This window comes from Rhinatrema bivittatum, chromosome 5 (genome assembly GCF_901001135.1).
Source record: "Rhinatrema bivittatum chromosome 5, aRhiBiv1.1, whole genome shotgun sequence".
NCBI lineage: Eukaryota > Metazoa > Chordata > Amphibia > Gymnophiona > Rhinatrematidae > Rhinatrema > Rhinatrema bivittatum.
In genome coordinates, this window is record NC_042619.1 from 77,456,402 (window position 1) to 77,744,759 (window position 288,358).

A 288,358-nucleotide genomic window follows, 5' to 3' on the forward strand; every position below is an offset into this window, starting at 1 on the left:
TTATTTATTTAAAATCTTTTTTATACCGTCGCTAAGTAGTCTACCATCGCAACGGTTTACATGATGGCACAAATCGTACATTCTAACAGGTGCCGTCAAAGGTTCGGTTACAATAAATCATTAAAGATAAGAAAAAAAAGAAAAAAAAATTGTTTAGTGAATTAGGTCATGACTGGGTGTACCAGGAAGGTACAGTTTACGGGTAAAATTCACTAATTATAGTGTTACAACTAATTTTTAAAGTGATGTAGAGTTCATGGATCCCTCTACTGCATGTTACTAATTGTTGTGTTCCGGTGCTCTTCTGCCTCTTCCTGAAGTGCCAGTGCCAAGAAAAATCATGAAAACCATTCTAAAGAACAAAATCACAGAACATATAGAGAGATAATTGTAATGGGATACAGCTAGCATGGATTTACACAAAGGAAATCTTTTCTCACCAATCTGCTACCTTTTTTTTTTGAAGGGGCTAATAAACATGTGGATAATGGTGAGCCGGTGGATGTAGTGTATTTGGATTTCAGAAGGTGTTTGACAAAGTACTCCATGAGAGAATCCTGAGAAAATTAAAAAGTCATGGGATAGAAGGCAATCTATTGTAGATTGCAAACTGGTTAAAAGATAGGAAGCAGAAAGTAGGACTAAATGGACAGTTTTCTCAGTGGAGAAAAGTAACCAATGGAGTACTTCAAGGATATGTATTATTCAGAGTAGTTAAATCACAAGCAGACTGTGATACATTACAGGAGGACTTTGCAAGACTGGAAGATTGGGCACCCAAATGGCAGATGAAATTTAATGTGGACAAGTGCAAGGTGTTGATATAGGGAAAAATAACCCTTGCTGTAGTTACACGATGTTAGGTTCCATATTAGGAGCTACCACCCAGGAAAAAGATCTAGGCATCATAGTGGATAATACTTTAAAATCGTCAGCTCAGTGTGCTGCAGCAGTCAAAAAAAGCAAACAGAATGTTAGAATTATTAGGAAGGGAATGGTTAATAAAACGGAAAATGTCATAATGCCTCTATATCGCTCCATGGTGAGACCACACCTTGAATACTGTGTACAATTCTGGTCGCCACATCTCAAAAAAGATATAGTTGCGATGGAGAAGGTACAGAGAAGGGCAACCAAAATGATAAAGGGGATGGAACAGCTCCCCTATGAGGAAAGGCTGAAGAGGTTAGGGCTGTTCAGCTTGGAGAAGAGACGGCTGAGGGGGGATATGATAGAGGTCTTTAAGATCATGAGAGGTCTTGAACGAGTAGATGTGACTCGGTTATTTACACTTTCGAATAATAGAAGCACTAGGGGGCATTCCATGAAGTTAGCAAGTAGCACATTTAAGACTAATCGGAGAAAATTCTTTTTCACTCAACGCACAATAAAGCTCTGGAATTTGTTGCCAGAGGATGTGGTTAGTGCAGTTAATGTAGCTGGGTTCAAAAAAGGTTTGGATAAGTTCTTGGAGGAGAAGTCCATTAACGGCTATTAATCAAGTTTATTTAGGGAATAGCCACTGCTATTAATTGCATCAGTAGCATGGGATCTTCTTAGTGTTTGGATAATTGCCAGGTTCTTGTGGCCTGGTTTGGCCTCTCTTGGAAACAGGATGCTGGGCTTGATGGACCCTTGGTCTGACCCAGCATGGCAATTTCTTATGTTCATATGTACTGGGACTGGTGCGCCTAACTTAAATATGCGCCCAACTCCCCTATGAGGAAAGACTAAAGAGGTTAGGACTTTTCAGCTTGGAGAAGAGACGACTGAGGGGGGATATGATAGAGGTGTTTAAAATCATGAGAGGTCTAGAACGGGTAGATGTGAATCGGTTATTTACTCTTTCGGATAGTAGAAAGACTAGGGGGCACTCCATAAAGTTAGCATGGGGCACATTTAAAACTAATCGGAGAAAGTTCTTTTTTACTCAACGCACAATTAAACTCTGGAATTTGTTGCCAGAGGATGTGGTTAGTGCAGTTAGTATAGCGGTGTTTAAAAAAGGATTGGATAAGTTCTTGGAGGAGAAGTCCATTACCTGCTATTAAGTTCACTTAGAGAATAGCCACTGCCGTTAGCAATGGTAACATGGAATAGACTTAGTTTTTGGGTACTTGCCAGGTTCTTATGGCCTGGATTGGCCACTGTTGGAAACAGGATGCTGGGCTTGATGGACCCTTGGTCTGACCCAGTATGGCATTTTCTTATGTTCTTAACTATTTTCGGGCGCCTATGATACGCGCCCGCTAACTTGTGCGCTTAGCTTTATTTGAGCGCTCGAGCGGGCGGAGGGCGACGGACAAAGCCAACATGGCGACGGCGAGCAGGCAGGCAAAATGGCGACCTCCTTGGAGGGTCTCCACGTGGGCAGACCCTGCTAATCCTCGATCCTCGGAGACCAGTAAATAAAGGATGTACGCCTTACCTTGTTTTCGGCGCTTCCCGGTTGCGACCCGGGCGGTCTCCGGCTGCGGGGGGAGAGGGTGATTACCTTCACCGCCGCACTCGAGGAAGTGCGCCTGCCGCCTCTAAGCTGCGCCCGAACTCATCTTGCTCGGGGGCTAAGTCCTCGCCGCGAACGGCTCCGGACCGAGGCTGCCTCTATGTCGCGCCCGAGCCCTTCTCACTCGGGGGCTAGGTCCCTGCCGCGAATCGGCCACCGGACCGAGGCTTTTACCTCCGAGGGACCACGGAAATCACCTCGGGAAACTCAACTGGGGGAGGGACCCGAGGGTATCACCGCAGGAGTACGGGGCTCGTCTTCAGGTAGGATTTTTCTTTAAAATTTGGTAGAACGCTCAGCGAGCGTGAGATAGCTCCTAACTGCTTTGGAGATGGAAAATACTGAGCTTCTGCACTTCCTGCAGGGGTATATGTACTGGATGCTGACGTCAGATTGAAATCTGATCCGTCTCCAACTGCTAGCATGAGTACACTATACCCATTGGTCCTGAGTCCATCTGCTACACGCTAGGAAAATATTTATTAATGATCCAAAAAAAGGAACAAGATTGAAGTTATCAGATTTGCAGACAATACAAAATTATTCTGAGTTGTTAAATCACAAGCTGATTGTGAAAAATTGCAAGAGGATCTTGCGAGACTGGAAGACTGGGCATTTAAATGGCAGATTAAATTAAATGTAGAAAAGTACAAAGTGATGCACATGGGGAAAAGTAATCCACACTGTAGTTACACAATGTTAAGTTCCATATTAGGAGTTACCGCCCAGGAAAAGGACCTGGGCATCATCGTGGAAAATATTTCGAAATCCTCAGTTCAGTGTGTGGAGGCAGTGAAAAAAAAAGCAAACAGAATATTAGGAATTATTAGAAAAAAATGGAGATTAAAATTGTGAATGAAATAATGCCCCTGTATTGCTCCATGGTGAGGCCGCACTTAGAGTACTGTGTGCAGTTATGGTCGCTGCATCTCAAGAAAGATATAGTTGCATTGGAATAATTACAGAAAAGGGTGACCAAATGGTAAAAGGGATGAAAGGGTTCCCATACAAGGAAAGGCTAAAGAGGTCAGGTATTCAGCTTGGAGAAGAGACGTCTAATGAGGGATATGATAAAGGTCTATAAAGTCATGAGTGGAATAGAATGAGTACATGCAAATCAATTATTTATTCTTTCAAAAAATGCAAAGACTAGGGGGCACTCCATGAAGTTAATATAGCACATTCAAAACAGAGAAAATTCTTTTTCATTCAATGCACAATTAAGCTCTGGAATTCATTACCAGAGGATGTGGTTAGAACAGTTAGCAGAAAGCCTGTGAGGGAGTAATTTGGACCATTAAATGATCGAGGGGTTAAAGGGGCACTTGGAGAAGATAAGGCCATCGTGGAAAGATTAAATGATTTTTTGCTTCGGTGTTTACTGAAGAGGATGTTGGGGAGGTACCCGTACCAGAGAAGGTTTTCATGGGTAATGATTCAGATGGACTGAACCAAATCATGGTGAACCTAGAAGATGTGGTAAGCCTGATTGAAGAATGGTAAATCACCTGGACCGGATGGTATACATTCCAGAGTTCTGAAGGAACTAAAAAATGAAATTTCAGACCTATTAGTAAAAATTTGTAACCTATCATTAAAATCATCCATTGTACCTGAAGACTGGAGGATAGCTAATGTAACCCCAATATTTAAAAAGGGTTCCAGGGGCATTCCGGGAAACTACAGATCGGTTAGCCTGACTGCAGTGCCAGGAAAAATAGTGGAAGGTGTTCTAAATATCAAAATCACAGAACATATAGAAAGACATGGTTTAATGGAACAAAGTCAGCATGGCTTTACCCAAGGCAAGTCTTGCCTCACAAATCTGCTTCACTTTTTGAAGGAGTTAATAAACATGTGGATATAGGTGAACCGGTAGATGTAGTGTACTTGGATTTTCAGAAGGCGTTTGACAAAGTTCCTCATGAGAGGCTTCTAGGAAAAGTAAAAAGTCATGGGATAGGTGGTGATGTCCTTTCGTGGATTACAAACTGGCTAAAAGACAGGAAACAGAGAGTAGGATTAAATGAACAATTTTCTCAGTGGAAGGGAGTGGACAGTGGAGTGCCTCAGGGATCTGTATTGGGACCCTTACTTTTCAATATATTTATAAATGATCTGGAAAGAAATACGACGAGTGAGGTAATCAAATTTGCAGATACAAAGTTGTTCAGAGTAGTTAAATCACAAGCAGATTGTGATAAATTGCAGGAAGACCTGGTGAGACTGGAAAATTGGGCATCCAAATGGCAGATGAAATTTAATGTGGATAAGTACAAGGTGATGCATATAGGGAAAAATAACCCATGCTATAGTTACACAATGTTAGGTTCCATATTAGGTGCTACCACCTAAGAAAGAGATCTAGACGTCATAGTGGATAACACATTGAAATCGTCGGTTCAGTGTGCTGCGGCAGTCCAAAAAGCAAACAGAATGTTGGGAATTATTAGAAAGGGAATGGTGAATAAAACGGAAAATGTCATAATGCCTCTGTATCGCTCCATGGTGAGACCACCCTTGAATACTGTGTACAATTCTGGTCGCCGCATCTCAAAAAAGATATAGTTGTGATAGAGAAGGTACAGAGAAGGGTGACCAAAATGATAAGGGGAATGGAACAGCTCCCCTATGAGGAAAGACTAAAGAGGTTAAGACTTTTCAGCTTAGAGAAGAGACGGCTGAGGGGGGGATATGATAGAGGTGTTTAAAATCATGAGAGGTCTAGAACGGGTAGATGTGAATAGGTTATTTACTCTTTCAGATAATAGAAAGACTAGGGGACTCTCCATGAAGTTAGCATGTGGCACATTTAAAACTAATCAGAGAAAGTTCTTTTTCACTCAAAGCACAATTAAACTCTAGAATTTGTTGCCAGAGGATGTGGTTACTGCAGTTAGTGTAGCTGTGTTTAAAAAAGGATTGGATAAGTTCTTGGAGGAGAAGTCCATTACCTGCTATTAATTAAGTTGACTTACAAAATAACCACTGCTAATACTAGCAACAGTAACATGGAGTAGACTTAGTTTTTAGGTACTTGCCAGGTTCTTATGGCCTGGATTGGCCACTGTTGGAAACAGGATTCTGGGTTTCATGGACCCTTGGTCTGACCCAGTATGGCATGTTCTTATGTAGCATAGCTGGGTTTAAAAAAGTTTTGGACAAATTCCTGGCAAAGTAAATACACTGTTATTAACCAAGTAGACTTAAGAAATAGCCACTACTTATCCCTGCGTGATATCAGCATAGGATGTATTTATTGTTTAGGATCTTGCCAGGAACTTGTGACCTGAATTGGCCACTGTTGGAAACAGAATACTGGGCTTGGTGGACCCTCAGTCTGACCCGGTATGGCAAGGTCTTATGTTCTTAAACTGGCTGAGTAGGACGCAACAAACAATAGTGGTAAATGGAGTTTACTTGGGGGAGGGGACATTGCTAGTGGTGTGCCTCAGGGATCAGTCCTGTGACTAGTTCTTTTCAAAAATTTCCAAAGTGACGTAGCGGAAGGATTGTCAGGAAAGGTTTGTATTTTTGACAATGATACCAAAATCCGCAACAGGCTAGACAGCCAAGAAGGTGTGGAAAACACGGGGGAGGATCTAATGAAGCACAAGGAACGGTCTAGAGACTGCCAGTAAGATTAATGCTAAAAAAAATACAGAGTAATGCATTTAGGATGCAAAAACCGAAGGAGAAGTACAGTATTGGAGGTGAAATTCTTCTAAACACAAAAAGAAGAATGGGATCTGGGGGTAATTGTATCTGATGATTTTAAGGTGGCCAGACAGTTGGATAAAGTGACAGCAAAAGTCAGAAAAATGCTTGGCTGCATAGGAAAAGGAATCAGCAGCAGAAAAAGGAAGGTAACATAGCCCATGTACAGGTGCCTGATGAGAGCTCATCTGGAATACTGCGTACAGTTCTGGAGATCACGACTTCAAAAGGATATAAACTGATTGAAGTTGGTCTAGAGGGTGGCTATGATCAGCCTTCATTCTAAAACATATGGGGATAGACTTATAAAGGCAAGATAGGGGAGATTTAAATATCTCAAAGGTTTCCATGCACAGGAGGCTACCCTCTTTAATGGAAAGGAGGCTCTGGAACGAGGGGTCATGGGATGATGTTGAAAGGGAGCAGACTCTGGAATAATCTTAGGAAATATTTCTTTACAGAGAGAGTAAGGGAGGCATGGAATGGCCTCCCAGTGGAGGTGGTGGAGAGAAAATTAGTATCTGGATTCAAGAAAGCATGGGATAAATGCAGGGGATCTCTGAGGGAGTGATGGGAATTGCAAGGGCTACATAAACTGGACAGTTGGGCAGATTAGACAGGCCTCACGGTCTTTTTCGGCTGTCATGTTTCTATGTTTCTACCAGTGCCTTACAAAATAAAAACAAACAAGACAAAGTTAGCAGCAGCTTCTGCAAGTACAAAAATACACATTTATTTAACAGCATATGTAATAGCAAAATTTATCATGACATTATACAATTTCATAAAGCATTTTAGATAAAGTGTACTTTTAAATATATTAGATGACTGAAACTGATTATAATAAAATAACATATTCCACTTGCCATAATATATAACGCAATTTACAGCAACATTTATAAACTATTCACAGACTATACACCCGAAAGCACAAGAGAGAGAAAAACATAACTATCAGAAATGTAATTTCAAGCCTCAGCATCTACCGTAACTTCACTTATTTCATCAAAAATAGCTACAACATGGGGGGGTAACAGGAATTCTGGAGTCAATTTTCTGTAAACCAAGAAATGTGCTCAAACTTGGGTGAAGGCCAACAATTGTCTACACAAAGGGTTAAATCTTGCATTAGGTCTTGAAAGGATAGCACGGTAACAAGAGTCTGTGTGGCTTCAGGGCCGTGCAGACAAGACAAAGGAGACGGTGCCATATAAGTGTCAGCAATGAGCATATATAACACTACTGCTGTACAAGCCGTCCCCCAGGAAAGGCGCGATGCTTGTCCTCTGTTCACGTATCCTGACAACATCTTTACGTAGCACGTCAGTCTGGGAACGTGGTAAAAAAAAGTCATGCACGAGGACGTTCAGGGTAACCTGTGACTATAAAACTTTGCCCTGAGAGTTCAAGCGTAGTGACAGAGGGGCGCTTTGCCTTTCAGCAGAAGTCCGCCGCTGGGCTTTATTCAGTTTGCAAGCCTCTTTCTCTCAAACATATTAACAGATCTCTCCTTGCCTCGTTATCCGTTATTGGATATACGCGCCCCCACGCGAGGATTTCTGAAATGGCAGGAGGGAGGGGGAAGGAGCCCAACTCTGGTAGAGTTGGGCTCCTTTCTCTCCAGCCGCTGATGCCACTGCAGAGAAAGGGTGGTGAGGCTAAAAATGGAATAAACACCGAGGACATCCTGGTGCCTCTGCATCAATCCGTGGTGCAATCGTGCCTCGGGTACAAGGGTGCCGTGTTGGCCACCCCCACTTTAAAGAGCTACCTACCGTAATAGGGGGACAACAAAAATGGGAAAGGAGAAGGAACGGCCAACCCTTATGAAGAAAGGCAAAACGGGTCATGGTTCTTCGGCTTGGAAAAGAGATGTCCGAGAGGTTTGTTAAATAAAGAGTGGGGTAGAGCGGGTGAACAGGGTATAGTTACTTACTCTTTCAGACAGTATTTTATTTATTTATTAAAAACACACTAATAAGTCTGCAAATTCCAGCAGAGTTCACTGTGGACTATAAGTACAAGGACTAGGGGGTCACTCCATGAAACTAATAGCTAGCAGACAGAAAACCAAAATTAAGTATTTTTTTTTCAGTCAATGCACAATTAAGCAGTGGAATTTGTTGCCACAGGATGTGATGAAGTTTAGTACTATAGCTAGGTTTAAAAAATGTTTAGATAAGTTTCTGGAGGAAAAATCCATTAACAGTTATTCGCCTGGAAGACTCCGGGTTTGCTACCGCTTACTTCTGGCCTCTGTGGGAGACAGGATGCTGGGCTCAATGGACCATTAGTCTGACCCAGAATGGCATGACATTGAGGCATTTTTCTAATTTTATGCCTGCAGGTGTGTAAGTCATAGTAAAAGGATATAATGCATATATACAGCATCTCAATTATTTAAAAACACATCCTAGAAGCTCACACACATTTTCACATCTCTCCCTCAAGGATTTCTGAAACACACACACACACACACATTTATTTCATTATTATTTTTTAAAATTTTAGGGCTCCTGTCTCAATATGTACCATGCATGTAGATTTTATGGGCACACAACATCCTCACAGGCATCCCCTTACATCCTCATTCATCACATTTTCTGACCCCTTATATCTCCTTTCCCATCTCCCCAGAAGAACTAACATGCACAAACTCATCACTCTGGTCAGAAACTGTTCTTTCCAGGCTTCACTTGCTAACCAAGCCAGCACATACACTCTGCAGCATCTCCACAGAGCATCGGCCTTCAGCAAGGCAAGCAACATTTAGCAAAGCATTCAGGATACAATTCACACAGCACCCTGCTTCCCAGGAAACAAGATGGTTTCTCTTTCTTGATCCTGCTAGAAAGATGTAAGCCAGTGGTTCCCAATCCTCTCTTGGAGGAATCCCAGCTAGTCAAGTTTTCAGGGTATTCACAATGAATATGCACGAGATACTTGCATACAGTGGAGGCAATGCATGTTTAAATCTATCTCGTGCATATTCATTGTGGATATCCTGAAAACCAGACTGGCTATTGCTCCTCCTAGATAAGGACTGGGAACTACTGGCTTAGACCTTTCAGGATATCCACAATGAATATGCATGAGATAGATTTGCATGCATTGCCTCCACTGTATGCAATTATCTTGTGGAATTGAAAAACTCTAGAGGAGGTCAGCCTGGTGGCTCTGTGGCACGCAGGGGGACCTGGCTTTGAGTTCTGGCTCAGGTCTTCCACTCCCTAGGTTGGCTGGGGCTGCTGCAGCCTCTGAAGGGGAGGGCACTATTGTCGATGCACAATGGCGACCCCTAGCTTCTAGTTTTAGGGCTCAGGGTAACAGGGTTCTGGAAGGAGCCCTGGTGCATGGTCTCCCAACCGAGGACTGTCACTGCGATGACTGTTCTTAAGCTGGGAGAGGACATAAAACAGGGGAAACAAAAAACTCTGTGTGGATTGAATGAAGGCTCCTGGTGCCTGATCCCAGCCCTTGCTCTGACTGAGCTGGAAGCCCCAAGGAGCAGAAGGAAACAGCAAAAAGAGAGGGGAAGGGTGAAACTTAAGAAAAGAGGAAAAAAAAAGTTGGTGAGAGAGAATGGAATGGTGGGAGAAGAAATGGAATACGCAAATGCAGCTCCAAGAGAGGTGAATGGAGGGGCTCGGCCGACACCAGCAGCCTATAGGATTTATTCCTGTTTACACAGGGGCAAAGACTTCCACTGGAGACATGGCTGTATGCATGCAAGTGCTAGCCAGAAATTTCACAGAACCATTCAGAAACATCCAGGTAGGTGGTAGAACTGGGGCATGGGCAGACTCCCACTGGGGTGGTCAGAATTTATGCACAGCATCTGCCAAATACACGGGAAAGATTGCCAAATTCCAGACCTATGTACCTCCCAGTATATTCCTGAATTTGGAAGAAGGGGAGTGTTTAGATGTCTGAACATGCTATGCTGGACCATCGGTTTTGCAGTATCGCATCTAAAGAAAAAAGCTCAAAGAGATAGTACAGTGGCCCGACCACTGCATGGCAGCAGTAACAGTATTCAGTACGACAGGACAGCAAATACCTTCCAAAGAACAGAATATAATTGATTAAATACACATTATTAAAACCTGGTCAATTAAGTTAAACCCTGTAGCATTTTTATCCTCATAAATGCAACTTAAGCTCATTCTCATTGTCTTTGCCGTCAAAGGAATCCCTTGCGGAATTACTGCTCCATTCATGATAGTTTGCAATTTATGTTGTGCTTGCTGTATTGCAATAAGTTAATCTCCCAACCTCTTCAGAAGGGCTGAAGGTCTATCACGATGCGGAAAGAATGCCACAATTGCATGCTTTCTGAAAATAAGAATGATATATGCAAATTGCTGTGCACCACAATGCAAATAAAGATCCCAGGCAATGCTCAGTCCAAGCATCTCTCCCTTAAGTGCTGCCTTAGCACAGATGTTTTAGGATGGATGCTTCTAAACGTAAGATTCCTCTGCAAACAGACTTTGCTCTATCTCCTCAAACTTTGGATTGCAGCAGCACTCGGTGTGGCATTCCTTTGTACTGGTCACTTCAGTACTCTTTTTAAGACATTTATGAATGTTTGGTTGGAAGAAATAATCTTCACCTGCGCTTGAGAGTTTCGGAGACACACAGATGCGATTTTCTGTCTCATGGCTGGCGCGGTTACCTTCAGGGTTCATGTCTGAAGGCAAGACTTTATTCTTCTTGAAGACTGTGGCCTGGATGCTTGTGCCCTTGCAGAGAGCAGTCTTACTTATATTATCCTTTATCAAATGTTCATGGCCATCACTAGAAACGACTGTTTGGCCATGAGAACTCTGAGGCCTGGAATTCAGGAGCTGAGGTGCATCTAAACAGAAAGAGTTGAATGAGGGTCTTTTGTTTGTTTGAACAACGAGAGAAATGTTCTGCCCATAAAATACTGTCTGCGGGATGTGACTATGCTCTTTTTCTACTAAAGATAGCTTATTACTTTTGGAAACTGTAGACTGGACAGAAATGGAGTTGCGTTCCTCTTCCTCCCCACTTTTATCAACAATGTTTTGGTTGGTCAACGGTTGTGAGGTATTTAGTCTCTTATCCTTGCCCTCCACTTGACAGAAAAGTGAGCTGTTTAGCTGCATTTCCTCCTGACATGGAGAGAAATTACAAGTCCCGCCTTTCACTGCTACATTAGGTACTTCTGTTGCCACAAGACCCTTTGGTGCATCTCCTTGCTGTTGATACAGGTGATCTTCTAAGGCATTAAAATATTCGGTCTGTGCTTTACAAACTGTTATTTTTACAGAATTGCTGTATTTTTCTTCCTGCTTAGATGCTTTTTCCTTTTTTCTCAGAGACCAGTTTTTCATTGTACATGCACCATTCTTTAGCCAAGTGCTGGGGTGGAGAGTAATGAGGTTCTTTTGAGCCATACCCTCAAGACTGTTTTTCCCCATGCAAACTGTATTGTTGCTGCTGGCTTGATTAGGCGAGGAACTGACCTCAGAACCCAAATGCACACCAGAAAGTGGACTGGAGCTCATAAAATCAGGAGAAAGCTCCCCTTTTTTCCTTTGTGAATGAAAAATACAATCCAAAGGAGAAGCAGTCTCATTAGGGGTGAACAGGGAATAGTCGGAGAACTGGGAGAAAGCACTGTCCAGGGAGCTCATCGATGACCCCGACGGAGAGGTTCCGGGAGAAGATAAGCTAGAGCAGCTGTTTCTGGTGCAAATGTTCAATCTCAGTGGGGAAGATGGCAGAAGCCGATTATTTGTATCTTTCTTGACTCCATTTTGGTTTGTTACAGTGCTCTTACTCACATCGATACCCAAGGTCACACTGCGATCAATAAGCTTTTGCCCCTCAACCTGCAACGAGCGCAATTGTTTGAGATAGTTCTCCTCTGTACGTGACATGACAGCATCGCAGCTGGTCTTGCGTGCTGCATTCTCATGGGGACCATTCAGCTGACTCAGTTTGGAAGCCAGCAGGGCTATGGTGGGTTCAGAGCAACGCCGATGCCTTCTCGATCCTCGGAAAGCATCTGACACAGTTGTCGATGAATAGCCTGAAGTACTTGAGCAAAGGGATTCATTTTCTGAGTGTTCCTGTGACAGAGACTTATGATGTAGCCTAGAAGAGATTTCCACTGGTTTTGACCTGGGTGGCAGCTTAATTGGAATTTCTTCCACTTCATTCGAGTCCAAGTCACAGTCACTAAGGGTCAACACCGAGTCTCTGCTCCTGTTGTCCTGACCTCGTTTTTTGTTCAGATCGCTAAACATGGAGTCGGTGTCATCATTCAGCTCATTCTCCAGGCTGTCATAGGAGGAATCGATCAGTTGGAAAGAGCAGATATCTACGAGTGAATGATAAAGGACAGTTTCAACCTTTAGCCAAATTGCAATTAATTGTTTACAAATTGGACTAGTATTGCTATTTTTTTTCCATTTAAACACCGTTTCCTTCACTGTCTGTACCCAACCATTTACACATATGATGTCAATCGGTTCATAGCACTTTCAAAACTTGATTAGTTCAATTTTTATTCTCCCTCTAAGACCTCAAAGTAATAAAACATTTGCAATACACACTCAGTTTTCCACCTATATTTGCATGGAAGATGCACTTTTCATCCAGGATGTCAAAACTAGCCACATTTTAAAGCTAAAGGGCCCAATAGTTAAAGCGCATTTAGCGCTGGATAGCCGGATAAGTCACTTATCGGGCTATATTTTAGCATGCCAATTTGTGGGCAGGCAGTGGGTGGATCTGGGTGCGCTACATATTCAATTAACTTAACTGGATAATTAGCAATATTTGTTCTTATCTGGTTAAGTTAATCAGATAAGTAAGATCAGCCATAGAGCTGATCTAACTTAACTGGATTTAACTAATCTGACTAAGTAGCTCCTTAACCATGCTGCTGAATATCCTTTGTAACTTTCAGGCCGATACAGTGGAGCGCACTGTTAACTCGCGATTGGACGCGCGTTTTACCCCTTATTCAGTAAGGGGTAACAGCGTGTCGAAAACGCGCTGTTTTTACTGCTTTTCTGTGCATTCCCCGGCGCCGGCAGTAATTAATGCGTACCTTTGGATAGGCACTAATTTCTTAAAGTAAAATGTGTGGCTTGGCCCCTTACTGAATAAGGGGAAAAGCTAGCGCGTCGAAAACGCGCGTCCAACCCCCCGAACCTAATAGCGCCCGCAACATGCAAATGCATGTTGATGGCCCTATTAGGTATTCCCGTGCGATTCAGTATGTAAAATGTGCAGCCAAGCCGCACATTTTACTTTAAGAAATTAGTGCCTATCCAAAGGTAGGCATTAATTACTGCCGGCGCCGGGGAATGCACAGAAAAGCAATAAAAACTGCTTTTCTGTGCACCCTCCGACTTAATATCATGGCGATATTAAGTTGGAGGTCCCGAAAGTTAAAAAAAAAAAAGTAAAAGAAAAAAAGAAAAAAAAATTGAAATAGCTCCGCGGCTTGCGGATTGAAAACTGGACGCTCAATTTTGCCGGCGTCCGGTTTCCGAACCCGTGGCTGTCAGCGGGCTCAAGAACCGATGCCGGCAAAATTGAGCGTCGGCTGTCAACCTGCTGACAGCCACCGCTCCTGTCCGAAAAGAGGCGCTAGGGACGTGCTAGTGTCCCTAGCGCCTCTTTTTACCGCTGGCCCTAATTTAAATAAATAAAATGACTGTATCGTGTGCACAGGAGAGTGTCCTGGGCGCTTGCCCGCTCTCCCGCGATTTTTACTGTATTGGTCCGTTTGCAGGACATCTGGCTAAGGCCAGGGTTCATCATTCCTCGCAGAATTATGAATCTTGTGAAAACGGAGGGGGGGGGGGACAGGCCTGCGAAAGCCCGCAGTCTTCACACCACATCGGTGCGCCGGCTTTCGCACTGAATAGCGCCACCGTGAAAGGTGGTGCTATTTGGAGTGCTACTGCCGACGATAATGTTAGTAACATTATCGCCGGCAGCAAAGACACCACCAACTCTGCCCCTCCCCACCCAGACTTCACCCCTCCCCCTAATTTGCATTCTATTGTATGCGTGCGATACAGTTGTATCACGTGCAATAAGCCTTTGATAAATGACCCCCTATGGTGCTTATCCGGCTAATGCTGAATACCGGGCCCAAGGCGTGTAACTATATTACTTCATAAACAAATAGTAAAATGATCTCTGTTGCTCAGACAGGTGGGCTTTGAAATATCTAGGCAGAGAGAAAAACACTATTTTGGCAGATCCTCAGGGGACAAATTATTGGTCTGGGCTAAATTTTCAAAGGCTAAGTCAGGAAATATGTATGGAATGGGTGAATCTGCCCAAGTGGACTTCCAGCCAGCCTAGAATATGCAAGGAGTTTCATAATCATCTACTTTAAACCACAGTAGGAAAAACCATTCCTGAAGGTAAGAATGGGTGCAGGGGTAAAAGAAGACCTAACTTGGTTGAGGTTGAAAACTAGGCAGAAATATTAAAGTTTAAAAAATATATGCATGTAGCTAATGCCGACTGGGCCCAATAACTGGATAAGTTATAACCTGCTATAGGGCAGGTCTAACTTATCTGATATGCAGGTCAATACAGTAAAGTGCGGCCGCAGTTACCCTGCTCCTAACCCGCTTTCTACCCACTTTTCGGCCGCGTTAGTCCAACCCGCGATACACTATCCCCTTTAACCTACTCTTACCGTGTCCTTAAATCACCGGGTAACCCCTTCCGCCCGTGGCATGTATATTAGATGTAAACGATGAATTAGCTATTCCCTCCCATACAGTAACGCGCGCCCCGACTATTGCTTTTTTACCCTGCCGTTTTGCCGCTCGTTTAACCTGCTAACTTACTGCCTACCCTTACCCCTGCGTGAGAGGCAGGGGTAAGGGTAGGCGGCAAACTTTCCCCCAGCCCCCGCTCACCTACCCTGGCCGCGTCCATGGGTGCTGGTCGCCGGGGCAGACCCAGTTCTCTCCCCTCCTCCCGAAGCAACGAATGCGGAAAAAAATCGAAAAAAAAAGTTGCAAGAGAGAGAGGGAAGAGAGGACGGGCAATCCTACGCTCAGGATTGCCAGTCCTGTCTCCCCTCCTCCTGAAACAAGGTGCGAAAAGCAGCCTTGCTTCGGGAGGAGGGGAGACAGGACTGGCAGTGTAAAGCAACGAAGCGACTTACTTTTTTTGCAGCCCCCCCCTCCGGAGATGGACATCGGCGGAGACGGATCGCGGCTCCCCTGCCTCCCAGCGAAGATGGATGCCTGCACGGGCGAAAGCTGCCCCTGTATGTGCAATTGGGCCGCTCAAGACGTGACGTCACATGCCGTGACGCCAAACATCGTGACGTCACGTCTTGAGCGGCCCAATCGCACGCACAGGGGCTGCTTTCGCCCGTGCAGGCATCCATCTTCGCCTCCGGGAGGCAGGGGAGCCGCGATCCGTCTTCGCCGATGTCAGTCTCCAGAGAGGGGCTGCAAAAAAAGTAAGTCGCTTCGTTGCTTTACACTGCCAGTCCTGTCTCCCCTCCTCCCAAAGCAAGGCTGCTTTTCGCGCCTTGCTTCGGGAGGAGGGGAGACAGGACTGGCAATCCTGAGCATAGGATTGCCCGTCCTCTCTCCCCTCTCTCTCGCTACTTTTTTTTTTTTGCTTTTTTGCTTTTTTTTTTTTTCGTTTTTTCGCTTTTTTTCTGCTTTCGTTGCTTGCTTCCGGAGCAGGGGGGAGAGGACTGGCAATCCCGAGCGTAGGAGAACCGTCCACTTCCTGGTACCTGTCATTTCAAATGTCATTTGAAATGACAGATACCAGCGTGTCCGTGAAGCGTTAGGCCAGCGCACCCAGGATACTGTATAGCGCTCTATACAGTAAAATGGGTTGCGCGGGCCTAACGCTTCACGGACGCTTCTTAGACGCAACTTGCATTTGCAAGCTATTTACATACAGTATCGAGCGGTAGGTGAGCCGGACTGTGCGTGCGGCAACCGCGGGTGCGCCCGGCACTAACGCAGCTCTTCCTACCGCTCCTTACTGTATCGGCCTGTAACTTAACTGGATAAGTCTGAATACTGATTAAGTTAACCAGTCTCAATCTGCCCATTGGCTATCCACTTAGCCAGATAAGTGACTTTTCTAAGTGGTGGCTGCTGAACAAAGACAGATAATCAGCAGCTGTCAGATAAGTCCTACTTATCTGGCTAAGTAGTGTTTCCCAACCCTTTCTGGGAGGCACACCTAACCAATCGGGTTTTCAGGATTGTCACAATGAATATGCATGAGATAATTTGCATGCATTGGAAACTGAATGTATGAAAATCTCTCTCATGCACATTCACTGTGGCAATTCTGAAAATATCGACTGGTTAGGTGTGTCTCCAGGAGAGGTTTGGAAAACACTGATGTAGCTAAGGCACCATTTTTAGATGGTATAAGTGTACATGTGTTCTTTTTGCCCCATAATACGAGATTCAATCACAAAGTATGCATATATTTTGAAAGTTCCCCGGTCTTGTTAGTCCATGATTTTCCTACTGCTCGATAGCGGGTACATAAAGAATACATTTTCAACTTTGGATTCCATTTTCAAAGGGTAGCAATTGAGGTTATGTAAAAGAGGACCTAATCATCAGAGCTGAGAAGACAGCAGTCACACATGAAGAACTCTGTTTATGCACACTGTCTAGTCTCATTAGAAGGCCATGTTAAAATCTCTCACATTTATTAGAAAGAGGTTTGAATGTACAGCACCTGAGCCGTCTTCTCTGTTGTCAGACCTCAATGATAAGTCGCTATTAAGTGAAGTGACCTCCTCTCCAAAGATTTTGCAGCAATTCTCAATTAGAAACTGCACGAAGAATGAAACCTGCAACAAAATTCACATTGAACATCTTTCAACTCCATCAGAAACCAGAGAGATGTATTTATTTATTTTTATTTTATTTAAGGGTATTTATAACTTGGCATTCCAAAATCTATGCTCACAGCGGTTTGCAGAGTTTAACATAAATATAATTGCTAAAATTTATAAACAGAAAGTAATGCGCATAAACCATAACAAACTAAATGCAAATGCATAAAACAGTAAACATAAATAAGCAAATATATTATCAGACGACAACAGCGTGTCAGTCAATATTTACAAAAAAACAAATCAAAAAAATAAAACTTAAAATAGTAATTGACATCTGCAAGGGTAATCCAAAGGCAGGAAATACTTGCTTGATGAATAGGGTTTAATCGCTTTCCTAAACTGTAAGTAATGAGATTGTGTATGTATTTCAAAAGGCAATAAATTCCAGAATAGGACCCATAAACTGACAGAATCTATTTCTTGATTCCACCAGACATAAATCTCTGATTGAAGGAGAACATAAAAATGACTTATTCATAGAATATAATGTATGTTGAATAGACTAAGGGGTCCATTTTCAAAAGGATTTACACACTAGGTTTTACACATGTAAATTTTTTTAAAGTGTGAAATACACACACGTATGTTTCTAAACTAGTTAGGAAAAGTATGCATGTTCAATGCATTGAAATACGCTCTTTCAATGCATGGTAGGTATTCACACCTAAGCATACATACGTGTATTTTAAAATCTGCGTGTGCCTCATATGCGTAAGTTAGAAAATATTGTAATATATGGGACTGAGCAGAGTTTGAAAGTTATCCTCCCTGAGAATAGCTTTAAAACATGCGCCCATATATGCAGCTATATGGACGTGTGCATGCACATGTATTTTATATCGTGAGTGCAAATGCATGCATACTATATGAAATACACATAAATCTACCTAGCATGTTTGCGTATCAAAAAATATGCAGCATATATTTTAATCATAATTGGATAAGTTTTGACTTATTTGCACTTAAGTTTATCTCACATCGAAGGGCAAATATATAAAACCCTAATTCTGTGCTTAATGCTGTAACGCATGCGATAAATACTGCATGGCGAAATGCGTATGCAAATTTGAAAATTTTATTCAAGTGGGAGGAGTAAATGGAAATGAGGGCTGGTTATTATTGCATGAAATAATGTAATGCACACTATTGTGGGATTTAATACTGGAAATAACTACACCTTTTTTCTGAGTGTTATCCCTGCAATAATTGTGCGTTACGACTGAAACGGGATTTATCGCAAGTCCCGTTTTGGGAAGGGGGAGGCTCACTGATTTTTGAACTTTTTATACCACTGTAAAAGGGGCCATTAGTAACTCAGGGTGACCTTTGTGGGGTGAGGTGGGTTCCGGGGGGGGGGGGGCAGGTTTACATGCACAGTCATACGTACGAACAGCTCAGTTACCATCAGTGAAGATTTAATGTGATTTGGAGGGATGAAAAGTGAAAGAAGGGTAGATTTGTACCATGTTCTCTCTACCTTGCTTGATGCACTTTCTACCTAGTTGTAATCAAGCTAGATAGAGAGAACATGGAACAAATCTATTCTTCCTTCACCTTTCTTCACTCCAAATCATATTAAATCTTCACTAATGGTAACTGTGCTGTTCGTACGTATGACTGTGCATGTTAAACTGCCCCCCAAAACCCAACTCCCCAAATTCACCCCGAGTTACTAGTGCCCCCCCCTCTTACAGTGGTATAAAAAGTTAACTTTTTGACGAGTCTCTCTCACTCTCTCTCACTCTATATATATATATCTGTCCAGCAGCCAAAAACGCGATAAAGCTTTCAAACTGTGATAAATTTAGCATGCATTGCGTTAAAATTTCTATGTGAAGCGGTATCAGGAAACTGACCCTAACCATGCCCCCTTTTTTTTTTTTTTATCGTGGGTGCTATTTTTTGCTATATTTATAGCAAAATGATGAATCGAGGGCCTAAGTTAGCAGGATAAACTCATCTGGCTAACTTAGCCAAGATATTCAGTAGCATGGCCGCGCCACAAAATATACCCGGATAACTTTAAAATTAGCTGGATAAGTATAGCCAGCTAACCTTAGACATGCTCAATAGCAGGTCTAACTTCTCCAGCTAACTTAGCTGCATAAGAGTGAATATCGCCGCTTTATCTAGCTATGTTAGCCAGAGAAGAAGCTCCTCCCTGTTACACCCCTGTTCTACCAACCACTTAACTGGCTAACTACTTAGTCCCTACTTATCTGGCTAAATGATGCTGAATATTGTCCTCTGGAATATTACCCCCAAAATGACAACACAGTCAAATAAATAAAACACAATACAAAACAACTTTATGAATTTGCAGAAGTCAAGAAAAATCTCTCTTAATTATGAAAGACAATTTAGTTTCATACATCATAGTCTAGCACATTGGTCTTTTTTTTCTTAGAGAATATAGTTAGGAAAATGTAAAGAATACATTAGGTTTGCAGTAAAAAAATCAAATTGATTACAGCTGCATCTCTGAATACTCTGGCATTCCTATATCTGTCATTTTGTTATTATGAATCCTAGTTCATAGAAGGCCTCCAATGAATCTTTTCTTTATACATGGTCTTTCACTATCAATTAAATGGGATAGCTCTAGGGACCTTCATTTTCAGTTTTTATTTTATGTTTCCTGGAAATTTCAATGTTATAACAAAAAAACAAAACAGCGGAAAAATGATTTTTCCATTAATTTTTCTCGTGTGCTATAACAAAGTCATTTTTCAATTTTTTTTTTTTATTATAACATTGAAATTCCCAAGAAACATAAAATAAAACTTGCAAACAAAGTCCCTAGATACCTTTCATCCCAACAATTGTAAGTAAGCCACTCTCAGGAGACAGCTGAAGAATACACAATGGACCTGATGTACTTAAGCTTTTCCCCATAGGCATAGAAAGGTAGAAAACCTCAAATGGATCAAGCTCCATGGGTTCTCTGTAATTAGCACTAATTCCATAAAACACAGATACATTTTGTTTTCTCCTTTTATATTGTAGGGATGTACATTTGTTGGGCCACTCATTTTGTGGGTATGCGTGTACCTCGCATGTGTGAAAAGAATGGATGGCACATGCGTATTTTATTAACAAGTTATGAGTGTACTATCTTTGAGGTATGCATGTACCCACGAAATGAATAAAACGAATGGTCCAATGAATGCACGTCCCTATTATATTGCATCTTCATTGTCCTGATTTAGCTCTTTCTTTCTGGAAATTACAAGAGAAGGGGCAACTCACATGCATACCTGTGAACTCTCTGAATCTGACCCGGAGATTTTGGAATTCTAAAGAAATTTCTGAATCTCCAGACAAATACCGAACATCTCCGGATACTTCTAGCTGAAGCAGCCGAAGTTCTACGAGTCCAAGAAGAGGAAGTCACTTGGGCTTGCTCAGGTGGGAGGAATTTGGGGGCACATCGGCCACAGGAGCATTGGTTATGCAGCTACAAGAAGGAGCAGGGTTAGTGTTGCCCTGCATGACCGGAAGAATAGGTCATCCTGTTGGCTGTGCGGACCTGAAGGAGGAGGCAATGGCCATTGGTGGGTTCAGGGTGGGCAGAGAGAGAATGAGTAGCATGTGTGTGAGTGAGAGAGAGAGAGAGGGAGAGAAGTGAGGGTATAATTAAGTATGGGTGTGGAGGGAGAGAAGTAAGTGTGAGTGGGCATGTGTGTGAGAAATTGTGTAGGTGAGCATGTGTGAGTGTGAATGAGCATGTGAGAGACTATGGAAGAGTAAGAGGAGTGTGAGTAAGCATGTGTGTGCAAATGAGCATGTATGTGTGTGAGCGAGAGAGAGACAATGTGAGAGTGAACATGTGGATGTGTGTGTATGAGAGAGGACAAAGTTTGTGGCACATACTGCCTGACCCCACTCCCCCTGCTCATCCATATCAGTCTCAGGGTGACTGGAAATCAAAAATTCCCAGGTATGCTCAAAATTCAAATTGGCTAATTATATACAGGCCCATGCAGTAATCTGTGTATTAAGGAATTGTGTGCTGGATTTCAGTGCACAGTTACTTCCAATGCAGTAAGCTAATGCTGTGCTAATGCATTGGGAGTTTAAAAAAAAAAAAAGGCACAGGCCGAATGCACATTTTAACTCAGGCAGGATGGAGAGTACGAACCATGGCCAGATAGCTGGATAAGTCTGTATTTATCCTGCTAAGTGGTAGCAGCAATCTGCAGCCAGACAGCCGGATAAGGCAGCAGACGCTGCTACTTAGCAGGATAAGTAAGGACGAATCCGGCTGTCTTTTTTTTTTTTTCATATTATTTTCAGCAGTGGACTTGAGGTGATAGCAGCACTGGAAACTTAACTCCATCTCTGACCCAGGAGTTCAGTTTCCTACTCAGGATGGTAACTTTCAAACCGGTGTGCAGGCGCACATTTATGCATGTGTATCGGTCCGTGCGCAAGGATGCGGCTATTTTATAACTTGCATGCGTATACGCGTGCATGTTCTAAAATAGCCTCACCACGTGCACATGTGCACCAAATTTAGTAGGCATGCAAATCCCGCTTCTACCAGGTAAGCTGGGGGATTTTAAAAGGGACGCATGCCCACACTATTCCAAGTTTACCAGTTCATCCACCAGTTTGTCCAGTTAACAGCTAGGTCCTCCAAACCCCCCCCCCCCCCCGGATTTGATAGCCTACACTCTCCCCAGTTACCCCCAGACCCTTTAAACCCCTCAGAAATGGTTCGATACTTTTGCTTGCTAACTTACATGTCTCCATAGCAGAGGTAAAGTTATGCGGCAGGGGACCACAGCACGCGCCGGGGCGCATAAGTGTTTACGCACACATTTCTTAGCCAGACCCCAAAATGCCCATGTCTGCGAAGGCCACACCCATGCCCTGCCCCTTTTTGGAAACAAGTGAGATGTGCATGCTGCAGCATTTACATGCATGTATGGGCGCTTTTTAAAATACGGTCAGCACGCGCAAGCCTGACTTCTTCACGCATCCCTTAATTTCGGCGCACGCTGGGCTTTTAAAATTCACTTTTAAGAAAATAGGCCGGTGCACCTCTCTGCAACTGGGAATACTACTTAATGCCCTCATCTGCATATAATGTCCATCAAGGGCGCTAAATAGCACTCGCATTTTTGAGTGCGCATTTTGTAAGCGTAAAACTCCTTGATGCATTGACAGTAGGGTTTACGTTCACAAAATGTGCCTTATAATGCAGGTTAAACTGTGCGCTCAGCTGAATGCATTGGCCTGACAGTGAATGGAAAGTAGTCCCTGGCCGAACAATAGGTTTAAGACTCAAGTGGAATGCGAGCTAGATCTTCTTCCTACTACAGCTATTCTGTAGTACAGCAGAGCAGTGATATCATGTACCATCTCCCTGGGCAAAACGGGTATCATGCTGATAGCATTGATTGTTGGCTGCTACTGGCACCAAATGGCCACTCCCCGATTAAACTTTAATCTGTAGCCTAAGACTGAGATGAGGTGCTTTTTACTTGCCTCTGTCCTGAATCAGTATCCAGGAAAGTGCCACAACTGTTAGACCACTGTTCCCTCTAAGCCTTGCGTATGGGCGCACGCACACGGCAAAACGTAGTGCCCACAAGACATCCCGATATTTGCATTATACTGGCTCACTGCACACAAAATGTGAACTCGGCTCATGGACATTTTTGTGCCTGTAGCCTTTCAAAGGTTAGAAGGCACATTGCTGCCGACCCATGCTAACAGGATTCAAAATATTATTTTCTCTTACATATCACTTTGATGGATTTTACTTAAACATATATTTTATTTATTTATTTATTTACGGGTTTTTTTTTTAATATACCGAAGCACGTTTGTAACATCACCTGAATTTACAAAGAAAGATTTAATTCTTTTTGTGCAAGTACTGTCATCTAGAGCAGTGGATTGATGTAAAGGCACAAGGCAGACGAAATGCAGGTCTCCCCCACCTCTCTCCCCATTTTCTTCACTTCTTCTGCATTCTGCCACAGAACACCTTTAATTATTCCTAGTGTAATGATCAGACGCCATCGGTCCAATCCCCAAACGTACACCTAACAGTTTGGAGAACGCTGCCGGCTATCTTTCTCCTGCGTCGTGAAAGGAAGCCCAGAATTGGCGCAAGACGCCGGCTGCCTCTGTTTTCCGAGCACCCATCAGCGGGGGGGGTCCTTTCCTACAAGTGCTGTAGGTCACTGGCATCCAGTCAGATACCCGCTAAATGTACTTCCCGTACTTTAGAGCTACACTCCTCAGCGTGCAAGGCTTACAGTGAAAAGGTTTCAGCTTATGAAATGCCTGCTCCACTATTAATAAAATAAAACATTTCAGAAAGAAATCTCCCCCCCCCCGAGATCCTGTTTTAGCATTTGCTGTTTGGATGGTTAGCTGATGATACAAGCAGAATACTTACGGTGCAAAAGGACAGTCTTTACCCCCGTACAATGCAACGTGCAGCTCTATAAGAACAGATTCATACAAGGGTTAGAAAGATAAGCCTTTGTTTATACCTTTTTTGCAAGCTCGCCTTCTACCTCGGCACTGGAGGGGGTCGGTGGCCAGAGCAGGCTGGGAGCAATGCAGACAGCTAGGTTCAGCGCTGTCATCTGGTTGGTGTCCGACTGCCGATCTATGCTGTGCAAAACTCCAAAGAGGTAGCGCAAGAGCGTGACGTTCGCCCTGGGAAGCAGATCTAGCAATCTGGGAACACAAAGCAAGGAAGGGGCAGGGTTTGTAACCTTCCAAAGCAAGGGGGAAAATATCTTTCTGAGAGGGTGCACAGGGCAAAGAAAAAAAACCAAAACAGAGATCTTGTGAACACACTTGCGTGACTGTCTTTAAAGACGTATTACCCTTTGTGCTAAAGGCAAGAGTTCACACTTTAAAAAAAAAAAAAAAAAAGTAGCTGTGAACACCAGAAAGAAGTGAAATGGAAATCAGAGCAATGCCACAGCTGTTCCTGATCTTAGAAATATACAGTGGATCTGTCTCTTGCATTTTCCCAACATGGTTATTTTGTCAGATTCCGTTCTTGCTCGTAAGCTAAAGATCTAGCTAAGGGGGTCATTTTCTATTGCTTATCGTGCGCGATAAGCGGCTATCGCATGCAAAAAGTCCCTTTTCGCGTGCGATAGCTTGCCGGGAGCAGAGTCGGGGCGGCGAGGAGGCGGACGCTGCGATGTCTTCGCTGGCGGCGATAAGGTAAGCACCATTATCGTCGCCAACAGCGCGCCCAACAGCACTACCTTTCACGGTGGCGCTATTGGATGCGAAAGCCGGCAGCGAAAACACCGCGGCGGTGCGAAGGCTACCGGCTTTCGCGGGCCTGCCCGCCCCCCCCCCCCGTTTTCGCTGGATTCACCATTCTGCGTTAGAATGGTGAATCCAGGCCTAAGTGCACTGGAACTTGGATAATCTGTGCAAAGCTAAAGTGAGTGACAATTTTAAACACTGAATGGAAAAGAGAGACAGGATGAGCGAGAAAAAATGGTGGATAGCCTGCCCGGAGGAGGACAAGAAGGGAGACTGCTCGAAAGGACTGGGAGAGATTACAACTGACCCCATTGATTTCAGGCTAAAACTCCCAAGAAACCAACCAGTGCCAGCAGGTTGGCGATAGCGGGGTGCAACAAGGCCACAGGACTAAGGGGCTGGATATTTGGGCACTGGCTTGGCTAAGTTTTGGGAACTGTTTAGATGATTACAAATGTTAGAGGTAAGACTTGGGGGTAGAGGGAACAGTCTGGGTGTTAGATTAAGTATGAGATCTTAATGCTCATCTCGCCAGGATGTTACACAACCAATGAGGAAGACCACAAAAACCGGCTTGAATAAGAAGAAATACTCTACAGCTGGTCAAGCCTCTATGGACGGCAGCCGGGACAGATCCTGGTAATGTGGGAGAACTGGCAGACCCGATGGGTCAATTGGGTTTTTTTCCCCCCTGCCGTCATCCGCTATGTTACACGAGTTACCGGTATACAGAAACAAACCAAAAAAAAAAAGAGTTAAGAAGAAAACTAAATGCAATTAATGACAACCTTCCCCCCCCCCCCCCCCCACCAGGAGAATAGAAATTGCAAGATAATGAAGGAAGAGATAAAAACAAGGGACAGGAAGAAAAGAAAGAAGGTGGTAAAGTGTCAAAAATAAACTGCAGCCTGAGTCTGAAAATATTATTTTAATTTTCTTATGGACCTCTGTGTCATTTTTGGCATCCCAGTGCATTATGGGCAGGGACCTGTGTTTTCAGTTTTTATTTTCTTTAGCCTGGGAATTTATCAGTGTTTATTATAACCAACAAAAACGGGAGAAATTCAGTAGAAAAAGAAACGAGTCCTTGCCGCCCCTCCCCCCCAATTATTTTCTTGTGGTTTTGTTGGTTATCATAAAACACTGATAAATCCTTGGGGAAGAAAGGTTCCAATTTTTGGGATTATCCGTGTGCTTGCTAGGCTCCCTCCACGTGTCACAGCCCCTTCCTTCCAGTGCTAAGGAAACCGTGGGAGGCAGCACTCGAACTGGGAAAGATCAGAACATTTGTGAGTTTAAATAAATTCTCAGTCCCTCTCTGCCCTTTCAAACGAGAAGGGGGTTTTGAGAAGACAGAGACGTTTCAATTAACTTTTTTTCCCGAGCTACTAACACAGCCGGTGCACACATGGCTTGGCGGATCCCTTTCACAGCGAAGGAATTAGTACGTAAAACGGTTTCATTTTTGGTGCACTTAAGTCGTAAAACGGGAGAATTTTTCAAAGCCACTTGCCCATAAAACCCAACTTTTCTGCACCTAAGTGGCACTTTCAATGTTGCCTCAGTGGGTCCGCACATAAAAGTGTGCAGGGACATTTATGCGCATTCGCGGTAGGCGTTCCGGGGGGGTGTGTGTGTGTGTGTGTGTGATGAATTATGCAAAGACTTTTGTATTTTCAAAACTCTGAGCGTTAAGTTTGCCCAGCGAAGTTATGCACTGCTAGGAGGAGGTGCAACTTCATGCACGTGACCCGTGCGCGTCGTAAGAGACTTTCCCCACTATTTTCACAGTGACTTTATGTGCATAAAACGGCATTGAGAATTAGTGATAAACTCTGAGTAATGGGTACATGCCGGCTTTACTGCTATGCGTAGTGTTCTAAACTTTCTGTCCCCATGGTGTAAAAATGTGTTCGGCACTGATTTTAAGGTAATTGGAATCCTCATAGTCTGCGAGAACTTGTATTGAATCCAGATTTGATTTTAAATGCAGTGCACGAGCCTTCAAGACTGCACACAATTACACCTGAAGAGGGGTGTCCTATCCAAAGGATGCTGTGTTCTGTGTGTGGTTTTTTTTTTTTCACATGCTCCTGCCTCCTGGTAATGCTCGAGAATAGTCCATGGGCTGGATTTTCAAAGGATTTACGCGTGTAGGGAGGGCATACGCGCACCGGGGCCTATTTTAGAAAGGCCCGGCGACGCGTGTAAAGCCCTGGGATGCCCCTTACTAAAGGGCCGGGGCGTGGGCAAGGCAGTCTGGGGGCAGGGTCAGAGGCCTCCGACACAGCGGCCATTTTCCGCCGTGACGGAGGATCGCGCGCCGGCAGCCTTCCCAGAGGCAGGCACAAAAGATAAGACAAAGATCAGGGGGGGTTAGAGAAGGGCTAGGAGGGGGAAGGGGTGGGAAGGGCAGGCTAGGGGGGAGGGAATGGCAGCGTGGCTCGGCACCCACAAGGTGCATAACTGTGCTCGCCAACCCCCGATTTTATAACATGCGCCTGTGCGCGCATGTTATAAAATTGGACGTACATGTGTGCGCACCGGGTAGTGCGTGCACATGTTCGCCCATGCGCACCTTTTAAAATCTACCCCTGTGTGTATGGTGGGGCTAGGAAAAGGTTTGCACACTAGGGTTGCCAACTGGTTTCAGATTTTCAGGACAGGTTGATCCAGTCCTGGTTTTACACCCTTGCACACAGGTACTCGCATTCTTGCTTTTCTTAGGGAATGCAATAAGGAAATCAGAATAAGTCCCAGCATGCAATAGAGTCAAACCAGGACTGGATCTATCTGTCCTGAAAATCTGGAGTCAGTTGTTACCCTACTGCACACATGCAATTGCTCTGCAATTTCAAAAGGATGCGCATAGTCTCCATCGAAACACTATAGAGGTAATTTTCAAAGGAGTTACATGTGTTAATGTAACTACTATTGTAGCAATTTTAAAAAGCCATTTTTACATGTGAAAAGTGCACTTACACATGAATATCCTATGGACAATTCAATGGCATATGTTGTAGCAATTTTCAAAAGCACACTTACAAAGGTTAAGTGCATTTACATGTGTAAAACCCAGTTTTAGACGTGAAAATGCCTTTTTAATTTAATTAAATTAATTCTTTACTAGTAAAGATAAATGTTGAGACCCCCGGCATACACATGACCAGTGTGTGGGCAATTTTAGTGCGGTAATTTTCGAAGGGAAACTATCTTCCCTTTGAAACTGGTATAGGATCTGTGAGTAAATGACTTGAAGTGTATGCGGGCTATTACAGCATTATCCCCTCAGAGGGTAATTTTCAAAGCTGTCTCCACAGGTAACGCTGGGCTTCTTAAGAGTTGCCCTCTCTGCGTGCCCTGAGTGCCCTCCCTGCGTGCCCAGACTGCCACAGCATTGGGAAGAGGCCTCCCTGGGGGCGGGGCTTGCACTAACAGTAATGATGGTCCATCCAGTCTGCCCAGCAAGTTTCTTATGGTAGTAACTGCCGCTCCGTGCAGGTTACCCCAAGCCTTATGTTAAGGGTAGTAATATTTACAATCAAAACCAAGCAACCGTCAAATCCATAACAAAATTACTGCTAGCAACATTTTTACGGGGTGAACGGCCTTCTTGTTAATTCAGACAATGTTGCTTGAACGTGCTTTGAGTTTTGACTTGCCCGTAGAAGCAGTCCTGTGCTTTTTCCCTAATGTCTGCGTTTCAGTACCCCGCAATAGAAAAGTCGGGGCCTGCTGTCTGAATCCGATTCTCCTTTTCCCCGGCAGCCAAAGTGCACAGTCTTTGGATTTTCAAAAGCACGCGTGCATATTTTTCCTTGGGAAAATGACCCACACAAGTTAGCAGGCATAACTGGGTGCAGGTTATTTTCAGAGAGAAAGCGTGCGCTGTAATTTCTCTTTTGAAAATTAGTATAAATTCCATTGGGTAAAAGATAGTGGCAGAGCTTTCGTCAGTGCGGTCAGTTACAAAATGTCCCCTTTAATCTGGTTTTCTTAACCTAAAACAATTTTGTGTTTTGTTTTCTGCTAAACCTAAACCCTCAATTTTTATTTTTTTTTTTGTGGCTAAACAAAACCCACCAAATTCTGGCCCTTCTCTAGCACATACGAGTTCCCTTTCTGGAGGATGATGTTTACCTATGATTAGTACAACTACTACCAGTTATTTCTGTAGCACAATGAGACATATGCAGTGCTGTACAGAGATAGATAAGAGGCAATTCCCACTCCACGGCATTACAATCGAGACCCACGGACAAGGCAAATAAGAGATTGCAGGGCAGTTATAACTGAACTCATATCCAAGTGCATTCTAATACTTGTGGTGATGCTTTTCTCAGTTTAGATCAGCACTCTGGGAACTCAAGAGCAACATGACAGAGGTGCTACTGGCCCGGAGCTTCCCTCCGGAAACTGGGTCACTTGGCAGCTCTGTCAGCTCCAAAGCCTGTAAGTATCAGAGTGAGCTTCCAGTGCTAGAATTTATTTTGGAAAAATGTGCGACGTTCTGGTTACCCGCATGAATATTGCTGTCTTATGACAGACAAGTCATGCTGGCTCAGTTTACTGACAAATCAAGCAAAACGTATTTTAAGCATGCATTTATTACACAGTAAAAATACAATTGGGGCTTCAGCTGGTTTTCTCATTAATCGTGCCGCCCTCTTGTAAAGGGATCAACCTAGATGCGGCATTCCAGGGCAGTTGCTTTTCTTGCCTTTGAAAATTCACTCCTTAGGGCTGAACTGCCAAAAAGGTTTTACTTGCGTAAATGCCCTTTGCGCATGGGCTTTTGAAAATTGCTACAATATATGCTACTTTTATGCACGCAACGCCGCTGAAAATTACCTTGTTGTTTAAAATCCATTCCACTGGGGGAAAGAAAAACCACACTTGCCTAAGTGTGAAAGATCTAAGCTGCACCCTAATGCACATTTCACTAAAAGCTTGCTCTGGAGCTCTTTTTTTTTTTTTATTCAATTACTAATGTAGACTATACAAAGGTAGTACCATGTCTGCCCAACTGAAATAAAGATAGTTATGAGATATTCAAGCACGCAGTTAGGAAGGGATAAGGCTAATGCATTTTCAGAGGTTACCATTTTCTGGAATACCAAAGGCACCTTCATTAGGCAATGCCAACTCTTTAACCAATTTAAAGCCTGATTTAAGTTTCAGACAAAAGTAGAATAAAAGTACAAAAACCCTACAAGTTAGTTTGGTTGCACAATTTTGATCCAGCACATTTAGGGGCAGATTTTATAAAACTACGTGCGCGCACCAGGCGCAAACAAAAGTATGCCGGATTTCAATAGATATGTGCGTAGCCGCGAGTATCTGTTAAAATCCGGGGTCGGCGCGCACAGGCTGCCCAAAATCGGCAGCCTGTGCGCGCCGAGCCGTGCAGCCTGCCTCCATTCCGTCCACCCCCCGCACCTTCCCCTCCCTAAACCCCCCCCCCCGGCCCTATCTAAATCCCTCCCCCTACCTTTAATCCAAAAGTTACGCCTGCCCGAGGCAGGCGCAAGCCGGGTCAGCTGCCGGCATGCCATGTTCCGGTCCGGGGTCTGGTCTGGAGGCCGCAGCCACGCCCCCGGTGACGTGCTGGCCGCGACATGCGTCCTGGGGCTTTGCGCGCGCCGGCAGCCTATGCAAGATAGGCTCGGCGCATGCAGGGAGGGTTTGGGGTAGGTTTTCGGGGGTTACGCGTGTAACCCTTTGAAAATCTACCCCTTATTGAAAAAGGATTTCTAGGAACTTCTGAATGCAAAAAAAAAATCCACAAAAAATAGTGCAAACACAAACAGACTTTACGGACTCTCCCGCAGACTTTACTGAATCGGCCTTTGATCACTGAGGAAATAGGCTCTCCATGATCATGAGATCAGATCTGAAACCAAAATCATAGTTTATATAGTAACTGTGATTCCCAGCCTATTGTACAGAGTTGAGACATGAACAATGGAAAGGAGACTCCTCAAAATGCTATAAAAGTACTATCAGCAATGACTGAGGAAGATCCTCTGAATCTAGCCAGAAGTTAGATGCAACAATATCTGTATTCTCTTGCCTAAAACACCACAAGCATCAAGATGATTATCTAATATCACTGAACCAGCCATGTCATCCTGATGTCCAACTCCAGATGCATATTTTATTCTCCCAGTTCAAATCAAGGTATTTGTTCATGAGAAGAGCACAGCCAGTGCTCCAAGGACACTTTCAAGGAAAACAAAGAAGTTCAACAACAATGACAACCTGCGATAGACTATTTATTATTTATTTATTAAAGGCTTTTATATACCGACTTTCTTGATACAAATCAAATCAACTCGGTTTACATCGAACTAAGCAGTAACTAAGCAGAGACTATTGCCTAGGATTGCCTTGAATAGCGGAAGAGTCTGCTACACGGATGTCAGCCCTTCAAAAAACCTACAACAGCAACAGTGGGAAATAAAGCAGGATGGCCAAAACAGAATTCTGCACACCAAATCAACAAACCGGAGTTACCCTCAATCAAAAAATCAGTCAACCACCCCACCTAGAAACGTAGGCCCAAGTTCAGAGACTGCTGACTCCAGACTGGTCTCATCAACCATGTTAGACGCACAGATGCGATAATCATGGAACACAGCCATCCTCGACTATGAGAGACTGCTGCTGATTAAAGCACATACAGTCCCCAAAATTTCCACCTACCCCCCCCTTTTTTTAATCTCCGTGGCTTTCTCTTGTGCCTTTGTGTCTATGTCTCCCTTCTTATTGTCCCAATATATTTATTTTGCACATAATTACACCTTTTGGAATATAAGATTTAAATCTTTCATTATGAGCACATCGCTTCTTCTTAAAAGAAAAAGTCCGTGCTACAGCTGTTCATGCTACATCCATAGCACTCTTGTATGGGGTTCCGATAAGGAGGAGCACCGTAGCAGCCCCATTTATTTACATTTATAACAGGAAGAGTGGTTAAGCAGAATTAGCTTTCAAAAAGAAACACTAAAATCTCCTCAAGAATGAAATACAAATTGAATGGGCACTATTAATCTGATTGATTTTTGTTTGCTTTAACTGGGTACTTTGCAGATTGCAATATCTTTTATTAGACCAATATAATTATTCAAAGATGTTGGACAAGAATTTTAAAGATCGCATGTTAACATGGTGCTCTGTTTTCTTTTGCACTACTCCGTGATTCATTTCAGTACCAATACCAATGTTTGGAATGCCTGCATGACAGCGCCAATACTAAGGCTACTTTTCTATCTACTTAGAAATCATATAGTAGTAACGTCAGGTTAAAATATATCTAATTGGGATTTGTGTTATATTTAACCTGGATCCAACTGCGAGCCTAGTTAAAAGCAAACCACTAACTGTAAACTTTAAATTCTGGATAACAGCACCTCACCCTGGATTTGTGCCATTCTGCGCAACCTAAATCCTCCTTGCGCTATAAGATCAGCACATCGCAGGCTTCCTGACACCCCTTTTCTATGCCTGGCCCATCTGACAGCAACCCGTGAGAGGTCATTGTCAGGAGTGGGCCCCATCCTCTGGAAAACCCCCACCAGAGAACCTGCACCCAGTCCTTTTGCAAATAACCGAACACCTTCCTATTTAGGCGCATTTCAGAGAGATGAACACTACCTTGTCTCGCTCCTCCGCCTGCCTGCTTTCCACTCATTTTAAGAAAATATGCTATGGCTGGCATACTGTCTGTCTGCATTCAATTTCTATTTTTAGTTGTGTTGTCCTTATGTTCATTAGTTGATGCATTATTATTCATGTTCTGGTTGAACCCGGCCTTGAATGATGGATAAGGCGAGATATAAATCTTTTAAATAAGCAAAATAAATAACAACAACAATGAGATTAAAAAACAGGGATCAAGTATTAAAAGCCCTCAGCACCATCCTTCAGATTTAATATAATCCAACACTTCACCAAACCACTATTCACTTATTATGATTTTTTTCCATCAATTCCTTTTCTATAATTGTTGACCCATGGAGATGGGTACAGAACACTCATCTGTCCTATGTAAACTGCCTTCTCTGTTTTCCTAAATCATTCAGCAACATTACAGTCGGTGAGCTTTCAAAATTCCACGTTCAGCCGCAGAACTTGACTGTGGTGTTGCAAACACCTGGACCGTATCGTGATTGATTCAGGCCGCGAAGAATTGTGGTTGCTGTAGTCCTGCACTTGGATATGCAGAACTCAAAGGTCAACAAACCAGCTGTAGGTAATAATACAGTTAATCCAAGAAAACAGTGAGCCTTCAGCTTGTTTGCTGACCCTTACTTAAGGCTGCAAACAAAATTTCCAAAAATTATTCCACACAAAATTCTTAGTAAGATAATCAATAACGAGACGGCAATGCTGACAAACACTGGCCGTGTACCTCTGCGTGCCTTTTATCTTCTCTTCAAGATTTTCGTGATCCATTACAGACAGCCACTTGTCAAACAGGTCCCATGAAAAGATACTGCCTGGGATGTTGCGGAGAAAATCCTTTTGCAAAGAGAAAAAAAAAATGTAATTAGGAAGAGAAAAGTAGGCTATAGCCAAAACTGCAGCTGTCTATGGATGCAACCCACCCACTGGGCCTTATTGAAAAGGACCTGTCCCCATTCTGTGCCTATGGAGCACCTCTCTCTTGAAGAAGGCCCGATGTTGCAAAATTGCCAAAATTCTGTCGGATCTACAGAAGGGAAGTGGTTTCACCGCTATGAGATGGACTGACTTAATTATTTTTACAGTCTTATCAAGGGAAACAGGGACTACGACAATTCCATACAACCTCACTTCATTTTCCCACTATCCCCAATGTTCCCTCTCATCCCCCTACATGAATAACTAAACTTGGGGGTCATTCTTTAAAATGCGATATGGCCCTATCACATGCATTAGGGCGTTATCGCACGTGATAATTCCCTACCGCATGCGATAACTACCATATTACAGCGGTAAGATTTAAATTAGGGAAAGGGGCGGAGTCGGGCTGGGGAAAAAATAATTATCGCTGCGGGCGATAAATGGTTTAGACATTATCGCCGGCAGTAGCGCCGAAAATAACACCACCTTTTGTGGCGGCGAAAACTCACTGCCGCGATATGGCCGGATGCACACTTTCGCCTTCCCGCCTTTTTTTTTTTTTTTAAAACGAGTCATCATTCCGCTCTAATCTTCGCGGAACGAGGAATCTCCTAGCATATCTGCACATGTTTTGATTAGTTATTTATTTACAGTATGCGCGCACATAAAACGATGGCTACGTTCTCATGCTGGGTTTCTGTATGCTCCTCGAGCCCCACGTGAAAACAAGCCTTTTTCCTAACTCTGGTCTTCCCATTTTAAACTAAAATTAAATAGCGCCCTTCCTCCCCATAAAAATGGAAGTGGAATAAATCTTACCAACTGTAAGTTATAATAAACTAAAAATCATCAGATTTCAGATTAAAAGGTCTCAAAGGGTACAGGGCAGTTTCATGGAAAGCAAAGCTTCTGTTGCCGCGAGCAGTCTAATTCATGCATCAGTACCAGTACAGTGCTGGACAGCAAAAAGTTCAAAAAAGATGAAAATTAGCAGTCACACAGGGTTTATAGCTAATTCAAAAAACGGTGCATGAGCAGCGAGGCAGGGAATATCAGGCTCTAACAATACAGTAGGTTGTGTTCAGCCAGCGCACACCAGGGTAGAAAAAAGCATTCAAGTTCTTTATTCCGACGCTGTATTCACTAGGGATTTCCAATCTCATTGTGAGACTGAAATGTCACAATATGCTACTTGAATGCCTTTCACCACCCTGACGTGTGCTGGTGTTTATTTTGGACTACCCAGCAGGTATTTCCTGATGAATAACACTGTGTGTAGCGGAGGAAACAGCACATCAGGTTTTTCCTTAGTAAAAGGGTGTATGCATAAAACTCGAAAACCAGAATTTATTTGTGGCTGGTGGAATCTGAAAATGTGAAACCATTTCCTACGAGGACTTTATCATTTCAGTGCCTAAGATAGGCCCAGTCACCTCAGATGAGGCCGTGACCTCTGCTTAAGGGTTATGCATATGCAAAACTTGACTTGGCCAAAGGCACTGACTGATCTGAGGCTCATGTACAGAGAAAGCTCATGTTTATCAAGCCTTCAACATTCAGAGCCTACTAATGAATTCATAAAACAACCCTTCAGAATAAAGTAAGGCAACATAACAAAAAACGCCTTTAAAAAGCTTAACAGTACACAAGCTGGGGTTACATTTAGAGTGGCAGAAAGGGAAGCAAAGCTAATAGTTACACTAACGCTGTACATAACAGAAGCTGGTGAATGAGGCCAATGTACAAAAGAGCACTATGCTTCACAAAAGTGTTAACACACATTACCAGTTTCACATGCGCTGCTGCGTTAAATGCACATTAGTTTGTTTTTGTGAAGCGTGGTCCAAAATAGTTAATGAGCTGTACAAATAAGCAAAACAGCTCATTATCTATGAACACATAGTTAAATAACATACATTAAAGGGTGCATACTTTAAGTGACCCATTAACACAAGAAACGTGACTCCACCTCCGGAAGGCGTAGCTATTCTTGAATTAATGCCAGTGCTAGCACTCTAACTTTCACACCAGAAATGTAACTTGCAGTTGATTTGCATCCCATTAACATGGGCCATTGACGCAAGGTGATTAATGTTAATGCACCTCAGCAAATGTAAATGAAAATCATATTGATACATTGATAGTGAATAGGTGCATTTATAAAATCTCCATAAAAACATGATGGCAGCAAAAGACCATATGGCCTATCCAGTCTGCCCATCTGTCCAATTAATTTAGGAACACTTCCTTAGAGATCCCCTGTATTTATCCCATGCTTTCTTGAATTCAGATACTGTTTTCGCCTCTACCACTTCCATTGAGAAATTACTACTTACATGATAATTTCCTTTTCTTTAGGACAGTCAGATAAATCCAGAACAAGTGGGTTATACACCTCTACCAGCAGATGGAGACGGAGCAAACTGATGTCACAGTATATATACCCCTGCAATGACGTTAGCCTGCTAATATTTTCTTCAAAAGCAACTGTGGACAGACTAGCAAAAAACCTGATTAAAAAAGGATAACCATTGCAATACTCAGCCAACAGGCAACACTGAGCTCAGACAAGAATGTAATAACACTAGTCTAGGAACTGGAGTAACACCAGTAATCCCTGTAACACGTAGGCACATAGGAGGATCATTATACAATCATTCAGCAACCAAGGGAGGGAAGCTGGATTCATCTGACTGTCCTAAAGAAAAGGAAATTATCAGGTAAGTAGTAATTTCTCATTTTTCAGCATCCAGTCAGATGAATCCAGAACAAGAGTAATGTGCCCAAGCTAATCCCAAACAGGGAGGGAGGCTGCCCGCTATCCATTGAAACCACACGTGTAAAGGCTGTGTCCTCTTGGGCCTGAACATCTAGATGATAATACCTGGAAATGGTGCGTAAGGAGGACCACGTCGCAGCTCGGCAAAAGTCAATGGGAGACAACAATCTAACTTCTGCTTATGACACGGCCTGAGCTCTAGTGGAATGAGCCCTAACCTGACTAGGTAACAGCTTCCCAGCATCCATAAGAACATAAGAACATAAGAAATCGCCATGCTGGGTCAGACAAAGAGTCCATCAAGCCCAGCATCCTGTTTCCAACAGAGGCCAAACCAGGCCACAAGAACTTGGCAATTACCCAAACACTAAGAAGATCCCATGCTACTGATGCAATTAATAGCAGTGGCTATTCCCTAAGTAAATTTGATTAATAGCAGTTAATGGACTTCTCCAAGAACTTATCCAAACATTTTTTGAACCCAGCTGCACTAACTGCACTAACCACATCCTCTGGAAACAAATTCCAGAGCTTTATTGTGCGTTGAGTGAAAAAGAATTTTCTCCGATTAGTCTTAAATGTGCTACTTGCTAACTTCATGGAATGCCCCGTAGTCCTTCTATTATTCGAAAGTGTAAATAACCGATTCACATCTATCCGTTCAAGACCTCTCGTGATCTTAAAGACCTCTATCATATCCCCCCCTCAGCCGTCTCTTCTCCAAGCTGAACAGCCCTAACCTCTTCAGCCTTTCCTCACAGGGGAGCTGTTCCATCCCCTTTATCATTTTGGTTGCCCTTCTCTGTACCTTCTTCCAGGTGCGGTCTCACCATGGAGCGATATAGAGGCATTATGACATTTTCCTTTTTATTAACCATTCACTTCCTAATAATTCCTAACATTCTGTTCGCTTTTTTGACTGCTGCAGCACACTGAGCCGACGATTTTAAAGTATTATCCACTATGATGCCTAGATCTTTTTCCTGGGTGGTAGCTCCTAATATGGAACCTAACATCGTGTAACTATAGCAAGGGTTATTTTTCCCTATATGCAACACCTTGCACATGTCCACATTAAATTACATCTGCCATTTATATGCCCAATCTTCCAGTCTTGCAAGGTCCTCCTGTAATGTATCACAATCCGCTTGTGATTTAACTACTCTGAATAATTTTGTATCATCCGCAAATTTGATAACCTCACTCATCGTATTCCTTTCCAGATCATTTATTTATATATATATATATATATATATATATATTGAAAAGCACCGGTCCAAGTACAGATCCCTGAGGCACTCCACTGTTTACCCTTTTCCACTGAGAAAATTGACCATTTAATCCTACTCTCTGTTTCCTGTCTTTTAACCAGTTTGTAATCCACGAAAGGACATCGCCTCCTATCCCATGATTTTTTAGTTTTCTTAGAAGCCTCTCATGAGGGACTTTGTCAAATGCCTTCTGAAAATCTAAATACACTACATCTACCGGTTCACCTTTATCCACATATTTATTAACCCCTTCAAAAAAATGCAGCCGTGACTATCTCCTAAATCCAGTGAGCTATTGTAGCCTGCGAGGCTTGCTCTCCCTGTGTAGTACCACCGTGAAGGACAAACAGGCGAGTTGACTTCTGCAAAGGATCAGTAACCTCCAGATACCTGACAATATGTCTCTTGACATTCAAGGATCGCAACAGACAATACTCCTCTACATCTCTCTGCCCAGAAACGGCAGGGAGATGGACTGATTCAAGTGAAACTCAGTGACCACCTTCAGTAAAAAAGGAACAGTACGCCGTTGTACCACCACTGGAATCACCTGGAGAAATGGCTCCTGGCAAGACAAGGCCTGCAGTTCAGAAACCCTTAGCGCAGAACAAATTGCCACAAGGAACACCGTTTTCAAGGTCAGCAACTACAAGGACAGAATACTTAGTAGTCTAAGCGTAAGACCTGCCAAAATATCCAAAACCAAATTAAGGCTCCATAGGGGCACTGGAAACCACAAAGGAGGACAAAGATGATTCACTCCCTTCATAAAATAGGCCACATCAGGATGAGCCGACAAGGATCCACCATTTACCTGACTCTTGAAACAGGTGAGAGTTGCTACTTGTACCTTTAAGGAATTGAGAACCAAGCATTTATTCAAGCCATCCTGCAAAAATTCCAAAACGAGCGGAATCTTGACAGAGGAAGGAAGAGTACCTCAATCCTCTTACCTCAATCCTCATGTAGGCTAAAGAAGTGGAGAACTTTCTAGATCTTAGCAAGGTGGAAATCACTGCCGCAGAGTATCCACATTTCAGCAAGCGAACCCTTTCAAGGGTCGGATCTTCCTGAAGAACAGGTCCCTGCTGCAACAGGTTCCTGTGTGTTGGAAGTCGAAGAGTCAAATCCACCAGAAGCCTCTGCAGATCTGCATACCACAGTCTCCTGGGCCAATCTGGAGTGAGCAAGAGCACCATCCCTCTGTGGTGTTCAATCCTTCAAATCAGTCTGCCCAACATGGGCCATGGAGGAAGGGCATATAGCAACTTGTCTTCCAGCCATTCCTGCACCAGGGCATCGATCCCCAATGACGTCCTCCTTATGGCTGAAGAAATGCAAAACGTATGCATTGTGCAAAGTTGCCAACAGGTCTAGGAATGGGAGACCCCAGGAATCCTGAATCAGCTGAAATGCCTCATCTGACAATGCCCACTCTCCTGGGTCCAAATTCTCCCTGCTGAGAAAGACTGCTCTTCCTTTGTCTTTGCCTGCAATGTGCGAGGCTGAGATTATCTGGAGATGTACCTCTGCCCATTCTATAAGTTGATCTATTTCCTGTGACACTTGTTGGCTCTTGGTACCTCCCTGCTGATTGATGAAAGCCACAGTCATTGCATTGTCCAACATTATTCAGACTGATCGACCCTGCAGTCTTTCGCCGAACTGTAAACATGCCAACTGGACCACACCGGCTTTCAGCCGATTGATGTTCCAGAGAGACACTCTTCTGCACTCCAGCGCTCTTGCATGGTCAGCTCCTGACAGTGAGTTCCCCAACCAAGGATACTCGCATCCTTTGTCAGTACTAGCCAGTCCGATGGGGTTAGGGAAACTCCCTTCCATAGATGATGCGCCTGCAGCCACCACAGCAACTGGGAGGAGACCTCCATCAGCAGGTGGAGCCAAATCAAATAGTCCTGAGACTGCAGGTTCCTCCGAGACAGCAGGGAACGCTGAAGAGGACGCATATGCGCCCTTGCCCACAGTACCACTTCCAGGGTCACTGCCATGAGCCAAGTAGCTGCAGGTTAAGACCATACGGTTGGGCACAGAGTGTTTAACAACAGATGGAGTGGAGCTAGCAACTTCTGAATTTGAGCTTCTGACAGGAACACCTTGCCCTGCTTTGTGTTGAACCGAACCTTGAGGTATTCCTCAAGGTTCACCACTCAACCAAGCTCTTGCAAAAGGCAAATCACCTTGTCAGTCACCAGGCAGCTCTCTTCCAGTGACTTGGCTCGAATCAGTCAGTTGGCCAATTGCGGGTATACTAGGATTCCATCCTTTCTCAACTCTGCTGCAACTACTACCATTACCTTGGAAAGAATTCTGGGAGCAGTGGCCAGACCAAAGGGCAGTGCTCGAAACTGAAAGTGGTGCCCTGGAACTGCAAACCCCAAAAAGCATTAATGTTCTAGTTGGATGGGAATGTGACGATATGCTTCAGACAGATCCAGGAGGTCAGAAATTCCCCCAACTGAACAGCTATTATAGCCTAGCGTAAGGTTTCCATGCAAAAATGTTTCACCCGCAGATGATGGTTGATACCTTTGAGGTCCAGGTTGGGACAAAAGGAGCCCTCCTTCTTTGGCACGATGAAATAAATAGAATATCGCCCTGTATTTTCTTGAGACGTGGGAACTGGGACCACACCCCTCAGACTGAGGAGCCTTGCTAATGTATTCTCCACTGCCTACTACTTCTGTGGGGAGTAGCATGGAGACTCCATAAACACATCCCGAAGAACACTGCGAAGCTCCATCGCATATCCTTCTTGTATCAATTCCAGGATTCACTGGTCCGAAATGATTTCGACCTACCTCTGATAAAAGATAGAGAGACATCCCCCTATTTTCTGCTCCTGGGGGTGGGTTGGCAAACCTTCATTGGGAGGCTTGGGAGGTGCCACTACCCAAGCCTGCGCCCCTTCTGGGTTGTCTGGGATGAAAGGACTGAGACCTACCGAAAGACTGAGTCTTCTAAAAGGTCGCTCCTCTATAGGGTTGAAAACACCTGGATCCTCAAGCACGACCTCTCATGTTAAAGTAGCACTGCATCTGCTTCTTATCCTCCGGCAAATGAGGAACCAGAGATTTGCCCCACTTACTGGCCAGTTCCTCCAAAGCAAGCCGTTAAAGTGCAATTTGCTGAGGTTAGCCTTGGAGGTTGCATCAGCCAACTAACTTCTCAACCATAACTGATGCCTGGCTGCTACTATAGAAGCCATCCCTCTTGCTGAAGTGCGGACCAAATCACAGGCCACATCTGCCAAGAAGCAGCAGCTGGTTCCATAACTGCCCTGGAGCTTATCCCGGAGTCGTCAATCTCCTGAGAGAGAAGCAAACAAGACGGGCCACAAAGGAACAACAAGAAGCAATCTGCTAGGTCATTCCCACTGTTTCAAATGTTTGCTTAAGGACAGACTCAATCTTTTTATTATGAGCATCCTTCAAAGCAGCTCCTTCTTCTACGGGAATAGTGGTCCACTTGGAGACTGCACACACAAGTGCAATTACCTTCAGAAAACGTAAGCACTCTCTTACTGCTGAATCCCGAGGGTACAGGCCTTCCAAAACCCAACCCCCTTTGAAAATAGCTTCTAGGTCGCCCCACTCAAGATCAATCAATTCTTGAATTACCTCCATCACGGGGGGGGAAAAAAAGAGGCTTTACGCAAGGAAACCAAAATGTGATTTCTCTTTGGCTCAGAGCCAGAATCTGCCCCAGAAATCCTGAGCATTTCCAAGGTCTGGGAGATCAGAGCTGGCAGTTCATCTCTATGAAAGAACAATAGCATAGTTCTATATGGTTCTAATTTTGGAGGAATTTCACCATCCTCAAGAGAGTCAGGACAGCACCATCATCCATGCCATCCGGATCTCTATCAGGACGTCCTGCTGCCACTCTAGGAGTACTCCGGCGCTTAACAGAAGGTGCAGGCAAGGTTCCTATCTGCGCCTCTGCTCTGGGAGCATTGGGCAGGGTTGAAGACTGCGCCTGAAGAAAAGATTGCAACCCCCTGGAAAAATTCTACCCTTGAAAAAGTAGAAGTATCCAAACCAGAAGACAACTGAGGGGGACTCACTGAGCTACATCCCCTGCTGAGGAACCAGTTAGGGGAGGTCCAAATTCAGGCACCCCACCTGAGTCGTCTTTACCCAGACCTACATCTGGCTGGGAAGAGCCAGGTTTAGTGAAATCAGAGGAAGATAATTCTCCCTGAGCCTCCAAACAGCGCTGGCACAAGTTAGCAGGCACTCCTGGCTGAGATGCCCTAATATGACAGGCGCTTAGGCTTCTTAGGTAAGGTGCCATTATGGCCGACAGTGTACTGAGCGGCAATAGGAGGGGTGTGTCTAGCTGGTTTTTTTTGTTTTTTTTTTAATATATACTTCCAACTTAGATGTCCAACACTTAGGCGACCCACACTTAGGTGCCTAACTAGGTATCCAAGACGTAGGCGTTCCAAAGATAAGCGCCCCAGAAAACTTAAGCGCACAATACAACTTGTGCACATAGGTAAGCGTGCAGCCACTATGGCGCTGCATAACTTAGACACACAGACTATAAGGCCCGACTATGCATTCAAAAACTGGGCGCACAACCTGGATGCACACGCCTACCATGCGTCGTGCAGCGAAAAAGCCTCGGAGCGGGGCCTAACCTAAGAAGGCTGCTCGTGTTCCTTGATCTTCCACGTAGCAGGATGAATGTTGGAATGGCGTGGCACGCACAGAGACCAGGGGAAGGAGGAAGCCCTATGCAACAAAATCTTCCTTCTAATCTACTGGAGCTCAGCCTTAGCTGGCTGAGTACAAAGACGGCCTCTGGCTACGGGGAGAGAGGACATGAGCCGCCACCGCTGCACTCGGATTCCTGCACCTGCTGTCTTCCAGCTAAGTCCATGCCAGCTAAAAACCAGTTACCGGACCAAGGCACTCATCTGAGGGACCACAGAAATCACTTCAGGAATTCTTATCTGGGGAAGGGACCATTTGGTATCACCACAGGAGAGCATAGCAAATTTATTTCCTTAATTCTCCTTTCTCAAAATGAAGCAATCCCCATTAGGGAGATGCACATCCACCATCTGCTGGAGACAGAGAATAATGGCAGGCTGATATCACTGCAGGTGTATATATACTGTGATGTCAGTTTGTTCCGCCTCCATCTGCTGGTAGACGTACATAACCCACTTGTTCTGGATTCATCTGACTGGATGCTAAGAAAAGGGAGGTTGTTCTACACATCCACCTCCCTCTTTGTAAAGAAATATTTCCTAAGATTACTCCTGATTCTAGCTCCTTTCAACCTCATCCCTCACGAAAATGTTAACAAGGACCTATCCCTGAGGCATACTGCTAGTAACAACCCCCTTCCACAGAGAAAAATCCATTTACCACTACCCTTTGTCACCTCCCACTCAGCCAGTTTCTAACCCAGTCAATCACACTAGGATCCATACAACAAGGGTGCAGAAACCTGCAGTCCTTAAATCTATGTGGGTCACTCAAGAACAGCCTTTCAGAGAAAACCACTGATGACCAACATACAAAATGATTCAGAAAGAAGGGAGGTTGAAGAATGTAGAGTATGCTTTGTTTACCTTGAATACTGATGCCGTCACATATATTGATTCGCATGCCAGGTGCACCTCCATTCCGGAATTCAGCCTCTCCTTCAGCTCTCGACAGGATTTTGCATTAGCAGAACGTCTGAAGATTCCCTTGGTGAAAGGTCCCTCACGATAAAGGAAGGAAAGCATGTCCTGTACGGAAAATAAAATTTCGACAAAGAAATGAGACTCTTCGTTAAATGTTCAATTCAGATTTTACACAAACAAGTATGCTGTGTTATTTTATAAAAAGACAAGTTTGTTTTATTATCCCCCACCTAGCTCAGCCATTACAGTGATAAATCTTGGCCAGGGGCCAGAGACCGTAGTACTCTCTGGAACCGCATACACGTGCAGCCTGAGTCCAGTCACTAGATGTCACCATTGAGCAACAGCTGAGACTTCCTTTATCACCTCCAGAGGCTGTGAATATATCTCCAGCCCAGGGAACAGAAGACATGACCTGGGAATTGACTTCAGTTCCTCTGCCTGACAACAAGCTCACTACCATTAGCCACCAGGCCTCTTGTTGACATCTGGCATGACAGAAGCAGTGTAGCTGATCATAGCGCATCAAGAGAAAAGGAGACTCTTAGAAAAAATGGTGGGTTTCACATCAGACATGCTACTTGGCCATTTTGGACCTTAAACCTGTTTAAGTAACAAGACGTTTTAGACAAGTAGTACCTCTGGTTATCTTGACAGTGCAAAGTTCTAGTAGCCATATTGGTCTGAGAGAGGACTAGTTCCTTGTAGGTTGTCATACCCTTTATTGAACTCACATGATCAAGTGAGTTCAATCACTACACCATCTCTGGATTATTCTCATATTGGTCCATTAAAGGTATCAAAGTCTACAAAGAATCCAGTTATGTCAGTTGTAAATCATTTATAGTACTTCATGTTTGTAAGCTAAAATTTCCTGTCTTGTTAAGAGCGATTTTCAGAAAGCCCATGTAACTGCAAAGTCTGTGCTTATTATGTACCTCAGGAGCTCATTGCTCGTTTTCTAGTGTAATTTGAACACTGCCTACATGTACAAAGGACCCGTGAACAAAATTCTGCTAGTTCATCTGAAAAGCAAACCCAGGTACGTTGCTTCCCTCAAGCAGCTCCCCTCGGGAACGCCTCCCCTCGATCTGATTAAAAGTATGGCCTCCATGGAAATCTGCATCTCAGACAGGCCAATTCCAGGTAACCAGTGTTCAGAATAGTAACAAAGCTGTTCTGAGCACTGCATATACCAGTTTACTATAAAACAGGCCTGCTGGGTCCCCTAACACATAGTCTGTATAATGTATCATCTCTATAGGAAAACCCCTTTGTTAGCCCTACTATAGTTAAAACATGCAGGCATAAAATATTTTATTTTCCTGTATAGAGTACACTCAAAATGCTAAAAGATGTTGATTTTCTAAATTCTGTTGCAAGAATATTGCTCCACTTCAAGTTATTTATTATTATGGTATTATTTAGAGCAATCATAACCATACATTTTCTGACAACTGGTAACGGAACCCACACAGGAGAAGGTGATTCTGGACCTGGTGCTTACGAATGAGGACAGAATCTCTAATGTTGAGGTGGTCAATCAACTGGGATCCAATGATCACTAGGTGGTGTGGCTCAATATGAGAGTGCAGGAGATGAAGGTTCATTCAAAGGTGAGGGTCCTATACTTCAGGAAAACTAACTTTGATAAAATGGGGGAGCACCTCATGGTGTCATTAGCTGGAAGGGAAAATCTAGGAGAAGTGGAAGAGAAGTGGGCAAAACTAAAGGGAGATATTACAAGGGCAACTAACCTTTTTGCTAGGAAAGTAAATAAAGGTAAGATGAAAAAGAAGCAGCTATGGGTTTTCTACAGAAGTAGGTGAAAAAGTAAGGGAGAAAAGGGTAGCATTCATAAACTACAAGAGATCGCAGAACGAGAAAGACAGGTGACAATATCTGGAAAAGCTAAGAGAAGTTGGGAAAGTAGTCAGGAATGCAAAAATTCAAATGGAAGCAAAAAATAGCAAATATGGTAAAATGGGGCGGGGGGACAAGACTCTTTTTGATTTAGAAATGTTAGTGATAGAAGCAAGTGCAAAAGTGGCATTGTGAAACTCAGAGGTTAAAGGGAGGAATATGCAAATGCTGATGAGGAAAAAGTACAATTGCTTAAATATTTCTGCTTGATGTTCATTGTGGAAGGTCCAGGAGTATAACCACATAAAATGAACCAAAATAAGATTGGAAGTAAGGTAAACCTCAATTTTCAGAAAAATGTGTTTGTGGGGAGCTAACTAAACTTAAAGGAGGTAATTTTAAAAGGAGTTACATGTGCAATGTAACACTATCGTAGCAATTTTAAAAAGTCATTTACACGTGAAAAGTGCACTTACATATGAATATCCTATGGACAATTCAATGGCATATATTGTAGCAATTTTCAAAAAACTCACTTATAAAGGTAAAGTGCATTTACACATACAAAACCCAATTTTAAGTGTGTAAATTCTTTTTATAATCAGGCCTACAGTAGATAACATGATGGGGTTGAATGGGATTAATACATGGGGGAACTTAGAGAAGTTCTGTCAACTACACTGGCTGACTTTTTCAATGCTTTTTCAGAGTCAGGACCGGAGAAAGGCTGGGGGATAAGAGGAATTGAATTCAGATGACAACCAAGTGCCCCGACTTCCACAGTCTGGGGTACTATTAAGCGGACATAGGGGAAAAAGCACAGGATTGGTTCTATGGCCAAGTCCTAAAGGAAACGAAGAAAGTGTGCAAGGGGGTAACTTGCTGGTGTGGCGGTTACTACCCTTAACCAATATGCCTTGATACTTCTGATGCAACTCCAACAGTAATCTCTGCTTCAACGGCAGGGGAAAAGGGGAATTGGATTTAGACAGTGACCAACAAGGACCCCAACTTTTATGGTCTACGGAACTGATGAGCATTGTGGTAACCAGCACAGAGCAGCAGTTACTACCCTTAACAGAAGGCATGAGATTATTACCCTTAACTAGTAAGTCTTGAAGCTTTTGATTCAACTGCAAAATCGCTTTCTGCTTCAAAGAAAGGGGGCGGGGGCTGAAAGGTAAGAGAAATTGGATTCAAAGACAACTAACACGAGCCAAACTTTTTTTTATAGTCTGGGATATTGATGCTCAGACATTAATGAAAAAACACAGGACTACTTCTACGGCCAAGTCCATAAGCAAATACGTCAAGCAAACCTGACTGATACATGAGGGTAACCTATACAGTATGGCGCAGACTGGATGGACCACTGGTCCTTTTCTGCTGTCATTTCTATGTTTCTATTCATCAAAGTTGATGTAAGGAGGAGGCTGAGAACTACAGACTAGTTAGTCTGATTTTTGTCATGAGCAGCTTAATAGAATCACTGCTAAAACAGTGGGTAGTTCAGTGTCTGGAATCCAATGGATTGCAAGATCCGAGGTAGCATGGATTTCTCAGAGGTAGATCTTGTCAGATGAATCCATGGGCATAGCATTTATAGTGCACTGTAGTGCACAGGCACCCCAACTGCGTGCACATCCAGGAGAGCAGCGACAGAGAAGAGGAAGAGACCCTTGAGGCCAATAGCAGACCTCATTTCGCTGGCAGCCAAGACGAAGAGCAGGACCCGGAAGCTGCCAACGGACCGCATCCCTCTGGCTGCTGAAAAGAGGATTAGGACTGGGAGGCCACTGGCAGATCCCATCCCACCAGTGGCTGAAGAAAGGTAAGAGAAAGGTCCAGAAGACCATCAGCGACTGAGAAGAGGAAAAATTCATTTTCCCACTTCTCCAAGTCTGCTGGCCTTCAAACCACGTGCGGCCAGTATGTGCTCAATGCTGATCTCGTGCAATGCGAGATCAGCATAGAGGAAGTGCTAGCCCCACGGGTTTTGAATAATTCTGGGCAGGCACACGAGGAGCAGTGAGAGAACGGGTTTGTTCCTCTTATCGGCCGCTGGCAGCTTCCCAGGCCTGCTTCTCTTCTCAGCTACTGGCAAGATCAGTTCCACCACCAGCATTCTGGACCCAAAGGTGAGCCTGCTTGTGTTTTGTCTTTGTGTATGTGAGTGAATGGGATCCTGCCTGTGTGTCTGTGTACATAAATGGTAGCTTGCCTGGGTAGGTGTGTGTGTGTATGAATGGTAGCCTGCCTGGGTGAGTGCGTGAGAGAGAATGGTAAGCTGCCTGGGTGTGTGTGAACAGTAACCTGATTGGGTGTAGGTGTGTGTGTAGTGTGAATGGTAACCTACCTGTGTGTGTTTGCGTGTGTGTGTGTGTGTGTGTGTGTGTGTGTGTGAATGGGGCCTGCTTGGGGGAAAGATATGAATGGGAGCCTGCCTGAGTGCATGTGTGTGTGTGCGAAAACATGTGGGTGTGAGAACCTTTATGTGTATGTGAGAGAGATAGAGAGCACATGTGGTAGTAAGAGCCTGTGTGGATGTGAGGGAGTATATGGGTATATGGGAGTGGGAGCCAGTGTGTGAGAGAGAGCATGTGAGATGTGTGTGTAAGATAGTCGCAGACTGCATGTTAGAATGAGAGCCTGTGTGTGTGACCATATATATGGGAGTGGAAGCCTGCATATGAGAGAGCGCATATGAGAGCTTGTGTGTTTTTGTGCAATATGAAGCTGTGGGAGAGAGAATGTTTGTGAGTGTGTGTGTGTGTGTGGGGGGGGGGGGGATGGGAGCCTGTGTGAGAGTGAAAATAAGAATAGGTGTGTGTATGTATGTATGGGAATGGGAACCTGCATGTGAGAGCCTGTGTATGTGTGTGTGAGACAGCATATAAGAATGAGAGCCTGTGAGGGTCTGAGGGGGAATTGGATCCTGTTTGTGAGATAGCATGTGAGAGTAAGAGCCTGTGTGTGTGTCTGTGGTAATGGGAACAAATGTGTAAGAGCATGTGTGTGTGAGTAGGAGCCTGTGTATGAATGAGAGCATGTAAGAGTGACAGCTTGTATGTGTGTGTGGGATTGGGAGCTTGCGTGTGAGAGATAGCATGTGAGAGCGAAAGTCTGCATGTGAGAGAGAGCATATGAAAGTGGGAGCCTATGTATATGTTAGAGAGAACATACAAGAGTGGGATTCTGTGTGAAAGCGTGCATGAGAGACAGAGTCTATGTGTGTGGAGAGAGGAAGGAAAGAAGACAGGAGGAGAGAGAAGAAACAAAGAATAAGAGAGACCCTTAAAAAGGAATAAGGAAAAGACAGATAAGGGGAAAAAAAGAGACTGGACCAACCAATTAGAAAAATAAGATCAGACAACAAAGGTAAAAAAATTATTTTGCCTTTCAGCAACTGGAATATGCCATCTTTGGGAATGTGCATTTATTATATATTTGTATTTTGATATTTTGCAGTTTTCCAGAGTTCACAATGTATGGTTGCTCTGGCTTTCCATTTCAATTTTACCTGCCTGTTTCTAATTTGTAGTCCCTTTATGTGATGGTGGGTGAAAGACTGATATACATGGACTAAGAGAGGGATGTTAGGGTAATAGTATCTGGAGATCTGAAGATGGCGAAGCAATCTGACAAGGTGAAAGCTAAAGCCAGAAGAATGTTGGGCTGCATAGAGAGAGGAATAACAGTAAAATAAAAAGGAAGTGATAATGCCCTTGAACAGGACCTTAGTGTTATAATTAGTGAGGTTTGGGTGGACCCTTGGACACTGTGGCAGCTGACCATGCCCAGGGGGGAAGTCCCGTGAGGGGCCACAGGCCAGGCTCAGCTCAGGACACACAAACACAGAGATTGATCTTTTATTAGACAATGTGATGAAGCCACCAGAGGTGGCAGTAGTGAGCAGCAGAAGTAGCCCGGCTGGGCTAGTATCCCTCAGGCGCTGAAACAGTTCTTTCCACTACAGCAGTGCTGTAGTGGAAAGAACTGAGAATAATGAGTACAGTGGAATATGCACAAAGCCCCAGTATGGAGAACCCCAGGATAGGGAGAGCAGGCCCTCGAGGAGCGAGTACCTGATCCATGAGAGGCTTGAAGGTAATGTACTCACACAGCGGTTCCACGTAGGAGATGGCACTAGGGCTGGAATGGAGGCAGGCCCTCGAGGAACGAGTACCTGGTTCCAGGGAACAGCTCTGAGGTGAAGATGGTAGTACTCACTGGTGAAGAAGATAGAGAATCCCTCCAGGCAGAAGAGAAGGTAGGAGCAGGCAGCGAGTCAGGGAACATGGGCCCTCGAGGAGCGAGTACCGGTTTCCTGATAGCGACCTGAAAAGCAAGTGAGGCCCCCGAGGAGCGGGTTCCCCGTTAGTGTTAAGAGTCCAATGGAAGATTGGAGAGGCAGAGTAGCTGGGTACGGAGAGCGAATCCCATCCGTAAGATACCCCCTGCTAACTCAAAGGCTGGCAAACATCGTAGGCTTTAAATATCCAGGCAGCGTGACGTCATCACAGGGGGATGCCCCTGAGCTTCGCACCAAGTAGGAAATAAGAGTGAGGGCTGTGCGGCGCGCACACCCTAAGGTACCAGCGGAGCATGGCGGGAGGCAGCGCCCAAGCCGGTCCGGGGACGCTGGAGAGGACGGCAGGCGTCCATCCATAACGAGAGGAGGTGCAAAGAAAGAAAGGTAGGCGGAGTGAAGCCGTCGGGAAGGGACGGTTGCAACACTTAGTGAGGCTTCACTTGGAATACTATGTTCAGTTCTGGAGTCTGTATCTCAAAAGAGATAGAGACAGGATGGAGACGGTCCAGAGAAGGGTGTCCAAAATGGTGTAGGGTCTGTATCAGAAGACCTATGAGGAGAGGCTAAAGGATCTAAATATGTATACCCTGGAAGAGAGGAGGTACGGGGTGATATGATACAGACCGTCAGATACCTGAAAGGGCTGAATGTTACATGGATTTCAAACCTTTTCCATTTGAAAAAAAAAACAATGGAACTAGGAGCCATGAAAAGAAACTCCAGGGGAGAAGACTCAGAACCAACATCAGGAACTATTTCTTCATGGAGAGAGTGGTGGATGCCTGGAATACCCTTCCAGAGAAGATGTTGAAGACGAATTCAAAGGAACATGGGATAAACACTGTAGATCTCTAAAGGCTAGAGGACGGAAATGAGAAAAGTGTGCAGAGGAGTAACTTGCTGGTACGGTGGTTACTACCCTTAACTGAAGACATGGAGATCACCTCCCTTAACCAATATGCCTTGGTCTATTCTAATGTAACTGCAACATTGCTCCCCACTTCAACGGCAAGGGAAAAGGGGAATAGGATACAGACAACAACCAGACTTCTACGGTCTGGGTACTGATACGCAGATATAAGGGAAAAAGCACCGGACTGCTTCTACGGCCAAGTCCATAAGCAATGCACGTCAAGTAACTGTCTGAAGTTTCAAGAAAACTCATCAGCCAGTAAAAAAATGTTGCTAGTTGCAATTTTTATGGGTACCATAAGGCCTGGGGATAACTGCACAGAGCAACAGTTACTACCCTTAAGAGAAACATGGGAGTAACCTGCACAAGTGGCAGTTACTATCTGAAGAAGCTTGTTGGGCAGACTGGATGGACCATTTGCTCCTTTTCTGCCATCATTTCTATGTTTCTATATGTTATTCTGTATTAGGTAAAGGTCTGTCTGTGATGCCAAATGTGACAGAAGTCCAGTATTTTGACTAGCGTGTAGTTTCTCTGTAGGGATTTGTAGCAATCTGGATTGTTCTGTTTGCCCAGTAGGTGCTGTATTAGTGTTCCAGAGCCTGATATGTGTATGAGAGAGAGGGAGCATGTGTGACAGCATTGGCATGTATATGAGAGAGAGCATGTGAAAGAAGAACATGTTAGTATTTCTTATGTTCTTATGTATGTGTGTGTGTGAATGAGAGAAAGGAGAGTCTGTGTGGCCCTACCTCCCCCAATCTATGATAACCTCAGGGTGAGTGGAAATTAAAAGGTCCCAGGTATGGAGAGGAGATTTTTTTTAATCCTTATTGGTTTTAATAATTGGGTGTTATTTGATGTTTCTAGGGTTTTCAAATATTTTGGTTTTTTTCAAGTAATATTAGAACATTTTTAAATTATTGGATGTTTTATTCATCAGATTTTTAAAAATATTTTATTGATGTTTGAGAAATAGAACAAATTTATGCAAGTTTTTTAAATTATTGGATGTTTGTCAGCTGTGTTGATTTTTATTCTTTTTATTAGCTTAGTTTTAATATTATAAATTATATTTTATATCTCTTGATTTTATTGCTTGATGTTTTGCAAGCAATGATGTTATTTCTGTTTTTCCACTGTTGTACTGCATAATACAGTTGGGCTTCTGGTTTCCAGTACAGTTTTTGTTGGCACATTTCTATTTTGTATTTGGTGAGGGTCTGTCTGTATTTTAAAGGCCCAGTTCTTGTATAACTTGAATTCTTGCTGTGAAAATTATGGTACTTATCAGTGGCATTATGGTCCTCTCTTCCTCATTTCTATTTTAAACAGAAGTTTGTTTTTTATTAATTTCATATGCATGCAGAAAATGGTTTTGAATGTTCTTTGCAAAAAAAAATTTTTTTCATTCACATATTTTATTGAAACTGTGGTTAGTAGATTAGGCAATTATTTTAAGGGATAGATTTAACCAATTTTACCTCTAAGAATTGGGTTACTGTGAGCAAAAAACTGATAGGCTTTTTGCAACAAAGAAAGTAGTGCTCACAAGATAATGTAGGAGGGTGGATTTTGTTCTAGGGCACCTGGCAGCAGCAAATTTTCTGGTGCACCACCAACTTCAGCATTCACTCTATGCCCCTGGATAAATCTGATCAACCTTATAGCTAGCCCTCTATTATCTTCGTTCATTGTAATTTCCTCCTCTTGGTTAATTGTAAACCGACATGATGTGTTCTACGAATACCGGTATATAAAAACTCATAAATAAAATAAATAATTTCTTTGATTGGGTGACCAGAGAATTGGATCAAGGGAGAGTGTTAAATGTAGTGAATATGGATTTTAGTAAGGCCTCTGACATGGTTCTGATAGGCGACTTATAAACTGAGCTCCCTTGGTATGGGCCCTAGAGTGACTGACTGGGTTAGAAACTGGGTTGAGTGGAAGGCGAAGGGTAGTGGTAAATGGAGTTCACTCTAAGGATGAGCGGCATTACTAGTAGTGTGCCTCAGGGATCAGTACTTGGACCAGTTCTTTTCAACATTTTTATGAACGACATTGGAAGGATTGTCGCAAAAGGTTTGTCTTATTGCCAAGGATACCAAAATCTGCAACAGCGTAGACAGCTAGAAGGTGTGTTAAATATGAGGAGTAATCTATTGAAGCTCGAGGAATGGTCTAGGGTCTGGCAACTAAGAATTAATGTCAGTTAGCAGACCCAGGGTCCACTCATCCAAGCCCGTGACAGTTTGCTCAGGCCATGGACCTAGCAGACATTCTCCCTGCCAAAGTTTCTGTGGGACCTCTCACAGAAGGTCCAGCAACAGCAAAAAAAAAAATCAAGATCACAGTATTGGGATTCTGAAAATCCTTTCTTTGAAGCTAAATAAATTGCAGTCATTCCTAGCAATGGTTATGCCATCCCCAACGTCACCAAAACCTGTCGCTTCCACTACCTCGTCTGACTACTCCTTCACTTTGCCTATCTCTGCCATCTCGGTATGATGGCAATCCCAAGACCTACAGAGGCTTACTCAATCAGTGCCTGATTCACTTCGAGCTCCAGCTGGCCAACTTTGCATTTGAATGTGTTAAAGTGCCCTTTATGAAGTCTCTGCTGTCTGGTCAGGCTCTGGCATGGGCTTCTCCCTCATGGGGGAGAGAGATCTTCATCATTATCTTTACTGCATATTTATAAATCACCTATACATATTCTAGGTGATGTACAGATAAATAGTCATAAAATTATATAACCATCAAAACAAAGACATCAATTAAAATAATTTATATAGACTATTCAGGTCTTAAGAAAATCCAGGGTCAGTAAGAAAAAGCTAATAATATGGCTGTTTAAATAGCCAGGTTTTAAGCAGTATCTTAAAGGTCTTCATACCGTCGGCCAAGCAGAGTGCTTCAGGAAGGGAATTCCAGAAGGTGGGTGCCGCGACCGAGAAGGCACACTCTCTGGTACTCTAAGCCTGGCATGTTTCAAAGATGGAATATCCAATAGCCCTTTCTGAGATGATCTTAAATGACATATTGGGCAATGGACATGTAACAGAGGTGATACTGAAGATGAAATAAGTTTGAAAATGGTATTCCCAATTTTGTATTGAATATGTTCATTAATTGGTAGCCAATGAAGATCTACCAAGACCCGTGTGATGTGATCCTTGCGTTTATGACCTGAAATCAAACTAGCAGTGGAATTTAACAACAACTGAAGTGGCTTCAAAGTCACAACGGAAAGACCGATATAGATTGAATTGCAATAACCAACCAGTCTCTGGAATCTTCAAGTATTCGTGACCGGCTTCAGGAAGTTCTTTGACGAGCTGTTCGAGCATCTTCTGCAACCTCAGAATTACTCTGCCTGAGACAGGGTTCCATGACCATTGGGCAATACACTATACAATTCTTTACCCTGGCTTCCAAACTCTCTTGGAACGAAGCGGCACAGATATCTGATTTCTGGCAGGGTCTATCACATAGGGTCAAAGATGAACTGGCTAGCTGTGATACTCTTGCCAAACTGTGTGTGAAAACTGACATTTGATTTCAAGAGAGGACCCAAGAACAGGAGTCCCCCAGACATGGTGCCCTCTTGGTACTCAACTTTCAAAGACTTATGCAGCTAGGGTGATCCAAGTTATTGGAAGAGTAGAAGCAGCACTGAAGGTTGCACAACTTCTGTTTATACTGTGCTGGCAAGGTTCATTATGCCTCCTCCTGTCCAGAGAAGTCGGGAAAACTCCCATGCCTAGGGTTGATGGGAGAGGCACTCTAAGCACCACTCACTCTCCTCCCTCATGTCAAATTGTACTGACTGTTCAATTAGACTTCGGAAGTAAGGAATTTTTCTCAGAAGCCTTTTTGGACTCTGACACCACTGACAACTTCATCAATGAAGACCTGGTAGAAAAATATCATATACCATTGAAAAACCCTGTCTGCATTTCTTCAGTCTACAGAAAACTATTGGTAGGAACTATTTGCTATACACATGACCTATGAAGTTAAGAGTGGGACTCCTGCATAAAGACATCTCATTTTTTGTGCTTTGGATGGTGGTTAACCACATTGTGCTTGGTCTACCCTGGTTACAGCAACCAGCAACATTGTCCAGTTGTGAACTGGTGAAATGGAGATACCCTCTCATGAAGTACCCATTTTTTTCAGAATTGTCTGGTTCCTAAATAACCTCCTATGCAACTCTGCTCATTGGATCCTCAGTTCTTCCAAGTTTGCCTATGCCTTTGCAGACAATGTCAAAAAAACAAAATGGACCAAGACTCTCTCACCCGTTCGCCCATATGATTGTGCCATAAATGCCTACCATCCATCCCTGAGTACATCCAGGTGAATCTCGAGAGAGGTTTCAACATGCCATTCATTTCTTCTACTGGAGCAGGATTCTTCTTCGTTGCAAGAAAGATTGTTCTTTGCGCCCATGTATCGATTACTGGTGTCTGAACGCATAAAAAAACAAATTCCCCTTGACATTGATATCTGAATTGTTTGGTTAGCTTCAAGGAGCTTCAATCTTCACCAAGTGAAATTTTTGGTGGGAAGCATACAATCTCATACGCTTATGAGAAGGTGATGAAGGAAAACTGCCTTTAATATTCAAGAGAGCCACTACAAGTATTTAGTGATGCCTTTCAGCCTCTGCAATGCCCAAGTGGTATTCTAGAATTTTGTCAATGATATATTTAAAGACTTCTTGTATACCTGTGTCATAATATATCTAGATGACATCCTGATCTTCTCCTCTGATCTTCAGTCATACCATTCTTTTGAGGCCATGTTCCAGTGGTTAAGAAGTCATGCTCTATACACTAAGTTGGAAAAGTGCATTTTTGAACAGTCAGAATTCCCATTCCTGGGTTATGTTTTCTCTACTCAGGGCCTTCGAATGGATCCTTTCCAAGTTATCAGCGATTATGGACTGGTCCCAGCCAGTGGGTCTCAAGGCAATCCAGCGCTTTCTAGGATTTGTTAACTTTTATTGATAGTTCATTCACCACTATTCTAATCTTATTGCTTCTATCACTGCCCTTACTAAAACAGGGGCTAATACCAAGGACTGGCCACCCAAAGCAGCCCAAGCCTTTGCCCTCCTGAAATTTGCCTTCCTTTCCACACCTGTGCTACAAAGACTTGGTACGACATGACCTTTTGTTTTGCTGGTTGATGACTCTTTGTGGGTGTAGGTGCCTTTCTTTCACAGTCCATCTGTAGTGACAAATTGTTACCCTATGCTTTCTATTCAAAAAAGTTCTCAGCAGAAAGAAACTATGGCATTGGTGATCATGAACTGCTCGTCGTTAAACTAGTATTTGAAGAGTGGTGTCACCTATTGTACGGTGCTTTGGGTACCTTCACCATCTTCACTGACCATAAGAATCTGGTATACCTCCAAACTGCCAGAAGACTTAACCCATGACAAGTCAGATTGTCCTTGTTCTTTGCCAGGTTTAACTTTTGCCTAACCCTTTGGCTGGCTGGAAAAAATGTTAAAGCAGACATGCTTTCTAGATCTTTTGACCCTGTTGATATCTCCAATGATCCTCAGTATTTCCTCGACCCAGTCAAGATTATAGCGATTACCTTTGTGGTACCTGCTGGAACCCCACCAGGAAAGACTTTGTATCCAAACCTAGTCAATGGAAATTCTTGAAATGGGCCCACATTTCTAAACTGGCTGATCACCAGGGCATCCGCGAAACCTTAAACTTCATCTCTGGCAACTACTGGTGGCCCAATTTAGCCAAGGATGTACATGACTATGCATCCTTTTACACTAACTAGGCTCAACATAAGACCTCTCTCCAATGACCGCTGGACTTACTCTATCCTTTACCAGTACCCCTCAAATTCTGGACTCATCTGTCTATGGATTTCATTATTGATCTTCCCCCCTCCTCTGGGCACAATATTTTCTGGGTAGCCATCAATTGATTCTCCAAGAGGGCCCATTTTGTTCCTCTTGCAACTCTACCCACAGTTCTAAGCCTCTCCAACCATTTCTTCCAACATATATTCCAGGGACATGGGTTCCATGAACCTATCGTCAGCGACTGTGGAGTACAATTCACATCAAGGTTTTGGCATGCCCTCTGTAAAAAATTGGATGTGGCAAACTTCTCATTGGCCTATCATCCCCAATCTAATAGCCAAATGGAGAGGGTTAACCAGATTCCTGAGACCTTCATTAGAGTCTATGTATCAGCCAGGAGGACATCTAGATACAACTGTTCCAATGGTTCAGGTTTGTTACAATAACCAAGCAGTGAAGCTGCTGGGTCTTCTCCATTTTACATTGTGTATGGCAGACACACTAAAATACCTATATCTGTCCAATTGTCTACAAAGACTCCAGTAGCAGGTCTTCTATCTTTCAAGTTGCACGAGATTTGGGAGAATACTCAGACTCTCCTCATGACAGCAGCTGTTACAAAAGGAATACTGACAGGAAGCGTAGACCAGCACATCAATTTGCTCCTGGATTTATCGGATCTTTTCAGATCATAAGTCAACATAAACTATTGACCTACAAAGTCAAGATTTTCTCTTCTCTTCGTATTCCTAACCCCTTCCACATTTCCTTTCTTAAACTACTGGTTTTCAACAGATATTCCAAGAAATACCCTTCTTCCATGCCTGTCTCCTATGCCCTTGAAGCAGAGTTTGAAATCAATGAAATCATAGACTACAAGATGGTGAGCAACAAGCTTTATTACTTGGTTGATTGGAAGGGTTCTGACCCAAGCAAAGGTCATGGGAACCAGTGGAATCCTCAATGCCCCATTGCTGATCAAGAGATTTCATTGCCTTTTTCCCCATAAGCCTAAGAAAAGGAGACTTGGAGGGGGCACTGTAACATGCTCCCGAACATGGGTCAGCATCCTGTACCTCATGGTCCTGGGCTCAGCGCTGTGTCCTGCAACATGCTGGCGCCTCCCAGCATGGATATCAGCATTGCGCTCCTCTCCTGCATTCTGCTGCTCTGATTAAGGGCCCATATCAACTCACCAGCTTTATAGGTCTAGCGCCTCAGGTCTCCTGTGGTGCGGACTGATAACATCAGCACTGCTCTAACATAAAATGAAGCTCACTCGTCTGGGCAGAGGCTTGAGCAACAGGTTCTGTTTCTTCGTTCCCTAGCATCTGGCTATTCCTGATTTTGATTACAGTTTGAGATTTGGCCTGATTCCTGACCTTGCTTCCGTTTGCTACCTGCCTTGATACTTGCTTGTCTCCTGCTTCTGTCTGCCTGCCTCGACCCTGTCTGCTTGATCATATCTCTGTACTGTGCCTTAGATCTTTCAGCCAGTGGTTCCAGGGTCAGTTTGTACAAGCCCTTGACACTGAGGCTGGCGGTACTGCTCATACATTACATGGACCCATAGTGGCTGTTCAAAATGCATCACTGAAAGTAACTTGCTGGGAAAGCTACATCCTGTTCTCATTGCCACAAGAAGGCACTGCAGCACTTGACCTGCATGTGAGAAAACAATAGGAGGCCATGATGGACCTCTGATGAGAGCCAAATGGGATGAAGGAAGGAGAGGAGACAGTCATTTTAGGGAGAAGATGAACAGAAAAAAGTAGTCAAACTACTATAAAATAGCTAGATTGTTATTTTCCTGCTATGGATACCAGATTATGATCAGGGTTAATAATTTAAGGCGAAGGATGATACCTCTGTTACTGGCATGCACATCTATCCCTGCCTGAAAATGTACAAATCTGGACCCCTGGGGAATTTCATTCACAATAATAGGAACAAGGAAAGAGCTTATTAAAGCTATATAAAGCAGCAAATACAGCATTGTCAAAGAAGCAACTTCCACTGTTAGGAGTGGTTCAGGAAGTCACATTAACAATTGTGCTGCAAAGACTTTCTTCATTAACTTTATAGCTTTGGTTTTGTTTACCGAACTTTTTCCACAACTTCTCATTTCTCAGAAGCGCATACACAAGAGAGAATCATGTGCTTGAACATAAACACACCTATGAGAAACACTGTAAACCCTATTAAGAATAAGGTTGAAGAGGATGGTTAAAAGATAGCTTCATTTTATTTATTTAATAAAAAAATGTATAGCCCGCTCAATCCACAAGATAATGGTTGAAAAAATGGGGCCTCTGGCCAGATACTTATAGACCATGTACAGTAATGCACATCTTGTTATCTACTATGAGGAGTCGATATTCATAGGGTTTGTCCAGGTAACATTGGAGAAATTACTTACCTGATAATTTTGTTTTACTTAGTGTAGACAGATGGACTCAGGACCAGTGGGTTATGTGCTCTTTTGCTAGCAGATAGGAGATGGAGTCAGATTTCAAAGCTGACATTACTCTAGATATACCCCTGCAGTAACCCCAGCTGTTCAGTATTCTCTTCGAAAAGCCATTGCAGATATATCTTGCTTAAATAACTTGATTGAACTTGTTCAGCTGATTTCAAACTGGAGACTGGCAGTGCACTCAATCAGTAACGCCGACACCAGACAAACTGTGGGTGTCTTGAACTAGGGGTAAGCAACAGCTTATTTGCTTAGTCTCGAGGTTCGCTTCCGAGGTCCTCCTTCTCTGGGGCAGCCATGGGCGGGATGCTGAGTCCATCTGTCTACACTAAGGAAAACGAAATTATCAGGTAAATAATTTCTCCATTTCCTAGTATGTAGCCAGATGGACTCAGGACCAGTGGGATGTACAAAAGCTACTCCTGGACAGGGCGGGAGGCTGCCCGTGGCCCACTTAGTACTGCCCTTGCGAAGGCTGCATCTTCTTGGGCCTGAGCATCCAGGCGGTAGAACCTGGAGGAAGGTGTGTAGGGAGGACCACGTAACCGCCCGACAGATATCGGCGGGCGAAGGCAGCTTGGTTTCTGCCCAAGAAACTGCCTGGGCCCTAGTAGAATGAGCCTTAACCTGTAGTGGTAAGGGCTTTCCTGCCTCTGTGTAGGCTGCCTTGATTACTTCTTTGATCCAGCGGGCTATGGTCGTCTGCGAGGCTGCTTCTCCTTGCTTCTTCCCGCTGTGAAGAACGAACAAACAATCCGTTTTGCGCACCGGTTCCGATCTTTCCAGGTATTGTACCAGGAGTTTGCTGACATTTAGATGGCGAAAAAGGTGTGAGTCTTCTGAGTCCTTATGTTCATCCAGAGATGTTAGGGAGATGGTCTGGTTCAAATGAAACTCGGAAATCACTTTCGGTATGAAGGAGGGGACGATGTGCAGCTGTATGGTTCCAGGAGTGAATCTAAGGAATGGTTCCCGACAGGATAGTACCTTTAGTTTGGAGATGCGATGAGCTGAAAATATTGCCACCAGGAATAACATCTTCAATGTTAAGAGGCGAAGTGACAGACCGCATGTTGTTCTGAAGGAAGTCCCTGCTAAGAAATCTAATACCAGATTGAGATTCCATAGGGGCACCGGCCACTTTAGGGGTGGCTGGAGTTGTTTACCCCCTTTTAGGAAGAGAGTCAAATCCAGATGAGCTGATAGCCGGATTCCGTCCACTTCGGCTCTGAAGCAGGAGAGTGCGGCTACTTGGACCTTGAGGGAGTTGAATGACAACCCTTCTTCATACCGTCCTGTAGGAACTCCAGAATCATGGGGATCTTGGCCGTCCGTGGGAGTATCCCGCGGTCCTCGCACCAGGCTTCGAATACTCTCCAGATCCGTATGTATGACAGAGATGTTGAGAACTTGTGTGTACGGAGCAGGGTGTCAATCATGGACTTCGAGTAACCGTGCTTCTTTAGGCGAGTCCTCTCAAGGGCCAGACCGTAAGAGAGAATAGAGATGGATCTTCATGAAGAATCGGGCCCTGCCAGAGAAGGTCCCTGTGTGGAGGTAGGCACAGAGGGCTCCCCGCAAGGAGTCTTTACATGTCTGCATACCATGGGCATCTTGGCCAATCCGGGGCCACAAGTAGAACTAGTCCCTTGTGATGTTCTATCCTGCGGATGAACTTTCCCAGTAGTGGCCATGGGGGGAAAGGTGTACAGTAAGTCTTCCTCTGGCCAAGTCTGGACGAGATCGTCGATCCCTTGGGAGTGTGGCTCTCATCTGCGGCTGACGAACCTGGGGACTTGAGTACTGAGATGGGTGGCTAGTAGATCCATGGCTGGGAGGCCCCAGCGATTTACTATCAGTTGGAAGGCTGTGGTTGACAGCGTCCATTCCCCCGGGTCCAGGCTCTCTCTGCTGAGAAGTCTGCTGAGACACTGTCCTTTCCTGCGATGTGGGAGGCCGAGATCCCTTGTAGGTTTATCTCCGCCCATGCCATGAGAGGGTCTATCTCCAGAGACACCTGTTGGCTCCTGTTTCCTCCCTGGCGGTTGATGTAAGCAACCGTTGTAGCATTGTCCGACATTACTTGAATTGCTTTGCCTCGGAGTATGTGCCTGAATCACAGGCACGCTAGTCTGACTGCTCGAGCTTTCAGGCGGTTTATGTTCCATCCAGCCTCTTCCTTGTTCCATTGTTCCTGGGCTGTCAGTTACTGACAGTGGACTCCCCACCCTCGCAGGCTGGCATCTGTGGTGAGCAAGATCCAGTTCTGTGGGGATAGGCTTACTCCTCTGTTTAGGTGGTCTTCTTGTAGCCACCACTGAAGCTGAGAACGTACCACTGCTAGTAGTTGGAGGCGGATCAAATAGTCCTGGGACAGTGGGTTCCATCGTGACAGTAAGGAACGCTGGAGCGGTCGCATGTGGGCCCTTGCCCATGGGACGACCTCCAGGGTTGATGCCATGAGGCCGAAGACTTTAAGATAGTCCCATACCTTGGGGAGTGCATTGGTCATCAGTCGTCGTAATTGTTCCATCAGTTTCCTTCTCCTCGGGGGAGGGAGGAAGACTTTGTTCTGTTTGGTGTCGAAATGGGCCCCCAGGTATTCTAGAGATTGAGAGGGCTCTAGGCTGCTCTTGCCCATTTTCACGACCCATCCGACTTCCTGCAGTAGGTTCTTGACTCTGCTGGTCACCTGCCAGCTCTCTTCCGAAGACTTTGCCCTGATCAGCCAGTCGTCCAGGTAAGGGTGTACCAAAATACCTTCTTTCCTCAGTGTTGCCGCCACGACCACCATTCTGAGGCGATTGCTAGGCCGAAAGGTAGTGCTCGGAACTGGTAATTGTGACCCAGTACCACAATGCGTAGAAAACACTGGGGATCTTGATGGACAGGAATATGAAGGAAGGCTTCGAAGAGGTCCAGGGAGGTTAGAAACTCTACTGGTTGTACTGCCATTATTACGGAGTGAAGAGTCTCCATGCAGAAGTGTAGTATCCGCAGATGACGGTTGAAGTTCTTGAGATCCAAGATGGGTCGGAATGATCTTTCCTTCTTTGGAACTATAAAATAGATGGAATAGCGCCCCGTATTTTGTTGGGGCGTAGGAACCGGAGTTATTGCCTTCAGATTGAGTAGTCTTGTCAGAGTGGCTTCCACTACCAGTCTCTTGGTGTGGGAGTGGCAGGGTGACCTCATAAATTTGTCTCGAGCGATGCTGTGGAACTCTAGACAGTAACCTTCTCGAATGATGTTTAGTACTCATTGGTCTGACGTGATCTTGACCCATCTTTGGTAGAAGAGGGCAAGTTGACCCCCTATTTCCTCTTCCTGTGAATGGGCCGGCACATTCTCATTGGGGAGCACGGCTGGAGCCTGCTCCAGGGCCTGTTCCTCTCTTGGTCTGTTGGTTCCAAAAGGGCTAGTACCTTCCGGAGGGACGAGGTGCCTGGAACTGCGAGTTCCTGTAGGGTTTAAAGCATTGCGAGCCTCTGCCCTTGGTTCTTGTGGGGGAAGGGCGCTGTTTCTTTTATTCCTGTATTCCGGTAGCCGAGGCACTGGGGATTCACCCCATTTGTTGGCTAACTTCTCCAATTTGTTTCCAAATAAGAGAGATCCTTTAAAAGGCATTCTTGTGAGATTTGCTTTAGAGGTCGCGTCAGCAGACCAATTCCGCAGCCATAGTTGTCTTCTGGCTGCCACTACCAAGGCTACTCCTCTGGCTGAGGTACGAACCAGATCTGAGCTTGCATCCATCAAGAAGGCTGCTGCAGGTTCCATCATCTCACCGGTATACGTTCTGGAGTTATTTGCCTCTCTCTCGAGAGGAGCAAGCAGGAACATGCCACCAGTGCAGTGTCATTGCTGTAGCATCAAAGGCCTGCTTAAGAATGTATTCCAAATGTCTGTCCTCAGTATCCTTTAATGCAGTCTCTCCTTCAACGGGAATGGTTATTTGCTTTGAGACGGCACAGACCATGGCGTCCACTTTCAGGAAACGCAGGCGTTCTTTGGTCGCTGGTTCCAGAGGGTATAGGGCTTCCAAGACCCGGCCCCCTTTGAAGCTGGCCTCCAGGGCATCCCACTCCAGGTCAATCAGTTTCTGGATGGCTTCCATCATTGGGAAGTAGCACGAGGCTTTATGAAGGGACACCAGGATGGGGTTCTTCTTTGGTTCTGCCATAGTGTCCGTGCCTGAAATACCCAGAGTCTTCAGAGTCTGGGAAACAAGGGTTGGTAATTCATCCTTGTGGAAGAAGCGAAGCATGGTTCGGTAATGTTCCAGGCCTGGAGGGATTTCTTCTTCCAGGGAGCTGCCATCATCATCTGAGGTGTCTGGGTCCCTGTCAGGGAAATTCTTGGTTAGGCGAGGCATGTCTTGAGGCATCCGAGCAGGGCCGGGAGGTTCTTGTGCTTCCGGCAGGGGTTGAGTCCAGGGCGTAGCCAGGGCTGATTGCGCCTGAACGAAGGTTTGCAGCCCTTCGAAAAATTCTAAACAGAAGAAGGTACCTGGGTCCATATTAATCCCAGGGGGAGTCGGAGTAGGGGCCCCTGAGGTGCCCCTTTGTGGAGAAGCCATCTCGGAGACACATATATCCAGGGAGCTATCATCTGTAGTAGTTCGACAAAACCACCCCAATCCTCAAAGATTTTCATTGGCTCCCCATCCACCACTGTATAACATACAAAACACTCACCACCATACATAAAACCCTCCACAACCAGAACATGCACTGGTTGAAAGACTCGATCCACTTCCACACATCCAATAGACCTACCAGATCATCATATAAAGGTACCCTCCATACTCCCTCTCTCTGAAACATTTGCACCTCAACTCCACCAAAGAGCGTGCCATATCCATTGCTGGTCCTTATGCCTGGAACTCCATGCCACCTGAACTCAGACTGGAGCAATGCGCACAGAAATTTTAAAAAACCCCTCAAAACATGGCTATTCAAAGAAGCCTACCCCTAATCCCCCCTGGATTATCACCAGCAAATACAACCTGCCCACCCTATATACTTCCCACCTACTTCGGTTTCTTTGCACGAAATCACTGTACGCCCTCTTTACCCTGTCACATGCCTCTGCTTTACGCTACCTAAGACATTGATACATAACTTATATATAGTTTTCTACTGTTATATTCTTCCATTTTATGCCTCTATTAGTTTTATGATATCTTACTTATGTCTCTTTTCCTTTCTTTTATGCATATTACGTTCCCATCTCCCAGTTTTCTGCTCCCTGTTTTTTGTAACTGATTTTTCCATGTTGTTCTCCCTTGTTTTGATGCAAACTGGCATGATGTCCCTGACGAATGTCGGTAAAGAAAAGCCTTAAATCTATATAAATAAAAATGTAAATGTTCGTTTGTTCAAAATCTTAAATCTCCGAAAGTTCTTAACCGATTGCTTTGAAATTTTGACACAACGTTGCATTCGAATACACGCGTGTTTTTATATACCTATATTATATAGATGTCACACCTGTGACAGGTAAAAACATGCTTTTTTGGAAAAACAGCGCCATCTGTTGGACATAAAAGCAACACACGCTATCTACAATATAAATGGGCTCTGACCAACAGACTGCAAATGCGCAGTAGAGAGCAGCTCTACCGCGCATGTGCGGACCATAGAGCTCTGCGCTACATGCTGGGTGTCACAGAGGGGAGGAGGAAAGGGCAGATGAGTCGCCGCTCCGAGAAACGGCTCAGCCCATTCCTCCGCCACTGGGGAAGGGGGGAGGGAGTAGGGACTGCCAGACAGTTACACACAGGAGGAGGAAAGGGTAGAAGAGTCGCTGAGCCAGTCCGTCCACTGCCGGGGAAGGGGGGGAGGGAGTTGGGACGGCCGGAGCACAGCAAATGCAGTAGAAAGCGGTTGTAACGAGATCACAAGCAGCTGTAGCCTGCAGTAGCCAAAGCGCAAAGAGCTGAACAGAGAACAGCTCGCTTAAACATATTAGAAACGTGCGCTTTCTCTTTTCTTTCTTTTCCATTTAACCAGACTGAGCCACAGCAATGCGTGGCCGGGTACAGCTAGTAAATAAATAAATAAATAAATACATACATACATACATACATCCTCAGGCAGTGAGGAACCAGGCTTTGGTTCCCCCTGGGCTTCTTTCCAATGGTGACACAGGCAGGACTCCAGTTCAGGCTGCGCTGCTCTTATGTGGCAGGCTGTGCAAAGAGTGCCTTCTGGCCTTCTTGGACACCAGTGCCATCGCCTCTATGTCTAGGCGCACAGGTAATGAGGTAGTTGTGCTCACGGTGTGCGCTCAGTTGTGCGAGCAAAGTGCACTCAGTTGTGCATGTGGTTATTCGCGTGTCTGTACTGGATGCGCACCAGTTAGGTGCATCGGCCGTCTGGCCTGCCCCGCGCATACCGCTGGTCGAGAAGGGAAGATGGCAGCGATGCCCCCCACGGGTAAGATGGCACCCCCGAGGGTCTCCACGTGGACCCCTGCACCGGATCGGGGCCTAGCCGAACCAGGGCTGCTCAACCCGATCGGTGCTCCCTTTTTTTACCTCACCGGAAGAAAAGGACAGAATCGGTACAGCGATCCGAGCCTCAGAGACCTGAATTTAAGGATTTCTTCTTACCTGGTCTTGGTGCTTACCGATCGTGTCCGGGACGGTCTCCAGCTGCGGGGGGAGTGGGCTCTGCCTTCACCGCTGCGCTCGGTTGTGCACCCGCTGCCTTTCAGCCACTCTGGGGGCTAAGTCCACGCCGGGAACCGGCTATCGGACCAAGGCTCACCTCTGAGGGATATCGGAATCTCCTCAGGAATTCTCAACTGGGGGAGGGACCCTTAGGTTTCACCGCAGGAAAGCGGGGCTCGATCTTCTTCAAGGTAAAATTTGTTTCTTTTTCTTTTTCTTCTTTGCTGTAATTCTTAACACTATTCTAGTGTGTGGGATAGTGTCCGCATCTGCTAGGAGACGGAGAGATACTGAAGAGCTGAGCTCACTGCAGGGGTATATCTAGAGTGACGTCAGCTTTGAAATCTGACTCTGTCTCCCATCTGCGAGCAGAAGAGCACATAACCCACTGGTCCTGAGTCCATCTGACTATACGCTAGGAAATTTCAGTTATTCAGACAAACCAGGAGGTTTAAATTTCCTGCCCCACTGAACGAACACGTTACCCAGTTAACATCTAAGCGGATAAAAAGAGGATGGGTGGGGGGCATTCTGGAAGCGTGGCTAAAATATATCTGGCTAGTGCTGATATTCAGCACAGACCCTATAAACTCTAGTCGGATAAATCTGTCCTATAGTTGCTGGGTATATTCAACAAAACAGTTACCCAGGTATGTTCTTTTGAATATGTAGCTAAAGTTACATCAATAAACATACTCAGGTAACTTTCTCACTTCCCAGCTTACTCAAATTGGGCCTCTGTTGTTAACAGCAATAGGCTCCCCAGATATCCTTTTCTGCACACCATATTTAGTGTTTTTCAGGAATTTAAAGACCACTAGGTTTTTGCCCAGTGACTGTCTGAAGTTCTAATGGAAACTTCATGTTTGTAGAGTTTGACTGGCCCTTCAGAATGTACAATCTCTTCCCTGTTTTATTATAATCAATAACTTTCATGTCTGACATTCTCCTTCTTCCATCTGCTCATGCAATAAATCCTCAGATCTTTGGTCAAGTTTGACCAGTGTGACGTGACTAGTAAAGGATTAGGACTGACTTGAGTGATCAAGCATGAACATGACACTGGCTAGAACTGGTTAAAGGTGGCAAGGCTAATCAGAATTTCACATTTTGTCATAGGTGGTAGTAAATGGCAAAGGTACAGATGATATCACAGGATTAAATTTAGCACCCATATTTCTTTAAATTCAGCCTTTTATATACTACTTGCTCAATATTACTTTACAAACATCGAATCATGACTCCAACTGGGCTTTAAATACTATCACGTTTCCTCCCTACAGTGTGATAAGGCAGTGGCCAGTGCCAGAGGGATGCTGGGGTGCAAAGAGAGAGGCATAAGTAGCAGAAAAAAACCCAGAAGCTATGTACAGGTTATTGGTGATACCTCACTTAGAATATTGTGTTAATTCTGGAGGCCATCCCTTCAAAAACCTATCTGAGAGGAGTCGATAAATAAGGTGAATTTAAACTGTTCTAATGCTTGGCTGAAATTCACTGTATTGACTCCCCCTTGTAAATAGACTAGAGGTGGTCCAGAGAAAGGCAGCCAAATGGTATAGGGTTTGTACCAAAAGCCACAAGAGATTTATGCAAGGGCATAAATATATATAGAGGAGAGACAGGAGGGATATGATAGAGATATTTAAATACGTGAAAGATATAAATATTGCACAAGAAGTAAACTTTTTCAACAGAAAGACAGTTGTAGAACTTGCATGGAGTTAATCATGGGTAATTATGACCCTAACAGTAGTGGTATGGCTACATCACATTTACTAATAGGAAGTGGAGATGATGAGCGGTATACAATTAGGTGTGAACCATAAAAGATAGTATAGCGTTATAAAAGTTCGTGGAACCTTATCTTAAATTACTCAATAATTGAGACTTAAAAGTTAATTAGATCAACATATCCTTTATTTATTTAACGGTTGCTTGTAGACAAATCTCTCGGTCCCCCGACACGGACCGTGTTTCGCCTCAAGGGCTGCGTTGGGAGGGACAAAAAGCTCAAGAGTAAAACGGTAGAGTCTGTAACCTGGAAGTGTGGAATATGTTGCATGTGTTTTGGAGCCCTGCGGAGGGAATTCAGATCAACTTCAAACATATTAACCACAATATACCATCTGTACCTTTCCAAACTTTTATCGATTGGAAGGAAAAGTATGGTGGAGCCAAGTTTTCACACGCTTCCCCTTCAGGTTCACTTCAGAAATCCTCCCCGAAGTAGATGCCGGTGTTAATATCATGGTTAATATGTTTGTAAGTTGATCTGAATTCCCTCCGCAGGGCTCCACAACACATGCAACATATTCCACACTTCCAGGTTACAGACTCCACCGTTTTACTCTTGAGCTGTTTGTCCCTCCCGACGCAGCCCTTGTGGCGAAACACAGTCCGTGTCGGGGGACCGAGAGATTTGTCTACAAGCAACCACTAAATAAACAAAGGATATGTTGATCTAATTAACTTTTAAGTCTCAATTATTGAGTAATTTAAGATAAGGTTCCACGAACTCTTATAGCGCTATACATCACATTCACAACAAGGCATAACCTGCAAGGGGTGAACATGGTTAGAACCTAACATTCAATGAGCAGGGGGATGCTGGATGCTTTGGATAACAGCTTCGCTAATTTTTGTGGCTGTGTGGATTTTAGAAATTTGTTAATAAAATAAGGTAGGGGACCTGTTTTTTGGAATTAGTATTAAGCTTGCAAGAATCACAGAGGAAGATAACCAGCCCTGAGGAGAGTCATAGTGAGAAGGAGGTTGAGAGGCTGGGTGAAAGACAAGTTTGGGGTTAGGGGGAAGTTAATGTTGGCTTACATATGGGAATTTGTATGCTCATCCACCCCAAGTAGAAGAATCTCAACAGGGTAGACTGGGTGGGCCAATTTGGTCTTTTTTTTCTGCCATCATTTTCTATGTTACTTTGGCTGAGGCAAGGAAGAGTAGCAGACCGAAGAGAACTTGTTTCTCCGACCCCGTCCCCATCCATGGCAGTGAGAAAAAAGGCAGCAGATAGGACTGTGAGAAAGATGTGGAAAAAAAAAAAGCAGGAAGAGAGAAAAGTAGAGGGGGGATGCAGACGAGAAGTAAACAGGTGATAGAGGGAAGAGAGGAAAGAGTGAAGGATGGATCGTGGAATGCCCAAGATACCAGAGGTGAGATAGAGAGGCAGGAAGGAACCAGAGAGACTTGAAGGGCCAGAAAGAGGAAGAATACACCGTTTTTTCCCTCAAACATAGAAAGATACTATATGATGGTATCTAAGCACCCTAAGGCCCATCTAGTCCACCCAATTTAAAATTCCTCCTACACAGAGTACAATTAAAATGCTTTAGACAAACTTGCGACATCCCACATTTTCATAACAAAAGGTGGTGAACCTTGTGCCTCCCTGATAGTTCATGGCAAACAATACATAGGGAATATATCAAAGAACACTTTCTCTAATATTCAAATGTATACACATACACAAAGAGAAATGTGAGATAAATTTGTGCAATCACAGTTATTTTTACTCTATTTTATTACCTATTATTAGCTAAATAAGTTGTTCTTGATACTGTATTTTACTGTTTTAATGTATTGTTGAAATCAGCTATTATTATACTGTTATATGTACACGCAACTGCGTATTTTTGTTCTATGTACACCGACGTGATATCTTTGATGAGCGGCGGTATATAAAAACCAATAAATAAATAAATAAATAAATAAATATAACAAAAACTATACCATATTGTACAATAATATTTATTATTGAACCAAGACTGTAAACATCTACACCATTAAAATGTTCACTAATAACCATTCAATGGTTGTTAGTGAACCATTGAATGGTTGAATGGTAGTGAACCATTGAATGGTTGTTAGTGAACATTTTAATGGTGTAGATGTTTACAGTCTTGGTTCAATAATAAATATTATTGTACAATATTGTATAGTTTTTGTTATATGTTGTTTCACATTTCTCTTTGTGAATGTGTATATCCCTGATAGTTCAGCCAAGGCAGTGGTGTGCTTTACTGAATAGTGCCTCTGCAATTTGGGCTGGCAGCACTGTGGAAGCAGCACTTCCAGCTCCAGCGTGGAGACGGAGCACCAAGCTCTCCCAGCCAGCTTAAGTGCGCCCTCGGACATGTTCCATGGAGCGCAATGCATGGTGCTCTTGGGGATAGGAGGCTGCAGGGTTATCTGACAGCCGGGGAGAAGTGGCGGAGGCAATATAAAGGGAGAGTCACAAAGCCATTTCTACAGAGTACTGCATCATCCTAGGGGAAACAATTACAGTGTAATGATATTCAATGCAGCTATTTCAGGACTCGTGTTGGTACAGTGCTTCTATGCGGCTGCTTTACAATGCTGTAAAGTACACGCGAGCAGGAAAGAGGGACTGAATTCCTGCACTTTTTTGTCTTAACCTGCATAAAAACCTGTAACATTAGCGTGCTCTCTCTGTCTCTTGATCAGCTCTCAACCTCCTCTGGGATGAATGCGTAAAGGCACATTAGACATTTAAGTTGCGACCCATTAGTCTGCAGCTCCTGAGTAACTTTCCTGCCATATACAGTGTAGTACGAGCAGAAAATCCTGGCTCTCTGGCTGTAACTTCTCCTTCTTTTTATGCGTGTGGCAGTGGAAAGCAGTCACAGCCTGGCCAGTTTCTGTTTTGCAACCAAAGTCAGAAGTGACAAAGCCAGTCCCGGGTTTGCAACTTACCAGGATAGGCTTGGGAAAATTCTCCTCCTCACAAATGGCTGCCAGTGAAAGACCAAAGAGCTTCCTGGGAGCAGAAGATGTCGGAGACAGAGGTACATTGTCCAGATGAGTCCCTGATCCTCGCCAAAAGGCCCAGTTTATGATCGATCTTTTCCTTTTAAATGGCTTTTGGCTCAGCTCTGAGGAAAAAGTGAGATGTTTAATAAGGGAAATATATTTTTGCTGTGTTTCCATTATTTGTTTCCTGGTGGTTGCTATGGATATAGGGGGGCAGCATTGTATAAATACTAATAGCTCTTCTGCATCTGGCCTACTTTCCTGCATTACATATGTGCACCTATGTGTGAGGAATGTGCCTCAGCTGCCAAACACACAAAAAATAATCAAAAAAGCTGGCTTTGGTTTTTAGGTTTCAGATGAATGTTCATTTGTGCAAACTGGCACTTTGGTTTAATAAGTATGTAGATAATTGCTGTACATCCACACAAACTCATTGGCACTCGATGGGGGGGGAGGGGACAGTAAGGTTTCCTAGACATACAATAGAGCTAACAGCAGGAGCTGAGAATATGTAGGCTGGCATCTTCTCTCCTGCAGAAAGTATGTTTGAGAGGCTCCTGTGGACCTCACACCATTGAGTCAGCTGATGGCACAAGCCATAAAGATACAGTCAAGCAAGTACTAAAAGCCTTCTGCTGCTGCTGCTAACAGTTTTTTGTCAGAGAAAAGTGTTTACCTAAAGCCCCTAACTTTCAGTGAGGCTGAGGAGTGGCTTTTATCAATCTCAAGCAACAGTTTTACAGCTGATATGCAATAAGCTGTCGGAAAGTTTCTGGGGTTGCTCATTCCTCTTTCCTCTGAACACCATTCAGATATCCAATGGAGAAAGTTACAAATGCTGTTAATTTTCAAAGAGGTCGATATGCAAAAGATTTATGTAGGTAAAACCGATTTTTACCTGCATAAGTCTTCCCCTTTAAAAATATCCTCTCTTTGTATGAGTAACTTTGGCAGCACAAAATTTGTGCCTGGAAAAAGTTACCTGGACAAAAATGGGACAGGGCTGGAGACGTGGAAAGGGCAGGCAAACAGATTTAGCTGGATAGCACCAGATTGAGCTCTATCCAACTAAATTGGTCGGGACCCGTTGGGCTGCATAAATAGCAGGTCTAAAGGTTCTCCGGGTATAATTACCCAGATAACTTCACCTGAATATTCAGTGGAACTTATTTGAGCAACTTTACCCAGATAACTTGCCTGCTTGCCAGCCTTCTAAATATGGACCTCTAAGATTCTTAAAACCAGAAAAAAAACCCCTAAATGGGGGTGCGGGGAGGGAGGAAGGATTGGTTCATGTAGTTTTATTTTACTTTTCTCAACTCAAGCCTGACCAGATCAAGCTCTTTAATTAGAGCTGCCCCAAGGAGAGAACATACAATTCCAAATAAACCCATATCAATCCAGCATCATCCTAAATTTATAAGTTGTTTCCATTTCATTTGGGATCTGATGCCAAAATGGTCATGCTGCTATGAATGAGTTCCTTCAGTGCACAATCTATGTTTACCTACTCTATCCCAACAGCCCTGTATACCCTCGATCCCAACAGCCCTGTATACCCAGCTGAGCTAAAAATACTTTCTGAATTCTCCACAAAAATATTACATTCTGAAAGCATTATCTATTCCTCAATCATCATCATCATCATGAGATTTTCATCATCTCCACTGCCAGCAAAGACACAAGGGTAGGGATTTTGAACGCTGGTCCTTTGAATGTCATACAGATCTGGCTTTCAAAGTAGCCAAAGTATGCAAATTATCATGATTCTTGAATCACAATTATACAGATATAGCTGATGAAGTGTGAGAATTCTGAAAACCAGTCTTTTTTGTGACACTTTAGCACAGGAGTTTACCATCACTGGTCAACTTGGGTGTCATGTGACTTACTACTCTAGAATCAGTAAATATACGTAAACATTTCTAAATTCACACGCAGGGCTTGATTCACCCAGACTTTTCTCCCATTCTGGGTCAATGGGAAAACACCTTGATGAATCAGGCCTTATTCCAGTTCAGTGCATAATGGGGCCTATGCAATAAAACTTAATATGCATAGAAATAGTGTGCTATGCACTAACAATAGGAATGGTAACTTTAAAATGAGTGCGTGGGGAACTAATCTTGGATATTTTACTGTATTTGATATTATGTACAAAATCTTTGTATCATGATTTACTACAGTTATGTTTAAGGTGAGAGGCTCTCTGCCTATTCTTTTTGTACTGTTGTTATTAAAAAAGGATTGGATAAGTTCTTGGAGGAGAAGTCCATTACCTGCTATTAAGTTCACTTAGAGAATAGCCACTGCCATTAGCAATGGTTACATGGAATAGACTTAGTTTTTGGGTACTTGCCAGGTTCTTATGGCCTGGATTGGCCATTGTTGGAAACAGGATGCTGGGCTTGATGGACCCTTGGTCTGACCCAGTATGGCATTTTCTTATGTTCTTATGTTCTTATGTACAATAAAAATTGTTGATTAAAAAAAAAATATGAGTACGCGGGTGCCCATACACACGCATATGGATTCATGAGCAAACCTACGCTGGCATTTTAAATCATGTGCCAACCGCGCATATGTGTGCCCCTAATTTTAAGTAGCTACTGGAAAAAACATATTTCACATATCTTCCTTGGGAGTTTGTCGGCTTTAACACACACAGGTAAGTGAATTTTGAAACATGCTTGCGAGAAGGCCATTTCCAGTTTTAACAATTAGTCCACCAGTTTGCCCAGTCCATCTCAATGTCATCCAGACCCTTCTGGTTCTTCAGCAGGCATTCCCCCCAGTTGACCCAGATCCCTCACTGAGTAGTTTTAGATCTAAAACGGAGATTTATTGAGACTTACATCTCATCAGGAGCAGAAGTAAACATGTGCAGCTAACAGCCCATCACACGCTGTAGCCACCAGATTTAAAATATAGATTTATATGCATAACTGTTGGCCTCACCCCAGAACGCCCATGACCTGCTCCAATTCCGCTCCAATTTTTTTTTTTGCTTGAGCAAGCGCATATATGCACATAATTTGCGGCTTTTAAAATACCCTTTGCTCATGTACAGCCCATATTCTTGCAAAAGAGGGCCTTTTAGCGAGAGCAACACTTTTAAAATGGAGAAATTACTTACCTCATAATTTTGTTTTCCTTAGTGTAGAAAGATGGACTCAGGACCAGTGGGTTATGTGCTCTTCTGCTAGCAGATGGGAAGAGGAGTCAGATTTCAAAGCTGACGTCACCTTAGATATACCTCTGCAGTGACATCAGCTCCTCAGTATTCTCTTTGAAAAGAGATTGTGGATATATATCTTGCTTAAACAACTTGATTACAACTGATTAAACTTGATTAAACTGATTTCAAAAACTGGAGACTGCCAGTGCACTCAACCAAGTTACCCCCGACACCAAACTAACTGTGGGTCTCCTGAACTAGGGGTAGGCAACGGCTTACCGTATTTGTTTAATCTCGAGGTTCGTTTTCCAAGGTCCTCTTTCTCTGGGGGCAGCAGTGGGCGGATGCTGAGTCCATCTGTCTACACTAAGGAAAACAAAATTATCAGGTAAGTAATTTCTCCATTTCCTAGCCAGATGAACTCAGGAACAGTGGGATGTACAAAAGCTACTCCCAGACAGGGCAGGAGGCTGCTCGTGGCCCACTTAGTACTGCCCTTGCAAAGGATGTGTCTTCTCGGGCCTGAACATCCAGGCGGCAGAACCTGGAGAAGGTGTGTAGGGAGTACCACGTCGCCGCTCGATAGATCTCGGCGGGCGACAGAAGTTTGGCTTCTGCCCAAGATACTGCCTGGGCCCTAGTAGAATGAGCCTTAACCTGTAGGGGTAAGGGCTTTCCTGCCTCTATATAGGCTGCCTTGATTACTTCCTTGATCCAGCAAGCTATGGTCGCTCACAAGGCCACTTCTCCTTGATTCTTCCTGCTGTGGAGAACAAACAAGCGATCCGTTTTGCGTACTGGTTCCGATCATTCCAGGTATCGCACCATGAGTCTGCCGACATTTAGATGGCGAAGAAGGTGGGAGTCTTCAGAGTCCTTATGTTCATCCGGAGATGGTAGGGAGATGGCTTGGTTCAAATGAAACTCGGAGACCACTTTTGGTAGGAAGGAGGGGACGGTGCGAAGCTGTATCGTTCCAGGAATGAACCTAAGGAACAAGGAACAAGGGAGGGAATTCAGATCAACCTACAAACATATTAACCTCGGAGATGCGACGGGCAGAACATATTGCCACCAGGAATAATGTCTTCAATGTTAAGAGGTGTAGTGACAGACTGCGCATTGGTTTGAAGGAAGCTCCCGCTAGAAAGTCTAATACCAGATTGAGGTTCCATAGGGGCACCGGCCACTTTAGGGGTGGTCGAAGTTACTTAACCCCTTTTAGGAAACGGGCCAAGTCCAGATAAGCTGATAGACGGATTCCATTCACTTCGGCTCTGAAGCAGGAGAGGACTGCTACTTGGACGTTGAGGGAATTGAGTGACAACCCTTTCTTCATACCGTCCTGTAGAAATTCCAGAATCATGGGGATCTTGGCCGTTTGTGGGGATACCCCGTGGTCCTCGCACCAGGCTTCGAATATCCTTCATATCCATTAAGAATGCCAGAGATGTTGTGAACTTGCGTGTGCGGAGCAGGGTGTCAATCACGGCCTTTGAGTAACTGCCCTTCTTCAGGTGAGTCCTCTCAAGGGCCAGACTGTAAGAGAGAATCGAAATGATTCTTCGTGAAAAATCGGGCCCTGCTGGAAAAGGTCTCTGTGTGGAGGTAGACACAGAGGGCTCCCCGCAAGGAGTCTTTTCATGTCTGCGTACCATGGGCGTCTTGGCCAATCTGGGGCAACTAGTAGAACTAGTCCCCTGTGGTGTTCTATCTTGCGGATGATCTTGCCCAGTAGTGGCCATGGGGGGAAGGCATACAGTAAGTCCTCCTCTGGCCAGGTCTGAACGAGGGCGTGATCCCTTAGGAGTGCGGCTCTCGTCTTCGACTGAAGAACCTGGGTACTTGGGCATTGAGAGAGGTGGCCAGTAGGTCCATGGCTGGGAGGCCCCAGTGATTTCCTATCAGTTGGAAGGCTCTGGTCAACAGCACCCATTCCCCCAGATCCAGGCTTTCTCTACTGAGGAAGTCTGCTGAGACGTTGTATTTCCCTGCGATGTGGGAGGCTGAAATCCCTTGTAGGTTTACTTCCGCCCATGCCATGAGGGGGTTTATCTCCAGAGACACCTGCTGGCTCCTGGTTCCTCCTTGGCGGGTGATGTAGGCAACCATTGTAGGGTTGTTCGACATCAATCGAATCGCTTGCCCTTGGAGCCTGTGGCTGAATCGCAGGCACGCTAGTCTGACTGCTCGAGCTTCCAGGCGGTTTATGTTCCATCCCACCTCTTCCTTGTTCCATTGTCCCTGGGCCATCAGTTCCTGACAGTGGGCTCCCCACCCTTGAAGGCTCGTGTCTGTGGTGAGCACGATCCAGTTCGGTGGGGATAGGCTTACTCCTTTGCTTAGGTGGCCTTCCTGTAGCCACCACTGAAGCTGAGAACGTATTTCTGCTGGTAGTTGGAGGCGAATTGAGTAGTCTTGGGACAGTGGGTTCCAGTGAGACAGTAAGGAACATTGGAGTGATCACATGTGAGCCCTTGCCCACGGTACGACCTCCAGGGTTAATGCCATGAGCCTGAGGACTTGAAGATAGTCCCATACCTTGGGGCGCGTACTGGTCATCAATCGTCTTAATTGCTCCATCAGTTTTATCCTCCTCGGGGGAGGGAGGAAGACCTTGTTCTATTTGGTGTCGAAACAGGCCCCCAGGTACTCTAGAGACTGAGAGGGCTGCAGACTGCTGTTGACCATGTTCACGACCCAACTGAGTTCCTGCAGTAGGTTCTTGACTCTGCTGGTCACCTGCAGGCTCTCTTCTGAAGACTTCACCCTGATCAGCCAGTCTTCTAAGTAAGGGTGTACCAAGATCCCTTCCTTCGTCAGTGTTGCCGCCACAACCACCATAATTTTGGAGAATGTTCTGGGGGTGGTTGCCAGGCCGAAGGGTAGCGCTTGGAAATGGTAATGGTGTCCCAGTACCACAAAGCGTAGAAAACGCTGGTGGTCTTGATGGACCAGGATGTGAAGGTAGGCTTCGGAAAGATCCAGGGAGGTTAGGAACTCTCCCAGTTGTACTGCCATTATTACGGAGCGGAGAGTCTCCATGTGGAAGTGTAATATCCGCAGATAATGGTTGATGTTCTGGAGGTCCAAGATGGGTTGCAATGATCCCTCTTTCTTGGGAATAATAAAATAGATGGAATAACATCCTGTATTTTGCTGGGGTGTAAAGTACCGGAGTTATAGTCTTCAGGCTGAGTAGTCTTGTCAGAGTCTTGATGTGGGAGTGGCAGTGTGATGTGGGAGTGGCAGTGTGATGCCATAAATTTGCCCCGAGGGATAACTGTGAAACTCCAGAGAGTAACCTTCTCGAATGATGTTTAGTACCCATTTGTCCGACGTGATTTCGACCCATCGTTGGTAGAAGAGGGAAAGTCGACCCCCTATTTCCTCTTTCTGTGGATGGGTCGGCCCATTCTCACTGGGGGGGCTCAGTTAGAGCTTGCCCCCGGACCTGCTCCTCTCTTGGTTTGTCGGTTTCGAAAGGACTGGGACCTTCCAGAGGGGCGAGGTACCTGGAATGACGAATTCCTGTAGGGTCGAAAGCGTTGAGAGCCTCTGCCCCTAGTTCTTTTGGGAGAAGGACGCTGGAATCTTTTTTCCTCGGTCGTCCGGTAGCCGAGGCACTGGAGATTCGCCCCACTTGCTGGCTAATTTCTCTAATTCACTTCCGAAAAGGAGAGATCCCTTAAAGGGCATTCTTGTGAGGTTCACCTTAGAAGTTGCGTCTGCAGACCAGTTCCGCAACCATAACTGCCTCCTGGCCGCCACTACTGAGGCCACTCCTCTTGCTGAAGTGCATACCAGGTCTAAGCTTGCGTCCGTCAGAAAGGCTGTGGCAGGTTCAATCGCTTCTCCGGCATATGTTCCGGAATTATCTGCCTCTCTCGAGAGGAGCAAGAGGGAACATGCCACCAGTGCACAGCAGGAAGCAATCTGCAGTGTCTTAGCCGTTGCGTCAAAGGCTTGTTTAAGGATGGATTCTAATCGTCTATCCTGAGTATCCTTCAATGCCGCCCCTCCCTCAACGGGAATGGTTGTTCGCTTCGAGATGGCGCAGACCATGGCGTCCACTTTCGGGAAACGTAGGCATTCCATGGTCACTGGTTCCAGAGGGTACAAGGCGTCCAAGGCCCGACCTCCTTTAAAGTTTGCCTCCGGGGCATCCCACTCCAGGTCAATCAATTCCTGGATAGCTTCCATCATTGGGAAATAGCATGAGGCCTTATGAAGGGACACCAAGATGGGGTTTTTCTTTGGTTCCGCCGTAGATTCTGTGCCTGGGATCCCCAGAATTTTCAGAGTGTGAAACAAGGGCTGGTAATTCATCCCTGTGGAAGAAGCGAAGCATGGTTCTGTATGGTTCCAGGCCTGGAGGGATTTCTCCTTCTTCCAGTAAGCCACCATCAACATCTGAGGTGTCCGGGTCCCTGTCAGGGAAATTCTTGGTTAGGTGAGGCATGTCTCGAGGCACCCAAGCAGGGCCGGGAGGGTCAGGTGCTCCCAGCTGGGGTTGGACCCGGGTTGCTGCCGGGGCTAATTGCACCTGAACGAAGGCTTGCAGTCCCTGGAAAAATTCTAACCAAGAGAAGGCCCCTGGGTCCATGTTAGCCCCAGGGGGAGTCGGAGCAGGAGCCCCTGAAATGTCCTTTTGTGGAGATGCCATTTCGGAGTTGCATAGAACTAGGGTGCTATCGTGTGTAGTAATTCCGGACCCATCCTCAGACTGTGAGGGACCAGGCTTTGGTACCCCTTGGGTTTCTTCGCAATGATGACACAGGCAGAACTCCAGTTCAGGCTGTGCGGCTCTGATGTGGTAGGCTGTGCAAAGAGAGTGCCTCTGAGCTTCTTGGACGCCAGTTCCATTGCCTCTGTGTAAAGATGCACAGGTAATATGCTTCGATATGCGTGTGAGCACTATGCGCGCGTGTAGTTATGAGTGCGGCTGTGCGTGTAGCTGTGCACGTGGTTGTGCGCGCGTCTATATTGGAGGCACACAAGTTGGGCACATTGGCCATCCAGCCTGCCCTGTGCGTACTGCCGGTTCAGAAGGGAAGATGGCGCCGATGCCCCCGCGCGTAAGATGGCACCCCCAAGGGTCTCCGCATGCCTAGACCCCTGCACCAGATCAGGGCCTAGCTCAACCAAGGCTGCTCAACCCGATCGGTGCTCCCTTTTACCTCACTGGATGAAAACGGAATCAGTACAGCACTCCGAGCCCCAGAGACCGGAGACCTTAATTTAAAGTTTTCTGCTTACCTGGTCTTGGCGCTTACCGATCGTGTGCCGGGACGGTCTCAGCTGCGGGGGGAGAGGGCTTTATCTTCACCGCCGTGCTCGGTTGTGCACCCGCTGCCTTTCAGCTGCTCTAGGGGCTTAAGTCGTCGCCGGGAGGCGGCTACCGGACCAAGGCATACCTCTGAGGGATACCGAAAATCACCTCAGGAAGTCTCAACTGGGGGAGGAACCCTTAGGTTTCACCGCAGGAGAGAGGGGCTCGATCTTCTTTAAGGTAAAATTTATCTCCTTTGCTGTAAATTCTTAACACTGTGCTAGTGTGTGGGATAGTGCCGCATTTGCTAGGAGACGGAGAGATACTGAGGAGCTGAGGTTACTGCAGAGGTATATCTAAGGTGATGTCAGCTTTGAAATCTGACTCCATCTCCCATCTGCTAGCAGAAGAGCTACACACTAGGAAATCCACTCCTAACTATTCATGCGAAACTAGTCAACTCAGCAGGTAAACACTAATTAGTGCATACCCACATGTAAATTAAGCAATATTACTTACAAATTAGGTTTTAGTAGGCATGCATGAAATAGCATGGTATGCTGTCCTCCATGTACTATTTCACGTGTGCCCACTGAGGCCGAAAATTTTACACCTGGCTAGGATTAGCCCAAAGTGAAAAGGCTATTCATCATGGGGATGTCATTCCTCCACTTACAGACAAAAGCTGAAGGCTTCCAGCGGCCTCAACAACCCCTTACCCTCCCAAAACAAATTGGTGACCCTAATCACTACCTCATGCAAGTTGAAATCTCTTGATCACCACCCGACACAAGCTGAAAACTCCAGTGGCCCTGACATCATCTGCTGTCCCCATCCTCCTCATCCACAAACAAGAACAATGGAAATTCAGTGGCCTCAAATTTAACACCTCCAATCCTTCCCCCCACGCACAGAAGAACAATGAAGAGGGCTTAGCAAACCTAACATATCTCCCCCTAACCCCAGGCCTGTGTACCATGACATTACCCCTCCTAAGTCATCCTCCCTCCCCTGACAGAAGCCTCTGTGCTCCATCATTCCCCAAGGCCCCCTCTTGTCAGATTCTCCCTCCTCCATGTTCCACCCTTTCGGCTAAGGCCTAAATGATGATTAGGTTAGGACAGTGCAGCACTCCCTTCAACCCCAATCCCAGCAACTTTAAAAAAAGTGATGGACACTTGTAGCACTACTTTGCCCCTTACACAGAGGCACCTTAATCTTCAGTTGAGAGGGATGAGAGTGATGTCAAGGCATGGAGGTCCCTGATCTTTAGGTAGAGGGAGAAGGGGGTCATGTTGGGCCTCTTCAATCAGGGGTTGGGGGGGAGAGACTTATGCTGGGGGTGCTAAACTCTCATTGGTGCTCTTGTGCAAGGGTTGGGATTGGAGGTGTTGTGTTGGAGTCGCTGACTCCCGGGATTCTTCTTTTGTATTTGTGTACTGGGGGAGAAGCTGGGGATCAGAGGATTATGTTGGGGCTGTTGAGAGCCTGTGACTTGCATCAAACAGGGTTGTGTATGTGTGTGTGTGAGGGGGGGGCCTTTAATTTGTGTTGGGTAAAGGGGAGATGAAATCTCCCCCGTTACTACTTGACCCTTTCTTCACTTTAGACTAGTTAGCAAGGAAGATTTTGTTATGCATCATGGGCATGCTACACTGTTTATGTTACCATGGCATGTTTTCTTCACAAACCTCCTAGAGAGATTTCATTTTAGCAGGTGTGTACAAAAATAAATAAAGGTGAATTTTAAAAGCTGGGCACGCATCTGGCACCTGCGCATGTCCACCCGATTTTATAAAGTGGGCGGATACGCACATAAGTGCCGATGCACACACATCTCCTATTGGTGGAAAAAGAGGTGTGGTGTGGGCGGGGTGTGGTTGTTCCAGGGCGGGGCCAAGAGATGTGTGCTCAAGTATCTCTGCGCCTGGACGCACCCAGGTCCAGTGCCCCATAGGTTTACTTCTACTATGGAGGAGGAGTAGGTTAAAAAAAAAATACGGGCGTCTCTGAGGGAATGGGGTAACTGGGGGGAAAGTGCAGGCTAAACACCCAGAGGGGTTGGGAGGATCTAGGAGAACACTGGGCGAACTGGAGGACGAACTGGTGAAACTGGTCCTCGGCTGGACGCGCATCTGTTTTAAAATACAGGAAGTTGAGCATCCGTAAGCTGATTTACACCGCTGGGCGCCCACAAGTTAAAATCAGGCGCACAGATATGTGTACCTAGGCTATTTTATAACATGCAGGTGTATGTGCACGCAAGTTATAAAACTACCATGTCTCTAGGTGCACACTGACGCACATATATATATATATGGGCACCTGTGCACCCATTTGAAAGTTTCTGTCCCTGTGCATAGCCTATTAAGTGGCATGTCAGCATGCATGTTAAATTTTTTTACGGACACACATGCTAGAACTGTTTAAGCATGAGTGCCAATGAAAGAATGGGAAGTTCAAAGGATGTTCCCTCTGAAAGTCAAATTAGATTGTACACTAAAAAGCAAACCTCACGGCATCTAGTTTATAAAAGTTTCTTACAATTGAACAAAGCCTTCCGTAATCAAACCAAAATGCTGAAAAATTAGAAATTAATACTCATGTAAATGAAATGGGAGAGATGATTAGATAAAGAAAAAGTAAAATCTTTCTCCCCCCCAAAATGTGCCCAGCTGTTTGGTCTTCCTATCCTCTTTTCTACCCATTTCTGGGTGTTCAGGATTAAGTGATCACGGCCCGGCACACTGCCTAATATCTTCTCTTAGCAGAGCACTACAGAGACTTGCTGTTGCTTTCTGTGGCACAGCCTTCTCTGGTGGTCCCCCATCCAGACACTAACCATGTCTGACCCTGCTTAACTCCTGAGATCAAATGAACTCAGGCTCTCCCAGCTACCCATAAATTATTGAAGTATGAGTGAAAAAGGGTTTTAAAAAATAGTCTTGAAGCTTATACACTAATTTACCTAACTTTAAAAAAATGTACATAAACTGAACTTGCAAACACAAACTTGTTCTGAATTTATAAAATTCAGTATTATATGCCAACAGTTTAGTTCTGCAATAAGATTAAAGCATTTTTCTACTGCAGTTGCAAAACCTACTTTTCACATTCCCAGTTTATAAAACTCAGCTGAAAACTCATTCTCTCCAGGGCCTTCAAGCTATTCGGTGCTGTTATTGTGGAAAACCTTTCCCGCCCGGTAATCCCAGCCTCCCCGTGCTTTCTTTCTAATTTAAGATATGGTATTTTATCCAGAAATAACTGAACACCCTCCTTGTTGACAGTATGTATAAAGGAATAACAATCACAGCCATATTTCTGATACCGAGTTAATTTCCCTAGGGTATGTGCACACATTAACCATGTTTTCTTTAATTGATATGTTACATAGCTGACCCCTCTTGCCTCATAAGCCAAGACATGAATCCTCTACATTTCTTTAGTTGCTGAAATTGCTCCTTAGCTAAAAACATTCAGCTTTTTTTTAATGTCAGAGTAGTTCATCCTTAGGAGGAAATTTTCAAAAGGTTTACATGCATAAATGGGCTTTTTAAAATTGCTACGATATATGCTTTTACGTGCGTAACTACTTTGAAAATTCACTCCTTAGTTTGCTTAATTTGATCCCTAGTGCATGTTGCAATTGTGATACCAATTTTTTTCCGAATTCTGATATCTCTGTCATACTGTTTTAAGCTTTGGACTCTGTATACTGCCATTGCCCATCTTGGTAACGTTTAAAGTTTCACCAGTGATAGCAACTATCCCCTCGCAGTTTTTAAAAGAGGAAAAGCTCCGTAATCTTTTCCTTTAAAAGGAGTCCATGATTCTCTAATATATAAATGTGCTTGGTAAATCCCCAGACTTTGGACCCACAATCCTTTATTTGCTTTTAGAGCGATATTGGTTCATATTCTGAAGTTTCTACCACATAAGGAAAGTCTTTTGGGATAAATATGTCATCGGTTCTGCTAAAGGATCTGTGTGCTCGAATGAAGCTCTGTTTATTCTTTTTCACTAGCAAATTTAAGGCAGTCAACAATTGCTTTTTATATCAAACTGATGGAAAGGACTTGTCTATCTCTGGGCATAACAGTAAAAAAAAATCTGCTATTTTAAAATCCAAAACCACTGGTTTCCATTTCTAAAGAAGCCAAGGGGGCCATTTAAAGTTACTATATTTATAAATGTAAAGTTCAATTTATCAGAAACAATAAAAGTTCAACCCTTCTTATCTCTGCATTAGCTAAAAATCCATGTTTATTTATAAGTACCTTTGTGGATGCTGAATCAAAGGATGTCACAGATATCTGACCCAACCATCATCTCTTTGTTCTATCTAACCCAGCATTCTCTACATGGGACTACTGGCATGTAACTTCAGTACATGGTCTATTATTCAGCATCCATGGGGAAGAGAGGGTGCTCATTAACCAAAAATGCAGGGTTTTGTTTATCTAATACGTGAAAGCATTCTTTTACGTGTTATACCTATTGTATTTTATGTTGCTCTTGTACTCTGTTATGGGCTTCTTATTTGGCTTGGCGGATAAGTAATGCTTGTAATTCATACATAAATAAATAATCCAGCCATTCCCTTCCCCTCCTGTCCTTTGCAGGAACAGAAGGGGAGGGAGGGATGCTGGAGTAGACAAAGCACAACAGAAGAAACCCCCCCCCCAAACTATTCTATTCCCTAATCCAGCCCCTTCCCCTCCTGTCATTCTCTCCCATCCCCCACTCCCACCAAAGGTGCTGCCTGGGCAAGATGCTGATTAACAGAGCATTCCTGGTGGCAAAGTGCTAGATAATGCAGATTTTATTGGGTTACTCAAAGTTTTTAATATTCTTGTTCTCTGAGAGGTAATTTTACAACAGCCTGCATCAGGTTAAAGGCTGCATGTAGAAAATCCATGCAGACTTTAGCCCTAATTCTCAAAGCAAACTTATGCACATAAGTCTGTTTTGAAAATGTGTTAGTGTGTGCACAGCTTAGTAGGTATAAGCGTGTGCATGCAGATTTATACACAACTTCTCCCCATTCTCTTTGCCCTTCCAAGTAACTGTGTATAATGAGCACTAAACCAATGCGGCCATTTAATGTGACACTTCGGAGAAACCTAAATAAGTCACAGAGCTAACGTCAACACACCAACCCTCCTCCAGTAAACTGTTCAGCAGAGAGATTTGTAGCAACGAAGCGAAAATCATCTGGTCATACAAGTCCCCACCCCCCCTCCTAACCGAGGTGCACATAAGATATGAAACATATGTGAAATCCTGCACGAATAATGACAGACTGAAGAAACAAATAATATGTTGACACTGGAACATTTTTATGCAACCATGGTCATTCACCACCATTTACCACATGCATTTTTCCCACGTAGAAAAATGAGCTACACATCTGTCTGAGCTCACACTAATGTCATTGGGAAGATTTCCCCCCGAAACTCACGCTCAGGCCTTTCCAAATCAGCATTGCTTTCCCAGTGCACGTGAAGCTCCTTTGGGTAAACTGGATAGTCTCCTCCAGCTTTCCGTTCTGCCCCACCCTCAGTCTCCTGGGGAAGCATGGCGTGGGTCTGGGCACAGCTCACAAGCAGCTTCAGTAAATGACAGTCTTTATTTCTTTACTTCCAGGTTAAAGGCCAGATAGAAGCGGGCTTTCCAATTGTGTCTCACTGTTTATTTTGACCCTTCTTCATCTTTACCTCCGTAATTTAGACACTGAAAACAGAGTATGGGGAGCAGCCTCATGGGTGTAGATTATGCCCTAGCTGGAATGTTAAACTTTTGTTTGCACATATTGGCAGATATGACACGTGAATGCATAAATTAGTCAAACTGGTTGCCATTTGCATCCTACACCGTCATACACTTTGGGAATCAGGATGAGGAGATTGGAATGGTTTATAAACGTTACGCAGAGTTCACTTCATATTAATACTTGCAAATCCGATGTTCTAGTGCTGAAAGTTCTTTTATTATAGGTTGCCTCTTTTTTTTTTTTGGCACAAGCTAAGGACCTCATTTACTAAGCATTTTTCCCATATCCCCAGAATGGGAGAAAAATCTTAGTAAATCAGACCCTAAGTGCCTAAATTGCTAATGTGCAAAGAATGGAAGCTCACGTAATTCTAATTTGTCATTGCATTCTGAACAGAATTAAAATGTTGTTACGCCAACAAAAAGCGAATCTTTAATAACTGGATTTTTTAATGTAAAAAAGTTAAAAAGGAGAGATTCTAAGGCAATGACTAGATTCCACAGCAGTACACCCAATTCTTCAGAAATGTGTGCAGTCACAGAATCACAGAAAACTAGTGTACAGATATAAATGGAATTAGATTTGCAGGTATTCTTGGGATTTCAAATTTCCATCCTTAATAGCAAGGTGAAGTATTTCAGTCCTATAATTTCAAGGATACCCTTAATTTTTTTGGGGGGCTGGCAGTTGCTTCCAGCTTATCTAGAACTGGCATCTACTGGGCTATGGTACCATTCACAACAACCCAGGGATTTTAGTTATTTTATAACCTACCTGATGCTCCCATCTAGCCCAATTACTGTAGGAACAATCCTTGCCAGGGGCACCCTCAGACTGGCCATTAGGTGTCACCACTGCACAATGTTCAAGATGCCCTCTCCAAAGAGCTGGGAATACAGTTCCTGCAGTCATCTCTGGCCCCGGCCAGTCCGAGGAGCAAAGGCAGGCTTGGGAATTGTATCCAGGTTTCTCGCATGGCAATTGAACGAACAGGCCAGCCCTCCCTTAATTTTTATACACTATACATCAATTATCAAACAGAATTGAAAAGTAAGCCTTTATAGACCCTGCTCCTCAGATTCTGCACTGGCTGTAAAATGGGGGTGTATTCTTCCATCTTTGGGGAAGAAATTCAAACTTAAACGATTCCTCAGTTTTAAAGGATATGCACACTTCCAAATATTTAAGTTGCTTTGACTGTCTGCAGGAGTCAGGTTTGAGGACTTCACATCCGCATATTTAAGATCATCATTTCATACTGGCTGGAATTCATTTTATAACTAGAACACATACAGTTTTCTTCAGAGACTCTAAGAATGCTGGGAAGAGAAACTGGGAGGGTGATGAGAAACAAATAGCAGGATGTCCTTGGCCTAGAATGTAGCTTTCATCCCCAGATCCATATCTGCATTCTCCTAATCTCTGAGGAGTCCTGAATTGTAATCCCATCAGCAAAGGCAAGTGCAGAGCTGCTTTTATGCAATTGTAAACTGCAAGGAATTCACAGTTTTAATCAACCCAGAAGAGAGAAAAAAAAATCACTTGTATGTCTCTGTTCAAATCCAAACATATGCTATACTTCAGACATAAAACTCCATTTAACCGGATCAAGGAAAACCAATCCACGGAAACTGGGAGACAGAGTCCTAGAATGTCATCACATTAAGAACATAAGAACATACCATACTGGGTCCGACCAAGGGTCCATCAAGCCCTGCATCCTGTTTCCAACAGTGGCCAATCCAGGCCATAAGAACCTGGCAAGTACCCAAAAACTAAGTCTATTCCATGTTACCGTTACTAGTAATAGCAGTGGCTATTTTCTAAGTCAACTTAATTAATAGCAGGTAATGGACTTCTCCTCCAAGAACTTATCCAATCCTTTTTTAAACACAGCTACACTAACTGCACTAACCACATCCTCTGGCAACGAATTCCAGAGTTTAATTGTGCGTTGAGTAAAAAAGAACTTTCTCTGATTAGTTTTAAATGTGCCACATGCTAACTTCATGGAGTGCCCCCTAGTCTTTCTATTATCTGAAAGAGTAAATAACCTATTCACATCTACCCGTTCTAGACCTCTATCATATCCCCCCTCAGCCATCTCTTCTCCAAGCTGAAAAGACCTAACCTCTTTAGTCTTTCCTCATAGGGGAGCTGTTCCATTCCCCTTATCATTTTGGTAGCCCTTCTCTGTACCTTCTCCATCGCAATTATATCTTTCTTGAGATGCGGCGACCAGAATTGTACACAGTATTCAAGGTGCGGTCTCACCATGGAGCGATACAGAGGCATTATGACATTTTCCGTTTTATTCGCCATTCCCTTTCTAATAATTCCCAACATTCTGTTTGCTTTTTTGACTGCCGCAGCACACTGAACCGACAATTTCAATGTGTTATCCACTATGACGTGTAGATCTCTTTCTTGGGTTGTAGCATCTAATATGGAACCTAACATTACAAGAAGATTGACCGAGTCTTGATAACGGCCCTTTCCAAATAATTTGGGGAATACTGGATCCAAACTGCATGCCAGTTTTATAGCAAATATTTAAGAATCTGTGTTAAGGGAGAGATAATGGACAATGTGAGGTGCACCTTGGCCACAGAGAAGGAAATATTTGTTAGTAGTTGTTACAAAAGAAAACCAGAGGAAAACTGCAGAAGTGACCTTTTTTGTAAACTTTCACCTGATGTCGCTTTCTGCTCTTCGTGTCCATGGAAAGGATCCTCTGGCCACCTGCCCCCTTTCTCTCTCTCTCTCTCTGCCTCCAGGAACCAGGCATAAGATCTCCAACCTTGTACTCCCTCTCTTATCCTAGGTCCCAGGGAGTGGATCCTCCATTCTCACTCACTCTGTGCTTCTGAGGCCTAAGGAGAGGATCCCTCAAGTCCCATGTTCGCTCTCTTTTTTTGCTCCTGAGGATCAAGAAAGGGAGCGCCTCGCCCCCAGGCTCACTCTGTTTCTCTTCCTGTTGCCTGGGGAGTAAATGTACAGCCCTGCACTCACTCTCTGGCATCCTGGGATCTTGGGCGTGGATCCACCCCACCTTCACACTCATTGTCTGTATGATCCCAAAGTGGGGATTTCCCAGTCTTGCGCTCACTGCCTCTCTACTCCTACCATCCAGGAAGGAGATCCCTGGCACCTTGCTCACCATCTCTCTACTCCTGGGTCCCAGGACGAGGATACCCAGCACCACAATCTCTCTCTCTCTCTTTGCTTCTTGATCTCAGGGATGACCACATGACAAAGCAACCTCCATGCCCTGCTCGTCGGCCCTTTTTACAATGACCGTTCTAACAGCCTCCGCAGTCATCTTTTTCTGTTCTCTTTTTGACTGTGTGTCACTTTTTATCTTAAAAGCATAATTTCTCAGCAAAAAAAGTCACCTTGAACTCATTCCAAAGGTATCTTAACCACGTATGTAAGGGAATGGAAACTGCTCTAACCAAGCATCCACATAAGCAGGGCAAGTTCACTGTCATTATAGACTGCAGACAGTCCATGGACTTCAGTTGCTTTAATGGAATAGTAGTAAATATTTTGTTTTGTGATGTGCTACCAGTTCCTTCTGCTGCACTCTGGGCTGTGGGGAAGCCTTCCAATTTCTTTTGAGAGCCACAGTCTTGTCTGTATCTGTTTATATAACATCTTTCTAAAGGACTTAAGGTTGCCTCTTAAAGACAGTGCTGACTTTAAGCCCAAACTGAGGTCAAGCAAAGGTTATTGGCTTTCATGTAACTGCCCCTCCCCCATCTCCCAAGTACCTAAAGGAAGCCGTTCAATCAGTTTTAGAAAGAGCCTGGTTTATGTTTATCTTGGTATGGCTCAGTCAGATTAACTGTGCTGCAGGACTTTGTATAGGGTCGCTCTAGTCAGCTGTATATCACAGTCGTACACACCGAGATTTCACTATTAGTTTCACTTACGCCTTTCTAAAGACTTTCTACTACTATTTAATTGCTAACTGGTTTACAGTGCTAGTGAAATACAACCAATAGCTAGAGACCATATTTTTCCTAAGCATAAAATCACATATAGACCACAATCTTACAACAGTGAAACAAGACATATGAACATGTAGAGGTCCATATTAAAAAGCATTTAGCCAAATAACTCAGAAGTTATGCAGATAAATGAAGATCTGAGCACTTATCAGGCTGAGTAGTAAGTTAGCCAGCTAGAATTTAGCTGGATGAGTTAGGGGCATTCTGGGGGGTATAACTGCAAGGAGTTGAGTTAGTTGGATATCTTATTTGCCAGAAACAGCTTGCATTGAGCACAGATCTGCCAAATAATGGCACAGCGCTCAGCCTTAATGAGTGAAAGAAACGCAGTGTGCGTAAGGCCAACCACACAAGGGCAAGGACCGAGTGGAGATCTAGCAGGGCAGATAAGACGACCATCCGTTATGTGCCACAGTGGCAGAGCAGGCTCAGCAGGTGCACACCTCTGGGAGGCGGGAGGCGTGCTGACATGATCAACTGCTCCGCTCCGGCTGGCACAAAACGGGAGGCTTCCCACAGCGGCAGCAGGGAATCTTCCGCTAGGTAACCTAGAGCCTGGCACCTACGGTCCAGTCGCGGGCGGGGGCTTGGCTGGAGATGATGCCACTTTCAGTTTACAGCTTGAAAATGTCCCTCTCAAATCAGTCGGTACCTCATTCATATGTATCAGGCATTTGTATAAAAGCTGAACCACCAAACTTAACTGAACATTTTCCATGTGCTTCTATTTCCATTTTAAATGTATACCCCACTCTTCTCACTAAGACTCAGAGTGGCTTTACGTGCCTAATAAGAGCAATCAAGATTTCTATCACAATTCAGTACCAAAATGCCTATTGGGCAAAGCTCTTGTATTAGCTTTTATGAAGCAATCGCACATTAAATTCTTTCTGCATTTGTGGAACGTGTAAAAGATATTGAGTGGTGTGGAAGGAGAACCCTATAAATCTGTGGTTCTCGCTAATAAGAACAGGGAACATGAAGTGTATCCCAGCCATTTTCTCGATCAGTCTTTTCTGCTCTTGCTCTCTCTAGCCTCTCCCCATTTCGTAACTTGTCTCCCCCTTTTCACTCATCAGTCCTTCTCCCAACCCCCTCAGCCTCTCTCCTAATATGATCTTCTTCCTTCGTGAGCCAATTTCTTTTCTCTCCCTGTAACTCCCAGCTCTCTCTTTCTGTCTCTCTCACCTTCCTGCTCTCCCTTTCATCACACCTCCATCCCCGTATAGGGCTTTAGGCGGGAAAACAAACCTGTGGCAGCTTCAGCGCTCCTTATTATATCAGCCCCTGAATGACTTATTAAAAATATACACAGTGTTTTCAATCTCCTCAACAGCAAAAAGGTTATAGGGTAACTGAATGTCAACGGAGAAACGTAACAAAGATTTACTTGTTTTCAGAAGAGTTTTTTTTCATGGTAAGCGGATACGGTCAACTAGTAGGGGTGTGCATTCATTTAAAAAGAAACTGTAAAATGTGACACATAAGGTTAATTTACTTCATTCAAAGGGGCCTTGAAATGAATTGGGGGCCCCCCCCAAATAAAATGAACCTTATTCGTTAATTTTGTTTTAAACTAATGATTCGGGCATAGAAGCCGGGGCCTTGCCTAGGGCATAGGCCGAGGCCCAAAGCAGAGGCCGCGGCCTAGGCCTGAGCATGATGCTGAGGTCTCGGCGGAGGCATAGGCTGACACCGGGGCCTCGGCTGAGATCCCTGAAAATTAAAGTAAAAAAAACAAAAACATACCTGATCCATCCGACAAAGGGCGGTTTTCGACGCTGGGACCTATGCCTGGACCCAAGCCCAATGCCGCGCCCTGACCCAAACGCCAGGTCCTGACGCCAGGGCTTCAGCCTAGGCTTCAGCCCAGACTCAGGCCTGATGCCGCAACCTGGCCCAGAGGCCAGGTCCCGACGCGAGGGCCTTGGCCCAGATCCAGGTCTGACGCCATGACCCGGGCCCGATGCCACGACCAACCCGGAGAGGCTGGGTCCCGACACCAGGGCCTCCGCCTGATCCCAGGCCCAATGCCAGGGTCTCAGTCAGGAGGACTGGTCCCGTCATTGGGTTCTCGGCCCAGACCCAGGCCCAATGCCATGACCCAACACAGAAGCCGGGTCACGATGCTGAAGCCTCAGCCCGGACCCAGGCCCAATGCCAGGGTCTCGGCCAGGAAGATGGGTCACTATGCCAGGGCCTCAGCCCAGGGTTAGGCCCAGGCTTTGGAGCCCAGGCCTGGGAACTCCTCTTCAGGTGTCCTCTTCTTTCTTCGGCACAATTACCATACATCAATATGGCGCCATCTGTTGGGGTGAATGTGCCGGAGTTAATTAACTCCGATGCAACCCCAGCATTGTGCTGTGGGCCAAAGAAAGAAGAGGACACCTGAAGAGGAGTTCCCAGACCGGAGCCTGACCCTGGGCCTTGGTCTCTGTGGCAGGATCCAGCCTCCTGACCATGCCCTGGGTCTGGACACTGGCCAAGGCTGAGGTCTAGGCATCGAGCCTAGAGTTAGGCCAACGCCTCGGCCTGGTAAGTGGGGGCTGGGGGGGGGGATCCTGGCCCCTGCTTTTTTCGGGAGGGTTTGTTTTTGTTTTTTGGCCATTTGGTTTTTATTTTAAATTGTTTGATTCGTTCTTTTCACATGAATGAAACGAATCAAACAACCCACAAACAGAAATTCGAGGGAAAAACCTCCCGAAAACAAACCAAAAAATGAAAATGAATTTTTTTTTTCCCTGCACATCCCTATACTAGTAGGATGCATTTTTTAAAATACAAACCTCAGTTTCCTCAGCACATATAAGCATACTACAAATCTTAGGAATGCCCATCAGCAAGCTGGAATATGTGCTTATACCCTCTCATTATGCCAGCTTTCCATAACACTTTTCAGGTGGAATATTTTTGGCTGAATGAATGCTCTGTGAAGGAAAAACAACTCACCAGTCAGCTGTTGATCCACAGCCAAGCGACTCAGTTTGAGTATAAACTGGCATTGCTTCTCCTGGGGCAGCTGCTCCATGAGGAGGGGAGCCTGAAGGTCCGGAGGACAGAGGGAGTCCTTTGATGCCTGGATCTGGGGCACTGCATCACGGACTTGACTCATTTTAATTCCGAAGGGATGTTCATGCCCTGTCCAAAGAGACATGAAGATTAGTGTTCATGTGCTGTTGAACTGTTGGCTTGCCCTCCATGAGCAATGCTACCTTACAGATAGCACACTTTTCTGCCAAAAACTAGATACTGTATTTTCCGGCGTATAAGACGACTGGGCGTATAAGACGACCCCCCCCCCCCCCTTTTTTATACATATTTTTAAGAAAAAAAATAATTTTACACTCAAACAGGAGCAACCCTATCTATGAAAAGGCAACACTACAAATACCGTATATCAAGCCCTAAAAACCAATATACCTCTTATTAGGAAAACAGAACTAGCAAGCAGCTATAGATCCCCACACATAAATAATTGTAAAACTATACTAATAAGCAGAATAAATGTTTCAAAACAGCTATGAACAGAATAACATCCAACAATTAAAAACTCATAAAAACTATTAAACATTCTCCAAACACCAATAAAATATTTCAAAAAAGCAGACACATCACATAATATTAAATAATTAAAATGGCAGTCAATCAAGAAAAATAAACTTAAAAAGCCACCTTTCCTTACCCCCTCCAGCAGCTCTCCTATTCCTCTTCCTCTTCCTTAGGGCCCATGTCTCTCACACACACACACCATACCAGTCATGCCCCCATGACCAGTTTCTGTCTCTCACACACCAATCATTTCCCAAACAGTCTTTGACACACACACCAGACACCTTCCTGAACAGTTTCTCTCATGCCATACACACACACAGGCTTCCCACTCCCGTGTTCTGCTTACCGTACATATACGGGCTTCTCACTCTCATAATCACTTTCTCTGTCTCACACACACACACCAGTCTCTCTCTCATTTCCATGCTCACTCTCCACGTGCACAGGCTTCTCATTCCCTGAATCACATTCTTTCTCTCACATTCACACACACCAGTCTCTTTCTCTCACACACACCGTCACCTTATCAACCAGTCTCTCTCTCATGCACGCGCACACACACACACACACACAGCCAGCCCTCCCGCTCCCATGCTCTCTCTCACATAATCAGGCTTCTTACTCCCATGCTTTCTCACATACCGAGATTTCTCACTTCCATGCTTTTTCTCTCTCTCACACTCACATACACATCAGTCATCTCTCTGAGCAGTCACTTTCATTGTCTCTCGCTGACCAGTTTCTCTCAATCACACACATGCTCTCAATCAAATGCATTCTCTCACTTACACACAGGCTGGCTGGCTGTCTCTCTCTCTCTTTCACCCCCCCCCCCGAGCACAAATAGTAGCTGCAGCAGCTTCCTCCTCCAGCCCCCGCAGGCCAAGAAAGAAGAAACCCATCGGCCGCGGGAGGCTCATGCTGCTGTCTCCTTTCCCGATTACCAGCTCCTTCGACTGCTCGGGGCCGTTCCTGCTGTCGCCGCTGCAATTTTTTCACGCGGCACGGCTCTTTCTTCCCGCGCATCACTTCCTGTTCCGGTTCAAAAGGGGGGGGGGGCGGGAAGAAGAAAAGGGCAGCCGCGGATGCCACAGCTTTTTTTTTTTTTGCACCGCTGCCGTTCCCGCTGGGCTTGAACGTGCTGATAGCCCAGCGGCAACGGCAGTGCGGTGCGCGGGAAGGAGAAAGCCGTGCCGAATGAAAAAATTGCAGCGGCGACAGCAGGAACGGCCCCGAGCAGTCGAAGGAGCTGGTAATCGGGAAAGGAGACAGCAGCATGAGCCTCCCGCGGCCGATGGGTTTCTTCTTTCTTGGCCTGCGGGGGCTGGAGGAGGAAGCTGCTGCAGCTACTATTTGTGCTCGGGGGGGGGGGGGGAAAGAGAGAGAGAGACAGCCAGCCAGCCTGTGTGTAAGTGAGAGAATGCATTTGATTGAGAGCATGTGTGTGATTGAGAGAAACTGGTCAGAGAGCAGGTGTGCCCTATAAGACGATACCCGGCGTATAAGACGACCCCCGACTTTTGAGAAGATTTTCTTGGGTTAAAAAGTCGTCTTATACGCCGGAAAATACGGTACTTAAAAAAAAAAAAAAAACTTCGTTAAAGTAAAAGTCCGTCTTGGTGGGAGGCTCTTCTTAATCAGACTCTTTTTTTTTTTTTTTTTGCAGAGTTTGTCCAGTTACTATAATGCCCTGCAGATATTATTTTCAAAAAATAATAATTATGTATATGCCAAGAATAACTTGTCAGTATAATGTTGCTGTTGAGCAGTTTTCTCTCTTGCATCCCTCGTTTGAATATCAACTAACCACTCAGAAGGCAGACAAAATTCTGCTTCCACCAATTAGAGGTGTAATTCATGTTTCATCCACCCAGTGATCCCTCCCCTGCTGGATCACCTTTGGATTATATTAATACAATTCCTTTCTTTGGTTGGAAGGGGATCACACTAATACTGCAAATTTTTGTAAAAAAAGAAAAAATATATATTTTACTATATCTATATATAAAAAAAATATGTACAGTACTATATTTATTTTCATGGCATCACACAGTGGACCGTTTCTCCCCTCCCTAGATATTCTCTGAGTCGTGTGATTACTTAAACTGATTTCAGAAAACGATGAGTCTGAAAACTAGATAGAAAAACCCTTTTTATTAAACATTAAGAAGTCCATATTCAGACACTGGCTGGCTAGCAAAGTGACCCAAACGTATCCAAAGGGCAGCCCTGCTGGGATACCAGTGGTGCACCAATGCCAAATACTCGGCTATGTCAAAGCAGCCTTAAAGTTATCTAGCTATGTTAGCCACTAGATAACGCTGAAAACTGAGGTTTATATGTCTAACTTAGCTGGACAGCCAGCTCCGCCCAGGGATGCCACTGCTCCACACCCAAGCTAGCCAGATAGCTTTTTATCTGGGTATCTCAGGGCTGGCCAGCGCAGTGGATTTTCAAATCCCACCATTTTTTCAGCTAAGACTTAACTTAGCTGGACAAATAGTGCTGAATATGGATTTTAAAGTGTGCTTGTTTACTATGTGTTTCCATTTAGTGAACATAAAATGCTGATACAGCTTCTTTCATTGTCAACTGTTCAGAATATAGACAGAAACAAAACCTGCAAAGTAAAACTAGAGAACAAGTCTTATTTGTGCTTTCTGTTGTCAAATCTACTCAAAGGAAGTTAGAAATATAAATTTAATAAAATTAAACTGTCCCTGGAATTTCTCAGACTTACCAATAAGGGGATAAGGAGAATCATCTTTGCCAGAGGTGACCCATAGCTGGTAGTCCCTTTCAGAGCCCTTAAAAATAAAGGGAAAACCAGTAGCTGATAAGCAAACTAAGACTGATGCATCTTTCCTAAAATTCTAAAAGGTAGATTTTAAAAGCCTTGCACGCGCAAAAACGGCCACGTACAGCGTGGAAGAGGGCTGGGCGGAAGCTACCCGAATTTTAAATAGCCAGGAAGGGTGCGTGTATCCAGAAAAAGTAGGCAGGGTATTTTGGAACTGGAACCCACACCCCACTTTGCTTCAGCTCCCTGTTAGGCACAGGAGTGTGGTGAACATTTAGGGGGAGGGGGGGTGGAGAGGGAGAGAGATGAAAAGGGGTTGATTTATACAATACAGTTAGCAGAGACTGCAGTGCACAAATCAACTCCTTTAGAATTGTCATCACTTACAAGGTCTAAAATTCTTCAATGATGTCAATTTTATAATGGATACCTCTGAATGTGTCTATAACATCACCTCCCTAACCCTAACCCACCTCCCAAAAACTCACCTTGAATCAAAGTGCCCCCTTACAATGGTCCATACATAGAGTATCAGACTGAGCCTTATGAAGAGTCTCTGGCTCTGTCACCAGACTAACAAGGAGCTGTAGCAAAGTGATGCATGTGAAGAGTACTTTGTAGGTTACAAAATAGCACTTATTTTTGTGGGTGGTGAGATATGGGCATTTATGGGCGCATGCGCAGCCCTTTTAAAATCTACCTTTAAGTGTTGAAATATTTACAAAAGGGGACAATGAAGCACGAGCAAAGTCAGCAACAGCAGACATTTTAAAACTGGACCAGAAGCCAAAATTATAATGCCATGCTGTTGGCATCAAATAATAAAATGCCCCCAGCCTTCAACGTCACATCAATGGAGCAGGACAGCTCTCTTCTCAAGATCCTGACAGTCCTTTAGCAAAAACACAGAGGGGAACAGTTGTTTCCAAAAGTATTCTCTCTCTAGCATGCCTTCCTCTTTCATCCTCTGGAGTTTGGGAGAATCTGAACCAAAAGTGCACACAAATAACTTCATACCCCCCCTTCACATGTCAAAAGGTACTACAGGAAATGCTGTTATCCGATCTGCACTACAATTGTGAAGGCTAGCTAACCATTTGTGTCTTAAACCGTGCAAGGGAGGACTTTTATATCATGGTCACAATGTTCCTGCAGTTAAGGCAACATGGAAGGGGATATGCAAAAGGCACATGAGGCTTCAACTCGTTTAGTAATTTTGGACTAGATTAACACACTTGACTGGAGATGTTTGGTGATATTCTGCTCTTTTCAAATCTTTTGAAGAGCACAAGGCTGCTCTCTTTCAGAGAGTTTGGAGAAAACAGGATATACATGCCAGGTTCAAGGAAGCAAATATCTACCCTGCTGAAGATATGCAATGGTTCTAATTAGTGCCAAGCATGTGTGCAACAGAAAATAATTCTAAGATTTATTAGAAATAGATTACAAATCGTTCAATATCTGCAACAAATTAAAATACAATTAATGACATTATGTTACTATACCTGCAACCCTCTAAGTGGCAAACATAAGAGAGACTTTAGGCTATTGGGATACAGCCCCCATGGTACGTAAAAGGAAGTGGAAAAACTTCATAGAATAATATGCTGTTGCAGAGGTATTCGTTTATGGCTAGGCTGGCATGAGGAATACTACAGCCTGGCAAGGCAACCATGAAAGATAAGCCACAGGGCCTTGCCTGTGAAGGCCAGAATGTTTCTAAAATTTGGTTTAACAAAACTATTTTAACAAATCTTCCACTGCTTTTAAGAAAATTAGGATGGGACCATGCCAATGACTCAGTGGCATTGTGAAGCATATACAAGTGATCTGGGTTGAATCCCAAGCTGAGCTTCTGTTTGTGCCAGCCAGACCGGCCCTGAGGGGAAGTCATAGCCTTTGATCGAGAGCGACACCTACTGGCCACAAGCAGAGTGCGCATCTCCCAGGGTCCAGAGGGATTTGCAGTCTGCAGCCCTGGATGAAAGTTGTTGCTGCAATGGCTGGGCTAGATGGAAGGGAATGGAGGGTGAAAATGGAGGAAGAGACACTTGTAAGTGAAGGCTCATGACACTGTATTCACAGAGGATGCTGGGTCAATTACCACAGAAGCGCCGAGGAGCAAGAGGAAACTGCCAGGTACAAAGAAACAAAAAAAAAAAGCCTTTATCAAAAAAGTGTGCAATTTACTATCCAGCATGGGGCTTGGTTATCACAGGTCTGGCACTGCAGCCTAATGGTGAGACCATGACTTGTATTTAAAGTTGGATACTATGAACCACTCTGGATCCTACTGGAGGAGAGTGTTATATACGTGGAGAGAGAGAGAGATATGGCTGTGAATCCCAGAGAGACAGGCTCCAGTCTTACCTCCAGCTGTCACTGGGTGACCATGAACATGTCATTTAAATGCCCTGTACTTAACCTGCTATTAACCCTCCTTTCCACAAGGCTGAGTTATTGTAGCCCCCAAGTTCTGTTTCTGATCAGGCTGGAATACTTGTATTACTCCGCCACCACTGAATGTGCAGCGCGGAGCTGCACAACGTAGTCCACTCTTTCTAGGGTGGCAGGTGGAGCGACTAAAGGATTCCAGTTGCGGTGCATGCCTCAGCACTAGTCAGTTCCCTCTTAGTGGGAGATGAGGTGAGATCAGAGATTTCAGGAAGAAGGAGGCGGCTCTCTCCCTCCCTCCAGTAAAGATCTATGAAAGAAGTAGGCCAGGATAGCACGGGTACAGAGGAAGTAGGAAAAAGAGAAGGGGAGGGGAGAGGGGGTTTCCAACCTGGAAAACCCATGTGTACCGGTATGTGTAGGAGGGAAGACAATACCGTTTCAATCTTGCGCAATATTTAAGAGGCAAGCAATTTAAGGACCTTCGGTACTAGAAGTACTTTCCAGGCACCAGACTGCACAGGAAGAGTGGGGGCAGGAGCAGGCATGTTGCAGCTGCCTGTTCCCAGCCCGAGGGACAGCAAAAGGCAGGGAAACCCTTTCACAAAGATGACTTTCTTCTAAACTTGGGATTCTTCCCACAGTTTACCAAAACCACAATGCGTGTGCCACCGTGGCTGGGAAAAAGAAAATCAACCAGGGATGGATGGACGGAGAGAAGAGTAAAATAGGAACGCAGATAAAATATGAAATTCACCAAACAAGAGCTTTGAAGAACGCATGGAAACGCACTTGACTAGTGTTGCAATGATGGATGCGTCTGAGGACGTCAGACTGGGAGAAGGACATGCCAGTCAAATCCGTTTTGTGACCAGTTCTCTTTACCTATAGCACTACTTCACACATCAGTGCTGGTGAGATGATATTTTGTTTAAGAAGAAAACCCAGGGGTCAATTGGTTAATCATCAGAGAGAAGGAGAGAAGAGAGGAATAAAGAAGAGAGAGGGATGGGGAGGGAGTGAAAGATAAGGGAGAAAGAGTGGGGGAGACAGGAGGACGACAGAACCGAAACCTTCCAGAGATTCACTGCAAATCATGGGCCCTAACAGGTGAATCTGGACAAAAAGACAAAAATGACGATTTTCCAGAAAAAGCCAAAATACCTTCAATAAAAAATTAAAATTGTAGCTAAATAACTAAGAAGTGGAGCCTAGGATGACCTGACACGGGGGAGAGAAATTTTGGAAAGGGACTCAGGTAAAACAGTATTTTACGTGCAGGGACAGCCTCTTATTTAATTGTCCACTTGATAGGTGGGTAAACTGATGTGCATAGGTCATGTTCAGGCGTACGTTTGCCCGGACTGAGAGGAAGAAGTGTTTCTGGGGACAGAGTTGGGGACCTATATGCAATTTTAAAAAAAACCCCAAAACCTTTGGCTAGCTTCAATCCTACAGAAAAACTGCTATTAAAATTATTTCAAAGCATCTTTCAACCTATCCTCTTATATGGGAGTGATGTCTGGGATCTATCATTAACCTAAAACTCTACAGAACCCCAACAGAAACCCTGCACTTCCAAACAGACACAGAAACACCCTCAACCATGGGTGCAGAGCAGCGCTAGGACAGTTCCCCTTACTGCCTGCCATGCAATCGTCATGATAAACATCTTTGGTAACTACTGCGGGTGTTGGACACGTGTGTACTCTGCAGATTTGCTGCAACTTGTACTCCTAGTCTTCTTCAGCTGTGATTAAGCTAATGAATGTGAACGCATTCTTCAAAAGCATACAGTGCGTCTGTCTGACAGAATGGTATCTTCTGCCGTTTGTGTTCTGGTATTCCTAGAGCGTGCCCTTATAAGCAGACTTGCAAAGAGTTTTCCCCTAATTTATACTTTTGCTTTGATCCATTTTGGGGAGGGCATCAGAGCCATCGGAGACCCGGGATCCATCGGTGGAAAGGAGGCCATCAGCGCCTCCATCCTGGATAGCAGCGGTGCCAGCGCTGCCGGAATTGGCATCCAAAAAAGCCCAACATAAGCAAATCTGATTGGCTGCTTCAGGCCTTTCTGCTGGACAGCACTCATAGTCCTAGAGGTCTCTATTCTGAAAAAAATTCCTGAGCCATGGAAATGGCTGAGTCTAAGATGTTTGTCTCATTCTGCAATAGAGGTACTTGAGCCAGCCCTGGGGTGGGGAAGGATATTTGGCTCTGTCCTGTGAAAAGTTACTTCTGTTCATGTCTTTGTCATCTCCAAATCTGGCAGAATAGAGGCCAAAACGTTGGAATTGAACCCTGGAGGAATATGAACCCTCATAAGGACCATCTGAGTGTAGCTGATATTTACGATATATTACTGATATCTTTATGTAACCGAATTAAATACAACCCTTTATTAAATAAAAGAAATCCAAACACTTGACAACCATAGCGGCTTACATTAATTCCAAACTGCTGTAGGGCCATCTTGATAACATCATATGTCGTCTCAGCATTGGTTATGGTCAATGTTTTTGACTGTGGAATGGGAATAAAATATGAGCAACAGTTAACATTAGATTGCACCACACTGTAAATGTGCACCACGAAATGCTAAAACACCACAGATTTCTGTATACATTAGTGGTCACCCCACAAGCAGCTGTGAGCAATCTGCTGGTGGCTCCGCTACAGCCACAGAATTTCTTGTGGGCACCCACGGAAGAGAGGTGAAGAGATGAATTGTAAAACAAAATGGCTTTGCACCTCCGGGTCCTAGTCACTGAGGAGTCGTCCCCATTTTGTGTCTATGTTAAAAGCCTTTAATGTGCATGCTGCTTCAGAGTCCAAATATAGCAGAGTGAAACTTATTTTCTTTACACAATCAGCAATATAATTTATCAAGTTCTTAGGTGAAAATTTGAAGTGCAGGCTGTGGTTTTTTATAAATCAAGCAGACTCAAATTAGAGATACTAACACAAAAAAATGAGATAAATCAACTGCTCAAGTGATTTAAAAAAAAACCCTTTTCTTACCTTTATGATATTATTAAGAAGTTACTAGTGTTTAAGTGTAAAAACAGGTTATGACGGCAGTTAAATACTATAAAGCCCATCTAGTCTGCCCTTGGTGCTGTAATACTGTTGGGCCCCTCAAACCTCAGGCTTTATCTTCCCTTTCCTGGCATCTAACATCATTTTTCTAAAAGTTCCTCCCACCATTATCAATCTAAGGAAACCAGGGGGCCTCTGTAATTATTCCTCCAGAAACAGAGAAAATGACAACAGGAAAACAAAACAAAAAACAAACTAGGCCCATCTCACCTGCCCTATATCCTTTCTTGTTGCAATACCACATCTACTTGGTTTCTGGCTTTCCCTTTGGTCTTCTGTGCTTATGCCCGGCCTTCTTGAATTCTAATACTGGTTTTGCCTGCACCACCTCTACTGGGTGGCTGTTTCATGCATTCACTACACTTTCTCTGAAGAAATCAACTCTCCAAGCAGGTATCTTGTAAAGCCACAAATGTAGCCAGGGCTTAATTTGTAGACAGCTGTGGAGAAGGGTCTAGATGGGCAGGACCAGGTGTGACCTGTGCAAAGGAGTAGGACCAGGGCCAGGTGTGAACTCTCTCCCTCACACACACATACACACACACACATACACACACACTCTTCACACTCTTAACTTGCTTGATGAGCACATGTAGGTGAAGGACAGCTGGAGGTTAGGAATGCAAGACCACTGGGATAATGAGGAGAAGGTGGATAGAAAAAAATGGGGCTTTTCCCCTCTAACCCCCTCCTCCTCTTTGCCCTGGTGATATCCTGATCCTGCATCCTCAGGCCCCCCCATATACTCCTCAGAGGTCTTTGTCCCCGCCCTTCCCAGTGATCCTAAAACCTCTAAATCTACACCCCTATCCCTGGTGATCCTCGAGCCCCTCCTCTCCTTGGAAAATCACTCTCTAAGTCTCCTCCTTGGCCAGTAAAGTACAGGCCTCCTCTTCAAGCCTCCTCACTCATTAGAACATAAGAACATAAGAAAATGCCATACTGGGTCAGACCAAGGGTCCATCAAGCCCAGCATCCTGTTTCCAACAGTGGCCAATCCAGGTCATAAGAACCTGGCATTCTTCTTCCCTTCCTCCCCACCATACCCAATTCTTTCTCCATCCCCTCCGATCACCTCACTCACGGACTGCTCCCCACTCTGATCATCCCACTCACACCCTATAGCACCTTTGATCCCCTAACTCGCTCTTTCCTCCTCTCCCCCGCATAGCCCATAGCCTCTCCAATCCTTTTGGTCGATCTTTTGCTCTCCTATATCCCATCACTCACCCTCCTTCCTCTCTCCGATCCCTGCCTCTCCGCCCACATCCCTCACTCCCTCGCTTGCTCCTTTCACCCTCACCAGTGCGGTCACCAGCAGCAAAGGCGGCAGAGCTTGGGATGATGTCATGATAAGCAGGACTGGCAGAAGCAGTGGGGGGCTGATAGGCATTCACCTTGGGTCTTATTTTTTTCTCTTTTTAATTTGGCTGTTGTCCCTCACAGCTTCCTAAATTGTGCTGGGAAATTGCACAAAAAAATCAAAGCCATGTGGCTGCCCTTGCCTCAAGTAAGCAGCTTCTGCACTCTCTGTCTTTCTCTGCTTCCTCCCAGGGTCGGGGTGGTCCGTAAATAATCCATGGAACTACTGGATTTTCCTCACCCGGAATTGAATCTATATCGCTGGCTGTGCTCTGCATTCTTGGGTCCCTGAAAAAAGGTAGCAGAACACCATTCTGGGTTGTTCTCCCAGAAATTTAAGCCCTTGGTAATGGACACAAAAAAACGAGTGGAATTAGCCCAAATTTGAAAGTTGTGAGCATTAGTGCCATTCACCAAGGGGGGTGGGGGGAGCACCGGGTGGGATGGGTGAGGGGAAGGGGAGATCAGAGCCATAAATGTAAATAACTTCGGGGGGGGGGGGGGGGGGGACAGGTGGTATATCAGGCCTGCAATTTTTTTTTTTTTTAATTCTTGTCAGGAGGCACGAAATGCGGGATTAGGGACTATGCCCCACATGTCTGTAATTGTTTTGGAGGGTGGAGGATTGGATTCTTTGTTGGCTTAACCAGATATATGCTCACTTTTAGCCGGTTAAATTCTCAGTTACCTGGGAAAACTTACTCAGATGACTATATATATATATATATATTCAATGCCATGGTCAACATTATCCGGAAACAATTATCCAGATAACTTTAGCTTAGGATATTTAGTGGGACAAATCTGCCACTGAATATACATGACAAGTTATCCAGCAAACTGTAGCCGGATAACTTGTCTGCTCCTTAGCTTACGGAACGTGTGCTCCCAAAAATTCACTGCAGCATGTGTGTGTGATGCAGAAGGCGGCCTGGACTTTTCGTCGATGTAGAGCCCTAAAAGCCAAACTCTGCTCCAGAAAAGCAGCAGTAGCTCAGTAGGCATACAGCATATGCTTCCATGAGAGCTAAACAAAACAGCTGCTATAAAATATTTAACAAGTTTCCCCAAAGCACAGACATCTGGTGCTGAGGCATAGGGCAGAGCTTTTGACAGTGTTTTGCTTTGGGCTACAAAACAATAGAAGATCTTGCATGGCATTTCCTCATGCAAATCATTCACTGCCTGGTATCTCCTCTCCAGGAACTGCAGCGTAATACAGGCTGTGGCATTATTAAAAAGAGTCATGAAGTGAGCCAGCCCTGTGGCTTCTTTATTTGCCAGGGCAATCCGGCCTGGGTGCACTATACAGATGTTGCACTCAAACCCAGGGAGAGAAGATGGCTGCTGGCAATGCTCCCTCCAAGGAGAGACTAAGTGTGGGCAAATGTTTTTCCTGTGAGCAACAATTATTTTAAACCAACAGTTTTCGAGTGTCAGTATTAAGTGTTGCATTTCTGTAGATAGCACAAAAAAAAAAGTTTTCTGTCAGCGACCATGGAAAACCTGTGAGTGATGCTCTGAAATGTGTGAGCAATCGCTCATGCGCTCAGCTTAGAGGGAACTATGGCTGCTGGGATTGTGGCGCTGCTGAGGAGGTGCATCAGAGAAGGCACTTCACCAGTGCCGGGGCTGGCAAGGGCTGCCTGACCCATAGGGGCACGACCCTCCTGGGAGAGGTGGGAGCAGCAGGGACCGCTGAGGGCGATTGGGTAAAATGACCAAATGTCTTTTTTTTTAAAAATAAATATTCAAATATTCATGAAGTTTCCATCTGCCACGCTCCTCCGCCTCTCTCTTCTTTATAACTGTACTGGGCCAAAAGGCAGCCGTGCCAACTTTAAGCAACAGACTGAACCGTTTGCCTAAGGCACGAGCCTGACAGATCTGAGCTATTACATCATCTTCACAAGGACCCTATTCCAAAATGAAAAGAATTTCAGATTGATTTTATGTTCACAGAAAAGAAGAACATATGTTTTGGATTGTGCACTCAGCTTTAGTAATTGGGGGTTGTTTTTCACTCACAGCAAGAATTTTTATTTGGGAAGAAATAGTTGACCTTCAAGGAATGAATTTTCATGTAGACTGGTGTAACTGTCCTTCACAGAAATTTCTAGTTGTATATGCATGTGCATGTTTTGGAGAGGTGGTAAAGTGTCAACCAACCAAACAACAGTTAAATCAAAATACTCAGCCAGAAATGTACAGCATTAGAGTCTATAGGGTCCCATATTCACTGCCACCTGTCTGGTTAATTTCGGACTTAGCTGAACAAATGGTGGTATTTGAAAATCCTGCCGTGCTGACTGTCCCTGAGATCGCTAGATAGCAGCTTATTCAGATAAACAAGGTATCCAGTTAGCTCAGGGGTGGGGTGGGAGTGTTCCAGGCTATCTGGCTAGGTTAACTGGATATAAATGTACAGTTTTAAGCAATGTTAAAGAAACAAGAGAGGATTAACTCTGTTTCATGGTATATCCGCAAAGGAGGCAAGCTCAATCGTGAAAAATCGAGGTTTCCCCACACATCATCTTCAGGACACTTGACCAAATATGGCTTTCAGGATATCTACAACTAGAGCCACGAGCTATATCTGCATATCTTTGGCCTAAAAAAAAAAAATCCAGGTCAACGTACTCGTGTTTGGTTATCCTGACAACCAGATCAGCTCGAAGGTCCGGAGGATTGAGCTTAGGAAACCCATCTGAAGATTCATTCAGCTCTTTAAGAAGTAGTTTTGTACTTCTTGAGGGTAAATTCAAAAGTCACATCCATAGGTAAAACAGCGCCTTACCTTCAGAAATGGGCTTTTGGAAAACTACCCACACCCTATGCATATAAAAGCACCTGAGAAGGCCTCTATGCACATACTTCCATGTACTCATTGGCGAGGTCTGGATACACACACACACACACACACCCTTTTGCATTTTCATAAGTAGGAGTCAGTTTTCCTTAGAAAAACAACCCACACAACTTAGTGGGTGAAAATCTGTGTGGGTGTTTTTTCTGGGACCATTTTCAAAGTGAACATATGTCCCTTCTCTTTGAAAATTAATGTAAAGTTTGCAGTTAAAAAAAAAAAGTCCCTGCAGACGATGCACCAATGCAGGCTGTTAACTGAATCACCCTCCATCATCTACCGAACCATTTTTAATTACTGGCTCCCTTTAAAAAGTGACCCCCATGGTAACATCGTCAATTATTTTCAATGTACGCTCTTGCTGTAGCCAATAAATCAAGGCCACATTTTGGGGGATCCTTGGATGTAACTTTCCTTTCCTTTCCAGAAACACTTACATATGCACAGCTTCCAATATCCTTTGCAAAAATCTTCAAAGGAATGCTCTTTGGATAATCGTTTTCCTTTTCTTCGTTAATTCGACTAGGAAAAAAGACACATAGGTCTAGTTAATCTCTGCATAGCAAATTATTTCTGCCGACATCTGGCTGAGAAAAGGTGCCCAAACCATAATTAAACCTATTCTTCTGTAATGTTTGGACTGAGCTCTACACCGCACGCCCACAGCTGGAACAATTAGGCAGATGTGGTGGAGAAAGTCTCCAAAAGTTAGAAAAGAAGAAACGGGCATGGGATTTTCCATATTTAATTCATTTACACAGGGCTGTCTTAAGCCAGAAATATTCAGGTCATGGCATCATTTCTTGCTCTCTGCTGGGATTTTCAGACTAGACACGTCATTTATTTAAGAAGGGAAATGGGAACAAATGGCAAACTAGTTCCATCCTCCATGCACCCTTGGCTAATAGGACAACGTAGCTATTTTCGAAAAGGTAAAAGCACAGACCCAGAATAAGATTCAGAGACTTTGAATGCTTGGGAGGGGGGGGGGGGGGATGCTGATATTTATACCATGGTATACGCAGGCAGAGGGATAAAGCAGAGAGCCATGCACATGTTGTGCCCATTGAACCCTTCCACAGCAGCTAAATATTTCCTGGCAGTGTATGAATTAAATCACAGAACCGTTTTGGTTAGGAAAGTGAGAGAAAGCTTCATAAGCTTCATTTCTCTTCCTTTTAACGTGACGACCACCTCTCTCCTTTTCACGAGCACTCAGACCACTATTTTATTAAACAAACAGAGTTATGCATTTGCTGTGTTAATCCACTCAAAGGCGTAAACAGAAAAAAGTTAGCAAACAAGAGGTAGGCGATACCTTTTTTTATTCCCAGCTTACCCTGTGACTAGCTTTCCTGAGTTAGCCTGCCTCCTGACACAGTTAGTCACAAATATATTGGGTTGCTCTGACAGAAAGGTATAACACTGTAGCTCGCCTGCTAACTTTTATGTTTCTGTATATCTTGTAATACAATTGCAATGTACCTTTGTAGGAAATAAAGCCACTTCTCTTTCTGCTCAGAAGAGCTGCAAAGATAAATACAAAATTTAATGGATCACTCAGCAGGCAAGCAAAAGCAGCCACACCATGGCAATTATACATTATGAGGTCCATATTCAGTAAACTGGATAACTTGTCCCAGATATTCAGCGGGATAAGCATCCTACTAAATATACTCGCCTGAGGTTAAAAAACCTAACTGGCTATGTTTCAGCATAACCGATCGGGTTTCTTCGTTACCTGGCCTTGTGTGGCTGGATAACTTGCTACTTATCCGGATATCTTCAAAAGATGTCTGGAAAAGCAGAGCTGTGAAAAAGGAGCCCGTTGCCCGATTCTCTCCATCCCCCTTCCACAAATTTCACCCCCCACCTCCTGATCCCCTCCTAAGTGTAACAAAGTCTGCAAGGCCCCCTTGTAGCTTCTTCACGGTTTTATTAATAAAATTAAATGGTACTCCCACTCACCCGCAGTCCAAATATCCCCACCGTACCTCTTACCCCATCCCCTCCCCAAATCATACAAATCCCTGATGGAAGCAAGGTACGAACTTACCTGGTCCTTGTGCTCCGGCGCTTTTGGAGGCGTGAGCTAAGCAGTTTCCTCTTCTAGCGCTGCTTGTGACAGAAGCACTGCCGGAGCTTCCGGAACAGGTTAAGTTCATACTCCCCTCCCTGGCAAGGATTTTCAGGATTTGGGGGGTGGAAAGGGGGATGCGGCGTGGGACATTTGGATTGCAGACAGCAGCATGATTTAATTTTATTAATAAACCAAGGAAAGGGGGAGGTGGAGTCCCAGCCTGCGGACCCGGAATGGGTTGGAGGTGCATGGCCTGACAGGGTCATACAGTATATGAAATTGGGGGGGAGGGGGAATTTTTTTTTTTTTTAAGAAGAAAGTTATCCAGCCGCACGAGGCTGGAAACTTTAGATCTTCTCTAAAACAAGTCTAAAGTTATCCGGCTAACTTAGGTGGATGGAACTGAAGTTCAGCTAAGTTAGCCAGCCCAAAGTGGACAGTCTGAAAATTGCTCCCGACATTATGAATCTGTTGCAAAATACTGCAATATGGCGAACAGTAGTACGTAAACTCCGCCTACTGTGCCTTTACATAAAATGCGATTCCTTTCATGTCACAAATCAGAACATTTTACAGAGGGCTAGATTCAAACCTTTGACTTTTGTGAGAATGTGCAACGGGCTGATCCTGTCCTTTTTCCACATGTGAGAGATACGCATTGAAGCCCAAGGCTAGCATGACTTTCCAACATATTTCAAAAATACATATCTATAAATATGCACAACTTAATCTGTTCTCAGAATTTCAGCTGTAGAAAAAGCAATCACTGTAAAAAAAATACTTTCAAGTGCTGTTGAACTAATAAGAGAAAGAAACATTTCTGGAATGTGGATCTGGTGCCTGGACTGTCCCTTGGCCTCCGTGCTGCTGGCAACATCTCTGAACCTTGGGATTAAAGTGTGAGTGCGGTAAGACTTTCAAGCCACAGATGCACAGTCAATTCTAAGCAAGGAATCTTACATCAATTCTACAAAAACACCAGACCCGCCAGCACAGAATCGTCAAACTAGCCCTGTTAAATTAGGAAAAGGGGGTCATTATATTCTAGTTAAGTCCAAAAGAATCTGATTAAAGCAACAAGCTGATAAAATTTCTTTTGAGTGCAATCCTTTTTTGACATGCACATACTAATGTGTACGCTAGAGAGGAGAAAATAAAAGGAAAGCCCTGGACAAAGCAAGCCTTAGAGTTTGTAGCATGCACCACTTGGGGACGTTACTGTGTCCGGCAGTTCATGCTGTGACCCCCATGAGGGATTTCAAGCACCCAAGAATATCCCCATGAAACAGACTTCGTTGTGATCATTTAGTCACATCAGTGTTTGTATATTTGTTCACCTTTTGTCCCTTTTCTAAAGCATCCCTTTATGCCTGTCTTGTGCATCTTTTCACACTTATTTGTTGGGGGTCAATGGAGAAATTACCTGGTAATTTTGTTTTCCTTAGTGTAGACAGATGGACTCAGGATCTGACTCCGTCTCCATCTGCTAGCAGGTGGAGATGGAGTCAGATTTCAAAGCTAACGTCACCCTAGATACACCCCTGCAGTGACCTCTGCCCATCAGTATTCTCTTCAAAAGCCATGTGGACATAGTAGTGAAAAACTTGATAAAAACTTGATTAGAAATTTGATTAAAAACGGATATCCGTAACTGTACTCAACCAAACATAAACGCTGAATCCCAGCAAGATTATAGATGCCCTGATCTAGGGAATGGGCGACGGCTTACCCGTAACTTTTTGGAATCTATATTCAACTCATGAGCAATTCCTTGGCATCATTCTTGGGCAGCTGTGGGTGGGATGCTGAGTCCATCTGTCTACACTAAGGAAAACAAAATCATCAGGTAAGTAATTTCTCCATTTCCTAGCGTGTAGCCAGATGGACTCAGGACTAATGGGATGTACAAAAGCTACTCCCGATTGGGGCGGGAGGCTGCCCGCGGTCTGGTTAGCACCGCTCTTGCAAAGGCTGCGTGCCCTCGGGCTTGAATGTCCAGGTGATAGGACCTGGAGAAGGTGTGCAAGGAGGACCATGTTGCTGCTCGGCAGATGTTGACGGGAGACAGTAGTTTAGCTTCCGCCCAGGATACTGCCTGAGCCCTAGTGGAATGAGCTTTAACTTGAAAGGGTAATTGTTTTCCTGCCTCTGCATAAGCTTTTGTGACCACCTCCTTGATCCAGCGAGCTATGGTAGCCCGTGAAGCTGGCTTGCCCTGTCTCCTTCCAAATGAAGGACAAATAAGAGGTCCATCTTGTGCACCGGTTCTGAAAGTTCCAGATACCACACCAAAAGCCTAAATGATGGAGGAAGCGGTAGTCTTCCGTGTCCTTGTGCCTATCTAGAGATGGCAACAAGATGGACTGATTCACATGAAACTCCAAGACTACCTTGGGCAAGAAGGATGGAACGGTACAAAGTTGTAATGCTCCTGGGGTCATCTGGAGGAATGATTCCCAACACAACAATGCCTGTAGTTCAGAGATGCGACAAGCCGAGCATATCGCCACCAGGAGCACCGTTTTCAGGGTTATAATCTCTAAGGAAAAACCGTAACATGGTCCGATATGGCTCCAAGCCTGGAGGGATTTCCCCATCCTCCAAGAAATCTGGATCCCTTTCTTCATCTGTGGTGTCTAGGCCCTGCCAAGATACCCTTGGTGAGACGAGGCATGTCTCAAGGCCTGCCGAAAGGGCTGGGAGAGGGAGGCCTTCCCGGCTGGGGTTCTGTCCAGACAGGGGTAGGAGAAACAGACTGTGCCTGTACGAAGGCTTGAAGGCCTTGAAAAAGTTCCACCCAAGAAAAGGCCACCAGGTCCATGCCTAGCCCAGGAGGTACTGGGGTAGGTGCTGCTGAATTTCCTTCTCCCATGGCAGACCCAGCCCCGGGATTACTGAGATCCGGGGTGCTACCGGTTAAGTTCATGGCTGACCCATCCTCTGAATGGGAGGAGCCAGGCTTAGCAAAATTCTGTGAGGCCAACTCTTCCTGGGCCTCCTCACAGTGCTGACATAGATAAGAATCAAAGTCAGGCTGTGTAGCCCTAATACGGCAGGCAGCACAAAGGGAATGGCGCTTATGTTTCTTTGCTGTCGGAGCCAGGAAGGCATTGGCTAAAGCTATTCATAAAGCCAATTCATGTACACTACACTAATCGAATATGCTGGATTATTTTTGACCATTTAATTTGTTTTTATTTCTTGAATTATTTATTATTACGAAGTAGTTTTCTAATATTGTTAATTTATCATTTTTATAGACATCGTATTGTGTTTTTAGGAACTTGAAGGCTAGTACTCAGTTTTTTAACTTGTTTAATTTCCTAATTTACTTAGCGCCTCTCTATTATATACTTTTATGTAACTTAATTGTTTTTATTGATGCTAGTATTAATTTACTATTTTACAGACTGTTATTCCTATTTCTATTGCTCTTAATTGTAAACCGTTGTGATGGTACGTTCCAAATGATGGTATAAAAAGTGTATAAATAAATAAATCATGAAAGGCTTCTAGGAAAAGTAAAAAGTCATGGGATAGGTGGCGATGTCCTTTCGTGGAATACAAACTGGCTAAAAGACAGGAAACAGAGAGTAGGATTAAATGGACAATTTTCTCAGTGGAAGAGAGTGGACAGTGGAGTGCCTCAGGGATCTGTACTGGGACCCGTACTTTTCAATATATTTATAAATGATCTGGAAAGAAATACGACAAGTGAGATAATCAAATTTGCAGATGATACAAAATTGTTCAGAGTAGTTAAATCACAAGCAGATTGTGATAAATTGCAGGAAGACCTTGTGAGACTGGAAAATTGGGCATCAAAATGGCAGATGAAATTTAATGTGGATAAGTGCAAGGTGATGCATTTAGGGAAAAATAACCCATGCTATAGTTACACAGTGTTAGGTTCCATATTAGGTGCTACCACCCAAAAAAAGAGATCTAGGCATCATAGTGGATAACACATTGAAATCGTCGGTTCAGTGTGCTGTGGCAGTCAAAAAAGCAAACAGAATGTTGGGAATTATTAGAAAGGGAATGGTGAATAAAACGGAAAATGTCATAATGCCTCTGTATCTCTCCATGGTGTCTAAATAAGAGACCGCACCTTGAATACTGTGTACAATTCTGGTCGCCACATCTCAAAAAAGATATAGTTGCGATGGAGAAGGTACAGAGAAGGGCGACCAAAATGATAAGGGGAATGGAACAGCTCCCCTATGAGGAAAGACTAAAGAAGTTAGGACTTCAGTTTGGATAAGAGACAGCTGAGGGGGGATTTGATATAGGTGTTTAAAATCATGAGAGGTCTAGAACAGGTAGATGTGAATCAGTTATTTACTCTTTCAGATAATAGAAAGACTAGGGGGCACTCCATGAAGTTAGCATGTGGCACATTTAAAACTAATCGGAGAAAGTTCTTTTTCACTCAACGCACAAGTAAACTCTGGAATTTTTTGCCAGAGGATGTGGTTAGTGCAGTTTTTGTAGCTATGTTTAAAAAAGGATGGGATAAGTTCTCGGAGGAGAAGTCCATTACCTGCTATTAATTAAGTTGACTTAGAAAATAGCCACTGCTATTACTAGCAACAGTAACATGGAATAGGCTTAGTTTTTGGGTACTTGCCAGGTTCTTATGGCCTGGATTGGCCACTGTTGGAAACAATATGCTGGGCTTGATGGACCCTTGGTCTGACCCAGAATGGCATGTTCTTATGTTCTTAATGGTAACTGTGTGTTCAGCTGGCTAGTGCTTGAAATCTTGTGCGCACAGATTTTGAGCGCCTCCGCGGAATGCTTAAGGAGTGCGTATACCGATGCGTGTAATGCTGGAGTGCACGTATGTGCTACATTCCGCTCACAGCGCGTGCGCAGAACCAGCATGCACCATGCATATCAGTGATCTATGGAAGGCAATGAAGATGCACAAAACCGTGCACAAGATGGTGCCGCCACAGCCTACCACGTGGTGTGCCCACTGAGCCTGAAGCAGGGCCTAGTCCATGAGGGGGCTGCTCAACCCACTCAGAAGCCCACTTCCGCTTACCTCAACGGGATCGGGATCGTCATTGGTATGGCATGCCAAGCAAGGAGACAGGAGGAAGACTTACTGAAGCCCCTCCAATGTGTCAATCGAAAAGAATCCACTTCTCTCTTTACTTACCTGGGCTCAGCGCTTACCGGCAGAGTACAGAAATGATCTCTGGCCGTCACCACCGCATTCGGCTTCCTGCACCCGCTGCCCTTCAGCTGCTTCAGCAGCAAAGTTCTCGCTGGGAACTGGCTACTGGACCAATGTACACCTCTGAGGGATCTTGGAAATCGCCTCAGGAATTCTCGACTGGGGGAGGAACCTTTAGGCATTACTGCAGGAGATCGGGGCTCAATCTTTCTCCAATTTTAAAGGTTAAATTTATTCTTCTAAAGAGTACGGCGATCCCGAAATGTATCCACATCTGCTAGGAGATGGAGAGATACTGAGAGGCTGAGGTCACTGCAGGGGTGTATCTAAGGTGACGTCAGCTTTGAAACCTGACTCCATCTCCATCTGCTAGCAGGGGAGCATATAACCCATTGGTCCTGAGTCCATCTGACTACACGCTAGGAAATGATTACTTTTATTAAATCAGTTTGATTTTATCTCATCATATTATGATGGACCCACCCCTGCTCTTTTTATGATTTAGTAGGTTTAATTGAACCATATCGTTATTTTGATGGTTTCCATTCTATAGTCTCCTGGTTTTTCTTCTATTTTCTCATTGTACATATTCCATTCAATGGAAGTTCACAGAGGACTTTTTAGGCAGAATTTTCAAAAAGATTTACACACAGGCCTGGGAGCTTGAAAATTACCCGGGTGGGGGGAGGGTGTTGTACGTGTAAACATTTGCACCAAAGTGATTTTCCACATAACCTTTATGCGCACTACAAAGAGGTGCTCCTTAGGTGCAGCTGGGAAATGGAAACCAGTTATGTGCATCCTTTCAATTTTTGAAATGCATGGGTGCATGTCGTCAGGATGCCACACACTCCCACTAACTTTCATTGCATGCAAACACGCTTTGAAAACATGGGCCAAGGTCTGCCTGCACTTTCTCCACGCAGGCTTTAGCCCCAAGCAGGCTGTTACAAACATTGCCCTCCCCGTTTTCCGCGTCCAACAAAGCGTACACGTTGCGGTGCACCGGCATTAGACGATGCCGTAAAGCGGACGGAACAAAACGGGTGCAGATACTTTTCCCAACGTGGGATGCGGTACGGGATAAGCTGACATTTCAGCAGGAGCAGGACAGCTGCAGAGCAGGTGCTGGGCTTTGCAGGGTTGCGTTATTAGGAGGAACTTTAAAGCCATGCCAGTGTTCCTGCTTCAGGGACACTTTTGGATTTTGTTTTCAGTTATGTCACGCAGAGCACGCCTCCAGCAATTAATCTGCGGGTGCTGGCATTTCTGAAATGCTAGACATTCCCCCAGTTAAAGACTCTCTACTGCTCCACATCCCAGCTGTGCCAGTTCTGTATATTTGTTACATCAAACAGCTTTGCAAAGATTAGCAACAGCTCATAACTTACATCTAAATGATTAATATTTTTCTGGCAGGACTTCAAATTTAAGCAGCTCACAGGCACAACTCGTTTTTTTGTTTTTACAAGTATTTGAAAATAAAGTGACACCTTCCCCTCCCTCCCTGTAGTCAGTTTCTGCAATGAATCCCCTGATTTCTTTTAACTGTGTTTTTATAAACTACCCTGCCCATTCCCTTACCCCCATGCTTTTCTGTGTATACCATCGGAGGAACACCTTTCTATAGCACAGGACTCCCCTATGATAGTGGATTTTTTTCTAGGTTGGGATATCTAATTGCGCCAGCTTAAACACATTCAACTATATTCATCTGAAAAAGGAATCTATGTGGTCTCGAATGCTCATGCACAACATTTGTTAGTAATTCTCAGTGACGTGCTACCAATTTTTCGTCCTGGGGCTCTCACTAGATCTGCTCCATTTGGTAAGACACCATTTCTATTTAAAAAGCAATCTAACAAAGGGTTGCGAACAGTCCCCTCCCCATGATGCTGTTCCAGCACATCAGTAATTATTAGGCTGCTCCAATAAAAGGAATCATAACCTGTAAAGAATCCAATAGTCTGCAAAAGCAAGAGGACTACTAGAAAGTTGCATTGTTTGGGGAACCAGATACTAAACAGAACTCGTGTTAATGGACAATATCACTTTAAGGTAAAGTTTCAATGCATATGACAGGCACATTAACAAAATGAAAAATCATAACGATAAACAAGTGGTATTCAAGTTAGAACATATATCATACATTTCTCATCTAAGATTTCTTTTCTCGGTAATTTATTGCCTTGTGTGCCAGGAAGGACTCATGCTCTCTTGACCCTATGGACAAGTTGTCTCTCTCAGACCAGCAGTATTTGAATTGATAGTTTTCAATTTGTACAGACTTTTCCCCATCAAAATCAAAGGAGAGAAATGTCTGAACAAAAGGGGGTCGTGCTGCCTATGGCTGTGTGTGCTGAACTTGAACAGAATTATCAGGCTACCCAAGTTAAATATTAGCGCTTTCTAGACTATGCCTTTTGGGCTGGCATGCTGAACATCGGAAAGGAAAGAGGAGGACATCTTTAAAATTACTGAACTTCTTAAAATGAACGTCAGCATAAACATAATATTTCCACACCTACCTGAAAGTGGCAACACAATTGGTGGTAGGCCAGCCTACAACAAAGGACCTCTCTGGGTTTGTGCTCCCCTCGCATACCTCTTCCATGCAGAATGCTAGCCACATCTCACAGATTCGTACACGGTGTTTAAGTTTAAAATGAGACGGTGACCTGTATGCAGAAACCCAATCTATGAGACAATTTGTTCTGGATAGGTGAAGAAACTTTCCATTCCAAAACTTTCATTAAAATGTTTTGATTTCTTAATGATGTTCCAAAAGTTAGCATTTGTGAATGGAAAACACTGACTACAAAGAGGCATTACATGAAAACAACTGAGATTTGTCAATTGTACTCTATAGCTAATACCACTCCTTTGGGGATGTTAAAGCGATATTTGGGTGATATGTTGAAATTTCCTGAGAAAGCTATACCTCATTTCTCTAAAGTCTACTATTTGCCACCAGCTAGACATGCTAAATATGAGAGCGCAATGGCGTAAGGTCAACTTTTGACGGTTTGGATCTCATCCAATCCTTCAGAATAATACAGGAAGAGAGATGATTCAGCCTACTCTTCAGGATACTTTTGTTTTACAGCTGGATAAAGATTGGATTCGAAGACTTTTTTTTCCTTACATAAGGATGACATATGCATAAGTTCTAGAGTCCAAGGGGCACCCAGATGTCTCTAGGTTGAATCAGATGAGGAAAAAATTTCTAGACTTAAGGTGGAGGTTTTCTCCCTAGATGCTGGTTGTTTTAAATTTTCCCTGTAAGTATATCATCATATCAGAGAAATAATTTCAAATTGCTGGACCCATATCACTTAATGGCTTTCATAAGGAATAATTCTCATAGTCCTGTTGCAGAGAGTAGTTTGATGGGTAAGTGAGAAAGAGCTCTATTATCTATTAATACTCGCTTTGAATGTATCTATGCTTGGGTTTGCTTTAGTTTCTTTTAAATGTTTTTATGGCATTCCCTGTTGAGGATTTGTGACAACTGTGCATTTTTTTTCTTCTTTTTGTTCTACTTTTCTTTATGGCCAATATAAGGCTAATATGATGTATATTGTCCCAAACTGGCTTTTCATGACAGAGTAATTTTGTCTTATAAAATTTTGAAAATTATAAAAGGCAAAAAAGAAAAAAAAGAAAAGCAAAAAAACAGACATTTTATCAGTAAACACTGTATACTATTCATTGTTTAGCTCCTACTCTCCATGTTCTCCTTTAGTTGCCTATATAATGGCAGATCAAATTCAGAATTGCAATGCTCATTCATAAATTAATGAGTCTTAACTCTTTGTTATGGATCCGCACAATGCTGCACATCTATGTGCCTTAGAGCACTTTGTTCGCTCAATTTGGCCTCTCAGATGTGCCTTCTCTGAAGCTGGCACACCTCGCTGAAACCTGTGAAAAAGTCTTTTTCTTAATTGTCCCAAGTTTTTGGAATAATCTCCCAGACTACCTGTGGACTTTAACCTGCACATAGACTTTCAAGAAGCTCCTTAAGATGATTCTATTCCAGCAAGATTTTGATTATGGTCAAGAGCCTTTATTTTGCTATTTCAACTCAAGGCAACTGCTTGGTGTTCACCTCCTTTCATAATTCAGCTGTCATTTCCATCTTGACTAATGTGACAGCATTTCAGTCTTGTTAGTTTTGTTTTTAAGTTTTTGTATAGATTTTATATATGTCGAGTTTGTTCCCCATCTTGAACAATGCAAAGCATGAGTTATATCTTGTTGTCACGTGTCTTTACTTATTCAGACCTGGGTTTCCCTTGAAATGAAGCTGAAGTCAGCTGTACTATGCTGTGTTCTGTCACAGAAATATTATCTTCATTCAATTCATGGTCAATGTAGTTTCCTGAAATATAAGTTATTAACGCCTCTTCCTGATTATTCATACTAGCACATCACATTATGAGGCAACTTTTAATGAACTGTACAGTTCATAGATCAAACAGGATGTTTTCATGTACCTACACGGATATTTATGAAACTATTTTGAATCAGATAACGAAAGAATGAATAGAATGTTCAAGTGTATTTTTTAAACAATAAGTATTGTTCTCGAGGTAGATGATTATCAAAAGCTATGTAAATACAGATATATGCAAAGGTTTAGGCACCCCTGGTAAAGTTATATGTTTCAATGAATCTCTAAGTGACCAGAAGATGACACAAGCTCTACATGGTACAAAGTAAACACGACAATTTATGTAATTTTTAATGCAAAATTATTTTTTATTTGCTCATTTTAACAGACTGAAAATAATAAAATAGTGAATATGGTATATTCAAACATTTGGACACATTTCCAGTTAATTCATGTCAACTTTTTTAAAAAGATGTTAATAAAGTCCACATCTCCTGCGGTTCCAGAATCACAGCAATTTGTTTAAGCAATATCTTGTTATTTATTAGGATTTGTTAGTTTTTGTGGTGCCATGACTATTATGTATGGGGTTTTTTTTAAATGTACCTATCCTGAAATTTGGAGGCTGCAGGAAATAAATGCTTTTAAATAAATACATAAAATGTGATTGACTCATTGGGCCTTCAATTAGTCAGGTGAAGACAATTTCACAGTTGAACAAATACTTTGATTCTTCTAACCTCTCAGGTTATGACTGGTGTTTTATCTACTTTCAACAACAATGGTCTCCTCCAAGCAGCTATCTAAGCATTTGAAAATTAAGATACTTCAATTTACAAAGTAGGGGAAAGCAATAAAAAAATCTCTAAATGCTTAGAAACACTGTTAGAAAATTCAATTCAATTTTTGTTTCATCAGTCCAAAGCAAAAAGTTTCAGGCTCATCAAGATTTTGTTTTTCATACTTTAGATGATGATTATTGTGATAAAGTCATAGAAAAGGTTTCCTTCTGACAACTCTCCCATGTATATTATTGTTATGTAAGCAATGCTGTAATATGGACCTGTGGACAACTACTCCATAGTAGCTAAACGTTTTAGCAGATGTTTGCAGTGATTTGTGGATTCTGTTTTGCATATCTGACCAGTTTTCGGGCAATTCTATCAGAGAATTTTCTTGGGCTTCCAGATCTTGTCTTGACTTCAACAGTTCCATGTAACTTTCATTTCTTAACAATGTTTCTGACAGTTTAAATTGCTAGCTGGATGAGTTTAGAGATTTTTCATAGTCTTCCCCTGCTTTGTAAGCGTGAATTATCTTCATTTTCAAATTCTCAGACAGCTGCATTGAGAAGCCTATGTTTGTTAAAAGTAGATAGAACAACAATCACAACCTTAGAGGTCAGAAGGGTCAGAATATTTGTTCAACTATGGAATTGTATTCATTTGGCTAATTGAAGGCCTAAAGAGTCAATCAATTTTGTGGGAGCTAACATCCTTTTTTTTTAAGTAGAAATGAATAAATTGGATGGGTGTCCAAAGGTTTGCACATGCCTTATTCACTATGGGGTGAATTTTCAAAGACTTTCACACATACAAATTTGCAAAAAAACACATGCTATTTTATAAACCTCAAACATATGCACATATTTTTACTTTTGCACGCACACTGCATAAAAGGGGGCAGTCTGGGGGCATTCCAGGGTGGAGCCAATATTACACATGTAAGTTGCTATTTTAAAAGACATGCATGTAGATTTGCCAACTTACATAATTTTACACCTAATTATCTTGTATAAGTGATGATAAATGTGTTTATTGAATACTACTAGCTGGGTGGGAAGTCTGGGTGAACTTGGGAGGGTTCAGGGTAAAGAGCCAAGAGGGTCTTGATGGCCTAGAGAAGGACTACATGAGCTGATTGCATAATTAAAAAAACTGGCAATTTTACTTATACGTGCATGTTTTAAAATATACCAATTTATGCAAGTCCTACTGTATTTTCATACGTAAAATATACACAAGTATATTTTTAAAATAGGATATGCATGCTCAATGCATTAAAATATTCACTTTCAATTCATTGAAATATTCATTTTCAATGCATTGCATGCATTTGTGCATACGCATACTATTCATATACACATATGTTGCGGGGTTTAGATATGTGCATTTGGTAACATGCGCAGGTTATAAAATACTATGGTAAAAGTTCGCATGTATATGCCGCCACACACAGTTGTTTGAAAGTTATCCTCTGTTTTCATGTGTTAAAATTAGCAAATAAAAAGTAAGTTTGCATTAACAATTGCAGAAAGATGTCACGTTTATCTTTGTAATCATGTAGAGATTGTCAGCTTCTGTTTAGAGTCATTGAAGCATACAGTTTGAGCATGATGCCTGAACGTTTGCCTACAACTGTATGTAGTAAACCTTCGAGAGAAGGAAGAGGGAAGACATGATAGAGATATCTGAATATCTCTAAATATAAATAATGCACAAGAAGCAAGCATTTTTCAATGGGAAAGAAGAGGTCATGGGACGAGGATGTATGGTGTTCTACCAATGGGCGTGGTAGTGACAAAAACCATAAAGGAATCCCAGAAAGTATGGGATAAGCTCAGAATTATTGGGGAAACAATAGGAAAGTTGAAGGCTGGAAGGGGTCTGCAATATTGCAGCTGGAAGGGATCACTCTATTCTGTTTCTGTCTGACTCTTGGAATTGACTACAGGACTAGATAGATCACAAACATGGTTACTCTTACTGCATTGCAATGATTTTTTTTTGTAAAGGACAACAATCACTTTTTTTCTGTAAACAAAAGGCTGAACAGCTAACACCACCACAATTTGGTTTAAATGTAAAAAAAACAAAAACAAAAACCCCCTGTCAGATTGGAATATAAATACTACTGCCCAACATGATAAGTCCCTGTCAACGGGTTACAAACATACAAGTCAGAAGAAAGCACAAAAAACTTTAACAAATTAAGAAAACTAGAACAGAATCTTTATTAAGAGCTGCATTGTTCCCTTTTATTATATTAATGGTTCTAAATAGAGGTAGATGTTAAAAGCTGTGAAGCCTGTTTCAAATAACCAAGAGTTAGCTATACGCTTTTTCATAGCTCGCCCCATAGATGCAGAGGTAGTGTATTTACAAAGAGATCTGGCAAACTGTTCGACTGGAAAGCTCGATGTCCCTTCTGCTTCCTGAACTCAAACTGGAGTGATAGTTTTGAATGTTATTTAAGATGTTCTACTTACAGTGGGGACTGAATGTTACAGCACAGATTAGCTGGCAGGAAAGCGTACATTCACAACTGCATGTGAAATGTTACCGAGCCTTCACTCAATGGGAAATAACACCAATGATGTCCACCGTACGAAAGAAGAAAGTGCCAGAGTGCTGAAAAGGGACCCGGAGGTGCTAATGAATTTAATGAATAAACTGTTTTATACTGGGAAGGGTAAATTTCCAACAGCCTGCATAGGACTGCAGTGTTGCAGACAGACAGATCTACTTTAAAAATTCCCGGGTTGCGATGGCGCCATTGTGCACGTGTGTGCGGGAAGTTATTTCTGCTCCAGAGCAGGGGTAACCTTCTGCATGCACATTTATGTGCATGCTTTTGAAAATCGAAAATGTGTGCAAAGGCTTTCTCCAGTCAAACTCTGCCCACTGGAATGCCTACCCTGAGAGTGGGGAAAAGTTCACACATAAGGGTAGATTTTAAAAGGGTGCGCACATGTACACCCGATTTTATTACTTGCACGTGCCGGCGCGCACAAGTTATAAAATCAGGAGTTGGCTCGCGCAAGGGGATGCACAATTGTGCACCTTGCGCACGCCAAGCTGCTCTGCCTTCCCCTGTTCCCTTCCCCCTAGCCTGACCTTCCCACCCTTTCCCTTAACCTTTCCCCCCTCCAGCCCTACTCTAACCCCCCCCCCAAAAAAGTTTTATTATACCTTTTGCGCATGCCGGCAGCTTGCTGGCACGCGATCCTTCAACACAGCGGCAATGGCCGCTGTGTTGGAGGCCTCTGGCCCCACCCTGCCTACACCCCGCCCTCAGACCGCCCCTTTTTGAAAGCCCCGGGTTTTACACGCATCCCGGGGCATTACGCGCATCGCTGGGCCTTTTTAAAATAGGCCCAGTGCATTAAAATCCAGCCCCATAGTACTTTTCCTTACACAACTTCCCTCGCCCCAATAATTTTCAATTTATGTGCATAAACCGGCTTTATGCATATAAATCCCTTGGTAAATTACCCTCTAGTGTGCTGCAGTCTGGCATGGATAAAATGATATGGTGTGCTGTTAGCAGAACACAAACATTTGTTCATAAATGTGTTGTATTTGGCTTTTTTTAAACTTTTAAGGTAAAATGTTTTATAGCATCTTGGACTGTATCTTTGTAATACTAACCCTGCATTCATGTATCCATGATGGTATATTATATTGCATACATCTTGCTATAAATCCCTTAATTTTTTGTTTAATTTTGTTCAATTTTCCAAATTAATATCTGTAAAAGAAATGTCTTTGAACTTTTACTTGAAATCAGCATTCCGTTATTTTTTTCTAAGAGAGAAAAAAATCATTAAGACTTAGACCGAATGTCTGTTCTGCTCTCCTTTCCAATTTTTGTCTAGCATTAATGCGAAATGCGAAAAAGGAACTTTAATCACTGATAACACGTCAGGGGTTCTGGATGATTCCTGAAGGTCTTCACCCGGTATAAATTCTTGATATGGCTTGGGGAAAGAGGACGGCTTGGTAGTTCTGTGGCTATCAGATGAGATCAATCTAAGCACTGTATGAATAATTTTTAACCAACAGAGAATCTCCCCTTTTGACCTAGAGGCTGAGAGAAAACTAGGAAGAAGCACTGCACTACAAAAGGAGGGCTGAGCCGGGAAACTTCTCCAGGTATTTCCCTCACAGAGTCTGCAGAGCAGAAAATCAGTAAGATGAAGTTATGATCTGAACTGGCACTCTGAAAAGATTGTTTTAAAAAAGTCTCTCCCCATGGTGATTCATTGCCTAATGTTTTGAGACATCCATTTGTTTTATTTCTCAGCATTTTAACCATGTTTCTCGGCAAGAACACGTTTCTTCAAGCAAGTGCCCACTGATGAATTGGCATTCAAGTCATGAGAATGCAAATAGTGAAAATATAATAATAATCGAAAAAAGTGCATTTGCCCAACAAGTTAATTTCCTGCAATTTCTGCAAGGGGAAATAAATCCACAGGAAAAAAGTTGCAAGAAGAGCTTCCGCACTACTAAATTTTGCCTGAAAGTGACAAGTTTAAAAATCCGGTAAGACTTGAGCCACTGGCAATGCAGTGCGTCAACGTGCAAGAGATTCCCATTTTATTCCTGAACTCTGGTTTCTGATCCTCAGCTTAACCAGGGCTGTGATGATACAGAACAGCCTTTACAGGCCTTTTGCAAGTGTTTTCTTGCCTTATAGTTTGCTGTTAATTTTTTTTTTTTTTTTAATATTTCCAGAAAATATTAGCTTCCAACACAAAGGCTGAGGAAATTACTTGTAAAGAAAACCACCAATGCTGTTATACTACTAAAAGGGATAAGAATCCAGTTGTAGTATTCATATTTACTATATCAGTCCCAAAACAAATCAGACTAAGTATAAGATGACCCCCCCCCCTTAAATCAGGCTAAGATGGCAGAATAAAAAAAAAAATGTGGCCAGCAGCTGCTGCCACCTCCCTTCACCAGGCTCAAGCAGGACACTGCTTCCTCTTCTTCCACTGGACCTGGGTAGAGATTCAGATTTGTCTTTTCATTTGGGATGTAAACAGATTTGCCATATTTCCTGTGCTATCACATAACAAGTTCCCTCTGCTTCAGTGCATGTCAGAGCAGCACTGGAACCTTCACTCTTGCTTCCTTCCTTTTATCCAAAGAGTTGTCATTTGGAGTGGTGGCAGCGGGCACGTGGGCGAGTTGGCTAATTATAGCCTCCATGATAGGGTTTGCAGGTTGTAGCTGGCAGGTACCTCCATTCCTTGCCTCCAGCTCAGTGGTTGCTGCCTTGGGTTGGGTGGGAGGGCCTGGGCAGGATAGCAGATCCTCTTCCCCTGCCAGGCCAAGCAGATGCCACTGCATCCCACCCTGGCAATGTTTTCCAAATCTCCTCCCTCCCATTTTATATTTGGGCCAACATAATATACTGTTTAAATATCAGACATTTTAACGTAACAGCATAAAAGAAACAGGGTCACAGTGATTTCTGTAGAACTCCAACCCCACTCGGAGGGGTCAGAGTTCCACCCGGCTGTCCCATTCACAAAAAAATGTTGGTGGTAGAAAGCGGTCTGTGGGACAATTATTTTCTAGAAGCGGTCACTTGTAATAAAGAGGGACCTGTCTCTGGGTCACTTTCAGTATTTGCCAAAAACTAGTACAAAGATGAGATTGAACATGTCGGTAGAAAATCTAAGATTGAATTTCTCCTAAATAGATGCACGAGTGACCTGGGCTGGGCACATTACCATACGTAGTTTATAGTCTGCTCTGATGATGATGATGATGAAGATGATGAATGTATACAATAACTGTCTGATGCACTTATAATGAAATTCTGCAGGCACGATATGTAAAGGATTTTCTCCTGTACCGTATTGTTTGCAACTTGAGGCCTATGTCCCATCAAAATAACAAAAATACCTCCCAAAAATAAAAATACAAAGCAAGCAGAAATACATGCAATGCAATCCTAGTGTAAATATATGGTAATCCCCATGTTAATTTAAATAAATAACAAAGAGAAATATTCCAGGGCTTATAAGGTAAAACTACCTTATACTTAAAATAAATACAATTTTGACTCAACAAGGAGGACACTCCTAAGTGGTGAAAAAGAGAAGAATCATAAGAACTGCTCTTTCCAAACAGGATCCCATTAAAAAAAAAAAAAAAAAAAAAAAAGAGCCTAGAATATGCAGGCTTTGGTTTCTCTCCTCCTCCTCCTCTTCTAGATGTCATATGATCAGACGCATAATGTAAAGGAGAAGGCTGACCATGTCTCAGTCTCCCAGCTCGCAATTTGGAAATTCAATTTAGGGAAAGGGGAGGAGTTTGGGCGGGGTTTAGGTGGGGTTAAGGAAATTTAGGGGTCTGTAGCTACAACTATTTCATTGGCACTACGGGGCGATAGTTACAGCGCGGCCGCAACCATGGCGGGCGAAAACACACCACCACGATGCGGCCGGCTGCTTACTATGCCCCCTCCCCGCCCTTTTTTTCCCCATGGGCGATCATTTCGCTATAATTATAGCGAAATGATGACTCCAGACCTTAGTTAATTAAATTTGAACTGCATATTTTGAAAAAGCTGGTTGCTTTAGAAAAAAGTAGAGATGGGCCAGTTTTTGGATTGCCACAATCTTCATCCCAAGGGATGTAATCCAAGCTGAATATTTTTAGAGAGAGAAAACCATTTTATCTATAGAACAAATGATAATCAACTTTAGTAACCAATTAGTTATGGTATCAAATCAACTGAATAATGTCCACCATACAATGTATTATTCACACATCACCTATCAATACCCATTTTGCTTTAATTGAAGATATTAGATTGTTGTCTTTTGGGGGGGGTTTTCGGAAGTTACCCACAGGGTCATGCTTATTAAAAGGTTTCCTCCACTTTGTGCATTTTGGGAAAAGGATGCATGTTCCAGTTACCCACTTAGAAATATTAAATATTACACAGCAATGAAGTAAGATCTCTTCTGGCAAAGTTCTTAGTCGGAATTGATATAACCAGTTGATATTTCTGGGCAGACAAAGACAATCTGCACTGACAGAATTATCTGGGCCTCTAGTCATAGTTCCCTATTTCTGGGACCATTTCCCAGCTCTGATAATCAATGCAAGTCAAGACACTGCCAGCCGGCAGTAATACCACGGAAGGGACGTCCCATTTCCTGATGGCACTCAGTGTAACATTGGCCATGTCCAACTTTAGCTTAGTTTGGTCCTGTTCAATTAAGATCTGATGATTCTCAGGCATTCAGACTAGCATGAGAACTTTAGATCCCAAATGGTAAGGAATGAGATAAGCGATAGTGAAGGGGTAGCCAACTCTGATCCTCAAGAGCCACAAACAGGTCTGGCTTTCAGGATATTCACAATTAACATTCATAAGATAAAATTTGCATACAATGGAGGCAGTGCGTGCAGATCTATCTTATGCATATTCATTGTCGATATCCTGAAAACCACACCCAACAGTGGCACTTGAGGACTGGAGTTGGCCACCCCTGTAGTAGTGCATTGCTTGCCTAGTAAGAGGAATTTAAGCAGTCCAAAGAGGAAACAAAATGACAGTACTGTGACAAATTCCACCCTTTTCAGAAGCTAGGAAAGAGAAACACAATGTTTTTAAGGGCCTATAGCTTCCTAGTAAGGACATTTCTTCTATGCTCCGAAGGGGAAAGGATGAAGCTTTTAATCACATTACGTAGATGTAGCACTTACTTAGACTTAGCAATGACCAGGATGTCGGTGAAAAGGAAAAGATGCCGCTCCTGGGTTTGCAGGCCTGTCTTCAGCTGCACATGACCATCCATCAGGAAGCTTCGGTTGCCACCGATAAATGTCTGCACAAGGGGACAGGCTTCTGGGCTGATGGGGGAGGAACAGCTTTCCCTGCAGCAAAGACAGGGGCAAAAGCACATTAGGTCCAATCGAGGCTGATAGCAAACTTGATATCATCACTTCAGAACAATTCATTTGCACGTCATGCTGGATAAATATATTAACTCAATTAAGCAAAACTTATTAGCTGTAGTAGCAATCCTGTGGAACTCATCTAATCCAGACAAGATTTCGAGTTCTAGCAATAACTCAGGGTTAAGTGCAACCCTTCTGCGCTTTGCCGGAATCTCCAGAAATTTTGTTCCAGGCCTTCTGCATTTCGATGGCGTCAGCAGCATTCCCAGCAGAAGGGAATCCATCTAGCGTATCTGAGTTTCTACTTTATCAGTAGATCTCCAGCAAAATGTTTGAAAAGTAGCCACAACAGATTTGAGAAACTCCACCCGTGGTAGCTGTGCAATATTTTAATCCTCCTTTGAAAGACATTCTTTATATCAAAATATTTGGCCACATCGCTGTCCTCTAACTTTCTGGGCTGTGCTCTTTCATATTCACTCCATTCTAGCGTCTGAGCACCACTTACCCTCCAAACTCTACAGAGGCACCCCTGCTACTGCACTGAATTTGCACTTGTGCAAACCCCACACATTTGTTATATTTTATTCACTACTGTAAAACAAATATGCATTTTCCACACATTGTCAGCAGGCAATATAGAGCTCTATCACAAGTTGATGGGGGTTTTTTTTGTTACTATTCTACTACAGTCAGACTTGACAAGTAGATTCACCAATAAAATATGGATCTGGGACTTATTTTAAACCCTGCTTTCTGGGGTCTTGTTAGTATAATCTGTGATTGCAATCCAAGCTTTCCCACATGCTAAACATTCAGATTAAGAATGGATTTGTATGACCCATTTACTGGCAGTTAATAAACTAGTTACTCTCTACATATCTGGAAATTTGATATTATAATACAGTTATGTTTTCTATTTTATATTTTGTAAAAAAGTAATAGCTGTCAAGAAGGGAATGGAATAGGGCATCTTCAGCAGATTAACACTCTGAGATCAATATACAAAAGGTTTGTCTGGCTAACTTTTGGAATTAACACGTCACGTAAATGAGAGTCAATACTTATTATCAAAATATTTACATGCAAAATTTTACATACAAAAATATACAATATCAACAAATCGCAACACACACAATACACTCACACTCATTCACACAATAAAACCTTATCTTCACCATTGACACTTCATTTGTATATAGTAAAACAAATACTGAACAGTATATCATGAGCATACAATACTGTTATCCTATAAAAGGTATTACCACATCATATGTCTTTTCTCACTACTTTTCTTGACACTGCATTATGGATAAACAGAAGGGGGCATCAACCAGGGAGCTATAGACGTTTTGGAAAAAGCAGTATTAAGGAAGCAGAAAGCAAACATTAGAGAGAAGTTTAGCTAGCTGGAAGGAAATACACAAAGGATGAAGTCAATATTGACTCCCAGGTCACTTTTGAAGACAGAAGGAGAGTTACTATGGGAAGAGAAATGAAAGGAGGCCACATAACAGCTAAAAATAGTTCAAATAATTTCTAATGTAAATCTCATGGTGCCAAAGGCTTGGGCCACTCACAGCTTCAGACAAGTAGCTGCTACAATATACCACAGAGTCTTGATAGAGCAACAACTGAAAGGTAATCATACAGGAGGGAGATCAATTTAAGCTTGACCTCTCTGGTTGAAAAGGCGTGAAACAAATAAATGATGATGATGACAATGAAGAGCTGGAGCAAGCCATTCTGATTGTGTCTCAAACAGGTACAGATGTCATGGAAGTTCTTGAGAGATGAAAAATCTCCATGCAGAGGTTTACTGAGACATAGTATGACAGCAACTAGTCTCTAGGGTCCACATAACAGCATTTATTTTCTAGTTGCCACCAGTTTAGAGCTTTAACATTTCAGAATAATTCTGAGTGCCAAAAGTATTCCCCTGATGCCAAAATACATGTCATTAACATGAATTGCTGAAGTTGCCCGTGTGTAGCTACTCTGTGACTTCCAGCTGACACCCCCTCATCACAAGGCTTAACACCCCCCTGGAGTCAATTTTCAGAGCATTTATCCAGCTAGGATTTAACTAGAGAAATGTCAGGGTTTAAAAATCAAACCGGTCTGACCGAGCCCAACATAAAAGAATCTGGCTATGTCAGGGGAACCTCTGGGATAGAGCACCATTATTTAGCTAAGTCATCTGGATAAATGCTGATTTGCAGTATTAATCTGCTAACACTGCTGGATAATGTTAGGGCTGCCCAAGAGCCATCTTAAAGTTAGTGGAATAAGCTTATCTGGTTAACTTCAACATAGCTAGCTAGGTATATTCAGTGCTGCGGCTGCCCTGCTGAATAACCAAGTAAAGTTAATCAGCTGGAAATGTTCCTCCCCCTAATCCCTCCTCCTTTTCACACCCACGGTAACTATGGTGCATGTACTATTATGCAGGTTGGATTATTTTTAGAACAGCTCATTAGATGATATTCTTCGATGGCGGTCCTCCTTAATGTTTATCAATATCAGCTTGCATATTTTGTAGCCTGTGATATCTTTTTCTGGATTAACAAACGGAGGGGGTGTGGGGAGACGTTTACACACTTAGGTCCCGAAAGCACAGGTACAGCAGCACAGATGAAATCTTTTTTTTTCCAGTTGGTTCAATAAAAAAATTAGAGAGGACAGCTTACAAATGCCTCCCGTTTTTAATGCTATGGCAGATATAGCAAAACAAACCAATTCTAATCCACTCCATGGTCTCAGCTCTGTAAGCAACGCATTCAGGGCTGTGTCTTTCATTGTCACTGTACAGTAATGGAGTGCTTAATTAAGGAACTTAACGAATGCCCTGAGCAGATATGTGCTGAAAGCCACAAACCAAGGATGTGCGCACACGCACACAAGCAGAAGGTATCGCTTCCCCATTGTGGCTTTTCCCACTACAGCCAGACTTGGAGGCGGGTCACTAAATACCCACACACAGGCAGCAAAGTGTTATCTTGTTTTTATCTGCTCACAGCCTGCCCCCATTCCCTCGCAGGGACCTCTCAGGGTGGTAACAGCCTAAAACCAAAAATCCTCATTTCCCCACACTGTCATTAGTTTTCACTGCATAGCTGCGGTCTGAATGCATTTTTGTCAGGTATTCATTTTTAGTTTTGCTTTTTTTTTTTTTTTTCTACAGCCCACCAGAAATTTCAGACAAGGGTTTTTTTTTTGTTTTTTTTTAATTTTTGGCTCAGACAAACTATAATTACAATGGTCAATCTTAACAAAGGCGTATTTGTTTCCACACTACTGTCTACATGGTATCTGAATTTATCAGGTTGAGGCCAGCCCGGCATTCTATGTAAATTCTTTACTGGAAATCATCAGAGAACTTCAAAAGCAGTCTTACCCTGTGCCCTCCTTGCGTCGGCAAGGCTAGGATGGTAAATAAAAGGACAAGCAGCCGCGCTTTCATAATGCTTCAGGCATAGATGGCATGCAGAGGTTGGCGGCAGGTAGCGGAACGGCTTGGTGTGCCAGTAGTCTACCTCTGCATACCTGGATTCAAAATGCAGCGGGTTTGCTGGCCTTCATCTTGTCCCCAGTGAATGCTGGCACCTCCCTGCCCCCCTGCCCCCACACCAAGAGATTCACGTTCAGAAGAGGTGGGCAGAGACGGGCTTGGTCAAGACTGGGGCACAGTGACACACAAGAGTGTTAAAATGCTACGCACTCTGAAACCTTTTTCTGATGGGAAGGGGGGGAAAAAAAACCTTATCAAAATAAATTTAAATTAACCTCTGTTTACTTAGATTTTTTTTTTGCTTCCCCAGAAACTGTCTGAAAATCTTGTTTTTCCATTCAAGAATTGGAATGTTATTACTGGCACTTCCCCAAAACACAAAGTTTCATATTTTTCAATGCAGATGATTACTTTATTATAAAAATGGGAGGCACACATTTTCAAAAAGGGATCTAGGTGCCAAAATCCCTAGGCTTGAAATTTGCCCCAGGCAAAATGGCTGAATACCGGCGGGGCAGTTTCACCAGGTGGCTAGAGTTAGCTGCTGTTAGTGCAGGCGTTCCCGGAGGCATGTCTGGGGCACGCATATATAACTGGATTTTCATCTATAATGCATGTAACTTCTCTCCTGGAACCCTAGATGCAGACACAGCAGGGGCAAAGTTTGTGGGTACCGGGATAGTACAGGTACGCAGGTACAAAAGTACCCACAGACTGTTGGTAGGCTGCTTATTAAAATTTGCACCCTCTCTTTCATCTGAGATCTTGCGCGTTTATTACACTGGTTATACAAATTTTTAGACGTTGTCTGCTTCAGCGATAAAATGTGCCATTTATTACTGATGTTGATGTGCTGAATTTAAATATAATAAGTAAACTAACTGATTGGCTTCTGTTTTCATGATATTTAAGTTTTTACATTTACATCCATGTCTATTATGTACTGTAGATATGATTAGATAGAAGAGGTTTAATCTTAAAATTGTAAACTTAGGTCTTTTCGTGTATTTATGGCTGCGTAATATTTCATCTGTCTTGTTTATGTAACTCTTTAAAAATTAAATCATCAAAAGGATTATAGAAATAAAATTTACTATGAAACACCAGGCCACAAGCTATTGTGTATATATATATATATATATATATACATAATTTAGTTCTTATTCAGTGGCAACTCTGTTCTTCTTGGCTTGTCTCTTGTGCTCATTAAATGGAACATCTCTTGTCAGTAACTGGCAACAGTCTGCAAACATTGATGGGCTCCATTTGTCAGGATGCCATTTTTCCATTGCTGCAATGTCCTGGGGAAATCACTCGCCATGCTCACCACTCACTGCTCCAGTTTGGTGGAAAAAAATCTAGATGAGCGTGCAAAAATATATCTTTAGTGACATGTTGCAGCCAAGGCTTTTGTATGTCTTGAAGAAGGAGATTTTCCACCAACTCCTTGTAGTTGTCTGCCTTGTTGTTTACGAGAAAATGTGTTACCACTAACTGGAAGGCTTTTCATGTCGTCTTTTCCTTGCCACGCAATACACGGTTAACTGCATCATCTCGAAGAAGTTCACAAATCTGAGGGCCAATAAAGACACCTCCCCTTATCTTAGCTTCACTTAACCTTGGAAATTTACCACCGAGGTACTTGAAAGCTGCTTTCATTTTGTCCATTGTTGTGCCCAAAAAGCAAGTTCTGTCTGGTTGAATTTGAGATCCTTTTCCTTCTTAACTCTTTTACCCTCTGCAATTCCCAAGTCAAAGGTCGTATATACTTACTCATGTAGTAGCATATCTTGAAAACTAAAGTCAATCAACAATTTTAAGCATCACTTTTGTTCTCAGTGGCTCAAATTTAGTAAAGTTTGACTACATTCATTTCGGAAGCATTTTGGCTGTAGACCAGTGTTATTTAACAGATATACAGTAACAGTACATAATGAACATTTCGCTGTACTATGTATAGAGAGACACTATAAACTGAACTCAAGAACGTTGCTCTTCCGATGCGATTCAAGTTAAGCCCCCGCGTCTGAAATAAAACTGCTTGCAACTCACCCACTCTAGAGGGACCTCAGGCATGCCCCAGATTGCAACTGAAACAGGAGAATCTGACTCTAGGTCACAGACTAGAGATCAGGCACACCTCTAATTCATGACTAGCTCTGATGTACAGGGACGGTACGTTTAAAACGAGTGCGTGTGCACCCACATAAGTGCGTATGTGTGTGCAAGCCCACATACACTGGAATTTTAAATCATCCGCGCTCGTGCATACGTACTATTTAAAATAAGCCTGGCACACGTATGTGTGCTCCTAATTTTATGTGGTTACGCGAGGAAATGTTATTAGCTTATCTTTCCTGAGGTCTTGTTGGCTTTTTCACATGCAACTGAGCACATTTTAAAACACGTGCGGATGAAGGAAATAAACAGTTTTACCTATCAGTCCGCCAGTTTGCCCAGTCTATCTCTAGGTCATCAAGACCCCTCTGGTTCTTCAGCCTACACCCCACCCCACATTTTACCTAGACCCCTCGCCCAGCCAGGTTTGGATTAGAACGATTTTTCTGCAGACTTGCCCCTGATCAAGAGCGGAAGTAAATATGCACAGGTTTCAGCCCGATGTGTGCTGTGTTTGCCGGTTTTACAATCAGTAGTTACATGCATAAATGTTGGCCCCACCCCTTTTTTTTCATACATTCTGTTGCTTGCACACTTACGTGCATAATTTGCTGGTTTTAAAATAAGAGTTGCTTGGGTTGAAAGGCCCATATGTGCGGGAATGCCTGTTGGTGCAGGCAATCCCAGTGGCGCATCTCGGCCATGCCCGTATAACTGGGTTTTCATTTATAATGCACGGAGCTCCTCTCCTGGAACCCCAGCTGCAAACACAGCAGGGGCAAAGTTTGTGGAGTTTCTCTTTGGAAACTGGCCCCTAAATGTTTTTCCCCATAAAACCAAACTGGTGACTTCTTTGTTTTCTGGCCTTTATTCTATCTGTCAAGAGACAAGAACAGCGTTGCCATTTTTCTTATCACAAATTCCAAAACAGGAATTTAATTTTGGTGCTTTCCAGACCTTAGAAAAAAGAACATAAAAATTCAGTCAACTGCTTTTGATAGTTAGTTACTCTGCCAGTTGAAAGAGTGGATGGTTTTGGGCATTTCCCGATGCTTCCTGATTTCCAGTAACTCAGGGTGTGATGCCAGGTATCTCAGCTCGTAAAACTGACACCAGCTGCCACCACCAGCCTCAGAATGAAGCTCTCAAGAGGCTTGCAAATGGTTGCTTTATTGGGCCACTGTCCAGGGACATACCAACCACAAACAAACTGAAAGGGATGACAAAAGTAACAAGACAAGGAGCATACATTTGATATTATAGTAAAAAGTAAAATCATGTGTCTGGAAAACCTGGCATGATCCTATTCATTGCTAGTAACTCAAAGTTTACACATAGACTGTACACTGAAATTGTGATATAGACTCCTAAGAGGGCTCATGCCTTATTGCTTAATCAAAGTTTCTCCTTAATTAATTCCGCCTGATTTAGTTTTATTCCGCCAGTCATGGCCTCAGTGATTTAATAAAGCCTCTTATTTTTGTCTCTTTTGTCTTGACTGTCTGCATTGACCAGATTGCAAGCTCCCAGGGGCAGGGACTGTCTTTTATGTGTGTCTATACAGGACTACGTACATCTGGCATAACACTCGGCTATACAAATCATGGTAATTCCACCACCTATCGGCCTGTCGGAGCCCAACTGCACTGCCAAATCAATATTTTGTTATTAGTGTAGGCCCCCTTCTCATGTCCTCACAGGAAAGAGGAAGCTAACTGGGGGTGGGAGAAAGAGCGGCTGAGTCCTGACATGACTGTCTCAGACTCAGGTCTGGGTGCATTCTGAATGGGAAGGGGGAGCAGATGGGGGGGAGTTTGAGATATCTCTTGGGAATAAGAATTTCCCTCCCTCCACAGAGGCATGCTTCACACTGGAGACAGTGTTCCAACAGATTTGACTTCTTCGTGTGTGACAATCTGATACAAACTATATTTCTTGGGAGATTAAGTCAGATCCTCACATCTGTACAATCACTAGGGCACTCTCTCGGGAATCCTCTTTAGCCTCTGCAGGTGAATGGCTGTAAGGATTCCTCTACTCTGGACAACCATTGCACCTGATCTCCAGTGCTCTGCTCTATACACCACCCTCCTGCACTCTCATTGAGACACCGTACCAGGCAAGATCTCCTCTCCTTCCTCCTTGTCTGTACTACAAGCTGGGCACGTTCTCCTTTATTTATTTAGCAAATATTTATATTGCATTGATCCAAGAGTACCTTCTCCTCAACAGATAAAACAAAAGTTAAAAAAGTACAATTAGATAGAAAGCAAAAACAGTAACTAATTAAAAAAAAATACTGTTCCACAGACCTAAGATGTTAGATTAAAACCAGTTTTACATATGGTTTTCCATATAATAGGTTCATTAAAACTCCCATGGGGATTAACCAAGGTGACATTTGGAAACTCTGAACAAACCAGGGTGAAAACTCTTTTTCCAAAGAAGTCAGCAGTCTGAGGATACCGGCAAACCAAAAATTCACCAAAGAAAACACAAAATGCAGAAATCTCCTGAGAACTGTAACAGGATTCCATCCTGGTAGGAAAAGAAATCCTAAGGGAGGAGCTACCATCTACTTATGGGGAAACGTTTACATCTTCACTAGTACCAGATTTTAGGACTGAGACACATAATATAGGCAGTTTCAGTTACTTCTTTCCTCTATAGCTACTGTCTCAAAAGACAAGGAGAACCAGCCAACGAGTCTCTTCTTTGGACAAGTGGCTATTCCAAGGACACACCACAGATCCAATACTGTCTGTGTCCCTCTTACAGCTCTTCTGCAGGGGAGAGAGGAAACTGGTTCCTGTCTTTCTGATGATTCCAACCAACTAACTTAACTTCCAGAACACTCTAGAGTAGGGGTGGCCAACTTTGGTCCTCAAGGGCCACAAACCATTCAGGTTTTCAGGATATCCATCGTGAATATGCATGAAGTAGATATGCCTGCACTACTTCCATTGTATGCAAATCTACCTCATGCATATTAATGGTGGATATCCTGAAAACCAGGCCTGTTTATGGCTCTTGAGACTTGAGCTGGCCAGCCCTGCTCTAGCGGTATTTATACTTTCAACAGGAACAATCCACTCTAACAACCTATCATGGGACTACCTTAGCAAATGGGTCCAACCATCTTCCTATGGTCCACAACATGTCCTTTGTAAAAAAGAGACACATTGCTCAGTAAGAAATCCAATGGGTCCTTACAGTTGGTCAGGTACAGAAATCCTTATCATACTGACCAGAGATTAATGATCTGCAAATACTGTCATACAGGCAATAAATAAAAACAAGGACTGACATGACCGTGCACTTTCAGTGTGCTAGGTCTGGATAAAGTCTGCCTCTATCCGGTGTCAGAAAGACTATGGATTCGCAGACACTTGGTCTCAAGGCCTTCTTTTCTCCCTTTCTTTTTTTTAAATTTGTCCTTTTATTGATTTAACAGCCAAACATACAACAAGATAGAACGTAACAGCAAAATAACCACAAAATTAAACATTTCAGCTGTGGATAGGTGTTAGGCAATATATCCCGTTCCCATTATAACCCTAACGCCCCTTCCCCCCCCCCCCCCCCCCATCCCCTCCCAGGAGTACACTGAGATTAGTAAAGTAAAATTGCTCGAAAGGTTCTACATCAGCTACGGGGCTTTAGATCGAGAGAGGGTAAGACACAAGGTACATATCTGGTCCCACGAAGGCGAGACATCAAAGTCCCCCATCGGTCAGAACTAAGGAGCCATTGTCTTTTCCCAGTCTATAAATGGGGTCCACGTATTGCGGAAAAGAGTTACTGTCTTGTGTAACGCCGCAGTAATCGCCGCCATCTTGCAGAAGTAATGAACCTTTTGTTGAATACGTTTAAGAGGCGGTGTAATCGGCTGCTTCCAGTATTGTGCAATGACCAATTGTACAGCAATAAAAACTTGTTGACACAGCAGAGCTTGAGGTTTGGTCAAGTCTTTATGAAGCAAATGTAAGAGCATAAATCCAGCATCCAGGAGGTCGGGCACCTGTAAGATGTGTTCCAACCATTGTGCAACCTCTCTCCATAAGGAAGACACTGATGGGCAATCCCACCACATATGCATATATGAACCTGGAGATCCACAGTTACGCCAACAAGTGTCAGCGGTGGTGGGATACCGTCTATGCAGAGCTTGAGGAGTCAAATACCACCGGGTAATCATCTTGTAACAATTCTCCTGTTGGGTGGAAGATACAGAACATTTTTTCGCTGCCAAATACAGCTGAGACCATTCTTCAACAGTAATAACCCGGGCCAGATCCCGCTCCCAAGCTTGCGTATGAGGGAAGGGTATATTGTCAACCCCCATCAACAATACATACATTTTAGAAACCATCCCACGTTTCCTGTCAATATCATCACAATAATGTTCAAATAGAGTTTTACCCAAATTAAGAGAGGGCAACACACTGGAATTGCGTAAGAAGTTGGAAATCTGAAAACCCGCTAGAAAATCCGTGGCAGGCAAACGTTGTACCCCTTGAAGTTGCGGCCATGTCAGAACCGAACCTCCACCTAAGAAGTGTTCAAATTTGTTGAGACCCTGTTTAACCCAACGCTGTAGTGTGGGGTTATTATGCCCGGCGGGGAAATTGAGAAGGTGGGATATGTGAGTTGAGTGAAAATACAGGCGCTCACCTACTATAGTTTTCTTCCACTTGGCCCAGAGTCTCATAGTGGTAGCTATAGCAGGGGATAAAGGCCCCACAGGAACCCAGGTATGACGGGGCTGCCACATAAGAGCAGACAGCGGCATACTGCCAAGGATACGCTCCACCAGGGTCACCCAATGTTTGGGAGAAGAAACCCTATGGCTGTCAAGGATGACAAGAAATTGCGCCGCCACATAATAACGTTCCAAATTGGGCACCCCAAGGCCTCCCCTATCCCTTGGCAAATACAGCAAGCGACGGGAAATTCGGGGTGGACGCCGCCGCCAAATAAAATCGAACAGTATCTTTTGCCAGGAACGCAGAATGGCTGGACTAATATATGTAGACAGGGTGATAAACAAATATAAAAATCTGGGTAATACATTCATTTTTATTATAGCAATGCATCCCATCCACGAATACTGTCCCCGATGCCATTTCTGCAGATCTTGTTGCACCTTTCTAAGGAGAGGGATATAATTAAGGCGATACAGGTCTGTAATATTCGCCCCCACATGTACCCCTAAATATTTAATAGAGTCCCTTGCAACCTTGAAGGGGTAGGACTGACATAGTTCTTGGACAATGCTCTCATCCACGGACACATTAAGAATTTCAGATTTGTCAAGATTAATTTTAAAGCCGGAGACCGCACTAAAGCGTTGTATTTCAGTGGTAATCTCCGGCAGAGAGGTAGACGGATTGGTGACGGTCATAAGGATGTCATCCGCAAACAAAGACATTTTCAAATGTAGATTCCCCAACTGCACTCCAGTAATGCCCTCATCTGCCCGCACCCTAGTAGTAAACGGTTCTAAGAAAAGGGCAAAAAGCAGGGGTGATAAGGGGCAACCCTGCCTCGTCCCCCGTTGCACTGAAAAGGTGTCCCCATAGCCCCCATTAATTTTTATGCGAGCCTGTGGGTTATAGTAAAGGGCTTTAAGCCAGCGGAGAAATAGCGACCCAAATTGCATTTTCTCAAGTGTAGCAAACAAGAAATCCCAATGCACCAGGTCAAACGCTTTTTCTGCGTCGATGGCTAGCAGCATGAGCGGGATATTCTGCTGAGAGGCCCACCACATGGCATCCGTGACCTTTCGCACATTATCGGCAGCCATCCTCTGGGGGATAAAGCCCACTTGGTCCCTGTGGACCAACCCTGGGAGCACCAAATTAAGACGAGCCGCCAATACCTTTGCTAAAAGTTTTAAATCAATATTAAGAAGAGATATTGGACGATAAGAACTGCACAAGGCCGGGTCCCTACCGGGCTTCTCTAGAACTGTGATACCTGCAACATTAGTGTGGTGTGGTAAGGAGTCCCCGTCCCGCAGACTATTAAAAAAGTTTACTAGAGGAGATATGACGCAAGCGCTACACTTCTTATAATAAGCGCCAGTGAAACCATCAAGGCCTGGCGACTTGCCCGCCTTCAGATCCCGTATGGCCTCCCGCACCTCTGTCTCAGTAATCGGGGCATCCAATGCCTCTTGCTGTGTAGCAGTTAAGCCCGGGAGGGATAGGTGTTGCAAATAAAGCTCTATAGACTGGGTGGTAATACTATCATCTCTTGTATAGAGGTGTTCATAGAACTTGGTGAAGCACTGCCTGATCTCGGGAGTCGTAGTGACGTAATGCCCCCCTTCGTGTTTTATCTTGGCAATATTATTTTGTAAGGCACGTTGCTTCAGTTGACGAGCTAAAACCCGTCCGGCCCTATTAGACCCCTCATAATACTTCTGCCTCGTGCGATCCAGGGCGTGCGCCACCCAAGCAGCATCTAATAAATTTAATTCGGTACGTATAGCTCCCAACTGCTGCAGTAGAGCTGGATCTAAAGAGGCCTCATGTCTCCTAGCTAAACTGCTCAAAGCCTGCAATAACTCGACCCTACGCAGCTCCTGTTGCTTTTTCCTAGCGGAGGCTATTGCGATAAGACGCCCTCGTATGACCACTTTAGAACACTCCCACAAGGAGCCGGCTGCGGATACGGAGCCAGCATTTAACCGAAAATAATCTTGAAGCCAGTCATTAACGGCATGGCATTGCTCCTCCTCTCCCAATAGGTCTTCCCGGAGTCTCCAGAACCGCAGTCCGGAATCCGGTGCAATCGGCATCAGAGTCACCCACACAGGGGCATGATCTGACCAGACAATATCACCAATACCCACATCGATAACCTGATTCTGAAGGCCCTTGTCCAAGAATATGTAGTCAATGCGAGAGTATGACGCATGAGGGGAAGAATAGAAAGTATACATCCGCGAGAAGGGGTGGCGGGCTCGCCAGATATCAACCAATCCCCAATGTTGTAAATGAGAGGACAATGCGGAAGATGCCGTCCAACTATCAGAGCGCTTGTGGTGTGAGGTGTCTAAACGTGGGTTACGCACTAAGTTAAAATCTCCGCCCCATATAACCTGCCCTTCTACAAAAGAGGATAATTTATCATCTAAGGAGCGCAAGAAAGCGCATTGGTCACTGTTGGGAGCATAAATATTAACGATAGTGTAAATTTGTTGATCCATCTTTAGTTTAAGTATAAGTATCTCCCCGTGGAATCGGCGACATGGGTCATATACTCAAAGGTGACCGCTTGGGAAATGAAAATGCCCACCCCAGCATACTTATTACCACGCGTACTGGCAGCTAGATACCGATGAGGGTAGCCCGCTATCTGTAGCACTCGTTCGTGCTGCTTGCGTAAATGTGTTTCTTGAATCAGGGCTATGGAGACCTGTTGCTGTTGTAAATCCCTTTGGAGCAACCGCCTCTTCTTATGTGTATTGAGACCCTTTACATTAAGGGACCATACCTTTAACGCCATGTGGTCCTCCCAAACCTTCTCCCATCGAAGGTAAAGCTATTGTCCCTCCGCGGACACCCCCAAAACATCATGTAAAAATGCAAACAAAAATACAAACCCAGTGTACTCAAGGATAAATCCCCCTCCCATCCCATCCCCCCTACATACAGTGTATCCACACCCAGGATACCACAATAAGTGAGACGTGTGTACACCATGAAGCATGTGGCTCGTCCAGCTAGCTGTCCCGTACTGCTGTGCACATGCTCAGGAAGGCCTAGAAAAGAAAGAAACATGGAACTTCATAGTCCAGGAACATATGGACACCTTCCTGTGTCATCTGATAAGGCATTTAGGCCGTTGTGGATTGCTGCTTGCGGATTATACCACCAAAAGAAGTAAGAGCTCAACCAGTGGAAAATCTGTCCGCCAGGTGTCAGTCGCCCGTGGCCGGCTGTCGGTCAGTCCGCGTTGAGGTAGATTTTTGTCTGGCTAGGCGCCGATTGTTGCCCACTCGCTGCCAGCCAGGTGTGGCCGCCATGCGAAATGGGACCTCCCCCGGTTTGCTAGACGGCAGCGCATTAGGGATGTTTGCTTTAGCGAAAGCCTCTCGGGCCTCCGCCAGATTCCGGATCCGATATGAGATACCCTCCAGGGTAAACATTAAGCCGAAGGGGAAAGTCCAACGGTAACGCACCGCCCTCTCTTGTAAGATGGTAGTGACAGCTTTGAGCTCAAATCGTTTGCGGAGCGTGGAGGCCGCCAGATCTGTAAATACACTCACGGTGTGACCTTCCCAGGTCCATGTGCGCTGTTTTCTGGTGACTGCATAAATGCAGTCCTTCTCCCGGAATATTTGCATACATATTAAGATGTCTCTGGGCCTGTCCCCATTCCGAGGTCCCTGCACTCGGTGCGCCCGTTCGATACCGTAGGTGAGGGAGCACGACTCGCCCGCCGCTGCTGTCGCCGAATCGGATTGCATTATGAAGCGTAGTAGGCGTTCAGCCACGGCCCGGCAATCTGCGTACTCCGGCGTATCCGGCACCCCCCGGAGTCGAAGGTTGTTTCGACGCGACCGATTTTCAAGGTCCTCGATCTTTTCTTCGATAGCTAGGCGCTCCGCCTGACTTACAGTTTGCGCCTCCGTCATTTTCTGCATGATATCTTCCTGACGGTCCATCCGGGTATCCATATCATCCACTCGTGTGCCCAAGGCATTCAGGTCTTCTTTCATATCCGAGATGAGGTCCATAAGCTCTTTTTTATGTTGCTTCATGTCTGCGCGAAGAGCCACGAACCAGTCCCGAAGCTCATCGCGGGAGGGCAGGTCGCTAAAAGTCTGCGGCGCCACGTGATCTACCTCCGGCTCCAGGTCGCCATCGGAGGCCTGCTCTTCCTGCAGCCCGCCAGAGTCGCCGTCATGTTTCGCATAGGAGAACTGTTTTAGGTTCACTGCTTTGCGTTTCCCCGCCATCTAGGCTCGTCGATAAAGCCGGGCACGCGTTCAAAAGCTGAGTAGGACAACGGATGCCTGCGATTTCCGTGCGATTTCGCTGAAGAAAGCCAGGAGCTTTCGCTCAAGCCGCCATGCTCGCTGGTGACGTCATCACGTCTCTCCTTTTCTCCCTTTCTAGTTGACTTTCTCTACAGGGTTACCCAATGGCTATGTTTTATCAGGGCTGTTTGATCCATTTTTGGTTTTACCCCACTGTATGCGAGCAACTGTGGTCTCGCTTTTCTCATGGCAATCAGAGCCACACATTCTTGCATGCAAGAAATGGCTCACTGATTCCTGATAAACTGAGGCTGACTGGCAAACCTAGTGAAAAAATGCTTTTCCAGGAACCTTTAAAGCTTTAATTGTGTTTACCTGCAAGAAATGTCCCGGAACATCTATCATTTCTCAAGCACAAACTCTTTAAAAAGCAGCTTATAAAAATAGCAAACCATCATTTATCAACACGTGGCTCTGAGGAAAACTGAAAGAGAAAAAAGTGAATGGGTGACATTTTAGCAAAAAAAAAAACCCACTTCTGTGAATTTCTGCATGTTTCTACGTGTGAATTTCTCCAAGGATATGAATTTCTATACTTGCAAATGGAATTAGATGAGAGGGAGAATGTTTGCAAGGTAACATTGACTGGTCATTCCACAGAGAAGGTGCTATATTAGAAGTTATGCATTAACACAGAATAAAAACAGAATAAATAGAATAGGAGGGATACAAATCAGAAATAAGATTAAATACAGCAGGCAGGAGCAAGTCCTTGAAGAATTTGGAACTTAAAAGGAGAAAAGTACAGGGGCAGATATTGGACCCATGGGAACACACAAACAAAAGGGGTGAAGTTGCATCAGTTTGAACCTTGTGAGTAGTAGCAGCAACATTCATCAAGGCTGAAATTTATGCTGGGGGATTCGCTTTACTCCCTTTCTCAGGGAAGGAGGATGGGATAGCCTGGTGCCTCTTAATGGAAAGCTTGGGGGTCGTGGATCCTGAGCAGCGTGCCAGGCTGACAGAATCATAAGCTGCTCAAGACATCTCACAGACAACACAGAAAGCAGCGGGTGTACAGCAGGAAAGAAGGCAACACAGACAGCTCCGCCTCCAACGAGGAGGTTTCTCTTCACCTCTATGCTCATAACCACTGTAGAGAGAAGAGCTGGATTGGGGATTGGTGGGGGCGGTGAGGGAGTCAGAATGGAGGCAGCAGTTGGGGGAGGATAATGGAGACAGATAATGGAGACTGGGGAGAGGGAGATAAGAGTGTGTGGACCTGATCCATCTGTCAGGGCAAAATAGTCATTTGGTGGACCCTGAACAACTGGGGTCTGCCCGGTCGAAGGCCGCTCCCCTGCTAGTGATGCAACACAATGACTTAAATTGAAGCAGCCTCCTATCAATATTAGCCTGGGAGGATCCAGATTGGTCATCGGTGGGCTGAAGGGGCTGCTGGAAAAAGTCCAGTGTTTGAGCAGCTTAATGGCTGAGGGCTACATGGTAGAGCTGGGCTCTGAACTGGAATGTTGATGAAGCAACCCAGCATGATCTGACCTGGCCTAAATAGTCAAAGCGAGTAATGGACTGCTGGACTAAGTTCAGTGCTACTTGTAAATAAACCTTTGTCCTGTAGATAAAAACCCTTGCAGTCAAGGATAGAGGAGAACTGTGTTGTGTCCAGAGGGCCCTAACCTGACACCAACTCGCACAGAAAGACAGGAGGCAAGAAATGCCAGAAGGAGCAGCAGCAGCCTGTTTTCTGGCCTTAGACTGAGTGAACCAAGATTCAAATAAATAAACATTTTATTTATTTATTACTTTGATTTATTAACTGCCCTTTTGAATACAAAATTCACCCAAGGTAGGTTACAGCATATTAGAAAAGCAGCAGAGGTATTCACAGCTTCGCAATAAAAAGGTGTATCAAAAATTAGTTTTTTTGGAAGGGGTTATTAGTTTTTTCCCATTTTTGTTATTTTTTTCATTTAGATTTTAATTAATGCATATTAATCGAAACAATAAAAAAAATGAATTCACATCCTAGTGCATAACAAATTAGAATAGCAGCAAAAAAAAAAAAAATCACATTACAACTTTATGGTATGAAGGTGATCGTCGAAGACGAACTTTAAAGAGGCCAACAAACACTGTCTCAGTAATGCAAAGCTGAATACCCTCAGTGCAGGGAGGGTAATTTTCAAAAGTAGCTTCTATGCGTTACCTGCAGACACGGCCCCTTAGAAAATTCGGAGCACACGCACTTTCACAGGCAGAAGGGAAAGGGGGTCCAGGGGTAGAGATTGAGACTTGTGCAAACAGTATTTTACATTATTTATGCATTTTTGAAAGTACAATTTCCAAGAATCCACTTGGAAAGGAAATCAGAATGGACATGAATAACACACATAGGAAACATTTAAATAAAGAAAATGTAACACGCCATAATCCAAATCCAAGTCCTCAATTCAGAGAATCCAGACACTATTCTAGGCAATTTTAAGTCGAAAACTCTCAAAATAAGAAAAAAAAAAAGCATTCGGGGGACCTTATCTATTATAATACAGAACGTAAATCTTGCCAAGCTATAATGTTAAACAGCGATTGGTGTCAAAGACATTTCTTGAATAGGGGTCTTATCACTAAGAAAATGAGCAAGCTGAGATGGATGAAAGAAAATAAATGAAATATCTGTATACTTTATATAGCTTTTACAAGGGTATTTCAAGAGGAATAAGGCTCCCAACTATACCACTCTAGGCCTCAATATAAGAAACTGCTTCCGCTTCTTCTGGGTTTGACTTGCCACATCTGGAAACACTCTAAATTTTAAAAGTGCACATGTAAATTCTCTCTCGGCAAACCTACATGCACCAAATAGCAGATTGCAACTGTGTGTGCAGAGTTCTGCTGGAATAATTGTCAAAGCGGACTTATGCATGCAAGCCTGCCTTGATGACCGGTGTAACTTTTGCACATTGGTACAAAAATCACCCCCCCAAAAAAAAAAAAAAGCGGTAGCATGGATTAAAGAACAAAGTGAGTTGTACAAATGACGTAAGCTAAGCAATGTAGGCAGCAAATCGAAAATGATTTCCTGAGTAACACCATAGGGGAAGGAAACTCAGTACAGGAAAAGAGGAAGGAGCAGTGCGACAGAGGGAGTTCATCAACTGCATCAAAAGCAACACTGCGGTCCAGGAGGACGAGGAGGAATTTAGAACCACAATAACCAACGGAAGAAAAGATCATTTAACGCCTCACACAAGAGCTGACTCATTGCTGTGTTTTTTGCAGAAGCCAGATTGAAAGCATTCAAGGGTCCTCTAATGTTTCTCGCTGCTAATGGTATTTTCACTCTTAATTGCTTAGGGCCTATCCAGCTACCACATTATACACAATCCTTATTCTTAACTATAATTTTTCTTGGCACTGCCTACAATCACTAGCATAATCTGAAATGTAAACCTAGCTTAACTGTAGCAATTTCAAGCTCTCCAGAGTTAAGGTTAAGACAACAAATTAAGATACTTGTCATCACCATTACCACTGTACAGATGCGTAGTGTTTTCCCAGGAATTCACAACACCTGTCAGAGTGCCATGATGCACAAGTCTTGGAAGCCACGCCATTATCCACTTTTGAACGGCAATGTGCTGCGATAACAGTTTGAAATCAACCAACAATTTCCCACATGCACAACAAATATGTAGTTACCATGCCAGCATATTTCTCAAGCACATAACTCATTTCCTCTGTTCGACGGTCTCATAAGCAGCACTTTAACATTTACTCTCTGCTCAGGAAAGTTATCCAAGGCTTAGATCAGGTGGCTTTCTTGGTGGCCTTGACCCACCCATGCCTGGTACCTTCCGAGCATTCCGTTCCCAGAAAATTGGTTTTTCCTCTAAGGCTGTAGTTTTCTGTAGCTTCACTAGCTATGGTCTGTTCATGTCTTAGAACCCACTGGTGTACTTACCTCTCCCTGGCACACTTTGCTGTTCTCTTGACATTTGGTCACTGTCAACAGCAGGTAATCTCTGGTGCCAGAAGGCAACCACTTCATTTCATTCCCTCTCTGCTCATTTGCTGATGATCGTGCCATATGCTGCATACCATATGTTCTCTCTTACATAGTAACATAATAATACAGTAATGACGGTAGAAAAGGACCAGATGGCCCATCCAGTCTGCCCAGCAAGCATCTTATGGTAGCATCTGCTGCTCCATGCAGCATACTACCCTTGAGAAAAACATGGGTGTAACTGCCACTCTGTGCAGTTACAACCAAGCCTTATCATAAGAGTAGTAATATTTATAATCAATCAACCAAGCAACTATCAAACCTATAAATTACTGCTAGCAACATTTTTACTGGGTGGGAAGCTTTCTTGATAATTCAGACCATGCTGCTTGATGTTCTTTTCTTTGAGACTTGGCCGTAGAAATTGTCCCGTGCTTTTCCCATTACATCTGTGTGTCAGTACCTCAGACTGTAAAAGTCAGGGTTCATGTTGGTTGTTGTCGGTATCCAGTTACCCTTTTTTCTCCACCCCCCCCCCCCCACACTCCAAGTGGGGAGTGATATTGCAGTTGTGTCAAAGGCATCAAGGGTATTGATTGAAAGTAGTAATCCCCATGCCTTCTGTTAAGGGTAGCAATTGCTGCTCCGCGCAGGTAATCCCCAGACATCCTCTTCTTCATTTCCGTCCTCTAGCTTTTAAGGATCCACAGTGTTTAATTCGTTGACTGTTTTCTTCTTCACCACCTCCTCTGAAAGGGCATTCCAAGCATCTACTACCCTCTCTATGAAGAAATATTTTCTGACATTGGTTCTGAGACGTCCTCCCTGGAGTTTCATTTCGTGACTCCTAGTTCTACTGATTTCTTTCCAACGGAAAAGGTTTGATGTTTGTATATCATTAAAACCTTTCATGTTTCTGAAGGTCTGTATCGTATCTCCCCTGCATCTCCTCTCTTCCAGGGTATAAATATTCAGATCCTTCAGCCTCTCTCATAGGTCTTCCGATACTCATCCCATACCATTTTGGTGACCCTTCTCCGGACTCCATCCGGTCTCTCTTCCTTTTGAGATAAGAGCTCCAGAACTCAACACAGTACTCAAGGTGAGGCCTCACCAAGGACCTATACAAGAGGATTATCGCCTACTTTTTCTTACTGGTTATTGCTTTCTCTATGCAGCCCAGCATTCTTCTGGCTTTAGCTATCACCTTTTCACATTGCTTTACTTCCTTCAGATCACCAGACACTATCACTCCAAGATCCCTCGCTTGGTCCATGCACATCAGTCTTTCACCCACCATCACTTACAGCTCTTCTGGATTACCGCATTCCAGATACATGACTCTGCACTTCATGGCATTGAATCCCAGCTGCCAAGTCTTTGACCACTCTTCGAGCTTTCTTATATCACTTTTCATTCTCTCTACTCCATCAGGCATGTCCATTCTATTGCAGATATTATCATCCACAAACAAACAAACGTTACCTTCTATCTCTTCTTCAGTGTCACTCATTTTCCTCTCAAATGTCCCTTCTCACTTTCTGCTCTGTTGAACCACTAAGATTACAAATAAAAGAAGCTTCTAGGCCCAAAGTTCCAGTCAAGTCAACAAAATATGCAGTGTTTATTCCATAGCCACTGTGGCAGCCATTACAGTGTTAATATTGTAAAGATGATTAAAAAACAAACCCATGAGAGAAGGGCACTTTCTCTGATACATTTGAGACAGGGGAGTTTGGACATGGGATTGTAATTTGAGTTTGGGTAAACAGGATATTTTTCTGAGCAGTGCCAACCATAGATTTCATTGAATAGGGGGGTGGTGGGAGAGCCATGTGGAGGAAGGGAAGATTGTGGAATGGAATTAGCAAAAGCAGTGATGTATTTTGAAAAGGTAGGCAGGCACAGGAAAAAAGGAATGATAGGAAGAGAGTCCAGAAAGGAAGATTTTTCCTAGAGAGATCATACAGACAAGAGATTCTATTCACTGGTAGTTTGCTATTTGCAATAAAAATTCAACAATGCACAACCGCAGTTACCACAAGAAATTACACCAAGGCTCAAGAAATTTAATATACTTTAAGCATTCTTTTTCAGCTTTCCACAAACTAATCTTGTTTAGTCCCTTATACTGAGTGTTACAGGTTCCTAAGTATAGTAATACTGATTTTGCAACAGAGTCATCAAGATTTCAACTCAAACAGGTTTCATTTCTTCTGCCCTGGAAGTAAGAATATCTTTCTATTACTAACACAGCCTGCCCTGCACAAATTGCATTTATGTTCAGTTCTGTCCACAGATGAAACTTCAGAACCTTTAATGCAACAATTTTATGAGAGCCTTCTCTGACCCAGCCTCTGTTTGACAGATAGTTGATGGCCATACAAGACGAAGTCTCTATCTTCTAGGTTTTTTTCTGGTCACTAGAAACTATGATGGGGGAAACTATGTTTACAAGGGGGATATCATGATATAATAATGTCAACATGGAGGACTACTGGCGCAGGCTTTCTGCTAACATGGGTTGAAGTCAGGTTGTCAGTTTAAGGGGCTAGCAGTGTGATCACTGTTTGGTGGTATCTAACAGTTCTGGGAAGAATCAGATTTAACCATTTTTTAACAAGATTTTGTGGATTTAAAAAAAAAAAAAAAAAAAAAGACTGTAAACTTGGGTACATGAGTGTATGTTACGATACCGGACGAGGGCGTGGACCCCTTGTCCGAGGTGAGGTTGGCACAACATGAGAGGGCGAACCCCTGCAGGACCCCGCTGTCAGAAGGCGAGGCCAGGCTGGTGCAGAGGGCTGGCTGCAGCTTCGCCAATACCAACCCCATTCCCCGCAGGTTGAGCCCTTGGATTCGGGGGCTGGCTGGTCTTAGGTGGGCCCCTGTGAAGAGAGTGGTAAGCGTCAACGGAATCGTCCAAGATCAGAAGCCCAAGGGTCGCCGATAGCCAGTCAGAAGCCAGAGAGTCGCCGAAAGCCAGTCTGAGGTCGAAGCCAGGAAATCCGTCTGAAGGAGACCAGGGATGGGAGCTGGAGCAGGAACAGGGCGCAGAAGGCAGGAACTGGACTCTGGAGGTAGGAACGGATTCAGGAATCAGGATCAGGAACAGGACTCAGGATACCACCGAAGCAGAAAGACTTCACCGAAGCAAAGCAGACTCGTTGCCAAGTCAAGGAACTGAAAGAGCGAGCTCCTTTAAGGAGTCCCAGGCCTCAGACGTCATCCAGGAAGCTGGACTACACTTGGTGTGGCTGGCCCTTTAAAAGACAGGAGGAGGCGTGGCCGCGCGCCTAGGGAGGGCCCTGCCCGGAGGGGGTTGCAGGAAGCGTCGACCTGCGGCCCTGTGCCATGAAGAGGCTGTCAGAAGTTGGCCCCCCTGCCACGGAGAACGGTGCAGGCCCATCGGTGGCAGCTGCGGAAGCAGACCGGGTTTGGTGCGGCCTTCGAGGGAGCCTCCCTGCGGCCGTGCGGGAGCCGTCGGAACTCCCGGCACCAAGGAGGAAGGTAGGGGGAGCAGGCCACAGTCTCCCACGGCCGGGACGCCTAACAGTGTACACTGGTGCACAGTTCTGAGAAAATATTCGCAGCACAATGATCATATGGATATAGTTTTTATAGAGTACATGATCTAGGTAACATGGAAGACTTCAACAGCAGTTTACGGGCCAAATATAAGTATTGGGAAAAAATTTGTAAAATGCTGAAAGTTGGTTTGTTTGCACAATTTTGAAACAAGGATTTAATTTTCTGCAACCCGAAGTGGAAAATTCCACAATAAAAATAAAATCTCCATCAAAAAGTGCTGTTAGATCTCATGATTAACAGTGCAAATGGATCAGGAGGTTTAAAAAAACGTATGTACACCAAAAAACACGCAAAAAAATGAATAGCACACATAAATCACATTTAATGTGCACAAACAATGGTTTATGCTTATAAAGAATGATTTATATGCACAAACTGTTTTGCACACATAGGGGTGAATTTTAAAAAAGAGTTGGCCAAGACAGAACTTACCTTTCCTCTTAAACCCACCTCCCCCTCCCTTTCTATTTCTGTCAATAACACTATCATCCTCCCAGCCCCTTCAGCCCAAAATCCTGGGGTCATCTTCAACTCCTTTCTCTCCACACATCCTCAACGTTGCTAAAACGTCATAGAGAAATAAATGACACATCACAAAAATCCATCCCTTCTGTTCTGAACACACTACCAAAACCCTTATCCATACTCCTTCATCTCCTGCTTAGACTGCTGCAACCTGCTCCTCAGAAGTCTCCTACGGAACTATTGCTCTCCACCACAATCTATTCAAAATTCAGCTGCACAACCTATCTTCTGCAAATGCTGCTACATCCTCAAGTCAAGCTTTTCTTACTCAAGTGCATGCATTCTGCAGCCACCCATTACCTCTCTTCTTCTTTCTCTCCCTTCAACCATCCTCAGCTCATTAGGCAAGTCACTCTTATTTATGCCTTTCTCATCCATCCCCAATGCCATTCTTCGCACTTGCTTTGCTGTATGCCTGGAACAGACTTCCGAAGTTGGTGCATAAGAACATAAGATATGCCATACTGGGTCAGAGCAAGGGTTCATCAAGCCCAATATCCTGTTTCCAACAGTGGCCAATCGAAGTCACTGGGAAGGCACCTGAAGAAGGTTCAATATCTTCCACTTTTTGCAGAGTTGCCAACCTGCTTCCATATCATGAGATATTAGCCCAGTCCTTACTTTATATACTCCTGGGAGAATTCTGTACAAAAATTACAAGTTCTGGGCAAATAACAGAAAATTCTGCATACTTTGTCAAAATGCCATAATATAATTACAAAATTATAATACAGAAAAAATGTACTATTCCAAAATGATTTAAAAAACCTTTTTATGAAGATTTTTCAGAAAAGTACTGTATAACATCACATGGCCTGGCTCCAGGTTTAAAACCCTTCCCCCCTTTTCTCTCCTTCCAGCTCAGCCACCCCAGGTCTCTCTCCCCCACAGCTCCCTCTGTTCCTCCCCATTCCCCCAGACTTGATCCTACCCAATTCTCGCTCTCTCCAGCTATTTCACCCCTCCCCGAAATCTCTCTCTCCTCATTCTCCATCCCCACCACCATTGCCCAGGTTCTCTCCCCTCCATCATCTCCCAAATTCTCCCCCAACAAGGCTCAAACCCCTCCAGTTCTCTCTCTCTCACCCCCCCCCCTCCACCTATCATGCTAGTTATATCCCTCCCCCTCAAGCTCGACCCCACTGCACTCACTCTCTTCCCCTCCCCCCAGGCTTGATCCCATCAGTTCTTGCCCTCCCTAGATCAAACCACAGTGTCATCCTCTTCGTCTTTGATCCCATTCCTGCTCACTCTCCCTCCCCTCCCCCACTCAGTTTTCACCCACTGCACTGAGTTTCTCCCTCCTGGCACACTCAACCTGACCCCCACCGCACAGAATTTCTCCTCTCCCAGCAGACTAGACTCAACCCCCACCTCACTGACTCTTTCCCTCAATCTGACTCCCACCGCACTGACTGTCTTCCTCCCAGCATGCGCGACTCAACCCCCACCGCATCTCACTAGCCCTCCACCTCTCAGCCAGCTCATCCCAACTCCTCCACACTAACATCTCCCAGCAGACTAAACCCCGCCATGCTACCTCCCTTCTGGGGATGCTGTTCCTTCCAGGTCCACTGAGGCCCAAATACTACACCTTCTTCCTTCTGCGCCACACACAGACTGCAGCTGCTGTTTCTCCCTTCACAGCCAAATTGAAAGCAAATTTTAGAAATTCTGCACCACAGGGGAATTCTGCACTGTGCAGTTGCACAAAATTCCCTAGGAATATTTGTAACTCCCATCTCAATGCAGTCTACAGAGAAATAAGATCTGGACAGCATCAGGATGTAAAATAGAAAACCAGGAGTGGGTTTACACGGATCGGGTATGACCCCCCCCAATCTTGGTTTTCTATTTCACATAAAAACAGAAAAAACTAACTGGGTCTACAAAAATGTACATTGCTAATAAACTAGAATTAAATGGAAATCAATAACACTTTATAAAATACAACAATCAACAACTATTATAACACGGATCAGAAGAATTGCCTGTTAGGATCCTGCCTCGGTGAGTTGACTTCCTTCTCCAAACAAGTAAAGCAATTAAAGGTTTTGTCGTAGCCCTTTAAGGCAAAGATTCTCCTTTTTGGTTTATGATGCTTGCTTGATGCAATTCTAGGACCCCATTGGTTTCCTACCAAAGCATAGTTTGGTAGGCAGATTAGGAAGGTAGAGTAGTTTTAGAGGAGCATGTCATCTACGTTACAGCACCCACTTCTGAGGCTAATGTCGTGGTTTCTGCCTGTTGTTATAGGACAGCCCCCCTCGTACATGTCTGGATTTTTAATTGGACATCAGAGAGGAAGGAGGGGTTTCTGTTCAATTCCTGATTTTGAGTTTGAGAAGAAATCCTAGGCCCCACACCCTGGGCCTGAATTAGAAGAAGCATTGATAAGGCTTTGTCTTTTGCGTGTTGTCCCTTTTGAAGAGGAGAGTTTTTGTTCTGGGCTTTAGCTGAAGGACGTTTTTCCCACCCTTTCTTCCCTTTTTACATGTTGGGAGAGATTTCATGTTTTCTGTTACTCTTCAACTGAGAGATGCAACTTCCACTTAACTTAAATCAGGGAGTAAATCTCAGGCATTAATCCAGGCTCTGAGGGGAGAAGTTGTACCAAGAAGAAAGGAGGAGAGTGGACCCCATCTGCTTTATGAGCACTCAAATACCCATCCGGTATTCTTAATTTCAATTTAATTCTCATATACAACTCTTTGGACATCACTCACATGCATGCAGGATTTTAAAATCCGCGTGCACATGTGCGGGTGATGGGCGACTCACTCGCACGGGGGGAGGGGGAGATTTTAGCAAAATACGCACGGCAACGCAATCGGGCCTCCCTCAGTTCCCTCCCTGTCCGCTCCAATTAAGGAGCGGACTGGGAGGGAACTTTCCTATCCCTACCCTTTCTACCTCTTCCCCTCTCCTCCCCAACCCCTAATTTTTTTTATTTTAATACTTACTTCTCTCCGGGAGCAAAGTAATCTCCAAGCCGGCGTGCACTTCCCTGGGATAGCAGCAAATAGCAGTGTCCCGGCCCACGCCTGCCCCTCCCTGCCCAGATGACGCCCCCAGTCCGCCCCTTTTGCAGGGCCCAGCATTTCAGCGCGTAACAGGGGTTACACACGTGGCCGGGCCTGTTCCAAAATGCGCGCGGTGCACGCAAGGCCCTGCCATACACGTAGCCCCTGTTTTTTACGCGCGTGGCCCTTTTAAAATCGGACTGTTTATTAGCAGTTTCTATTTGACATGCCAGTACTGCCCAGTCCCTTACTTTCATGAACTGGGATGAAGTTATAAAATAAGTTATAATATCTCATGAGATGGAGGTAGGTCAGGAACTCTTGTTTCTAATCTCTCCTGAACCTATGTTATTATGCAGATTTAAGAATCCTATTTCATCTCAAATTACTATGAAGCCAGTTAGAAGACAAAGGCTCGTGCTGTACTGTTCTGGAATTCCTGATATTACCTAAACTATTTCATCACTGTTCTATTTACTTCTGTGTCTGATTCAGTTTCAGATCCTCAATGTCTGGGTTTCATTTTGCGAATTAAGAGCCTTTAGCATTAACTCAGTTCAATGCATGTTAAAATAAATTCAGTTTAAAAAGGTGCCCTCCACAAATTGTAGCTGGGAATCATAACTGCCTAAAGCTATGTTTCTATGAAGATGCCAGGATTTTCCTGCAGACTCAAATTAACAGTAAAATCTGACTTTACTACATTAATCATTAACATTTACAAATTCTGATCACATTTCTGACTAGACATTTTCCAGTTGGAATAGCTTAGCAAACACCACGACAAGGCACGGCACTACAGGAGACTGGTTATTGAATTCTAGATACCAGACAAAGAACATTTTCAGAACCTTCCCCTGTACAGATACAGTGCGTCTATTTATAGTATATTCAAAGCCAATGTTGACATTGCAAAATCCCTTCACTTACGGAAAAAAATAATTACTGCACTCATAAAACAGGATGTCTAACAAGCTCATTGTAAAAATATATTTTTAAAAAGCTTGGAACTTGCCTTTAAAGGGCATCTTCTATACTTAAAAAGAGATTTACAACATAACAGTGGATTATAAGTAGGGCTGTCTGCAAGTAAACCCATTTTTTCCTGGCTGAGATTTTTCTAACACAAAATTGTTTGCTACATATTGTGCCAGGTTTTCAAAACTATGCTAAATTCCTTCATATTTCTTGCAAGTTCACTGCTGGTTACTTAGCAGTTAAAATACTCTCTCTTATTTCTGTACGTGTGGGAGAGATATAGTGGGGCAGTGGGATTAATATTATGGGTAACTGTGCCAGAAGCAAGACCTACTGGGCAAATTATATTTGCTCAGGCACAAAATGCATATGCCCCTGTACTAAGGTTGACAGTAGTTTGTATCATGTAAACGGAAACATTTTTATCAAGGGCGAGACAGAACGTCGACCATGTAAGCACATGTTGCAAATTATTCCTGTTACTGCATACATAACATAAAAACACATTAGCAAAAATAAAGTTATCTAAATTGAAAACTTGTTTGCATGCCTGTTTTCAAATATAGAACCAGCTGTACTAAAGGGTTTTCCACACTTTATCTATGGGAAAAATGGTTCGTGGTTAAGGGTTAGTTCTCTGTGGAACATAGGCTAGGGTACAAGGGATAAAGGTGTGGAGCTGCGTGGCAATATTAAACATAATGAAATCAAACTTGACATAATCACTGGAAGGAGGATAGTGTATCAAGTAAAACTCTGCAGTAGCATTTAACTTTAAAAAGGTAGACTAGGATAAAATGAGGAAATTAGTTAGAAAAAATCCAAAAGGAATGTTTATGAGGGTTTTAAGTTTGCATGAGATGTGGAGATTGTTAAAAATACCATCTTGGAAGCCCAGATAAAATGTGTTACACACAGTAAAAAAAAAGGTTGAAGGAAGACAAAGTGACTGAAAACATGGTTAAATGGTGAGGTGAAAGAGGCTATTAAAGAAAAAAAAAGGCATCTTTCAAAAAATGTAAAGCAGATCCAAATGAAGAGAATAGGAAAGAACATACTGTAAGCACTAAAAAGTTAAGTGTAAAACATTAATAAGGCAGACCAAGAAAGGATTTGAGAAGACACTTATCACAGATGTAAAAAATATTAATAAAATATTTTTCAAATATATCAGAAGTAGCCTATTACAGAATCAATTGGACCACTAGATAACCAAGGGGAAAACGAGGTGCTCTGGAAAACAAGTACTTTCCTTTTGTTTTTACTGAGGATGTTGGAGAAATATCCACACTAGTAATGATCTTTGAAGGATATGATTCAAAGGAATTGAAGCAAATCACTGAAACTGGAAAATGCAACAGAGCAAGTTGACAAACTAAAGATTAACAAATCACCAGGCCCAAATGGTATTTACCCTTGAATTCTAAAATAACTCAAATACAGAATTACAGATCTGTTACTAACAATCTATTACCTATCATTAAAATCAACCACTGTGCCTGAAGACTGGAGGGGGGGGGGGGGGCACCAATGCAACACACATTTTCAAAAAGGGCTTAGGGGCAATCCAGGAAACTATAAACAAGTGAAGCTGATGTTGGTGCTGGGCAAAACAGTAGAAGCTATTTTTAAGAACAAAATTACTGGTCATATGGATAAGCATGGCTTAATGGGGAAGATCCAACATAGATAAAGCAAAAAGAAGCTTTGCTTTACCAATCTATTAGAAATTTTTGAAGGGGTAAATGAACATGGAGATAAGTGCAAGCCAATCAATATAGTGTATCTGGATTTTCAGAAGGCATTTGGCAAAGTCCCGCATGATAGATTCCATAGGAAATGAAAATGTTTTGGGATAGAAGGCAATGTTCTACTGTGGGTTGGTAACTGGTAAGATGGGAAACAGAATTTGACTAAATGGCCAGTTTTCCCAGTAAGAACATAAGAAATTGCCAAATTGGGTCAGACTGAGGGTCCATCAAACCCAGAATCCTGTTTCCAACAGTGGCCAATCCAGATTACAAGTACCTGAAAGTACCCAAACATTAAACAGATCCCATGCTACTAATGACAGTACAGCAGTGGCTATTCCCTAAAGGGTGAATTTTAAATCTCTGGTGCGTGCAGATCCCGGCAGATATGTGCATGGCCGGGCCGTGCACACGCCGAGTGCATTTTAGAAACGGCCCGGCCACACGCATATCTGCTAGCATGTGCAGAAATGCTAGCAAGGCCAAAAGGGGCGGGGCAGGCCAGGACAGCGCCATTAGATGCTGTCCCAGGGAAGCATATGCCAGCAGCCAGCCGACACGCACAACTTACACCTGCTCCATCAAGTGGGTAAGTAGTTAAACGAAAAAATCTAGGGTAGATAGGTAGAGTTTAGGGGTCGGGGAGGAGAGGGGAAAAGGAAGGATGGCTAGGTAGGGGGACAGGAAAGTTCCCTCCCAGTCTGCTCCTTAATTGGAGCAGTTTGGGAGGGAACTGGGGTAGGCCTACTCACGTTGTCGCGTGGCGTTTACAAAAATTCCCCCTCCCCCCCCACAAGAGCGAGTTGTGACCTGTGCGTACATGCACACGCCGATACAAAATTGGGCGTGCGTGTGCACACAGGCATCCTATTTTATAAACATGAACGCGCATGAGCCTTTTAAAATCTAGCTTTAAGTCAATTTGATTACTAGGAGTTTATGGGCTTCTCCTCCAGGAACTTATCAAAACTATTTTTAAACCTGGTTACACTACCTACCCTAACCATATGCCCCGTAACAAATTCCAGAGCTTAATTGTGCATTGAGTGAAAAAGAATTTTCTCCAATTGGTTTTAAATGTGCTACTTGCTAACTTCCTGGAGTGTCCCTTAGTCCTTCTATTATCCAAAACAGTAAAAAAAATCAATTCACATTTACTCATTCTAGTCCTCTCATGATTTTAAAGACTTCTATTAAATTCTTTCAGCCATCTCTTCTCCAAACTGAACATCCCTAGCCTCTTTAGGAAACCCATTCCATCCCCTTTATCATTTTGCTCACCCTTCTCTGTACCTTCTCCAGTGCAACTATATCTTTTTTGAGAAAGGTGTGCCCCAGGTATTGGAATTGGGATTATTGCTTTTTAACATTTACATAAATGATATGAAAAAGACAGCTACAAGTAAGGTGGTCTGATTTGCAGATGATATAAAATTATTCAAAGTTGTTAAAACTCAAGCGGACTTTGAGGAACTGCAAAAGGACCTTGCCAGTATGGGGAACTGGGCATATAAATGGACAATGAAATGCAAGGAGGACAAGTGCATAGTGATGCACATAGGATTATTTTTCCTAAATATAGGTACACATATTAGGAGCAGGGCCACTGCAAGAGGATTAGGCACCCTAGGCACCTCCTGCCTTGGGGCCTGCCGCCCCAGTTGTGCCCCTCCCCGGTTGTGCCGCCACTCCCTGGCCTCAGCCCCGACTCCTACCTTGTTCTCAGTTTTCTGGGTCGCGAGCAGGTTGAGTGCTGCTCACAGCCCACCGATCGCAGTCCCACATGGCTCACGCCCCCAGTGGTCGGCGCCCTAGAGCCAGGCTTAGTTCTCCCAGTGCTTCCACCGGCCCTAATTAGGAGTCACCATGCAGGAGAAGGATCTTGGTGTCATTGTGGAGAGCATGTTGAAATCCTCAGCTAAGTGTGCGGTGGTGGTCAAAAAAAAAAAAAAGCAAACAGAATGTTAAGAATTACTTGGAAAGGAATGGAGAATGAAAATGAGAATATCCTCTGTACCAAATCAAAGGTGTGACTCCATCTTGAGTTGTATGCAGTTCTGGGCATCCCATCTCAAAAAGATATAACATAGCTAGAAAAGATACAGAAAAAGGCAACAAAAATGATACAGGGAATGGAACAGCTCCCTTAAGGAGAAATTTTAAATACGATTATATTTTTTTGGTTGGACAAGAAATGACAAAAGTGATATGATAGAGGTTTATAAAATCATGGATAGAGTAACAGGTAAACAGGGAATGGCTATTTATCCTTTCAAATAGTTCTAAGACTAGGAGACACTCCATGAACTAATAAATCAGCTCTGAAGTGCCTGAAAGGCAGAATATAAATCAGATAAATAATAATAATAAATGGAAGATTTAAAAGATTGGAGAAAATATTTTTTTTCACTCAACATACAATCAAGCTGTGGAATTCATTGCTAGAGGATGTGATAAAGGCATCTAACACAGCTGGGGTTAAAAAGGCTTTGGAAGAAAATTCCAAAAACCATTATTAACCAGGTAGACTTGGAAGAGACACTGCTGATCCCTGGCAGTGAGCAACAAGGAATGGATCCACTCTTTAGGATCTGCTGGACATATCTTAGTGACATGGGTTGGCCACTGCCAGAGACAGGATGCTGGACTTGATGGATCTCTGGTCTGACCCAACAATGGCACATCTTATGTTCTTATATAAGTCAATGTTATATAAGCACCCATGGTCTCTGATCTTATAGGGAGGGCGCATTCAGTATCTCAGCTGGGCTACCATGGTAGTGATGGTGCTTGGGTACTTCCTCTGTATAGCTTCCTCATGCTTCGATAGTGAGATAGATAGCAGATTCTTAGCATGAATGAGCTGAATGCGAAGTCTCAGCATTGTTCTAGACATTACCCATATGTTTTATTGATCTTATCATACCTGACTAGTTGCATCATATCCTTCATACAATGATTTAGTTCCTGGAACATGACCATGTATTTTTTTTTTTCTTAGCTCCTGTAGCTTCCAGCTGAAGGCCACTGTATCTGGCCATTCTTTCATGTCTATTTTTCTTATGTGACTGACTTCATGTTTCAGGGATGTCTGGATATTCATTCTCCATGTCTTTTGGTGCAATATTCCTTGCCAGTGACTTGAACAGGACTAGCTGGGTCTTTCTTGGAGTTTCTCATGCAGATAGTTAGACCCCCGCGAAAGAAGATGAGGGCATTTACTGTCACGTGCACTGCATTACCTCCAGATGGATAGGTGCTTGATGTTATCCTATTCTGTAAGCAGTACAAGATGTTGATATCAGGCCTTATTAATTCCGCAGCTAACTTTAGTGCTTTGATTGTGTGAAATTGCACCGTCTACCACAGTTTATTGTATCTGGGTAGAGGGGAATGTGGAAGCTTACATTAGTTTTATGGGAAACAGAAATAAGAGGCAGATGGCAAAGACCAGCATTAGCAGTACGGCCAGTACACAAGGACGAAAACATTTAGAAAACTCAGGGAACCGGTCACATTTTCAGCAGCCAGGAAAACCTCTCTCTTTCATTTTACACTTGCTTTTGGGGCTAGTTTGCTCTTTGCTTTTTATCTTTTTTGTTTGTCTTTTTTTCTCCTTTTCTCCCCTTTTCCCCCTCCCTTTCTTCCCTCTCTCCATGCAGTTTTCCTCCACATCCCCCTCTGTCTCAGCTTCTTCTTTTCCTCCAGGTGCTTTCCCCCTTCTCACCCCTCCCCACCACGTTCTTTCCCTCTCTCCAGATTCTCTGCTTCTCCGGTCTCTGGCAGCCACTGTGACGTTCCCAGGCCTGCTGGTGGCAACTGCCACAATTCCCTCTCCCCAACCCAGGCCGTGCTGCTGTCCCCAGCCCCTAAACTTTTAGCATCTGGCTGATTTGGTGCCCAGAATTTTTCAAGGCCTTCCAGTGCACATTAGTAACTACTGTTCTGAGCAATTCTGAAAGGTGAGCCACAAGAAACTAGGAAAAAAAAGGCAGCAAAAGCAGGAGAGGAGCAATAGTAGCAGCCGTCAAAATAACATCTTGCAACAAAATTCATAGCTCCTAAGAACAAAGCTGCCATACTGGGTCAGACTGAGGGTCCATCAAGCCCAGCATCCTATTTCCAATAGTGGCCAATCTAGGTTACAAGCACCTGGCAAGTACCCAAACATTAAATAGATCCCATGCTACTGATGCCAGTAATAAGCAGTGTCTTTTCCCTAAGTCAGCTTGATTAATAGCAGCTTATGGACTTCTCCTCCTGAAACTGGCTGAAACCTTTTTAAAACCCAGGTACCTTAACCACATCCTCTAGCAACGAATTCCAGAACTTAATTGTGCATTGAGTGAAAAATAATTTTGTCCAATTTATTTTAAATGTGCTATTCGCCGACTTCATGGAGTGCCCCCCAGTCCTTCTATTATCTGAAAGGGTAAACAATCGATTTACATTTACCCATTCTAGTCCTCATGATTTTGTAGTTTTCCATCATATCCTCCCTCAGTCATCTCTTCTCCAAGCTGAACAGCCCTATCCTCTTTAGCCTTTCCTCGTAAGGGAGCCATTCCATCCCCTTTCTGTACCTCCTCCTCTCTGTACCTCCTCCAGTGCATCTATATCTTTTTTTGAGGTTACTAGAACTCAACACAATATTCAAGGTGCGGTCTCACCATGGAGGCATCATGATATTTTCCGTTTTATTCACCATTCCCTTCCTAATGATTCTTAACAATTCTTTTTGCTTTTTTGACAACTGCAGCACATGCCCAGATATTTTTCCTGGGTGGTTACTCCTAATATGGAACCTAACATTGTGTAATTATAACGTGGGTTACTTTTCCCTATATGCACATTAAATGTCATCTGCCCCAGTCTTCTAATCTCGCAAGGTCCTCTTGCAATTTATCACAATCCAGTTGTTAATTAACAAATCTGAATAATTTTGTGTCATCTTTCAGATCTGATCACCTCACTCACTGTTCCTCTTTCCAGATCACGTATAAATACATTAAAAAGCACCTAAACTGATAATATATTTATTTCTTTTGTTTAGGCATCAGCCTGGCACTTTCAACCCATGAACCATATATACCTAACAATAGTACAATGATAATGGGAAATGAGCTTGGATAAAGCCTCTTGCATTTATCATACAGATAAATGAGGGCAATTTCTTTTTTATGTAGTGATGTGGATTAAAACCATCAACTCGTTTCCAATAGGCCTCTGAGCACTTTCAAATTGTAATGACTTTAGCAAGTATCAATGCAAATCAGATTGCAACTGGAAACCTGAGGGCAGAAGGGTCCGTATCTCTGTACCATCCAGAGCAATCCACTTCTTGTACAATTTCAAAACATTTGAACACATTTTTCTACCAGCAATAAATAATATCCACAGATCAGAAGCAGTACTAGCTAAATATTTTCCAAAGGGAAAATAGAAAAGTAATACTATATAGTAAGAACCAGCCTACCTTCCAATTTTGATTTAATGGGATTTTGGTTTGGGGTTTTGTTTGGGGTTTTTTTAAGGATTGCTTTATAGCTGTTTTCTGAGTTTTAGTTTCCCACCTCGTTCTTATTTAACAGCCCTGACAGTAGGACTAGCTTCCCCCGGTGTGCTTCCCTCCACATCTCAGCTTACAACTCAGCCGAATCCTGACCCAGTCCCATGCAGAGATGGCACAGGCCTTCCTTCATGGCTGGTCAGAGGTTTCTCCCCTCCACCCCCCCCCCGATATGCCACATCCTCCTCTCTCTATAACCCAGTCGTTGCAGTGACAGTCTTTGGTAAGGAGCAGAGATGGCAGTGCCCTTGGGAATCTGGCATGCAGGCACTCTGGATCAGCACCTGTACGTGCTGCTGAGGGTTCCTTCCTTCCCCTGCTGATCCAACGAACAGAAGTCAGGACCCAGTATGATCTCTCACGCCGTCATGTCCTATGCCGTCACCAGCCTGCTGCTTTATCTCCGTCGGGTCCAATTTACTGTCTTGAGGTCAGGGGGCTGGGAAATCAGCTTCTGCTATTCCCCCAGGAAACATGGACCCGGAGCTGTGGGAAGCACCGCGGAATGCAGAAACGCCTTGCACCGCGACGTTTTTTAGTTTTATTTTTTGAATCATCTCTCTTTAGATTGTCTTGTGCGATGCTTTTGCTAATGCTGCTGTTTTGATAACAATAGCTCTCAGTGTCTCTTCCCTTTGAAAGAATGCTCATTATTACCACAGGGTCCAATTCTACAGTGCGATTAAATTTAATGAAATTCTGTGCATGCTGCCCCCTCCTTCACCACATACCTTTGCTTTGTATGGCCTGCTCTACTGTTTCTAATTATAGCAGGTTATTATTTTGTAGCGATTTCTTTCTCTTTATAATGATCAGGCTCTGAGACTGTGCCCTCTCTCCCCCCCCCCCTCCCCCCCACCACCGCCAATAAGGATAGCAGAATCCTCGGCAAGAGTTTTTCTGGAGACAATTTCCTTTCGTCATAATCAGGGTTTGTTCCATTGGTTCGTAAAATGAGAATTCAAAAAAATCTTGAAAGATGAACCTTGGTTTTCCCATTGACATTTGCTGCCATTTGTTCTGCCGGGTTCTGCATTTCTTTTCGCCTTTTATCTCGCGTAGCCAGATAACGCAGAGCGGGGAGCAATTTCACATCAGCGCAGGCGTGGTGAGGTTGGCCAACAGGAGACACCAGGCATGCACACAGCTTCGCACAAAACTCAAGAACTGAAAGCTGTAGTCAGCCTGAATCTGCTTCAGCACCAGTTCTCTCTCACCTCCTCTAAACCTGCCCTGGTTGAAAACAGGGCAGGTTTGGCACACCCTGCAATATGCATAAGAGTAGACAGAGGTATAACTCAAACGCATAATGATCTTAGCCGAGGGGAAAAGAAAGCACCAATGACGGCTACTACCTGGAGATAATACCCTTATTCAATAAACATACACACGGTTAATGCGACTCCAACATTGCTCTAAGCTTCAACGGCAAGAGGAAATATGGAAAAAAGGATTTGCATTCACAAAAAAGCGGGGAGTAGCTTGCTTGTTACGGCGGTTACTACCCCAAACCAAATAAGCCTGATACTTCACTTTCAATGCATATCCAGCATAGCTCTCTGCTTCAACGGCAGGGGAGAAACATAAGAAACATAAGAAACATAAGAAAATGCCATACTGGGTCAGACCAAGGGTCCATCAAGCCCAGCATCCTGTTTCCAACAGTGGCCAATCCAGGCCATAAGAACCTGGCAAGCACCCAAAAACTAAGTCTATTCCATGTAACCATTGCTAATGGCAGTGGCTATTCTCTAAGTGAACTTAATAGCGGGTAATGGACTTCTCCTCCAAGAACTTATCCAATCCTTTTTTAAACACAGCTATACTAACTGCACGAACCACATTCTCTGGCAACAGAAAGACCAATACTTCACGCATATCCAGCATAGCTCTCTGCTTCAACGGCAGGGGAGAAAGACCGATACTTCACGCATATCCAGCATAGCTCTCTGCTTCAACGGCAGGGGGAATGAAGAAAAGTGGATCTATATACAGACAACAACCAACAAGGACTGAATTACATAGTCTGGGTAAACAAATAAGCATGGGTGTAGCTTGCTTATTGCGGAGGTTACTACCCCTAACTAATTAAGCTAGATATTTCACTTAGATGCAGTTCCAACACTGCTCTCTACATTAATGGTGGGGGTGGAAAGGAAATAGAACCAAAAGGTTACTAAGAGCCAAGAGAAACAGATAAGTATGAGAGAGAAAAAAAGTGCGAAGCTTGCTGGGCAGACTGGATGGGCCGTTTGGTCTTCTTCTGCCGTCATTTCTATGTTTCTATGTTTCTTTTACCCCCCTTAATCAGGCTTCTGTCAATCGTAAGCAGAGCACGGGATGCCCCCTCAGCTATGGCACGGTTCTCCTCTTCATCTTCCTAGACCAATACTGGCAAAGGTACTCTAACAATTTCAGTACTGTCACTTTAAGAAGTAGTGCGACAGGGCCCCGAACCTGGATTTTTCTCCAACTCTTTCCTGACACTTTTTCCAGTTCCGTTTCAGAAATCAGTTAACAGTAAAGAAAGCGAGGCTGGCATGGGCTGGAGAAGAAAGGTTTAAACAATTACCTTTTTTTTTTTTTTCCTTCTGCAGGAAATAATGGGAGCTACATGGGCTAAAAGGGGAGACTTCCTTCCGCTCCCGGGCACAAGTAAATGTATTTCGGTGGAGGTCTCCAGCAGCGGAATAAGTCAAGTATCGAAAGAAACGAATAAGCCACTGTGGGGAGGGTTTGGAGGCAGCGTGGAGCCTGACAATGGAAAACTCCACCTCCCTCCACATTCTGAAAATCTTTTTCTTTTAGGCTCTTCCTAATAACATTTTGAGTGTTTCAAAAATGTGCTGAATAGCAACCAAATATTTACAACAATAGATATTTGGGGGGGAAACCCAATGCTTATTCGCCTAGCAGTGACCCAATCCTCCAGGGCTGAACCAAGCCCTATATCAGGCTATGTTAAAATAAATAATTGGCAGACGATGGCTTCCCGAATTTAAGCAGACATGCTAATTGAAAAATTGATTGGCCCTTGAGAGACTCAACCTTTTTCCACCAATGTAAAATATTCCTTTAAAAGAAAAAAAAAAAAAGCTTATTGCAGAAAGAGTCATTAAAACCCATCATCAGAAAGGACGCTAAAACCTAAACATGCATGGTGGTTCAATGTCACTCCTGTGCACTGCCATGTGCAGGGACCTGGGTTCAACTCCCATTTCCACTCCTCGGGTCAACAGGTGACGGGAGAACTGCAGAGAGAGTCCCTGGAGTGGAGGGAATCCCACTCATTGCGCAACGGCGACACCTAGTGTCTTGATTCAGGGTCCATGACTGCAGAGTTACAGAAGGAGCCCTGGTGCATGACCCCCTCCCCAGGCCAGGTAATGATTACACTAGGTAAGGGGGGGAGAGGATCTGAAATAGGGAACAAATCCTAGGAAGGCTCCTGGCAGAAGATCCAAACCCTACCCCTGATTGAGCTGAGAGCTTAAAGAGGAGGAAGCTTGTGGGTCAACACCCATCCCCCCCCCCTCAAAAAAAAAAACCCAACCTCATACATGCAAAGCGCCTACTTTAATATTTGCCCGCAAGGGGATCAAACAATTACCTTCAAGGCAACACCGTGACATTATTTTGAATGAACCGAGTGTTAATCAAAAGAGCAAAACACAAATCATCCCCATGAAATACATTTAGAGACCGAAGTTTTGCTAAATAAAATTATGTTCTTCTGGAGTCACCTGGTACATTCTCAAGCATTTTTTCTTTTAATTCAAAATGACATTTTGTATGCAGAAAGCACGCACCGCATCTGTATTATTGTAGCCTGGGTGAAGGCAGATGGGTGCCTGTGGTGGCTTATTTCAAAGTTTTAATGTGTGCTGATTCTACAAGGGATTTACTTTAAAGATTGAACATCAGGTTCTTTGATCCTCAAGGATAAAATGATGCTTCTCTAGATGTTTTGCTTCTCTGCTGTGGGTTTTTAACCCCAGTCATGTTGTGCAGATCCAAAATGGAAAAACCAGCAGATTATGTGCTGATGAACTTTCATTGAATTACCTGAATTTATTTCATTCAATTCATAGTGACTGCCTTTCCAAAAAGAACAGGAGTCACAAACATGAAACACGAAATACAATTTCTTCACGCGTCTAGCATCTGAGCGCGTCAACGTGATAATCTCACACAGGCCGAGCAAACCCTTCTGGTGTTCTCTACGGAAAAACTGATTTACCAGGCCACAGCTGGCATTTCCCTTGGTCCTTCAGAGAAGCAACTGGAGTCAGGGCCAGATTTAAGATTCTGGCACCCAAAGAGCAGGAGGCAGGGATGGGAGGGTCCCCCCCCTGAGATCAGTAATAAGAATAATCAGAGCGTGGTGGGGGGAGGCCAAGTGCGATGGTGATGCCCCTTCAAAGAAGCGCTAGCACATGGACCTAAAGCAAGCAGACACCGGCTCCTCCTCAGTCTGGGTATTTGGCGCTCTAGGCCTTTCCTTGTGTGGCCTATGTCTAAATCTGGGCCCGGCTGCAGTCAGCATTCACTGTGCTCCCAAAGCAGCAAGACAGGAAAACTGAATGACACAGCCCAAGCTTATTGACTTAACCACTCCTATTTCACACAAGGGTGCAAACTTTAGAAAAAAAAAAGACAGCACTGAAACTTGTCATGCAATTGTTTTGTTGAATTATGTCAAGACTTGTCCTCTCTCTCTGCTCCACTATCTTTCCCTCTCGCTCCCTCTCTGGCCCTTTCAGTAAATAATTTCCTGTCGCTCAGGCTGCTCATTCTGTACGCTGTAGATCCATTCTCCCTTAGATCCCCACTTACTTAGGGGTGGATTTTAAAAGCCCGGTGCGCGCCAAAGCCGGGAGATACGAGCAGAACTCGGGCTGGCGCACACCGCGAGGATTTTAAAAAGCACACGCGCGGATCTCCCGGTACGCGCATAACTTTTTTCCGAAAAGGAGGCGGAGGACAGCCGTGGTCTGAGTGAAGCAAGGGCGTTCAAGGATTTAGAAATGAAACCAGCGCGTAAATGTGCGCCAGGGTCCCCTACTGTGTAACTTTACTTCTGCTAGGGATAGCATGTAAGTCCTAAAACAAAAAAAACTAGTCTTAGTCAGTGAGGTTTTAAGGATGGGGCTAACAAGGTAAAAGGGAAGCTAATTAACTAGGGATGTTAGGAAGTCCTATCTTTTACCTGGGCGAACTGGGGAAACTGGTAATTGCATTGGCGTGCGCATGTCTGCTAAAATCCCCTCCCACTTACGCGGTAAAGGCAGCAGTTGTGCCCTCATGCGCACGTCCATACAAAATCGTGCGCACAGGTACGCGCCTACAGCCCTATTTTATACTATGCGTGCATATAAGTGCGTACATTACAATATGGCCAAGACCTTTAGCGCAAGCCAGCATATGTGCGTACACGTGCGCCTGACCGGCTGCTTCAAAGTTATCAGCCCTCTGTACACGCTCAGGGCCCAAAGAGCTAGCTTTAAAAATTAAAAAATCAGAACAATAACTAATAATTCTTGGTATGTGCTCAGTCACAAATTATAGGCAGATGCAAAAATGATCATTTTCATTTTAAAAAAAAAAAAAAAAGTTTCTTCTTTTTCTAGAGGGCCAGTAAGCAGCACTACAATTTACCACTACCCATCTACTAGGGAAGGGGTCTGCGGTCCTTAAGGACCACAAACCAGTCAGGTTTTCAGGATATCCCTAATAAATATGCATGAGAGAGATTTGCATGCACACTGCCTCCGCTGTATGCAAATCTCTCTCATGCATATTCATGAGGGATATCCTGAAACCCCGACTGGTTTGCAGGCCTCAAGGACCAGAATTGCCCGCCCCTGTACAAGGGGCCATTTCAACCCAGCCAGCCTTTATATAAATAGCATGGAATGAGGTCCTATCTTTCTCAGCTCCATTGAATCCACAATGAAGCCATCATATTGCTATTAATCAACGAGAATTGTTAATGTCTCCAGTAATACGAATGATGCTCTGTCAACACATTCTTCTCAACATTCATGCCTCTGGCGCCAAGCATCATCTGTGCCAGGCCAGTAGCATTCGGTAAACCTTTACAAAATGAAGAAGCCTACGTGTTAACTTACAGGGCAGACCACGGAAACGGGCTGTTAGTGTGCGTTTTCTTGTGCTAAATGCCCAGTTGCAGACTTGTTAATTTTCTTGCATCACTTCTATGCAATCATATTAACAGCCTGCCTTTCGCATTTGCAAATGCAGCTTAGCATACTGGACTCTAAAACTGAAAAGAAAAATGAAAAAGGCACATCTCAGTCCAGTCTAAAACAAAATTCTTAAAAATGCCAAAAATTTTTATTCAGTGTCAGGCAAATATCCAACCTGCTTAAGTTATGCAAGGAGCTGTTTGCCAGATAAGTAATAAAAGAACCTAGAAACTAGCTCATGTCTTCTGGGTGTTGCATAAAAAAATAAATCAAGATTTTAAACACTTTTATAGGGGGACCTACAACCTACAGCCAGCATTGGACGCACTGAGCCACTCCATTGCCAAAAGCAGAACTTTGATCAGCATAAAACTACTAAATTTTTCAAAATGAAGATGCTCTGCATCTCAATGATAGCATCATTTGTTATTCTGGTTGCTTGGAGGGATTTGCCTGGTTTAAATAAATAGCAGATATGTATATCCCATATGCCTGGATTTGTCTAAAGCCAAAATATCCTTAAAAGAACATTCAGTGCTTTTACAAAGGAAGTGCCAGTTTATGGCATTTGCATTAGACCAAGTCTTTCTCTGCAGAGCCTTGATAAAATTATCTTATATTCTACTTCTTATTTTCTCACCTTCATCTTCCCATTTTTAGAGTATTCAGCCATTTGACATGTGTCAGATGTGAAGATTCGTCCAGTGTCCAATTACCATCCCCACTAGTTCTCTCTCTATAGAAGGGGACTCGGTGTGGAGTGAGTCTGTCGGCTTCCATGGAGGGCGTTCTGCGGCAATATGGCTGTGAGGGGACACTGTAAGCCAGCCAACCTAGGGCCATAGCACTGGAAGGAGGCAGAGGGACGGCTGACTAGGAAAAGAGAGGATACTGGCGAGCAATCTTTGCAAACCTGTGGGACCAAAATGAGGCAGAGGAGGCCGGAGTCTGAGGCTTGGAGGAAGAGGGGAAAGAGTGCTCACATCGGCCCAGAGGAGGGAGACAGAGGAGAATTGTTAGGCTGGGCCAAGCCGAGGGTTGGGGTGGGGGGCAGATCAGAGAGGAGAGTTAAGAACCTGCAGTAAATCTTCAACAGGTGACAGTTAGTTAAAAATTATTTCTCTGTCTCACAAGGCAATATTTATTACATAACAGAGGAATGATGGCAGATAAGATCAACTGGTTCGTCCAGTCTGGCGCAGGATGGCATGATGAGGTTAGAGCTAGACTTGCACAGTCCAATGAGGCTGGAGCAAGGCAGGCAATGTTGGAACTCGGGAACAATGTGCAGGCAAAGCTGGAACTCAGGAACAGAGCGCTGGTAAGAGTGGAACTCAGGCACAGAACGCTGGTAAGAGTGGAACTCAGACATACAGCGCTGGTAAGGCAGGAACTCAGGCACACAGCGCTGGTAAGGCTGGAACTCAGGCATACAGCGCTGGTAAGAGTGGAACTCAGACATACAGCGCTGGTAAGGCAGGAACTCAGGCACACAGCGCTGGTAAGGCTGGAACTCAGGCATACAGCGCTGGTAAGAGTGGAACTCAGACATACAGCGCTGGTAAGGCAGGAACTCAGGCACACAGCGCTGGTAAGGCTGGAACTCAGACATACAGCGCTGGTAAGGCTGGAACTCAGACATACAGCGCTGGTAAGGCTGGAACTCAGGCACACAGCGCTGGTAAGGCTGGAACTCAGCATACAGCGCTGGTAAGGCTGGAACTCAGGCACACAGCGCTGGTAAGGCTGGAACTCAGGCATACAGCGCTAGTAAGAGTGGACGCAGGCATACAGCGCTGGTAAGAGTGGAACTCAGGCACACAGCGCTGGTAAGGCTGGAACTCAGGCATACAGCGCTGGTAAGAGTGGAACTCAGGCATACAGCACTGGTAAGAGTGGAACTCAGGCACACAGCGCTGGTAAGAGTGGAACTCAGGCATACAGCACTGGTAAGAGTGGAACTCAGGCACACAGCGCTGGTAAGGCTGGAACTCAGGCATACAGCGCTGGTAAGAGTGGAACTCAGGCATACAGCGCTGGTAAGGCTGGAACTCAGACATACAGCGCTGGTAAGAGTGGAACTCAGGCATACAGCACTGGTAAGAGTGGAACTCAGGCACACAGCGCTGGTAAGGCTGGAACTCAGGCATACAGCGCTGGTAAGAGTGGAACTCAGGCATACAGCGCTGGCAGGAGTGGAACTCAGGCATACAGCGCTGGCAGGAGTGGAACTCAGGCATACAGCGCTAGTAAGAGTGGACGCAGGCATACAGTGCTGGTAAGAGTGGACGCAGGCATACAGCACTGGTAAGGCTGGAACTGGAACTCTGGAACTGAGTGCAGGTAAGCATGGAACTGGAACACGGGAACAGACTGGAGTTTGTGTGTAGGTAAGAGTGAACTGAAATTCAGTAACAGACTGGAGCTTGTGTGCAGGTAAGAGTGAACTGGAATTCAATAACAGACTGGAGCTTGTGTGCAGGTAAGAGTGAACTGGAATTCAGTAAGAGATTGGAGCTTGTGTGCAGGTAAGAGTGAACTGGAATTCAGTAAGAGATTGGAGCTTGTGTGCAGGTAAGAGTGAACTGGAACTCAGAAACAGACTGCAACTGGGACTGACTGAGTAGGACAAGACAGGACAAGACAAGGACAACACAGAACATGGAACAAGAAAGCCTGAAGGCAGGGAGGCCCCAAGGTGTAAGACAGGAGGGCCTTAGAGACAGGGAAAGGCCAAGAGAGGCCACAGGGCTAGGCCAGCCTGGTAAGGGGAAAGGGGAATTAGCTCACATGGTAGAGTGCTTTGCGTGTGAGAAGCAGTGGGATCAATGCCCACATTCTCCAGTTGGATTTTCACATGTTCTTTTTCATTTTAGTGATGAACAATCAACAAACCTTTTCCATTGGAAAGAAATCAGTAGAACTAGGAGTTACAAAATGAAACTCCAGGGAGGATGACTCAGAACCAATGTCAGGAAATATTTCTTCACGAAGAGGGTGGTAGATGCCTTGAACAACCTTCTGGAGGAGATGGTGAAGACAAAAACAGTGAGAGAAATCAAAGGGGCATGGGATAAACGCTGTGGATCCCCAAAGACTAGAGGATGGAAATGAAGAAAAAAGCGCATGGGGTGATTTGCTGGTGTGGCGGTTACTACCATTAACCAATAAGCCTTTATACTGTTGATACAATTCTATCATTGCTCTCTGCTTCAACAGCAGGAGGAAAAGAAGAAAAAGGGAATTGGATTCAGATAGCAACCAACAAGGACCCTGACTTTTATGGTCTGGAGAAACAAATAAGCATGGGGGTAACTTGCTGCTGCGGCTGTTACTACTCTTAACCAATAAGCCTGATACTTTTGATGTAACTCCAACATTGTTCTCTTCTTCAATGGCAAGAGATAATGGGGAATTGGACTCAGACAGCAATAAACAAGGGCCCCGACTTTTACCGTCTGTACGGCACGGCAGATACTACCATAAGCTTGCTGGGCAGACTGGATGGACCGATTGGTCCTTTTCTATGTTTCTATGTAAGGCCAGGGATCAAGGATGGCCTAGATAGGCCACAGAGCAAGGGAAGGGCCAGGAGCCCTAAAGCTATAAAGCAAAGCTAGACTAGGAACAGAAGGCCGAGAGGCCACAAGGTAAGGTAAGGCAAGGATGTAGTCAGAAGGCCAAAAGGCCATGAAGCTAAACAAGGAAAGGCCTGAGAAGGCTGCAAGACCGAAGTGGCTAGAGCAAGGAGCCAAATGGAACTTGATGCTGAAGCATTCAGGCAAGGGACAGACTGGATTAAGCAGTGCTGGAAACTTGGTGTGGTGCAGGCAGAAAAGAGAAGCTTGGCCAGAGTGAGCTTGTGGAGGTCCCCTGGGGGAGCGGAGGCTATAGGACCAGCTGAGGCATGAGACCAGAGATATACCGGAGAGTACAGTTCAGAGAGGAGCTCGCTGGGGTCCCCTGGTGGAGGGCAGGCTGTACAGCAGCCGGAACTGTACAAATTTATTCTTGCTGTGACAATCACAGGATTGATTATTTGCATTTTATATTTTGAAATGTAAGAGACATTATTAGAGCTACCCAGTAAAAAGGACATGTTTTTTTCTTTTTTAAATGCATTTACAAAGGACGGCCTAATGGCTCAGTGGCAGTGAGGCATGCTGCCATTGAGGGGATCTGGGTTTGAATCCTGATCCCACCTATTGCTCCTCCTTCCAGTCTTGACCGAATATGCTTCAGAGCCAGGCAGCTTGCACAATTCTCGAGAGGGGGAGGAAATCCTAATCAGCAGAATGGTTGGCGACACCTAGTGGCCAGATTTAGTGTGCACAATTACCAGGTCACAGAAGAAGCCTTGGTCTGTGAGCCCCTGAGGACTACTATGGCTGGGTGCGATTGGGGAAGGATGGCTATGAAATGTCAGAAAACCCCGGGTCATTGCAAATGAAGGATCATGGTGCATTAGTCCAGTAGAGGCCAGTTCCAACTCAACTGAAAGCCTTCAGAGGCTGGAGAAGACTAACAGGCCAAAAAACAAACAAGAAAAACTCCCATGGATATAGAAGAGTTCTAACAGTAACATTTGTCCTGGAGAAGGCTTCCATGTAGGCTGTCATCTAAAGGAACAATCTATGGTGGCTGCAAACACTCATGGATTTCATCTTCTTTGACCTGTTCTCATGTCGTTTCAGCCAACAATATCACAGTCTCCAAAACATCCCATGAGATTAGCTGACTATATCTTAAACTTTTTTTTTTCACTTTACAAACTATATTCCACATACTCTTGAAAGACACATTCAGATTCTCCCTATGGGAAATAAGAACACTGACCCATTTTCTTAAAAGTGTCAAATGTAACTGAAGACAGAATTAATTCAAGGACCAACTGGATAGCTTTATCTAGACCGACACATCGAAGCTTGGTCCTAACTCAGAAACTCCCTCATGGTCATCCCTGCCACCTTACCTCCTCCCCCACCCCCTTCCTTTTCTTTGAAATAGGAAGTAGCACATCTCCAAGCCTGGAGGAATCAGTGCCCCTCTGTCTCCAGGTGTATAAACACAACCTAAGCATGTTTTCATGCAGTCAATGAAAAACATATGGGTTTCATTAAAAAAAAAAAAAAAAACACAAAGATATTAAAAAAACAGAAGGAAAGGCAGCTGCAGGAGAAGGGAATGCAAGCCCACGTGTGACTTGAGAACATTAACTCTCCTTCTTCATAACAGATCCCTTTAATTATTTCCGTTGCCTTTTCCTGCTCTGCGATATCATTCTTCAAATGTGCAGCGCAGAGGCAGAGGGAACTGGAAGGGGGGAGATCTTGTCAATAGGTTCTAATAACAACAACCTTGTTCTTTGCCTGCGCTGTGCACATACTTCAGGTCAGTCGGTGCCACTTTCTGCATCGGAGCAAGCTGGGCAGGAAGGAGTGGTGGGGGGGGGGATCTCTCCTGCCCTCCCCCTCAAATGCACTTTCTCCGATGTTGGATGGGGTAGGCAGGGATTGGTGAGTGACCAGATGAGAAAACATCAGGGTTTGGAACTCCTTGGCAGCTCTCAGCCTATTAGGTGTGGTTATCCTTTTTGTGTTAGATGGGGGTCACTGCAAATCACGTGACTCATTCAAATATTCTGCATGGCTTGGCCTTTTTTTTTTTTTTCCCTTAATAATAATGCAATCACATGTGTTAACGTACATTGACATATTAACATGCTTCAGTTCATAGGGCTCTTGGTCTGAGGGAGTAGTTGGAGCATCCTGCCAGGATTTCATCCATAGCTCTATCCGTGTGCTAGGGTGCTCCGGTATCTTTAGAAAGCCCCAGGCGGCGACCTCACCTCGGGACTGGCGCCTGTGACTCGTGTACAGTGGAGAGGCGAGTACGGTTCTCCAAGCTTTTTCCAATACTAGCGCAGCTGTATTTCTGTATCTGGCTGCCAATGTAAATTCAGGGGCTTTTGCTCGTAGTGCATGCTTGGGGGGCTCCTTTGTAGGTGTCGCATATGTTGGTCAAGTCACATTCTTGTGTGGTCACTCAGAGCTTATTCTCCACTGAACCAACCAGGGCGCATGCAAGTCAAAGAAGGTTTGGTCATTTTGGAGGAAAATTTGAAACCCTGTGGGACCCGCAAGCTCATTTTGAAAAGAACCACCTGGCACAGGGACTCTCTTTGGAGAGGCGCCGGCTGAGAGAATGGGGCCTGATCTTCCGTGCATAGATTTGCATTTGCTTTGAAGCAGATGCAAATACACCTGGTAAAAGCCCCCGTGAGTGCTCTCCCTCTTCCGACCTCATCATGCCCTTTTTTTTTGGCATTGTATTAATGCGGGTACTTTTACCCACGTGTCTTTCTCTGCAGGGAAACAGCTGTCTACCCGCCTAAAAAGCTTGGAAAACTGCCTTCATTACGTGTCTGCCATTTGTTCCTGTAGGGGATGAATAGGTTACCTTTTCGATGGTTGCTGTTGCATGTGCGTTCTTTGAAGGGCTAGTAATTTTCCTAATCCTTCTCTGCTACGCAGCCAAATTTCATGGATTACAGCATAAACACCATAAAAATAACATTTCCAATTTCCGCTATCCATCTCTTGCCTGTGCTATTCCCTTCCTCTGCTTTCTCTTCTTGCCTGTAGGCATGGTATTTCAAGTGGCCACTGTGGGTGGTTAAGTAGAATTTAAGGAAAGGTTACAGCAGGTCTGGGGGGAAGAGCAAAGAACCTCTGATCCCTTTCCCCAGTAGCAGCAATAGCCAGAAAGGCAGACGAGAATCTAGTCAACTCCACCATCACTGCAGTCCTCAAAGAAGAGACTAAGAGTGTAGCTATCTTCTTTATTTTGTGTAAATAAATTTTACACATACACATGGCATCAATTCCTGCACGAATTAGGTCAGGGGTAGACCTAAGATAGCTCGAGTGCCGCAAACAGCTCTAGTGTTCAAGACATCCTCCATGAATATGCATGAGATAGATTTGCATACAGTGGAGACAGTGCATGCAAATCTATCTCATGCATATTTATGCTGGGTATCCTGAAAACCAGACCTGTCTGAGGCATTTGAGAACCAGAGTTGCCTGCCCCTGATCTAGGCAGCAGTGTGGTGTGCGTCAGAAAGATCTGAACAATAAACTGTCAGGGGCGTGTGTGTGTGTGAGTGAGAGAGAGAGATGGGCAAGGGTGAGCAATGGGTGCAGTAGTCTGTGTGACAGAGATATTAATATAAACAGTATTGCTACCTATTATAAGTACTCGGTGTGACTAATTTATGCTAACAATAACAGTGTAGTATAACAGTAATGAAAGTATGCTTTTGATATGCACAGCATACTAGGGATACACAGTCCCACTGGATGATGCTGTTTGTTTTAATACAAGAGTAAATGATATGCGATTATTATCTACAAATTTGGACAAAGCAAATGTAGCTGTTTGAACTATGACTGAGTAGGAGAAAGGGTATAAAATAATGAATAAATAATAAAAAGCTGTGCTTACATCAGGTCAAGGGAGACAATGTGAATGTTGTCTAGGGTGAGCACCATTACCCTGGCAAGGAAAAGCAGCACCACTAGTGGCTATGAGATTTTCACAAACCTGCCTTGGGCCTTTTTGTAAAATACCCATCTCCCAGACTATCCATTTTCTTTTCTAAATCATGGTGGATAATCCTATACAAAATAAATGTTAGAATTATTTTTCTTTGTTAGAAAATTTATTTGATGCCAAAAAAAAAAAAATTATCAAATCTATTTCAGAAAGAACTGACTGGCCTATGGTTAACTTTTAAAGCAGTATTACCACCTAATTCTGCAGATTATCAACAGGTCTTTTTTTTTAGCTGTATTCCTGCGACTCCTTTCTTTTTTTCTTATATTTCTGCCCCTGGAACCCTCCCCTTACTGGTATGGCAGCAGCACCTACACAGGCCTGACTGCCAGCAGTGATCGTGTGTTCAGGAAAGTCTGCAGCTCCCCAGTGGGAGGTGCCATAGTTTAAGAAAACTTGGGTGCCCATTGTGAGAGAGCTAGAGAGTCAGGAGGGGGTCATGGAGACAGAGCGTACCAGGAGTTAAGAGTGGGAGACAGTCCTAAAAGTAGTAAAGTGTTTCTCCTTGTGCAGGAGACGTGTGCAGGCCTTTCCCTCTACAGGGAAAGCAGCAGAAGGAAGGAAGCCTGAGAAGCCGCCTTTCCGGGAAAAGTGTTAGGGCCCAGGATTCCTTGGGAGAAGAGAGCCTGGGGTTCAACAACTAGAATTCCTGAGAAGCTGTCAGAATAAAAGAAGAGACTGAGAGGAGGTAAGCAGAGAGGCTCTATCCTTGGGGAGATTTTGCCAGGCAGGAAAAACTGCTCTAGGCAAGATGGGTTCTGGAATTCCACCTGCCTGATAAAGAAATCAGCAAGAAACTCTTGAGTAATTGTGGATGAGAAGCTAAGAGCTGTGCTTAGCAGGCAGGTAGTATGGAGGCTCACAGTCCCAAAAGCTTACTTGAGAGGAGAGTATCCACTGGGGAAGAAGAGAGCCTGAGATTTATTGTTTGTACAATTTGGACTTTGTTTGCACTGTGGTGCCAGTTCATTTCTGGACTTTGTGTTTGCCTGCCTTCAGTGCAGGTAGAAGATTATTTTGGTCAGCAGCTTTGGAGTCAGTGTGGTGCTTTTTGGAGGGACTGGGCCGATAAGCACAAGAGCCCCAATGTCAGAAAACCCAAGGCCTTGAAAATGATCTCTCTTTCCCCTTGTGCACGGGGCTGCTCTGGGCCGTGAGCCTCCCCATAAGCCCAAAAGCCGGTCGGGATGGGGGCTACCCGCAAACACCAATCCCTTCCTAGGTTTGGTTTCCAGTTATTTGTGTGCCACGTTCATCCTTTTAAGGGACTCTGATGAGGGCTGGCACGGTTCTGCCAAGATTTACTGAAGTCCACAATGGTAGGAGTTGTTAAACAGAGGCCCCAATAAATTACATACACCAGAAGGGAATATACCAAGATTAAAGGTGCACCGCCACTCTGAGAACACATCCTTGGCACTGGCAGTCTTGTAGGCATTGCGTGGTCTCTCCACATCTCTGACCGGCTGTCTGTCCCCTCTATCTGCGAATCTGTGTCCTGCTGCTGCCGCCATCAGTTTCTGTGCTCCGCATTCTCTCAGCTGCTCTCTCCCACTTGACCGTTCCTTCCCTGTGCCCCCAGCCCAGCCCCCCCCCCACCCTTCACATGTGGAAACACAGGATTGACAGCAGCGACAGGCCTCAGATGTGCAACCAAGACTCAACAGCACCAAAATCCCCCCAAAGCAAGCGTCTGTACTTTCGCCTGAGATGCGAGATCACAGACCAACGGGCATGCACACTGCACGCAAAAGGCCTTCTTTGCAAGCTTTGTACAAGAATGCCTTAAAAGGGGGAGCCGTGATGATTTGGTTCATGTGACAGATGAACGATCTGAAAACACCTTGCGCTGGTACTCTGGCTTTAACCGTGAGCTCTTTATTTCTTTAGTGGCGTGCAGCAGCTTAATAAAATGTGAGTTTCATGGGCACATGAACAGAAATCCTGCTTTAGGGCTCTTCCCCTCTCTCTTCTAGAAGTGATTTTGATGGGCTAGCATGAGAAGGCATATTTTTGGAAACTTTTAAGTTGGCATACTCAAAAATTGCCGTAATTCCACCTTTCGTACCTTAGTGAATGGTTCTTATTATATGTCCACTCACACTACAACAAATGATATCGATATTATAAGGACCTTCATATTCAGGGCTAGAGCATCGCTAGGCTCACAGAGCCCTTGCATCATTTAATCATCGGTCCTGTATTTCTCATTTTATAAAAATGTTTCTTTGGCATTTAAAAATGAGGCACTGATTTATCTTGAATGTCCCGATCTTACTGCTCAAGCCACATGCTGACTCAAACAGCGCTCTTTCTTAAATCTTGTTGTTGGCATCCCTCGCTGACCATCTCAAAGCACCCTACATGGTCCGGGTTTGGGAAGCCAGGCTCCCTTCCTCGGGGGAGCATTCTCTGGTTCAGCGGCATCTGCCATCATCAAAGCTGCTGCAATCAAGTTAATGTTTGTGTGGGGGTGGGAAAAGGGACTTCTTAACTGGGGGGAGGGCTTCTTTTTTTTATGAGTGGTGCAAGAGGGTGGTCACACTAGACCCCCCCCCAAGGGATTTTTGAAACACTCCGTGTGGGGGGGGGGGTGCATGCGGCCCCCTTTAAATCTCAGTCCCCAGCGTTCCAATGCTCCTAGGAGAAAGCTAACAACCCTTTGAGAGGAATAATTCACTTTCAGCAGGTAACAGCTTCGAGGTTTAATGCAAGCACATTATTTAATTAGCATAGCAATGACCTGCTGCATACAACACAGCTCAATACAAAACCCGCACTGCTCTAGGTAAACGAGGAAACAAATCGTGCCAATTGCAGACTGCATGCGTTATGTCTACACCAACATTTTAAAATGAGGTAAACACCATTTACCGAGCACCAATACGTTAGCAGAGCTTAGTAAATAGGCCCCTTTATCTCCCACTGCCTCAGGTACCCACTTGTATTATAAACTCTTTGCGGCAAGGTCTCCTTGCTCCTGAAAATGCTGTAAACCACACTGTGTTAAAATTGGGAAGATGGTCTAGAAATACAAATTATTATTATTATTAAAGGCATCCTTCACCATGGAGATTTTTAGGAATTTGGGAAAAAACGGGAAAAACAGTGTTTTAAAAAAAGAATTTTAGGCAGAATTTCAACAGTTTCTTCAAATGAAGGATTGACAGAGTAAGATTTTTCTCCAAGTTAGAAATGTTTCTAATTCCAGGAGCTATAGGCCAGCCTCAATGCTTGAGCCCAAAGTTAATCCTGCCAGAGGCAGAAGCAAATATTCTCAAGTAGGTGAGGGAAAGGCGCCTCTGTATTTTAGTAAATCAGTCCTTGTAGGTAGGCCTAAGGATGGAAAACAGGGTATTAATAGTGCGTCTATGGCGACCTCTTCCTCCTTTCCTGAATCTTTTTGGATATTTTTACCAATCCAAATATCTGCCTTCACAGCAGTTGCTTTTTTCATTATTTGCCTCCCAAAGGCCAAATTTATTTTGGGTGGATCGAGCCCTGTGAGTTTTTAAATATCAGGTTTTGCTCTTCTTTTACTCTGTGCCATGCATCTCCATTAAAGCTTCAGGAATGAGACTCTGGAGACCGGTTACATTTGATTAGTTGGGCCTATTACCCAATAATCTAATGCATGTACTCTTGGCTATCTACAAACACTTGGCAACTGGCACAAGGCCTCCTCTCAGACTTGATTTACTGGAAGAATTTATTTTATGCTGCAATAAAACTACTGCCACGCATCCTCCAAACATTTGAGGAGGACTGGATATTTGCATGCCCCTCTCTCCCCTGTCAGACACCTGTACTCGTTCCCCCCAGCCCGGGCACACCATGCCTGGGATCCCATTGCTGCCACCATCTGCCTCGGCTGCCCACTGCCACCGGGCTCTCTTCAGCTTCCCCAGCTACATGGACTGAAAGCCAATGCCCAAGTCTCCTTCAGGCCCAGGCAGACGCCCAGCTCAAACCTCGCTGCGTGACGCCCATGGATTATGTACAGAGAGCGATTTTCAAAAGGCATCTCCATGGGTAAAATGGTGTTTTCCACACGGGGAACTGGGATCTTTGGCAATTGCCTTGCCTACTCTTATGTATTGCCAGCGCATGAAGATTTTTATGCGCAGAGAAGGGAGGCGTTCCTGGGGCAGAGTCAGGGAAGGACTTGCATTTAAGCACTCAGCGAGGCGCATACGCGTGTATTTGTAATTTCACTGGAAAAAAGCATGCGTGCAAATAGCAGGGGCAGGTCTGTGCGGGTATTTTTTCCCAACCCGATTTATAAAGGGAAAATGTTTTTCCTTGAAAAAATTACTGTAAAAATGTGCAGGAAAAAAATAAAAAGAACCTGCAGACTATACTTTTGCGCTCAGTTTGGTAGTTGCCCTCTCAAAGACTCTAAACCGATATCATCTGCTCATCTCCATCATGGGTGGACCTAGAAACAGGGGTGGCCAGTGTTGGTCCTGAAAAGGCACAAATGGGCCTGGTTTTCAGGGTGTCCACGATGAATATGCATTAGCTACATTTACATACCACATAGGTAGTGCCTGCACAACTCTCTCATGCATATTCATTGAAAACCAGGCCTGTGTGTGGCCCTTGAGGACTGGCGATGGCCACCTCTGTCTTAGAATATGATAAATAATGATTATGATAATTCTATTTTACATGTTCCCTAGAGGACTCTTCCAAAGCTATACTTGGAACACTGCGAGAAGGTAACTTTTGACCTCCTCTGTACAGTATTACAAATTCAAGTGTAACATCACAAGGGGACTTGACAGCGCAGGGGACGCCATTGCTCTGTGGAGGACTGATCCGTAAACCCTGGCCGTGAGGGTGGAGTAGGTAAAGAGCCCCTTCACGTTTGCCTCCCTATTTCCCCATAGCAAGGATTCCCAACAGGGCTGGTTAGAAAAGCCCGGTCCATTTTTACGGGCTAAGAGAAGAGTCCTTAGTACTTCTCAAGCAGACCGTGCAATTCTGCCTGTGCTCCCCTCACTCTAGAGAAAAAACAACAATGGTTAGGAATCCTGGAAGCCTCTATACCGAAGCAGCCATCTCCAGATGTCAAAATATTGTCTGCGAGTCAGGATCATAAACAACCCTTAAAGCGGCTGGGTCAAACTTCTTGCTCTACTGCACCGTACATGCTGTCCTACGTGTAGGCCGAGGCCACCTGGGGCGCGGTACAAGCGGCTCTCTGCGAACGGACAGAGTGTGCCCAGTCTGCCCTCCTACAGTAAATATCTCTTGTCACTCAAACCTAGCCTCATTCGGTTCACCAAAAAAATCGAGTCAGAACAGCTGGTAAGGTGAGGGAAGCTGGGCAACTCCCCCTGCAGCTGCTTGGCTTAACCACTTTATGATCTGTGCCGTGGGTCATTAATCAAACCAAGCGTGGGAGGAAGAACGAGGTACTTTGCACTACTATCAGCAGGAGGAGTCCGTGCTGGCAAGAAACAGAAGCAAGTCGCTCAGCGTAGGCCACGATTAGCTCGAAAGCAGGTGGTGTTTGGTTGCATAAAAAGAAAAAGTGAAAGGTTCTCAGGTCGGCTTCAGGTGCGACACTGCAAAGCTGAAACCGAGGTGCGCGGCCTGCCCTTTATGAAGTGACACGCTATTTCAGCGCAGCCCTTATACCAACTGAGAGAGAGAGAGCTCAATGCTTTGTTTTTAAAAGCATCAGCTGTAATCTACGATTGTTCGTTACAAAATGGGAAATAAATAGTCCTAATGAAACATGTATATCTCACCGCAGGACGAGAAACCCTGTAGTACATAATTTACAGCTCTGTTTATTGTTGTACTTTTGTTTCGGAACAGAAGGGAACATCTGTCTGGAATCAGCTCATGAACACCATCAGCGTCCCTCTTGCAATACTGGTTGGAAATAAAACGGCCAGGTTATCCGAGGTTGCGCTGTGGAAGAGTGGCCTAACGCTGAGAGCAGTGGGCCGGGAGCCAGGGTTCTCAGACTAATGCTCCTTGTGACCGTGGGCAAGTCCCTTCATCTTTCATAGCCTTAGATGAAAACTTAAGAGGGTTCATTTATCAAGTAGTGGGAAGGCATTACCGCGCAGATAATGTGCAGGATTTGAAATTCCATACATTATCTGCAAGAAAAGAAATAGGGCAAATGCCTGGAAACCAGCTCATGAATATGGTAATGAAATAGTGCAGCTTGCATTGACGTCAGCAAGCCATGTTATCAGATCTAAAGTTAGCTGCGCCGCTCCCATCCCGCTGTACCCCGAAGTGGCACAAATGTAAAAATAAAAATATTTTGGTCACTGCAGGTCCCAGCCTCCCCCAGTTCCAAACCCTCTTTGTACCAAAAGACATCCCCTCCCCCTTGGCTCCCCCCTTACATTTACTTACAGTCCCTGGTGGTCCAATAGTGTCTGGAGTGTCCCATTGGGCTCTGGGTCCAGAGGCACCGTTTTCAAAATGGCGTTAGTCAGGTTCAGGCACACTTTTGTCCCCATTACGTACAAAAATGTGATGCAATCAAAGGTATTCTTATTGCAAAGCATATACAATCAATGAAAGTAGCATTTCAAAGTGAGTGTAGAAACATAGGTGTATGGGGGAGGGGCAGTAATGCGGCCTAGATTGAAGCAGGGTGACCAACTCTGGTCCTCGAGAGCCACAAACAGGCCTGATGTTCAGGATATCCACAATGTACGTGCATGAGGTAGAACTGCCTGCACTGCTTCCTCTGTACGCACATCTACCTCATGCATATTCATGGTGGATATCTTGAAAACCAGGCCTGTTTGTGGCTTTTCAAGGACTGGAATTGGCTAGCCCTGGCCTAGAAGCTTCCTTCTGCTGTTTTGGGCTTCCAGTTCAATCTGAACCTGCTTTGGGATGACCTTTCCTTTCCAGCTCCCAAGCCCCCTCTCCCTTCCCACATTATTCCCTCTCCTTCTTCCTTCTGTAAGTCAGCCAAACACAGAGTGCAGTTTCCTTCAGAACCCGGAATGTGTATACCCCTAAATTTCACCAATAAGTGACGCTCTCCTAATTCTGCAGCACATTACATCAACTATCAGGGTCTCAAACGTTTACTGCACACCGGGACTTGGGAGTTTCATAGCCCAGCACTGACATCACTCTAGCAGGCACTATCCAAGGCAGGAGGGGCTGTCGAGCAGGTCCTCAGCACACACCTAGCCTGTCAGGTTTTCAGGATATCCACAAGGAATATGCATGAGATTGATTTGCATACAATGGAGGCAGTGCACGCAAATCTATCTCATGCATATTCTTTGAGGACATCCTGAAAACCTGACTAGCTAGGTGTGTGCCGAGGACTGGGTTGAGAACCCCTGATCCAAGAGATGGTGTGTCCATGCAAAAGCATGACCAGAAATGTGTAACTCAATGAAACGACAGATACACTGCATGAGAGGCAAAAAAAAAAAAAAAAAACAACTTTAAACCTGATGCAGAGGCACAGATGTGATCAGAGTTATTACACATTAAACAATTGCAGCTTCCCAGCTAGCATGCCTGGGCTACTGCAAGAACCCTTGCTGACTGAGAACTGGAGGCGCAGATACTCTGAGGCACATGGTCAGCGCTGCTCGTTAGCTGGCAGGAGCTGCCACACTATTAGAGTTTCTCTTCTCTCCCCTTCAGGGCCTCAGCGTGCCACCTCTGTATCATGCCCATGCCCTTCTGGCCCCAACACTGAGTGGATCCTCAGCTCTCAGATCCCCTGCTCCTAAGCCACAGGGTCAACCAATAAGGTTTCTTTTATCTAATTAAAATAAAATCTGTCTGGAGTGTACATAAGCACCCCAGAAGGGAGTGCTCAATAAGGTGTGGATATTATTTAGAGTGCTCTCTAGTGCTTGGTGGTTTGTGGAGTGTACATAAGAACATAAAAACATAAGAAATTGCCATGCTGGGTCAGACCAAGGGTCCATCAAGCCCAGCATCCCGTTTCCAACAGAGGCCAAAACCAGGCCACAAGAACCTGGCAATTACCCAAACACCAAGAAGATCCCATGCCACTGATGCAATTAATAGCAGTGGCTATTCCCTAAGTAAAATTGATTAATAGCCATTAATGGACTTCTCCTCCAAGAACTTATCCAAACCTTTTTTGAACCCAGCAACACTAACTGCACTAACCACATCCTCTAGCAACAAATTCCAGAGCTTTATTGTGCGTTGAGTGAAAAAGAATTTTCTCCGATTAGTCTTAAATGTGCTCATTTAAGACGTAGGTCTTGAATTCAGCCTGCAGGAGCAAAAGCTGGTTCTGACCCTACACTTCAGGAACTGCAAAGGAAAGGACACATATTGCTCCTTTATTCTGGAGGACCAACTTATCCCAAAAAACAAACTATTATAAAAACAAAAAATGTGCTTTTTGTAAATAACAGTCTATTTTCAGCTAGGCTCAGTACTTCATTTTTCTTGATTTAATTTTCAACCAAATCTAGCCGGCTAGATTTTCAAATGAAAAATCATCCTAAATGCAGCCAGTTAAGATTTAGGGAACTCACATTTAGTCACCGAAACGTGGCTGACTAGCTGATAAAGATAGCTTGCAGTGCACATATAGCTGGCTCACGTTAGCCAGTTAAGTACAGCGAACTGGCCAAGGATAGCCAGCTAACGAAGGATAAGCATAACCAGCTAGGATTTAGGATTGCTATAATCATGCTGCAAGTTAGCCAGCTATAAGAGAACACTGCACGAGTCAGCCATGATTTTCTTAGCACCCCAATCCAACCTCTGGGCCGGCCCATTCTTGAGCCAGCTAACTTTAGCCAACTAGTGAATCTAACCAGCTAAAATTTAGCCACTCAGCCCTGGTCAATTTCTCAAGGCTTTGTCTTAGCCAGCTAAGTCTTTTCTTAGCCAGTTAGATCCCTTTGAATCCCAAACCATTTTCCTTGCAAACTAATGCATATTATTGTAAGGCTAAAATCAGCAGCCCCCCGAATGATACAACTGGAACAAAGAGAGGAAGGGCGAACAGTTTAGGAGATCCCATAGTCCACACGTTTTCCAGGTGCACCGAGTCATATCATGCAAAGGATTTCACAGTGCATCTGAACCAAACCTGCAGCATCCATACATTTTATGGAAAATGCACATGATTCTTTATACATTCTTTTTATAAGCTATTAAATACATTTGAAAAAAAATTGCCTGTATCACACAAAGGCAATGATGGAAGAGTTCATGGCCATCACCTGATCTCAAGCCTAGACTCCATTTCCTGCTTGCTCTGTCCTACAAAATTCTTTTATGCCATCTCAGCATTCTTCACTTCTGTTTCCTCTAGAGGAACTCAACAGCACAATAAACAGACTCTTTTACTAGACCAACATATATACTCTCCAATGTGCATGAAAAATGCAGGGTTGTTAATATTACTCTTTAAGAATAATCAATAACAGAGCACTGATTATTTTCTCAAAGAAGATACACTTACAGATTATGTTTCCTGGAAAGCAACCAACTAAGGTCTAAATTTAACAATCTGCAGTAAAATATCACGTGATAGGAAAAGGGGCATGTTTTATGGTAATAGCCTATTTATCAAAATGTACATTATCTTTTCACACTTTGCAGTAATACCTACATAATTGCATTTGAGAGAGAGAGAGAGAAAGAGAGAGAGAGAGAGAATATCTACCAAGCCTGTGTAGTAGTTAGCTATTTATATCTCTATAGGAGGCCCACCTAGTAACTTGAGGTGAGGTTTAGGTAGGGGTTAGGGGCCACTTTTACATGCAGAGTGAGAATTACGAACAGAACAGTACACTCTTGTGAAGATTTGATGTCCTTCAGAGTGAGGAAACTCACACAAAGATGAGATTCATACAATGTTACCCTACCTGGGTAACATCAAGCTAGGTTGAGAGAACACTGTACAAATTGCAACATCACATTAAAGAACAGACATCAATTCGGGCAATAATCATGTGCATTGTAGAAGGCAAATAAATTATAGTTATGCAACCAAATAAAAAATAGATTCCTTTTCATTCAAGAATTCATGCAACATGCTAATAAGCCATCTTATTACTAGAATTGTCAATGATAACATACAATTATATCTCAATTCAGCAAAAGAAATGTAAATATACCATTGATGAAGATTTTAGAACAAGCTGAAATGTTGGTGGTTATATCAGGTAATTTTTAAACTTGATATTTACTGCTAATAGTGTGTCCAGTTTTCATTGTGTGCAACGCTTTGTATTTGCGAGGCTGTGAGGAGTTCATCTGCTTTTATTTGGTTCATCACGTTAGTAGAAGCCCATTGACTTACCAGCATTTTACTAACTTATTGCATGGCTGCGGCGTATTTAGTGGCATAACTCCAAAGAAGCAAGATGAATAAGAACGAGACGTGGCACACCCTTCATGAGAGAAGACGTATGCCAATGCATGTAACTGATGACAGCTAGGGAATAAAGTGGCTCGCGGTAGATTAGCTGGATTGTCTTTTAATGCAGGACTTCCCAAACCTGTCCTGGTGATCCCACAGCCAGACAGGTTTCCAGAAGATCCACAAAGAATCTATGCAAGATAAATTTGCATACCCAGCACGTGCAAATTCCTCTCATGTACATTACGTTCCTTGTGGACATCCTGAAAACCAGACTGGCTGGGAGATCACCAGGAAAGGTTTGGGAAGCCCAGACGTGAAGTTACAAAAAAAATATCAAAAAAGGCAAAAATAATGATTTTATAGTTATATCCCATTGACTATAATCATGTGTGTTGTGAAAGGCAAAGTAGCCAATAGTTCTCATGTCAGTTATCTGCATAATGCAGGACACTGTTTACTAAAGAATTGTACCATAAGCACAGAATGGGGGAATCCTGAAGAATACAAGCAAAACGGTGAAAGGAGCAGTTGTCACTATGACCACTTTCTCTCTCCCTTCTCATGTCCTTGACACAAAACAGTGGTTAAAGCACTGCACTAAACCAGGAAAAATGCTGGGACACAAATTCATGACTTCCCTCCGTAAATGACTGCCTCTGACTGACCCTTGGCCTCTGGCTCCTAGACGACGTGTCTTAATTTGACCATCCCAGTTAATAAAAGAAAGAGTAAGACTTGTTACTTCTGGCCCTTGAAAACTAATTTGTTTATATACTTAAGTTTATGTGACCAAACATTATTCTCCTACAGTAAGCAACTACTTGGAAAATAATCGGATATCAGAGGAGACATTTCTACTTACTTTAATAACCTTACACATATGTGCACTGAACCAGGAAGCTACTTTAATCCAGGTGTCTTAAACTCCCGTCCTTGAGGGCCGTAAACCAGTCAAGTTTTCAGGATATCCCTAATGAAAACTCATGAGACTGATTTGCGAACAATGGAGGCAGTGGGCATGCAAACCTATCTCATGCATGTTCATTAGGGATATCCTGAAATCCTGACTGGTTTACGGCCCTAGAGGACTGGACTTTGAGACGCTTGCCTTAGTTCAATAAGGATTAATTAAAGAAAATTCAATAAGTTTCTAAATTTAAAAAAAAAAAAAAACACTACACAAATTAAATTAAACATAACTTGGCCTGACAATTAAGGGGTATCAAATTTTGACAAAATTTGTTACAATGCATTTATTGGTATTGTATGCCAATAGAACCCATGCCGAGAGAGAATTGAATCCCCGGCTGCGTAAGGAGTTAGTCTGAAGCCTGCTTCAGGCCAGCAGCACCTTCAGGGCTTTGGATCAAGCAGTAATGAGCAGAAAGGCATTAAAAGAGTTACATTGGCTGCCAAGAAGATGGAGATTTAAATTTAGGCTCCTGGTTTTAACTTGCAGATTGCTTTATTCTGAACACGAACGCTCAGAACAGGAGAGCCTGCAATGGTTATGTACTGGGAAGGGCCTTGCATTCTTGTAACAAGAAGTTGCTTAGAAAATCAGCCACACAGGCTTACAAACGTGAGATGACAAGGTCTGCTGCATTTTCTTGTGCAGTAGCCATGCTGTGTGGAATACTTTGCCCACTGAGTTGCGAGAAAAGAAAGATATAACACAGGATACAATACAAAGCCCTGTGTACAATACATAAACTAATACATGATGAAAAGGCAGACTGGCTGAACAAAGCACTACGGGTACACGTCCCACATAGAAACCTGAGATCAGCTAACAAAGCCCTCCTAACCATTCCCTCAGTCAGGACAGCAAGACTAACCCAAGTTAGAGAAAGGGCTTTATCCTTAGCAGGTCCCACACTGAGGAACACAATGCCACCAGACATCAGATTACAAAGAGAGACCTCAAAACCTTTAAAAAAAGTTTAAAAACCTGGCTTTTTAAACAAGCTTTCTACAAAGAGAACGGAGAATAGAAAGTAAGCAGGAACAGGCAGAAGATCACCAGCACACAGCACTGTTTGAAACATGTGCGTTGTAATGGTTTACTAGTCTGTCTCACAATTAACTTAATAGAATTACACAGAGCATGAGAATTATACCTACCTCACTCAACAAATAAGATTTTTATGACATGATGTAACCAAACCTTTTTTCACTTGTTAGAATGTACCACCGTACACATTCACCTACTTTAAAATTATGTGTCTGTATGTAAACCGTTGTGATGAATAGAACGTAACGATGGTATAGAAAAGATTTTAAATAAATAAATAAATAAATAAATAAGGAATTTTAGGAAAGGGCTGAAAACTTAATTTTTTACTGAGGCTTTTAAAGCATGAGCATTAAATTTTATGCCAGGTGAATAAATGTGTAAGCAAATCTATGTTTTGTGCGTATTGATTAATGTGTCTTCTGTGTGAATTTGTGCATATATTTGAATGATTGCAAATATGTGATCCATACTGAATTACTGGAAAGAAAGTGGAATATAAGGTTTTAAAAAACATAAATAAATAGAAAGGTTTTGACTCACCTCGTGAGAATTTTGGACTTGTTCAGGGCTTTGCTGAGAACAAGAGATGGTGCGGACTGACGCCTTTGAGCCAAGCTCTTCATCTTCTGGATAGAAAGAGGAAACAAAAATATTTTCACCAATGTTGTAAACCAGAAGCTAAAAATACTGAATATGCATTGCATTTGTCCTTGTATTGGAAAATATTAAGTTCAATTAAAAGAAAACCAACCAACCACTCATCACTGCGCCATCTATTATGCATTATATAGGATAATCAACATAGCCGCGTTGAGCAAAGATATCGCCAACAACTGCATCTTTCCTCATGTGACGTTTAATAGTATTTATAATGGAGACAGTACCTCTAATAGAGGGGTAAGCAACTCAGGGCCACAGGCAGGTATAGTTCTCAGGGCATCCCCAATGAATATGCATGAGAAATCTGTATACAACGGAGGCAACTTATGCAAATATTTTTTTATTTTTTAACATTTTTTTCTATACCGACCTTCAAGGTTGATATCAGGTCGGTTTACATTGAACAGGGGTAGAACAGTATACCTCATGTATATTCATTGCAGAAATCCTGAAAACCAGACCTGTTTGTGCATGCCAGGACACGATTGCCTACCTCTGCTTTAATATATGCTGTAACAGTGTATTTGCCCTTCAAAATTTACCTTCGGAGAGTTAAGTGACTTGCTCAAGACCACGTAGTGAATGCTGGGAAGGAGAAACAAACTGGGATGCCCAGGTTTGTATCTCTGTTTTCTAAGCACGTTGCTTCAGTGCCAGAAAATATTAATGAACAGCCCCTTTTCTCTGGCATATTTATGTGGTTGCTGCTAATGCTTCTTACATTCTATCCAGCGAGCCTCTCTCCTCTTTTCCTTCACCTGATGGAAACAGCAGGCCTGAATCGCCCTCACTATCATGTTACTATTCCGAGAAAACAAGCATATTGTTCTTGTTATAACAATTAGTACTAAAGAGCAGGGTTGTCGATATGGATGGGCAAGATGGGCTCCGGCCCTGGGGCACCAAGCTGGAGGGGGGTGGTGGATGGCACCAGAGGAAAGAGGGGCAAGCCTTGCACTGCCCAGCCCCCTTCTGTACCTTCCCTCCACCTCAGCGTATGCCAACAAGCTCCCCAAGCTGGCCAATAGTGACCCAGCCTGCCCCTAACACGAGGGCAAGCCATGGGATCTGAGCAACCAACCAAAAGGCAGCTGGCACCGATACAACCCTTCCAGAGTTCCCTGGCAATGGTGCTACTGTACAATGAGGACAGGCCAGCTGGCAGAACCACCAGACAGACCAAGGATTGACAGGGTAGAAAACATGAATTACTATCCTACCACTAAAGGGTTACTAAGAGTATCAGAAGACCCTACCAGGTAGAACCTTTCATCTTTGCCCTGTGGCTCCCCACCTCAGACTCCAGACGGAAGCAGTTCAAATGAGAGCTACCATGGGGTGGGAGGCCTGCAACACAAGCCCTAAACAGAGAAGGAGCTCTCTGTGGGAGAGAAGTGAAAGAGGAACCATGACAGAAACATTCAGATTCTTGGCAGGCTTCCATTAGCTACAAGAAGACAGGACTTTATTTTAAAGAACTATTAATAATAAGCTGATGGATACACTATGACATTGAAAGGAGGGAGGTTGGGAGGAAGTTTTTAAGAACATAAGAACATGTCTATACTGGGTCAGACCAAGGGTCCATCAAGCCCAGCATCCTGTTTCAAACAGTGGCCAATCCAGGCCATAAGAACCTGGCAAGTACCCAAAAACTAAGTCTACTCCATGTTACTGTTGTTAGTATTAGCAGTGCCTATTTTCTAAGTCAACTTAATTAATAGCAGGTAATGGACTTCTCCTCCAAGAACTTATCCAATCCTTTTTTAAACCCAGCTACACTAACTGCACTAACCATATCCTCTGGCAACAAATTCCAGAGTTTAATTGTGCGTTGAGTGAAAAGAACTTTCTCCGATTAGTTTTAAATGTGCCCCATGCTAACTTCATGGAATGCCCCCTAGTCTATTATCCGAAAGAGTAAATAACCGATTCACATCTACCCATTCTAGACCTCTCATGATTTTAAAGACCTCTATCATATCCCCCCTCAGCCGTCTCTTCTCCAAGCTGAAAAGTCCTAACCTCTTTAGTCTTTCCTCATAGGGGAGCTTTATCATTTTGGTTGCCCTTCTCTGTACCTTCTCCATCGTAGCTATATCTTTTTTGAGATGCGGCGACCAGAATTGTACACAGTATTCAAGGTGCGGTCTCACCATGGAGAAAGTTTTCAATGCCTAAAATCGCCTACCAGCTCAGGTGGCAGCAACGAAAACCGTGATGGAGCTGAAGCACGCTTGGGCTAGATGAAGGAAATGATGAGGGGAAGAGAGGAAGCCCTGTGACATTGTTCGTGGGAGCAACCGGCCAAACCGGATGGGCCAAGAAGCCTGTATCTGCTGGTAATTATGAACCTACATGCCCTCTCCATCTTAGAAAACAGGCTTCTTTCTCATCTCACACATGCAATGGATAAAACCGGATTATACAATAAACTAACAAATGTTTCAAAGTTCAAATGGTATGGTTAAAAAGAAAACACTAAACTCTTTTTATGTTGAAATTTAAATGTTTGAGAATCATTTACCAAACAACCAAACTAGTTCCATGTTACACATTCAACGCCCATAAAATCCAGGATCCAAACACCAACATCCCTTCTCTCCATGAGATCGAAACAAAGTTCAAAAGCTAATCATAGCCTAGCCCTACATTCAGTCGCACCTGCTGGAGGATTAGGATGACTTTGTGGATCTGCACAGGGCACCGGGTCCCCACACCCAGACCTTAAAACCTTCAACCGAAGCTGGTTCACAGATGAAATGCACGCAAAGACACAGGGAGCCAGGTCACACGGGCACCTAACAATCAGCTGCTGGTGCCGGTCCACATCTGAGGAGAGAGACTGCCATGGCCACCTTGGACCCGGACACAGGCCCAGGCCGAGATGCCACTGTGGCCAGCTCAGGCCAGGGAGAGACACTGATGCCACAGTTGGGCCAGGTCTATGCTCAGGTGCAGCTGCTGTGGGCCTGTGGTTGCACCAAGGCACCAGGATGCACAGGGGTGGAGAAACTGAAAGAGGGAAGAAGGAAAAGTGGAGGCTGGAGAAGGGGGAGAGCAAAGAAAGTTTTGTTTTTAAAAGAAGGCAAAGGAAGCAAAAAATGCATAAAGAAAATATGCAAACCACTCTTGCTCCATCCCCCCCCCCCCACCCCAAAATAAAAACAGAAAAAAAGGTATAAACTAAAAAATATATTATAATAATTCTCTGGCTCCTAAAAATCATCTTCATATTTTATTTCTCTCTTGCTCACCTTCCTTTAATGTATTGCCCACAAGGCAAGTAAGAGCAATACATTAATATACAAAATAACCAAAGTTAGCGAGACAAAACCTTGGCATATTGACCTCATACCATGGCTTAAAGAAAAGTAATTTCTATTAGGATTTGATAGGTAATGCCAACCTGATCCTTTAAAGAGCTCCATTTGAATTCCAAACCCCATCCTCTAAGGATTTAAATCATTCAAATTCATGACAAAAAGATTTGTCAACTTAAGTGAATAAAAATATTCTAATCCTATGTTAAGGCACCACAGCTCAGAGGCCCTGCAAATCTCAGAAAAAGTGTTTGAATTTTTTTTTATTATGGCCCCTTTTGAGACAATATTGTAATAATAATCAACATTACAATATTCATGAGCCTCATTATTCCTTTAGAGATATGCAGTCACTATCCTGACATCGCCAACATCTGAAACTGGGCAGAAAAAGCACTCTGAGCATGTTCCAAGCATGATGTCAGCTTGAACTAAGGGCAAGATGTTAATAGCACTTTCCAATACTTCAGTAACCAGAGAGGAATGCCTCTTCTTCTGTGGCTAAAAGTATGCACACTGCGGAAGCCCATGCATACTTTTACCTGACTGCATTGTACAGCACTCACTGTATGCACAACTGTCCGTTGCTGCCATCTCATGCTTCTTTAGTTCATTGCCTTAACAGCATGAGGGGGTGGAGGGGGGGAGGGCTATCATGCAGCTCCTACCTGGCCAACAGGTCTGCCAGGTCTTATATAAAGCTGGAGAAGCATGAGGCAACAGCAACAGACAGTTGTATAAACTGTGCTGCAATAAGTGCCTGCCCAAACAGCCTACATAATGACAGCTGCACATACAATTCTCTGGCTCAGGGATCCTGGAGGTTCTCTGGCCTGGGATCCCTGACTTGGGTACCCCAATGATTAGCCTAATTTATTTTTAAGCTTGGAAATTTGACTCCTGGAGCAGAAGTGAAGTGAAGTTAGACTAGCACTAGCTTCAGAAATGTGCGCTATAGTGCTGTGTCAGCAGGGCCCCAGACGTGGTGGTCCACCCTGAATCCAGGAGATCTGAGTCTAGAACTTCCATACCCAGCATTAAAAAAAAAAAAAAATGTTGTCAAGCCTTCAGCTTTAAATGCACTCACTTGAAATGGAGTAATAGCTAATGCCTTCGTTAACACTGGATTTGCAAGGAAATGCACTAATGTGTATACAATAAAGTCTGGGCACAGCAAATGTATGCAAAATCACACACTAACCTGTGCGCACAAGCACAAAACACGGAGGAAAAACTGAATACAAATAAAATGAAGCTCAACATAAGATAAGAGAGACAGCATGCATATTATAGACATTAATGCAGCCATTAAGTAGGCCAAAGTGATTTTTAAAAGACAAATACCATGATTCTGGCAGGAATCATGGTATCATCATCCCTTTAAAATTTGCTTTTGCACAGGAGCATTAAGCCAGTATTGTCCTCCAGAAGTTGGAAAGATCTTGGGTGAACCGAATCCTAGGCTTTTAACAAAACCCTGTCACGTGTGACAAAAGAGCACACAGGATGGTTTTAATTTTACAATAGACCACATAACGTTGCAGGCTGTTATGTGCCAAGTTTGTACCAGTTTTCAAATTATATGTGAAAGCCCGCTTTGAAAATTATTCTGGCAAAATTACACGCACACGAGGATGCCTATTACTTGGTGTACGTAGTTTTGCCAGGAGCATTTACGAAATACTTTTAAAATCAGACTGTATGTGCATGAGTCCCAACCCTGCCCAGACTCCACTCCCTGGAAGTCTCTCCCCGATGGAGTAATTTTCAAAAGGTTTTACACGCTTAAGGAGGCTTCTGAAAATCGCTATGATATGCGCTACTTTTGTACATGTAATTCCACTGAAAATGACCTCCTGAGGGCCTGATTTTCAAAAGGATTTACATGCATAAATGCACTTCACGTGCGTAAGTGAGCTTTTAAAAATTGCTACGATAGTCTGTTGCATTTCCCCCTGTAACTTCTTTTAAAATCACCTCTTAGGATGGTAACTTTCAAACCAGTGCGCAGGTGCACATTAGCGCCTGTGCACCAGCACACGCCCAGGGATGCGGCCATTTTCTACCTTGCACACATATATGCATGCATGTAATAAATCAGCCTGGGAGCACGCATGTGTGCCCAATTTTAAAAAGGCACACAAATCCTGCTTCTACCGGGTAAGTCGGGGAGGGGAGGGATGGATTTTAAAAGGGGCACACAACCACGCCATTGCCAGTTTCACCAGTTCACCCAGTTAAGAGCTACACCCTCCGAACCCTTCTACTTTAATAGGTTACACCCCCACTTCCCCCAGATCCTTAAAACCCCCTCATGGACGACTAGTTTTGGGTGGGGGGGGTTTAAACTCATAACAGAAGTTAACTTTTGCAGCACCTGACCTGGGCACCGCTCAGGCAGGTAAATATTTGCGTGCACATCTCTTGGTCCTGCCTCAGAAGGCCCATGCCCCACCCAGACTCTGCCCCTTTTATTTTTAATTCGAGTGAGATGTGTGCGCTACCAGAGATACAGTACGCATCTCGGCGGCTTTGAAAATTCAGTAGGCGCGCATTGCCTAATCGATGTGCGTGTCGGGCTTTTAAAATTCACATTTAAGCAAGTAATTTTATGCACGTATCAGTTGCATATTTTTCCAAAGGACCTTTTCTGCAGGTAAAGCACTGTTCTTCCTGCAGCATTCCCTTAAAACAAAATTACCCTCTATGTATCTCATGTATCCATTTAACTAGACAGAGAAGTATCTTTGACTTACAGCATATAAAAAAACAGAATTCTATGCATTACCATTAAGAGACAAAGTAAAAGATAAAGTATCTTTCAAAGGAATTTATTTTGATAAGTTAATCTTCTGTATTTAGTAAACATTTTCTTTCCCTCCGATTTCTCTAATCATCTTCTCCTTGTGTCCTTACAGCACGCCTGACCATTTGTCAGACATACTTGAGCTCTCATTCACTGTGCCCTGTGCGTTTTTCACCTTGGAAGTAGCTACAAGAAGTGGAGAGCTCAGCAGAGATTGCATTATTTGGTCCGGTTGCTGAACCACTCGTGCAGTCCCATTTTTCTTTTTCTTAACACCGATTCCTTGGAGCATCCCATTCCAGTGCACTGACATTGGCGGCACTGCATGTTTGCCATGGTTCATCAGCTCCTGATAGCCAAGGACTCAGCCACTAGAATGTCCGTTTCATCTCTCTCTAATTGATTTTTATAAAAAGAAAAGGAAAAAACCCAACTCTTGTTAAGAAATCAAACAGAATCAAAAGAAAATGAGAGCACTCACATGAACGGAGTGGAGTGAAGGACTAGCTGGTAGTTAGGCTGCGAACTAGGGAGACCAGGGTTCAAACCCCACTGCTGCTCCTTGTGACCTTGGGCAAGTCACTTCACCCTCCATCATCTCGGGTACAAATTTAAGGCTTTTTTTCCCCCCATTCTGTGTCTTGGGGGGGGGGGGGGAGAGGAGGCTTAATAAATTACGCCCATAAATTGTAAACCCTCTAGAGATCGGGAAATACCTGAATGTAATCCACTTTGAAGTGGCTGACCAGTCATGAAAGGTGGAATGTAAAATAATCCCCCCCCCCCCACACACACAAAAAAAAATTAAAAACTATGCATATGTAACCCATGGTTACTACCGGTAGTTAAAATCCCCTTTTGGGGTTGTTAATGGTTTCTATTGCTTTATCAGAGCATGTGCCAACATTCGTTGGGCCTCTCTTTGGAGACATGCAAAATCCTGCAGCCTTAGAGGTCCCAGCTCCCTGCAGAACACTTGTAAGCTCCAGGGAGGAAAATGCCAACTAATTTAATTGGACTTCTCTTGCTGAGGCATGGAGAAAAATCACCTTTTTTGTGAGTACCAAGGGATTGCATTAGTCCACTGTTTAGTGTACTGACAGTGGATGATCAGATTGCATCAGACAGAATTAATAGTATTCGACGTATTGGCAGTTTTGGGATCTGACTGACATGTGAACAACTGCTTCCTATCTTGAATCTTCGTCTCTCATGTTATATGTGCACAACAAAACAAATGAGACAGTTGGATGCAGCTGGAGTGAATGCCATGGTTTTATTTTGGAGTTGTACGAGAGAGAGCATGGAGTGCAGAGGGGCCGGAGAAGAAGGACCACCCTAAACCAACCCCTTGAGAAATCCTGCCGATTCTGTGCAGGTCACATATATATTCCATTCAGAAAAGTAAAATAAGAGGAAATTTGATGTAATATTCCTAAAGTGTACAATTTAGAGGGACAACCAAGCCTCAATATTATGAAATAATCCAACCTCTCCAGGATTTCATAATCCTGAAAAAAGGAAACAATTGAATAAGTGGACACACAGTCAGCAAAATGAACCTTATATTTTAATAATGGATTATCATTCTTTACTTATATAACATTCAGGGATTCACAGCAGCCACAGGAGAGCTCAAAGAAGCCTTCTGGTCTATCACTCAAAAGAAAAGTCAATTGAGAAGGCTCCATAGACATTTTGATATTTAATATATTTGAAAGGAAATTTCATCAAAAACAAGAAGCATTAAGTTGTATACATCTAGTCCTCACTAAAAGGAAAAGTTTCCTTTTTCTGTTTATGGCTTTTGTCACATCTGAGAACATTCTTCTTCGTGTTGAAGGACCCAATCACAATCCCATTTTAAAACAGAATTTACAATTAAATTTGAAAGTTGTAACCCAAGCTTCCTCAGAATTTTCCGGAATGGCTGATACGTGAAGGCTCACCAACGCTAGCTGAGAACTTTCAGTTGCATCTCACTCCTATCTTTCTTCTTTGAAGGAATCCTGGAAGTGGGTAGAGTAGATTCAGATGGAATTCTTATTATTCCAGTTCGACATCTCTTAAACATGTCCTGATGCCAGGTTCCCTAACCATGGGTTGGAGTTGGCTTGGTGTGCTCGTGATGGAGCTCAGGCTGGCATTTGGAGCTGAAGCTCGAGCTAGGACTAGAGCAACAGCTTATGCTAGAGCTGGAGTCAGAACTACAAGAAAGACTGCTAATAAATCTCTCTCCATGACTATCAAAGGCGAGAAAGTAATCTAATTCATAAAAAGCTTCTAAGGTCAACAATAAGCTGAGCGAGAGATGTTCAAGGGAGTCGCTAAACTTTAATTCGGTTCACGAAAGGCAGGGTTATTCCTTCTGACACCACCGGCACAGAGCACTTAGCTTCAATTTTGGGCACAAGATTCATAACTTACAGCAGGCTACAGGCTGCAGAAGTCTGGATGGCCAGACTGTCAGGATATCTGAGCTGGATATGGTTACTTCCCATAACGGGCAGGAAGGAGTATGGAGACACTTAGAAATGCAGAGTAGCTGTGAGGGGATTTTTCAATAAATGTCACTCTCTGTGTCTTCTAGATTTGAAAACCATTCTGAGTATGGTACACACAGTCTGCTCTTCTTTATTCTGTAATGCTGTACAGATAAAGCATTTGGCTGCTTACTAACTGTAGTAAATGCCTCACTGGCCTGGGGTTATCTTTCAGTTCATTTGCGGGAATCAACCACTGGACCCATTTTTAAAAAGTCTAACTTGGCTTCATCTCTGAGCCACAACTAATCTGCCAACTGCAAATAATCCCTACCTTGTAAAAATTATTGAAAAAGCTATCACAACATGCATCCTGGTGGCTTTGACTTTAGTCAAAGTACATTTTGCCCAGGCTGCAGCACAGAGTCCAAACTGGGTGAAGTAATGGACGTTGTCCTCACTTGTCTGGATCATAATGTTTCAGCATTCATTGTGTTATGGGACCTGTCATGTGTATTCAACATGCAATTTGGCTCAATAGGTATAGAAGACAGGATCTGGCCAGAGAAGTTATTAAATGAAGTCAGTCTTTGTGGCTGGATTGTGTTTATACATTAGTGCAAAAGGGTCCCAGAAATTCAGATAGTGGGTTGTCACAGGCCTCTTCCTGCTCTCCTTTCCATTGTATCATTTTTGTCTGTCTCTTTGAACTTATAAGATCATTTGGCCTCATCAGCTATAGGTATGCTGACTATATCCTAATAATTGCTCCCTGTGAAAAAATCCTATCCTGGCCCTGAAGCAGTTGAATAGCTGTCTGGAGGCTATAGCTGAATGGTTCAAGGAAAGCAAGCTAGTAATCAGCCATAAAATTGAAATCATGTGTTTTGGAAATATGGATGTATAAACTGGATATTCAGTTTCAGTGGTGGGTGAGGAAATCAGAAATTTAAGAGCTAGACCTGACACCAACCTGATGCTGGAGCCCCCTATTAACATGACTAGAAATGGGGCAAATTCAAAACTCAGACTGGTGAAACAGTTGAAGTTGTATCAGGACCAGCAGGCCTTGAGATCGGAGATGCAGCTCTTTGCATTATGGATTATAGCACTATATAATATGCAAGCCTGCCTTCCAAACACATTTATAAACTTCAAATTTTGCAAAATCTAGCAGCAAGGCAGTTAGTGTAGCCCCTTTGTTGCGTTAGATGCACTGGTGTCTAGTGGCAGCCACAGTAAAGGTCAAACTTCTGGCCCTTTCTTTCCAGGTATTGAAGAGGGTAAGAGGCCTCGCTGTCTGATTAACAGACTAGAGCGTTTCACCCTTAAGCAGGAGCTTCAGTCCTCTCAGGGTTGCATTTTGAGAATACCATCTCTTTGAGAAATACCTAATGTGAAATAGATCAAAGGCATTCTGTTGTTGCTCCACTATTACAGAACAGTTTACCTATAACTCCGATTTTGCCCTGGGACAGCACCAGGTCTGAAAGTATGCCAAAAGTAATTCTGCTGTTTAGCACTTGGTTTTTTAATTATGCAGTCCATTTGTTTATCACTTTTTATGTTTTTTATTGTTTTTATTATGCTATGTGCAGCTTTTTAAATCACTTTGGGCATTCTTTCCATATTGGTGAGGCAGTATATACATTTTTAACAAATAAGGAATTGTAGGAGATTTGGTAACCTTTTGGTTGTTGGAATGAGAAAATAGCATCTCAATCAGTACCATACCCAGATAGAAGGGTTTGCACTATCAGGAACATCTTCAGTCATCAGATCTCCACTTCTCAATTCAGGGCCAGCAGATGAAGAGGTATTCAAAGTCATCCCTGTTCTGCCTGTTAGGTTTCCTGAAGTCTCAGCCACTTCCTGTTGCGCAGTAGCTCCAACAACACCCACCCTCTGCTGGCTGCCAACAAGATGATGTCATCAGTCATGACCCAGCATGGTGACACCACCAGAAAACCTCTCCTTCCACATCTGAAGTCGTGTCTCCTTAGATGTGGTACCAAGAGGCTGAAAGCTGTCAAGCAAACTCCTGCATGATTTCAGTCGTTTCTCTACCACAGGATAACTGTGCAGCAGGTACCATTCATCTTCATTTTGTCTGGGTCATTCTATCCTGTTGGCCATGGCTCTTCTAGTGTCAGGTGGAACAATCTCAGTTAGGAGGCAAATACACTGGAAGCTATAGATCAACATGGAACTGAGGTGTTACGTTTGGCGGCCCCTGGGACTGTTTAAGGTTAAGGTTTAAAGTTTATTAATTTTTATACCGTCATCTCGGTAAACCATCATAACGGTGTACAATGTGTTTAAAACATAAAATAAGAACATAAGAACATGCCATACTGGGTCAGACCAAGGGTCCGTCAAGCCCAGCATCCTGTTTCCAACAGTGGCCAATCCAGGCCACAAGAACCTGGCAAGTACCCAAAAACTAAGTCTATTCCATGTTACTGTTGCTAGTAATAGCAGTAGCTATTTTCTAAGTCAACTTAATTAATAGCAGGTAATGGACTTCTCCTCCAAGAACTTAACCAAACCTTTTTTAAACACAGCTATACTAACTGCACTAACCACATCCTCTGGCAACAAATTCCAGAGTTTAATTGTGTGTTGAGTGAAAAAGAACTTTCTCCGATTAGTTTTAAATGTGCCACATGCTAACTTCATGGAGTACCCACTAGTCTTTCTATTATCCGAAAAAGTAAATAACCGATTCACATCTGCCCGTTCTAGACCTCTCATGATTTTAAACACCTCTATCATATCCCCCCTCAGTCGTCTCTTCTCCAAGCTGAAAAGTCCTAACCTCTTTAGTCTTTCCTCATAGTTAATCAAAAAACGCAATCAATAAAAAACAAACTGAGTATAATAAAAGCATCATAGCAATTGTTATACATATTAAAACATAATAAAAATATAATTACAATCAATAGCTTAAAAATAAATTAGAAATAAGACCAAATAAAAAAGGATAAAGTGTCTTTGGTGCTTGGTTAGGGCTATACTTGTTTTGTCATTGTGATTCTGCATATGCACATTTAAATAGCCAGGTCTTGAGGTCCGTGAGCCATGGTACTTACTCAAGACCCGACTGCACTTCTTTCATGGCACAGATGACACCAACAGAGGAACACTGCCCACTCAGTCCCTGGGTCTCCTTACGCACCCACGGCAGGCACAGTGATTTAAAGGGTCTGCGGCAGAAAAAGTAATCATGGCACCCTGTGATGACATCATGGTCCTCACTATTTAAGGCTGCATGAGATGATCCTCGATGCCTAAGCTACAGATCTCCTGTTTAGTGCAGTGTGCATTACTCCTGTGTTCCGGATTGTCTTGTATTCCTAACTGTTCCTGGTATCCTTGTGTTCTTGCCCACCCTACCTCATTCAGCTTTGTCTTGCCCAGTCTGCCTCTTCCAGCTTGTCTCCTTGTCCCAGTCTTGTCCAGTGTCTCCTGTGTGTCTTCGTTCCCCTCTAGCCTGACATTCCAGTACTGACCTCTTGCCTTGGACTTGACCACGCTCAGCTGCTACCTGGAGCTGACCTCTTACATTGGACCTGACCCTGCTTGTCAGCCGCCTGCCCCAACCTTGACTGTCTCCAGCTTCCCCAGTCTGCTGCTTGTCCTGACTGTGGTGTGTCCTCAGACTCTTGCTCTATTGACCACCCTAGGGAACCAACTAAGCCCTGGTGGCCGCCAGAACCCAAGGGCCGTACCTGCAAGGAAGGTGGCTGGTATAGGTGAAGCTCCAGTCTGTCCTGTTTCAGGGCGCATTCGCCAGCTGTCAGTGTAGGCATCATAGGTTCATCTACAAGGCAGCATCAGCTGCAGCTCACTTCCATGCCACTCATCACATCAAGTACTTAATGTGTGTGGATCTCTCCCACATAAAAGACATGCATATGAGAAGCTATTGTAGGAAGACCTCCAAAATTGACCCTTTTTTGGTTCCAGGAGCACAAGACATTCTAGTTGAGGGGAGACCCTGTAAATGATCATCTTTGAGTTGGTTGGTAACTGTTTACTTGTTTCTGTTGTAGCACCTCAAAATAACTACGGGATGGCATTTTTAAAGAGTGAGCAATAGCTGTTAGTGTGGTAATGGGATATGGAGAAAAATGTGTGCTCCTTTAAATATGTCTGGGTTTTTCTGATTGAGTGACCAAGATTTAGTGAGAGGTATAAAACTGGGACGTTTTTGGTGGGGTTTGCCTTTTGGTTCCAGCCCTTCTCAGGGTGGGGTGTGAAGTAGCCAGCTTGTGGGCTGGCGGGTCTGGAGACCCTCCCAGTGAGAGTGGAACCCTGCAGGAGCTGCCAGGTACTTGTAGCCTGGACTGGCCTCTGTTGGAAACAGGATGCTGGGCTTGATGGACCCTGGCCTGACCCAGTATCGCATGTTCTTAAGCTGCGGAGTGGAGAGGTTTCTTACTCCTCCTGAGGAACTGACCTAAGCTGGGTAAACAAGGCCAGAAGAGAAGGAATCTGGGGTGAGTCCAAGATGATGAGTGCCTCAAGTGGTCTGTGGCATGGAGAAAGCCGGGGACAACCCATATGCTATGGGACTGGAGAGGTATACGAAGTTGAAGGGAAGGTTGTGGACCAAGACATTGTGAGTTGTGTTAGCAACAGAAATTGCACTGTTCTTTTGGATGTGAATTTTGATAGATTATGTCTGAGAAGTTTTATGAGTTTTAATTATGGAATACTATCCTATTTGTCAGCTGTTTTGAAATATGTATCCTTTTTATTAGTATAGTTTACTGTTATTAATGATTTTTTTTTAGGTTTTATGAAAAATGTTGTTTCTGTTTTTCTATTGTTGCACTGCATACAAAGTCTGGCTTGTTGTGGTTTCCAGCTCGTTTTTTTTGTTTGCATATTTTATTTATTCTTGATTGTGTCTTCATTCTGTATTTGGTGAGGCTCTCTGTGTTCTGCATGTGTTCAGAGGTGAAATATTTTGCTAGCATGTAGTTTCTGTATAGGGATCTATAGCAGTCTGGGTTATTCTGTTTTCCTAATAGGAAGTGTATTGGTATTTTAGGGCCTGATGTAATATTTGCATTGTTGCCTTTTCTTGTGTAGTGTTGTTACTGTTTGAATGCTGGTGGTTAGGGCTGTTTCCTATATTGTAATTGCAATTCAGTTTACTCATGGTATTCTGAGTGCCAAGTCTATACCCTAATACCATATAGGTTCTAGGTGATTTTTTTTTTTTTTTTGGCATTTTTTGCAGGGCTTTATGATTGTCACCATAGCAGTGCATGTAAAAATAATATACATGTTGTCTTAAGTGATATTTTTACCTCAGAAGACTACTTTAAATGTCTTTTTTCAAATAAAATCTATTACAAATGCATGATTTTTAATTGCTTGTGGGGATGGCAGGGCCAGGGAAAATACAAGACAATAAGATTCACCTAGGGCACTTAATATCCTTGCACTGGCCCAGGATGCATCTGTGGGGAGGTGCAAGCAACTTCCAGCAGCTCGCACTCTGCAGTTGGCCAGTGGCACCCCCTTTCCCAGGTTAACAACTCATGCTATCACAAACCTTTCTCCCGTCTGAGGAGCCCTTGCCTCTAGTTCCACCTTGCTCTAGAGTCTGTCCTGATTGTGCCAAACCAGAGAATTGTTCACACCTCCCTCCAGGCTGAAAGTGTATGCTAGGCTGGGAGAATGATGCACTTCATTCTCCTGAAAAGCATGGAGAAATTACTTACCTGACAATCTCGTTTTCCTTATTCTTACCTTGAACCTACACACAAGGGTAGATTTTAAAAAATTGCGCGATCGCGTACTTTTGTTCGCGCACCAGGTGCAAACAAAAGTACACTGGGTTTTATATGATATGCGCGTATCTTATAAAATCCGGGGTCGGCGCGCGCAAGGGGGTGCACATTTGTGCAACCTGCGCGCGTCGAGCCCAGCGCGCGCTGCCTGTTCCCTCCGAGGCAGCTCCAATTTCGGAGCGGCCTCGGAGGGAACTTTCCTTCGCCCTCCCCCCACCTTCCCCCACCTTCCCCTACCTAACCCACCCCTCCGGCCCTATCTAAACCCCCCCCTTACCTTTATTCCACGATTTACGCCTGCGAAAACCAGACGTAAATCTGCGCACGCCGGCCGGCTGCCCCGCTCCGTGTTCCGATCCCGGGGGCTGGTCCGGAGGCCGCGGCCATGCCCCCGGAACACCCCCGGGCCGAAACCACGCCCGTGTCGCCGCCCCAAAACGCCACGTCATTCTGCCACGCCCCCTCCCGCCCCTTTTAAAAAACCCCGGGACTTACGCGCGTCCCGGGGCTCTGCGCGCGCCGGCGGCCTATGCAAAATAGGCGCGCCGGCGCGCAGGGCATTTAAAAACCGCCCCACAGTTTTTTCCCCACTAAGAAGGGGCAAGAATGTATACAGGCCTGAAGAATCTCTCTTTGCAAAATTCAGAGCAGAGAAGCATTTTTCCCTTGCTGTTTGAGAAAGAATATCCCAGACAATGTAAAGCAATCAAGAGTGATTCATGGCTCATTTATCCTGTGTTTGCAAAGATCCTGAATGGATGTTTGATGTGGGAACAAACTAGGGTTGCCAACTGGCTCCAAATTTTCAGGACAGGTTGATCCAGTCCTGATTTTTCTCCACTGCTTGCAGGTACTTATAGTCTTGCTTTTCTCAGGGAATGCAATAGGGAAATCAGAATAAGTCCTAGCATGCAATGGGATAAAACTAGGCCTGGATCAACCTGTCCTGAAAATCTGTAGCCAACTGGCAAACCTAGAGAAAACTCCCTTAGATGAAAGAGGTTTGGACTTTAAGAAAAATCATACTCATCTCTAATTCTGTGGCAGTGACAATATTTTGCTGCAAATTCTGCATCGGCAGACTTGCAGAAAACCAGGAGCCTTGCACAAACATATTGCAGAGTCCAGTGGATCTCAACTCTGGCCAATCGGGTTTCAGGATATCCATGATGGCTATGCATGAGATGTATTTGCATACAGTGGAGGAAGGGTATGCAAATCTATCTCATGCATATTCATTGTGGATATCCTGAAAACCCAACCAGCCAGGAAGCCACTCAATGACCGGCTTGCGAATCACCGACAGTCTACACAGAGATAGCAGCTGGCATGTATTAGGACTGCTTGCAGGAGAGCACTATGCTCACAGCTGTTGAACAGCATGATTCAAATCCCATTATCTCAACTTATGTATTTCTTCAAAGTTGAAGGCAACAGAAAGATGTATGCATTTTAAAATAGTAATGAAGATTTAGAACAAATATATAAAAAATACCCAAGCTATATGGATATATAATGCTATCTCAATCTCTCAGAAGCAGCAGATGGTAATTAGCTGTCATCAAAACCCCAAAAGAGGAAATTTCATATTTGCCCTGCATGATTTCTCATTGTTTATTTCCTATAATCCATGAAAATCATCTCAGTACATTTCTAGTTTAATACTTAAGAGTTAAGTAGAAGCTTTATACTTGTGATTAGCATTTTCTAAGGCAGCATGCTGTCTGCATGGATAGTGACCCGTAATCGTCTTGGAAGTGACGCCTGTGTTTGGTGCAAAGAAATGTTTCAGCTGTCATAGCCCAGTTGAATTTCCACTTTGAAGTGCATTGATAGAGAAGAATTGTGTTTTTGGAAAGGTAAGGCTTCATACCCAATATGGTGGGAAAGGTTTGGGAAGCCGTGCCTCGGGGAAGCTGCTGAAGAAATGATCTGCACTGGTGGTGCAGGGACGTCCGCCGGAGCAAATCTGAAGGAAATCTCTCTTGCACTAACTCATTAACATAGCATCAAGAGCTGCATCGGGCGGGCGACTGCAAAGTGGAAAGCGTCACCAGGCTGCTATTTCCTTGGCAATGAAGTAAAGGTTAACAAATAAACAAAAAATATATATACATAAAAGTGATCCCTTTTTATTGGACTAACGTAATACATTTCTTGACTAGCTTTGAGGCGCTAATACTCTTTTCTTCCGGTGAGAATTTAAATGAGCAAAAAATGATATTATTAGGAAATATGAAGCAGCGCGGTTGCAATAAGTGCATCCTGAAAGGCTTTCCAGTGACAGGGTGAAAGGAACGAGGTGGAGGCGACCGGCGGGTGATGGGAAATATAATTTTATGGTTCAAAAGGTGCTAGGAAACCTAGGTCTTTACCGAGTCCTTTTCGGTCAGTTCCAAAATGTCTGATCATTTTAATTTCAAAAGCCTTGGGTTATTTTACATTTTCTCCTATCATAAAGGTCATTGATACGGTGATCTGGTTGCGAAAAGCACTCCCCCCTCCCCTGTGGAGCTGTCGGCCTGGCCTCCCCTGCGGTGCTTGATCTGCCTTTAATGTCTGGCTTCTCTCACCAATGCAGCATTGCTTCTTCTCGTTCTCTGCACTGGATGCTCTACATTACAGCAGGATCCCCTAATGCTGTATGTTTTTCCCAGATAAGTGATAACTGGGTCACGCGCCATGTGCTGGCATAGCTTGCAGCGTGGTACAATGGGGCGTGCCTTCATTGGACTAAAATACACCATTTTTCATGAACTGGATTTACACTTTTCCTTCTCAGTTTTTTTGTATTAATGTCACTATCAGGATATGCACTTTGCTTCTGTAACTACAGTATGGATGGAGGCACTTAAAGTAAAACAACGGGTCCGTTTTCAGGATAAACTTTGTCAGGGCCACTGAATATACAGGACTGCCTTAACTTAATCTGGCTAAGTTGTAGGATTGCTCCAGGGCATGACCAGAGTAGGCTGAAAAAGTTAATGCCGCCCCAAAACGCCTTCAAGTTGTCTGGGGACCTTTTTTTTTTTATCCAGCTATCTATTTATTTATTTTATTTTATTTAACGGTTTACAGAAGGGCACGATAAAGAGAAATATGGGTGGTATAGTTTACAAATTACTCATGTGCCATCATAGTACGGTAACAATGTAAAATAATAAACTAGGTGTGTAAGTTACTACTTACTAGGTGTGTAAGTTACTACTTAGCCAGAGGTGGTCATCCAGTAGGGTTTCCCAGATCCTGCCACTTGCCCAGCTCAATACGTACACAGGCAGACGAATGGCGCTGAATAACAGCTTAACAATGACTAGAAAAGCCCCCCCGCCTAACTGCAACTGTTGAGGTAGAGGCAGGCAGCAGCACAATGCAGATCAATCGGTTAGGAGGCGATTTTGCAGTGCTGCATTTTGGGACAAAGCCTGCGGGGTTCATTGTTATCCAGGGACTTTGCGCCAGTTTCCAACATGAAAGCAGGGAGGGGTGCACTTGCGCACTGACGCTTGCCACAGGTCGCAAAAAAGTCCCCGCAGTCGCTTACACCTGCTTTTCCTGCGGGGGCTTTCTTCATTGAAAATGCAGATTTGGAAACGCAATCTACACTTCATTTTCCTCCCGGACCTAAACGTGCCCCTGGAAATGCCTCCTTCTAAATGCAGTGAAAAAATGCATGCATGGAGGAAGCAATTGAAGGAAGACAGCGGCCAGACGGCAGATCTACATGTGCAAATCGCTATTTAGATGCGTACATTGCTTATAAAATTTGTCCTCCACGTGCATTAACCACCAAGCAAGAAATAGACCAAATAGGCCATCAGCCAATGCGTTCATTTTTTTTTTTTTTCAAAGATACCCCAAAATAATTCAAAGGCCCGACAAAAATCATTTTATCTGGATTCGTGCTCCGGCGTGACAGTTTGCTCCATCAGAAACAAGAAAAGGGCACACAATGTTCTAGAACTATATATTTCTGAAGTTTGAGAAGCAAATGTACAACCAGCCCTAAAATACCATCTAGTCCACAAAGACAAATATTGTGCTTTGCCAAAGGACTGTCAGCAGTAGTAACTATTAGTGGAAATGTGACTGGCATCCAGTATAAATATTACCGAAGGGTAAATTCTTCCAACATGCTATACTGGTTAAAATGGGTCCTTCCTCTGTTACAATTACACTTGCAGTCAGCTCCATAGTTGAGCAGTCTTGCATCGAAATTGTACTGTTAAAACCAACAGTACACTACAGATTTTGTTTCTAAATTGTTTGCCAAACAAAACATTGAGGGGTTTTTCCACTGCGCCATGCTTTCATGTTAACAGTACGGCGGGCAACAGCCGCCGTCGCCGCCACTTATTGCTTAACTGAAATCATTTCTTCATCTGGCAGGGTTTTGTTATTTCATGGTGTCAGACTTACATGCATGTGCCTGGAGTTTCACATGGTTTCGAACAGTGAATAAGAGAGTTATCCAATTCAAAAAAACACCCAACTGCTCAAGGGCAAACCACAGCCGCTGGAATGCAGCTTGAGTCAAGGAGCCAAATGCAATTAGGCAAAGGAGCAAAATAGCAAAAAAAAAAAAAAAAAAAAGCATGGCAGTCTCCGCACAATGGAAACATAAAAGGGTCAAACTTGCAATGTTCACATTAAACACAGACGGACACCACCGATGGCTGTCTTAGGTTTTCAATTTTATTTTTTTTTTTTAAAGTATCTCATCAGGTCTTCTGTAGAAAGTTTCTCGAAGAGGTCTCTGAAGAAGGATTATGCTACAAGGTGTATGCTGAGAAATAGCCCTTCACCAAACAGAACAAATATTTTCCTTTACAAATGCATTGTCAATTCATATCTCAGCAAATCTGAATATCATTAAGCTCTAGGATCTCTTCCAAGTTTCTAAGCTCCTCGTAAAAAAAAATATTTACTGAAGTTGCCTTGAACCGCTTCAAAAAGGCAGCACATTCTGTAACCTAACCACCCGGCAATGTAATGAGCTGGCTTTCGTATATGTTGAATCCCCTTGGAATAAGCCCTTGATCTGTCCATAGCTCTGGATGTGGACAGGACCTTGGCCAGCTCATGAGAAGGCCCTCTGAGGAACTGCGTGAAAAGAACTGGTCTCCCATCCGCAGCGACATCAGTTTAGACCGTCTAACCTTCTAAACTTAAGTCTTGCTATCCTAACCTCCGCTGCATTCTGCGTGGGGGGGCCAACCAGGATTTTGAAACAAAAGTAAAATTAATTTTCCGTTCCCTGTATTTGGTTTTAGATCTCAAAAGCTGACCCAATCCTTGATAGCGTGAGCATGGATTCCGCTGTAACCATCCTCATCCTCATTCAACTCTGCACGATCGCTTTTTAGGTCCATGGCCAAAGCATTCATGAACAGATTGATAGGCGGCGGGGTTAATCTGAATTCGGCGTCCCTCCCTCCCCCTCGCCCATTACGCCACAGCAGTTAGGCTTCCTGTCCGATTGCTCTCTGGAAGTCGAGGATTTAGCTAGGTCTATCCATTTACCCATGGATTATCGTGTGCCCTTCAACCTTTCATCTGGCAACGTAACACATACCAAACTGTCAGTCTTGCACCTACGTCCAAAAGTATGCTACTTCTACGAAGAAACTTGGGCCTGACGCACAATTGTACTCGCCATTGCATGCAAACTGTACTTCCGCTGCAGCACGGAGTTTTGGGCATAACAAAAATGCGTGTGTTAAAACCGTGCTCACTGTTTAGCACCTTCACACAGAAATCCCAAGCTAATGAAGGTGTTAACTATTACCCTCCCTCCCCCAGTGCAGAGAAGTTTTTCTGGCTTATCTTGGGTTTTCTCGGTGCTGGAAATTTTACTCCTGGTCAGAGGCGGAGTAAAGTTCCTGGCACTTGCGTTAGTTTAAGGGCAGAAGCTGATGTTCTGGTACCAGGACCTGCAAATCAGGATTTTCTGTGCAGAAGAAAAATCATACTTTGCACACAGAGGGGCCAATGCGATAAGACACGCATTAAAACGGGCGTTCGTACTGAGCGCCCGTTTTCCTAACGCAAGCACAGCCACGTCTCCTGGGTACTGATGCAAGATTTAAATGAGCTGCTGCGTTAAAAAAGGGGGTGCTAGGGAAGAATTATGCGACCCCAGTGCTCAAATGCATCGGGCATGCACAACTGCAACAGGCGCTCAATACAAGCGTCCATTTTATTTCACTTCGGGTCGAATTTGCACAATATACACGCACAATTGCAAGGGGGAAAACTGGCCTGGAAAGTGCCCATTGTGCATCCAGATTTTTTTTTTCATCAAGCCATTAGATTATACATTTATTCTTAAACACCGCAAGCAGTGGATTTAAGCATCGCAACGATACTATTAGGAGGAACCAGAGAGGACAGTATTCTTTTAATTTCCCCTCAGCCCCCGACTCGCAGATTGACTTAACGCCACCTCTGGGTGTTTTTGCCACTTTAAAAAGTGTGCATTGGGTGCCCAGCAATTTTCTGCATTGGGGGTAATAGCTAATAGCCTCATCTACATGGAATTTGCATGTGACGAACGCTATCGGCTACGCATTTTGGCGCACATTTAGGACGGGCTAATCTCCTTATTGCATCAGATGCTAGTCTAGCTCATCCAAAGCGCACGCCCAACCGCATATAAGCCTGTACGCTAGGATGGGCATAAAAATATAATGTATGTGCACAAAAAATGCTTTCTGTGCTGAAAACATTTTTGTGCATATAAATCGTATTTTATGCACACAAAACAAGCATAAATCATGTTTTGCGTACATAAAAGTCTTATGTGCACAAATCTTGCCAGAGACTCCTCCCACTACCTGAATTAAAAGGTGTGATTAGCCTGTACCGAGTGCATACTTTAACTCAGGTTTATGTGCACATTTTTAACTCCCAATGTATTAGCATACCTTTTGCTTACTGCTTCAGGAATTCAATTTTATTTAGCACCTGTATTAAGAAACTGTCTTAACGCAGTCTGATTACATCAGCCCTCCTATCAATTTGGCGGGTTTTTTGTTTTTTGAGACCATGCTGGATTTAAATAAGGCCATCAAGATTGCTGCATTTTCTTCCTTTGTAATGCTGGTTTAGCTTTGGCCCCCTGGAACATAGGGACTACATCTAATCTATACCAGTCCGGTATCATGCCCATTGTAGGAGTGATATTGTTCTCCCTTGAATTGATTTGAGACACATTCATTTCAATGGCATGAACAAGAAAACCTTTCTTTGAGAGAAGAGCCAAGCACCTGTATATTGTTGCACAGCCCCAGGAACACCTCCTGAAATGAAACACTAGGCTAAATTCTGGATTTAACCAGACAAACCACGGATTTTTTAATTTTCTGCCAACCACTCTGACCACCTATAACTTATCTGGCTTAACTGTTTAGCTAGATAAAAGTTAGCTGGATAAACTGGAAGGGTTCTGGGCTGGAGTTAAATTAGCAAGATAACTTATCTGGCTAACTCTGTCCCACTACTGCAAACCATCCCCACAAAATCATGCTGCCACCTGCCACCACCATGCTTAACTGTAGTGACGGCATTAGCAGAGCGTTTGTTTTCTAGAAACCAGGGGCAGTTCTATAATGAGGTAGGGAGAGGCGGCCCCCTTCAGGCAGCAAAATTTTGGGGTGGCAAAAAGTGCCCCTCAAAACTCTCCTTTGGCGGTTGCCTCATCTGGCCACCACTAATTAAAGCCATGCCCGCAGGATTCTCACACCCCCATGGGCCAGAAGAAGAGTTCCGTGGCAGTACAAACAGATGGCGTGTCCATAGGGTTCCCACAACCCACAGGCCAGAAGAAGGAGCCTCGTGGCAGTGCAGAAAAACAATGGGCCTGCAGGGGCTGAAGAAAGAAGAGGCTCCGTTTGCAGGCCGGAGAACAGCAAAGGCCCTGCGGACCACCAACGGGGTCCAACCTGCCTGGCCACCAAAGAAGAGTCCCAGTGGCCGCCAGCAGAGCCCAATCCACTGGTAAGCAAAGAATCGGAAAGGCCCTGCCTATGGCCAACAAACAGATGAGGCCCAGCTGCCTGCTAAGCTTATCCCACCCACTGCCAAAACAGAAAGGGGAGATTGAGTCTGACTGACAGCGCACATGAGTGAGGTGGTGGGAGAGAGTGTGAGTGTACTTATGAGAAAGCATGCATATATGTGGGTGTGTGAGAAAGCATGAGTGTAAGAGAGCATGTGGGAGAGCATCTGTGTGTGTGTGGGTGACAGTATGCGTATGTATGGGAGAGCATCAATAACAGCAGCCTTGGCATTCGTTTCCGACTACGCAGGTAGTGCACAAGGTGACAAATAGGAAAAGGATGTTTTCAGTAGGTGGACTAGTATTGTGGAATTTGGCACCTTTGCAGGTAAGAGTAGAAAGAAATTATCTCAGCTTTAGAAAAAAGGTGACGGCATGACTTTTTCCATCATAGAATGGGTCTCCGTTAGTCTTTTTAAGGTACAGTGGGTAGTCTGTGTTTGGGATGGGTACGTGTATGTTTCATTGTTAAATTGGTAATGAGGGGGTTTGTTTTTAAGGGTGGGGTTATTTTTATGGTGAAGTATGTTTGTTACATAGATTGTAATTTTTATATAGTATTTTAATTGTGAACCGCTCTGGCCAGATCTGGAATCTGTTGTGCGATATATAATAAATAAATAAATGGTATGTGTGAAAGCACAAGTGTGAGAGCATCTATGTGTGTATGAAAGAGCAAGTATGAAAACATGTGTGTGTGTGAATGACAGAACATGTATGCATAGCCCTCTGCTTCAACAGCAGGGGAGCAAGTCTGATATTTCACTTTCAATGCAAAGCCAGCATAGCTCTCTGCTTCAACGGCAGGGGAGGAAGATTGACACCACGCATATCCAGCATAGCCCTCTGCTTCAATAGCAGGGGAGCAAAACTGATACTTCACTTTCAATGCATATCCAGCATGGCTCTCTGCTTCAACGGCAGGGGGGAATGAAGAAAGATGGATCTATATTCAGGCAACAATCAACAAGGACTGAATTACATAGTCTGAATAAACAGATAAGCATGGGTGTAGCTTGCTTATTGCGGTGGTTAATACCCCTAACTAAATTAAGCTATTTCACTTAGATGCAGGTCCAACACTGCTCTCTACATTAATGGCGGGGATGGAAGGGAAATCGAATAAAAAAAGGTTACTAAGAGCCAAGAGAAACAGATAAGTATGTGAGAGAGAAAAAAGTGCGAAAGCTTGCTGGGCAGACTGGATGGGCCGTTTGGTCTTCTTCTGCCGTCATTTCTATGTTTCTATGTAAGAATGTATGTATATGAGCACACAAGGATATGTGTATATATGAGAGAGCATGTGTGTTAGCATCTATGTGTGTGTGAGCACATGTGTGAGTGAGAATGAACATGTGTGTGAGAGAGAGAAAAGGAAGAGAAAATTCATTCCTCTCCTGCACTAATCCACAGAAATGTCATGATGACTGGACATCAAAAGTTCCCAGGTATTAGGTGCTATTTGATGTGTCTAATTTGAAATATTTTATTGGTGTTTAGAAAATTTTTTATAATTTTAATATGAGATTTTAAATATTGGATGTTATTCTATTCATTAACTGTTTTTGAAATATGTATTGTTATTAGCATGGTTTTACTATTATGATTGTTTCATATTGTTTGATTTTATTATTTGATGTTTTACGTGGAATGGTATTTCTATTTTTCTCCTGTTGCACTGCATATAGTCTGGCTTGTTGTACTTTCCAATTCAGTTTACATGTTTCTATTTAGGGTTTCTTCATTCTGTATTTGAAGAGTGTTACAGTTTGGGGTTGTAGCCGGGGGTGGTGAACACCACCTGCAGGAGTGACACAGGCCAGGAGGATGGGAGCAATAGCAGGTGATCTGGTGAGGCTGGGTGGTGTCTCCGGAGCTGGGTGCAGGATGATAGAATTCCTTGAACTGGGTCTCGGCTGAGAAGGGTCTCTGGTGCTGGGTGCTGGCTGAGAAGAGTCTCTGGAGCTGAGAGCGTGGGGGTAAGGGTGAACTTCAGGAAACACTGGAACAGCATGTGGGTACGCATGGATGTGCATGCAGGTAAGCGTGGACCTTTATACTGGAACCGAGTGCAGGTATGGGTGGAATCAGGATAGCGTGCAGGTAAGCGAGAGACTAGATGCAGTTATGCGTGAGCTGGAGGAGGGGAATCAAGGCAAGTAAAACAGACAATAACAGGATTGGACAAACCAGGACAGGGACTACACACTGAACATAAAACCACAAAATGCCTGAAGGCAGCAAGGCAAGGAAGTCCAAGAAAGCAGGGGGAAGCAGGAAAAAAATAGGGCAGCAACAAAAAGGGATTCAGGGACAGAGAGGACAAGAAGGCAGGCAAGGCTAGAATGCCTACAGAGCAAGATCAGCCAAGGCCCATAGGCCACGGACAAGGCGGGGAAGCGGGAAGCCCGAAGGCATGCAAAGCTAAGGAATAGAAGGCTACAGCAGGAAGCCCAGAGGAACTCGATGCCGAAGCACCAAGGCATGGGCTAGGCGGGGTTAAATAGGGCGTTCTGGACATGGAGTAGATAGGCAAGGAAGACCGGGCCAGCCAGGGGAGTGTGCTCATGGGGGGCCTCTGGTGGTGAGGAGGCTGCACAGCAGCCATAGTCGTAACAAAGAGGGTCTGTAGGTGTGCTGCAGGTGTGACTGAGGTGAGGTATCCTGGTAGTGTGTAGTTTGTATAGGAATCTATAGCAGGCTGGCTTGTTCTGTTTTCCTATTGGTGTTCAGGGTATAGTATAATATTTGCAATGTTTCCTTTTCATAGATAAGATATTTTCTGTTTGAGTGCTCGCAGTTAGTGCTCTTTCAGAATGTGAGATTTACTGTACTATATTATAATTGTAATTCAGTTTACCCATGGCTTTCTGAGAACAAAGCCCACACTCAACATGCATTACAATAGGCCTAATACCATATGCATTCCAAGCGTGTCTTACTTTTTTGGAGGGTTTTCTGATTGGCACCACAGCAGTGCATGTAAAATAATACACCTTTTGTGATACTTTTTATCTCAAAAGACTATACTTTGAATGCCCTTTTTCATGTAAAATTGGTTATTATTAATGCAGAATTAATGTGTATGGCGAGGGCAGGGGGTTGCGGGCACAAGGCCGTAAAGTTCACCTAGGGTGCCTAATGCCCTTGCACCGGCCCGGAGAGAGAGTCTGCCACATGCAGACCCCCACCATTCACCCAGCTCCCACTTTTCCAAGGGAAAATGCTGGGGAAAAAGTGGGAGGCAGATCTTAGAGTTCCTGGGAGTCTGGCAGGGCTGCCAGCTTCCTAGAAACATTATCACTGGCCCTCTATCTGCCATTCCTCTAGGAATTGCGACCCCCTACTTTCCCCCCTTCTGCAGCATTTCAAACCAGCAAAAGGGCCAGACTACAAAGAGACGCACCCCTCCCCCTTGACGATTTGACTCGTGCCATTCCTTGGCGGAGGGGGAGGGGGAGGGAGGGGCGCCATCTCATCCCTTGCCTCAGGCAGCAGATTCCCTTCAGCCACCCCTGACAGAGACACAGACTAACGTAGGAAACAAGACCAACCCATGACCCTGCTAACCCCATCCCTACAGTAAAGCCTGTGGTGGTGGCAGCCTTCGGTGGTGGGGATGCTTTGCAGCAGCTGGCACAGGGGGGCTTGCGAAGATCAAGGGGAAGATTGATGGTGCAAAGCACAGGCAGATCCTGGAGGAAAACCTGTTCCAGTCTGGCAGAGACCTGGGACTGGGGAGATTCATCTTTCAGCAGGGCAATGATCCTAAGCGCAAAGCACAAGCAACAACGGACTGGCTCAGCAAGGAGAAAGTGAAGGTCCTCAAGTGGCCCCAGTCATAGCCCAGACCCGAATCCAATAGGAAATCTGTGGATAAAGCTTGAAGACTGCAGTCCATAGATAACTTGAATGAGCTCGAGCTCTTCTGTCAAGAAGAATGGGCAAAAACTGCACCATCCCACTGTGCAAACTTGGTTGGCGCTTTGTCCTAAACAACTCGTGGCTGTTACTGCTGCAAAAGGAGCTTCCACCAAGTATCGAGCCGAGGGCGGTGCATGCTTATGCAAGCAAGGATTTTTAGGTTTTTATTCTTAAATTACTTTTGCAACATTTCTATAATTGTTCCTTCCAGTTGAAAGTGTAGAGCATGTTGTGTAGATCAGGGTAAAACTCCTACTTTAATGCATTTCGATTTGTATTTTTTCAGACAGTAGAATGTGAAAAACATACAAAGGCGTGAAGACTTTTACAGGGCACTGTATGGTGCAAGATCGGTATCTCAAGCCTGGAGAACAAATACAGAATGAAGCAATCTGCACTACCAGGAGCAGTGACACCCTGGAGTGAGCTAACACAGGACTTCAGTTACAAGGATAGTATTCTTTTATATTCTGGGCTTCATTCATTAGGGGCCCGCTGTAGCCTCATCCAGCCTCCCGGATACAACAGGTTTAATTATATAAACTATAGCTACTCCGAATATCTTTGATTTTAAGAACATTTATATTATTTAATGTCATTTATTTTCTTTCAACTTTTTATTTTTAAAGTAGTTAAATTGGCGGCATTCGTTAGCGTAATTTTGCGCTGCCGATGCAGCACTCGTAGATAGGGACAAATTATAAGAGATACGGTATGTCACAGAATATCCTGGAAGATATGCGCTGCAAATTATTTCCTCCTGTACTCTCACTCCAGCAGTGTAGTCTTCTCATATCGCAGAGCTACCATTACGAAAAAGGCTTCCAATTAATCGGGACTCTCCATCCTGATCCCACGGTAGGAATGCAGCGCGGACACTGCAGCGGAAAACACTGTAAAAAGTAAAAGGTTTTGGAGACTCCCCACAGGTTAAAATCCAGATTTGCTTTTGTAATGTTATGGTAGAGGTCAATATTCAAAGGGGGGGGGGGGGGGTTTGTCCAACTACGTTCGGGACTTAGCCGGACAAACCTGGGCTCTTTTAGCTGCTAGATTCAGGACTTAGCCTGATAAAAATGGGATGGGGTGAGAGAGAGAGAGAGAGCTGAGGCATGGATAAATTCACTAGAATAGCGCTGAATATCAGTCCTAGCCGGGCAAATTTATCCAGCCAACTCTGATCAGCAGAAAACTAGTCCTAGTTTCAGTCGGATAACTGAAACATCCCCAACCAAAGTAAAAAAACAAGCAGCTGAGCAGTAGCTCCATCCCCCAATACAGTAAAATCAGTAGCGGGCTGAGGCCCCTCTCCGAATCCCGATGTAAAATAATGGTAACGCGCCAAGGGACCCCCTTTCCTTGCTCTCAAAGGGGTCGATTTTAAAAGGTGCGCGTGCTACCCGTCACGCACACATGTACGCCCGGTTTTATAACCCTCCGGATTTACGCGCATAACCCTTTCAAAAAATAGCCCAAAATGTACCAAAAAAAAAAAAAAAAATGCCAGTGTGCCGAGTTCTGAACAGGGCTCGGTCCTTTCACTGACAGCTGAATGGACCAATCAGAGGCCAGCAAAGTGAATAAATGAATATTAAGTGCCAGGACCGCTCTCGGCTGTACCTGCATTTGCGATTCAAGCCAGCAGGAGAAAGACAAAGCTTCTCCTCCTCCCTCTGGCTTACTTAAAGGCTTTTGGGGGGTTAGCGAGCGAGGATGGGAGGTTCAGGAGTGAGGGCATGTGGAGGCAAGGGACTGGCTCAGCATCCTACCTTTTTTTGATCTTGGCACTTTTCTGGAGTGCGGGAGGGGAGCCCAGCCCGCTACCAAGTCACTTTCTTGGGCTTGGAGGGACAGGGAGGGATTGGCCCGTTACTAAGTTAACACATTGGGAAGGTAGGAGCACTCAGCAGCTGCTGGGCACTATAGGCCGATGCAATACAGTGCGCTTGGCTGACCACACAACTTTACTGGTGCTTGGATGCGCGTCCAAAGCCCCTCATGCAATACACGTCCAAACAAGTGCGAAGCCAATAGCGCTCATCATATGCAAATTCATGTTAATGAGGCTATTACCTATTACCCTCTGATGCAAAAAATAAAAATAAAAAGTGTGCCCGATGCGCACACTTTTACTCTACAAAATTAACGCCTAACCCGGAGCAGGCGGTTAATTCTTGAAGAGCCCCCAAAGTGTACAGAAAAGCAGAAAATACACAGGTTAGGGTGTGCACAGGTTAGGAAAACGGGCGCTTGTAAAACTGAGCAACCAGTCTCCTAACCTGCTGACAGCCACCTGTCCTGGGTACCTGATGCAGAGCAGGTGTTAGGGACACAAACCTTTCCCTACAGCATCCTTTCTACCGCGGCAGCCCATTTAAATATTAAATTGGGCGCCCGGGAGAAGTGTATAGGCGCGCGTTAAGGTAGCGGTCACTCGACAAAAGTGACCCGGATAATTTCAGCCAAGTATATTCACCAGAAGATTCGCCCAGCTGAATATTTGGCTAAAAATTTCTCCACGTACCTTTACCAAGCCAGCTTACTGAATATGGACTTCAAAATGTATTTATTTTATTTATTTAGCGTTTTTCTATACCGGCATTCATGATTAGAAACCACATCATGCCGGTTTACATAAAACAAGGGGTGAGAACAAGAAACGAAAAACAAGTGCAAGGAGAACAAAAGTTACATTAATGTTTCACATTAGCGCAATGGTGAATATCCCTGCCTGCCATGTCCCCCGAGCGGAACCGGGAGGATGGCTTCCAATCGCTGCAGGCTTGCAGAGTGTCCCGCATTGCCACCTGCTTGGCGGGCGAAGCGCGAAGGCACACCACGAAGGCCTCCTCGAGGGGCCGAGGAACTTCTAACGCGTAGCCTTCTCCAATAACTTCCAGCACCCGCTAGTCCGTGGTTACACTTAAAAACTCCTCCGACATCGGATTCCAGCGGGAGAGGAGAGCTTTCTGTAAGGGATGCATTTGCGCAAAAGCCCACGGCACCAGATCCAGCGTAGACGCCATGGACCCTAGTACCTGCAAATAATCCCAGAGCTTGGGAACCAGCAGATCTCTCAGACGGACCCACTTGCGATTGCAACTTGAGAATCCTCTCGGGGGGGGGTGAGGAACACCTTGCCCCCCCCCAGGGTTTTGAATCTGGCACCCGGACAGTATTGCTGTCCTGCAGAGGAGGCTCAGAACGGAGCAACCCAGAGGTGGTCCCCAAGGTGGTGACCTGAGTTACAAACTGGAGAAAGGAAGCATGAGAAGTGCAGTGCCTCCAATCTGTACTGGGGGAGGTTCTCGTCAATATTTTTGTGATATATGAAACAGATTAAAAAAAAACAAAAAAAACAAACAAACCCCATGATGTATCAATTCATATATCATAAATTAATTATCAATCACATAGAAATATCTATCAAATCAAATATGCAGTAAAACCTACACAAACATCACAAAGAAAGTCTAAATAAAAAAAAAAAAAAAAAAAAAGAAATATAGTGCCTGGGATATTTGAACTAGAATCACTGCTTTGTGGTAATTTCTAACTACTACATTCACTCATGGCCAGAGCCAGAACACAGTCCTAGCAATTATGGTTCTTTTGGCTATTGAGTTTCTACGGCATCGGTTTAGTGGCTGAAATGGCACTTCATGCATCTTCCACTATTTATTGTGGAGGTGCCAGTATATCTCCAATATGATGCAAGCTTTAACACCACTGCAGCAATGGGCTTGTGTGAGATCACTTTTTATATTTAAGCATTATTAAATTCCATTATATACTGCTTGAAAAACATGTTAACCAAGCGGCTGGACAAAATCCAGGTGCCAGGTCAGCTAAAATGTGCCTACTGGTGCAGAACACAGGAGACCGAGCCAGGGATGGAAGGAGAACTGGTGGTTGCTGGGACCGAGAGGGGCTGCCGAGGAGGCCTGGACGAACAATGGCAGCCAGGGGTAGCTACCGGGCTACAAAGAAACAGGAAGAGGTGGAGGAGAAAGGCCAGAGATTGAGAGCAAAAATCATCAAAAGAAAAATAAGCAAGAAAATGTACATTAGTAAAATAAAAATAAAAAAGCAGGTGATTTTTTTTTTGTTTATCCCTGGCTCCAAAGAATTCTGGCAGGCACCTGCATTTTTTTAAAATATTTTCAACTCCTGACTGTAAAGCAACTGAGATCAGGAGGTCCGAGGCAACAGAATTTCAACTAAAGTGTTAAAATGTGAAGCTGAAAGTAGTACACAGCAAATAAACGAGAGTTTATTCATAAAAGGCCCAATTTTTAATGGCCCGCACGCTCAAAAAACAGGGGTAACGCGCATTGGCCGGACAACGTGCATGACGCGTGCAAGGCCTGGCCGCGGGCATTACCCCTGTTACGCGTACAAGAGCCGGGCCTCAGCAAAGGGGGCGGGGAGGGGGTAAGTTAAAAAAATAGGAGGTACCTAGGATAGGGATAGGGCGCGGGTAGAAAGGGGAAGGGAAGTTAGGGTAGGGGATAGGGAATTTCCCTCCCAGTCCGCTCCTTAATTGGAACAGACTGGGAGGGAACTGGGGAAGCCCGACGATGCATCGCCGCACGAGTTTTGCTTTAGTCTGCCCCCCCTCCCTTGCCTGCGCCGCCTGAAATTTTACAACACGTGCGCACTGGCACGCGCGTGTTATAAAATCGCACATCCATGCGTGTGTGCGCCGGGTAGCGCGTGCACATGGACGCGTGTGCATATTTTTTCTTTTTTTTTAATCTACCCCTAAAGTTCGGAAAGATAATGTTCTAGTGCAAAAAAAAAACGCAGGGACTATTTCCTGGGACTCAGAGAGCAGCACGGCGTCAGACTGCTCTTTGGGTCCACTGCCACAGGAACGGAGAAGACAATGGCACATGTTCAGAAACTGTAGATATTAAAACATTTACGGGTAGATTTGAAAAGGTCCGCGCTCATTATAAAATACTCTAAGTGCATATGTCTGCAGCTTGGGGGGGGGGGGGGAGAGAGAGAGAGAGAGCGAGAGAGACTCCTTATAAGGGTCAGCCTAACACTCAATATATGGACCACTGTAAGGGGGGGGGGCACTTTGATGCGGGGCGAGTTTTCGGGAGGCGGGTTGAGGTTGGGGACGGGGTGTTACAGAAAGAGGTATTCCTTGTAAAATTGACATCATTAAAACTTTTTAGACTTTATTAGCGATAAAAATTCCAACAAGTGGAGTTGATTTGTACCCTGCAGTCTCTGCTAGCTGCACTGCACAAATCAACTCCTTTTCATCGCGTATAAGGTCTAAAATTCTTTAATGCTGTCAATTTTACAAGGAATACCTCTGAATGTGTCTGTAACACCCCCCTCCCAACCCACCTCCTGAAAAGTCGCCCTGAATCAAAGTGCCCTCGTACAATGATCCATATATTGAGTGTTAGGTTGAGCCTTATACAGAGGCTGTCTCACTCTCTCTTCTCCCCCCCCCCCCGAATGCTCATCAAACTCTTACACCGAATGAGGAGCTATAGTAAAGTTACATGCATGACAGACACACCCTGGCTGAGGAAAATTCGGGGTTACACATGTCACTGCTAGCTCCGCCTCTAGAACACCCATGCCCTGCCCCTTTTCCATCTATTTTTTTCTGGGCGCGCGTCCTTCCCGGCTATTTAAAATTTGTACAGCTCCCGTGTGGCCCAGTGGCCATTTTTGCGTGCGCAAGGCTTTTAAAATCTACCTCTCACCGTATTGGGCGGGGGAAGGTTGGTTTTAAAACAATTCTTATACGGTGATTTATATTGGCACTAATGCCACAGGGCAGGGAAGAAATAAGAAACAGCTCCAAGATGTCCCTTCAGGAGGACATGAGCACAGGACAAATCCTGCAACATCCTGAGTGGCTTTCTCTTCTCTCTTTATCTGGTCCTCACAGCTGAGATAGCAATCAGAGCAAATGTCAAAAGCTCACATTCTGGACAGCAGAGTAAGAGCAACCCTAACAATAATGCAACCCATAAAACTTCCAAAGATAACTCTCTCTTCCCTAAGTGTTGGAGCAGAGGCTCCTTGAAATGAATGCCTGGTGGGTGCTTCGGTTTGAAAAGCAAGCAAGCTGTTCCATGGCACCAGTCTGAATCCCCAACACAATCCAAGCAATCTTAAATAATGCAAGAGCTTTCTAAATTTAACACTATCCTCCCAATAATTATATTACCGAAAAGCTGGTTAGAATTAGCAAGCTGTTCACCTGGGGTAGGAAAACAGAATTCAGCCTCACAAATTAAAGGCAAACAAGCAGTCCCTTTCCCATCAGGCGACAGGTACACACTGTATTAGAACGACACACAGGCACCAAAGATAAATGGCTTTTCAGGCTTCAGGGGGAGAGATTGTATGCAGAACGGAGTAATTATCCCATTAGGGAGGTCTGCCAGAGCTGACAATAGAGTGCCACAGCAGGAGAGAAGACCTTTATGTTATATGCCCTTGCACTTCACAGCTGGGCTCTCTTACAGAAGGAACTAGTTTACTAGTTTTCATTCAGATCACAGCTCCCTACTCTTCAGCTGGTAAATGAGGTTATTACAGCCTTAGTTCTGGGATGACTGTGTGTGGAGCCAATCCACTGGCACGCCTGGCATCGATCTGCCCTGTCAACTGGTGCTTATTAACCTGACTCTCCAAAGGTCATGCCAACACGACAGATCCTGTGTTCAGTCTGCAGAGTATTCCAAGAACTTTCTACCTAAAACTGGTCACACAGAGGCATAACTGGGCACTTATCCGGCTAACTTTACGATAACCAGCTATGTTCAATAGTGTGGCTGCACTACTGAATACACCTCCCACATTGGCTGGATAAGTTTATCTGGATAACTTTGTTATCCGGACAGCGACTGGCTATGGACCCCATTTGCATGCGGAATAGGGAAACTAATAATTTTCAGATTAGTATAACAATCTAATATCTAGGACCATAGAAACAGATCATCATTCATAGTCCAGAACAAAATCCCCAAAAGAAGCAGTGAACAGATGTCATTGGGACCCAGCCTTAAAGAAAACTTGTCTGCTTTACATTTGTTTCTTTTGCTTGGAAACAGGCAAGATTTCTCAGCTTTTCTGTGCACATATCTACCTTCTGTGCCCAATTAGTGCCCAGCACCTATTACTGAATGGAATCCAGTCTCTCAGTGAACAAAATATCTCATTCACCTTCTTTAATACAAAATAAGCTATAAATTGACACTACTAGGTCATCTTTGCCCTCTTCACATATGCAAATTCTCAATAGAATTGTCATGATGAAAAGCAGCCCCATGTAATCCACTGACAAAACAGAATTTCAATACCAAAGCATGAAGAGCTGCAAAATGTATTATCTCCAAAAGATAAATATTATGTAAATAAAAGGAATCTCATATATTGTACAGCACATGTAAGCACTCATCTGCTATGATTTAAAAGATACAATCACGGTCCCCATTTTTAACACATTCAGGGTCCCACACCAAGTTCAAGTGGAAGTGTTAAGTATATTCCCAACATATCATAAATAATAAATCTTTATAGTAGAGAAGGCAACCCAATATTGCATAAACAGTTAAGAATGATATGTGTGAAAGAGAAATATCCATGAATGCTTTCACCGGCCCCCCATCCCCAAAGCTGGCCCTCAGCATGCCAAAAAGGTGGCTTTCTGATCACCAGATTTACTGGTTTTCTGAAGATCCCTAGGGTTTCTCTTACTCTTCATTTTAGACTGGCCAGGACTGGACTTTTGTCTGACTGGTTGGGGAAAAAAAACTAGTATTTGGGAGCATCCTCTCTTGAAAAGGTTTGTATTCTGTGATATGTTGTGAAAATACTCAACACTTATGCTTAAACTCTGTATGGTACAATGAATGATATATGTAAATAAAGGACTGTAATATACAGATAGGATGCTGGGCTTGATGGACCTAATTTCAACCATGGCCAGCCCGGGTCACAAGTTCCAAGCAAAACCTTTCACTCTGACCCCTTTAAGAAAAAAACTGCATATATTTATTTTATCTTTTAGAGACCTGTTTTGCAGCAATCCAGGCAAAGCTGCTAAAAGCAAGTCTGGGAAATGAAGAGTAGGCTACACTTGGCAATACTAGAAACCTGGGTGGTATTCCCAGATCCAGCAGGGCCGGGCTGGAGACACCGCAGAAGCCCAGTTCACAGCCCTGGGAGCGAGGGAACCCCAGTCCTAAGGACAGCCCGGGGTAAAACTCAAGGTACCGAGAACTGCTGCTGCCAAAGCTGAACTACAGAGAGAAAGGGGGAGGCACTCCCGGGCAGCTGTGGCACAAGGCGCTGTACCTCTAGTTGGGGAAAGCAGAATTATACTGGAACCCAGAGGAGCAGGAAAAAAGATTTAATTTATTTAAGGTTTTTATATACCGATAACCGTTTGCACGTCGTATCGGTTTAAAAGATGCTGAGCCAAAACCAACCAATGAACCAAACAAAAAAAGCAAGGCTGGGATGTCATCTCGAATTGATCTAAAACAGTATTAAATATTATTTCCCGGGAATCTATATTAATTATTGTACCTTATGAAAAAAGAAAAAAAATCTTCACACAGAAACCTGTTCATATCTAATCTAGGGCTGCACTATCTTCAGCTGCAGATATCTAGCGAATTTAACATGCATAAAAGGATAGCTTAGAAAAATGGAAAGCGCCCTCATATTTTCCTTTAAGTAAAATGCAACCGATAAGTTGTGCTTGCTCTAGTGAAATAAGAAAAATCTTTTTTTTTTTTTTTTTTTTTTAAACACATTTTTTGGTTGGTTGGTCAGCCTGTGCCAACATAAATTTAAAGGGGCACCTAGCCCTTGGCACAAGGGCACCAAGAACACGTGAAACGGAGCCCAGGCTTTCTACCTTCTTGCCCTCCGCGAGCCCGGGCACGTTGCTCTCGCCGGTCAGCGAGGAGGACCGAGCCTGCCCGACGTGATCCTGCTGCGGCGACATCGCTTCCATCAAGAGCGGCGCTAGCGATCGCGGCTCAGCCAGAGCCCCGGCCACGCGTCCGACACATATCCAGAGGCGCTGAGCTGCAGCGAGCGGCTGCCGCCGGGGCGCGGGACACTTTCATTGCGACGAGCAGGGAACCCGCCGCTCCTCGGGCTGCTCGCATGGAAGGCCTCCAATCACAGCAGAGAGGCCCGGCGGCATGGCCCGCCTCCCGCCTTCCGCTGGGTCCTAGAAACCCCCGCAAACTCAGTCACTGGACGGAAAACTCGTGCGGAAGGAGCACAAGAGAAATCAAGTCCTTCTCTCCCCCCGCTGTAACCCAAAACATAAAAGAAGAAGAAATACCTTTACTTTCTTCCCAGGCAATTGCAACAGAGCTTCTGAACCTTTTCCACTTCCAAATTCTTTATTGAGAAGAGGAAAGAAAGAACGCACGCATACTTTACCCTAAAATTACAGAGATCCGTTACAGTATCATGCTGCTATTTTTGCTGACAGTGGATTTGAGCCACAGTTTAAATATCTAAAGCAAACGATTAAGCAGTTGTATTAGCAAAACGGGTTTTAAGGAGTTCATTTCGCTATCAGAAGCAAAAGCATCAGCATTTTCATCTTCAGGTTTCTGCTGCGTTATTCCAGTTAACGTAAGAACATAAGAAATTGCCGTACTGGGTCAGACCAAGGGTCCATCAAGCCCAGCATCCTGTTTCCAACAGAGGCCAAAACCAGGCCACAAGAACCTGGCAATTACCCAAACACTAAGAAGATCCCATGTTACTGATGCAATATATAGCAGTGGCTATTCCCTAAGTAGAGATGTGAATCGGAACCGGAATCTGTTCTGATTCCAGTTCCGATTCGCATCGTGGGTTTTCATCTGGCCCGAGCCGATAAACAAAAAACCATCCGAGGTGCATTGGTAGCACTGGCCTGTTTCAACCCTGGTAACACCTTGGGCTGGGGTTCCTTCACCTTGTCCCAGAGTCGGTGATCAATCCGAGTGGCCAAGGCTATTAATTCATCCAGCGAGTCAGGTGTCTGGTGAGCTGCCAGCTTGCCCTTTAAGCGGGTATCCAGGCCTCTGCAGAAGAGGATCTTGAGACATTTGGGGTCCCAGCGGAGTTCTGCCGCAAGAGTCTTGAATTCTATGGTGAATTCAGCCAATATCTGTTGCCTTGCTTCAAGTCCACTAAAGCAGAACCGGCAACAGAGGTTCGCGCAGGGTCATCAAAAATGGATTTAAACAAGTCCATAATTCCTTCTATGTCCTGCAAAATGGGGTCCTTGCGTTCCCACAAGGTAGATGCCCACAACAGAGCTCTACTATCCAAGTCTGATAGGATGTAGGTAGTCTTAGAGAGAGCCATAGGAAATAAAGATGGTTATAAGGCAAAGTGCATGCAGCACTGGTTCAAAAAGCCACTGGTCTTCTGGATTTCTCCGGAAAAGTGGATTGGAGTTGCCAGTGGTACAGCAGTCTTTAAAGTTACCTCCTGTAACTGACCTTCATTTGGGAGCTGTGTCTTGAACCTTCTGTGTGTGTAGCTGATGAAATGCTGAAGTAAGTTTCTCCAAGGCGTCTTGCTGCTCTGCAATGCACTGGGCCAGGCCCGGTATGGCCTGCAAGGCGCTGAGTTGTGCCGGATCCATAGCATAATTGAATCCTGGAGTAAGGCCGGTCCACGTAGTCAAGCCGGATCCATGGAGTTAGCAATCTGTAATGATTCTCCGTGAGGAGTTAGCAATCTGTAATAATCTGCTATGCTGATGGGAGGAGCAATCAGATAGGGGAGTTATCAATCAGTAATAATACTGGTGTTAGTTGTGGGTGGATCCTTGGGCCGGTGGCAGATGACCACGCCCCCAGGGGAGGATCCCGAGAGGGACAACTGGCTAGGCTGGGGTATGGAGACAGACACACACTAGTTCTTTTATTAAACAGGTTTTTGAAACCACCAGAGGTGGCAGTAGTGAGCTGAAGTGCCCAGCAGGGCTGAAGTCCCTCAGATACTGGAACAGCAATCCCAGGATGGCTGAGCTGTTGAGAAACTGTAGATAGTGAGTAGGCAGGGTATGCAGAGTTCATGAACAGATCTTAGATGACAACACTCACAATAATGGTCTCGGAGAGGCTCAGCAGCTGGAAAGGGTATGCCCTCGAGGAGCGAGTACCTGGTTCCAGGGAAAGCTCTGAGAGAGCAATAGCAACTCACAATGATGTAGGCAGCGATAGCTTCCAGGCAGAAGAGAATCAGCAGAGAGTTAGAAACGAGGGCCCTCGAGGAGCAAGTACCGGTTCCTGTCTGTAAGCCTGAAAGGCAAAGAGAGAGCGAGGCCCCCGAGGAGCGGGTACCTCTGGTAAGTTCGAGGAGGCAGAGTAGCTTGGACGAATCCAATTCCATTCCATTCCTTGCTAACTCAGTTTGTTAGCGATAACAGAGAACTTTAAATATCGGAAGCGGATGACGTCATCTCAGGGGGACGCCCCTGAGGTTTGCGCCCTTGCTGGTACTTCAATTGGAGTGTGCGCGCATGCACCCTAGGCTTCAGGAACATGGCGTATTTGCAGCGTCAAGCTGGTCCGGGGACGCCGGAGGGAGTTGGCAGGGAGAGACGCGGCAGCCAGCCGTCCTTCAACCCTGAAGGGACTCGCCACAGAGGTAAAGAGGGCGGAGTGAAGACGTCGGGCAGCGACGGTCGCAACAGGACACACAATGAATTTACTAGGTAATACATTTAAAACTAATAAGAGAAAATATTGTTTTACTCAACGCATAATTAAGTTCTGGAATTCATTGCCAGAGGATGTAGTGAAAGCTATTAGTGTAACTATGTTTAAAAAAGATTTGGACAAGTTCCTGGTGGAAAAGTCCATTAATCGTTATTATGGTAGAGTTGCAGAAATCCACTGCTTTTTCTTGGGATAAGCAACTTGGAATCTACCCTTTGGGATTCTGCCACTGGATTGGCCACTATTGGAAACAGGATATTGGGCTTGATAGACCCTTGGTCTGACCCAGTATGACAAGTTTTATGTTCCGATAAAAAAAAAACCCACCGACCCTTTAAAAATCGACTCCTTAGCTTCCCCCCAAAAATGTTTTAAAATTACCTGGTGATCCAATGGGGGCGCGGGGAGCGATCTCCCGCTCTCAGGCCATCGACTGCCACTAATAAAAATGGTGCCGATGGCCCTTTGCCCTTACCATGTAATAGGGTATCCGTGCCAATGGCCACCCCCAGTCACATGGTAGGAGCACTGGATGGCCGGCCATGGCCTGCGCCATTTTTAAAGATGGCGCTGGCCATCCAGTGCTCCTACCATGTGACAGGGGCTGGCCAATGGCATGGATACCCTGTCACATGGTAAGGGCAAAGGGCCATCGGCGCCATTTTTATTAGCGTAGTCGATGGCCTGAGAGCGGGAGATCGCTCCCCGCGCCCCCACTGGACCACCAGGTAATTTTAAAATGTTTTTGGGGGGGGTCGGGAGGGTGGGGGAAGCTAAGGGGTCGGTTTTTTAAGGGTCGGGGTGGGTTTTTTGTTTATCTGATCGAGCGCAGCCGATAAACAAAAACTCAATCGGGCCGGACGATTAAAAGTTTAAGATTTGAATTGGAACCGGAACCGATCAGATTCCGGTTCCGATTCACATCTCTATTGTGTAGGCGTAGGTGGCAGAAATACATATATTTTTAGTTTTTCGCTTGGCTTGTGAAGTATATTTCTCAACCAAAAATGAGGCCAAAGTTCAAAGACAGAGAGAGTCAAAAGGTTTACAGGGAAAAAAGTATACTCCCAAGAGTAATGCTTCACCATAAACAGAAGACAAAATGTTCCACAAGTGATAAAAGTGACTTTGTGGGCTGTGTATACATGTGCTCTGTCACTTTGCATGGGTCCTGACTGCATATTTTTAAACCGGTCTTGGTGATGGTGAGGGGTGTCGCTAATTATTTTGTTTAAAATGTGCAGTACTTCAGCCTCAGTGACTGAGAATGTTGTCAAGGTTCAGTTGTTCCCCGAGGGCAAACAGTCTGTACTGAAATCACCCTTAAAAGGAGGGAAATAGTCTCTCATCTCCAGGCTCGATAACAACTAAATATATTTGATTTGTAAAATGGCAAATATCAGAAAATATTTTATTTTTACTTGATTTCAACAGTCATAAAAAAAAAAAAGATTCAGATTAAGGAAAAAATAACTACTATCCTTCCAGGCTGCTTTTAAATCCTAAATATTTCTCTACAATAAATATACTTCATACATACTCTTGTTTGTCCTGTATATTTGTCTTGACTAGACTATAAGCTCCAAGGAGAAGGGTCTGCGTAATTCTAGTACCCTATTCTTGGGGCATACCTAACCAATCAGGTTTTCAGAATATGCATAAGACTGATTTGCATATAATGGAGGCAGTGCATGCAAATCTATCTCATGCATATCTATTGCAGATATCCTGAAAACCTGACTGGCTAGGGGTGCCCCAAGGCCTGGGATGAGAACCGCTGGTTTAGTAGCACTTTAAAAGTGATAAGAAGTACTATCATATTGGGTTTTCATGAATACCTACTGTCATAAAATGGTATAATTTGGGGACAAGTGAATAATTATCTGACATATTAAAAAAAAGAAAATTGGGGGTGCGCCAGAGGCAGAGCCAGCATAGACATTCTGCTAACACAGCGGTTCCCAAACCTGCCCAGGAGGACCCCCAGCCAGTCAGGTTTTCAGGATATGCAGAATGAATATGCATGGCTGGGGGTCCTTCAGGACAGGTTTGGGAACCACTGTGCTAATACCTTCCCCATCTGCCCTCAGTCTGAAACACTGGACGTTAACCATGCACTGTTACATAGAATCTGAATTAGGATAGGATTTTGTTTTATCATTTTAGATGTAATATTTTTAATGCTGTTGTATATGTACCCCACCCTGGGCAGATCATGTGTCCAATTTTGCAATTTATAAGATATAAATGAAATAATCTAGGCCAGGTTGGTTTGCATCTCTCCTGTTGCTGGGGAGCAGGCTTCCCTGGTACAGCCATACCAATACACAGGCCCTCCTCCCCACCCCATCTTCCACAATTCTGTGGCCATGGAAAGAGCCACATAATCTTACCATTGCTTCAGAATTGTCCGTTTCTGGCAGAGGACTGGGGACCCGGTCAGAACAGAAGCAGTGGCAATGATGATGCATCTCTCCTCTCCTCGCCCTTCTCTGATCCCCTCATTCATCCTTCCATTCTGGCTTGGGGCTAGGAGGAGGAGGACAGTGGCAGTGTGGCGCCTCTGGCCATATCCTCTTTCTCCACAGCTAGGATCTGCGTCATGCTCTGAACCAACCAGTTCAAAGTATGATGCCAAGCCAGGGTAGCAGAGGAAGAGGACATGGCTCAGAGAGTCATGTTGCTGATGTTCTCCTCCTAGCCCCAAGCTGGAGTGGGAGCAGGAATGAGGGGATTAGAGGAGTAATGGGGGAGGGAGTGATCAGAAGAGGTTCTGAGGAGGGGAGCGTGAGAGGATCAGACGGGATCCAAGGAAGGAGAGAGTGAGTGATGGGATTGCAGGGGCTGCAGGGAAGAGAAGGTGAATGAGGGGACTGGAGGGATGTGAGGATGGAGAGTTAGGGAATTGGAGGTGGCGTGAATGCAGGGATCAGAATATCAGAGTGCTGTGTGTAAATAAGGGGATTGGGGGTGCAGGATGCGAGTGAGTGAAAGGTTCTGAGTATTGGAAAGGAGGTATGTAAGAGTGGGTCCTGCCTTCCACCCTGCCTCCCTTTCTCTCTCCCCCTTCTTTCTCTGCTTCCTGATATCCTCGCTCCTCTCTTCCCTCTTTGCCTTGATTCCCCTTCCATCTCCAAAATCCTCCCTCCATCTCCTATCCCTCTTCCCCTCTTCCCTGTTATCTATTCATCTTCCTCTTCCAAAATCCCTTCTCTTCCCATCCTCCAGATCTCTTCCCCTACCTCATCCCCTTTTCCTGGGTTGCAGAATGGCATTAACCATCCCTGAGGACGGCGCCATTTTGTTTCACAGTCGTTAATTGAATGTCCATAGAGCATATGGCCATAAAATCAAATGGCTTTAACATCAGGGCCCTGAGGCCAGTGCTGTTTGTTCTACATCTATACGGCCACACACCCGAATGGTGCCAGCCTCAGGATCAGTGTCATTCTGAAACCTGGATCCAGCAGGACAGGAGCAACTGGGGATTGCACCAGCCCCATTTGGGCTGCAATGACTCCCATGGATGGGGTAAGCAAAGCTCCTACCTTCAGAGAGGGTGGGGAAGTCCCAGAGTGATTTTTCTTATTGCGGTAGCACTGGGTGGTGGAGGGAGGATTTAGTGGGAACTGTTTCTATATCTTTCCAGTTTTTTCAATTTCAATGAAAAAAAAAATGAAATGAAAAAACAAGGCGAAACAGTTTTTTTGTGTGCACATCCCTGCTGACCAGAGCTTTCAGTGTGCAGTTCAGTGATAAGCAGCATGGATTCACAGCCTCCTTTCTAAACCACTTCCCTTTTCTTCCCAGCTTGCTGTTCAGATGAAAGTGCTGTCCACTCTGCATTACACAGTTGCCAAGTTACCCAGTTCCAGGAGGTAGATTTTTTTTTTTTATTATTTATGCATTATCCAATATACATTCAAGAAAACATTACTTGAATTTGCAACTGCAGAGAAGATAAGAAAGAAAGAAAAGGAAAATAAGAAAAGGAAAAACAAAACCAATATCTCTGCACAATCAAGTCCACAAAAAGGGGAGAATTCCAAATACAACCCCCAAAACTGTACCTAATATAACAGGAAATGTGATCTGACTATACAGGAAGACTTATTAATAAATTGTATAAGCTACAGACATAATACATCTACACGCCAGTTGAAGAAGTGGGGATAGATACAGAAGGGTTTTATCTGACAAAATGTTTGATAGTTGTTCAGGTGTGAAGAACACATAAGTATTGTTCTGAAATTTAATTACACATTTACATGGAAATTTTAACAAATAGAAAGCTCCTATGTCAAGCACCTTAGATCTTAATGTCAGAAACTGCTTTCTCTTTAACTGTGTTGGTCTAGAGACAAGTCAGGGTAAATACTAATCTTGAGCCCCAAGAAAGTCTCTAATCGATGACGGAAAAATAACTTCATTATCCATTCCTTATCTGACTCCATAAGAAAAGAGACAATCAGCGTAGAAGGTGTCACAAGGTCCTCCTGAGTAGATTCCAAAACTTTCGATATATCCAGGATTGGAGAGACCGGGGTAATAACTCGTAGACCATTTTGATTTGAAGGTTCCTTCTTGAAAGGAGGGATAGAGTAAGCCCTAGAAATAATAGGTAGAGCTTGCTCAGAAATTTTCAATACCTGAATCATATATTTCCTCCACATATCCTTAGACGGAACCAGTGGATCTTTAGGAAAATTTAAAATACGGAGATTTCTCCCACGTATTTGACTCTCTAACTGTTCCATTTTATAAGAAAGTAACTGATTTTCTTTAATAATATTCTGCTGGAACACAGAATGACGAAGAATTTCCTTCTTCATAGAGTAACAAGAAACTCTATTCTCTTCCACAGTCTTTTCAACCAAATCCAGGCGCTGTTCCATTTTGTTAAAGGAATTAAATAAAGGATTAATTTGAAGTAACAAATTCTCATTTAAAGACTGGATTGCTTCCCAAATAGAATCTAAGGAAATGCAGTCTGGTCTTACCAGAAGAAATTTCTGAGAATCCGTTGAAACTAATCCACTCTCCTGTTGACAAGTTCCCTCGTAGCCTGCAGTCTCCCCGGGTCCAGCGAAGGTCTCAGTGGGGTTCACCTCGGATCCACCAATACTCGGAGGCACTGGGATCAGGGTAACATTAACCGACTTATCGCCCTGCTCCACACCGTGAAGCTGTTCAGCAAATCTTGCCTCAGCCGGGTTCTCTGGGGCCCTACGATCAGCTGGGGACAATGATGTCTGTAGTTCCTGAAGGGCGGCGAGTTCTGCTTCCTCTCGCACACCCCGCTGTGAACTTCCTCCCGGTGTCCGGTGAGCATCCATCGGCCCAATAATTTGTGGGGAAGGAAACGCTGATGTTGAGTCGCATTCCTTAGCATGGCATTTTCTCACCAAATGTGGCATATTGAAAATTAGGGGAAAACATCAGATGGAGCTACATCAGCTGCTAACCGTCAAGTCGGCCATCTTGGATCCTCCCCCCAAGAGGGTGATTTTAGGCCAGTCCTGGATTTCTGGCAACCCAATTTTTGATGCATTATGGTACCTGAAGCACTCAAATCAATGGGTAGGATTAGGGACTACAAATACCACTATACTTTAGGACTGGCCAAAAAGTCTCTATCCTGGAACTGGAAATGTGGCCGCTCTGGCATTATTTAGTTACTGACTCCTTCCAAAGAGGGGCAGGAGACAAACTGGCATCAGTCAGTCTTTGTTTCCAGATGTGTCAGCTCTTTTTTGAAGGCAAAGCCTGCATATACACCTGGCTGTATTCAATACCCCTGTACCAAACCCGAGAAGAGTGATGTCTATACGAGCTTCTGTGGGATAGCTTCCTCAGTGTGTTGGAGCTATAGATTGGATATAGCTCAGCGAGTCCCAAACCTGTCCCCATTACCCCCAGAGCCAGTCAGTTTTTCAGGATATTCACATTGAATCTGTATAACATAAATTTGCATATCTCAGGGCTACACTGTAGGCACATACATTTCATGCATATTCACTGTGGATATCCTGAAAACTTGACTGGCTGTGGGAGTTAATAGGATGGGTTTAGGAACCACTGATCTATATCCAGTCCATAGCTCCAAATCATGGGGGAAGTAAGCTATTCCACAGAAGTTTCCACAGCCCCTCTTCTGTTCAAGGATATTGGATATAGTCAGGCATATAGGCAGGCTTGGCCTTCAGAAAAAAAAAGAGTTGACACATCTGGAAGTAGAAGACTGACAGATGCTATTCATCTCTCTTGCCATTCTTTGGAAGGAGCCAGTAGATAAATAATGCAGAGCGGACATCACTGTCACCTGCGCAGACAAGCTGGGGGAGGGGAGGGGAGAAGGTGGCCTATAAAGGAGGCCAGGAATCCATGCGCCTGACAACTGTATATAAAAGCAATATAAGCACATTATAAAAAAAAAAAAAGAAAAGTGTGCATCCATCTTTTTTCCTCTATGACCAGTGCCAGTTATTATGCACCTGGAAAGTATGGTGGTCATGAAATAAGGTGTCAGTGTGAGAGGCTTCCAGTGAAGGAGCATCCAGTATAAAACTTGGAAATGATTCCAGACTTTATAGCATGTCTGATTTATTACTGTTAGTATTACTCTCCATGTTCTTTATATGGTGACAAAATTTTATGAAGGCTAATAGCACCGGATAATAATAGATAAAGTCAAACATAATGCAAGTCTACACTGTGAAAGCTGTTGCAGAAGTCCTGAATTACGTTACTCTTGCGGTTACAAGGTTACGTTTCAGTCTTTCAGTCCTCACCTGCCACAGCATTCTGCTGGTATTCTAACCCCAGGGACAGGAATGGGGCTGGATGCTGGCAAAGCTGAAGCAGGACAGGAAAAGGGTATCTTCTGCCTAACCTGGCCATCTTCTCCTCGGGTTGAGCCTTCAGGTGTTGGTGGCTGGCAAGACATAAGGAGAAGGCACTGCCACTCGGGACTGCCCACAAGAGCAGGACAGAGCTGTGGAACCAAACCAGCATACAGAAAGGGTCTGGAGAATATTAGCTCTGGGTTTTCAAGGGCTTCCGTAGGACATTTCTGAATGTTTATGTTATGACATGAACGTATGATGTGAAATCTAGATATGGATTATTTCCCTCATAGCAGATTAGAGCACTTTGAGGTGCGTCACTGCACGCACAGGCAGGTCTTTCTATCCTCAAGTTTTTAATCTCGCTATACCTTACTTCCCATCTCTCTCCTTCACACTGTTCTAACCATATTCTCATTTCTCTTTCTCCTCTCTCCCTGCTTACTGAATTGCAAATTCATTCACATGTTTGCAAAAATAAAATATTCCTTTCCCTCAGAATCCATGCAGAATCATCTAGTTTTAATAATACAAATAAAGCCTACAATCAATTTAGAACAAAATTCCATACAATTTTTGTATGAATTGAGGCAATCTCCAAGGAACGTTGCTGCTTTTGCTATGGAAAGTAATGGTATTACTTCTTTCTGGAATTTGTTTTATTGATACTTGTTATCACATGGGTCTGTGTAAGTCCAATAAGTTATGTGTGTTTGGAGGATATGAGCAAGATATCAGTTACTGAATTTATTTTGATTGTATTCACAACAGCCAAATTATGTATTTTATACAAGTGAATAGTGCAAATCACCCCAGATATGCAAATGTGTCTTAACTTTTTATTTGAATCTATGGAAAGGGATAAATCCATGGTGCAACACAGTGCACGTAATCAGGTCAACATGTTTTTTAATAGGTGGTATAACTTTATTTATTTATTTGTGTGTACAATCATTTTTATACTGCAAAGTCACAAGGTATCAGTGCAGTTTAAAAACTTAAAATACAAGCATAAAACTTTGACTAAAAACAAACAAAAAAAACCCCCCAAACAACCCAAGGTACCATTCCGAATTCCTCTGTATAATCAGAATTTAATGACAGGTCCACCCAACACGCCTGCCTCTGATGTTATAATTCCAAAGTATCTCCGAAACAACTTTATTGATCATCTACAGAAGGAAGAAAAAATGCAACCTATATGATCCTCAAGGGCTCAACATGGATGTTTAAGTAAAGCACCCATCTGCTGAAGATAATGTTTGAACTGATTTGGAGGGAAGCAAACTCTTGAATTCAGTCCTAACGTGGCTTAGTGACAGAGATGCATTTAGGAGTTTGCTACCCCTAGGCACTACTGCTGCTGCTATTGCTCCCCCCTCTCCCCCCACCCCCCAGTAAGATGAGACAAAAGTGAGCAGGAGGTGGAAGGCAGGGTCCCACAGTTTGCTGCAGCAGCTCAGGCACAGAGCCTGTGGCAAAAAACTGGAAAAATCTGAAGCACATTGGCAAACATTTCCATCGTTCATATTATAAAAATGACGCAACTTTCTCACCTTCTTTGTGTCTGTATAGTTTATTTTTTAAACGGGTGAGGAAAAGGGATCTTAAGTATGAGTACAGGAAGGAGATCTCAGGGATGGGCAGAAGAGAAGGGGAGGGTGAGAGGGCCAGGGATGGGGAGAGGAAAGGAGGAGGACTAGCAATGGGCTAAGGAGAAGGTGAAAGGACTGGGGATAGGAGGGGGAAGTATGAGAAGAAAAGAGGACTGGGGATGAGGGGAGGATGAGAGATGGGGAAGATTGAGGAAAAAAGGAAAATCAGGAATCTGGGATGGGAGGAAAAGAGGGAGAGGGATGGAGGTTTTGGGATGGGGAAAGGGAGTAGGACATGTTGGGGGCTGGGTTCCAGGATTTGGAGAGAAGGGAGATGAAGGAAGGGAGGATCCAGGATCTGGGGGATAGAATCTGAGATCACGAGAGAGAGAGAACTTGAATTGCAGTGAGTGGTCCTGCTCCCCCTTATAACTCCTCCCTATCCTCTCAATCTCCAGTATCAATCTCTTCTCTCTCTCTCCCACACACAAACACTGCCCCTTCCTCCCCATCTGATCCTTTCTCATCCCTCAGCCTCTCTTCTCACCCCCAATGATCCCCATTCGGCCCCTTCTTAATCTTACCAAAATGATCCCCCTTTGCTCTCCGTGCTCCAGACTCACACTCCTCCAGTTTTGTTCCTTGCATGCTTCCTGAGACGGGAGGGGTTGGATCAGGAAGCATAGGGCTATTCTCTGGCTGAGTGATATTCAGCACAGCTGGAAGGCAGTAAATCTTTAGCCAGCCTGCTGCAACCCACCCTAGAGTTTTGCCACCCTAGGCACAGGCCTAGTGTGCCTATTGATAAATCCAGGCTTGCTTCGTGAATGAGGCTCTTAGATTGTGAGTTCTTAGGAAAAGGTAACTCACCTTGAGCATGAACCCAGGTCCAAAATACACTGCTAGCCACCAGCCACTGTCTCTCCAACTCAGCTCAGCCCCTAGTCTCCCAGGGCAATTCCACGGGGATCAACTCATTTTATGGTAAGAGCTGGATTTTGCAGCCCTATCCTCGGCCACAGGAGATCAGTGGCCTCTGCCATACAGTAAAATGGAAGCTGTGAGGCTGAGGCAAGGGATTTTCTGGAGATCTTCTAGGTTTTTGGGCTCAGGTTGGCTAATAAAAATTGTGAATCTGTTCATGGGCAGAGCAGGGGGCATTAAATGAACATGTAGGGTGGCACCATCTCCTCTATGCTCCAAACATCCTTTTCGGAGCTGTACCAAACATGCAGGGTCATTTATCAAAAATGCGTTAGGGTGTTATCGCATGCATTAGGGCTCTAATGCACGCGATAACACCGCACAGGATAAATACCGCATCACGAAATGCATATGCAAATTTAAAATTAGTAATTGAGTGGGTGGAGTTTAGGTGGAGTAAATGGAAATGAGGGCCGGTTAACGCTGCGTGCGATAAAATAGCGCGCAGCAACACAGGAACTAACTATCGCCTTTTTCTGTGCATTATGCTTGTGTTTGCTGTGCGTTACAGCATTTATCGCAAATCCTGGTTTGGGAGAGAGGGAGCCTCCGTGGAGAGTCACTTCTAATTGAACTTTTCATACCGCTGTAAGAGGGATCATTATGAACTTGGGGTGAGGTTTGGGGGGTGGGGTGGGTTTGGGGGGACAGTTTTACATGCTCAATACGTACGAACAGCACAGTTACCATCAGTGAAGATTTTATGTGATTTGGAGGGATGAAAGGTAAAAGAAGAGTAGATTTGTACCATGTTCTCTCTACCTAGCATGATGCTCTTAAGGTAGGTAGAGAGTAAAGTGTACAAATCTATTCTTCTTTTACCTTTCATCCCTCCAAATCACATTAAATCTTCACTGATGATAACTGTGCTGTTCGTATATATGACTGTGCATGTAAAACTGCCCCCCCAAACCCCCCCCTCCCCAAACCTCACCTCGAGTTACTAGTGGCCCCTCTTACAGAGGTATAAATAATTAACTTTTTGTGCAGCTCTACAGAGGTGCTCTCTCGCTATTTTTGCTATATTTATAGCAAAATGATGAATCTAGGTCATATTTTGTAAAACTTTACAATTCTTCCTGATAGACCTTTTACAGCAGTTGCTATTTGTCAGTACCTGAAGATATTCACTCTTTGGAAAGCGAAAAGACTGGGCATTAATTGGCCCCTTAGAGATTTGCAAATGTCCACTTTATCAAATCTGATTTATGGAGACATATTAGTTAAGCCTTTATAATTAGGTTCTCAAGTTTACTTCTATTTCTCTATGTACTAATCACATTATCCTGCATATTTATAGTAACACTCATAAAATTCACATTATATTTTTAACCTTTTTATAAACTGGTAGAAATAAAATACATAAAAAATGGATCTTCCTAATTATGGAAGGCAGATAATATTTTTCCTTCATTGATGTCACTCATGCTAAAAATTGTCCTGCTTCTGCTTTTAATAGTTTACAAATGTCTTTTTCCATCGGCTGAACTGGAAGGTTTTCTGCTGACATGACTCAGAGGAAATTAAGTGTTCGTAAGCCTAGGTATAAAGAGCTCGAGAACCCGTATGAGAGAATAGACAAAAGTGAACATACACAGCAATCCGGCATCACCATGCCAAGGTGCAGCACCTTACAGAATGGAAGGCCTTCAGGATTAGATTTGGCAGTGAGAAGATCCCACCGCATTGATTACAATCAGTGGCAAGTTTTAGTAAATAAACCTTGCAGGGATTTTACAGTAAAGAAAAACAGTGAAAGGCATGTTGTAATTCAGAGCAACAAAAGAAAGACCTACCCTATTCAAAGATCACCTGCTGTTCTTTACAAATAAGTTTCCTTGAAATATCACTCCCTCGGGGATTGAAAATCTGATGTAGAACAAAAAATTTTAAATCCTCCTCAGAATTTGACATCTTAATCCAAGGCTCCACCAGGAGAGTCTGCTCTTTCATAGTGCGGATGCAACTAAGATGACCGGATCACAGAATAAAGGCGCATACAGACTAAGGCTGTTGCGCGCCCCGTCCGCGCACGGGCCTGCTCACCTCGCTAGCTCCTCTGCAGGTCATGGGTCGGCCTCCCCAGCAGCAGCCGCGAGCTCCTCCAGGCCTCAGCGGTCCGCGGCGGCGGTCACCGGGCCTTCCACTGCACACCAGGCCTCACGCCAGAGTTTGACGTCCCCAGTGGCATTGGCCACGCCCCTAAGCGCGCACATGTGGACCGCCTGGCCTCTTGTAGGGCCAGGGGCGGGTCCTATCTCCGTGGCGTGCACTGATTTAACGTACGATTTAAGGAAGTCCCTGCCTGTACTTCCTTGCCTTGGCAATTGGGTCGGCACTGTAAGTGTACTAGTTTGTCTCCGCATTCACAGCGTTGTTCCAATCTTGTTCCAATCTTGTTCCAGCCTTGTTCCAGTGTCCTACTGTTCCAGCCTTGTCTAGCGTCCTTCTGTTCCAGCGTCTGCCTGTCCTGTCTCCCCAGGTAGTACCCTCGGACTATCTCTCTGGTACTGACCTCGGCTTGCTCTTGACCATTCTATTCGCTGCCTGGATCCTGACCTTTGCGCCTGCCTTGTGACCTCGTCTGACCTCTAGAACCTGACCCCTGCTTCGTTGACTACTCCTCGGACTGATCCTCGGATTCTGACCCCGGCTGCCATTGACCACGTCTCCTGATTCTGGCTTTGTCCCTTGCCTTGTCATCGCCTACGCTGTACTGGCCTTCCTTGCTCCTCCAGACCTACAGCCTAGAGTCCGACCGCGTTCCCTTGCTGCTCGTGGGCACGCCTCTCTACTACCTCTCCGGGAGACCCTGTGAGGCCCACCTAAGTCCAAGCGGCCCGGGTCCCTACGGGCTCCACCCGGGGGGACCCCGGGCTTCCAGTGGTGAAGCTCATCCTAGCCTCTTTCTCCTCCTGTGCTCCGCCCCCTGGGGGTAGGTGCTTTCTGGTCCCTACCAGGGAGCCATTCTCCACTGCTCCAGGACAAGGGTCCACCTCCAAGTGCAACAAAGGCGCCCTTATCAACAAAACATGACACGCAACAGAGGCAACCGCAATGTGAATTGACAATATGTGGAGTTGATTCCGTCTTCAGTCTCTCATCAAGGGATTGAGTATGTAATAAAGATTACATACTCAATCCCTCAATACATACTCAATATAATAAAGATTTATTGTTTGTCCCAAGTTTCTCTTGATTCATTTTCTACCCCTTTTTGATCTTTTTAAAGTTTTTCGATGACTAAAGATTGCCAAATTGTTTTCTAATTCTGACTGTACACAAGTCTTCTCATTTTGTAAAAATATCCAGATGCATGCCCCCTGAACACATTGATCCATTCAACACTGTATTTGAACGACTGGTTTTGCAGCATATTGGGATCATGGAACAACAATATGCCCCGTTAAAATACAACTTCACTAGAGGTGAATGGGATGCTATCAAAGCACTTAACAATGATCAAACTATTATTATAAAATCTGCAGACAAGGGTGGAGGCTCATAAATATTAGTTGAAGCACATCGACAACTACAAGAAGGGAGGTTCTATTCGGTATTACAGTTTGTACCAACTCATGAGATTCAAAATGAAATACAAACCATTTTGAAGAGAGCTTTGAACTGTAAAATTATAGGAGACAAATTATACTCTTTTTTTATATCAGGAGTATCCAGTCATTCTGGTTATGTATTTTGTCCCTAAAATACATAAATCATTAGATAATCCCCTGGGACGCCTTATAGTGTTCGCAGAGGCTCGTTGTTTGAACCGTTATCCCAATACTTGGATAGTTTTTTGCAACCTCATGTTTTAAATATTAAATAATATATCAGAGATTCAGCACATCTGATTTTAGCATTGGATGAAATTACTTAAACATTTAGGGGTAAATTGTAAAAGGGCCGCGTGAGCGTCCATGTGCTCGCGGTTCCCGGCATGCGCCATGGACGCACCGATTTTATAACATGCGCGCGTCGACGCACACATGTTATAAAATCCGATACTCATGGGCACATGCGCACCCGATTTTATATCGGCGAGCACATGGGTGGGCGGGTGCCCACTTGCACGCGCCAGGGGAGGTTTTTGTAATAAATGCGCAGCAACACGATCGGGCCATCCCCAGTTATCTAACCCCTATTTATCCTTCCTCCCTTTTCTACTCCCCTCTCCTCTCCGACCCCTAAACCTGACAAAGCTACCCAATTTATTTTGTTTTCAAACTTACCTGCTCTCCTGAGCAAAAGTAAGTTCTATGCACTGGCCAGCTGCTGGCACGCGCTTCACCAGGACAGTGCCTAATGGCACCATCAGGCGCCGCGACAAAGGGGCTCTCCCCTTTGTGCACCCCTTCGTGCAACTCTTTGTGCTTCATTTAATATTTTTACTTTTACGTTTTCTGTTAAGTAACCTTTTTTTCAAGTTCCTACCTTATGCCTTTTTTAACAATTTTATTATAAATGTTCTCTGTATTTGACTATGGAAATATTTTTTCTGCTTTTTCTGTTTTATGTAAACCGGTATGATTTGCATTTTAATGTAAGAATGTCGGTATATAAAAATTATAAATAAATAAATAAATAAATAAATAAATAAATGTGGCCCGGTACTGGCATGTGCCGGTGTTTTAAAATTGCCCCCAATAGCGCTCAGGATGAATAGTGCTTGGTAACAGCTGATGTGAATTCCTTATATACTAAAATACCACAAGGGGCAGCATTGGAGATTGGGAGAAATATTCTGGGTAGATCAGAGATCAATATGGCAGCACAAGATCTTTGGCCACAACTGGCATCGATTTTATTAACTCAAAGTTTTTTTTAATTTTGAGGATAAAATCTATCACCTTAAAGGCATATTGGGGGTCTCCTTTGGTCCCAAAGGTAGCTTGCCTCTATTTGGATGAGTTTGAGGTGAAGTATATCTACAATTCTAAATATTCTGAATTTGTCATCATTTGGAAACATTTTCTAGATGACATATTATTTATACAGGTAGGCTCTGAAATATTGCTATCTGAGTATATTTTATGGATCAGTATGTTGGATGGTAATTTGAAGTTTTATTTAACGTATCAACAGTATCAGATTCCATTTTTAGACATTTCTATTAGTAAGTCAGATAATCAGTTCTCTCTGATTATTTTTAGAAAAGAGACTGATAGAAATACCATCCTACATGGTGATAGCTTTCACCCACGATGACTTAAAGATAACATAAGCATTGTCAAGTTAAGAGTAAAACATCGATAAGGCATGCTATGAGAGAATTTTAAATGAAGTTGGCCAAAGAGGCAAAAACTCATAATAAAAACTTTTTTTTTTTTTTTATTCTTTATTTATCAACTTTTCAAAACAAAATACAAAGTAATTTGCATAGAATCACAAGAGATTGAGAAATTGTTCTTTACATGAAATTCTTATTTGAAATTTGAAAATTAAATATTGAAACATGACAAAATTTCACAATCTCTACCTTTCGTAGGTAACTGAGGAGGAAAAGAATAAAAGGAGAACATAAGAAACAATTTAGAAGTAAGGCTGGGTTTAAACATCAGATTCATTTACTGGATCCGGCTCTATAGGCTGCGGGGTCTGCTCTCGTGCCTCTAGAAAGGCTTGAAGTTGTTCCGGACTAAAGAACACATAAGTATTCCCAAAAAGTTTGACTATGCACCTGTAGGGGTACCTTAAAATATAGGTACCCCCTAGTGCAAGCACTTTTGGGCGCAATGAAATAAACTTTTTCCTTCGCATTTGCGTTGGTTTTGCCAAATCTGGAAAGATACGAACTTGACCACCCATAAAAGAAACATTTAAATTTTTGAAATAATTCTTCATAATTATTCCAACATCAATTTTTGAATAAAGAGTCACAAACAAGGCAGACCTTTATGTAATTTCTTCCGTTGTTGTTTCCAGAAAATTGGTTAGATTTTCCATATCTATCCCCATACCAGGCGATATTAAGGCTCCTCTCTGTCTTAAAAAGAATATTTTTTTAACAGGCGGAACATTCTCTGGTGGTATCTTTAGAATTTCAATAGCAAATTTCTTGAAAGTCTGCAAAGGCAACTCACCCATAACTTTGGGGAAATTCAAGAGTCTTATATTTAAGTGCCTTAAGTAATTCTCTACTGACTCCAATTTTCTCAAAGACGATAGTCTTTCATTAACAGAAACTGCACTTAAATCTTGCAGTAATAAAAACTTTTTTAAATATATCCGAAGCAAGAAACCTGTGAGGGAGTCAGTTGGACTGTTAGATGACTGCGGGGTTAAATGGACTCTTAGGGAAGTTAAGGCCATTGTGGAAAGACTAAATGAATTCTTTGCTTCTGTGTTTACTAATGAGGATGTTGGGGAGATATTGGTTCCGGAGATGGTTTTCAAGAGTGATGAGTCAGATGAACTGAACCAAATCACTGTGAACATGGAAGACGTAAGAACATAAGAAATTGCCATAATGGGTCAGACTAAGGGTCCATCAAGCTCAGCATCCTGTTTCCAATAGTGGCCAATCCAGGCTACAAGTACCTAAGTATATCCCATGCTGCTGATGCTAGTAATATCCATGGCTATTTTCTAAGTCTACTTGATTAATAGCAGGTAATGAAATTCTCCTCCAAGAACTTTTGTAAACCTTTTTTAAACCCAGCTACACTAATTGCACTAACCACATCCCCTGGCAACAAATTCCAGAGTTTAATTGTGCGTTGAGTGAAAAAGAATTTTCTCCGATTAGTTTTAAATGTGCTACATACTAACTTCATGGAGTGCCCCCTAGTCTTTCTATTATCCGAAAGAGTAAATAACCGATTCACTTGTTAAAATACCAGCACACATCTAAATTTCCAAACTGCTTCTTTGCTCCACTCCCTGCCTTTGACACTCTACCCATTTCACAAAAGGAACTCGTCTGCGACCCCACACTAGAATCCTTATACCCTGTGCTAGGACCCTTTTTTGTCATTTGCATAAACCATAAACTGATGAACTGAGTACCCCAAGACATGTGACGATTCCCCTCCATTTTATCCCTAAACCGTTCATTGTAATTTAGCCATGCCCAACCCTCATAATCCTTAAAGGCTCTCAAAATGCTATCCCCATATGCTAACAAGGCTCCATACTGTGAAGGGTCAAAATGTCCCAGCACACTAGTGAGATGCAAAAAAACCTAACCCAATTCAAAATATTTCTAGGAACCTTTTTTTAATCCTCACTATCTTTCACCTTCTTTTTGCCCTTTTGCCTTGTTTTCCTCTCCCCTCTTCGACTCTCCAATAATATAAAGATGTCAATGTAACACCGCTTCCTAATTTTCCTCTGATCCCCCTAGGAACACCTTCCCATAATTCTATCAGAGCCACCAATGCTGGATGCCCCACATCCAGCCCAGGACCCTCGCCTGCTACCACCCACATAACTGGCATATCCCTATTGCAAGAAGAAGACGATGAATCCAATGAGGAAGAGGAAGAAGACCTCTAATTCTTAGACTTCTTCCTCTTTCCCAAGACCTCCTGTGCTCCTTTTGCTACATTCCACAAAGTCTCACCTGCTGCCTTCCCTCCCCTGTCCGTAGATGCTCCATCTGCTGATGAGACCTGTTTCTCTCTGTCTCCCATCATTTCAACCTGCAGACCAGCATCTTCGCTCTGAAGCTCTTTCTCCATAGGCCTATTTGCAGTCCAAGCAGACTCTTCGCTCATCCTCCAATCTTCCTGCTGAGATGTCCCCGGGCACTCATTCTCAGCAGCTGAACCTGAAACCACAGACACAGCACCCACACCAACACCAGAACTCGACAACCTCACAGCCCCAGACCCAACAGACTGAGCAGACTGTCCAGGACCGAGTTCTTCGGCCAACATCACCCTCCCCAACTCGCTGGACCGGATGCCAGCCACCATCTGCAGCCTACAGGCCAGTTGCCCTATACCTCCCCATTGCCCTTCATTTTGACCACCCCATCGCAATCCCCCCCTCAAACTTGCCAACCAGGAACTCCAGAAAAAACAGCCCCATAACCACCAACAGGGAACCCCTGCCATCCCCCATTGCACCCCCATACCCAACTCCAGGCCATGAATACATTTGCATCCCCTCCCACTGAACTATCTGTGCCCCATCCACCCCTCCGGCTCTACCGGAGAAAATTCCTTGCCCCACCCACCCCCGCTACAATGCCCTGACACACAAGGATCCCAAAACCCACTATAACCCAAAGGAGCTTGCCCCAAAGGCGCAACAGGTACGCCAGGCATACTCTGTCTGCCCAATGTCATGCCTGAAATGCCTGATGCCTCTGCTGAGGAAACTGCAGCTTTGCCTTTCCCTTTACTTTTTTTATTTCCCCCTTTTGACTGGTGACAGGATCAGCATGCACCCTCCCTCTTGAGAACCCAGTATTAACATCCCCTGTAATAATACCTGACCCGTCTCTATCCTCACTAATATCACACAAACCTAAATTCCTGATCTCAGAGACGATCTCCCTTCCCTCTGATACTATACCCTCATTTCTCTCACTTAAACATGGCTCAACTAAAATATCCCTCCCCCTACTAGAAGATTGCCCAAGCCTGTCATTTCCCTCAACCACCTCCCCTGCATATTCACCACTGCTACTGCTTGAAGGATTATTACCTTGCCTGTCTAGTAGGCCAGATTGACAAACTAAAGAGTAGCAAATCACCTGGACCGGATGGTATGTATTCCAGCATTCTGAAGGAACTAAAAAATGAAATTTCAGATCTATTGTTAAAATTTGTAACCTATCATTGAAATCATCCATTGTACATGAAGACTGGAAGGTGGCTAATGTAACCCCCAATATTTAAAAAGGGCTCCAGGGGCAATCCGGGAAACTACAGATCAGTGAGCCTGACTTCAGTGCCGGGAAAAATAGTGGTAACTATTCTAAAGATCAAAATCACAGAGGGGTAGATTTTAAAAGGTTGTGTGCGGGCATACATGTGTGCGCGCACACATATATGCCCGATTTTATAACATGCGCATGCAGGCATGCATGTTATAAAATCCAGGGTCGGCACACGCAAGGGGGTGCACAATTATGCACCTTGCGTGCGCTGAGCCGTGCTGCCTTCCCCCGTTCCCCCTAGCCTGACCTTCCCACCCCGTCCCCTAACCTCCCCCCCGCTAGCCTTACTCTAACCCCCCCTGCCCTTTATGTTACCTTTTGCACCTGTGGCAGCCTGCCGGCACACAATCCTACGATACAGCAGCAATGGCCGCTCCGTCAGAGGCCTCTGACCCTGCCCCGCCCCCGGACCGCCCCTTTAGTAAAGTCCCGGGACTTACATGCATCTCGGGGCTTTACGTGCGTCGCCGGGCCTTTTGAAAATAGGCCCGGTGTGCATATAGAAAGCCCAGAGCATATAGAAAGACATGGTTAAATGGAACACAATCAACATAGATTTACCCAAGAGAAGTCTTGCCTGACAAATCTGCTTCATTTTTTGAAGGCCTTAATAAACATATGGATAATGGTGAACCAGTAGATGTAGTGTATTTGGATTTTCAGAAGGCATTTGACAAAGTCCCTCATGAAAGCCTTCTAAAAAAACTAAAAAGTCATGGGATAGGAGGCAATGTCCTTACGTGGATTACAAACTGGTTAAAAGACAGGAAACAGAGAGTAGGATTAAATGGTCAATTTTCTCAGTGGAAAAGGATAAACAGTGGAGTGCCTCAGGGATCTGTACTTGGACTGGTGCTTTTCAATAAATATATAAATGATCTGGAAAGGAATACGACAAGTGAGATAATCAAATTTGCAGATGATACAAAATTATTCAGAGTAGTTAAATCGCAAGCGGATTGTGATAAATTGCTAGAGGACCTTGCGAGACTGGAAGATTGGGCATCCAAATGGCAGATGAAATTTAATGTGAACAAGTGCAAGGTGTTGCATATAGGGAAAAATAACCCATGCTGTCATTACACGATGTAAGGTTCCATATTAGGAGCTACCACCCTGGAAAAAGTGGATCATAGTGGATAATACATTGAAATTGTCAGCTCAGTGTGCTGCAGCAATCAAAAAAGCAAACAGAATGTTAGGGATTATTAGGAGGGGAATGGTGAATAAAACAGAAAATGTCATAATGCCTCTATATCACTCAATGGTGAGACTGCACCTTGAGTACTGTGTACAATTCAGGTCACCGCATCTCAAAAAAGATATAGTTGCACTAGAGAAGGTACAGAGAAGGGCGAACAAAATAATAAAGGGGATGGAACAGCTCCCCTATGAGGAAAAACTAAAGAGGTTAAGACTGTTCAGCTTGGAGAAGAGAGGCTGAGGGGGGATATGATAGAGGTGTTTAAAATCATTAGAGGTCTAGAATGGGTAGATGTGAATCAGTTATTTACTCTTTCAGATAATAGAAGGATTAGGGAGCACTCCATGAAGTTAGAAAGTAGTACATTTAAAACTAATCAGAGAAAATTATTTTTCATTCGATACACAATTAAACTCTGGAATTTGTTGCCAGAGGATATGGTTAGTGCAGTTAGTGTAGCTGGGTTTAAAAAAGGTTTGGATAAGTTCTTGGAGGAAAAGTCCATTAACTGCTATTAATCAAGCTGAAATAGGGAATAGCCACTGCTATTTCTGGAATCAGTAGCATGGGATCTACTTAGCATTTTGGTACTTGCCAGGTACTTGTAGCCTGGATTGGCCACTATTGGAAACAGGATGCTGGACTTGATAAACCCTTGGTGTGATCAAATATGGCAATTTCTTATGTTCTTAGCTCTTTTTTTTCGCATGCTTTTTACTTTAAAATGGCAACAGCGAGCCGTGGATCAGTAATACACTGGCAGAGCACAATCAGAAGGTAAAAACAGCAAATGGAATGAGTTGCAACATTCGGTTGTATGTTCACAAAATATTGCTTTGATATGTTGTGCAGAAAGTAAAGTTGTTAGTATTTTGGGGTGAGCCTTGTAATTGTTTTATTCTGGTATTTTTTCACAACCCGGGATTCCTATATGGAGATGCATTGATTTAGTATACCACTGAGGAAGGAAATCCTTTCCAAAACATTGCAATGTTGGGTGGAAGAACAACTGCATAAAGGACAGTATCAGATGTTCTAGCATTCGAAATTCTGAAGTTGTTCCTATCTCCTGGGGCTTTCAAGGGCAGTGTTTTGTTTGCAACTTAAAGTTAATTTTAAATGCAAGAAAAAAACGCTTTAAAATCGTTTTGGACTCACTTTTCTGATGCACTTTGACTTGTTCAGAGATTTAATGACCGATGATTAGAACCATAAGCACACTAAAGGGACTCACAGTAATATGAATTTTGCTCGAGCTTGCCCGGTGCAAGCCAACATTAAGCTCATTTTGTATCAAGTGAGATATTAGAGGACTGGACTATAGACTATGCTACAGGCCCAGTCAATTTGCAGGCACTGCCCTCCAGCACAACTTGCTGTTGGCAACAATGCCACCTGTCTCCTTTGCTAATGCTAGTCCTAGCAGCACACTTTACATTGGCTCTTTCTAAAGGCGTCAAGGGCTGGAAGGAGGGGAGGCCAGTACTGGGGTGGGAGGAGCGAGGGATAGCAGTTAAGGTGGGCCCTGGAATACAGCAGCTTAGCATACAGCAAGCGCCAGGATCCTGAACCCTTGAGGAGAATGGGATGGGAAAGTGGAAAAAATGCCCCCTCTTTTCACAAAGCCTGGTTTAATATTCTTCTCTTATCCACTCTAAATCATCAATGAGGGAGGGGATCATTTCTGTAAGAAAGGTGTCTTTTTCTAATACCCATACCTGCTCAAGAAGTAGAAACACAAGATAATTTCCCAAACACAAAACTATTATTTCCAATACACATAGCAAAACAGAGGCAAAGGTTATATACAGCACACAAACCGACAGTAAACAAATGAAGTACAGCATGTATAAGGCAATATTCAATGACAATCATTCTGTTACAACAGAAGACAGCAGGCAAGAAAACCAAAGGCTATGGTGTACCAGAGAGAGGTATCAAGAGTGATCAGCTAGTCGTCGACAATGAAAAGGAGCAAAGACAAAGTCCTTCAGTAGGTCATCCAAAATGATCAAGGACCAAAAAGGGACAGGGAATTCTCCTCGTTACAACAAACAATAAAGGCAAATCTTCACTATAATATCTGTTTCAGCAGGGCTTAATAGCTATGTGAGACTAAGCTTATGGTTCTAGGTGCAAGTCCAGTCAAATCAAAACGAAAAAAAGGCAACATATTCAAAGAATAAAACATCAAAACTGCTTCGCCCCCAAAAATGCTGCAATATTTAGAATGTGAAATTGAAAAAATTAAAAATTAAAAAGGAGTTAAAAACCTCTGGTACCGATAGAAACCAATGAGCTCGAAGCAATTTGGCCACTAGAATATTGTAATCATAGGTCAGAATAACCTTAACAAATCTGAGATCATCCTTTATTGTTTTCAATTACATTTTCTGAAAGAACTTATCACTCCAAATGTGTTAAAATAAAACTTATCTTTTATTAGGAAATGCCCAGCCAAAAGCCGATGTTGGCCAGCATTTCACAAACTTGCTGCATCAGGACATTTTTAACAAAGTAACGTCACAAATTTTACTGCATCATTAACCTTTCCTAAGCATTTTTTATACTGAAGGTTCAGTGGTTCAGCTCCATGAGTAAGAAGGAGATTAGTAATTAAATCTACTAGAGTCAGTTGGTTAATATCATCTAATTGGTCTTTGTTCTTTGTTTTAAAAATACAATAAAGGATGATCTCGGATTTGTTAAGGAGGTTTTTCTGACCTATGATTGAAAGATTCTAGTGGCCAAGTTGCATCAATCTAATTGGTTAATTTCAATATCTGAGTTCTCTTCCTTCTTTTTAATTTCAATATCTGAGTTCTCTTCCTTCTTTTTAATTTTTTTCAGTTTCAAATTCTAAATATTACAGCACTTTTGTGAGAAATTTTGGGGCAAAGTATTTTTATTTTGTGCTAGTCAAGTCAAGCCAGCATGGGCAAATAGAACTTAGAGCAGGGGTGAGCAATTCTGGTCCTCGAGGGTCACCAATCTGTTGAGTTTTCAGAATATCCCTAATGAATATGCATGAGACATATTTGGATTCAAGCGAGACAGTGCACACAGAAAATATTGCAGGAAAATATCAGCCCAGGGGATTTTTTTCAGAACCAGCCCACGGGGATATCTGACTTCCTTGTGCGCTATCCCTACAGCATGTCTTTCAACAGCTCCCAAAAGCTCACCCCTTGAGAGGTACATCAGATGACCCTGAACCTGGCAAAATTGAGCCAAAAAATCTCTAACATAGATTTAACATTTTTCCTAAATAACAAGTTTTCCTAAATAACAAGTTAATAAATTAAGTTGCATTGCCTCCTCCCCCGGTTATTTGTATTGTTATCTGTTATTTGTAAGGGCGCTGCCCATAAGTTTTTTGTTCTTTGTGAACCGATACGATGTGCGAACGGCTATCGGTATATAAGAGACGTTAAATAAAATAAATAAAATAAAGTTTGGTTACATCTCTCATAACGTATTTATTGCCATTGTTATCACATTACCCTGTTACCAGCCTGTCCATGTATTTGCTATTACGTATTTGCTATTATGTGTTTTCTATTATGGATTTTCTATTATGTGTTGAAGTTTCCTGTTACACATTCATTCTATGTAATTGTTCTGCTTTGCCATATATTTTGGTCTTTTACTTGTTCCTTGTAAATTGATACGATGTGGAAACGGTTATCAGTATAGAAATTTAACTACTAAATAAATAAATATATATATAATAGAGATGTGCATTAGGGGTTTTTTTCAGTTTGGGGTTTGTTTTTTGGGCCCCTGCGGGAAATTTTGTTTTTCCCCGCGGTTCTTTTTTTTTTTTTTTTCCGTGGGCCCCCGATTTTTGTGTTAGTGCGCACAAACGGGAGTTAGTCTGGCAGTCTGGCAGGCCCAGATGCAGGCAGGGAGGTACTGGTAGTTCTTTTTATAGAAGGCTGGGCAGGAAGGCAGTTGTGCCTGGGAGCAGCGGGAAGTGCTCAGCCCGCGGAGAGCTGGTACCAGGAGGTTTGTGCGTTCTTGCCTCCTGCAGAGGAGACTCCAGACCAGGTGAGGCAGGGCAAGGCAGGTGTGGGGGAAGCAGCGGGAGTACTTCTCGTTGCCATGGAGGAAAAGACAGAAGCAAGAGTAGGCCCTTGTAGCCGACTTACCTCTGCCTTCGCCGTATAAATCAAAACATAAGGAGAGCTTCAGGGAGCTGAAAAAATACATAAAACTGCTGCGGGGTCTGCTGGCGGTTTCCAGTTGAGCAGCTCCTGTCTTCAAACTCGCTGGCCTAGGTTCCTTCAGTGGCCCGCAGCAACTCTCTTTGATCCTGCTGCCAGCCTACAGCAGAGCGGCTCTTTTCTTCTGCCGCGACAGCATGGAACACAGAGGCAGGCTGTGAGAGGAAGCAGCCAGAGTTGTTCCCACTCTGCCCATGCTGCCTCTGTGCTGAAAATGAAAATGCAGCCTTGAACAAAGAGAAGAGCTGCTTTGGGGTGGTGTTAGGCACAGCGACTCGGCAGGCCTTGGGCCACAGTGACCAACACCAACCATGTGATTGGGAAGACTGGCTGACTGGGGCATGCCTGAAGCCCCAATAGGCCAATCTGCCCCTGAGTGTGCATGCATATGTATCTCATGCATATTCATTAGGGATATCCTGAAAACCTGACTGGTGGTGTGAGGGCCTTGAGGATTAGAATTTATTTATTTATTTATTATTTTTATATACCAACATTTGATCTCAATTGAGATATCACACCAGTTTACATTCAGGTACTGTAGGTATTTCTCTATCCCCAGAGGGCTTATAATCTAAGTTTTTTGTACCTGAGGCAATGGAGGGTAAAGTGACTTGCCCAAGGTCACAAGGAGTGACAGCAGGACTCAAACCCTGGTCTCCTGGTTCATAGTCCACTGCTCTAACCACTAGGCTATTCTACCTCCCCCACCAGGTTAGAATTGACCACCCATTAGAATTGACCACCCTTGATTCAGAGTATCAGATCTACATCATACATGTAGAAACTAGCATCTCCCAAGAAATTCTTACCCTCATACAGCATCTCCTGTCCTGACTGCATGGTTAAGACCTGGTGATGCATATGATGGTTGTGAATTTAAAGTATATCTCCATGTCTGACTGGCAGGTCAGACAGGATCTTCAGCCATTTGTTAGGGGAAGATGCCAAGAGGGTTTTAACTGGTGACAACTGGAAAAATGAAGGGTCAGAGCCTTTGCAACAGAGCTAACCAGGTTGCTGAGGAAAGCAAGGCCAGGAGCCATACAGACCGAGAAAGGAGAAGATGGCCTCTCCCCTTGGGAGACTGGATTGGCCAAAGCATGACGTTGTTTACTGCAATCAGAAAGCTACCCAAGCTCTTTTGCAATTGTTTTACCGCGAAGCTCTGCTCCTTGTCTCAAGTTATAGCTGCAGCTCCAAATTCCTGTTCTGACTTCAGTCTTATCTAGCTCAGGGGTGCTCAAACTGGTCCTCAAGCCCCTCCGCTCCCCCTAGCCAGTTAAATTTTCAGGACATTCTTAATGAATATGCATGAGAAAAAATTGCATACATAGGAGCTAATGCATGCAAATAAATCTCATGCATATTCATTAGAGATATCCTGAAAACAAAACTGGCTGGGGGGGGGGGGGGTTTCGAGGATCAGTTTGAACACCCTGAGCTGCGATACGATGTAGGAGAAACCAAAGAAAGCAGATTTAGGTAGAAAAAAAGTTTTGAAAAAAAAAATTCTGAACGCCCAATATACTCACAGAAGATACCTCAGGGTCCAAGCTCTGTATCTTGTGCATGCATATGCCAGTAGCGGGAGTAAACGGACGCTCGTAGATTGAGCGTCCATTTTCCCAACCCGCACTGAGAGCTACCTCTCCTGTGCACCCGATGCCGAGGATGCACTAGGGATGCACAATTTTCCCTAGCACCTCCTTTTTAGTGTGACTCCTAATTTAAATATTGCATTGCACGCCCAGGAGAGGTGGCTGGATGCATGGTAGGAAAAAGGGCGCCTGTTTTCTGCGCACAAATATTGCATCGACCCCAGGGTAGATTGTCCTCGAAAGCTGAAGGCTCAATCAAGCAGAAGTCTATCAAGTGCCACCAGCCTCTTTGTCATAAATTTTCATCAGGCTTTTCTAGTATTGAAAGACTTCTCCAAATATTTCAGATGACACAATCAGCAGATCTACCTGAAAGAAAAGTCACATCCCCAACTTCAGATTCTGTTTGTATGCGTAGAAGCAGTTCTTGAAGTTTCAAGGAATGCCCATAAAGCTGGAGTGTTTCTTATCTTGTAGGAACAAAGGGAAAATGTAATGCGTGTGTGTGTGTATTTTTAAGTAAGCAGTACAGACCATACATGGGCTTGTACCTTGAACACATTCAGAGGTATGGAAGATGTTTTGTGACTTAGACTACTGGAGAATTCAATATTCAGTATTGCAATATACTGACACTTTTAACATTTATTTTCATTTGCATTTTTCTGCACTTTTCAAAAAAGTACATATACTTCGTGGGGAGGCTCATGTACTAACCTGTGGAATTTCTTTGCACGAGGAACTACCTTGCAGAAAAACATACTAAACCACCCCAAAATGTGCAATAGTGTCAAAATGTTAGTGTCTTTGCACATTCTGCATGTACCTCTTCTTGCAAATATTTTTACACATTTAGGCTAGTCTCCATACTTAACTTCCACACCTTTCTTAAAATTCATAAATAATGATCTGCTGAAATGCAAAAACATGTAAAGCAGTTCCTTATTTATGAATTAGTAGAAAAACAGTGCACCAAAACATCTTTGCATGCCAGATTTTGCCAAGATGTGGTTATCTTTCTTCCAGCTAATCTCGGAAGTAACGTTTTGCACAAAGATTGCTTCCCAGCTTATTCGCACGGGTAGCAACTTTCATGCTTAAAGAAACCACTACCCCATGGAAAATCCTAAGGGATATGAGGTAAAGTGTCTTCTGCTTTTCTGCCTGAACCAGGCTTTCTCCTTTCTCTCATTCTCAGCCTGATACTGTAAAACCGCGGGAGAGTGGACGAACGCTCGCTCTCCCGGCGCACGCACCGGCCCTTCGCCGGTGCGTGCTATCCAGTATGCAAATTAGGCGACGCGGTGCAAACGAGGGAAAGGAGGCGCTAGGGACACTAGCGCGTCCCTAGCGCCTCCTTTTGGCCTGGAGCGGCGGCTGTCAGCGGGTTTGACAGCCGACGCTCAATTTTGCCGGCATCGGTTCTCGAGCCCGCTGACAGCCACGGGCTCGGAAACCGGACGCCGGCAAAATTGAGCATCCGGTTTTCGGCCTGACAGCCGCGGGCCGAATTCAAAATTTTTTTTTTTTTTTACTTTTTTTAACTTTTGGGGACCTCCGACTTAATATCGCTATGATATTAAGTCGGAGGGTGCACAGAAAAGCAGTTTTTACTGCTTTTCTGTGCACTTTCCTGGTGCCGGAAGAAATTAGCGCTGACCTTTGGGTCGGCGCTAATTTCTTAGAGTAAAATGTGCGGCTTGGCTGCACATTTTACTTACTGGATCCCGCGCGCATACCCAATAGGGCCATCAACATGCATTTGCATGTTGAGGGCGCTATTAGGTGCCGCGGGTGGGCCGCGTGTTTTCCTCCCCTTACTGAATAAGGGGTAAGGGAAAACACGCGTCCAGAGCAGGCTGACAGTGCGCTCCGACGGAGCACACTTTACTGTATCGACCTGTCTGAGAGTTAGTGTATTATAGATTTTAATTGCAGCATTATTTAGAATGAAGCATAAGCACAAAATATGTGCCGGAAGAAATTAGCGCTGACCTTTGGGTCGGCGCTAATTTCTTAGAGTAAAATGTGCGGCTTGGCTGCACATTTTACTTACTGGATCCCGCGCGCATACCCAATAGGGCCATCAACATGCATTTGCATGTTGAGGGCGCTATTAGGTGCCGCGGGTGGGCCGCGTGTTTTCCTCCCCTTACTGAATAAGGGGTAAGGGAAAACACGCGTCCAGAGCAGGCTGACAGTGCGCTCCGACGGAGCACACTTTACTGTATCGACCTGTCTGAGAGTTAGTGTATTATAGATTTTAATTGCAGCATTATTTAGAATGAAGCATAAGCACAAAATATTTATAGTGCAACACTATTATTATGAGGAGAATTTTCTAGTAAGTTTTAAGGAATTTGGAGAAAAATATTGTACTATGCATTGCCAGTCAAATAGTATGCATCCTAGTCAAAAGTAATTAGGCTGAGATGGATTGCTGCTTTCAATTGGAAAAAAAACAATTGCAAGCACAAATGACTGACCACTTGTAAATTTTCTTTTATTCCCTGGTAGAGCACATCAAAGCAAGATAAATGTATTTGAAGAGGCTTCAAGGGAGTGCAGCCCAGAGCAATTTGCTGAGACATTAAATTAGCATACAGAGGAGAACACACCAGTGGAAACCTTCTGTAAACAAGGATGGTTATCTTAAAGGAGCAATGGTATGAACTCGTCTATAGTCACGTACTATATGGCAGGTCATAGCAACATAACTGCTAATAAACGAAAGCTGTCTTCTAGTTTCAATATTTTAGGGCCTATGCAATACAGTTTAAATGCATGTTAAGGGCCTTTTGTGCACTTGTAAAAATAGTGTGCTATGCAGTCTAGCCTCAATGCGCACATTAAGACCATCCCTGAAGACATAAGAGACGTTTGCCCTAAAACTTAGCTTGTCCTTGCACGTTAATGAGGGAGTTTCATATGCAAATGAGGTTTTACTGTTATGCCCGTCGGTCGCAGACCCGGCTGCAACCGCTCTTTCTCACCTCTTTCTTTACAGCATTGACTCTGTTGGGTAGACATGCGGCCTCCGCCAGCTAACATCGGTCTGCCTGAACGGCACGGACGCTGACAACTGCCATCTTGCCCTCGGAATCCCTTAGGCGCGCATGCACGGGCCAGTCTTAAGCACTTCATGGCGGGAACCTCAGGGTCATCCCCTCCGGATGACGTAATTCCACCAGGATACTTAAGGCAGCCGGCCCTGCCTACTGACGACTTCGCAATGAGTTCGCTCATTGCTTAATCCACTTCGCTCACTATGGTCTTCCCATTCCTGTTGCTGCATCTTCGGCATGAAACGCTCAGGGTACCCGCTCCTCGCGGCCTCTTTCCTCTTCTCTGGCTATCCGCTCCTCGGAGGACCTATTGCCTTGGACTGCTACCTGCCCCGTTCCCCGGATTTCTCTTGAAACCTTGGCTACTGTGAGTACTTCTACTCTGCGGACCTCTACCGTACCATCTCTAGCGAGGAACCCTCATCGGTGTATCCCGCGCTGCGGACTACTACCGTACCATCTCTAGCGAGGAACCCTCATTGGTATACCTTGTACTGCGGATCACTGCAGTGCCATTGCTAAGTGGGGAACCCTCATTGGTGTACCCCGCGCTGCGGACCACTACCGTATCATCTCTACTGAGGAACCTCAGTGTACCCCGCTCCGCGGACCACTACCGTATCTTCACTACAAAGGTATTCTTTTTGGGTATATCCCACCGCACAGATTCTGAGACTTTCTCCTGCACCGTCCGCTCCATGGGCAGTGACTCTCTGTCTCTTAATAAAGACTCTAACCTATAGCTGTGTCTGACGTCTTCTGAGACCTCGCCTCCCAATGGTGAGGCTCACAGGGCTTCTCCCTGTGGGCAGTATCATCTCTTACCTCTGCCCAGGGCCCACATACCTACAAATCCTAACATTTACTGAACTCACAGGAAACAGCATGGTATGCTTTCTGCACTCGCTACAGTCTTTAAGCTCAATGGAGTTGGAAAATTTAACACTTGCCTCAGATGTTACGACCGCGGGGCCTTTGAATGCTGTTGCAGATGCGGAGGCGCTGTCGCCTGCTCAAGGGAGATTGTGAGCCCTTGGATCACGGCGCGGCTCAGGGAGGAGCCCCAAGACACACTGTGGGAGGTGAGTGTGTTCAGGCATGGGCAGAGCAGGAACAAGGCTGGACCAGAAACATCAGGAACTGGAACAAGGCATGCTCTGCCCTACACGCACCAGTGAGACCCAGCAACACAATGCTGGTCTCAGGAATAGCCCTCCGGCCACTCGGTAGCCCTTCCGGACCCGCCACTTGGGAACGACGAGTATGTGAGGCCAGATGGAGGCTGAGGTCAGGAACAAGACGAGACACGGAATTTGGAACTTAGAAGACTAGGACGAAGGCTCTGTTATTGTTTGTAAGGTTTTGGGTGGACCCTTGGACACTGTGGCAGCTGACCACACCCACAGGGGGAAGTCCCGTGAGGGGCCACAGGTCAGGCTCAGCTTTGAGACACACAACACAGAGTTATATCTTATTAGACAGAGTTGAGAAGCCACCAGAGGTGGCAGTAGTGAGTAGAGATGAAGCCCGGCTGAGCTAGGGTTCCTCAGGATACTGTAACAGCGATTCCCTCTATGCTGTGCTGTAGTGGAGAAAACTGAGATAGTGAGTACAGTGGAGCATACACAGAGTTCTGGTATAGAGCCTAGTTGGTAAAGTTACTCACACAACGGTTTCTCCCGGAAGGTGACACAGAAGCTGGATAGAGGCAGGCCCTCGAGGAGCGAGTACCTGGTTCCAGGGAACAGCTCTGAGGAAATAAAGTTGGTAACTCACTGATGATGTAGGCAGCGGTTTCTTCCAAGCAGAAGTGATAAGTTCAGGCAGCAAGTCAGGGAAGATGGGCCCTCGAGGAGCGAGTACCGGTTCCTGATAGTGACCTGAAAGAAATGAGAGAGGCCCCCGAGGAGCGGGTACCTCGTTAGGATAAAGTCCAAAAGTTGGAGAGACAGAGTAGCTAGGTACGGAGAGCGAATTCCATCTGTAAGGAGATCCCTTGCTAACTTGATTAGCTAGCAAACAGTGTAGGCTTTTGTATCCGGAATGCGTGACGTCATCACAGGGGGATGCCCCTAAGGTTTGTGCCAAAGAGAAAATAAGAAGCAGGGCCACAGCACGTGCACCCTATGGTACCTGGACAATATGGCGGGATACACACAGTGCCCTATCCCTGATACCAGGGGTGTTGTGATCTTCCTGCATGCAGTGCTCTATCCCTATTAATACCTGGAGTGTTGTGATCTTCCTGCACGCAGTGCCCTATCCCTAATACCAGGGGTGTTGTGATCTTCCTGCATGCAGTGCCCTATCCCTGATACCGGGATGTGTGCAAGAAGATCACAACACCCCCGGTATCAGGAATAGGGCACTGTGTGCAGGAAGATCACAACACCCCCGGTATCAGGAATAGGGCACTGTGTGCAGGAAGATCACAACACCCCTGGTGTCAGGGTTAGGGCACTGTGTGCAGGAAGATCACAACACTCCTGGTATTAATAGGGATAGGGCACTGTGTGCAGGAAGATCACAACACCCCTGGTGCCAGGGTTAGGGCACTGTGTGCAGGAAGATCACAACACTCCTGGTATTAATAGGGATAGGGCACTGTGTGCAGGAAGATCACAACACCCCTGGTGCCAGGGTTAGGGCACTGTGTGCAGGAAGATCACAACACTCCTGGTATTAATAGGGATAGGGCACTGTGTACATGAAGATCACAACACCCCTGGTGCCAGGGTTAGGGCACTGTGTGCAAGAAGATCACAACACTCCTGGTATTAATAGGGATAGGGCACTGTGTGCAGGAAGATCACAACACCCCTGGTGCCAGGGTTAGGGCACTGTGTGCAGGAAGATCACAACACTCCTGGTATTAATAGGGATAGGGCACTGTGTGCAGGAAGATCACAACACCCCTGGTGCCAGGGTTAGGGCACTGTGTGCAGGAAGATCACAACACTCCTGGTATTAATAGGGATAGGGCACTGTGTGCAGGAAGATCACAACACCCCTGGTGCCAGGGATAGGGCACTGTGTGCAGGAAGATCACAATACCCCTGGTATCAGGGTTAGGGCACAAGTTCTAGTCACATTGACTGATCACATTACTTGTTTTGTCAAGCTACCAACTGTTTCCATTTCCCATCCCCCATATACTGTCAGTGGGAACCTTGGTAACATGAATAAATAAGAGGGCAGCCAATAGGAATACATATTCATTCCTAAACTTACCTTAACTGACCTGAAAAGTGTCAAATTGTATCATTTTCAATTAGTGCGCACTAATCAGAAAAAACTATTTTTAACGATATTTTAACTAAAAAATCGTGCCTAACACGATTTTCTTGCCCTGCCATACGATTTCTATCGTTAAGACGATATGGAACACGATTCACATCCCTACTAGCCAATATGTTTTCACCTTTTATGATATTAGTTTGTACATTCTTAATTGTATTTAATTCTTTTCCACTTTCACCAATGTTACGCTATTATTGGTAACCAGAGGATTAATATTAATCAAAACATTCTGCATGTCTTTTATATTCAAATTTAAATTAGCAATATTATTTTGTAAAGCTGTTATCGCTTGCCACACCATTTCTAATGATACCTGTTTAGGGTTTTCAGGTTTGGCTATAGGGGTTGAGGATAAAGTTAAATTCGTTGCTAGTTCCTGGATATCAAAGTTCCTTGAGACGGGAGAAATAGACTTCTCTCCACCATATTGAGATCTTCCGTCGGTTCCCATAATATCTCTGACTTTTTGCTCCACCACACAAGATGTAACCACAGCTTCACCACGCTCTCTTAATTGTACCAGACCCATACCTTGAACCCCCTCATTTGGGCTCACTTCTATAAATGACTTCCGTAAATTAGGTGAGCCTGATTCACTGGTATTGTCAGTACATTGGGGTGGAGCAGGAACAGTTGGTGCCCTGGGACTTAGACTGACTTCGTCGGATAGTGGGGATACTTGCTCCTTATCAACCACTATCAAAGGCTTCTCCGGGGTTAAATTCTCTGATAATGAGTAGAAGCCCGTTATCATTGATTGAATAGGGTTAGGTCTTACAGGTGTTGAGGCCTCCTGTTTGACCTTACCCTTAGGCTTAGTATGAGGCATGTTATAAGGAAATTAGAAGAACAGTCAACAAATCTGGGCTTTACTCACTGTTCTGTAGATCAAGTAAGCATTCAAAACTGCAAGAGGTATGGCGGTACTTCTAGATCCGATGGAAAAAAGAATCTTGTGCGCCTTCCCGCCTTCACCGGTGTAAGCCGGCTTACGGAGCGCCCGGCTTAGGCAGCGCGCGCCGACGGCGGCGGTGCACCATCTGCCATTCAATTTATAGGCAGACGCACCTTGCTGATGTCACTGGCGTCCTCCTCCCGGGTCACGACTCCCGCAGTTGTTCCGAGGGTTAGAAAGATGTTTTTAAGGTCCGTTCAGTCTCGTAGCAGGTAGAATACTCCACCCCTCTCCGTCTAGCGGCTCCAGGTTCTCTTAGCCGTCTGCCGTTCAATTTATAGGCAGACGCACCTTGCTGACGTCACTGGCGTCCTCCTCCCGGGTCACGACTCCCGCAGTTGTTCCGAGGGTTAGAAAGATGTTTTTAAGGTCCGTTCAGTCTCGTAGCAGGAAGAATACTCCGCCCCTCTCTGTCTAGCGGCTCCGGCTTATTTTGAATACTTATTGAATGAAACTATTGTGTGTTGTGAGGAGTGGTATGCCACATAAAAAAGAAATATCAGTTTATGGACAAAAAAACGTTTATTTAAAAATTATTAGTTAATGGAACGAACAGCTGAGGCGACATCTCTAACGGCACCCATCAATTCTGTCATCAGTTCCTTCATCATGGATTACTCCTGTGTCAGCGCCAAACTGTGTGTACATGCCGCCGCCAACCTCTGGCCTCACAGTACTGAGAACCAGCTCCTCCGCAGGTGTCAACACTATATGACAAGGTGGCCCTCTGCCGGTCCTCTTTGCTGCTGCGTCAGTTTTGGCAACCTTTTCTTTTACTGTGTCACGCCAACAGTCCTGTACCTGTTTTATGTCCCTGGGCATGACAGAAAGGGAACTCACATCATGCGCGATCTTCTCCCAAATCCGTTTCTTCGTGGAGCAAGAAACTTTGGACTGGAAGAGAACTTTATATTTGTCACAGACAGCACGGCACAGTAACTCCTTTTCTTCGTCCGTGAAGCGAGCATTCCGGGTTCGCGATTTGGACAGCTGGCTAGAACTTGTGCCTTCCTGATCTTCATGTTCACTGTACTCTGCCTCGACCTGCACAATAGTACGTTTCCAGTCATGATAATGCCTGAATGGGAAAAAAAAGAAGAATCAGGCTTAATGAATGGAGAGACAGCATGACGGAAATTGACAGAAGCAGAATTAATGAAAAAAATATTGAACCAGAAACAAGAGAGGCCCATGGACAGCATCAAGCAACAGCCTGAACTAGGGCCTTCCAGCGGTTGCCGATCTCTGGACTCTGCCTCTACCCATGCAATGGAATGTTTTCCTGGCATGATTGTCTGAATAGGTGAAAACAAAGTGGAGGAAAGGGATCAATGAATGAAGTGATAATCAAGAAATTAATGACCCTGAAGGAAGAGGAGTACATGCAGAGCAAACAGTAAACAGTCAAAATCAACAAAACAGAAGAGGAGCACATGCAGAGCATACAATAAAGAGTGAAAATCAACAAAACAGAAGAGGAGCACATGCAGAGCATACAATAAAGAGTGAAAATCAACAAAACAGAAGTGGAGCACATGCATAGCAAAGAGTAAACAGTCAAAATCTACAAAACAGAAGAGGAAGACATGCAGAGCATACAATAAAGAGTGAAAATCAACAAAACAGAAGAGGAGCATATGCAGAGCATACAATAAAGAGTGAAAATCAACAAAACAGAAGTGGAGCACATGCATAGCAAAGAGTAAACAGTCAAAATCTACAAAACAGAAGAGGAAGACATGCAGAGCATACAATAAAGAGTGAAAATCAACAAAACAGAAGTGGAGCACATGCATAGCAAACAGTAAACAGTCAAAATCAACAAAACAGAAGAGGAGCACATGCAGAGCATACAATAAAGAGTGAAAATCAACAAAACAGAAGAGGAGCACATGCAATAAAGACGTCCATGATCGGAGGCCCCGCTACCTTCCACGACCGGGCGCTCAGGGCAGCGGCCATGCCATGGACGTGGAATGTAGCGAGGCCTGCCTGCCTCACACCACGCCATAGACGTTTCCACCTCTTTCCGGACGTCCATGATCGGAGGCCCCCTGCCTTCCAACGTCCATGGCCGCTGGTTTGAGCACCTGGACGTTGAAGGTAGTGGGGCCTCCGATCATGGACGTCCGGGTTCTCAGGGCAGCAGCCAATGCCATGCCATGGACATGGAATGTGGCGAAGCCTGCCTGCCTCACACCATGCCATGGACGTTCCCGCCTCTTTCCAGACGTCCATGATCGGAGGCCCCGCTGCCTTCCAACGTCCATGGCCGCTGCCTTGAGCGCCCGGTCATGGAAGGTAGTAGGGCCTCCGATCATGGATGTCCGGGTGCTCAGGGCAGCAGCCAATGCCATGCCATGGACATGGAATGTAGCGAGGCCTGCCTGCCTCACACCATGCCATGGACGTTCCCACCTCTTTCCGGACGTCCATGATCGGAGGCCCCGCTGCCTTCCAATGTCCATGGCCACTGACTTGAGCACTTGGACGTGGAAGGTAGTCGGGCCTCTGATCATGGCCATCTGGGTGCTCAGGGCAGCAGTCATGCCATGGACGTGGAATGTAGCGAGGCCTGCCTGCCTCACACCACGCCATGAACGTTCCCGCCTCTTTCCGGACGTCCATGATTGGAGGCCCCGCTGCCTTCCAACGTCCATGGCTGCTGCCTTGAGCGCCCGGAAGTGGAAGGTAGCGGGGCCTCCGATCATGGACGTCCGGGTTCTCAGGGCAGCAGCCATGCCATGGACGTGGAATGTAGCGAGGCCTGCCTGCCTCTCACCACACCATGGATGTTCACGCCTCTTTCCGGACGTCCATGATCGGAGGCCCCATTGCCTTCCAACGTCCATGGCCGCTGCCTTGAGCGCCCGGACATAGAAGGTAGTGGGGCCTCTGATCATGGACGTCCGGGTGCTCAGGGCAGCGGCCATGGATATTGGAAGGGAGCGGGGGCCTCCGATCATGGACATCCCAGTGTCCATTCGATGTCCATGCGGGGGTCTGTTGGAAAGAAGCATCCATTAGTATGCCCTTACCTGCTGAAAGCGTTGCCGATCTTACAAAAGATATCCAAACGTACCGCTGTAACCGCTCTGTCCTGGCCCGAACCAAATACAAAGGGACTTTCTTATGCGACTTATATACACGTCCAAGATAGGATTATGACACAGCGATGATGTCACAAAGGGGGAACAATGGGATAAGTTTTCAGATTGATGAAAAGTTTGGAATGTAACATTTCGTTACATTTTCAAAATGACATTTCCTGTTACATTGAAATGACATGTATGGAAGCAGCGCACCCTGGATACTGTATGGGCGTTATATAAAGTCCTATACTGTAAAATCGATTGCGAACGCCTACCGCTTGATAGGCGCCGCTTGGATTTGCATCTAATTTGAATACTGAATTGAGCGAATTGTGAACCAAAATGTGCGTGCATCAAATAAGCGGGCGCCAGACACTGCCGCACTTTTTTTTACACGTCGGTACTGTATCGGCCTGTTAGCTTGTTACATGGGGTTGTAACATGCATGGAAAAAGTTCAGCGAGTTGCATGCTAAAACTTTTTTATCGCAAGTTTTATTGCACAGGATGCTTTATGTGGATTCTTTGCAAACTCTGATATCATTTATTTGGTCAGCATAAGAATTATCCAAAGATGATATCATATATGAACTTTTGAGACTATAGAGGTTCTTGTTTTGCATATGCTTCAGAAAGTCAATGCGCAAGAACATTTTTTTATATATATAATTCTTAGGTTGATCCACTGAAAGGTTATCAGAACCTGTAAATAAGTCGGTTTTCTCCATGAACGGCATGGGTCTCAGGATGCTGAACTACAAGATTTCATGTAACGCTTTACCGCCCAACACAGCTAATAAGACAGCCATTTTTTTTTTTAGCAGGATCTAATGTCTCCCTTCTGTATAAATGATTTTCAGTAGTAGCATTTTACTTTTGCTTCCATTGAGGCCAATGTAATAAGGTGTACTGAAGCGGCTGTGGGTCTTATTACATCAGCCCCTTTGAGTGGTAAATAAGTTGCAAAGGTGCAAAAGTATTAAGAAGGTGACGTGTTGCTATTTCAGAGGGTGCATACAGAAGGGAGACAAAGCATGCCATTGCCAGCAATGTTTTCTTTGGATTCTTGGCCCTCGTGGTGTGGGCTGGCTATTTTTTGTTTGCTCATGAGCAATGAAACTGTTGGCTTGCATGATTTGTGACAGGACAACTTGTACGATAGATTGACATAAGCTCTACTGAGCTATACACAGTAGAACTAACAGAGAAATGAAGCAAGCTAGAAAGGCTGTAATTTTAATGTATCTACTTTGCAACTTGAAAAATACTACAGATAAGTAATAACTGCTGGATACCATTAATTTCATCTTTTTGCTGTCTTCATCAAAATTCAGCTCAGTTCATTGCTGCTTTACTTGGGTGTTCCTGAATGGAATTTGACCTGAAGCTTGTAATCATATCTCTAAAACCTATTCTTCTTTACATAGGAACAACAGAGTCTAAATGTTATCTCTTCTGGACACCCCATGAAGATATTTGCAAAAACAGCAGGATTAAAAATCAGGAGATATATTAAACTGCCATGAAGAGTGGTCAAGTAAATTGCAAGTATCACTGGGGGGAAAAAAAAAAAAGACCACACACGACTAGACTTTAACTATTCCTATTTCTGAATGAAATATTCTCCTTGACCCTGATGGTGTTGCTTTCTGATAACGAATGAGTTTAATACAATGTCTGATTTAAAGAAATACGAGTAGTTTGCCTACGTTTAAGCTGACCGCTTTGTTCTACAAACCCTTGAATTTATAATTTATGTTGTCTTTTTCAGACACTCCTTGATGTAAGATTGTCATATGATTGGGTGGCTATTGTCCCAAACCCAATTTTCACATTTGGAGGTTAACAGACATTGTAAGAATGGCATTTTCTAATAGTCTGAGAATATTAATAGAACTTTCTGGTCCTGACAAAATCTTTGCTGCTGGTTACAATTTTATTTGAAGCACACGTTGTGGTAGATGAACATCAGAGGTCACATAGATCCCTTCCTCAGACGTACCTGTAGATTGATGGAAGGAGGCTGATACACCTAGAGAAAGTATTGCAAAGTGGATATTTCTGTCAGAGGAGGGTGCCTGGTGGGAAAGGATGGTAGTTCTTTGGAGGGAGTGAGGAGCTGTAGGTAGGAGGAGGAGAGGAAGGAACACTGGAAAGAGGGAGTAGAGAGAGGAAAATGCATAGAAGGAATGGGAGAAAAAGGGATAACAGGAATGGACAGTGTAGCAGGAGAAGAGAAAGGGTAGAAGAAATAAATACATGGAGGGTGGGATAGTGAAGAAAGGTTTATGGAAGAAAAAAGGAGATGGACTGAGGCTAAGAGGGAGAAGAAATTATTCATGAAAGAGGGAGCGGAAGCAGAGTTGATGGAGGGGAGGAGAAACTGGGGGACAGATCAAAGAACAGAACAAAAATACTCATAGGTGTAACTCCCTACTTAGGGTACATACAATATAACCAGGTACTAAGGGATTTCAAACCTTTGACTGGTCAGTGGATTCTGAAAAGTGGTTAAACAGATGATGTAATGCACCATGTTCAGGGTATTTCTCAGTGCTTCTCCTTAATAGAAAGGGAAACAGTTTCCTCTCTGTGGCTTGAACAGACATCTTCCCTTCTAATTTAAAAAGTAGCTTCTTAGAGCACCTATTCACCAGATACATACACCTCAGGTTAGTGCAGTTAGTATAGCTGGGTTTAAAAAAGGATTGGATAAGTTCTTGGAGGAGAAGTCCATTACCTGCTATTAAGTTCGCTTAGAGAATAGCCACTGCCATTAGCAATGGTAACATGGAATAGACTTAGCTTTTGGGTACTTGCCAGGTTCTTATGGCCTGGATTGGCCACTGTTGGAAACAGGATGATGGGCTTGATGGACCCTTGGTCTGACCCAGTATGGCATTTTCTTATGTTCTTATATTCTTAAACTCTAGGAACAGGATTCAGTCCACACCTTGGGATGTTGTTTCTAATTATGCCAATGTTTATTAAACACAAAATCTAGGGTCTTCAACAAGTTCACTTCTACAAGCTTTCACAGCAAGAATTACAGATAGGCAGCCGGTAACAAAAATAAATAGGTCCATATTCAGACATAGCCGGCTAATACCTGATTCACTAAGGGTTTTTCCCGTAGACACAAAATGAGAGAAAAGTCTTAATGAATCTGGCCTTAAGTTAGCTGGATAAGACTTATCCGGCTAACTTAGGGCCTCATTTTAGTCTTTTATCACAGTGCACGATATTTGCCGGTTTTCATTGTGGGCCACAATAGTCCCAGATACCCTGTTGAGAGAGAGAGAGAGAGAGAGAGAGAGAGACCTACGGACAGAACAGTGGTCTCTAGTGCAGATATGCTGGCCGTCGGAGTGAGGACGCTCACTCCAAGAAGTGGTTTGGGCAACGTTCTCTCTACCTAGCTTGATGGACACTCTACCTGGGCAACAACATGCTAGGTGGAGAGAATGTTGGCCAAATCTCCTCTTGGAGTGAGCGTCCTCACTCCGACGGCCAGCATATCTGCACTAGAGACCACTGTTCTGTCCGTAGGTCTCATGTGGAATGCGAAAGTGGCCCCCAACCCCCGACGCTCATACCTAATCCCCACCCCGAGTTAGTAGGTAGCCCTCCCATAGGGATTCAAATACCTATGTAGGGCATAGGCACTATAGTAAGGTTCTCTCTCTCTCTCTCTCTCTCTCTCTCTCTCTCTCTCTCTCTCTCTCTCTCTCTCTCTCTCTCTCTCTCTCTCTCTCTCTCATATTTTAGCAACAAAACCAAGTTTTCAGAAATGGGAATCCCATCTCTTATAGAAATCTAGCATAGTCCGTAAGCAAGAATACATCATTTATTTACTCCAAACTGGAAGTTAGGATAAATGATGAGACTTCCACAGGGGAGGCTACACTCTCTGATGTTGCTCCCATGTTCATCCCAAGGCTCTTCAGAAAGAGGAAGCCATTAGACCTATGAGTACATATTCTGCCTTGCACAGTTCAGTTAAGTTATCGGAATAAACTTATCTAGATAACTTAGACCAGATATTCAGTGGTGCCATTATGCTGCTGAATATACCTGGATAGATCGGTTATCCAGATAAATGTATCTGGATAAATTTAGAACTGCCTTATGGCACAATCAGACATATTCAGATAACAAACCAGGGTAACTCTGATAGATCGGTTATCCAGATAAATGTATCTGGATAAATTTAGAACTGCCTTATGGCACAATCAGACATATTCAGATAACAAACCAGGGTAACTCTGATTTACCCTGGTAAGTTATCCAGTTAAGGTTGACCAACTAAGTTTCACCACTTGGACACATCTGATTTTTTCAGTTATCTGGCTAAAAATTTGCCTGCATAAATTGGACCTGGTTAGCACAAAGGGATTTTCATATCCCTCAGTGTAAGGAGGGCAGCCCTTGCTGGTATCAGGGGTCTAGCCCTCTACCACTCCATAAGCCCTTTCAGACTGACTGAAGGTGGTATGGAGTCTATGGACCCCTGTGTGGTAAGGTAGCCAAAGTGTTAAATAGGAAGACCTGAATGTCTACCTTTACCATGGGCAGAGAGATTCCAGGTCCATGCACTGAATGGAACAGGCAGCAAGCAGAAACATCCAAAAGAAGATCCAGGCAGGCAGCAGGCAGGCAGAATCCAGATGGGTCTGAGGTCCAGGCAGGCAGCATGCAGACAAACAGACAGAATCCAGAATAGTCCAAAGTCCAGGCAGGCAGCAAGCAGGCATAATCCAGAACAGTCCGAGGTCCAAGAGGGCAGCAAACAAGCAGAGGCAGTATCCAGAACCAGGCATACAGCAAGCAAGGCAGGATCAGTAACAGACCAATGGAACCTGCTGCTGAGGCAAGGAGTCCAGGCCGAAGCAGGCTAAGTAGTCTTGCGCGTGTGACATCATTATCGGGGCGACCACCCAACACTCCCACCAGAATGCGCAGAATCATGCTCGCAGATGCACACTCACCATATACATCTCTTGGCCGTATCCTGGTAACAATCATGTCAGAGCATACAATGTTGGCTCCCTGCTACACAGTGAATGTCCAAGCCGAGAAATCTGAGAAGACAGCTGAATTGTAACAGTACCTCTCCCCCAAGGGCCCCTCCCCAATCTCTTAGGTCTGGGCTTGGTGAGGAATTGGCAAAGAACATCCTGGTTTAATTGAGGAGCCTGCAGGCTAGATGCAAGTTCCCAGGAGCTCTCCCTGGGTCTATAGTCACTCCAGGCTATGAGATACTGAAGTTTCTTTCATATCCTTCAGACCCCTACAGGTCTCTTGACTCAGGAAGTGGTTCCTGCAACCAAACGATTGGTTATGTCCCTTAGTTCATGCAATTCCAGGAACCAAAACTGAGCCATAGACAAAGAGATGGTCTCCTCTGAAATGCTTGGGCCAAGGGCAGGCCCCAATATATGTGTAGATTTGGTTTCCTTCTTTTCAGGATCCAGGCTGGCGAGATCAAACAGAATAAGAGCCTTGTTATTCCTCTGTGGGGAGGTTTGAATTCCTTGGACTCCATTCCAGACGATGGAAGTGTTGGGAGGGTGGAGGCCACAATTACAGACAGAAGGAGAGCACGGTCAGGTTCGAGACTGGAGGTCAGGTGGAACAAGGAGGACCAGAAAAGAGTAGGTTAAAACAAGGCTAGGAACAGAGCCAGAATCTGAAGACATGGTCAGAGTCAGGGAGTCAGTCCAAGGAATGAACTGGAGGTCAGACGAGGTCACAGGTGAGCTGAGGTCACAAGGCAGGCAAAAATTTAAGTATTGTGACCAATAATCAAAATTTTTCCCTTACCATACTGGCAGCCAATGTAATGTCCACAATTCAAGGCTTATATGTTCATATTTTTTCAAACCTGTTAAAAGCCAAGCTGCAGCATGCTGTATTAATTGCAGCACATCTGTTGATTTTGCAGGTAAACCTACACAAATAGTGCTACAATAATCAATATGCCTTAGTACAAGAGACTGAAGTACTGTTCTAAACATATTCATTGGTATTACATATTTCAACAGCTGAAGGAGCTCCAAGTCTTGATATTCTCCCTCCTCCCACCAACTGGTCCCTCCTCTATGCCATCTGAAGCTCCAGAACTGAAGATGCTCCAGGAGAGATCCCCACACTCTCGTGTCCTGTTCACTTCAATGGCCAAAATGGTGCCAGGTAACTTTATGCCGTCAGCACGTTTGTTAATGCAGTTTGTGCTAACTGTATCTAAATGTTAATGGACTCTATAGCATGTGTTTGTATGGCATGCAACTCATGTTGTGTTAACCATAGCATGACAACTTTAATGCAATCACGTTAACACAGCTCTAAAGAAGAAGTTGTGTTAATGTAGGCGCTTAATGCACATTTCTGCATTAACACACTTTAATTAGTTTTAGTTTATTTTCAGATAAATGAAAATTCTTGAAATTTAAGGATCAATTTCAAACTGTTCGCACAAATTTCAAAGGAAAAAGTATGTAGGCACTTTGCTATGACAGGAGCTGTGAGTTCCAAAATGCCTGCTGACTTTTGTACCAGCTTTATTTCTGCAGATGGAAAATAAAGCATGCAGATATGAAAATAAAATCTGCGTGTGTTATTTTCCCAACCCTGAACCCAAAATACCTTCCTCTCAGTGCAGCTCAAAGTCCATGGGCTGTGGAAGGATAGGCATTGAGGGAGGAGGATATTCAGAAAGCCGATAAATGAGTGTAAAATGCTCTTTACCCACACAAACACTCTGAAATTTGCTTTCATAAAGATTTTCAATACAATTAACTTTTTTCGTGCATATAGGAATATAATATGTATGCTAATTTATGCAAATGGTCTCCAGATTTTATGCAAAATCTAAAAAAAATGGAGACCTTGGATATATGTATAACAAGGTACAAAAAAAAAAAAAAAGAAAAGTTAACACTGATAAATTAAACATATGGTTTGATTTCATTACTCAATCAATATTTTATTTTCTGAAAAACATCTTCCTCCTCAAAATGTTCATTTTTTCAGCTAGGCACTGGATTCAGCAAACATATTTCTTCCCTTTGAAACACACTGAGAAACATTTGCAACTAATCTCACAAAAGATCACAAATTTGAGCCTGGAAAATGAAATTAATTTGAATGTTAATGGTTTCAGTGTTTGAGCAATCTAATTAACAGACACCAAGCTTTTCCTTAAGGATATTTTCTGTACATGTCAAAGTGCTCTGGGCTTTAAAACCTGTAATGAGAAATGCAGGATGTACTGTGCTTCACAGCTTTTATTGAGTCAAACTCCGCCTCCTTTCTCCATGCTGTGAGATCACACATATTAAAGTGCATGGAAGCCTTGTGACATTGAGACAGAGTGAGCTCGATTTATCCCCATTCAGGTAAAAAGTTATTTGTTGAGTAGGATAAATGAAAATAATCGTATCCAGACCTGCTAAGGGGGCACAGTTATTAAGAGGGAGATTATTGGCACAAATCCCCCGCCCCCACCTCTGCCTCTAGTTTCCACCCTTGCTGCGCTGTACCTCTGGAATACACTTCCTGAGTTGGAACGTCATGCTCCTTCTCTGGCCCTATTCAAACTCCGTCTAATAACCCACCTTTTTGAAGTTTCTTTTAAATCTGAATCCCCATTTATAATATAGTTCGAGCTTTAGGTGAGTTACAAATTCAGTTACGATTTGATAGGCTCCTGTGCTAGAGGGCTGACAAATCTAAGGGCCTCATTTACTAAGCATTTTTCCCATAGACACAGAATGGGAGAAAAGACCCCCTAAGTTTGTACTTGAGGCAATAGTGGGTGAAGCTGTAGTAGGCGCAATCCTCCTACCCCCACGATCCTTGCAAGAGCAACTCACACACATACACAACTCCCTCCCTCCTTCAGCAACTGACACCAGCGGCTCACACACATGCCCCGAATCGACATTCTTTCCTCCCCCTGCCTAAGAGCAACTGCCTGCTCCCCCACCTGTCCACTCCTCTTCACAAATGTCTGCCTCAGCCTGCCCCGCCTCTCCAGAATCTGCCTCTGCCTGCCTCACCCTCCCCTTCACCAGCATCTGTTCTGCCGCCTCCTCCTCTCCTGAGTTGTTGGCTCAGCAGGGTTCTGATTCTGAGAGTCTATAGACCTCCTCGGGCTCTAAGGTCAGAAGGGGAAACATCTGTTAGAGGTTCCTACAGTAAAACTAGCCTGGCTGGACATTACAAGAGACAGAGCCTTCTCAATTGCTGGATCACAGTTTTGGAACTCTCTTCCAGACTGCATTAGGAAAATTCACTACAGTGACAACTTTCAAAGTGACGCGTGAGCGCACATGGGCACACATTTGCCAGCACACGGACAAGGACGCACCGATTTTATAACACGTGCACGTTTAAGCGGTTATAAAATCGCCTACCCGCGCGAACGTGCGTGCATGATTTTATATCGACGCACACATGTACGCGCGAATGCCGTCTCGAGCGTGTAAGTGGGGTGGATTTTAGTAGATGTGGGTGGCAATACATTAGGCCTATTTCCCAGTTCCCTCCCAGTTTACCCCAGTAAAAGAAAGGACTTCCTAAATCCCCTACCTAACTAGCCTCCCTTTTACCCTACTAATCCCGACCCTTAAAACCCTGCTAACTACCCTTTCTTTTTTAAATTTACCTACCTTTATGTTGTTATCCATGTAAATGTTTAATCAAATTGAATGCTAATACATTTATTTTTTTTAGCCCAGAGCATTTGCGAGGCTTCTTAAATGTCAGAGGGACTAATCCTGTATCTAACCCATAGTTTCTTTAAGGGCTAACCGTAGTATTTTGAATAGCGGTAATTCACACCACCTTTCCTTATTTTGCATTTTTATGCTGTAAATTTCTTTTTGTTCACCTTTTTTTCCCTTCCTCCCCATTTTCTTCTGTTACAAGTGAGAAGACATGATTCTTTGAAGTTTATTTTTCATTCCATTTTTTATTGCTTTCTATAACTATTCTCTCAAATTGCTGTGCAAAGTTTATACTTTGTATATTTGGAAAATTAATAAACAGAAAGTTATAAAGAAAATTGCCTGCTTGCACGGAGCCCATAGCAGAAGCAAGTTACGCGGTTGTGGGATCCCAGCGCGCGCTAGTGTGCGTAACTGACTAGCCCCGCCCAGACCATGCCCATGTCCCGCCCCCTTTTTGCCAAAACTTTATTATCCACTAAACAATAACCAACCTCGTTTCCTAAAATATATAATTCTTCAACCTCCACAACAAATTAGGAAACCTCCAGATTTCGTGGTTTTTTTTGTGCAGTTGCCTTCTGTGGTCCAGCCCTTTAGTCTGACTGGCCACTTCGATGGCTTCTGTATTTTATTCTTCAATTTTTATTCACAATATTTTTATGTGATTTTCTGCATTTTTTATTTTGTGCTGCTCAATTCCCATGTGAGGGTTTGTGCATTGTTTCCCCGGTGCGCGGTGCGACCCATCATTGTTTATTCCACTTATCTTATATTTATCCAATTGCCGCCGCTGTTAATATGGGACCGCTTCCGTTTGCCCAGGATTTCTTAATCGCGGAGTCTCCGTCAAAAATGCACTGGCAATTTAACTAAAATTAAAGCAACCTATTAACTAAAATCATTTGCTAAACTTCTATTTTAAAATTTTACCACTATCGAGCTTCAAATACTTACTATTTTTGTAATTCATTCTTCAATGTGAGCGGCGCCTTCACACTTCTATCCGGCGTCTCTCTCTATTCCTCCATTTTTATATGATCTCCAGACTAGATTTGAGGTGCTTTCTAAATGAAAATAAATTTATGGTAAAATTGAAATCTGTTGGAAGCACATTCCCTAAGAGGGGGACCACGGCTGAAAATGCTTTTTCAATTTTATTTCCCTAGGAGCAGGAATTTTCATAAGATTTCCCTGTAAAGCCCATAGGGATCATAGATTAACTTTGATAAACCAATATTTTTCTAAGTAAACTGGATCTAAATTATATAAAGTTTTACAAATCCTTGTCAACAGTTTCAATTGTTATCTAAATCTCACAGGGAGCCAATGCAGGCTCTCTGGGGAGGTTGGGGGGAGGTTATAGGATATTTCTATTCAGTACCTATAAGGCGATAAGCAGCTGTGTTTTGTATTATCTGTAGCCTTTGTAATCTCATTGAAGGTACTGAAGTACAATAATCTATTCTAGATAACACCACCAGAGCATGAATTACTGTTGCCAAAGTGTTTTGGGGGAGAAAAATAGTTTCAGCTATCTAGAAAGTTTCAAGTGAAAACAAATACCCTCACCAAGGAAGAGATGTGAGCCTTCATAGATAAATCAGAATCGATAATGACTCCTAAACTCTTTACTGCTGGGCTACAGGCTAAAATTCACCATCCAATTCTGGTGTTAGCTGTATTTCTGTGCAGTCTAGGGATGTACATGTGAAAACACTGTTGTTTTTTGTCATTATGCCATTTGAGTTTTATTGATTTAAAAAATGTATTACCCTCACATTCCACAGTTCGAAGCAGGATACATAAAAACATTCATAATCTTCATTAAAAATAGAGAACGAACAAAAAATAACAAACAGTGCCTCTCCTGAGGCCTATCATAAATGCACACTCGCTATATCCTCACACAATGAAACTCCATTTTGTGGCATTCAATCAAAACTGCCAATAGCCTGAAAATTCACACATCTATTCCTCCATGGCTGTCCAAAGAAATATGCCTTTAGTTGATTCTTAAAAGTCATTAAGGCACTCTAACTTGCAAGTTCTCTGGCACAGAATCCCAAAGCACAGGCCCATGACTGAAAAAGCTCTCTCCTGAGCTTCCCACCAAGTGCACAAGACATGGAAACAGTACATTCAACAATCCATGATCACCAGAATGCAGCATCTGTGAAGGCCTAAATTCTCAAAACTGTTTTAATACAAAGAAGTGAATCATTGTTCATTGATTTATGAATAATCATTGCAATCTGTACACGCTAAAATATTGGCAACCAGTGGAAAGACTGCATTACAGAAGTGATGCGGTCTGTCAACCTAGCACCAGTAAGAATTTGGGCAGCTGGGTTCTGAACAATCTGTAGAGCCCTGAAAGTGTTAGCAGGAAGCCCAATATAAATGGAATTTTAATAATGCAACCTGGTTAAGATCAGAGTTTGCAAAACTGTGCGAACATCTGAATTACTCAAGAATGGAGACAATTTTAAAAAATGCTGATTTTACCATAATGTTAACATGTGGTAACATCAGATAAATCAGGTTCAAATGTGACCTCTAAATTCTTGATCTGTGATCATATGGCCCTCAAAAAGGGGGCTTAACACAGTTCCCTCAGTTTTCCTAATGTTGAGGGCCAACCTGTTTGTAAACATCCAGTGCTCTTTTTCAGACAGGCATTTAGAAGCTAATGCCAATGCATTGGTCCAAAATGTGGTAACAGCAATAAAGAACTGAATGGCATCAGCATACACTCAGTATCCACACACTTCCACACTTGCTAAGACTTTGCATATGAGAGACAGGTAGATATTAAATAGTGTTTCCAACACTTTTGCAACATTGAGAAATCCTGACTCTACATTGAAGGAACAGCTCCTGATGCTCAAAAGAATAATCTCAAGAGCCAGTCCCTATATGGGTCTAAAGCGAGCATCACTAGATGGTTTAGCAAAATCCTTGTTCCATGTCTTCAAAATTGCCAACACATTTTAACTATCTTCTGAAATGGGAGACAAATTAAATATCGGATCCATACCCTCTTACTTCGTGAATGGTGGAAGGTAAAACATTCTGAACACAGGTAGAAATGAATGATTGATCTGGAACTTTCAAAATTTCTTTCAAATCTAAAGGCAGACAGGGAAAATTAATCAGATTCCTACGCCTGACTGCATTTTCTAGGTTTTCCAACTTGGCAGCAAACATAACATTATCCTTTACAACAGCATCAAACACTCCTTCTAGATGCTTAATAGATGAATCTCTTATCCATGTCCAAAGTTTTAGTGGATATTGAAGCTATCTGCAAAGTTAATGCCTTGCCTAGACTCAGAATAGCCTTCCAAATTTCTTCCAAAGTAAATTAACTGGTTTTTTCCAGGTCAAAGTCACAACTTGCAGGCAACAAAGAGGGAAGTGGAAAAATTCTGTACCTGGGCTTCAGCAATGAGGGTTTCAGATGTAAAAGACACCATCCGATTCCTTCCAGGCACTGTTTGTGATATCACATCCCCACATAGCTGCCCAACAGACTCAATCACTCACCCTGTACTCGCAGTAGCTGTCTCCACGTTGCCACCTGATGATCTCGGAGCAGCCTCGGAGGGAACTTTCCTTTCGCTCCCCCCCCCCCCACCTTCCCCTCCCTTCCCCTATCTAACCCACCCCCAGCCCTACCTAAATCCCCCCCACACCTTTGTTCTCCATCCCCCAGCACTGCCGCTGTGCCGAAGGACTCGGGACCGCCCCCGGACCGCCGCCCCACCCCCTTTCCGCCCCTTTTTCAAAGCCCCGGGACATACGTGCGTCCCGGGGCTTGCGTGCACCGGGGGGGGGGGGTTTTAAAGGGTTACGCACATATGTTATGCGCGTAACCCTTTGAAAATCTATCCCTATATTTCCATGCAGCTGTCATGAGGGAGTCATCCTGTATAACCTGTAACAGAGAAATCATCCAGTTAGTTTGATCCTAGTGGGGGTCCCATGGCTCTTTCCACACCCATCTCTTACCTCCATCCACATGGAGACAGAATACCCCTGCTCATAAAGTAGGAGGCACGACTACAAATATTTTGCACCATTGTTGCCAAGTGCTGGGCATGCATGTCAGAGGCATCTCTAGACAGAAGAATCTTGTATGCAACAAAGAAACCATCTAGTAAAACTATCACTAAAATTATTGAAGAGCATCAGTCAATAAAGTTTTTCTTTTGGGAGTAAAATCTAAAGTCTATACAAGATAGGACCGAATCTCAATTTATACCCCACACCTCGAGTTCTACAATACCCTGTTTTCACAGAAGCTTTCTTAATAAAGGATACAGAACAGAACTAGGACACTTCCCCTTACCACTCACCATCAAAATCTGGTGTCATCTTGCTGTAACAGTGACACATTAGCACACCTCAGTAACATTAAGGTAGATTTTCAAAGCCGTGCGCCAACTTTATAACATGCACACGCATGTTATTAAATATGATATCTGCTCGCACATGCACGCTGGATTTTAACATCCACGTGCGCACGTGTGGGCGGACCACGGCTCGTGCACGCGGGAGGGGGGGTTATAAAGTATGCACGACGACATGAGTACGCCTTCCTTGGTTCCCACCCAGTCCGCCTCTAATTTTTTATTTTAATAAATACCTTCCACATGCTGGTCAGGTGCCGGTGCCCGCTTCGTGGGACAGCAGCTAATGGAGAGGAGTCTGTTTCCTTCATGGGACTGGACAGGAGTGGAGAAGCACTAGAGGATGACTGCGGAGTGGCAAGAAATGGATTTTCTCTCCACCCTTATGGGAACTACCATGCAGCAAGGATGAGAAGACAAAACAAACAATAGACCTGTTGCCTTATATGTAGGGATTCTTTTATTAGCTGTGCACTGTCACAAGATAAAATGACATAAGCCTAGCTCAGGCCAAGTTTTGCCAAAAAACAATTAGGCTGCATCAGCTAAAAAACAGTTAAAGTTAAAACCAAATAAAATTAGAAAAAAATACAAAATAATACAATTATAAAATTAAAAAGCTACTTCAATATAGCTATAAAGGGTAAAAGATAACTAGGCATGGATGTAACAACACAATTACATGTGGAAAAATCAATTAAATTAAATAATATAAACAAGCAATATAATAGTATATTAAAAAAACAAGTAAATAATGCAGATACAAACAAAATAAAAACATAAAAGCTTAAATATCTATTATTTACCAAAACAAACACTAATTGGATGTTATTGAAATATGGTATATATATTTTGTTTATCGAATATACATGAAGAAATAAATATCAATTAAAAAAGAGTCATTTTATGAAAACCTAATTATGGGGCGGATTTTAAGAGCCCTGCTCGCGTAAATCCGCCCGGATTTACGCGAGCAGGGCCTTGCGCGCCAGTGCGCCTATTTTACATAGGCCTACCGGCGCGCGCAGAGCCCCAGGACTCGCGTAAGTCCCGGGGGTTTTCGAGGGGGGCGTGTCGGGGACATGTCAGGGGCGGGGCCGATCGGCACGGCGTTTTCGGGGCGGGACGCAGCGTTTTGGGGCGGGCCCGGGGGCGTGGTTTCAGCCCGGGGCAGTCCGGGGGCATGGCAGCGCCCTCCGGAACCGCCCCCAGGTCCCGTCTCGGCGCGCTAGAGGCCCGCTGGCGCGCAGGGATTTACTTCTCCCTCCGGGAGGCGTAAATCCCCGACAAAGGTAGGGGGGGTCTAGATAGGGCCGGGGGGGTGGGTTAGATAGAGGAAGGGAGGGGAAGGTGAGGGGAGGGCGAAAGCGAGTTCCCTCCGAGGCCGCTCCGATTTCGGAGCGGCCTCGGAGGGAATGGTGGCAGGCTGCGCGGCTCGGCGCGCGCCGGCTACACGGAATCGGCAGCCTTGCGCGCGCCGATCCAGGATTTTAGCGGCTACACGCGTATCTACTAAAATCCAGTGTACTTTTGTTTGCGCCTGATGCGCCAACAAAAGTACGCGAAGGCGCGCTTTTTGAAAATCTACCCCTATAGGTGTAATAATCTTAAATTATAACATGTTGATCTTAAAAAAAGAAAAAAGATAAATCACCTATAAATAAAACAAAAAAAAGAAATAGAATGCACTTAAACGAGCAAACAACACTAAATTAAAAGTGAAAAATAAATAAAAATTGAAGCCTAAATCCATAGAGCAATGTGAGTATGAGTGATTTTAATGACTATTAAAGACATTGCGGAGGCAATGATGTGCAATACCCACCAGACCAAAAATACAACAAGTGAAATCTCAAAACAATAGTCTGTTATGAAAAATCAAAACAGTGATGTGAAGATAAAAAAATATAAAATATAATTTAAGAAACAAATCAATTACATACATAATTAACTGTATTATAGATTGTACAAGTAGGTAATGCTATCAGAAAAACAAAACTAGTATAATGACAACAAAAAAAAGACCACATGAGAAGATAGTAATAGTAGTATTCAGCTATGATTTAACCTTTATATTGCTTTGTATAAATGGATAATGCTATCGGGGAAACAAAAGAGATGTGGAAGTGGCAAGAAACCGGCATAAGATGTAAGGCTACGAATTTACCTTTAAGCCTTTCTTCTTTCTAACATGCCACAGCATTTCTTTTCTAGGGCAATATCGATACTCCAGAATTTCGTAAAGGCTAAAATTCGCACCAAAACCGGGGCGATCAAACCTCGATGGAAAAAAATTGTAAAATAAGCAAAACAACTTCTAAAAATACAAAATAAATATAAACGTGATCAAATAAAATTATTTTAATGGAGACTATACTAAAAGGACAGCATGAGAAGATAGCAATAATAGAATTCAGCCATGAATTAACCTTTATATTGCTTTTTACAAATGGGTAATGAAAGAGACGTAGGAAAGGCAAACAAACGGCATAAGATGTTAAGCTACGGATTTACTTTCAGGCCTTTCTCCGGTCTAACCTGCCACAGTGTTTCTCTTATGCAATATTGATACTCTGGAAGTTCCTGAAGGCTGAAATTCGTGCCAAAAATGGGGGGATCAAACCCCGATGAAAATAAAAAAATGTAAAAATAAGCAGAACAACTTCTAAAGATTGAATACAATTATTTAAATTAGGACCATACTAATTATTATTAATTTAAAAATAGCCGGATAAAAAAGTACATGACAAAGGGGAGTGGCAGATTATACTTTGAACAGTCAAACAACACTAGATAAAAAATGAAAACAGATAAAAAGTAAAGCCTAAATCCAAAAAGCAACGTGACTATGAGTGATTATAATGACTTTGAAGCAGATAACCTAACAAGCAAACCAATAAAGACGTTGCAATGGTGTGCAATACTCACCAAACCAAAAATATAAGAAGTGCAATCATGAAAGAATAGTCATTATTGTGAAAAATCAAAACGATGATGTGAAGGTGAAAAAATATAAAATATAGCTTAAGAAACTAACCAATTACGTACCTACGTGCTTGTATTATAAATTGTACAAATAGGTAATGCTGTCAGAAGAAGAAAACAAATGTAATGACAACAAAAAAAGAAATGTATGAGAAGATAATATGATATGAGAAGAAAAGATAAAAAAAAAAGATAAAAAAAAGATAAAAAAAAAAGATAATATGATATGAGAAGAAAAGATAAAAAGATATGAGAAGAAGGGGTAAGGCCTTTTTGTTCCCTTCCCCCCGGCGAGCCTGATCTGCGATTGCACAGACAGCATCACAGCACAACAGCTAAGTCCCTCCCTCCAGACTTACCATCCAATCGGGGAGACGAGAGGGATTTTAAATTTCACATCTCTCCGGCGTCGCGCGCCTTTGGCGCGCGACAAAGGGGCTTGCCCCTTTGTGCGCCCCTTCGTGCAGCCCCTGAGATCATACTCTTTTTCATTATCTGCTTAATTCTCCTTTCATACCTTGATTAGAATTCAGCATATCATCTTTAAATCTATAAATTACATTGGCAACAAGATTCAAGTCAGCTGATTCGTGTAAGGGAGACGAGAATAGATCCCAAGCTTTATTCATCAACAGGAAAACAAATTGAAATTGTAATCCAAAATCTCCACAAACCCTGGAACCTCAACAGATAGTGTTCCCTGATCCTAAAGCCAGCTTCGGGTCAATAATAAGCCAGTTTACTGGCCCTTGAATCTTCATCTTCTTTGGAGCACTCGAGTAAGCCTCTAATATTCTCTCTATACCACACAAACAGATCAACATGCTTCTTGGTTTCCCTATCCCTATACATCACCATGTTTGCCATGGCGAATACTCCATACCAATCATCAAGAATCAACGTAAACATCAAACTAAGCCTCTCCCACAACACTACAACCGTCATCAAAGGCTAATTCCAATAATGATTTCACCAATCACACAATTCCTCGGCCTTTCTCTGTTATCTCTTACTCTATTCAATGCTCAATCACTTTCAAAAAAAACTCATATCTTAAACGACTACCTTACTGAAGTAAACCCAGATATCTGTGCAATCACAGAAACGTGGTTTAAACCTTCAGATTTAGCTCTGTTAAATCAACTACCAACTCAGCTTTATGATTTTTTCTCCATACCTAGAACCAAAAGAAAGGGAGGAGGTCTGCTTCTCGCAGCCAAGAAAGGTCTAAGAATATCTTTACAACATTCATATACCACATCAAAATTAGAGCTCTCTTTCTTTAAATCTGATCATTTACAAATTGGCCTAATCTACGCTCCACCAGGATCTTTAGATTCTGACCCTTCACCAGTCATTGAACTCTCTGCCAAATACTTCAACCCAGACAAACCTGCCATCTTACTGGGTGATTTCAACTTACATGTCGATGCTTCACCACAATCCCCAAATTGTGTTACCCTACTCTCGGCTCTCAACTACATGGGCTTCACACAAATTATAAAAACCCCTACCCACAAAGCAGGTCACACTTTAGACCTTATTTTCATTAATCAGTGCATCTCAAACACAAATACAATCACATGTTCACCTGTCCCTTGGTCGGACCATCAAATCATCAACACGACCTTCAAGCTTTCACAACATCCTCCACTTTCGTTCCCAAAAAACACTATTCAATTCAGGAAACCTTGTTCTACAGACCTTCTCATCAATCAGTTCACTAATGAATTATTACATCTCGATCTCTCCAACGCATCTACAGCCACCACCTCATGGTGCAACATCACCAAAAAGATCGCAGACATTACCTGCCCTTCCATCACAAAAGTAGTACAACCTTCGCCAGACAACAGGAAACCCTGGTTCACCCCAGAACTGAAGCTGCTTAAACAAGAGCTAAGAAATAAAGAACACACTTGGAGGAGAAACACATCCCCCACAACATTAGCTATTTATAAAACCTCCCTCAATGCTTATAGGATCACCATACTGAGAACAAAGAGAGATTTTTTCTCAAAAAAAATACATCATTTCATATTTGATTCAAAAGCACTTTTCTCCTACGTTTCAGCTCTCACTAAACCATCACCTCCTACCATTCCTGATGATCAAGCACTCAACAAAGCATCAGAACTAGCAGAATACTTTAAGGATAAAATTGACAAACTGACTATCTCTTTCTCATCATCTTTTTCATATCCCCCTTTCCCTCACATTACCTCACCTCAACTAAATACAACGCTGGAAACTTTCGAGACCACTTCAGCACTTGAGATAGAAAACATACTTAAAAAAATGAAACCGTCATCTCATCCCTTAGACACAATTCCTACTAACCTTCTCATCGCAATAAGAAACTCCATATCAAAACCAATTGCAGACATCATTAACTGCTCTCTCTCCCAGGGTCTAGTTCCTGACCAACTTAAATTAGCCATTCTCAAACCTCTACTTAAAAAACCTAACCTTCCAACCACAGATCCAGCTAACTTCCGCCCAATAGCTAATCTGCCATTGATCGCCAAAATTATGGAAAAGATAGTCAATAAACAACTATCTGAATATTTGGAAGAAAACAACATTCTTGTATCTTCCCAGTATGGCTTTCGGAAATCGTTAAGCACTGAATCTCTCCTTATCTCTCTTACCGATTCTATTCTATCTAATATGGACAAAAAACAACCACATCTTTTGATACTACTAGATCTCTCTGCAGCCTTTGACACTGTCAACCATTCATCTCTATTAAAATGTCTGGCAGATATAGGCATTAAAGGAACAGTCTTCAGCTGGTTCAAATCCTTCCTAGCAAATAGACAATTCAAAGTAAAGATTAACAACAAAGAATCACAACCGATCCCTTCCAACCGGGGGGTCCCTCAAGGTTCCTCCCTTTCCCCTACCCTCTTCAACATTTACCTCTTACCTCTATGTCATCTACTTACTAAACTAAACCTAACTCACTATCTCTACGCGGATGACATCCAGATACTCATCCCAATCTCAGAATCCTTACAAAAAACCTTGGCTCACTGGAACAATTGTTTGCAACAGATCAATCATCTTCTCTCCAGCCTTTGCCTCATTCTTAACAACAACAAAACTGAGATCCTAATCATCAATCAAGACATCAACATCAAACTTCTAAACCCAGCTGACCTACTCAACTCATCCACTCCCATATTAAATCACTCACCACATGTTCGAGATCTAGGTATCATGCTAGACAATCAGCTCAATTTTAAAAAATTCATAAGCACAACCACCAAAGACTGTTTTTATAAGTTACAAGTCTTAAAAAAATTGAAGCCTCTTCTTTATTTCAACGATTTTCGGATGGTCCTACAAGCCATTATTCTATCAAAAGTCGACTATTGCAATTCGCTTCTCTTTGGCCTTCCATATTCATCCATCAAACCCCTCCAAATGCTACAGAACTCTGCAGCCAGAATCCTTACCAATACGAATAAAAGAGATCACATCACCCCCATTCTCAAGCTCCTCCACTGGCTGCCTATAAAGCAAAGGATCCTATATAAAGTACTCACCGTAATTCATAAATCCATTCACAATATCTCTCCTCTTCAATTATGTAACCAACTACGCCCTCACTCCTCCTCTAGACCCATCAGAGGAGCATATAAAGGCACACTCTATGTACCTTCAACAAAATCCTCGCATCATAAATGTGCCATATCTACAGCAGGCCCCATTCAATGGAATGCGCTCCCACCAGACATTCGGCTTGAGTTCTGCCACTCTTCATTCAAAAAAAAACTTAAAACCTGGCTCTTTAGCCAAGCTTTTCCAGGACCATGATCATCATTTTTTCCCCTCCAACCAGCAAGAACATATCTTCTTCACAAACCCCCATTTTCCATACCACTACCTACTTCGGTATCTAATCTCTTGCTGCAGGACACTTGAGACTTTCTCACTTATACGTTATAATTTTTATGCTCAATAAGACCTGTCAACTTAATTGTTTAAGTCTTTTTTTTTTTTTTTTTTTCTCCTTTATCTTTTGGTCATCAATGTTACAACGTTATTGTTAAATTTTGAACTTATGTACACTGTTCCAAGTTTCATAACCTTGTTCTATGTAATGCCTTTTGGCAATTTTCATGTTCTGTTTCAATGTAAACCGATGTGATCTTTATTTCATATAGGAACACCGGTATATAAAAATCTAAAAATAAATAAATAAATAAGATAGCAATAGAAGAGTTCAGCCACGATTTAACCTTTATATTGCTTTGTATAAATGGATAATATTCTTCTTTCTTGTGAAAGGGGGCAGATCCTGGAGAAGGGTGGAAGACAGGCAATAGGGAATGGAGGAGTTCTATTTCTAGACCCAGAAGGTGGGGCAGCCAAAGGCCGCCCCGCCCCAGTAAACATTTCTCCGACACCCCCTAGTGCGGATGCCGAAGACTGAGAACAAAAAAATAACAGGGCCAAAAACCGAGTGGTTAGAGCAGTGAGCTGCAAACAAGGGAAGCCTGGGTTCAAATCCTATTGCTATTCCTTGTGACCTTGGGCAAGTCACTTCACCTTCCATTGCCTTTCCCCTGCCCTGGCCCTTGGTGATTTCACCTGTACCGGGTCTTTGGGGGAGGGGGGCACCATTTCATGCTTTGCTTCAGGCAGCAGATTGCCTGGAGCTACCCCTGATAATCAGCCACTCTTTTTTGTTGCATAGGCTTGGGGGTGGGGGCAGGAAGGGAACAGGATGGGAGGAGGTGAAGCAGGAGCAAACAAAGCAGAGATGGTCCGCTCCATAATCCAGTCCCTCCCTTTCCCGTTCTTCCGCCTCATTCCCCTCTGCTTCTAACCTATGTAGAGAACTTCTGAGACTACAAGACCAACAAGTTATAATTTAGAGAACATCCTGTTAAAATCTATAATAGACTTGCTGTGTTCAACCTAACTGGCTGACAGCAGAATGAACTTTGGGAAGCAGTAAGAAATATTGTACTAGAAAAAGCAAAGGAAAATATCTCTAGAGCCACAAAAAACTAAACCAGAAAAACAAAGTGGCTCTCAGGGCAAGCTATTAAGATTTGCAGAAAATAGATGATTGAATAGGGAATTCCAACACCAAGCAAAAAAGAATTAAGAAAGATCTTACTCAGGAATGTGACTATGTAGAGAGGGACTTTTCTTTTCAGTTTTTCTTTTATTTTTCTCTGGAATTTATCAGTGTTTATTACTACTAGAACATAAACGATGAGTCTTTTTTTCCCCTGATTTCTCCCATTTTTGTTCTTGTTCTAATAAACACTGATAAATTCCTAGATAAAATAAAATACAGATGGAAAACGAAGTTCCCTAGGAACAGAAGAGAATAACTTCTCTTTCAGGTACTTCACTGGCTCTTGATCAGAAACCATTGTCAGTATAAAGTCCTCCTATTAACTTTTATAGGGGACAATTTTTAAACTGCCCAGAAAGCCTGCAGGTCAGCAGGTATTGTGCACCCATGGACTTGCAAGCTAATTTTCCAAGACAAGTCTGATTTCAACTACACGAGCCCATTAGCAGCTGTAAAAATGTTCAGGTAAGTTCAGTAATGTATGCACCTATAGTTCTTACAAAATAGCAACTCACATGCATGCTTTTGAGCCCCTCCCCAGAATGCCCTTCGACCTCACCTCCCCCCCTCGGTAAAATGTACGCAGAATGCTGCAAGTGTGTGCATGCTCTCAAGGTTTGTAAAAGAGCGTATATGTGTGTACATGCTGCTTCATTCATCTAAGTCATTTTTACACGTGAAACCCTTTCGAAAATGCACTCCATACGTTTTATGATCAAAAAGTAGGGAATGCACCCCAACTCTTCCCTCTGGAGCTCCTCTTCCCAGTGTGCCTAAAAGTACAATTACGAGTGCACTTTTTCGTGCACAGAGCCCCGGCTGACTTTCTAACAGCCATTTTACAGGGTGTAAATGCCTTTCAAAACTCAGCCCCCAGTATGGTGCTGTGTTATGCAAACTGATATTATGGCAAGCACACTGTGCACTATTTAGCATTAGCTGGAACACCATGATTGGCTCAGTTCGGTGAGTGAAGAGAACCTGAGATGAAAGCCTCCAGGCGTCTAGAACTTCAGTGAGTTTTCTTTCATGGCAGGCAATGTTTGAAATGGTTGGAGGGGCCATTTAGCCTTTGTTATTTTTCATAATTTTCCTTTTATAAACGTTATCATCCTGAACTTGAATTTAAAGATGTCTACATACTGAGGGGTTTGGGAGTGAGATATGATATTTAACTCATCATTTATTTATTTATTTAAGGCTTTTATATACCGACTTTCTTGATACAGATCAAATCAACTCGGTTTACATCGAACAAGGCAGAACTAAAAACCAACCATATAACAAGTGACAATTTGAAGGAGCATGAAAGTTACATTCTAACAAGGTAGCCTTAACTGGGAGAAGGAAAAAAAGAGGGGGAGAACGAAGATAGATTACTATATACAATAAATAAAGTACTATTTACAGTGGAGAGTGGAAGGGAGGCATGATAATTCTAAAATCAGGCTGTTGGACTATTGGCAGGGAAGGCTCGGCAGAATAGCCATGTCTTCAGTTTCTTTTTAAAAGTTAGAAGACAGGTTTCCTGTCTGAGGTCCGGGGGTATGGCGTTCCAGATGGAGGGTCCAGCGGTGGAGAATGTCCTGTCTCTAATGTTAGCGTGTTGTACAAATTTGATTGGGGGAACATGTAAGGATCCCTTGTATGCATCTCTTAAGGGTCTATCTCTTAAGGGATATCATCAGATATCCCTTTGGAACATAGGGCCCTTCAGTCGAGTTGTTGTGCTTAAATGAGCCCCTTCTGCTTTATAGTTGTATTGTCATATTGTGTTAATGTCTTTTTTTTTTAAAGAAGAAACAACAAATATATAGAAGACATACCCAGAATTCAATTCAGGGTCTGAATTGATTTAATTTTCTCTTTGGTAACCCTTGCTAATTTCTCAGGAAAAAGCCAGAGAGAGGGAGAAACAGTTATTTGTTATAACTAGAAGTATTACTTTATTTATATAACGTACACAAGTTGAAAGTTGTTTCTTCGTCGCTCATGAAAATAACATTGAATCAAGGGCTCATTAAATGAATGTAAATGATCATTTTTCTACAATTATCTTTCTGATTTAAAGGAACAGAATTTCTCAATTGTCCATTGCCTTTCCTCAGAGTTCAGTCTTTCTGTTATTTGTAACTTTCTTCCATGATGGCGATCCAGTTCCTGAAGTAATCTTCTTTAGGAGTATTCGTCTGGCTCCACTGCTTTTAGGAGTCCTTCACTCCATCTGAAAAAAACGTTTCCAAAACGTGAATCCTGCAACCCACTCTGGCCTCTGGCCTCCAGCTGTCCTGTTGGTAGCACACATGTGCTGCCTCCTCTGGGGTCTGTGCAGGACTGACAAAAGCCCTCCACAAACATCTAGCAAAATGTTTACATTCTATTAAGTTTTGCTGCCACAGTATTATAAACCAAATCACCTCACATATGTTTCACATATGCAGGAATATAACACTGTCCTCAAGTAAAACAGATGCTATCAGTTGTGCTTTTTAATAAAATTATTTAGCACTATCCTTAAAGGAAAGCTTCCAAAATGTGAGCCCTGCTACCCACTTGGATTCCCACTGGCTTCTGGCCTACAACTACAGTATCTTATTGATAGCACAAGGCTGTTTAGGAGCTGCAGAACATCTTTTTGATTTGGTGGGGGCGGTGCCAAACAAACCAACCCCAAGTGTCCTAATTGCTGATGCCATGTGGGGCAAAACGTTGGCAGAGCCATGGCTTTGGTGGCGCACCTCATACTGCTGCTTATGGGTTTGCTTTGTCCTCTGGGGTCTATTCGGGACTGCAGAACCCTACCCTCCTGCTGGCTATATGCAGGAGCATAGGTATTGCCCTTAAAACATGGTGGCCATAAAGCAATAGCATCCAACTGAGCATGCTCTATACCCTTCTCGTTCAAAGCTTCTTAAGAGAGAAACTCACTCTGAAAATAGAGTCCCCTAAGAATTCCTTATGCATTAGACTAACAGCAGGTGGAACTAATATTCACATAAGTGTGAAAGTATAAGCTAAGAAACTGAAGTGCATTGTAAATCATTATACTTTGTCAATCTTGCCTAGTATAGTATTTTGTAAAGTATGGTTCATACCACTTAAATTTTAAGACCAGTTTACAGATAAGATTTTTTTTGTATATAAAGGTAAAAGTAGAGAAGTGTTTTTGGTCATCTGGTCAGGGACAGGTGGTTATTGTAGGTACTCTGCAAACGTGTCATGTTTGAGTCTATCTCCGGAGGTAGCTTTCAGCTATTTCAAATAGTTGTCACTGCCAACCAGTGGCCGCCTATATGAAGATCTTTGGATGATCATAGAGTTAAGAATTGGGAAAGGAGGTATGAAGAAAGGCTTATCATAAGAAGAAATTAACTTTCTTCACTTGTTTGATCCACTTAATGTTATTTATGCCATCCTAGTGTAGCCCCTGTTCTGGTCAGCTCTTGGGCACAGGGGCAGACAGGAAGGGTGACAGACCATGCAAGGCCCTATGACCTCCTGGGGTTCCCACATGGAGGGAGGAGGGAAAGTGTTTTCAAGGCCCTGAGGATTTTGTCTCTCTCTGGGGGCTCTTCTGCACACCAGTCCAGTTGCATAAAAAAAACCACTCCCCTCCCAGGTTGTTGTTCAAAATAAAATGTCTTTACTGCAAACTGGGGGCAGGAAAACAAAGTCCAACAATACAATAGAAAGTAGTGCACCACACTGTACACAAAGTCCAAAAATACAAAACCAAACAGATCTCAGTATCTTCCATACACTCTTCCACAAAGGTAAACTCTTTGGGATAGATACACTTCCACCTTGGGCCTTCCCAAGTGATGAAATCTTTTCCTCCAAGGTCCTTTTCTCTTTCTTTCTTTCTCTCTCTCTCTCTCTTTGGTGTCTCAGGCTGATCGTAGTTGAATCCGTCTTAGACTCCGGTGAATTTTCCCAGGCAGGCTGCCCTTCCTCTGGCACCTCCCGGTACACTGATCCACACACTCTTCAGGGAAATCCTCTGCTCCTTAGGGCTCCCAATTTTACTCTGGTAGACTTTCCCAGGCAGGCTGTCCTTCCTCCGACACCTCCTAGTACACTCATTCCCAGCTCTAAAGTCTCTCTCCTTCAACCTCTGGACTTCTAGGAACCTCTCTCCTAGAATTCTTTCCCTTAAACTTCTTGGGACCTTCTCTGTGGACAGATAGGCCCCTATGGTGCCACTCTGTGAGGAGACGGCTCCAGACATCAGCAGGACTCCAGATCTTAGAATCCTCTCTTCAAAAGGCTTCCTGCCTCACCTGGAAACAGGGGTTTTAAACTGTCGCGTCGCTCCTCCCCAGCACACTGACACCACACTGACATCACAGGCAGGCAAGGTCTGGTGAGTCCCCTGTCATGCTGAGGGCACTCAGACCAGCTGAAGCCACATACTGCACATCTGTAAGGGGCACAGACATCTTCCTACAGGCAGAAAATGGGCCCCCCCCCCCCCCTTACACAGTTCTTTGTGGTATAGCTGAGACAAGATGAAAGAATTCACCTTGACTGACTAGAAGAACCACAATTAAGAGAAGAAAACACATGTTCACTGGCAAAGCTTGCTCTTTAGGAAATGTTATTTGTTATATGTCATGATATGTGTGAGTAAAGTCAGTGAAATATTACAAAGAGGCAGGAGGGGATACTTGGCACTCATACTTTATACATTAGTCATCCGTCTAATGAAAAACAGAAAGTCAAACAGTCCAAAGTTAGTTCAAACTTTATGCATTTGCTAATATATTTATTTCGCTGAGTCCATTAGAAGCTCTTTTCATACCATGTTACCACACCGTTGCCAGATTTTAAATCATATCATCACCCGCGTGATACTTTTTATGCTGCTGTGCACCATGCAAAACCAGCAAATCAATTACATGTGGTGTCATAACTCTAATAGAAGACATTTCTAAGCCAATAGAAAAAAAGCAAAACATTAAGTTTTAACTACTGCTGCTTTGTGAAACACAGAAACTTGAGAAAGAAAAAAGCATTTATTAGACCTTCCTGCATAAATGGTCCTTGTTAAAACAGAGCCCCCTCTTTCCATAACCAATAACAAAGAGCCAATAACAAACCACTAGCAATCTGACATGAAGGAAAACAGAATCTTAGTTTATGGAATAGATACTATCTGTCAAAACATTGCCCAGGCAGATGATATGAGTTAAAATCAGAAGATCATCCAATGCTCCTTGTCCCATTTAGCACAACTGTGCTTCCAAAGAGAGCCAACTTAAAATGGTCTCATCCTAAAGAAAAAAACAAAACAAAACAAAAAAAAACAAACATAATAAAATTCTTGTGCATAGTAGGAGGAGTTTTTAAACTATCTGCAGATCTGCAAGTTAATCGGTACCCGAGGAGTTTCACCCTGATTGCCAAAGAGAGACTCCCCCCCAAAGGAAAACTCGGGGGGGGGGGGGGGTGGTGTCTCTCTTTGGCAATCAGGGTGAAACACCTCGGGTACCGATTAGCTTGCAGATCTGCAGATAATTTAAAAACTCCTCCCACTATGCATAAGAATTTTATTATGTTTTTTTTGTTTTGTTTTGTTTGTTTTTTTCTTTAGGATGAGACCATTTTAAGTGGGCTCTCTTTGGAAGCACAGTTGTCCTAACTGGGACAAGGAGCATTGGATGATCTTCTGATTTTAATGATGGGCCGGTGGGGGAATGTGGGGTCTTTGGATCAGATGCAAATACGTGAAAGTGGGGATTTTGAATTGAATTTCTGCACATGCTTTCCCTCCCCACCTCTTTTTCCCTTGCAGCTCACACACTTTGACCTGCACTAGAGGAGGAGAGTGGCAGTTCTTAAGCAGGCTTTTTACCTCTTATCTGCATAAAAAGTTTTGAAAATGACCCTCCCTATACATATTTGCATATCATCACAAGATCGTAAATATAATTTCATCACAGATTGATATGTAAAGGCAGGGACGGTAACTTTCAAACCAGTGCGCGGGCATCCAAACCACCGTGAAGCTAATAGCGCTCATCACATGTAAAGTACATGTAGATGAGGCTATTAGCTAATCCCCCACGATTCAAAAAAGTTCCCACGCGGCCAATGCACCCATTACAACACAGAAAATTTTATACCAGCCCGGGGCTGGCATAAAGGTCTGCCGCACTCAAGGGCTCATTGGAAAAAACAAAAAAAATCCTGCTTTCTGTGATTTCTCCAGTTAGCATTGTCGAGATACTAAGTAGGAAGAACCACAGAAAGCAGATCCAGGTTAAAAAAAAAAGTCTTGAAAAAAAAAAAATCAAGGTACGTAACTACGTAATATACATGCACAAGATACACGGTCCAGGCCGTGTACCTTGTGCGTGTATATTGTGCTGGTAGCGGGGAGAAACGGACACTTGTATTGAGCGTCCGTTTTCCTAACCCACAGTGACAGCCACCTCTCCTGGGCACCCAATGCTAAGGAGGCGCTAGGGACGCAAAATTTTCCCTAGTGCTTCTTTTTTAGCGTGGCCCCTCATTTAAATATGGGATCGCACGCCCAGGAGAGGTGGCTGGGCACGTGTTAGGAAAGCGGGCGCTCAGCATTGCGTGCCCATTTTCTTCGCATCCATATTGCATCGGCCTGTAGGTTAGGTACAGCAAAGACACTTGCAGGTGGACAGATTTGCATTTTATAGTCTGCTTGATCTACTTTATGGAAAGTGTATCTAATTGAGATATATATAAATTATTTTCAATGTAGCCTCAGAACATGATAACAAATCTTCCATATTAAAAGTTACAGAACAGGAATATGTAACCCCATCTCTGGGTGCAGACTACACCCTGCTGGGGCCATAAAAGTATTGTTACTCCTTGGGTCTGGATTATTTATTTATTTATTTATTTATTTATTTGCAATTTTTATATACCGACATTCGTTCGGGGAACATCATATCGGTTTCCATATAACATAAAAGTAGCCAACTGGGCTTTACAATGAACTGATAGGAGAACTGGGTATCAGGGAAGGTGGGGGGAAGAGAACAAGGGTAAGCTGTACAAATTAACAAGAGATATAGTAGGGATGTATATATACAAGGAGGGCATTATGTACAGGAGACTTATTTATAGAAAGCATCTGGGGGGGGCGTTTAGAGGGAGGGGATAGGATGATTACTTAGGGGGACGAGGGGAGGCAGGGGGGAAGAGGGTGTGTGTTAAGGGGGGGAGGTGTGGGGAGGGAGCAGAAGGTTGGAGGGGGGGTGGGGTGTTCACGTGAAGGCTCGGGAGAAGAGCCAGGTCTTGAGGTTTTGTCGGAATTTTCTGGGGCAGGCTTCCAGGCGTAGTTGGGTGGGCATGGAGTTCCATAGTGAGGGTCCAGCTAGGGATATTGCACGTTGCTTGGTGGAAGATAGGTGAAAAAGTTTGGGCGAAGGAGTGTGAATGTATGCTGGGTAGGGTGTTCTGGTGGGTCTGGAGGAGGGACGGATGATAAGGCTGTCTGGGAACCAAAGCATCTCGGGATTGTGGATGGCTTTATGTATAAGGGTGAGGGTTTTGAATTGAATTCTGGCAGTGATGGGGAGCCAGTGGAGTTGTTTAAGAACAGGTGTTATGTGTTCGTTTCTACGGGAGCCAGTTAAAATGCGTGCTGCAGCGTTCTGGAGTAGTTGGAGAGGTGCAGTGCTGTTCTTTGGGAGACCTAGGAGTAATGCGTTGGCGTAATCTATTTTGGATAGTATGAGGGCTTGAAGGGCGGTTCTAAAATCATTGTGGTGCAGTATGGGTTTCAGTTTTTTAAGGGTGTGTAGTTTGAAAAAACAGTCTTTGATGGTGGATGTAATAAATTTCTGAAGGTTGAATTGTGGATCTAAAGTGACGCCTAAGTCTCTTACGGTTTGGGAGAAAGTAGGGGCAGAGGGTGATTTGGCTGGGGGGGTGGGAATGGGGTTGATGGCTTGCGGGGAGATGATCATGAGTTCAGTTTTTTTAGGGTTCAGAGCTAGATTAAGTTGAGTGAGGAGATGGTCGATGGACGAAAGA

The 288,358-nt window shown here is 43.8% G+C and overlaps 1 protein-coding gene across 1 annotated transcript; it reads right to left on the reverse strand.

Moving 5' to 3' along the window:
- Positions 1 to 10,280: 10,280 nt before the first annotated feature.
- Positions 10,281 to 220,759, reverse strand: ARHGAP20 (Rho GTPase activating protein 20). Its single transcript, XM_029602490.1, has 15 exons — positions 220,530 to 220,759; positions 185,100 to 185,185; positions 124,068 to 124,238; positions 113,684 to 113,833; positions 105,376 to 105,417; positions 104,328 to 104,412; positions 99,009 to 99,086; positions 94,110 to 94,176; positions 90,767 to 90,955; positions 69,519 to 69,697; positions 42,649 to 42,810; positions 32,797 to 32,906; positions 23,642 to 23,831; positions 16,967 to 17,081; positions 10,281 to 12,578 (listed from the first exon to the last, which is right to left on the reverse strand). The coding sequence occupies exons 1-15, from the start codon at positions 220,626 to 220,628 to the stop codon at positions 10,687 to 10,689; spliced, it is 3,615 nt and encodes a 1,204-aa protein (XP_029458350.1). The 5' UTR covers positions 220,629 to 220,759; the 3' UTR covers positions 10,281 to 10,686.
- Positions 220,760 to 288,358: the final 67,599 nt, after the last annotated feature.

Bases quoted from the DNA above. Each gene is read 5' to 3' on its own strand.
- ARHGAP20 (XM_029602490.1), bottom strand. From the start codon at position 220,628: ATGGAAGCGATGTCGCCGCAGCAGGATCACGTCGGGCAGGCTCGGTCC. The intron at 113,834-124,067 runs GTAAGTGCTACA...TTCTGCATACAG, and splicing joins CTGGTCATTGCTAAGTCTAA to GTCACCGTCTCATTTTAAAC. The intron at 12,579-16,966 runs GTGCTGTACATT...ATTCACTCGTAG, and splicing joins CAACAGAGAAGACGGCTCAG to ATATCTGCTCTTTCCAACTG.